A 243,422-nucleotide genomic window follows, 5' to 3' on the forward strand; every position below is an offset into this window, starting at 1 on the left:
TGTACATGAGCAGACATAGATAGTTTAGTAATGAGAAGACTTAAATATAGAACATTGCTTGGTATTTGACACAGGACACTGACCATCCGGGAAGTCATCAGAAATGGTAAGTAATTCATAGATATCAGATTAAAAATAGACTTTCAATATTCTAAATATTAGCAGGGCCTGCACAAATCCAGGTACTTTAGAGCTTCAATTAATTTGTAACAGTCACCCCTATTAAATTCTCCCTCTAGATATGTAAAGTCAAAGGCATAATCTTTGGTGTCTTTTATGCACCAAGTAATTCTGATTTGTCATGTCAACCTGCCTTGGAAAAGGGTTAAGTCCAGAGGTTTTGTTTCTTTTTTTTTTGCTTTGCTTTGGCATGTTAATTTTATAGATCTTCACTCCTAGATTTGCTGTTTAAAATTATTTTCATTCAGAGCCAATTTTACTAACCCAATGCCATATAATTTTGAGTATATTATGTCTATCCTCTATCCTTCAAGGGAGCATGAAAAAGTGTCATCGTTTTAGAGCTGCAATTGACAGCATATAGGTCAAAGGTAGCCCCCACATATGGTTTGGTCAATGTTTTAAACATCAAGATATTTTCATCTGTAAAAATTTATAAACGAGGCTTTTCTTAAAAACCTTAAATCTAGTGATCCAGGGCCCACGTTTCCGTAGTTGGAGCTAAGTCGTGGCAGTCCACTTGAAGAACAGAGCTATGTTGTTCAGTTTGCCACTCACTCATTTAAGCTCCTTGCCTGGCCCCCTAGGCATTTGAGTTTGCTTATTTAAGTTGAAACCTGATCAACAATTGTTGGTGTTTTGTGTTGTTTTTTTAATTGAGCCATATCAAACAGAAAAAAGCTCACTAATCTTACGTGCACAGATTGATGTTTTTGGTGGGTTTTTTTGTTTTGTTTTGTTTTTACATAACCATAGATTTGAACATAGGAAAACTTAACAGTTTGTCATCTCTCACCCAGCACACATCACTATTTCTATCTCCCCATACTTCCAATGAGCTTCCTGTTGGTAACCTGTAGCGAGGTCAGGTAGGTGATGGTGCCAGCGTCTGCTCAAGCTCACTGGACAGCATGTTCAGCTCACTGCTCTTCACCCTCTCCAGGTACTTCTCCCACTTCTTGATGGTGTTCTCCAGCACCACCACCATCGCATTCTCCTGCTCCAGCTCTTTCAACAGATCATTGTTTTCCTTCTCCTGGACTTTCCGTTGAGCTTCCAGTTCTTTACATCTTTTTAGTTTGCTGCTTCAGGGGTGGGGAACATCCCAGCCGCAGGCCGTATAAGTTGGTCTGGCCCATTTGTTTGACCAAATATAGCAGGCTAATTTTTTGGTTGATAATTTTGTATGGCCCGAGAATGATGTTATAAATATCCAAAAGGCCCTTGGCAGTAAAAAGGTTCTCCTGCCCTGTAGAAGATCCGTCTCCTGTCTGTTCCGAGCTTTTGAGTGTCAGCTTATATCTGTCCCGTATTGCTGCAGTCACCTGAGCGCAGGGGCAGGCCCTTGAGTGTGCTGGCGGCTCTTGCTGCAGGAACAACCGGTTCTTCTGCACATGGTACAACTGGCTCTCCAGGCCTGTGGTGCCATGCTAACATTCAGATGACATCAGGGTTATCAGGACAGGAGACAATGCACCTTATCAGGGAAGATATCCAAAATCCACAGGGTGCATGGAGGGACCTGGAGAGCATTATGCTAAGCGAAATAAGCCAGTGAGAGAAAGACAAGTATCACATGACCTCACTCATATGTGGAATCAAATGAACAAAATAAACTGATGAACAAAGTAGATCCAGAGACATAGAAGCATGGAATAGATTGTTGAATCAGAGAGAAGGCGGGGGTGGGTGGGTAGGTGAGTGGGAAGAGATCAGCCAAAGAACTTGTATGCATATATGCATAACCCATAAACACAGACAGTGGGGTGGTGAAGGCCTGGGGCAGTGGACAGGGGCAGGCTGGAGAGGGTCAATGGAGGACAAAGGGAGACATATATAATACTTTCAACAATAAAGATTTAATTTAAAAAAAAAAATGAAGTCCATAGGGTGGTAAAAAGCGTTTTAAAAGGCTATTTGGCTTCAGATAACCTCCCCACAGCATTCCAGACAAAGCAGGGTCAGGCCCTCGGGCGCTCCAGGTGTGCCTGCAATGGAGATCTCTCACCCTACCATCCCACCACTGGCAGGAGCAGCCCCTGAACTGGCCTCTCCTGCCCCATCGGATTGGCTCCGGTGCACAGTGGGGATAGTGCACAGCCTGGAACAGAGCCCTGGCAAGGGCATTCTTCTCCGCATAACATGCCGGAAGACCCTGCAGGCAGCCAGCGCTAAGGTCGCTGTGTCTCACTTTTGCCCTCCTTTCCAGCGCTTTGTTTTCCTCCCCACTCTTGTTTCCTCTGTGGATATCAATAGTCTTCGGATTCTATCATAGTCTTGGTTTCTTCCAAGTTGCTACGTTGGTTTGTTTTGGTCTCTACCTTTCATATTGGTGGTTTTCCATAGATATCTGTTAATCTTTGGTCATCTACTCAAATTTAGGAGTGAGGTACAGAAAAAGCCTATTGGAAGTTCTGATCCCATGGTGAGCCTTGTTGACTGCTGGCTCTGGTCGTGGGCCGCCTATTTGGGTAATTTAGCTGGGACACTCTTGACGTCAGTATCTTTTATGTCTTTCCTCCCCAGGAGGTCAGAACATTCCAATCTTCAGTGCAATGGAATTATAATGGAGGTAAAAGACTGGGGATTTTATTGGAGTAAAAATGGTTCCATAAATGTTCACTGAAACCACCCCTTTCTGTTACTGAATCCCATCCCCAAATGTGTCCAGTGTTCCCCAAAAAGTGATTTTCTGTACAGGGTTGGATAGTGAGCTAGGAATCTAACCACTCCTTAAACCGACTTACAAATCAGTCCTCCCGTTTTTAATCCACACTTTTTGGGAGGCCTGTGATGCAATTAGGGATCACCTTTCTCAGGTCTACTAAGTAAAATACCTCTCGTGCATATGGCTTCTAAATTCCAACGTGTTCTTGTCTTTTCTACTAATCTCATTTTTATTGTGTATTTCTACCTTAAAGAACAATTCATTTACTGTCATTTTATTAGGTTTCAAGAGAAAGCCAAAGTAAATGCATACAGAGTAGGGCAAAGTTGCGTGTATGGAAAGTAACACAATGAGTAATAAATAATAATACAAGAATAAACTGTTTCAAGTACTCATGACTGTAAACCTGCCTTTGCCCCAACCTGTATATTCAGTTGATTACCCCTGCTCAGAAGTCAACTTTGCATTTTTACAAGGGAAATAAAAGCTGGTTCAGGAGTGTTTGAAGACAAACAGGCCTGCTTTACAATTTTGCTGTTGGCCATTCCCCCATTGAGTGTATCTGCTCAGCAGTTGTATCCATGGAACAGAAATTACAACTCTGACTCTGCTTTTATCTGAACAACTACAAGTTCATTCACTTTTGTGGTTCACTTGTCAATTGAAAAGGAAACTCTATTTGCTAGTAGCTTTAACTACAGCCATAGGGATCTTGTAACTGGCTTTCGTCTTTGAACACTAATCCTCCCCCATCTTTTACTTCCTTCTGAAATAACAAAGTCCCTATTTTTTGAATGCTCAGAATGTGCTAGGCTTTGGACTAGGCAGCATTATCCCATTTAGCTCTCCCTACACCCTATAATGTCCATGTTATTATTCTTATTTTATAAAATGGGAAAACGAGGCTCTGAAAAGTTAGAGAATTTGTTCAACTTTGCATATCGATTAAATGGTGAACCTAGGGTTTCAATTCCAGTAGACCTGACTCTCAAGCCCTTTCCACTCCACTATGCTGTCTTAATGATTATTTCTCTCTGGCCTTCTTGAGTGTTCATTTTCATGTGCCCAGCTCATATAACTAGTTCCCTTCCAATCCAATTCTTGTACTATATGCCCTATGTCAGTGAATGGCATCCAGTTGCTTCAGCTTTTGCAAATGTCTAGACCACCTTCCCTTCTGCCCTCTACCTGGCTACCTTCTCATCCACCTTAGGCCTACTTCCGTGGGGAAAGGATTCCGCAACCTTCCAAAGATTGATTTGGTGCATTTCATGTGATATTAGAGCACATAGAGAATTCTATAGCAGATACAGAATCCTATAGCACATATAGAAGCAGTGATTAGCCTTCTAGAAATTATCTATTTACTCATTCATCTCTCAACTACAGTGAACTATAAGCTCCTGAGGACAGCAGCAATATTCACCTTATTCATGTGACATATCTATAGCCTGGCACATAGCAGGGGCTCAATAAATATTTTGTTGAATGAATGAGTAAATGAATAAAGTTATACATATACCTCTATCTGAATGAAAAGATTTTATCATTTAAAATAATGTTCTATTGATATTTTAATGTTAGTCAAGCAGGATTTCATAAAAGACAAGTCTTTGGTGCTTCTCATTTATTATTAGGAATATAGATAATAGTTTAACTCCAGCACTTTAAACTGTAGTGTGGATTTCAATCTATGAAGTAAACTCTGACAAGTTTTCAAAATACTTATTAATTTCACTGTGGAATTTTAAAATGTGAATTTTTATTTAAATATAAGTTAAAAGGTCATCTAAAGTCTCAGATAAAAATCTGTCATGCTTAGAAGTCTTTCATTTTAATTATATCATTCTAAAGTACAATGCAAGATATATTCCAAAAAGTATTTTTGATCTTCATGTTGTTACTGTAAATGGGTCTGTTGCAATTTTTCTTGAGGCCTATATGATAAAACTTATTATAATTTCTGACGAGATAGAAAAATCATACAACTGTTACCAGAATTTTTTACTTGAGGACATTTTAATGAACGTCCCTCCATGTAGCTTCAAGCTACCAGGACACCGGCCCCACCAACACCCTTAATCTTCTCCTCGGCTCTTCTGCTGCAGAACTTGGCCTTCACAATGACAGGCTGCCTTGGGAGCTTTCCCTTCCCCAGAACTTTGTAGTAGCCGGATCGCACCACATCCATGGAAGGAGCAGCTCCAGTCTTGTTTTTGGCAGCCTTTACCCGTGTCTGCTCATGACCAAGGTCCACAGTTCATCAAGATTGACAGTTGGGTAGAAGCTCTGGTTCCTCTTTAAGTGGTGATGCCTCACACCAACTTTCCCAAAGTAACCTGGGTGATATTTGTCGAAGTTGATCCTGTGATGATACAAGCCACCAGCATTACCGGGTGATATTTGTCGAAGTTGATCCTGTGATGATACAAGCCACCAGCATTACCCCCACCACCACCCGCCTCCCCCCATGCTTCCTGTGCTTGCCAATGCAGCCGTGGCCGTGGCTCACATAGTTTCAAAGTTTTCGGATCTTCCTCAGTCTGGATGGCATGTCAGTGGCCGAGATGCAAGCTGTTACCAGAATTTATGCAAAATGTTTCTCAGAGGATGTGTGTGTGTGTGTGTGTGTGTGTGTGTGTGTGTGTGTGTGTTTACATTTTATGACTTTAAGTCAGCCAAATTAAAAGAGCGGATTGATGGGATAAAATGTAAAAAATGGGGAGGTATAACAAACTTTCCCTGAAAAAGCCTAACTTTCTACATAGTTGTGGGTTTTTTAATCACAAAGAATTCAACTGCTTTGTCCTGATACCCAATGCAGGTCATCAGAGGGACTTGAGAGTCCTCCTCTTGGAATTCAAGTTGGAATCAAAGAAGGTCTGGGGAAGCCACAGCCAACCTTTGAACTACCCTTAAGGGAAGAGATTCATTGGTCAAACATTAACTGTCCAGATATATTGACACCATGGCTACACTGTAGTGAGAATGAATGGTGTCCAGTTTAAGGCAACAATACGGATTAATCTCACAAACATAATGTTGGCCAGACAGAAATGATTCTACTTAGATAGACCTTAAAAGCAGATAAAACTGATCTATGGTGTTAATAGTCAGGATATTAGTTATCCTGGAAAGAACTCAACTGGGAAAGAATATGATGGGGGCTTCTGGAAGCTGGTAATGTTCCCTTTCTTCATCTGGGCATTTGTACTCTGGTAAGTTCATCAAGCTATACATTTACCATTGTGTACTTATCTCTACGTATGTTATACATTGAAAAAATTACTGATAAAATAAGCATCCAGTAATTTATTCCTGTCTCCAGAGCTTCTAATCTAGGGAAAAGAATGCCTTGAACTATGGCCTCCCAAAATGTGGCTAAATGGTAGGTATGAAAACTAGGGAAACAGTATATTGAAATATAAGTTTCACTGGGATAACCAAACGCAACAAATATATTCTAAAACCAGATCACCATATGCAAAATTTACCAAGGAAACACTGAGAACCACTTCCATAATTCTTAGATCCCACAGAATTTTTTACGAGATCTTGTTAGAAAGGATTTTGCCAAAGAGAGTTCAAATTTCTGCCTGTGGTTGTGGGGCAGGGGAGTAAATGAGGGAGGGCTGCCACTTCCTTCCAAGGCTCCTAGGACGCCTTTCAAAGACATTTTTCCTGCAGCTGGAAGACACAAGGATGACTCATTTTTTTTAAAAAATATTTTATTGATTTTTTTTTTTTTACAGAGAGGAATTGAGAGGGATAGAGTTAGAAACATCGATGAGAGAGAAACATCAATCAGCTGCTTCCTGCACCCCCCCCCCCCACCCACTGGGGATGTGGCCGCAAGTGCCCCCTGACCGGAATCGAACCTGGGACCCTTCAGTCCGCAGGCCGACACTCTATCCACTGAGCCAAACCGGTTTCGGCCGCAAGGATGACTCTTGACTAAGGATGTCAAAGCAGCCTAGGGCACCAAGGTAGAGCGTGTGTTGGGATCAGCCAGGATTGTCAGGCCAAGGCATTTCTGGATATTTTTTAATGGATCGTATGTGGACGACATGGGAGAAATCCAGCCAAGTGTCATCGGAAGTCCTGCACAGTAGGGTCACTTAGAGAGTGGACACTGGAGAGGGGCTGCAAATGAATCACAAGTGAACAATGGGAATAGAGATGTGTGAACCAGGTAAAATGACCGATAGGAGGGCTCCAGGAAGCAATCTTCCAAAGGACCCAGAAAGTGCAAAGCCAGCTGACAGCAGAGTCGGTTCTATGAGAGCTGCCTTATAGCTTACCATTCCTCCAACACAAGAGGCTGACCAGTTGGGCGAGAGAAGAAAAGAGAAGTGGCACACAGTGGAGAGGAGAAACCAACCACGCATCCTTCCCTTTCTTGGCCGCTGCAGGCTTCCAGTCTGAAGCACACCCCAGCTAAGGGAAGATTTGCTATTAAAGATAAGGAAGGTGGTCAGAAAAAGCTAAGAACTATCCGATTTCATTCATATGTGGGATATAAAACTGAAACTTGTGACCACAAACAGCAATGTGGGGACTGCCAGGTGGAAGGGGATGGGGGAGAAAGGGGTTCTAATATATGGTGACAGGAGAAGATTTGACTTTGGGTGGTGGGCACACGGTGCAATATACAGATCTGGTAACATAGAAACCCACACCTGAAACCTACATGTTCATGTTGACAAATGTCACCCCAATAAATTTAATAAATAAAAAAATAGAGATAAGGTGATTAATATCTTTGGGCTAGACATGCTGGTCACAGACTTAAACTGTGTTTGTAACTAAGGGCTGTTATCTAAGAGTAAGAGAAAAGCAGTGGCTCCTGTGCATGGTTCCATACAGGACTGGCAAGAATTATCCCCACTGAACGTGCACAGAATTTCCAAAGACTCTACAAACCTGCCTAGCTTCTGTCCTTCTCCAAATGGCTCAAGGTATTTAGGTAGATTCCTTATTTAAAGTGAGGTACCCCACATTGGCAACAAATTACTTGAATGGTGAATACAAATCAATAAGAAAAACTCCAAGGCTTTAACAGACAGTAGCATGAGATATAAATAGACACAAAAGAAAAACGCAACCATATAGTGAGTTGTCATGGAAAAATATTCAACTCATCTAACAAATAAACTTAAACATTTTAATTTTAGCCTAGTAAATTTGCAAAAATGAAAAAAAAAGCTAATTGTTAACAAGGGATGCAATAAAAAAGTGTCTTCTACTTGGTTTATAAATTCTCATGAACTAACAAAAGCCACAATTATGTTTGTAATTTTAATTTTTTTATCTTTAACTTTGATTTTGAAAATTTTTTAGTTATAGAGCAGGAATTTCTGCAACTGCTCATCTAGATTTACCAATTATTTTATTAATGTATTATTATTTACAATTTCATTTTGATGTTATTAATATTATCATTATTAGCAACATTGATGATTCTCTGAGAGTAAGTTGCAGACATTATACCATTCTGTTCTTTTGCCTAAACACTTCAGTGTGTGTTTCCTAAGAATAAGAATATTCTCATATGTAACCATGATGTAAATATTAAAATTGGGAAGTGTAACTTTGATGTAATACTGTTATTAAATACAGTCAAGATGCAGATTTTTGCCAGTTGCCTCAATAATATTCTTAGAAATATTTTTTTTTCCTGATCAAAATCCACTCCAGCATCCTTCATTGCTTTTACTTGCCCTGTCTCTTTTACTCTCTTTTACTCTGTACCAGTTCTTCAGCCTTTCTTTTTCTTTTTGGGTAATGACAGTTTTTAAAGATTAACAGTTGTTAAGTAGAATGTTCCTCAATTTAAATGTGTCTGCTACTTCCTCATGATTACAATCAGGCTTATTTTTTTGGCAGGAGTTTATAACTTTTGACCTAATAAATTCCACTTTTGGGGAATCCATTATAAGGAAATAATACTAAACACGTAAAACAAAAAACACAGCAATTTATACGGCTTTAAAGCAACATAATGTCGAGTAATAATATAATCACAGACTACATGTTCTAAGATCATACTTGATATCCAACAGTGTGCTCTGTCCTTTGTGTACATTATCTTCTCAATATTACTGAATCTTCTCAATAAAAGTGGTATGGCAACCTCTGTTCACTGCTCACCCAACAACTATCCTCCCCTTTGTCCCTCTTGTGTTTTGGCAGCTCCAGAGAATGAATCAGTAGTTGTAAGCCAAACATGATTACCCACTCCTGTCTCCAGATGCTTTTTCCCAGCCTCCCTTGCAGCTGAGGAGAGGCATGGGACTCTTTCTGGCCAGTGAGTTCTAAAGGCATGTTTTCCTGGAAGACTGCTGGGCAAGGCAGTCGTCACCTGGAGAAAGCCTAGATGTACTTCTTTTTTGCTACTTGGGGTATTGGTGTGTGCTGTGTCTGCTTGGGATCATGAGGACCATCTTATAGCCATGAAGTCATCAGAGTGAAAACCAAAGGCCCACGTGCTAAGGACGGCAGAGTGGAGAGATGGAAAGAACCAGGATGCTAGATAGCATTGTTGAGATGCTGACCTAGTCCTGGACTGCCTTCCTCTGGTTTTCTTGGCTAATAAACTAAGAGATTAAGCCATTTTTATTTGGACTTCTAGAAACGTGCTGCAACAGATATCGCAGATAATGATAACAACAGGAATAAATTACATGTCACTATAGGAGTGTCACATTACTTAATCTTTGTAACAATCCTGGAAAGAGGTACCACTATTAGCCACACTTTATATATGATGAATGTCAACTGTAGCCTGGAATAGAAGCCCACCACCAAATCCCAACAAGCATGGACCAGAGCCCCACTTTTCCCTCTGCAGGGACAGCAGAAGCTGGGGAGAGGAGAAAATACAACATTTAGCAGATGCCTGGGAAATTGCCCAGACATAAGAACAAACCGAGGCATGGGGAACTGATTCTTTCTTTATGAAGAAGAAAATAGACTGATGGGGAAGTGGGTAAATAGGCCTGAGGGAAGTCAGGAAGGGAGTTGGGAGGCAGGAATGAGGCAATGACCATGTCCACGTGGGGCATCTCAGCCGGGGCAGAGGGAACCAGACTAGACGGCCAGCACCTGACTCTCTCCTCCATAACACGCCCCCCCTCCATGAGATATGACTTTGGGAAAATTGCCTAAATCCTCCTGTAAAGAACTTTTTATTTCTTCATTTGTATCCAATGTGTTTTTCCTCAGGCTGAGGAAGAGAAGGATGGCAGTGCCAGATTTGGGAGGCATAACCCTTTCCACCCTGTGCCCTTACTCTACTGGACAGTCCTTATCGTGGACTGCCCAGTGGCGAGAAGTAGACCTCAAGAAGCAATGACCAAGATACAGAATCAGCTATCACCATTTGGTCGTTTTTTTTTTTTTATATATATATATTTATTTTTTTATTTTTTTATTTTTTTAAATTCTTTATTGATTTCAGAGAGGAAGGGAGAAGGAGAGAGAGAGAGAAACATCCATGATGAGAGAGAATCATGGATCGGCTGCCTCCTGCATGCCCCCGACTGGGGATCGAGCCCGCAACCCAGGCATGTGCCCTTGGCTGGAATCGAACCCGGGACCTCTCAGTCCGCAGGCCGACGCTCTATCCACTGAGCCAAGCCGGCCAGGGCACCATTTGGTCGTTTTCATAGCTTGTGGGATAAAGTCCAAATTCCTTGATAGTACCCTCACACTCAGGCCCTGCCCACTTTCAAAGCTTCATTTCTTGCCACTTCACTCTGTGCCCCTGAGCTCCCATCTCCCTTTTAATTCCTGCGATAGGCAGTGGTGTCTCCAGGCTCTCTGCCTTTGCATATAGTGTTTCTTCTGCCTGAAACATCTTGAACACACTCCAATGCCTACTTAAGACCTAGTTCCCATGTCACTTCATCGGCAAGTCATTCTTTCCTCAGCGTCAGTCTTTCTGCCAACACCCTCTCCGCAAGAATAAATCATTTCCTCTCTGTGCTTCCTCACACTCACAGAATTTGTGTGACAAAATGCTCCTGCATGGACACACGGAACTCAAGCCTCTTTCATCCTTCATAATGTGTGGCTCATTCCTAAACCATGGGTTCTAGGAAGTCGGAGGAAATATTGTTAATTGTTTGCCATTAGTGTCATTTGGTACAGAAGCCTGACATAAGGTAACCCCCTAGTAAATGTTTGGGGAATAAATAGAAGGAACAAACATGAGAGAATTAATTTATTCATAACTTACTTTAAGGTCTTTCTAGTTATAAAATTCTATGGTATGAATATTCCTATTGAATATGAAATAACATTGTACATTAGAATACGATCTAAATTCTAAATTTAAAATACTAATATACTGTATATAGTAAAGTGTACATATAAAACTGTATAATATGTGCATGTATATGTATATATCACCATGATAATTTTAAGGGAAAGTTTCTTAATCTTTATTCTTTCCGTATTTACATACTTCTTATGATAATATAAAAAATGAAGTGGAGAAAATTAAGAACTCCAAATTCTAGTGTCTGAGCTATGACTGGCTTTAAATACCAGCACACAAAACTTTCTGTATCTTTCCTCAGTTATAAGACAACAATAAAGATATCTGTTTGCTAGAGCTGGTTTCATTTCTCAGTGCAAGAGATAAATACAAAACAAAGCTGGAAGGCATTCATAGAACAGCACAATTGAAATACTCAAGAAGATGAAAACAGATTCTTACTTCCTTCTGAAAGACCCATGAAGCTTGGCCACTCATTCAAGTTCACTTTAATAAGAATTTATTGAGTTTCTGTTGTGTCCAATACTGAGGCAGTTAGTTATTCATTTATTAAACTTACTATGGGATGGGTATTTTTTTGAGGCAATAGAGATAGAGCAATGAATAAGTAAGACAAAAAAATCCCTGCACCCATGGAATTTATATTCTAGAAACATGAAAGGTACCAAACACACAAACAAATAAAACATATAGTATGTCAGAGATTGATAATTGCTTTTTAAAAAAAACAAAGTTGAAAAGGGAGTTGGGAAGTGTCTGGACTTGGGAAGGGGGCATTGCAATATTAATTGATGATCACAGAAGGTGAAATTTTAATAAAATCTGATGGAGGTCTTGAATGGTTTGGGGAATAAGGAAGATGTGCAAATGTACATAGTTTCCTGTATAGTCCTATAGACCTTGCATTCCATTAGGGTGTGTTTATTGGTAACCACCTACACTTTTTAATAATTACAGGGTGCTGTCAGACTGAAAGAGATACTCGTTTAGGGAGAGGTGGAATTTAACAACTTGAATCAAACTCTGAAGGATGGGGACAGATATTCCTTGAAGGATATCGAGTAAAGATGGCAGAAAGAATGACATAAGCAGAGGAGGCCCCAGGTAAAGAAAAACACTCCTTCTCTAGGGACAAGTGGGAGATCTTCCCTCTGGGAGGTACAAGATAGAGCTAGTTACGTGAAGTGGAGAAGCCACTATAAGCCAGTTGGAGAAGGTCACTCTTGGTCGTAGAGACTATGGGAAACCACCAAAGTTAACTGAGTAGAGAAGAAACATGGTAAAACAAATATCTTAGTAAAATTAATACAGTGGTAGAGTCAGGTTCAATTGAAATAAGGAGAAAGTACAGGCAATGAGGCCATTTTCAATCTTATTTCTGTTATTCAGATATTAATTTACAAGGGCCCGACTAGAATGGAAGCAGTAAGAACAGTGATATTTATAAAGGAGTGATGTTCATAAAAATAAAGAATACATGACTGGCCTTGGTAGATGAGTAGATTTGAAGGGTAAAGAAGAGGAAGAAGCTAGAGCTGAAACAATCATAAAGTTCAGAGCGGTGAACGGATGGTGTCATTCTAAGACCAAGCACTCTGTGATCCAAGCAAGGTGTGACTCGCTCAGGATCACACAGTAGTGAAAAGCTGAAGCCAGAACCAGATTTCTTCCTGCTTTCCCCCACTAGATGACTCCAAAGCTTTAAACATGGCAAACAGGGAAATAGTCCCGCCAACAGAAATGGGTGAGTATGGAGGGATAGCAAGCTTACAATTGGGTAGAGGAGGTGGAGAGTTTTAGTTTTATATATGTGGAATTTAAATATATTCAAGTGGAAATACCTGGGAGATAGGCAAAACTTCAGGATTGGAAATGACTCTGTCTCTTACCAGTTTGTGATCTTGGGCAAGCCAACCTCTCTGAGCCTCAGTTTTCCCACTTGCAAAATAGGGATACTGTTAGTTACTTAATGGCTGTAATTAATTAATTAATTAATTAATTAATTAATTAATGCTGGTAAAGAGCTTGGAACAGGCTCTGGTACAAGGTAAGTGTTTATATTTATCTACTTGTTTGTTTGTTTTTGTTAATCCTCACCCAAGGATATTCTTCTTTCCAGTGATTTTTAGAGAGAGTGGAAGGGAGGGGGGAGGGGAGAGGATAGAAGAAGAGAGGAGAGGAGAGAGAGAGAGAGAAAGAGAAACATCCATGGTGAGAGAGACACCAGGGATGAAACCTGCAACCCAGGTACATGCCCTTGACCGAATTGAACCCTTGACCCTCGGGCAATGCCATCAGGGCAAGGTAAGTGTTATTTAATTATTTGTTAAACAAAATAGGTAAGATACAATGTAAAGAAGAAGGTTGGCTTTCCAGAGAGGTAAGAAAAAGAAGATGTGGGGAAAACTAGAGGGAAATTTGAGATGATTGATAGAAGGTCTGTCATATAAGTCAAGGGAGGAATCTTATGAAGGTGAAAACAAAATCAAATGACACAAAGATACACAGAAAGAGGAAGGCCAAGAGAGGTCACAAAGTGTGGGAAGAAAGAGGCCTTTGACATATGCTTTGGACAGAGTAACAATGGGATTGGAGTCATTTTTAACCATTAGAGAAATGACGGCATGGAGGATAGTAATCCTGGCCTAACCTTCATAGTTGAGTATCAAATACTGAGTAGAATAAAGCATGAGCTGACATAAGATGGGAGATTTTATGATCCCCCCCTTCTCTCTTTCTCTCTCTCTATATATTTCCTTGATTGAAAATTCTCAAAATTTGTGGTGCTCTCACTATATTTTTGTGTGTTTGTATGAAAATCTGTATATTTTCAGTGTGTATGGAAGTGTATATCACAAACATTCAGAAATTCAGAGAAGCCCATCTAAAAGGCTGACTTACTACACAGTGAACTAAAAACTCTGGTTTAAAATGTTTCCTCTGAATCATCTATTTGTTCCCAGTTTGAAGAAGTACTCATAGAATTGTTGTATTAGTGTTTTTCTACCTAAATGTTTGCTTATGGGGGAGGGGAGCAGAATTTGCCACCCCAAAATATGCCTTTTGGGATATTGATTATTTTAAGCTGGTTATTTTTAGGAAAGAAAAGGCTCAGGGAAAACCTTTGACCTTCCCCCGACTGCTTAAAAGAATTTAGATGGAGAACTGCCCCCCCCTCCCAAAGGGAGATATCATCATAGGTAACTACAGTTTAATATGAACTCCTGTGACAGGGCAGAACCTAGCAAGTTCTTGACCAAAGTCCTCTCTGGGTCCCATTGTTAAAGATGGCCCAGCAAACATTTGTTTACCAAACATTTGCTTTTCCAGCTCCCTATAAATTGCCTTTCTGACCTTTGAAATTCCAAACCACAACCCCCTTCTCCTTAGCTCAAGATGGAATATGTCATATAAGCCTCAACTGCCCCATCTCTCCTCCAGGCCCATATTCTTGTGGAAACCCCATATATACATATGTAATGAATTTGGTTATTTTTCTCCTATTAATCTGTCTCACATGGATTTGATTATTGGTCCAGCCAGAAGAACTTAAAAGGGGAGAAGGAAAATTATTTTTCCTGCCCTACACTTATAAATCTCAGTGCAGTAAAAAATACTTAGGGGAATTTAGCAAGTTCTAAATCTTTGTGTGTTTGTATGGAAATCTGTATATTTTCACTGTGTATGGAAGTGTATATCACAAACTCTCAGAAATTCAGAGAAGCCCATCTAGAAGGCTGACTTACTACACAGTGAACTGAAAAAAAAAAAAAAAAAGCGCTTTCTTTTCTTTGGACCTCTTTTCATGTCCATGTAATGTTAGTCTGAACCTTGTCTTATATTCTTAGAGGCATTGATATTCAGAAGCAAAAGTTACCTAACCAGCTCTGTCTTGTGGCTAAACTACCTGAGGCAGCCAAGACCAGAGACAGGAATGGGGGGAGGAGGGATGATGACAGAGGGAATTCAGTGCTCAGGCCTTTTAGCATTGGGTTGTAAACTGCAAACTAGCACTGTCCAATAGGAATATAATATGACCCCATATGTGAGCTACAGATGAAATTTTAAATTTTCTTTAATGCAAGCCACATTTTAAAGAGGGGAAAACAAACAGGTGAAATTAATTTTAATAATATATTTTACTTACCTAATGTATGAAAAGTATCATTTCAACATGTGACCAACATGAAAATGATTAACAAGGATATTTTGCATTGAATTTTAAAAAACTGTCTTCAAAACTCAGTGTATATCTTACACATTCAACACACATTAATGCAGACTAACCACCACTTTGGTCAATAACCACATGTGGCTAGTGGCTCGCACGCTGAACCAAAAAGATCTTGCTTTAGTGTTTTATTTAAGGGCAAGTTGACGAGTAGAGGCATTACTTAGAGAGCGCTCTAGTATAGCAAACCTTACACCAAACCTTACAGTAACTTGAAATGAACACGGACTTTCCCACTGCACTGAGCATTGGGACTTTCTGACGTTTCTTGAGTTTGGGGCTGGGCTTCCTCCTGGACTTCTCAGTCGGAAACTGAAATAAACTGGGCTGCAGCATATTCTTGAATCACAGGAAAACTACGCGCAGTGTTTCCCCGAGAAAAGCATCTAAACCCATTATATGTGTGTGGTATATAATGTTTATTCCTTGGATGGGTTATTAATGTTTATTTAAGGAGCCCCAGGAAGCATGATGGACATATCATTACAAAAGCTGTTTTGTATTCGGAAGTGTCCACTGACTCATTGTGTTGTTGTTTTTTGTTTATTTATCACCCGCCTTCTCCCGGGCATGGGGTGACCCCTTCATAAAGCCTAGCTTAAAGAATTCCCGACTTCGCCAACTCCGTGGGGCGGGCGGGCGGGCGGGCGGAAGGTGCGGGCTCCCGCTCTGGCCCACACGCCTGGCAGCTTCGCAGCTTCGGGCAGATGGGGCTTCCGGCCTCGCTCAGTGGTCGCCGGGTCACCCGCCCGCGCTCCCTCCTGCCGGAGGTCAGGGCTCGGGAAGAGCGCGCCGTCGGTCGCCGCATCCGGAGGGCCGTCCGCGGCGGGTCCACACCCTCCCCGCTCGCCGCCTGCCTGGCCGAGCACCGGTGGCTGGGCTCGCCGCCGCCGCCGCCGCCGCTCGGAGGTTGGGCCCTCCCCCGGGTTATTTCTGCGCCGAAGGTGGAAATGCGGAAGTTTCCAGCCTCCACGGACAGATGAGGCTGGCGTCTCGCTCGGCACGCGCGGCGAGGGCTGTGCGGCGCCCCGCGTCCCCGCCCTCTGCACCCCTCGACCCTAAAGGCCGACCCGCGGGCGCGCCATGGCCACGCTGCCGAGCGCAGAGCGCCGCGCGTTCGTGCTCAAGATCAACAGGTAAGATGCGCCCGGCGACTGGCGGCCGCACCCGCACCGGCCGGCGGAGCGCGGCGGCGCCGGGGCAGCTCCCGGGGGCGCAGCCACCGAGTCCCTGGGCGTCCGCGGCGGGGCGCGCCTGAGACCGCGGAGCGCCGGTCCCCGCGGCCGCCGTGGTGGGCACCTGAGCGCGCCCTGGCCCGCGCGTCGGGCTCTGCCAGCTCCTCTCCGAGAATCCCACCCCTCGCGCTTGTCCTCAGCCACCTGCGTCCCTGCTCAGAGCAGCCCAGGGCCGCCTCCGCCTCCCACCCCGCCCGCCTGCGCCGTCCCCCCCCCCCCCCCCCCCCCGGGTTCTGACAGGTGGCGGGCCTGGGAGTGTGAAGGGCGCAGGGTTAGCCTGCCCCGGACTTGCTCACAAACGGCGCCTTACTTAGACGCTGCTCTGAGAAGGAGCTGAAATGAGAATTTTGCTCTGAGGCAGCTGCTTCAAGACTTCACTTGTCCTGAGTAGGACTCTTTCCCCTCTCGTTTTATTTTTTTCCAGAAAAAGTTTGGCTCCTGCTGACATAGCTATTTTTATTCCCTGGTCCAAAGGAGCCATGACGTGGAAAAAGTGATTTTTTAAAATTCTCCATTTAAATAAACAAAAGGAATGGCCTGTGACTGACATTTTTACATTTATAGCGCTCCAGCAGAGAACTAAGGACATGGATCCAACTCGCCATCCAATTCATAGTCAATATTGTACCAACTAAATTGGAGCATATTTACTGCTCCAAGGTCTCACCAGAGGTGCTTTTAACCACTGAAAACTGCTGACAAGTGTTTGGAGACATTTTTGCCTTGTCTTGAGAAATCTAGACTGTCTGGTGAAAAGATAATATGAAACTCGTCCTGAAGGATCAACTTGTTATTCTACTGCTCTAGGATTTGTTAGTCTTTTAGCTGAGCCTTTGAAAGGCTGGTTTCATAGGAAATTTATGGGCTGCTAGTGTGTGAAGAGGTTTGAAAGAAGGAACTAGAAGTTCAGAATAAAGGAGGCAGTAAGGACTTCCAGAGGGCATATTGAGCTTTATAGGCAATTTTATTTCTACCTGTAGTGTAGCTGTGAGCAAACCATTTCTCTTACCTATTTCTTCATCTTTAAAATTATTTTAATTATTAATGTGTACTGTATATTGATGTTGGAGGTCAAAAGGTATAAGGCACATCAGCGATCTCCCTATGGGGATTTTTTTTTTCTGCATTATGTTTCACAGGAGGGGCAATTCATTTGGGGATTATGGGGGTCAAACTGAAGTTACTGATGGATGTACTAATTGTCATAGCCGCTATTCCTCCATCTTTGTAATTTTGATGTCAGGAAGTGTGACTCAGGCAGAAAAAGACTGTGGGTCGGATGAATTAATTTTTAAAAAATCATTTCAGTAGCAGCATTGGCAAATTGTTCTGTATTCTGGTCAGTGTTAATCTAGAAAGAACAGCAGGACCTGAACTAATCCTGTAGGGGCTTAATCACAAGGAACAAAAACAGCCTGTAATTATTGGAATCGAGAGAGTCTAGGCCAGTGGTCGGCAAACTCGGTCAACAGAGCGGCAAACCGCGGCTCTCGAGTTTTCTCACCTTTCTACTCAGATGAGCTCTCTTACAAGCTAACTACGTGACAATAGATAAGTTATTTAACCTCTCTAAACTTTGGTTTTTTTATATTTCAAATCATCATAGTACCTATCTTTTATTACTGTCGGGAAGATTAAGTGAAACAGTGTGTACAGAGTCCTTGTAGTGCCTGGTTCAGAATAAATGTTAGTTATCCTCATCAGCATTACTATCAACTTCATCATTGTGACCATCATCTCTATTATCACTTCTTTGAGATCCTAAGAAAGAAAGGTAGGAAGAAAAGCTGACCTTGGAGAACTTTCCAAACATAGACCAGTTTGGGTTGAGTATGGTGATGCCAGTGTCTGGTTGGAGCTGCCTTGGGGTGGATGTTCTCCCTCATATACTATCTGTCTCTGTGCTGAGAATATCAAACACACCCAGTGGAATAGAATGTGTGATGCAATCTGACCAAGAAGAGCCCCACTCAAGTTAAATAAAATATAAAAGTTTCCCTAATCCTCAGGCAAGAATAAAGACTGAGTGATCCTATTTTGGGGGTTCTTTCTCCCTTTTGAAACATTTTGTGTGTGGGGTTGAAGAGCTGTGCTAAGGAGGTTGGCATAAATTATTGTTTAAAGGAGTGGATTAATAAGGACATACCTAGTATTGATAGAATATTAAAATTCACCATTTATTGATCACTTACCATGCCCCAGACACTGTATTACATTTTTAATGGGTTATATCATTAAATCCTTACAAAAATCTTGTAAGATTCACATGAAGCCTCAAATAGAATAGGAAAATGAAGCTTGGAGATGTAGTTGCATAAGGCCAGGCAGTTTTTTCAAGGCCACAGAAGCAGAAGTGGTAGAGCTAGGATTACAAACTGCCCCCAAAACTGTGCTCTTAATTGGCCATGAGCTATTTTGATCCATGTATCTTAAGAATTTCCTTTAAAAGCAAGAGGGAATTAATTTTTTTAAAAAAATCATTTCACTAGCAGCATTGGCAAATTGTTCTGTATTCTGGTCAGTGTTTAATATCTAAACAAACTAACAATGTGATATTTTGCAATTTTACAGCTGAAAAAGAAAATGTTTTCCCTTGCATGCCTACGTATTGTTTTTTTAAACAGATCAACTTACGAAAGTAAGACAGTGTTGAGATATGGCCATCAGTACACTCAACATGGGTTCATGTTTTCTCACCTTTCTACTCAGAATAATACAAACTATCCCCTAAAAATGTTTATGGGGTAAAATTAATATGCTTCCTATTGAGGAAATGTTGAAATCTCATGTATTAAATTTTTATTTGTAAAGAGCCTAGTTCTGCCCACACCAACCTCAAGAAAGAGTGAGCAGACTTACCTCACAGTAGGAAAAGAATGTCCCCACAGTTCTCAAATTCTGTGGCTTCTTGCAAGCAGCATGGCCCAGTCTAGGGGGCAGGGCCAAAGTGAAGGAGGAACCGGGGGATGCCCATCAGTGCCCATTCCCCCACAGTTGCCCTGGCTCTCTCATGCTCTTATGAAGCCTACATTTTCACGTGTTGAAAATCATCATATAAGACCTTTGTTTTGTTTTGTTTTGTTTTGTTTTAAGCACTAAGTAATTGTATGACTTGTTACACTTAACCATTTCTCTAGAACCCACAGCTCAGGGAGATATAAGAGGAAAAAAAAATCCACCATTGACTTTTTCTGAGCTGGAAGAACAAAATTTAATTTCTTATAAGTATTATATACTTGTCCTTATTTCAGTTTAATTGATACTGACTTCCTGTGCCCAGAGACTAGATCTGAATTAGGCCATTCATAATAATGTTTGCATTTGGGATTCCAGGCACTGCTGCATTAAATGTCATAATACAGTTTTTGTGTGAGCACCAAGACTTACCAATACCTTTATTTATTACTGGCATTTAGTGCTTTCATAGATTATAAAAAATATTACTAATATTCTGAAAATTCATTAAACAAAGTCTTTCGTTTCTTTCAAGCACAGAATAGATGTAGAACTTGATCAAATATTAAAAATAAAATAAGAAACTTGGATAAAGAGAACAAAAGTGAAAAATGCAGAAAAAAACATGAATGACCCTTGGGACATTCGGGATTGAAAGAATAAATGGTAATGGCTTATGCTTATATAATGGTTCCTTTATGGCAGGTACTGATCTAAGTATTAACATATTATAACGCATTTACCCCTTCTAAAGTAGGAACAGTACTATCTCCATTTTACAGGTGAAGAAACTGAGCACAGAGAAGTTATGAAAATTGTCCAAAGTCACAAACAGCTAATTAGAAGCAGAACTGCGATTCAAATGCAGACAGCCTTGCTCCAGAATCCTCCCCCTTAACCACTATACCATGCTGCCATCTCATTGTATTTAAAAAAAAATTGACACTTATTGAGTATTTACTATGTGCCAAGAACTTTATATATCTTCATCTCATCAATGTAAAAAAAAGGAACAAAACATTAAGCGTAATATTAGCGAGTGATTTATGGAAGATCAAAACAAGGAGCTAAGAAAACAAATTGCATTAAAACACAGCCTAAATAATTTTGAGCATAAGAACCAGAACAAGGCGAAGGTCTAGAGATCTTCCTGAGAAGTATTTGCTCTTTTGTCTGCAAAGATGACGCAAGCATAGCAATATATATGTACTCATGTGTATAATGTATTTCTGCAGTGTAACAGTGCTGTTCTTTTTTAAAATTTTTTTTTATTGATTTCAGAGAGAAAAGGAGAGGGAGAGACAGAGATAGAAACATCAATGATGTGAGAGAATCATTGATTAGCTGCCTCTTCCATTTCCCACACTGGGGATCGAGCCCGCAACTGGGCATATGCCCTGACTGACCAGGAATTGAGCTGTGACCTCCTGGTTCATAGGTCGATGCTCAACCGCTGAGCCACGCTGGCTGGGCACAATGCTGATCTTTAGTAGTGATGGCAGAGGGGGGTGTTGGTGCTTTCAGGAATTACTTCATTTGTCTGATGTGTTCTAGACCAAAGACCAATAGTAGAGGCTTCAGGCAACTGAACTCAAAATTTTGGCCTTTCGCATTCAGAATCATTTTCTCTCAGATTCTTGGGAAAGCCACTTGAACTCTAGGCATCTTATGCAATTGAAAAGAAAACACCTCCCAGGGTGAAATTTTGAGCTCTGACAATTCACATGTATGCGTGAAGCTAATGTTTACTTCTGCATGGAAGAGAAGATAACATTACATAATGTGATAGTGCTCAGGGGACTGGGTCTCCCGTGTCAATGCCCACACAGAGCTAGTGATGGAATGGGATGATGTTTCCATCGTTTTTAATAGGGACCTTGAGAAGGCAGGCATGTGACAATACTCTTGCTGGAGAAGGCTAAGAAACAGGAGCTCTTCGTTCATTGTAGTGGCCAACGACTGGCTGCTTCTTCACATCTTGGTCAATGATAAAGGGCTAAAGCAACAGGAATGTGCCATCTCTATCCCAAAAGTGTTCAGTCTAATTTATTACCAGCCAGCAGCCATTAAGGTTCTCTAGGCTCTAGGAAAACACAACAGAGTTTATACAGTGTAGTCCCTGTGCTTCTGGAGTGTGCACAGTCGTGGTGCAGTTTTCTGTATTGACAGTTTGGGGGCACACAGAACAAAAACAGGCTGAAATCTCTGCAAATATGTATGAAGGCATCCGTATTCAGGGGGTTGGTGAAATCAAACAAATGGTAAAGTTAGCACTTGGTATAAGACCGTTACAGTGTGTCCCGCTGCATTCAGCTCAAATGCCGGATCGGAAAAACAGAAATGGTAGTGGCAGAACCAGAGCGTCTCCTGTCCTTTATTCTTTTCATTCATGTTCATCATTAGAAATAGAAAAGTTCCGTAAGCAAACATTTCTACCACCGCTGTTAACATTTGGATGCGTATCCTTCCATTTTTCCAAGATTATATGGCATATACTACCTGAGGATTTGTTTTTTATTTTAAAATATGAATAACTCTCCATGTCAACCCGTGTAGATCTACATTATAATTTACATAGGTTGTATAAAGTTGCCTTTATTGAGTACGCAATGATTTATTGAATTAACTCTCTACTATTGGGCCTTAAGATAGTTTCCAATTTTCCATAATAAGGTATGGCGCTTAATGGAACAGTCTTATACATACATCTTTATGTGTTAGTGAAAATACTTCCTTAAAAATGTCTAGGAGTGGAATTGCTTGATCAAAAGAAACATTTTTCAAGCTTTTGCCACACATAGCCAAAGTGTCTCCCAGACGTTATCTCTATTTACACTCCCATCAGTAGCCTTCAGTGTGATAATTTCCTTACATTCACACCCTGCTGGGTTTTATCATTCTTTTAAATCTATATTCTGAGGTTTCGACCCCCTCTCCTAAATGTGTCTGACATCTTCCTGTTTAACTTCTCTTCCAGGTCCCTGCATGACCTCTGAAGTCATTCTTTGGGGATTAAAATAGTCATGTATTTCTCCCCTTTCCTTTGCCTTATATACAGCTAAAGATGGTGGTAACCTCTGCCTCTCACTTTCTGTCTCTGTTCATTGAATAGGGGGGTTAATGATAACGGTAGATTGTTCTAGCAACTTAGTTCTTTTTTAAGGAACTAAGAGAACACTCCAGATGTTCAAAAACAAAATTCTGTCTTAGACTCTAGTTGTCACACTTTCTCTTGCTTTTTACTTTACAATATAGTCCAGTCTACCCTTCTTTGCATAAACTTTAGCCCTTTTAAAACAATGGCAAATAGAAAGTCAGAATATCTATCTATCCTATATAATAAAAGGCTAATATGCAAATTGTCCCCACGGGTTGGGGTTTGACTGACTGGGAGTTAGATGTACATTGGCCACCAGGGGCGGCACAGGACATGGTGGGCGTCGGCACACTGCCAGCCCCGATGGGCTCTGATGAGAGCAGGACTGCAGCAGGATGGTGGAGCAGGTGAGTGGGTGGCGCCAGGCCAAGGTGGGTACGAGTGGGGGCCACGATCAGCCCTGATCGCCTGCCAGGCCTAGGGATCCTACCCATGCACGAATTTCATGCACTGGCCTCTAGTTACAAAATAAGATTCCAGATAGCATAACTCACTGTTTGTGTTTTCCTTTGAATCAGAGTATAGAGAGATGGACTTATTTCACATTTCTTCGGGTTCCTCTTCCTCTGGGATTGGCTTTGGGGTTAACACAACATGTTAGTATCACTCTGCTCAGAAATCTCAAAGGCTTCATGAAGTTTTCCTATCATTTCCATCATACAATGTTTAAAATTCATTGTTCTTCCCTTTGAAAGGCCAAACATAAAAATAGCAGACAGATTACCTAATGATATTCTGGCTAAACTGAAATAGATTAAGAAATGCAGAACTGTAAAATAACTGACCCTTCTACTTTCTCCCATCTCTTGACTTTCTGGTACACGGATGAGTTAGTAGGCTTGTAAATCCTAGGCTGGTTAGTTTGATAGTTCGTTCATTCATTCATTCATTCATTCAATCCAGCTCGTGAGCGTTACTATATTCTAAGTATGATTTGTATGATTTCTGGAATAAGCCAGTATTCAAGCAAGCCAGTTAAATTAGGTAATATCAGTTTGAATTAAAGATAAGATGGGACTCTAAAATAACGAAGCTATGTTTTACATGCTTCTTTAAGTAGTTCTGAAATCAATTGGAAAGAAGAGTTCCAAAAGTGACTTCAGGAAGGCAGCTCTATCAGAATAAACTGGCACTTCTTGTGTGGAATTATAGAGAACAACAGTTATTTAGATGTGTACATTCTCGGAATGTTTTTCAATCACTCTTTGCATTATAGTCACATTACTCATTTCCTGGAATGGCCAGGAAATTCTTAAAAAACATTATTTTCTCCATCAGATAAATGTGTCCATGATTTTCACTTGGTCTGAGATAAACATTTGAGTTGATAACATGTTTATTTTTAAGTAATATGGTTTTAAGTTTATCTAAAATAAATAAAACAATAACGATTGTGTCTTATTGCCAGAACATTTGAGTGAGGAAAGTATGTGATTAGCAAAAGAGAGTATGATATTTGCCCAAAAGTCTTTATGTTGTTATTTTGGCCTTGGCATGACTGAATGGGCAGGCTTGGTTTTCCTCTGTTCAGGGAGATATGGTGCCTCTGCTGCCCCATTCCTCCAATTAGGCAAACTGGGGAGAATGGCCATAGGGAGAAATGCTTCCCCCCAGTTTCTGCTTCCCCTGGCTGCCACACAGGGCCGTCCCCAGCACACAGCCAACATGTTCTTTGGTGGAACTATTGGAGTTCTCTGTACTCAGCTTTCTGCTGGGGACTGAGGTCACTCAGGTGAAACTGTGCTCTCATCAAAGTTACCTACCTGGGGCGCAGGGTTCATTAAGGAGACAAACTAGAGTTGCTTAAGGGGTGATGGTCCTCATGCAGTAATTTAAACTACAATGACAGTCCACTTTCCTTTATGTTAGTGGAAAAAGTCAGGTTCAAAGTCCACTAAAATGCACCTTATTCTGCTATTTAACCTAAACGTTGTTTCAAGGCAATGGTGACCATCTCTTCTACTCTGTGGGAACAAGATTGTCACCTCCCATCCTGGACGGCATGTAGCGGGTTCGATTCTGGTCAAGGGCACATACCTGGGTTGCATGGAGGTGGCTTTTTCACATCGATGCTTCTCTCCCTCTCTCCTCTCTTCCCTTCCCCCCACCCTTCCGCTAAAATCAGTGGAAAAAATATCCTCCAGGGAGGATTAACTCTCCTCCCCCCTCCTCCCAAAAAAGGTTGTCACCTCCCTGAGGACAGTTTGGCTGGTTTGCTTCACCTCCTAGTATTTTACTCTTTCATTCCGACTCACTATCTGTTTTCATAGTATCTTTTTAGGAGGAGTAGCCAGCTTACCTGTTGTATTTTGTTGCCTATCCAATAATTTCATTCAACTCAGCAGTAACTTTTTTTGATTGCCTATGGCTTTCTCTAGGCATTATGAGACGCAAACAAACAAAACCATAAACAAACCAGTATATGCCCTCAGAATTCAGCTGGAGTAAGCAAGTTAACATAAATGGAAAAGATGGAGAACACAGGAGATGGTGTTTTCTGGCTGGGTAAGGGTTAATGACAGGAATGTTGACAGAACTCTGAGGGGAAGACATTGCAGCAGCCCTGGAGGGTGAGGAGGTGAGACTTCAGCCAGGTTTTGAAGGACAAGGAGGTGAGTGTCAGAAACTGAACTAATGGGAAGAATAACTATTAGTAAGCAGATGGATTGGAGGGGGTTGAATAAGAGGGATAAGGAGGGAGCTTCAGTCATTCCAATATGGGATGTTGAGGTCTGGGATTAGGCTTGGGTAAGGAGAATGGGAAGAAAGGGGACTATGTCTACAGGTACTTCCAAAGGAATCAGCTGGACTGGAAAAGCAACTAAATATTTATTCATGTGCTCATTTCATGAATATTGAGGGCAGTGTTCTAAGTGCAGAGGATAGAGCTGTAAGACAGACAAGGTTATTTTTCTAAAGGAAGTAATTTTCCAATGGGAGCACAGTAAAGAAATAAACAAGGAAATATCAGATACAATAAATGCTATGCAGAGAATGTAAAAGGGCCTGAAGGAGCTGTGTGGATACCTTAGAGAGAATGGTCAAGGAACGCATTCCTGAGGAGAGAACTCTGGCCAAGACAGGCAGGGGAATTAGTAAGTGCTGGGGCTGCTGGGAAACGTCTGGTGTGTTGGAAGAAAAGAAAGAGCCAATGAGTGTCTGAAGTAGAGTGAATGAGGGAGAGAGGGGTAGAGAGAAGAGAAAAATAGGCAGAAACCAAACCATGGAAAGGCTGTGTAAATCATGGGGAAAGTTGAAATGTTCTTCTAAGTGCAGTGGGAAGGTTTTGGAGCAGAGGCGTGGTGTAATTGACTTTTGTGCTTAAAAGATCTCTCTGGTTACCAAGTGAGAAACAAAGAGTAGAAGTAAGGAGAGCAGCTGGGAGGTGGTGCAGTGTCCTGGGGAAAGATTATGGCGGCAGGACCACCACAGAGGGAGAGAAGCAGTCATGTAGCAGTGGCCATTCATGTAGCTGCAATTACCTGGTGGCTCGACTAAAGCTGGAGAGGCTAAGATGGCCTCTCTAAGTGTATTTTAGAGATTGGGCTGATGGATTGGGTGTGGGGTAAGGGACAGTGAGAGAAAAAGAGAAATCAAGATGTCTTCAATGATGGAGTGATGGGTGGATCTGATGCTTTTAACAGAGATTGAAAAGACTGGAGGGTGAGCAGGCTTTTTGGGTGAATCAAGAACATAATTGGGGACATATTAAGTCTAAGATGCATGTTAGAAATTCAAATGGGATTATCGGCTATGTAGTTTTGTTTAGGAATTTGAGACTCAGGGGAGAGGTCATAGCTGAATATTTAAATTTGCAAGTCATTATCATCTGAAATTTTTAAATAAGGAAGGAAAAGAAAATGTTGAAAAACTTATCTTGATACGTTTTTTAACAGCCACAGCAATATATACATATACATATACATATATATGTATATATATATATGTATATGTATATATGTATATATATATAATGATATTTTAATTAAAAATGAATATGCGTACATCTCACTATAGAGGTAATACATATAATAGGGAGGGAGCCATAAGGACATATGCCCCCATATATATAAGTGTTATACTTGGGTAATAGTATTGATTTAGGTATATACTAGTATTTCTAAATATATGTGAAGTATATGTTTGTGTATAGTTTTCCAAATTTTCTTCAAAGACTGCTTTTGTAACAAACTAATATTTATAAAAGAGGTAACACCAAAATTGCCATTCTGAGGACATTGGATAAAGTTGGTGCCAATGAGAAATTGTGAAAATTAGGAATTAGAGTTAGTTTTGGGAGGATAATTTTGTACTTCTCTTATAGAGTTTTTTGTTTAAGAGAATATAGTAGACTGCACACTTACATATATTTGTTGTCCCTCTTTGAGAGTGGATTTTACTTTCACCTTGTTGAAGGTGATGTGGTCACTTCAAGGTGAAGCTTTACGATCCAGCCTGACCTTTGTCATGTCACCTTTGCCCTATTCTACACAACCAGCGGTACTCCAGACAGAGGCTGATCTGTCAGCCTGCCTTCTGGAGTGGCTCGTTTTCGCAAGCCACTAAGACGTTGGGACTATTTGTTAACACAGCATCACTGAGTCTACCCTAACTAATATAGATGAGCATAAAATAGGCAACGTTTTCATTGGGCAGCTTGAGATAAAGGCTTAGGGCTTGAATGTTAAATCAAAATGGAAAATAGGTATTAATTAGGGAGCCATCAGTGAGTTGGGAGTGGGGATGAAGAATGGACACATTTCCTAAGTGGGAAAGCATAGTGGAAGGGAAAAGGAATGGGCGTAGGTGAAGAGTCATCGCCAGTTGGTACAAGAAGAAAGAGCTACAAAAAGAAGAATTTGGCCAAGAGATGGCTGACTAAGGTAGTATTAGAAAAGGAAGCTAACAAGGCAGTTAAAAAGGTCAGATGCCAAATTATGAGGACAAATAAAGAGCCATTGGATTTGCCTTGACGGGGGGTCAGTGTGAACCTCTGAAACAGCAGTTTTTGTGAAGTTGTGGGGAAGGAAGTCAGATTTCACAGGGTTACAGAGGGAGTCAATTCGGAGGAAATGGAGGAAGCTGGTAGAGGACACTCCTTTAAAAAGTTTGGACGAGGCAGAAGAGAAGTGGGACAGCGGTAACCAGGAGGTTCTGACAGAATTTGACTTTAACACAGATATAATATGCGATGCTGGACACAGTATGCTCTGATCTTAGAGAAAGGCCTGTTTATTATTCTCATAAAATAAGTCTTACACGTGGATAAAGATAATCAGAATGACCGGGACTGTTTAATGTATAACACCTTTTGCTTTGCATTAGCACTGAGACTCCTCACAATAAGTAAAATACCCTATCTAGATCTTTTCTTCCTGGGATACTTGGACTCTCTCTTGCATTGTTATCTTTAAGAACATGATAATCCTTTCTGTCTTATTATCTGTACATCTATCTCCTTAAGTTTGAAGTACAAAAAATTATAGGAAAGAGTACCAATATTTTGCTCTTTAACAAACTACCTATTGTGGGTTGATTTGTGTCCCTCCAAAAGATTCCTAAGCCCTGGTACCTGTGAATGTCATCTTACTTTGGAGATAGGGTTTTGCCGATGTAATTAAAGTGAGATCATACTGGATGAGGGTGGGCCCTTAAAAGCAATCTCTGATGTCCATATAAGAAGAGGCACAGAGACACTCAGAGAAGAGGCCAGTGAGGACGGAGGCTGTGGTTGATGTTGTACCACCACAAGCCAGGGAACACCACAGCCCACCAAGAACCACCAGAAGGAGGAAGAGGCAAGGAAAGATTCTTTGCTAGGGGCTTCAGAGGAAGCAAGGCCCTGGTGTCACAGTTCAGTGACTTATTATTCCTCCTGATTCTGTGGCAGCTAGGGTCGGGCTCACTGAGGTAGTTCTGCTGGTCTTGCTGTGTGTGGCCATTCATGTAGCTGCAATTACCTGGTGGCTCGACTAAAGCTGGAGAGGCTAAGATGGCCTCACTCACCATGTCCCAGCCTTGGTGTTGGCTGTCCCTCTTCACGTGGTCTCTTGTCCCTCAGTAGTGTAGCTTGGTATTCCTTACATGGTGTAGGCCACATTCTAAGGGAATGAAGGTGGAAGCTGCAAGGCTGCATGAGGCTTAGCCTAGAACTCATACAAGATAACTGCTGCCACATTCATTAGTCAGAGCAAGTCACAAGGCAGCCCAGCTTCACAGGATAGGGAGATAGCCTCAGACTCTTGATGGGAGGAGCTGCAAAATATTGGGCCATTTTAATCAGTTACAACACCCAACAGAGAAAGTAATCATATCCCGTTTCAAACTTAACATATTTAAGCAGAAGGTCTTGTCATTCCTAGCTAAAGTCAAAATACCCGTTTTACTGTCAGAGAAACTGAGAACAGATTACATTGACTTCTTCAAAGTTACCAGTGAGTCATACTTTGTGAGAGATTCTGGTTTTGGCCCATGGAAGATAGCTATCTGTCGGGAAGAGCTAAACACAGACCTGCCTGGAGGCAGGTGAATGATCGTAATAACTCCTTGGGTTTCTCTTAAATCCCATAATTACATTGATGGAGCCCAGATTGCAGAGCCGTCCAGTCCAGAGGCAAAGCAGCAGTTTGAGAAGATCAGGGAGAGAAAGTGCTTGAAAATTGCTGTGTCTGTCACTCACAGGAGCAGGATTTGAGGCTAAATTCAATGACTAGGAAAATGGCCAGTGAGCTTTTTATCAAGAGTTATCAAACAGGCTTAGAAATTCAGTGACTGCTATGGTCTAGTGTGAGTTTGGGCTGGGAAGAATTAGAGTGAGTAGAAGAAGAGAGAGGAGGAGAGAGGCGGAAACACCAACCCACCAGGAAGATATGTATTATGGGCTGTCTTAGAAGGATCACCTTTGGATCTGTTGGGATGGCTTTTAGCTGCTTCGAGGAACAGACCACTTTGTAAACAGTGGCGTAAATAAAGTAGGGGCTTATTTATTTTCTTAGATAACAAGAATTCTAGTGGTTGGCCATCCAGGCTTGGTATGATAGCCCAAGATACCACAGGAGACCCAGATACCTTGTGTCTTTGATTCTACCATCCTTAGCATGTGGCTCTCATCCTCATGGTCACAAGAGAGCTACTGAAACTCTATCCAGGGGTCCTCAAACTTTTTAAACAGGGGGCCAGTTCACTGTCCCTCAGACCGTTGGAGGGCCGGACTATAGTTTAAAAAAAAACTATGAACAAATTCCTATGCACACTGCACATATCTTATTTTGAAGTAAAAAAACAAAACGGCAAAAACACCCGCCTGTGGCCCGCGGGCCGTAGTTTGAGGACGCCTGCTCTATGCATTGCAAGAACATTGAAGACAGGAGGAAGAGGGAAGGCAAAAGAGGCATGGCAGCCAACTTGGCTCCCCTTTAGGAAATTTTCTAGAAACTCACACAATGGCATTTGCTAGAGAGATCTCATTGGTCCTATCTGTGTTAACTCTGCCTACAAGGGAGGTTGGCAAGTGCAGTTTTATTAGACCAGCACATGGCCATCCCTAACAAAAGAAGGACTGAGTTAGAAGGAAGGGGATAATGCCTATCGGTAGGCAACTAATGGTCTCTGCTGTGATTCCCGACAATCACTGTGGATGTGAATTAGTGACAGAACTTCCGTTGTGGCATCACGGCACCTCCACCCCATTAATAATTATAGCAGATTCAAGCTCGTCTAACTCCAGGACCCTGGCCTAATGAGGATGGACATCTGGGCTTATGGGTCCAATATTCATCAAGTAAACTATCTACTGTAACAAGTAATACTCAAATCTCAGTGGATTAAACGCCCCCCCCACCCCCCTTAAAACTTATTTCATAGTCATGTTACAGTCTGATGCATGTCAGGTAGCTCTCCCTCAAGCAGTGACTAAGGGACCCAGGTTGCTCCCACCTTATGGCTGTGCCATCTTGTGAGTTTCAGGTCATTCTGGCATCATTCAGCTAGTGACCCTGAAGAAGGGGGAGTGAAAGATTGTGTATCTAGTTTTTAAACACTTCAACTCAAAATTGGTACACATCACTTCCAGTCACATTCCATCAACGAGGATCCCTTACAAGGTCTATTAATACACAAGGAGGGCTGGGGAATATAGTTCTTGTCTGGCAGCCACTTTCCATCGACAACTCTTCACTGTGAAAGGGGAGCATGAACCTTTGGGAGTCAGCTAGCCATCAGTGCTACAGGATCCCAGTCCCAAAGGAGGAGCCAATAAACATATGTGTCGGCCTAGTCTGCTGTGCTGTTGGCAGACAGTTAATAACCATGTGGTCTAAGTCACAGGGAGATGAGTGTGGAGGCTACAAAGGAAGCAAAACCCAAATCATATGGCTGAAGCACCTGAGATTTGAGGAGGAGACAGTAAGAATAATTAATCTGTAAGGCAGGGTGGCTTATAGTAGAAAAACCATTTAAAATCACAGTCAGCAACACCAGAAGTGTTGTGTGCAACTGAACACTTTCTAGAAATCCCACAGATGGATAAGGAGCCAAAGTGTTCAGCCATTTTTTTTTTAGATCAATCAGCTTTAAAATATTATAGGAAAAACCACAAGATTAAGATATTTTTAAACTGAGTTTGAATGATTAACTTAGAATTAATATTTTATTTGGCAGGAAACAAGATATTTCTGGTATAAGAGAAAGAAGCATTCTAAAACGTTCACTCCCACTTGCGGAGTAATGGTGTCCAGTCCAGCCTCCTCTCCATGACAGGACAGTTTTGATGAGCAGTTGAGTCACTTTCCTTTTTGTGACTGCTTCACTTTGGGTCTGTTGAATCCTCCTGTTTTATTTGCCTTTTAATCATTTTAATAACCTGTGAAATAGTCAGCCTTCTTCATGTTAGCAGTTGTAGTGATAATAACAACTCACAAAGCCTTCACTGCAGAGAAAAAACTGTGTAGATATTCAAGTTGGAGTTTGAGGAGGCAAATAAGTCATATTACTGACCCAACTCCACTCACTGATTCTCAGTGGGAGCATCTTAATGCAAATTCTTTAATTTCCCTTTCTCATCTGTAATCCAGAAATAATAATATCAACATCACAGGGTCAAATGAAATATTATCTCTGAGAATGCTACATAAATCCAAGAGCACCACACACATATTACGGAAACAACTATAAAATGGGAACAAGTGCCATATTTCTGCAATTAGTCAATGAGGTGACATGTCATACACCTGGCACAGGGTCTCACTCTTGGTAGATGCTCAGAAAAATAAAACTAAAAAAGGACAAGGTGAATCCACCTGAAATGAGAGATGGAGAAATGTTAAAACAACAACAACAAACAGCCCTGGCTGGTTTGGCTCAGTGGACAGAGTGTCAGCCTGCAGACGGAAGGGTCCTGGGTTTGATTCTGGTCAAGGGCACATGCACAGGTTGCAGACTTGATCCAGTAGGGGGCGTGCTGGGGGCAGCCAATCAATAATATTCTCTCATCATTGATGTTTCAGTCTCTCTCTCCCTCTCCCTTCCTCTCTGAAATCAATAAAAACATTTTAAAAATTTAAAAAACAGCCACCACAACAACATAAAATAAGGTTTTAATTCATTTGCAAAGCCAGTCTCCATACAGCACACACATACATGCATCCACACACACATGCACACTGCACACACTTAATGGTAAACTTGTAAGGAAGGAGAAGTAAAGGCAAAAGGGATATTTGGACTTTAAATTTCCCCATGACCTCACATTTTCTGTTACTGAAAGAGATGACAGACACACCATTACCTTTTCCAAAAAATAACTTTTATGGAAACTTCTGGCAGTTCTGAAAGACTACATAGGAAATTTGGTAAAGCCACTTATGTAATGCATGCCAGGTGATCTCAGGAATGTTTATATGAGAGATGGGAAAGAAATGAAATGTTGAAAAAGTGGAACCATTGAGGAAAATAAGCAATTCATCCTAAAGAATAGCAACTAGAGTTATAGATTGAAGACCTATAGGCGTGTTTCCTATGTTTTCCTAAAATGAAAAATGGCTTCTTATTACAAAAGCTATATATGTGAAATACAGAAAGTTAGAAGTGCACATAGCAAAAATTTTTTAAATAAAAATTATTTTTGGTTCTTTGACCTAAAGTTAATCAGGATGTTCCCCCCAAAAGTATACACACTTTAACAGCTGATAACTCACTTAATTTTCACTTGAGATTAAGAAATTAGTAAATTTTGTCGAAACCGGTTTGGCTCAGTGGATAGAGCGTCGGCCTGCGGACTGAAAGGTCCCGGGTTCGATTCCGGTCAAGGGCGTGTACCTTGGTTTCGGGCACATCCCCAGTAGGGGGTGTGCAGGAGGCAGCTGATCGATGTTTCTCTCTCATTGATGTTTCTAACTCTCTATCCCTCTCTCTTCCTCTCTGTAAAAAATCAATAAAATATATTTTTAAAAAAAGAAATTAGTAAATTTTTATTCCACAGTAAAGGAAGGAGTAGGTAAATTTTTTAAAACGTGTTTTATTTTGTTGAATAGCAGCTGCTGCTCTCAGAGAAGGACAACTCGAGCCTTCCCATCAAGTAGTTGTGATGATTCAGGTTTTCCTTCGCCTCTCCTCAAACACAGCTGTCTTGGTTTGCTACACACAACCTGAAAAACCTCGGAAGAATCGTACATTTTATCTCTCTGGGTCTCAGTTTCTTTGAGATAGGCTTATTTGCTAACATCACGTGGTCTGTCCTTTTCTAAATCCTTCGCCTACTAGAGCCACTCAAAGGGATGACTGCCAGGCGCCAGACTATCCTTGACAAGCAATTTGGGACCTCAGCCTATCAAAATGACAGCAAGTTGACTATGACTTTTTTCAAAACTCTGTTTTATTGAGAAGAAGTGGAAAGATCAACTGTATAATTTGTCTTCATTGACAGGGGAAGACTAATACAAATAAGGAGAAACTGAAAAACCAGTGGTATATTTCTTGTCATGTCAGGAGAAAAGACATAGACACAATGTAATCACTAATAATTATTTTTAAAAATTAATTCTTGCATTTATGGACCACTTACTATGTCCTTCAGGTCCATTGTTTTATATAAGTCTCATAATAGCCTAAAAGGTTGAGGGTGGTCTTATTATCCCAAGGGTGTGGATTTGGAAACCGACGCTGAGCAAGGCTATGCAGTTTTACCCAAAGATGTGTGAATGGTAGAGCTGTGGTGGAAACCAGGTCTAGCTGAGACCTACTCAAGCTCTTAATCACCTGTTATTGCCAACTATAGCTGCCTGTATGCTGAAATAAGTTTGTTTTTTTTTATCATGGCCTTGCCATGGAATTTGTTGAGCTTGTTTTTTCCATATGCCGTAATATGTTTAGTTTTGCCTCAGACAAGTCAGAGGATTCATTTTCAAGAGAGATGGACCGTGTCCATTCTAAACACAACCAGAGGTAGCTTTACAGCATCTGAAAATCCTGTGGTGGTATCTCTTCACAGCTGAAATATTATTTTATGGGTGGTTTTTTTTTTTCTATCTTTTCATGAGAGTGGGCCAAAACGGACTTGATTTTTCTCTGAAATTAGCTAGGAACAAAGATGCATTTTCAAACTAACAATTGTAACTTTTATTTCCCCACCGCACTGTCAAAACTGGAAACAATCCACTAAAAACACTGCCCAGCTTTCATGGGCTTAAGTAACTCAGTGGTATAATGCATGAAACTTGATTTTCAGATGGAGGAGAGAATGTTTGGGATGTTGGGAGGTGATCTCTTTATGCTTCGGTGTAACATACATTTCCATTCACATCTGGCCCCTTCAAACCATTGTACCTCTCCACCCCTGAGTGCTATTGATGTTACGAACCACACTGCAAACGCACGATGGAAAGTCACTGTGGGGAGACATCACAGTGTAAAGAAGAGGCTCCACCTGGCGATTAGACTTGGGTTCTAGTGTCTACTGCCAATGACATTAGAGTTTCAGAAACCAACAAGAAAGATCTAATTGGCCCCCTGAGAGTTTAATATTTATTGGTTGGCACTTTTTTTTAATGTTAAGATTCCCAGGGTTCCCCTATTTGGACAAGCGCTGTGTCCTGACTGCAGAGCTGTTTTTCCTTCTTCCCTACACTTTCCCCTGAGGCATCAGATGGATCCAGATGAAGTGGAGTGGGTGGGGGTGGGGTGGGGTTGTTCTGTTCTGTATATCTCATTGCCCAAGTCTAGATGACTTTGACACCTATGTGTTTCCCACCCCACCCTCTGGAAGAATATGTCAATGAAAGGGACCCTTTGGCCCACAATCGCCCTTTCTCTCCGCAGCTCTGTCATCCATCCTTAAAGACAGTCTGTGGTACCTGCTACTCACAATCTTAACTTGGTCTTCAATATTAGCCTTCAAAGTTTCTTCGCCACAATCTATGAAGGCAATACACTTTATATTACAATTTAGCGCTCTCTCTCTCTCTCTCTCTCTCTCTCTCACACACACACACACACACACACACACACACACACACACACACACACACAACTGCACGCGGGCACACACACACAGAAATGAAAGTTTCAAGAAACGATGTTCAACTTGTACTGTTTCCAATGCACAGTGACGTTTTCTCTTCTTTTCGGTTCCATTGTATTTTTTTAAATGCTGGTCACAAGCCACGAAATTGATCTTAGATCAAACTTTAATAAGTTACACTCCCCTTTTATACACACAGAGAACTCTCTATTCCTCCTTATTTGTACTTACCACATTTTGAAAAACTAGATTTATGTGATTGTTTATTTAATGTCTCCCCACCTACCCCTAATAGACTGGAAGCTTCAGGAGGGTAAGTTTTGTTCCCCTTTGAATCTTTAGAGCCTGGCATACACCTCGCATATAGTAGACGTTGAATAAATGTTTATTAGATAATTAATTAATTAATTAATTAATGTGGACAGACTTTCCCAGGTCTGCATGGTTCCTCCCTGGAATTCCATCACACTTCAGTCTGATGTGTGCTCCGCAGCTGTGGAGATTTGAAGCTCAAAAATTACTGGAGGTGCTCCCCCATCATAGCCCCTGAAGGCCCCACTGATGTTGTCTTCCTCATCCATCTGTTGGTCGATCAGGACAGGTGGGCCAGTGCATTTGGAAGAAGGCTGGTTGCTGCTGACCAAGTTCTTGGGGACAGGTGCCTCCCTCCAAGGGAGCTGATGGAAGGGCTAGTTTAATGGCAAAGAAATCTTTGTTTCAAAAGCTTGACAGCCTCTGGAAAAAATGAATGTTTCCAGTTTAAGTTCTGTTGATAATATTATCATTTATAAATAAGCTAAAATATTTCAGATTCCATTGTCTCAGTGTAAATTGTGTTTAAAAGTTCTTTTATGATCCTCTCTAAAATTAAAGGAAAAGAAGAAGAAAAAGAAGACTAAACAAGCTATGCAAACTTTGTGTTGAAACTTGAATACCTTCAAGAAAAAGAATCTTGTATTTTGTACAATACAGATTCCAGTAAGCTGGTGGGGTGGGGGGCCTCATTTGAGGTGACCTTTCTGTGGAGCAACAACACTGAGGCGTTACATACTGCCTCACTCACTCTTCACCCTGGGTGTGTCCCTCAAACCCCAGAAGGACCCCTCAGTTCTCTTGCTTTGGCTATTTTCCACTATACTCTCCTTGGCCTGTGCCTTTTTTTTTTTTTAAAATATATTGTTTTTTTACAGAGAGGAAAGGAGAGGGAGAGAGAGTTAGAAACATTGATGAGAGAGAAACATCAATGAGTTGCGGATGTGCTCGCAACCAAGGTACATGCCCTTGACGGAATCGAACCTGGAACCTTTGAGTCCGCAGGCCGACGCTCTATCCACTGAGCCAAACCGGTTAGGGCTGGCCTGTGCCTTTTTTGATAAAACAGATTAACATTGCTCTGTTCTTAGCCTCCAGCATCGAATTATCTATCATCATATGGCCTGACTCATGATAGATTTATTTGGTCAATTTTACGTTTTTTTCTTTTCAAAGAAGCACCATTTATCTATGTCAAGTGCTCTTTTCTGCCTCCCCCGCCCCGCCCCCGATTCCACTATCAGAGCCTGAATAAAATTGGGATATAAGTGATGTTGCCTGTAGATTCTCCACCTTGCTAGTCCCTTCCCTGCATAGCTTCACCCACTTCAGCATGTTCTGAGGTTCTCATCCACACATGGTCTCCAAGGGCTCTATCTGTACCTGCCTGTCTTCTTTGTCCCCAAGCCACCTTCAAAACCAGCCTTCAGCGGATCCACCTTTCAGCATGAATTGGTTTGTGGCTGTTAAGCATTTTGTGGATTATTGCTCACACAGTTACTTGCATTTTTACTGAGACAATGCTATTACCAAATGTAGGATCGCTGTGTAAGGAAACAAACGTCACTCTGGAAAAGGGGGACTTCCCAGAACCATAATAATCTCATGGATGGGCACTTGTAGCCTGCTGTTGTTACTTCATTCTAGGAGACTGAGGGAGGTGAGTGCAAAAATTGAATGCAGACTCAGGGAAGGAGGATTGTGCTAGAGCAGGGAGAACACACTCTCCCAAGTTGAACCCAATGCACCTTATTTCTCTCCTTGACCCCGCGTGTCTTTGTAACTGTCATCGTTACTGTAAATACTTCCCTTGGTACCTCACAGGATGGGGTGAAGATGGAGGCAAAGGACTGCTGGGAAGTTGCCCCAGATCTTGGGCCAATGGCAAGCTTTCAAGACCAAAGATGGTCCTATGGCATGACTTCTGGGGAGGGAATTGCCTTCACCCTAGTATTCGCATCACCCCAGAGTCCTCTCTGAGAGCAGACTCTGTAAACAGTGCAAAGACAAGTCACCATCCAAGGCTCAGTCAGCTCAGACTGCAGCCTGTTCCTCCATGAAGGTAAATGAAAAAGGGCAGTGACATTCCATTTACTCCCAGTACCAACCTGACAGCCTCAATAAATTTGCCTTTGAAATTGAATATATCAAACCTTTTTTCTCTATTCCTGGTTGGTTAGAGTGTATCTCATCTGCCATGCTACTTTTGGCTTTTCAAAGATTATCCTATTACTTTTAATTATAGCATCAAGAAAATTCATAACATCCAGAAAACTCTGTAAAGTTGCCATTGGCCCAAAGGCCCTCTCTCTTATTTTAGAAGACAGACTTTGTAAGGAGGAGACATGTCTTGTGACCCTCTGAACTTGTTGACTGTATCCCCCCAACTAAGGATCCTTTAGGTTGCCATTAGGTCCTGGCACAAGCATTTACCAGATCTCACAGAGCACATGGGGTTCAAGATGTGAGGGCAAGAAGGGTTGGGTTGTTTATTATTAAACTGACAGGAAACAGCCAAGGCTCAGGCACTACTGCTTTCAGTTGGGCAAAAGAGGATAAATTAATTGCTTTGTAGAAATTCCTTTCTGCATTCTTTAGGGAGAATTTTTCCATGTGAGCTAAATGATCAAAATGGGCAGTTTGGGGCTCAATAGCTTTGACATTGTCCCCTGAAGGAAGGAAACCATTAAAGCAACTGATTTCCTGTGAGAAAATGCTATTTATAATAATCTATCTACTCTACAGAAAATACTCACAGTAGACTCCTAAAAACACTGATGTAATATTGGGTTTTTTATTGCTGAGAGTCCCCCATTTTTTTTCTTCAATGCTTCCCATGTTTTAGGAACAAGATTTACTTATCTGGTGCAATCCCAAATGCATCCAAGTACTATCATTTAGCAATGAACAACATCAAAGGGGCATAAAGAGAAGGAAGAACAATCCAAGAAACGGAGGACAGTTGACTAGTAGAGTTGATAGTATGTGTATAATCCCAGAGTGGGGTTGTATGAAGGATGGAGTTGTATCAGTGTCTGATGCAACAGAAAGGTCCATTTAAAACAGGACTGGAAAGAGGTCATCCTTGGCTGTGTCAAGGACAGCTTCTGTGGAGGATGGACCCTGAGAACAGGGATTAGGGAGCGCGAGGGAGTGGAGGAAGTGGAGGCCGGCTGGCAGGGAAAGGGGAGAGATAGGAAGCTGGAGGATGAAGGTTTTCTTTGCTGATGAAACTGAGTTGACCCAGTTTCTAGGAAGAAGCAAGGAGTCTGGGGATGGAGAGAGCTAGTGAAGATAGTTTATGATTTTACTGCTTATGTTTTATTTTAATGCTTATGTTTTTAATATATTTTTATTATTGACTAGAGGCCCGATGCAAGAAGATTCGTGCAAGAACGGGCCTTCCTTCCCCTGGCTGCTAGCACCACCTTCGCTCTGGGTGGAGCCACCTTTCTGCCTTCCCATGCTGCCCAGAGGCCCGGAGTGGCTGGGGTGGTGTGGAACGCCTGCGTCCCGCCCCGCCCCCGGCCGCTTGGTGCCCACGTATGCAAATTAACCTGCCATCTTTGTTGGGTTGCTTTGCATACTCATTCTTGATTGGCTGGTGGGCGTCACGAAGGTACGGTCAATTAGCATGTTACTCTTTTATTAGGTAGATAGTATTACAGATATCTCCCATTTTATCTCCTTTTACTCCCTTTATTCTAGGATTTTTTTTGAAAATATGGGCAGTAAAATCTCAGACATCTCTCATAGCAATATTCTTGCCCATATGTCTCCTAGGGTAAGGGAAGCAAATGTTTTAAAAAAAATAAACAAATGGAACTACATCACATTAAGCAGCTTCTGCACAGCAAAGAAAACCATCAACAAAATGAAAAGGGCACTCACTGTATGGGAGAATATATTCGCCAATGATATATCTGCTAAGGGGTTAATTTTCAGAATATATAAAGAACTTATACAACTCAACACCAGGAAGACAAACAATCTAATATAAAAATGGGCAAAGGACCTGAATAGACACTTCTCCAAAGAGGACATACAGATAAATGGCCAGTAGACATATGAAAATATGTTCAATGTCACTAATCATCAGAGAGATGCAAATTAAAAACACAATGAGATATCACCTAACACCTGTCAGAAATGGCTATCATCAGTAAATCAACAAACAACAAGTGTTGGCGAGGATGTGGAGGAAAGGGAAACCCTTGTGCACTGTTCCAGGTACTTCCTCTGCCTTCTCCATCCCATATTCCGGAAAAATACTTGGTGCATGAACAGATTTGGGTCTTCAAAGGGCTTCGCTTTTATTGAGCTTGAGTTTTGTTTTTTGGTGATACACAAAAAAAGAGAATCATAGTTGATGAAAAAGCAACCTTCGATAATTGCTCTTCAATCTTTTTCCCACTGCTAATGTGGGTATTTGAATTTCATTTGGAACGTATTCCAAGACTACTCACCCATGGGAGGATTAATGATATTGGAGCTGGGTTCAAAGTCTCAGTGACAAGCCAAAACCTGTTCTCAGTAGGCAGGGTAAAGTTTAATATGCCTTCTTGGGAAAGCTTTCACACGGTAAGCTTTCCGTTGCTAAGCTGCTGGAAAAGGAACATGTCAAAAGTTTAACTCCTATTGGAACGTTTTTTTTGCAAGTTACTTGGCCTTTCCTGGCCTTCTTTCCTAATTTGTAAAGTGGAGATAATAATGCCTACCTCAAAGGATTGTTGTGAGGATTAAATGGGCTAATTAAGACAGTTCCTGTCAGAGAGGAAGCATTCATTGTGTGACCTAGCATTGTTAATTGTAGTAACAGTAGCTATACCTGGTAGTAAGCTTTTCTAGGCTATAATGATTCTAGATACTCTTAGGTTAACTCAATTAATGCTTAATTATTTTTAAGGAGACACCACAAAGTAAGGAGAACAAGAAGCTCCTTAGCAGATCCAAGAGTAATTCTTTCTTCCTTTCTTTTCTTTTTCCCCTGCCAACATTTACAAACTGCCGATTTCACATGCAAATCCAGATTTCCAGTAACATGAGGCGTGTACTCCTACATGGCAGTGATGGCCTGGAGTTGAATAGTTCCTCACATTTCCAAATGGGTCTGTGATCTTGGCTTTGCCCACGTTAGTGCCAATCTCTGCTGCTAGGCATGGGCCCAGGCCTTCCATGTAAGGCTGTGTAGGTTGCTCACTGCATAAGACACCTAGCTATGAGGTCAAATGGAGGCTGAATTCTTACAGTCTGGCAAAGGCAACTCTTATATAGCCTGACAGGCCTGAGACTCCAGGTCTCCCTCTTTCCCTCTTTTCTCTACCTGCTCCTCTGCCTCCTCTGCTAGTCCTGTTGACATCTTCCCCTTATGTTACAACATCTGCTTATAGTCTCCTCTCTGTGTGTCTCCATGCTTGTGCCCACCCCACCATGTTTAACAGGGTCAACTAATTTGCCTAAGATCAGACAATTAGTATGTGATGAAGCAGGATTTGAACTAAGGTTATCACTGTTGGAAATGATTATATAAGTTAACATGAGGATATTAAAGATAATTTCTTGTTAGATTTGCTTATTTAAAAAAATTTTACTTTTAATTACAGTTGATATGTAATATTATATTAGTTTCAGGTGTACAGCATAGTGGTTAGACATTTATATAACTTATAAAGTGATCACCCATATAAATCTAATACCCATTTGACATCATGCATAATTATTGCAATATTACTGACTATATTCCCTATGATGTACTTTATATCCCCATGACTGTTTTATAACTGGAATTTGTATATCTTAATTGATTTGCTTATTGTAAAAATTTTCCTGTGCAGACTTCCCTGCATCTGTTAAGGCAGGCTTTTATTGTTAATTTTTATTTATAGCTAACATGCATTTAAACTAATTTTCTAATCTAAGGAAAACTGGGAAATGAGCAAAGTTGGACCTAGGGTGTCCTAAGGCACAGAGTGTATTGTTCTGTCCTTGGGACAAGGGTTTGATCCAAAAATGCGTTTGTCATAGATTAGACTTGAAAGCCTGATTTTACCTTCTTTACTCTCCATCCTTCCTGAAAAAAGACTGGATCCCCATTCCCACCATTGCTTCGGGGATTCATTATCTTCTTCAGCCCCTTATACCACCATGTGATGGTCTGGGCTTCATTTCCTTAACGTCCCTCTATGAGATTAGTGGAAATAGATTAAGCTGATACAATGTTCTGACACCACAGTAGGTTTAGTTTATATACTAGTGGCCCGGTGCATGAAATTCGTGCACATTAAAAGGGGATTAATTAGAGGAAATAATTTAATATTGCTATTTGCCCTTTCTCTATAATAGAAGTGTCAGAGATGAAAGAAAATTAGTAAAATGTATATGAAAATCTTCCTCCTGTCAGAGTCTGGGGCGCACCACGGGACCCAGAGTCAAGTCCCCGCCCACCCGCATGCGCCTCAAAATCGCGTGAGACCCAGACCTGGCTGCCTGCCCCCCCCCCCCCCCGCATTGGGCTAGATCCAGCCCCGGCCAGTCCCAACCTTGTCAAGCCCCGCCGGGCAGGGGGCATAGCCTCAGGTCCCTTGGCCCGGTGCCAGGATGGGGGGCCTGGCCTGAGGTCCCCCAGCCTAGACCAGGGCGGGGGGTGTGCCTTGAGGTCCCCCAGCCTAGACCAGGGCGGGGGGTGTGCCTTGAGGTCCCCCATCAAGCCCCGCTGGGTGGGGGGCATGGCCTGAGGTCCTCCATCAAGCCCTGCCAGGTGGGGGGGGGGCGCAGCCTCAGGTCCCCCAGCCCAGCACCGAGAGGGGGGCGCAGCCTCAGGTCCCCCATCAAGCCTTGCTGGGCGGGGGGTGCGGTCTGAGGTCCCCCGGCCTGCTGCTGGGGTGGGGGGCATGGCCTGAATTCCCCTGTCAGGCCCCACCTGGTGGGGGGCGTGGCCTGAGTTCCCCCGACCCAGCACTGGGGGTGTACCTTAAGATCCCCTGTCAAGCCCTGCTGGGTGGGGGCCATGGCCTGAGGTCCCCTGTCAAATCCCGCTGGGTGGGGGGCATGGCCTGAGGTTCCCTGTCATGCCCAGCCAGGCAGGGGGGTGCAGCCTCAGGTCCCCTGGCCCAGTGCTGGGGCGGGGGTGCGGTCTGAGGTCCCCCGTTAAGCCCCGCTGGGCGGGGGGTGCGGTCTGAGGTCCCCCGGCCTGCTGCTGGGGTGGGGGGCACAGCTTGAAGTCCCCTGTCAAGCCCCACCTGGTGGGGGGCGTGGCCTGAGTTCCCCTGACCCAGCACTGGGGGTGCACCTTGAGGTCCCCTGTCAAGCCCCCTGGGTGGGGGGCACGGCCTGAGGTCCCCTGTCAAGCCCAGCCTGGCAGAGGGGCGCAGCCTCAGGTCCCCTGGCCTAGTGCTGGGGCGGGGGGTGCGGCCTGAGGTCCCCCGTCAAGGGGGGTGCGGTCTGAGGTTCCCTGGCCTGGTGCTGGGGTTGGGGGCACAGCCTGAAGTTCCCTGTCAAGCCCCACCTGGTGGGGGGTGCGACCTGAGGTCCCCCAGCCTGGCGCTGGGGCGGGGGGAGCAGCCTGAGGTCCCCTAGCCCAGCACCAGGATGGGAAGCGCATCTTGAGGTCCCCCATTAAGCCCCACCGGGCGGGGGGCAGGGGGTGCAGCCTGAGGTCCCCTCTCAAACCCCATGGGGGCAGGGGAGGGCGTAGCCTCAGGTCCCTGCTGATTGCTCATTAAGGCTCCTTATGGGAACTTGGCCTCAGCTGTGGGTGCAGCCATCTTTGTGACGGAGTGATGTTCAATTAGCATATTCCCTCTTTATTAGCGATGATTGTTCTCTAAAGTCACTAGTCATTCAACCCAATAAAACACTTCCTGTAAGCTTTAGAGTGGTGGGAATTACAAGCATGGCAAGTTAATAGTTGGTCAGGGATTTTTGCTCCTTTTAAAGCATAACACAAAGATTTCTGCCTATTGTGGCTACTTAAAGCAACTTTCTTTAGAAAAAAGACCAAAGTCTACTTTCTCAGGCATTAAGAGAACAGAGTTCTTGTCCCAGTTTTGCAGTCCTTCAACTTTACTAAGTGTTGACTTGTCCCTTAACCTCCCTAAGCATCGTTGGCTTGGCTTGCCTACTTCATGGCAGTGAGGCTCTGGGTAGGGGAGGTGAGACATCGTAAGGCTCTGGAAGTTATGCTAAAATAAGAGACTAGCAGAGCTGGAGCTATGTTCAGCTGCCTTCTTGTGGGGCACACCTTGTTCTTGACCAAAAGGGATGCCACAGGAAGAGCTGTGTGGATGTTGGCTTTGTGCCCACCACATATCCTCTCCACCATTTCATTTCAGAAACCAGTCTTAGGCCTTCCGTTTCTACCTTCTCATTCATGTTGATTCCCATGTATTAACTTCACCTTAGAGTGTTTAGTGCAATCACCTGATGCGCAGGCACTTGATTACCCCCAGGATTATAACTCTACACTCATGCATTGAGGGAAGAAGGTGAGGCCAAGATTTTGAATTGTGTTCAAATGCCAGAGGCTTTTAAAGCACAAAGTATTCTAGAACTGTAAGAAGTTAAAGTTGTTACTCTCCTGTGGAAGGTCCAAAGAAAGCTATTTTTTTAGGAAAGTGGTTTTCCTGGTGAGTTTAATACTGGGAACTGCATAGGAGAGCATTTCAATAGGAACCATGATATCAACAGTAAGACACATTCTTAATGTAATAGCCAGACCCGTGGAAGAATTTGGTCAGCAAGATCTCACTGAGGGATGCCGTTCCATTCCACAATTTGTCACAGGTTAAGGTTTGTGACTGAGACCATCCTACTAAACCGTCATGGACTCTGCAGAAAATATGAGGCCAGAAAAGGAATAATTCCGAACCCTTACTATTTGGTTACTGGCCAGTATGCTGGCTTAGCTGAGGACATGCCTTCTGAAGCAGACCCGGTAGTTATTCCAGATTTACTGTGCAGTTCACCCTACTTACGTGAGCAATACTACCTTTCTCTTATTTTTTCCCTTAAAAAAATTCCTTCTCATCCTTCTTTCCTCCTTTCTCTTTCTTCTTTCTTCACTTTTGTAATCTAAAGTGCCTTGATCTTGTTTGCATAGTGGTGAGGAGGAGAATGTTTACGGAGGTCATCCTGGGAACCTTGACGGTACTGCCTTATGGATCAGTCCTTCCCCCGCTGAGGAAGTGGGAAATCACAGACAGAACCACACAGACACAGTTTTTCCAGGTCCCTCCTGAGTGAGCCCCAAGTATGTATTATTACCTGAGATTTCCAGGTTGGTTTAGCAGTGAACCTAGGTTTCTTGGTCCAGATTTTTCAATGGCTTTGAGTTCATGAGGCAGCTGTTGCCTGTTCTCAGGATGTGCTTAGGTGGGCTACACCTGAACCCCCCGGGGTTATTAAACATACAGATGCTGGCCATGCTTAGTCTTTCTGGAGATGGGGCCCAGACATCTGCATCACTGACCAGTTCCCTAGCTAATCCTATGGATGCTAAAGTCTGAGGCTCATTGCCAGAAGGAAAAGGATTCCAGGACAAGGATGGCAAAGGTGGTGTTCAAAGTTTGGCTGAGTTAGCTAGCCTTGTTGTTATGTATTAACTTGAAAATCTGGAGGTTTCATATTAAAGTTTTCTTTAAAAGAAAGATTTAAAAAAAGAAACAGTCTCAGTATATAAAAGGAAAGATTATCATATATGTGCCCAATTACAAGTATTTTGCAGAAAGCTAAAGACATGTCTTTAGGTCATCCTTATAATTATTTTGAGGCCCTTGACAGTTTTGATTTTAAGATGACTAATAATGGAGAAATCATCAATTAATAGAGAAAAATTAATTTCTTTATATACCATCTTCACATTTGCCATATATCTTTCAAAAAGTTCCTATAACTTTATCAATCATGCCCTCAGTCTCTTATAATTTCTCAGTATTAAGAATTATTTATACTGCCCCACCGACATGGCTCAGTGGTTGAGCGTTGACCTATGAACAAGGAGGTCACGGTTTGATTCCCGGTCAGGGCACATGCCCAGGTTGTGGCCTGATCTCCAGTGAGGGGTGTGCAGGAGAGTTGCTCAATGATTCTCTTTCATCATTGATGTTTCTATCTCTCTCTTCCTCCCTCTCCCTTTCTCTCTGAAATCAATAAAATTATTTTTTTAAAGAATAATTTATACTCACTAGTATAAATTTTGCAATAAGTATAGTGTTATTATAATATTTTTATACAATAAGTATAGTGTTGTCCTAATATTCTATTATTGTAATGTTATGGAAAAAATACTGCATAACAAAATCTCTTTCCCTCAAATTAGATGAGCTGGTGTTTTTAACCAGTATTCTTGACTTAAAATACCTCCTTGGTTCATAACTCAGGCCTCACAATTTCACCAAAGCAAATACTACGCTAAAAACTGTCAACTTGAATAACTGTTTAGTAATTGGAGTGTACTTCCATTTATATTAGGAAGTGATTTAAGAGATTTTTTTTTACTTCTGCATATATCATACTAATATGACCAACAGTACGTGATGAATAAAGGATCTTATTATAACTAGATAGAAATTTTATTAAGGATGCAGCATTAGGATTGTTATGGCAAGTAGTAGGTAGAACACAAAATAAGCCTCTTTCTGTCTGATGCCAGCAGGAAAAGTTATTTGCAGAAATGATCAAAGATATGGTGGCTTCCCAGAAAATGTTGTCAGGAGGCTGGGCCTTACTTCCAGAAAAGGATGAGTGTTAAAGTTAAATGAGTGTAAATATGCCTGTCCGGGCAAGGGGCGCGGGGACACCTCGGAAAAGACTTGGTTCCTTAGGTCAGAACACACAGGCTCTGCTTCAGAACCCGACTCGGTCACCCAACTCTTCCCAGCTTCAGTTTCCTTTTCTGCAAAATGGAGATATGACTTACATCATGGAAGAGCTGGTATGAAAATGTTTTGGCTTTATAGAATGTGTGCATAACACTTGAAACCTATAAAGATATAAACTTTAGAAGCTTCGGGGAGATTTCCTTTGCTCTGTGAGTGGCTAAATTTGGTTTGTTGAGGTCAGGTCTGGTTCCTTTTCCTTTTTAAATAATTTTTCCTCATTTCAACCATCTCCATCCCTCCCATGAAGGCACCAAAAGATTCTCTTGCCTCAAATAACTACTGGAAGATCAGTGGAGAGGGCAATGCTTGATACAAAATAATGATGGCAGAAGCTCAGGCATCAACAGAATGATTCTCAAAGTGTGGTCCCCAGACCACAGAAGCTCAGGCACATTCAAATAGACGCTTCTTAAGGGCAGGGCTTTGTCTGCTTTCCTCATTGTACATCTTGAATGGGTGATGCTCAATAAATATTTGTTGAAAGAAGAAATCAATGTCAGATGTCTAGGTTTATGTCTCATCTTTCCTTCCTATTCTTCTTAACTAAGAGATTCTCTTCATTCTCCAGAATTCCTAACCTTGCTTTTTTTTTTTCCCCAAAACATTCCCCCTTCTAGTCTCTACTCCCCCTCAATTTAGACCTTTTTTAAAAGGAAACTATAATTAACCATTTATCGCTTAATAATGTAGGAACAGTGCAGTTTCTCTGCTTTAAGAAGCATTGTTTTCTCTCTTCGATCTAAAATAAATGTTAAGAAAAGATGGAAATGGTTTAGGACTGGGGAAGAAGGGAATGGAGGAAGTGGTTACTTCTAGGTGAAATAACTATTTGTATAAAGTGGCATACTAAGTAGTAAATATAAGCATCATTGAAAGAATATCTGTTAGCCCTGACCAGTTTGGCTCAGTGGATAGAGCGTCAGCCTGCGGACTGAAGGGTCCCGGGTTCGATTCCGGTCAAGGGCATGTACCTTGGTTGAGGGCATATCCTCAATGGGGTGTGTGCAGGAGGCAGCTGATTGATGTTTCTCTCTCATTGATGTTTCTATCTCTCTATCCCTCTCCCTTCCTCTCTGTAAAAAAGCAATAATATATATATATATATATATATATATATATATATATATATATATATATATTAAAAAAAGAATGTCTGTTAGAATCTTGATTTTTCAAATTAACTAGCTGGGCAGGGTTAGCTAGGCTGAGGAAGGGTCCGAAGTCTCTGAGCAAGGATGAGGAAAAGGGAAGGCTGGTCAGTAGAGCTGGAATTTGTTTGGTCAAAATAGAGCAGTAGCTCTCAGCCGAGAATGTATCAGAATCCCCTGAAGGGCTTGTTAAAACACAGATTGCTGGGCCCCACCCCCAAAGTGTAAGATTCAGTAGGTCTGGGGTGAGGCCCAAGACATTCCATTTCTAGCAGGTGACGTTGATGTTGGTCTGGGGACCAGACTTTGAGAACCATTGCTGTAAAGGGCGCTCACAAAGATACAGCCAACCTTACAGTCCTCAAAGTTTCAGTTGTCCGACACAGGTTGACGCTATGTTCAAGGGCAAAAAATCTTAGTCACCTCAGTAAGTTCCACAATTTGACAGAGGAAACTCACAAAAAGGGGGGGAGTTATACTCTCCCCATTTTACCCAAGAGTAAAAGGCATTTTTGATTCACAGCTGCAGTCACCTTGGGTAGCAGAAGGCTGTCGGAGTCTTCCTGAAGCCACCTCACCAAGACACATAAATGCTGCTAACTCACTGCCATGGTCAGCGCATCTGAAAACAAATAGCCCCATTGTATGGGCCTCAATGAAAATATAGCACGTGGCCTCTAAGTGGCCACGGAGCTGGCCATGCCCAGGACAAATAACTTAGATAAATCACAAACCAGAGTAGAGAAACGAGGTGCTCTTAATCAATAGCACCTAGCAATGTTTGCTGAGTTTAATTGAACCCAGGTAGATTAGGAAGTGGGTACAAGAGCTCAAAATATGCCGAGAACACAGTTTTATTTAGAAATCCCATGAAAAGACTTGGAAACAAAATAGTAATCTTTTTTTAAAAAATATATTTTATTGATTTTTCACAGAGAGGAAGGAAGAGGGATAGAGAGCTAGAAACATCGATGAGAGAGAGACATCGACCAGCTGCCTCCTGCACACCCCCCACCGGGGGATGTGCCCGCAACCAATGTACATGCCCTTGACCGGAATCGAACCTGGGACCTTCCAGTTCGCAGACCGACGCTCCATCCACTGAGCCAAACCGGCTTCGGCCAAAATAGTAATCTTGAAAGGAGACCTCAACCAGCGGTTAAGGGCAACAGGGGTGTGGGGGCATGTGTGGGGAGGGGTGTGGGATGGGGATGGAGGGATGAGGACAAATATGTGATACCTTAATCAATAAAGAAATTTAAAAAATAATAAAATAAAATAAAATAAAATAAAATAAAATAAAATAAAATAAAATAAAATAAAATAAAATAAAATAAAATAAATGTGCTGCGTGGGCTGAGTTGTCGCTGCCTCTCCATCAGAGAGAATGGCGTCCCACCTGGCTCCCAGCTTGCTTCTAAAAAAAAAAAAAAAGAAAGGAGACCTCAAGTGACTCTTATGATGTTCAAGCTCATTCCTGTGTCTCAACAGAAGAATTTACATTACTCAGAAAGCTGACAGCATTGTCGGTTAAAATGTGTGTGTGTGTGCATGTGTGTACATGATTTCGGTCATAAAATTATGGCAACGATAGCACCATTTGGAAAAAGAAAGGAGAATAGGAAAAAAAACCAAACACACCCACTTATCCTGCCTCTCTAACATAACTGTGAATAGTATTTCCTTCTAGTGGTTTCCCTTCTATAGGTTTTTAATAGTGTGCTTAGATTTAAATACAATTTTTGAAGTTTATATAATCATAGTGACAAAGAATATGGTCCTTGAAGTCAGATAGCTTGGGTTCAAATCCTGGCTCCAGACACGTCCAGCCCTGAGTTTGGCCTTTGTTGAATGGGGAAGATAAACTTGGTCCATAGTGTTGCTGTGAGGATTCGGTGAAATGGTGCACATCAGACGCTCAGCACGGGCCAAAGCAGCATAAGCACTCAATGAAGACTAGCATGGTTTTCTGTTCTCACTAAAACGCTATTCGAATCTTCCACAATCCTAATCATTGGGAAGATTTTCCTCAACGTCTAGAGGCACGCCTATTTTTATTTCATGAGTTTGGTAAAATTTCATTCCACAAATTCTTCTGTGGTTCAGACGCTGCTTTCAAGATCTTTGACCAGCTTGTTGAGAACTCTTGTGACCTGTGTTTTCCTCAGAGATTGAACTTGTCCAAGAGGAGTCAAAGCCAAAACATATGGATGATCATTTGTTTTGAGAGGTTGGTTTATTTGCTCTTTAGCTAGGTTGTGTGGTTTTGCTCCAAGACCACAGGTTCTAACCAAAATCAAGATTGGCAGCCATCTACATGGTGGGTTGCTAGGGAGATGGGTGAGAAACCATAGCTGGAGAGGTGGAGATCCCTCACCCATATAGAAAAGCAGCCTCGAGCTCAAGCCTGGCCAAATTTACATCTGCAACCTGAACCCCTCATTGCTGCTCCAGATCTGTTTACCCAGCTGCCAACTTGACCTCCCCTTGGAGTACTCATTGGGCCCACAAACTTAGTATGTCTAACCAACCTTCAGTGTCATAAAGTTCTTTCTGCCTGGTATTACTAGAGCTCACCAGCTTTCTTTTGGTCGTTTTTGCATAACTTTTTTTTTACCACTTTGTAAACAGTTTATCTAGGCATTTACCCAAGAGAAATGAGAGAATATGTCCACATAAAGACTTGCACAGGACTGTTTTATAGCAGCTTTATTTGTAATAGCCAAAAACATGGATAATCTGTTATTAAGTAAGGTATGTCTCCTGTAAATAGCGAAGTTTTCTTTTTTTAATGTAATTTGGTGATTTTTCCCTTATTAGAGAATTTATGTGTTTATATTTAATACTAGGGGCCTAGTGCACTTTAATATAATCACTGGTATATTTCAATTTAAATGTATAATCTTACCATGTTTTTTTTTTCAATCTGTCTGTTGTTTCTATAGAGATTACAACAATACATAATCGACTTATTAGAGTTGTAATATTAACTGGTACTTTTACCATTTCCAAAACAGTGCAAGAACGTTAGAACATCTGAACTCCGTATACCCCTCTCACCTTTTGTGTTGTTGACATGTATTTTAATGCTGTGTATATTTTAAACTCTACATTATTATTATTACTACTACTACTTTGTATAGTCACTATCACTGAGATTTACTTATGTATTTACCCTGTTAGCATATTTTATTGTTTTCAGCACTCTGTGCTTCCTTCTGGGATCATTTTCTCCTGCCTGAAAAACTCTCTTTACTATTTCTTTTAGTATGGCTCTGCTGGTAATAAATTCTTTCACCTTTTGTTTATCTGATCAAGTGTTTATCCTTTACTAATGAAGGGTATTTTCACTGGGTGGAAAATTCTAGATTGGTAGTTTTCTTTCAGCAGTTTAAAGATGTCATTGTATTGGTTTTTGGATTTCACCTTTTTAAATGTGAAATCACTTATTAGTCTTATTATTACACTTTGAAGTAATATATCTTTAATATGTCTTTGAAGGTAATGTGTCTTTCCCGCAGATTTTTTCAGGAACATTTAAATTTTCTCTTTCCGTTTTACTGTGATGTGTCTAGGTTGATTTTCTGTACTGATTCTGATGGGCATTTATGAGTCTGCATCTTTGGTATGTTTTTGTCAACAATATTTCTTTAAGTATTCCTTCTGTCCCTGTTTTGTCTCTCCTCGTTTGGGACTTCAGTTTACATATGTTAGAGCTGTTTCTTTATTCTCAACACACTTTTCTGAAGAAACCCTTTTTTCTTTAAACAGTTACAAACAAAAAGCACTCGATATTTACAGGTGTTCTTTTAGGTGATTATGCTGCCACATCAGTGGATGGTGATGATGTCAAGAGAGAAACTAACTTGCATCATGATAAATAAGGACCGGGAAGAGGGGTGCCTTACAGAGGCATGAAGACATTGAGTAATCCTTCTCTGGGCTTGCTGTGGAAACCCTCCAACACGTACATCATCTAATAAATACTCTTCTGTATTCAGAGGAATTTTCCAAGTGAAAGAGATTTGGGATTCCTCCCACATGAGGAAGAAACGTAAATTCTCCAGCTTGTTTATACGGAGCACGTGTCTCTTCGTAATCATGTTTCCACCTGTCAAATCATCTTTAGAGAAGTTGTACATGTATGGCATGTCTCTTTATGAGAAGCGATGGAAAATGTGAGACACTCTCAACCTGAAATATCTATTACGAAGCCTCAGGCTGGCAAACTTCTGAGGAATTCATTCAAGACTTCATTGCTCCCCTTGTTGGAGTGGCTCAGTTGGTTGGAGTGTTTTCCCATGCACGGAAAGGCTGCAGGTTGGATTCCCGATCAGGGCATGTACCTGGATTTCAGGTTCAGTGCCCGGTCGGGGCATTGAAGGCAACTGATGGATGTTTCTCTCACATCAGTGTTTCTCTCTTTCTTTCTCTCTCTCTCTCTCTCTCTCCATGTCTTCAGGTGAGGATTTAAAAGAGAGACTTCATTGCTCAAAACATGTATGCATGTATGTATATGTAAGGATAGAGATATATATGTGAATAGATATAATATGCATCATATATTATATATAATACACATACAAAATTTACTATAGAAATTCATTTCCTAGACTTTTAAATTTAAAGGTGTACTTTACTACAAGTATCTGAGGATACACCTCAGACAAAGCCTTAGATCATTTCTGTGTGGTCAATTCCAGGAACTACTCGCCTGTGTTTCTGGACCTTATACATGCCATACACTGTGATCCAACCCAGTGCTATTTACATCATTCAGAGCTACATACAACAAATTTTAAAATCATTATTATTTTTTTTATACTACACTGCCCTAACTATAATTCAGGAAGTTTGGGGGTAATATTCTTTCACTGCTTACTTGGTCTGAATCATTTCTAGTCCTAAACAATGGCTATTTTGTAAGGTTCAATTATACCATGTGTTTGTGGCTACATATGCCACCCACAAATCCGTAATTATTATTTATTACTAGCTATGTATTTTATACTTTGTATTTGCTGAGTGTTTTACAGTCAGGTATTAGTTACTAAGAGTAAAGTATATGTTTGCTTTTCTTTATTCTACCCCTTTCACTGTTGTTTAATACATGTCAGATTCAGGAAAACCCTAAACTTCTTTAAGTACTTATAGACAGGGTTTTTCTCTTCAATCAGCTTTATAATCCTTCCAGCCACCTTGGCTGCTGACCACACCAGCATAGTGAGAGAATTTTCTCTCAGGGATGAAAGCCAGAGCGAAGCCTTCCGGTGCTTGGTTTCCTAGCACAGCTGCTGGTGTAGATCATGCTGCTGATTGTTCCGCCTGGAGATTCTTGAGCATCTGTGCCAGTTAGAGCTGGAAGGGTGCCCATCCAGGAGGTCAAGTAGCCCAGTTACATGTAATGAAACTAAGACCCAGCCTGGTTAACTAATGTACTGAACTCAAAGAGCTGGCAACTGTCAGCGCTCAGGACTCATTCTCCTTTTTCTTTGCTCCTCTACCTATCTCTGTTGTAAAGAATTGGGGCAAGCCAGGTGGTTAAAATACTTAAAGTAGGAGTATGGAAACCTAATGTCTAGATGTTACGAGATTTTTTGGTTTCTGTTGTTGTTTTTTTTAATGCTTGAAATGCATTGTCTTCTTTTCCATCAGGTCGGCTCCTTCTCATTTTTTTTCCTTCAAAATATGGTTCAAAAGCATTCTGGGCTGAATTAGCAACTTCCTCCTCATTACTTATAAGGCACTGCACATTCCTACATTATAATGCTTATTATATTGTATTATAACTATGTATTCAATTAACCATCTGTCTTCCTCCTTCCCACCCACTGGACTGAGTTTCCAGGAGCAGCAATAGTATCTTCTTGAACTTTAATCCCTAGCACTTGGCAAAGAGCCTGGCGTTTTGTGTGCCCTCCATGTTTTATGAATGAATGAATGAACCAACCACACTCTCATAGTCTTGCACTATCAGTGAATGTTATACTTTATTGGACATATAAGTCACCTGGAGTTTCCAGACCACACCACAGAGATGCTGATTCAGGATTGGGGTAAGGTTGAGGAATCTGCATTTTTAAAAAATATATTTTATTGATTTTTTTACAGAGAGGAAGGGAGAGAGATAGAGAGCTAAAAACATCGATGAGAGAGAAACATCAATCAGCTGCCTTCTGCACGCCCCCCACTGAGGATGTGCCTGCAACCAAGGCACATGCCCTTGACTGGAATCGAACCTGGGACCCTTGAGTCCTCAGGCCGATGCTCTATCCACTGAGCAAAACCAGCCAGGGCAGGAATCTGCATTTTTATTAAGAAGCTGATGACTTTGATGCAAAAGGTCTGTAGGCCACACTTGACAAGCTCTGCTCTCATTATTTCCGCTGGTACTTATATAACCCGGTTACCTGTCATCTACCGTAAATAAACCCATAGAGCTTCACTATCCACCCCCTTCCACCATTTGGACTCCTGAATAGAGGTACAGTAAACCCTCAATTTTGCGAACGTTGATTTAACAAACTTCAGATTTGGCAGACAAAATATCCAGTCCATATTTCATATGTGAACAATAACACCCTGTTAATTTTAAAATGCTTTTAACCAAGATTTACTTATAATTAAATTAACAGGTTTTTTTGTTTTGTTTTGTTTTTCACTCACTGTTATTTTTAATAAATTTTAGCGAATGGGCCATGTGTTGGAAAAAAACACTGTAGTAATTTCACTGACAAAAATAAATATCACATATCTACAACCATAGTCTACATATTTAAATCCAAGAGTCACTGTTCAGAAACAGTGTTCGGGGAATGCTGATCACACCGCGTTGCGTGGTTGGTTTCTGCAGCTGTTGTAACGCCGGCCTGGGATGTTCCTCGTGAGCTAAGCCACACCCCAGCCATGTGTATTTGTTTACTCTAAGTAACTGGTGAATGCACTCATTTACCAGACCTATTCAGTATAAATTTCAAGTCACAGTAATACAAATAGAAGACTTTTCTGTGAAATTAAACTTTTCATACATACTTAATTTTAATCACACAAATGTGTCTACATAAGTAAAAAGGTAAACTAATTTGTCAATTTTTTAACAAATGCATTTGGAAAACCTACTTTATTATATAATGGATTTTCGGCTTTAACAGACACCCCCTCACCTGAATTAGTCCATTATATCGAGGTTTTACTGTGTCAACATTTTAAACAAACTCCAAGGCATCTTTCCAATTACATTTGTAGAAATAAAGATAATATTTATACAGCATTTTGAGTAATTAGAAGAAGAGTATCTTAATTCATCAGGGAAATATTATCTTACCTAATAATTCACCATAGCTAAGATTTGGAAACAGCCTAAATGCCCATCAGCAGATGAGTGGATTAGAAAACTATGGTACATTTACACAATGGAATACTATGTTGCTATAAAAAAGAAGGAATTCTTACCATTTGCATCAACATAGATGGAACTGGAGAGCATTATGCTAAGTGAAATAAGCCAGTCAGAGAAAGATAAATATCACATGATCTCACTCATTTATGGAATATAAAGATCATTATAACCTGATGAACAAAAAGATAGATACAGAGGCAGTAAAGCATCGAACAGACTGTCAAATTACAGTGGGAAGGTTGAGGAGCATGGGGGAGAGGGGGAAAGAGATCAACCGAAGGATTTGTATGCATGCCTATAAGCTCAACCAATGGACACAGGACACTGGGGGCATGGGATGAGGGTATGCAACAGTGGGTAGGGGATACTGGGGGAAGGTTAATGGGGGGGGGGGAAAGGAGATATATGTACTACTATGTGTAATACTTTAAACAATGAAATAAAATTTAAATAAATAAATAAATAATAAAAAATATTATCTTACCTAATAAAAAGGTAATATGTAAATTACCATCACTCCGCTATGCCCACGATTGGGCCAGCGGGAGGCACAGGGGGCGGGACTCGGGGTGGCTGGGGTAGCTGATTGGGCCGGTGGGACGCTGAGCTCATGTCGCCAGCAGCGGCGCGAGCTCAGCGTCTGCGCCATGGCTGTGCTGCGGAATAGAAGGGGCCTCCGGGGCAGCGAGCTCACGTCCCGCCACGGACCATCTAAAGCAGGGGAGCTGGGTGCCTGTCTGCTCCGGCACCAGGCCTTTCAGAAGCCTCCTCCGGAGGCTTCTGAAAGGTCTGGTGCACCAGCGGACAGGCACCCAGCTCCACCGCGATCAAAAGCGAAAGTGTGTAGGGGACCCTACACGTGCATGATTCAATCATGCACTGGGCCTCTAGTCTTACCTAATAATAGACAAACATGTAAACTGACTGTACCGCTGCTATGCCCACCAGCCAATCAGGAGTGAGTATGCTAATTAACCCACCTAAGATGGCTGTTAATTTGCATAAGCAGGCACGGAGGGAAGACTGAAGACTGAAGGCTCCTCCCACAGCCCGAGCCAAGCCTGGAGGCTGCAGCCTTGGCTCTGCTGCAGCTCAGGTCCTGGGTGCCGGAGGAAAACCAGTGCTGGCAGCCAGGGGAAGGAACGCCTATTGCACGAATCTTCATGCAACAGGCCTCTAGTCATAATATAATCTAGCATCATGAAAATTACACTAGATATGTTGGATTCAGTTTGAGACTTAAATACAAAGGAAATAAAACCCACACACAATGCCTGTGTGGACACTAAGCCTGCATGGGCTCTTGCCCTAGCGGGGTTTTCTTATTTGTGTAGGCAGCCTTTCCCCTTCACTGGGGCTGGCCTAGAGAAGAGGGTGGCTTTAGACACCGGGGTGCTAGGTGCTCTTTTGAGAATGAAGCTCCATATTAGTAAACTTAATGGCTGATGTTTAAATAATTTTTTAAAATCTCAACTAGTTCATGTGTGCCTGCACCTAACTATATGTATGCATTTTTTTAAAATTATGAACTTAAGCAACTTCGCAGGAAAAAGAACTGAACGGGGTAGTTATTAAACTGCCTTTATATAACTATCCAAAAGGATTTCTCATCCTTGTGGAACATCTACACATATATTGAAAAGTGTATGTATTGAGTTCCACATATTACTTTTTACTTGTAATTTATTTTGTATGCACATGTCCATGGGTTAACCTAATTCATATTTTTTGTTGTTTTAAATGGTAAAATCCTATTTCATCTATTTTATGCTATTATTTGCTTAGTGTTCTGCCAAGGGTTGGATGTTTTGGTTATTTTCAAAGGTTTGCTATCATATACAGAGTTCTTATGCTTGTTTCTGCTCAAATTATGTTTCTTGTTTGTATGAATTCCATTGTGCATATTCTCCAAAGTGAAAGAATTAGATGGAAGAGTAATGACAGTTTTATAGTTCTTATTGCATATTATAGTATTGCTTTCTGGAGACACTGAACCAATATACAACCCACAGGGGTGTGGGCCATGCTGGTTTTCCCACAGCTTGACCAATATGTAATTTCATCATTCCAGCCTATTTTTGCTAGTTTAATATGAGCATAGGGCCTCTCCAGAAATATTTTATTATCAAGTTCTTTAAGTGATACGACACAGGTCTTTTCCATGTGGGATAATTAACTGTTTTCATTTTAAGGACAAACAATTCACCTCCTATTGACAGTTTTGAAGGGACCGGCGTAACTACCTTTTGTAGAATTGAGTCTGTAGAAATAGGAAATAGGGTCCTTAGGTCAGGCTCACCCTGTTAGGGAAGAGCAGTTGTATAGATCTGATTTAGAAAACGTAGGTGAAGGGCTACAGCAGAAATGCCAGCTCACTCTGTTTTAGGAAAATTGGAGAGCAGGAACATTATAATTTCATGATGAAAAAAGCACTGGGGCTTTGGCATAGGATGACAGATTTTACTTCAAAATGAATGCAGAAACTTACCCCTCCTGCCATTCTATGATATTCTCCCACAATGCCACTTCCTTTCCTGAACATTTTCAGATGTCCTCATTTCAAGGAGACCCTCTGGTCTATGACAGGAAAGACTTTAGAATGGCCAGGACACTCACATGGGCTATTTGAGAGGTCTTGGGGGGAGGACCTGGAGACAAGTCGCAGGAGCAGGCAGTCTCGTCTGTGGAAAGTCAACTCGGATATAAAATAGTACCTTTGCTCGTTGTCGTCTCAGCATTCTGTGACGATGGTCATCTTCTATGTCAGCAAATAAATGCTTGCCATGCTGGTTTGGGTTCCTGTGGTGCCAAACACAGGATACAATGTTATTTATGGAAGATGGGCCTTTTGTTTTAGACAGTGGTCCAATCTGTTGATCTTTTTAGAAGTTGGTGACTGCCCAACTTGTAATGAAAATCAACCTCTGAGTTTGGCTCAGTGGATAGAGCGTCGGCCTGTGGACTTCATGAAAGATACCAGGTTCGATTCCGGTCAAGGGCATGTACCTTGGTTGCGGGCACATCCCCAGTAGGAGGTGTGCAGGAGGCAGCTGATCGATGTTTCTCTCTCATCGATGTTTCTAACTCTCTAGCCCTCTCCCTTCCTCTCTGTAAAAAATCAATAAAATATATTTAAAAAAAAAAGAAAAAAAGAAAATCAACCTCTGGAGTACTTGGGATCAAAATCTGTACTTTCCCTCCATTCCTGGCTGTCATGCTAAATTGGGCATTTCTTGCTTTTACTCTTATCTCCATAGAATGCTTACACACAGAGACACATTTATGTCTATATCTTTATCAATCTATGCTTACCTGTTTATCTGCTTTATTTGGAAATAATTCACACACCACACAATTCACCCATTTAACATGTATAATTCAATGGATTTTATTATAGTCACAGAGTTGGCATCCATAACCACAGTCAATTTTAGAACATTTTATATCCTCCCCCCCCCCCCCAACCAAGAAACCTCATTTCCATTAGAAGTCACTTTCTATTTGCCTCCAACCCTCCCAGCCCTAGGCAACTAGGGCTTATTCTGGACATTTCATATAAAGAATCATATAAAATGTGATCTTTTGGTTTAGCTTCTTTCACTTAACATAATTTTTTCAGGATTCATCCGTGTTGTTGTATATACCTGGTCCCCCCCCCCCCTTTTTATTGCTGAATAATATTTCATTGTTTGACATACCACATTTTGTTTGTCCATTCATAAGATGATGGGTTGTTTCCACTTTTGGCTTCTATGAATGAATAATAAAACATGTACCGTATTTTCCGGCGTATAAGACGACTAGTCGTATAGAAGATTTTCCTGGGTTAAAAAGTCGTCTTATACTCTGGAAAATACGGTATATGTTTTTGTGTGGAAGAATGTTTTCAGATTTCTTGGATATATACCTAGGAGTGCTGAGATGTAGGAGAACTCTGTTTAACTTTTTGAGCAACTGCCCCACTGGTTTCCAAAGCAGCTTCCCCATTTTACATCCTCACCCACAATGGGCTTCCGTTTCTGCATAGCCTCACCAACACTTGCTCTTGCCCATCCTTTTTGTCATAGCCATCCTAGTGGTTGTGAAGTGGCATCTCCTGTGGTTTTGACTTGCACGTCCCTGATGGCTAATAGAATACTTACTCCTTATCTTCGTATTCTTCTTACACTTTTATCAAAATAAATAATACGCTTCAAGAAATTAAAAAGGGCAAGGAATACGAGCGGCTATACCTTCCTCCTGGGTTTCACACATCATCCCATCAGAATGTAAGGGACCTCCACTGCCAGGAGTGTGCTCCAGCCATTTTCTTCCTTCTTGTATCCATTCATCATTCAGAATATGGGGAAGCAGAGACCATTGCCCTGTGTTGGGTCATGTCCTGTGTTGGGTAATGTGCCCACCCCTTGGATTTGTAGTTATGACTAGGACTAGACAATGTACACCAGGAGTGTGCAGATCCTGAAAGGAAATTGAAGTGCTCTTGAGGTGGGAGAATGGGTGCCACAGGTGGGACCAGAACATGTTTCCTGCTTCTCTGGATGAACCACGTTGCCAAGGTTGGGAGCCACAGAGACCTTGTCAGAAACCTCACAAATAATGTCAGAAACCTGTGCTATGCCCCACCACGTATTATAGTGAAGAATACATAATAAGCTTTATTCATGATATTTTAAAATGATACAATTTTAAATGTACATATTCCTATTTGAAACACAGCATTTTCAAATATATGATCTCATCGATCCTCAATAATCTGTTAGTTTCTAGTTATAGTCTGCGGTGGCCTCGTGGTTTAAGTACATGCTTGTGAACGAGCCTCAGAATCCAACCACCACCAACTGATTTCCTGAGAACATGTGTTCTGAGCTCCAAACAAATGACGAACAAATGCCCAAATGTCAACCTGCCCCTAAGCCAGCATCTCACTGCTCGGCAGGCTCATGCCAGCAGGTTGAATGGACAATAGAGAGCAACTCTCATGTGCTCCATCCAGGCACCAGGGATGCTGACTGAGTGCTCAGCAATGTCAGGATGGGTGACTGGAAGGATCTTCCACTAGGAGCAGTGTGGATAATATGCAGTCCTTGGAATTTCAGATACCCCCTCAGGTGCCTCGGGAGGTAGAAATGTTCATATCACAGTTCTCTAGCGTTTTCTGCTACAGCAGAAGGCGACCAGAAGGGTTTAACTGCTATGAAGGAGAATGACTGGATCAAAATGACAGCTGGGGGGTTAAAGGACTCTAGTCAGAGTCAGATGTCCTCCCAGGGAGCCGATGCCTCTGAATGGCCTGGGAAGGAGCCGCGGGCCCTGGACCCTTTCCTCGGGCTTCAAGCTCATCTTCCTCCTCCTGCTGTCATCCTTCCAGTCCTGGGCAGAAGCCACGATGGTGGGCGTCCTGGCCTCTGTGAACTTCTCCAGGGTGTATATTGTCACACAAAAGTCCACCCACGGGCCACTGTGGACATTGTAGTCCGTTCTGCCGGTTGCCCTGACAACGCAGAAATTTTATAGCATGACATCAAAGATTGTATCTATAACTGTGATGATTTTTTTAGAAATAATCACTTCATTTATATTTTTCTATTTTAACCCAAGGTATTCTTCAGCGGAAATAAGGAAACAGTTTACTCTCCCACCAAACCTTGGCCAGTACCATCGGCAAAGCATAAGCACCTCCTCTGGCTTCCCCTCTCTTCAACTAGTAAGTATGAGTTACGGCTTTGCTTAGAGAACGGTCGCGTGCGAATGCTTCCTGCCTCTCCTCTCCTTAGGTCTCCCCACTGCTACCTTCCACTTCCAACCACCAGTGCCTAGCCCTGGCCCTAATTTTTAACATCTGACAATTTCCCTCTCCTTCTCCCTCAAGTAGGGCTTAGGGTGCAAAAATGGGCCTCCAAGTGCTGTGGTTCTGACATCCCTGGACTTAGTGGACTTCCAGGCTATGTGATTTCACCCACATTATGATTCATATTTTAGGGAGGCAGAGGATTAGCCTTGGATGCTTGCTACCATTTGTAACATGCTTTTGTGGGGGGGAAATGCATTCCAATACCTGAAAAGCCAAGTTACAAACCTTAATTTTTTAAATTGTTTTCTTGAAAGTGTAATTTACATACAGTAGAATTCACTCATTTTTAATGTACAGTGTGATGAATTTGGCCAATTTGTTGTTATTTAACCTCTACTCAGTCAAGAGTCCCCAACCTAAAACATCCCATTGTGGTCCCTTTGCAGTCTATCTCCTCTCCCAGACCTCAGTCCTAGCCCTGGGGCCTGACTAGGCCATCACTGATCCACTTCCATCTGCACAATGTTGCCTTATCTAGAACTTCATATAATTGGAATCAGTTCAAGCCCCCATTTTAAACATACACTCTCCCTACGTATAGTGCCTGGTGGGTACTGGAAATCTCAGGCGGGACACTTTGAAAAAATATACACTGAGTGGCCAGATTATTATGATCTCTGACGCATAATAATCTGGCCACTCAATATATATTATATATATTAGAGGCCCGGTGCATGAATTCGTACATGGGTGGGGTCTGGCCAGCCTGGCCAGTGGGGAGGGGACATGGGTGATTGGCCGGCCTGCCTACTGGTCGAACTCCTGGTCGAGGGGGACAATTTGCATATTAGCCTTTTATTATATAGGACATATACTGAGTGGCCAGATTATGATGCGTTCAGAAGTCATAATAATCTGGCCACTCAGTGTATGATTGTCTAGCCACTATGCTATACACCTGAAACCAATGCAACATCATATTGAAAGTTAACTGTAATTGGGAAAAAAAAAACACCTAACATATATATATATTTTTAAAAACCAAACGCTCCCCCTTCTAAGTTGAAGGTTGCCTGCATGTTTAACACCAATTGTGGAGCGTGCCTTTGTGTGCTCTATTATTTGAGGACTAAATGCCAGACGTGTGCTCAGTAGGATGCATCTGATTAAGTGAGATGGTTTGTCAAACCAGAAGGAGCCTTCACTTCCTCTGTGAGAGCTGCAGCCTCCCCTGGCCTCACTTCCTCCGACACAGCGCAGTGCACTTTTTTGCTTGTTCTGGCGGTTAGCCTGCGGAGGTTAGGTTTATTTTTTGTTGCTCACTTATTACTTCAAAACCACTTCTGCTCTTAGAAATTTTGTAACCTTCCACTCAGTTTCCTGTGGCTGCCATCTTGTCTCCTGTAACAATTTACACGCGACTCACTGTGTGTCTTTAAAGGTATGTTTACTGGAGTGATTGGTGGTTATTTCAGAGGGATAACTTGTGTGTGGTGTCACTGATGAAATAGTACTACTAAAAAATAGACTGCAAAAGGCCATTTGTGATGACATTTCTTCCAAAAACTACTGATGACTTGGGTGGCTTGCTCGACTGCTGTTTTCATTTGTACCTTTCCTGTCTGTTTCAAAATCGCGGATTATACTTTTAAAGCACATCAGGTGCATAATGTTCATGCTTTCAGATATATCAGATGAACTGTGAACCAAGACAAGTTAATTTGGTGCTAATATATATTTTACTGAAAACCCCCAAAAATTATTATGCCGTTTATGACTAAAATCTTATGCCAGAATATTAAAAGTCCGATTAAAAAGAGACTGGATACACTTTTCTATCTTAAACAAGGTGGGGAGGTGGGGTTGGGTGCTTTGCTTCTTTGTAAATTGAGATCTCAGCGCTCCGCAGCCGGCTGTCTGGAGAAGGAGTGTGGACATCACTGCAGAGAGGCTTTGAGGAAGTTCAGCTAGCAGGCTTTAACCCCTTCCCTGCAGGCCAGCGTTGACTCTAATGCTGCAGCCTCACGTTTCTTCAGGAGAAATATTTTGTAAATGTCAAGTCTCAAAGGAAACAACTGCTTCGTGACTGCAGGTTCTTTTTGGTTTTACAGAAGTAAACGTTGATGAATTACTTCATTAGCTGGGCAGCCGAGTTAACACGTGGCTTAACGACCCATTTTCTAAGAGAAGATTCTAAAGAAGCAGCACAATCTCTTTAACTATACAAGAATCATGTGTTCCTCAGCTTATTCCTTTTTCCATTTGCAAATGAATAGCCTTTAAAATACACTACTCCGGGTTACTCCAGTTTAGTTTTCTGATTATCTTTTCCCAGATCTCTGCTCCTGCCTCAGCACAGTCTGTTACCCTTGTTCCTCCTATGAACTGACGGTAAAGCAGGAGGTATGAGGGAGCCACGGGCCCCAATTTGATTCCCATTAAAAAAAAAAAAAGCATGGCCTGCTTAGGAAATCACCCTGATGTTTACCTGCTTGTCCCGTTGTAATGTCAGAATGAGGTGACTGTTCTTCCCCTTGAGTCATCTTCCCAAATGAAGGTTCCTCCAACAGAAATCAACATGCATGGTGATTCCCCTTTCCCTTCAAGAATGATGTCATTTCACGGGAAGATAATGGGACATTTCAGCAGAGTTCATTTCTGGGGAGGCAGAGAAGTAGTTTGTCATCTCAGGACTCTCAGCCGGAAGTCGTCCTAACAAACTGCTCTTAAGTGAGAAGCCATAGACTGTCCATTGTATTATTTTAGACATTTGAAAAATAAGAATGAGTGCATTTTGACCTTTGTTTCTCTTACCTTTGTTTATATAAACCACCATTTCAACAACTCCACGGGCTAAAACAAATGGTTGTTTAATTTTTTGAAAGTATTTAACTGGATAAAATAATTTAAAACTCAATCAATTATAAGTTTGTTGTTTTGCAAGAGGAAATAACTTGGAGTCACATGGATCTGGGGTGAAGAATAACTGTCATTTAATTGGTATATAATTTGGGGTAAGTTAACCTCTGTGAAGGCTTCAGTTTCCTCATTTGCAATATTGGCATAATAATGCTACCCCATTAGGGTTAACATAAATGACATAGTAGATGCTGTGTAAATAGTGGCTATTACTGTCTATGTGTTTGGCACTGTGGAGATAATAGGAGATTAAAAGAAGAAGATCAATAGGAGATTGTTTTGCCTCTAAAGGGCCTTATGATCTATTTGAGATAATATAGGAAATCCATACTGGCTTTGAGTGTGGTAGGTGCTCAGAAGAGAGAAAAATCCATGACATAATAGGAGATAAAGACTTGATGGGGAAGGTGAGGAGACTTAGAGGAAGGTTCTCAGCCCTGGCTGCCCATCAGAATCCCAGGGACCTTTAGAAACACCTGTGGCCAGGTCCACCATAGAATCTATACTAATAAAAGGGTAATATGCTAATTAGACTGGATAGACTGGATGTATTCTGGACATCCTTCTGGACAAAGCCACGGTGGCAGGGGCCTAGGCAGAGGCGGTTAGGGGCGATCAAGCAGGCAGGTAGAGTGGTTAGGGGCTATCAGGCTGGCAGGGGAGAGCAGCCAGCCGGGAGTAGTTAGGGGCATCAGGCAGGCAGGCAGAAGGTTTAGGGGCAATCAAGCAGGCAGGCGGAGAGGTTAGGGGCGATCAGGCAGGCAGGCAGAGGGGTTAGGAGTGATCAGGCAGGCAGGCAGGCAGGTGATTGGTTAGGAGTCAGCGGTCCCGGATTGGAGAGTGTGCAGGCCAGGCTGAGGGACATGCCCTCCCCTGTCCCCCCGTGCAAGCATTTCATGCACCAGGCCTCTAGTGAGTAAATAAAAATCCCAAGGGATGGGCCCAGGTATTTTAAAGTTCCCTGGGACTTTAACATGTGGTCTAGTTTAAAAAACTACATAGTAGGAGTATTCTAAATAGGAGGAAGAACATAAAGAAAGTGAAGTTTCTCTTGTTGTCCTAGTTGTTCTGAGTTTCAGAGAGTATGGTCAGCAAGAACCACATGCATCCCTATGGATATATCCTTATGTAAAGATAGTCGGTTGAGTGGCGTCCCTTGCAACAAGGGTTTGCTGTTCAATTCTCTGTCAGTGCACATGCCTGGCTTTATCCCTTGTCAGAGTTGGGAGGCAGGAGTCAGCTGATTGATGTTTCACTCCAGCATCAAAGTTTCTCTCTCTCCCTCTCGCTTCCTCTCTCTCTGAGGATCAATGAAAAAAAAAAATCTTAAAAAAAAAAAAAAGATAGTGGCTTCTGTCATAAATCTGATAAGTCAAGTGAGAGGAAGGGTGTGTTTGATTCCTTTTTCTGTTTAATCAGCTTTTTGTTTTTAAACTCTAATTGTTGGTGTTAGCTGTGATAATTGTGTATACAAGCATTTTCCAAATCAATAAAATATTTTTAAACATTTTATATTTGAATATGAAGAGGAACCACCATTGGAGTTGGTTTCTTAGACATGATGATGGAATTGTTCTGGGCCTATCTGACACTCCTGTCAGGGTCCTTTGTGCCCAGGGCCAGAGGGAGTGGCCTTAATGGAGCATCGCTCATTGGCCTTGGCATTCTGCGTTGCCACAGCCATGTGAACAGGTTGGCCAGACACTCTCAGATGTCAACAACTCTATATTTGATGTATTCATTAAAAGGAAACTGTAAAATACTAAAATTATTTTTTAATTATTCAAAGTAGAAAGGGGAGTAAAATATGCAAGAGAGGAAAGTGTTGGATCTATGCCCTAAGATATAAAGAAGGATGAGAGACGATATCATGGCATTAATGATCTTCACCTACATTTTTATAGAGGGAAAGTCCTATTTTTAAAAAATGAGAATAGAAAATTTTGAAGTGAAATGGAATGAATCAGCTGGACCATAATGTCCCTGGGTGAAGAAAAGGATGTAAAAAACCACATCCTGGATATGTACCAACCACCATGGTTACGTGACATGTTTGTACACAGGGGTGGGCAAAAGTTGGCTTACAGTTGTTCGTATAAAAAAAGACATGCAAGTTATTATTACAGTAGCTTTATTAACTCTGTGTTTCTAATACAACTCTAAACCTACTTTTGCCCACCCCTGTATAACATTTATGTAGGAAAACAAAGTCTCATACCTGAGAAAGCATTCGTTTTTATTATGTGTTTAAGCTTCTGAAAAAGAAAGCAACCGTTTTCTTTTACTACTAAGGCTGATCGCTTGATAAATATGGTCCTCTATTATTTTCCTTGTGCCATTGCTTGTGTGTGCTCCATTTTTCAAGCGGTTGGGCTGTTCTTAGGTTTCATTGATTTCACGGAGGGGACATGATAGAAAATGAAGATCTCTGTACAGTGTATAGTGTTCATGCAAATTCACATGGAAGACAGAATGAAAGAGTGGGGCCCTGCATGCAGAGCAAGAGTTTTATTACCGTCACTGTTTAAAGCAGGGAATCAAATCCGCTTGGTAAAAATAGATGGTAGCCTACGATGGCATGTCAGCATCTTCCACTTGGTGGCATCAGGGGAAGATGGTCATTGGTGGAAGCAGGGAAGTAGTTAGTCTAAGACGTTGTACTTTGAAATTACTGAAGCCAGAAGAACGTGTCTCCAGATCTGTTTACTTAAATATGGTAGAGAGCTGAAAGGATTGTCCTAAGCATTCACTCACTCACTCATTCATTCATTTAAGAAATATGTCTTGAGTCTCACTCTGTGGCAGGAGCTGCTCTAGGAGCTGGTGATACAGTGGTGAATATAGCAAAGGGTCTAGCCTCTTGGAACTTACATTCTAGAATGGGAGACGTAGATTAAGAAAAGGTGAATGTAGACTATATCAAGAGGGTTTTAATGATTTGAAGAATGAAACAGGAAAAGGGAATAGAGAGTGACACAGAAGAGAGCCTATTTGGTGGTCTATGAAGGCCTCTGTCTAGAAAGGAGACACTTGGGAAGGATTCTGAATGACCTTGACAGATGTCTGAAAGAAAAGTCTTCTAGTCAGAAGGAACAGCAAGAGCAAAGTCCCCAAGGCAAGAGTATGTGGCATACTCCAGAAACAGCAAGGAAGCAGAGTGTGAAATGAACAGAGTAGGCAGTAGGAGATGAGATCATAAAGAAAGTAGGGCTGGGTCATAGACCTCAGAGACCATGGAAGAACTTTGGTTCTTCCCTTGGTTAAGATGAAGTCACTGTTTGAGACAGCATGGAGGGACCTAGAGAGTATTAATGCTAAGCAAAATAAGCCAGTCAGAGAAAGACAAGTATCACATGATCTCACTTATATGTGGAATCTAATGAACAAAGTAAACTGATGAACAAAATAGATCTAGAGACAGTGAAGCATGCAACAGACTGATGTATTTCAGAGGGAAGGGGCAAGTGGGAAGAGATTAACCAATGAACTTATATGCATATACTCATAGCCCATGGACAGACAATAGTGCAGGGAAGGCTTGGGGAGGAGGCGGTGGGAGTCAATGGGGGGGAAAGAGGACATCTGTAATACTGTCAACAATAACGATAAATTAAAAAAAAAAAAAAGATGAAGTTGCTGGAAGCATTGAGCACCAGCCAGGCACAATCGTAATTTTTATAAAGATTGCTTATAGGGTTCTTTATATAAGGATCATTCTGGCTGTCACAGGGAGAATAGACTGGGCTGCATGAACTTGTTGCAATAACTCAGGAAAGTAATTGTGGTGCTTTGGAATAGGGTGGTGGGAGTAGAGAATGTGAGAAATGGCTGGATCCTGGATATATCTCAGAAGTAAAGTGGATAGGATTTTCTGATGGCTAATACATAAGGTGTAAGAGAAAGAGAAAAATCAACATTGACTCCAAAGCTTTTGCCCTCAACAGCCCGTGGAATGGAATAGCCACTTACTGAGATGAGAAGACTTGGAAGATATGGGAAAGCAGATTGGCAGGGAAATTAAGAGTTTGTTTTAAATTTGTTATGTTTGATAGGCCTATTAGATCACCAAGTGGTGATGTGGAGATATAATCGGAAAAGTCAACCTGGATTTCAAGCCAAAGGTTGAAGCTGCAGATATAAATTTGTAATATAAAAACAAAAAAGGTATTTAGAGCCATGGGAGTGGATGAGATCATCTGGGCATGAATGCAGATTGAGAAGAGAAGATGTTTTTAGAACTGAACCTTAGGGCACTACGTATTGGGAGGAGAACCTAGAAAAAGTGGTGTCTCTAAGGTAGAGTGACTAATTGTCTCAATTTCCTTGGGACTGAGTGGTTTCCTGGTACATGGACTTTCAGAAGCTGGGACACACTAGGACAAGTATTTCAAGAAAGAGGGACTGATTAACTGTGTCCAGTAGTATAGATAAACCAGGACCTTTAAATTTGGCAATGTGGAGGTCTCAGATGACTTTTTGTTGTTGTTAATCCTCACCTGAAGATATTTTTCCACTGATTTTTAGAGATAGTGGAAGGGATGGGGAGAGACAGAGAAAGAGAGAAGGTTGGGGATCAAGCCTGCAACCAAGGTACATGCCCTTGACTAGAATCGAACCTGTGACCCTTCAGTCCATGAGCCAACACTCTATCCACTTAGCCAAATGGGCTAGGGCTCAGGTGACTTTGACAAGACTGTCTCTCATGAATAGCCTGATTTGAGAACCACCCTCCATGAAGATAAACATTCATGAGGATATAATTCCAGTGTACCTGAAGACATCATTTCTCCTTCCAGCCCACACAGAGCACCAGGAAGCCTCCCCAGTGCCAAAACAAGGGACCCAGGTCCTTTGTGATTACTCCTGTGATTTGGGTCAAGCCATTTAGCCTCTGTTTTTCTTTCTCTCCCCCCCCCCCCCCCCGTCTTTATTGATTAACCCTTTGCACTCGCTTGCTTTTTTCTCGATTCCTTTATTCTACTCAGGATTTAATTTTTTAAATACCCCAGATTTTACAAAGCGCAGCAGTAGAATAAAAAACTGGAGTTTCTTTTCATACAAACTTATTTATTTGGATTTTTTTATATTTCAAATTATTGATACATTCAATAACCGTCACACTCGACATCTGAGTGCAAAAGGTTAAGGTATTACATATGTGTTCTTATCCCCACATTGTCCCCTCACCCCCATGTATCTGTGTCCATTGGTTAGGCTTATATGCATGCATACAAGTCCTTTGGTTGATCTCTCCCCCGAACCCCCTCAACCCCCACCTTCCCTCTGAGGTTTGATGGTCTGATCGATTCTTCTCTGTCTCTGGATCTGTTTTTGTTCACCAGTTTATGTTGTTCATTATATTCCACAAATGAATGAGATCATGTGATATTTATCTTTTTCTGATTGGCTTATTTCGCTTAACATAATGCTCTCCAGTTCCATCCATGCTGTTGCAAATGGTAAGAGTTCCTTCTTTTTTTACTGCAGCATAGTATTCCATTGTGTAGATGTATCACAGCTTTTTAATCCACTCATCTACTGATGTGCACTTAGGCTGTTTCCAAATCTTAGCTATGGTAAATTGTGCTGCTGTGAACATAGGGGTGCATATATCCTTTCTGATTGGTGTTTCTAGTCTCTTGGGATATATTCCTAGAAGTGGGATCACTGGGTCAAATGGGAGTTCCATTTTTAGTTTTTTGAGGAAATTCCATACTGTTCTCCACAAGTGGCTGCACCAGTCTGCATTCCCACCAGCAGTGCATGAGGGTTCCTTTTTCTCCCCATCCTCACCAGCACTTGTTGTTTGTTGATTTGTTGATGATAGCCATTCTGACAGGTGTAAGATGGTACTGCATTGTTGTTTTGATAAAAATAAAGAAAAAGACTCAAATAGCTGCATCAATCCTGAGAACAAAGAACAAAGTAGGAGGGATCTCAATACCGGGTATCAAGCTGTATTACAAAGCCACTGTTCTCAAAACTGCCTGTTACTGGCACAAGAACAGACATATAGACCAATGGAATAGAATAGAGAACCCAGAAATCGACCCAAACCACTATGCTCAATTAATATTTGACAAAAGAGTCAAGAACATACAATGAAGTCAAGACAGTCTATTTAATAAATGCTGTTGGGAAAATTGGACAGATACATGCAAAAAAAATGAAACTAGACCACCAACTCACACCATACACAAAAACTCAAAATGGATAAAGGACTTAAACATAAGATGGGAAACCATAAAAATATTAGAGGAATCCACAGGCAGCAAAATCTCAGACATATGCCGAAGCAATATCTTCACCGATACAACTCCTAGGACAATGGAAACTAAAGAGAAAATAAACAAATGGAACTACATCAAAATAAAAATCTTCTGTACAGCAAAAGAAACCATCAACAAAACAACAAGAAAGCCCACTGCATGGGAGAACATATTTGACAATGTTATCACCGATAAGGGTTTAATCTCCAACATTTACAGGGAACTCATACAACTTAACAAAAGGAAGATAAACAACCCAATCAAAAAATGGCCAACGGACCTAAATAGATACTTTTCAAAAGACGACATAAGGAAGGCCAAGAGACATATGAAAACATGCTCAAAGTCACAAATTAGCCTCTGTTTTTCAATATTCTTATTTGTGAAATATTGTCCAGATTTGTTATTTTATTCTGCTATCAGTGTGCTGTTTGAATGCTACACTGTGCTGGGAACTGCATAGATTAATTTTAAACAGATATGGTTCTGGTACTGTAGGAATTTTCAGATTCAGAACAAACGGCATCCTACCCCATGTCAGGAGAGCTAGCCTTTGATGTGCATTAGGGAGCAAGGAAAAGCTCAAACTCCCTTAAATAGCTGTGAATAATTTAAACTTTTAAGGTATTTAATATCTTTTTGTGTATATCTAGTATTCTGATCACCAGGCCTCTGAAAAAAGTAGCTAGAAAGAAAGACTGCAAGTCTGCATAAGAGAAGTATTGAAAATTGCTTCAGGGCAGTGACTTTGTCCTCTCAGCCTAGTGCAAGACTGCTGTAGGATCCCAGTGAGCATTTGTTGAAGGAATGAAAGTAGGTGTATTAGTCCAGGTTCGGCCAGAGCAGCGGAATCAGTAGGAGCTGCATATGTGTGTATATTAAAGAATTGATTATGGGGAATTGGCTACACTGGTGGTGACTGGCTTATTCCCCAGGATTGTCAGGAAGGCAAGATCACCAGCAAGCTGAAACTGCAGGGCATGAGCTGAACTTTGAAAAGGTCCCCACCCACTTTGAAAAAGTATCCAATGTATTTAGACCACCCAGGAAAATCTCCATTTTGATGAACTTAGTGTCAACTGATTAGGGACTGTAATTACTTTGGTAACATTCTTTCACGGCAGCACAGATTGATTGTATCAATAGAAGGTGTGTGTATGCTACAAATAGCTGCAGCCTCCCTTCTGTCCTCCATCCCTGGCAAGAGGAAAGTTTTGTAGCTCACCCTGTCTGGCAACATACTAGGAAGGGAATTTGGGGAATGTAGTTCAGCCTAGCCAAGTTGACACAGCAGAAAGCCATCACATTTGTATTCTTAATTATCTTCATTTTTAGAGGGTGTTTTGTTTTTATTATGATTATTTGTTTTGTTTTTCTTACATCATTTTAACAAATGATAGACACAATATGATCATGCATGGTATAAGATGACTTTGAAATTACTTTGGATTCTAACATTTAAACTAGTCTTGGGTGTCCACTGACTTAGGAGGCCACACATAGCTCAATAGCAGAAAAAACAAAATAGTTATCGTATTTTGCCGTGTATAATTTTTTCCTAACATCGTTAGACTGAAAATTGAGGGGCATCTTATACACAGAAGTCAGCCAAGGAGGGAGCTGCACGGTGTGTAGCTGCCCATACCTTATCAAACAGGCTTCCTCTAATCACCAGCCTTATTGTTACTGACGTCAGCTGATGCCATAATTGGAGGTCAAAGTGGAGAGGGACCAGAGTATTCTGAGCCCATAAAGATGTCAAAAAATAAAAAGATAAATACTGGTAAGCGATTGTCTTACTCTGCAAAATTCAAACTGAATGTAATCAGCTATGCAAAAGAGCATGGAAATAGAGAGACAGCTTGGACCTCCTCCCACTGAGTGTATGATCAGACAGTGGAGAAAACAGGAAGAACAACTCCTTAAGATGCTAAAAAAGGAGAAGGCCTTAAGAGGAAAACCAGCAAAATGTTTAAAATATTGATTTCTTAATTTTGGGTTGGAAAAGTGGGGGGGGGGGAGGGGGGCATCTTATACATGGGGGAGTCTTATACATGGAAAAATACGGTAATTTTCATGTTTGTCTTTTAAGCCCCCAAGAGCCCAAGTCCTTCCTTAGGGATTGACCTTAGAACAACTCCCCTCCCCAACCCCAATCTTCAGCCCCCAATAAAATGCAGTACCGTTGTAACACTCTCCAGTATTTATTTTCTCCCTTTGCTTACCGCTAAACAGGCATACTGTATGTATTTGTATGTATGTGTTGATTGCCTCACAATAATTGAGATTAAGACCTCAAGTAGTTTAGAAAGAAAAATCTATTTTGGTTCCCAGTAATCATTTGAATTTGCAAGAGGAACAACTTGCGTGGAGGCCTTGTTAACCTTAATCGGGCTCTCCACCCACTTGCCAACGGCAAGACTAGTTTACATCACATTTAGAATGAACAGCTTCCTCCCGTGTTAGTATCAGTATGGAAAGGGTAGAGGAGACTATTAAATATCAGCTTGTGTGCAGTACTGGAACCATACTCAATAATCCTACCATTAGGGTTTGTGTTTACAGTCTATTTAGTCGTGAAATCTATTCAGATCTCAAGAGGTTATGACTTTATGATCAGTTGTGCATAGAGCACTGGGCACATTGCCACACAAGTAGTGCTCAGTGGTGATACTGTGTTTTTTATCATAGCTTTTCCCTTCAAAGATAGTGATTTATACGTGCGAATGTGACAAACGGTACCACCTCATGGTTGTTGACTAAAGAGCGATGGAAAGATGCATGAGAGGATCTCCCTGTACGCTTCTGTGTCCCTGATGCCCAACCCAGTGGCTTGTGTTCAGTAGATGCTCAGCAGATAATTGCTGAATACGGGACTCAGACACCCTTTCTCCTTGGTTCTTAGTGATAACAGGAGCTGCTATCAGCCAGGTTTTCATCAGATGTGGCTTTGGATTTCAGGGATATGACACTGAATTTTTTTCTCTCTGATGATTTCACACAAATGCCATTCTCAATGGAAGCTTCTGCTTACTAGGTATTAGCGCGAGAATCACATTGCTTCAAATTGTGCCTCACTATAATTCTAAGTATATATTTCCAGTGCCTCTGCTTGAGTAATTGATATTCTTCATATTAAATTTACATTTATTACTTCTTTAATTAATTAACTTACTGTTGTTCATTTTAAGCAGCCAATCTCATGAGAAACTCAGAATGGACTTGTGGGTAGTAGTAAATGTATATTTTTTACTCCCAAACACACTTACTATTGCTTTGTGTTTTAATTATTTCTGGAAATACACATTTCCTGAAAAGCCCACAAGAGAAAATAAAATTATAGTGGTTAAGAACATGAACCTGCCTAGGTTTGAATTGCAGATGGGCTACTTCCCAGCTGTGTAACCATGTGCAAATTATTACATCTCTAGCCTTTACTGTCCTCATCTGTAAAATGGGAATAATAAAAGTGTGTACCTTACAGAGTTCTAGTGAGAATTAAATGGGATAATGTAAATAATGACCTAGCCCTATTTTTTGGCACATTGTTAGCACTCAATAATTGTTAGTTCAATAGGTATAAACTTTACACTAATAAGGTTGGGTGTGCAAAATGCAGTTTTCTTCACTTCAAATGTAAGTCTGCTGAGTTGTGGTGAGGAGTGGAAAAGTTCACTTTCCCTATTGAGGTTGGTCTTACGTAGGTTTGCAGTAGGCTTTTTTGTTGCGTGCATAGATGATGCCTGTGGTTCCCTCTGGCTGAGGTCAACAGTGTTTTTCTGCAAACTCTGTCCTCACCTGCCTCCTGCATAGGCTGATGTCTGGCTCCCTGCGCCTTGCTGGTCCCTGTCGCTTCATTTTGAGAGGCAGTCTATAAGGACTGTGGTCGTCTCCTTAGCTGTACTCCAAAGTCCCTTCCAATTAGAAGCAAGAGAAACTTCCTTGTCGTCTGTCACACCACATGAGAGCCATGGGGAGCTAGGGAGAGAGTCTTTGCTCTGCTGCTCTATTGAAGGATGTCTGTTGCCTTCTCTGCTGCCCCTTCTGCCCCTTCTGGCATTGTGTAAGTCCTCCACCTTGAAGCCTCTCAGACAAAAAGGAGGGCAAAAAGCTGCTCAATTCTCAGCTTTGTCCTCACTCCCCAACTTGTCATTCATGTCTCCCCCACAACCAGGGACAGCAGGGGTGGGGAGGGACAGGGCAAGACCCATTTACATTCTCTTATCTTGTTTCTTTTTGCCTCTTCAATAATACGCTGTTCCTCCTATCTGGCTTGGAGCCCATACATCTAGTCTGATGGACAGTTTCAGGGCGATGAAAACTCGGTTTTATTAGCACTTCCTTTGGATCTGTCCCTGTTTCATATCGAGGTAGTACAAGTCAAGAATCTGGGGTGTTTGTTTTGTTGGTCTACAGAGAGGGGGTCAGAGGTAGAGAACATCCTTGGACAGATGACTCCAAATAGTCTGCCATAAATGAACACCATAGAACTGCTATTGTATTATTATTATTATTATTATTATTATTATTACACAAATCTACTGATCTAGGTGATTCTTTTACTCCCTTAAGGCTGTGGTTCCTAAGTCTTTGGACTTCACAGACAAGAATATATATTTGTTGAATTGCCAACTTTTTACTTTATCAACTAAAGAAAATTATTTTTTTATTACCACCACTTCTATCACTTCTTTTATCATCTCCACTGTGGAAAGACATAAGTGAAGAGCAGAAACCCCAGCATTTTAAAGCAAGTACAGCAGCTATATGAAACCTCACCCCATTGCCCTTAGTTTTGCTCATTCAACAGCAGGCAGTGAAAATGTCTTGCCGACCTGCACCAGTCAGCCCAGCAGCGTCTGGAAATCACTGCCTTGGGAGTGTTTCAGCCCCCAAGTCTGGTGCACTGTGGGCTGTGATTACGAATGCAGTGCTTTCAAGAACCAATGTATAGGATAACCCAGGCCAAAGGAAACACCATGCTGAAATATTCAAAGGAATGTTGTTGAGTTTGCCTGCATTTCTGGAAAATTGCCTCTTTTCTACTTCACTGTATGGCCTCAGAGAGCATTTGCAGGAGAAATTGTAAAAATGCAGCAAAGCCTTATGATCTCATTTTGGATCTCCTCAGGATTTCTCATCAAGGTGCAATTAAGCAGAGAAAAATTCTGCCTTCGGGTATGATTTTAATTACTCATCGTGTTCTGACTCGACTTTCCGAGCTGCGTTTCTTTTCCATATCGCTGCCTCTGTGTTTGACAGCTCCTCTAAGCTAAGAGTAAAGCACTTTTACTGAGTGGAAAGGGGTAGGGGGGCAAACACCTACTGTCGCCTTAGTGCTTCTATCTGAAAACCGAGAGGGAACCTCCTTTTCCTTTTCCCTACCCCTGCAGCCTCAGTTTTATGACCCCGTGGAGCCGGTGGACTTTGAAGGACTTCTGATGACACACCTGAACAACCTGGATGTGGAGCTGGCCCAGGAGCTGGGAGACTTCACGGAAGACACCTTGGACGTGGTGTTCACGCCAAAGGAATGTCGGACTTTGCAGCCCTCTTTGCCGGAGGAAGGGTAAATCATTTTCTTAAACTGTACATGGGATTGTGACTGTCTCGCCTGTTCTTGGTAAGGGGAAAGGTGCTCTAATTTTGGACCTCTTTTAAAAATAAACAAAGTTACTCAGCTCTGTTGAGATGTGCAGGATGACTACGATAACCCGAAGACCTACATGTAGACAGGTTTTGAATTGGTTTGACCAGAGGCTTTGAAAAGCCGTGTGGGAGCTAAGCCAGTTAAAGGGGTGCAGTGGGACAAACCAGAATGCTCCATCAGAGGTGAAGAGTGCAGGGTCCGGAGTCAGACCGCTTGGGTGTCAGCTCAGTGACCTTGGGCGGGTCATGTGACCTCAGGAAGCCTCAGTTTCTCCACTTGTAAATATGTCAAGATTTTTCATAAAATTTTTTAAAGCCTCCATTCAGAAGCATTTTAATTGGTTAATTACCATATCAAGTTATAAACATAAGTTGGATCCACGTTTGTTGAGCATCTACCATGTGTTGGGCAGTGGGATAAAAAGATGAATAAGGCACATTTTCCTTCCCTTGAAGAAATTTTTGTCAAGTGGAAAAGCAAATGGAGAAAGCTCTGTTGAGTGAATATGTGAATACTTGTTTAGGGCTTGAGTTTCCACAGTGGGTTAGTCTATGTGTTTATAGGTGTGGAATTATATCTAAATGAAACTCGTTACTTCCGTAGTGTAAAAAACAACGTCTCTTGGAAGATTTAGGATGAACTTTGATTTGCATTCATTTTTAAAACAAAGTTAACATTCACATCTTCCTGGACATTTTTAACCTCCTCCTCTACCCCAAAAAGTCCCAGAAAGAAGATCATGAAACATGGCCCCTGCCTCATTACTCTGGGCTATTCTGGTTCTAGTTTGGATTTCATTTTCTTACAGTTTAAGGAAGTTGGATGACAGTGAACAGTGATATGGTATTTTTTACCCTTTGCTCTGTTGTTTAGACAGTTCTCGTTCACATAGAGCTGACCACATGCTCATTTCTTAATGTTTTGAAAATACTCACTTCCCACAAAATAAAAACTCCGTGATCCTTAGGAAACATTTCCCCCTGTTTTCAGTCCATTTATCCAGGTTTGACTTTAACATGGGTAGTGTCTATTATTTTTACTCTTAGGAGAATCATTTAATTTGATTCCTTTGTGTAAAATTTATGGTTAATTATCTTCAAATGAATTGGGATCTTGGAAGAACCTGTTTAAAATACTTTAGAGGTAGGAGGATTTTTATTTTTTGAGATTTGATAGAGGAGGTAATATTTTTCTTAGCCTTATTTTTTAGTGCAATACTACCTTGTTACTGAAATTTATAACTAACACTGTCTGTCTGATGACTTGAAAACAACCGGCACTATTTCAATCCTTGCCCCAAAGTCTTCTGTGTCATTAAAGCCCAAGGAGGTACCAGGGTCATCATCAGAGTAAACAGCTGATCCTGTTGAGCCCCCTGTGCCTAGCCCAGAACTTGGTGTTGAGCAGTGATCGTGTGGTAGTGATAAGCCTGCATTCCAAAGGCGAGTTGTCTGGGTTCTAGCCCCTGCTCTACCACTTGCTGGGTGACTTTAAGCCAGAACCTTATCACCTCATTTTTCTGCAAAATGAGAATAATGATAGCACCTGTCCTAGGGGGGCTGATAGAAAATTAACTGAATTACTACCTTTAAGGTGATTACATCAGTGCCTAATGCATAGTGAATGGTACTTAAGTATGAACTATCATCTGTAGGTCTTATTATGTGCTAGACACTCCTTTAAGCACTTCACATGCTAACTTATTTAAACTTCATCACAGCTCTCTAAAGGACACGCTCCACTATTAATATCACCAATTTAAGGTGAAGAAACTGAGGCACAGAAGGGTTGAGTGACTGGCCCAAGGTCACATAGCTGATAAGGGGTGGGGCTTAGATATAGACACTCAGAGCCCAGGGACCATATGGCTAACGTTTAGAATACTTCATCTAATACTCACACCTCGCCTACACAGTAAGTACTGTTCTTATCTCCTTTTTACAAACAAGAAAATTAAAACTTGCAGTACTTAGACTTACTTATCTCTAATACCAAAACATGGGGGGAAACAGCAAAACAATTTTGTTGCTGTGGGAAATTAATTATTTCTGATTTCAAGACTCTGGAGCACTTGAAGAATATCTCTCATGACGTGCAAGACCCACCCCAATCAATGATCACCAACCAAAGCCAGAGTCTGTCAACTTCTTTTTTTTAAATTAATTTTTTAAATTTTTATTTTATTGTTTAAAGTATTACAAATAGTAGTCTCCTTTTTTGGAGACTACTATTTGTAATATGTCTCCTTTTCCCTGTCACCTTCTCAAAGCATACTAGTAAGAACACTGTTCTCCATGGCTTTCAAAAAGAAAGACATGCACGACCTAACAAGGTTACACATGAGCAAAAACCATGCCCAAATCAACCCTCTGAAAAAATGGTACTTACACTTATTTTTCCAGTTTTGTATGTGATTACAGCTAGTTCTACCTGTCTTGTGTCAGAATGCCTTTAGGGATAAGTACAGTTGAACACAATTCTCTGTAACGAAGAAAAGCCACAAAGCATAAAATGCCAACATATCTTTCATCAAAGTAAAAATGTTATTGCTTGAGGAATGCACTTGGGATGACTGGGTAAGGATTGCCCCAAGCATTCTCATTTGACTTGGATTTGAAACCGTGCTGCCCTCTCCTTGGTTATGATAAGGCCTTGCTTTGTTGTTTTTGCACAGTAACAACATGTTTTTATTTCATTACCCATCTCATTAGGGTTGAACTGGACCCTCATGTCAAGGACTGTGTTCAGACCTATATTCGGGAGTGGCTAATTTTAAACCAGAAGTAAGTTCTTTTCTCTCTCTCTCTCTTTACATATGTATTTATTTTCTATTTTTAGCTTTTTAATTGTTTTTTTTTTTAATTAATAGATTTCTTTCAAGAGCAGTTTTAGGTTTACAGAAAAATTGGGTAGAAACTACTGACAGTTCTCATGTATCTCCTGGCCCCCATCTCCCAATAGTTTCCCTATTATTAGCATCTTGGGTTTAAATTTTATTTAGTTTTAAAATTTTTTTTGCACATGTCCCAAAATGATCGTGAATATTGATTTGGGGGCTTCAATAAATTTTAATGAGTATGCAAATTTGCAAATACAAAATTCATGAGTAATAAGGATTGACTGTATCTTATATTACTCCCCTGCTCAAACACCTGCTAAGGCTCCCTACTGCCTACTAAATCAGATATAAACTTCATCTGCTTGCCTTTCAAGGGCTTTAATAATCTAGTCCCATCCTGTCTATTAAAACTCACTTTCCTTAAGTCCTGGAGTCATTTCCTTTCTCTGGGCCTGACGCTCTTCCTCACTAGTCCACCTCTACCCCCTTCTCTTCTTTCCCCTCTGGGCATGCCCTCCTTCCCTCACCTATCTACTAGATCCTCCCTAAGGATTAAAGGTCAGATAAAATCTCTTTTACTTTTTGTAGCTCTCTCTGACAGATTTATCCTTTCTTGGATGGATCTTAAGTGTGGTACAGTTCGTGCAATTGATGAGCCAATATTGATACATGAATAATAACTAAAGCACATAGTTTACATAAAGGCTCATTTTGTGTGTGTGTTGTATATTCTGTGGTGTTGACAAGTGAATAATGACATGTATCTGCCATTATAGAGTCATACAGAATAGTCTAAAAATCCCTTGTGCTCCACTTAGTCAGCCCTTCCTAGCAACCACTTATCTTTTTATTGTCTCCATAGTCTAGCCTTGTTTCTCCATCTTTTTTTTTTTTTTTTTTTTTGGTGGCTTGATAGCCCATTTCTTTTTTTGCTGACTAATATTGCACCACTTGGATTTGCAACAGCTTATCTATTCACCTGCTGAAGGAGAAAGTTACATTTCAAACACAAAGAATAGAGTCTCCCTGTTTTGTTTCCATTCTGATGAATTCCTGGGGCGGGAAGTGGGGGTGAATAAATGAACTGAAACTTGGCCTGAGATTCAAAGGTAACATTTAAATTTGTGACCAAGAAATAAACTGTTGCTCGCCTTCTAGTCAAAAAGGCCGCTCTCTCCTGGGTTAAACAAGTGTTTTGTGACATTGTCCTGAGCTCTATGTGTCCATGCCACGGACCTGGACAGCATTCTGCAGACTGGGGGGCATGCCTTACTAGAGAAGCATCAGAGAACCTCTGGCAACAGTCCTTTTTCACCTGCGGTTTTGCTTTCTGCAGTTTCAGTTACCAGCAGTGAACCACTTGTCCACAGATATTAAGTGGCAAATTGCAGAAATAATTTATAAGTTTTAAATGGCTCACCATTTTGAGCAGCATGATGAACTCTCGCAATGTCCTGCTCCAGGCCTGGGTGTGAACCATCCTTTGTCCAGCGTCTCCACGCTGTATACGCTCCCCATACGTTAGTCACTTAGTAGCCACCATCTTGGTTATCAGGTCACCTCATGGAAATGCTTGTGTTACCCTCAGAGTAGCCTAATGCTCCGTCACAATGCCTACATCATTCACCTCCCTTCATCTCATCACGCAGGCATTATGTCATCTCACATCATCACAAGAAGGGTGAGTATAGTACAATATTAGGAGAGAGAGGGAGCACATTCACGGAACTTTTACTGTAGTATATTGTTATAATTGTTCTGTTTTATTATTCGTTATTGTTAACTTCTTAATTTAATTTATAAATTAAACTGTATCGTAAGTATGTATGTATAGGAAAGAACAGAGTATATATAGGGTTTGGTACTATCTGTGGTTTCAGGCATCCACTGGGGTTCTTAGAAGGTATGCCCCTCGGATAAGGGGGGATGACTAACTTCAAGTTCTGATCCCCTCCCATTGCCTATACTTCAGCAAGAATTACTGCTCTATGGGATAAATGATGAAAGACTTTGGGGGTTGGGTTTTATCTAGTTCCTGGAAGTGTGCCATTGGACTTGTGCTGGTGTTTTTTGAAGTCATGTCAGTATGCATAGTATTTTTAATAGCTGAAAAAGAGAAAGCTTCGCTTCTATAAAGTAATTAAGAGAAAGTTAGATGTTAATCCATCATCTGTTCTCATGAGAATTGAAAACCAAGTTTGCCAGGCAATCAAATAAGATTATGCTTTGCTGGTAATAAATAAAGGATTTCAGGACAAGTTGTTCTCAAGTTTTTATATGTTATAATTAGAGATGCTTTCCAACATGAAGGTTCTGAAAAAAATCTAAGACACGATAAATGGAAAAGTCCATTTCACTTTATTTGGTTTTTACTTGCTGTTTGGGACATTGCACTTTTTCATTCCTGCTCATTTTATTCATGAAGTTGAATTTCATGGCAATTCCCATTGAAATATTTCTTTTCTCTATCTTGTACAAACTTAAAAGAAAAAAATGACTCTTTAGAATGCTCATTGTAGAAATTTTAGAGATTACTGCACAGGGAAATAAAAGGAGAAAACAGAAATCACTCAATTTCACTATAGACAGATAATCCTATATAATCAAGAGGTAATATGCAACTTGACCATCCTTCCAACACACAAGATGGCCGCCCCCATGTGGTCAAAGATGGCTGCCCCCATGTGGACACAAGATGGCCATCAGGGGAGGGCAATTATGAGCGATCAGGCCTGCAGGGGAGGGCAGTTGGGGAGGACCCAGGCCTGCAGGGGAGGGAAGTTGGGGGGGACCAGGCCTGCAGGGGAGGGCAATTGAGGGCAACCAGGCCTGCAGGGGAGGGCAGTTGGGGGGGACCAGGCCTGTAGGGGAGGGAAGTTGGGAGGGACAAGGCCTGCAGGGGAGGGCAGTTGGGGGGATCAGGCTGGCAGGGGAGGGCAGTTGGGGGGGCCAGGCCTGCAGGGGAGGGCAGTTGGGGGCAAACAGGCCAGCAGGGGAGGGCAGTTAGAGGCAACCAGGCTGGCAGGGGAGCAGTTAGGCGTCGATCAGGCTGGCAGGCAGAAGCGGTTATGGGCAATCAGGCAGGCAGGCAGGCAAGCGGTTAGGAGTCCCAGATTGGAGAGGGTACAGGCTGGGCTGAGGGACACCCCTCCCGCCCCTGTGCACGAATTTTGTGCACCAGGCCTCTAGTCGTCTATAAAAATTAAATCAAATTATAATACTATTTGTTAGAATGGTGGCTTCTCTGGAGCAAGAGTAAATGAATTCAAGTCATGGCTCCACCTCTTACTAGCTGAGTGACTAAGACAAATTATTTCTTTGTACCTTAATCTTCTCGTTAGGAAATAGACATTAGAATAGTACCTGCCTCATAAACTTTTGTTGTATGCAAAAAATAAAATAACATGTAAAGCACTTAGAAGATTTTTGGCATATGGCAATTATTCCATAATATTAGTTACTATTTGTGATACTTATTAAATAGCCTTACAGAATAAGATTCATTTGTTCTTTCCCAATTGACAAATTATTTATATTAGACCAATTAGTAAGATGTTATATGCAAAGGAAAAAAACAAGGGACAACTCAGTGTTGTTAAAGCTTAATTCAATGATCCAGGGTAGATGTCACATCATAGGCACTATAGTTTATATATTCACTAGAGGTCTGGTGCACAAATTTGTGCACAGGTGGGGTCCAGCCAGCCTGCCCCAATCAGGGCCAGCTGGGCCGGCCTGGGGGAGGGGACACAGGAGGTTGGCCAGCCAGCTTGCTCCTGATTTGGATGGGGGGGGGTCAATTTGGGGCAGAACCCTCTGGGGGGAGGAGCCGCGGGCAGTTGGCCAGCCCCGCCCCCTGGTTAAACTCCCAGATGAACTCCAGGTCGAGGGGACAATTTGCATATTAGCCTTTTATTATATAGGATGTAATAAAGTGGAATAAAGATAAGATTCGGAATATCATAAGATTTACACTTTAGAGTTTATCTAGTCCCAATTCAACTCATTTAAAATATCCCTCTCAAGTGAAATAAGATTTTCTGAAGACTTCAGAAAAAGCACTTATATTAGCATTTCAAAGGAATGAACCCAAAACTCTATTCCATATATTTTAATGCACCACGGAGGGAGAAACTACCTTCCTCTAGAGGGCCATACTTAATGAAGCTGGTTCACCTTCTATCGATATATCTTTGTCATCCATAACCATGCAGTCAAACACTGATTTATGGTTAGCTCCTTTATTCCCCAATTATCTCCTTGCTGATATTACATTTCTCTATAATATCTGGGGTTAGTCTTTTATGTTCTTGCTGTCTGGGATAATGGCTTTGAATCCCACTTAGGGGGCAAAGGAGTGGAGTAATGGCCACTTCTGTTCCCTCCCACTCTCATAATTCTATAGAGCATTTGCCACTCAAGTTCTGTAATTGAGACTCTTAAATCAGACAAATAGTACTGCCCAGGAAGGGTAGAGGACGATTCAGATTTTCTTTTTAACTTAATAGAGAAAGATTAAACTATACAGAAACATCAAATACATGATCTCTTGGGGGGTGAGGTAAATATATTTTTCTACTTGAAATGTTTGTGTTTCCTACACTGGAAGATGCCTTGAATGAATTCCACTCTATCTTTCATGGATAGAGCAAGTTTGGTGTCCTTGCTCTAAAAAAAAAAAAAAAAAAAAAAAAAAAAAAAAAAAAAAAGTTTTTCTCTTCAGAATTTTTGAAAATGATCATTGATCAAATGATTAGAATGGTGCCCTGGTTACTTGTTTATCCCATCTTACTTTCAGATATTTTGATAATTTTGTATGGATTAATGTTTGCTGGCATCCTTTGGGTGACATTAAATACTTTAAGCATTATATCCTCTGTCATTTTCTCTAAATGAGCTAAAGTGATTAACTGAAGAATGTGTTTGATGTCTTGGTGGAGAGTCGAACTCTTAAGTAATTAAACTTATTTGCATGCTGTTTATTCTTTGGTGTATTATCCATAGTGACAGTGAAACATTGCATGAGTGGTATGAGCAGCATCATAAAAGTCCTTATACTTTGTCTTTCATCTTAGGCGATTAAGGTTGTTTGGGAGGAAGGTCATACTCAAGGAGAGCTGGGATATCAAGGAATGGGGTATCATCTGTTTTATTATGCCATATTTTACTCCCAGTGAACTGGTAAACAATTAAAATTCAAACACATCAGTGCATATAATTCAGTTACTCCCCAAACACCATCAAAATGTCTCCCCGATCAACAATTGCTTATTATGACATGCATTTGTTGTGCTGGCTGTCAAGGTGTTTAGCTATTAGCTTTCTAAATGTGTGGAAAGGCTTGTCAACCCAGGCGGTTACCAGGAGCAGTCCAGCTGCAGTATCACTGAGCCACTCTCTTGGCCTGTTTTGTGCAGACTCCTTGTCCCCTCAAAGCCACACCCGCTAAAGCCCAACTCAAAGGCCAGGGCTTTCACAAAGCCTTCCCTGACCTGGCCATGCGTAAAAGCATGTGGTTTGTATTTCTCTGAGAAGTTTTTGTCATACTCAGCATTACGTTCTAGTTACTTGACTAAAATTTTATCTCCCCTGCTAAATATGTGATCTTTCTCACTAAACTGGTCACTTCACTGAGCACAGGGACTCCTTTAGAGCTAGTATTCTTGTGTCTTCCTCTCTGCATCCTCTTTGGTGCCTTATTCTCAGGAGATACTTTAATAAACATTTGTTGAATGGAAGAATGAATGAAACTTTAACAAGCAAATATCCATATTGTGTTGCTCTAAGGCAAGTGTTCTCAGATCTATCAGACCTAATACCATCTTTCTGTAACAAGTACTTTATAATACCACCTTTATAACCCACAAACTGTCTTGTTTTCAGAAGTCAATAAAATGTCCCAACTGTTACATAGAGGGCAGATAAAAGAAACATAATATCTAAAGTAGCATGTATGCAAATATACAAATGCTTGGACACAACTGCACCAGAGAACACAAATAACACAGCTGTTGGCACTTGCAGGAAGAATCGTTGTGAATATAACACCCACAAAAACAGACTGCAACAAGTGTGTTGTACGGGTGATTCAAATACCACACACAGCATTTCTGCTGTCAGAAATGTGATTTTCTAAAATGGGGGAAAACTCGTGGCAGAACTCGAATCAGCACGAAGTTTAATCTCCCCTTCATTTACATGGCAGTGGTTTTCCTGGAAAACAAAGTACAAAAATACTTTACGTTTATCTGCAAGATGGTAGAGGGCCTTGGCTCAGATATTTACAGACTGGTTTTCCCACCTCCATAAATGTCCAACAGGACATTTGATAGATGTGTTGGTTGCTGAATTTGGAGTGATCCTTCATTATGTATGATGCCCCATGCATGCAGAATATGAAATATAGTAGCACAACCCAGTCATTGCGACAATCAAAAAGGGAGAGAAATACCATTTACCCTCATTGAGAACCATTGCTACTAAGACGTCAGAAAATTGGAATCCCCAAATCCACGGTTTTAGCAGCACATCTGGGAAAGGAAATCCACAAAGACTCCCTGGAAGGGGTGGAATGGAATAAGTTTAATCAGGACAATAGTCTCATTCTGGTGTTGTTGTGTGTGTGTTTTTTGGCGGGGGGCGGGGGGTTGCGGAGAAGTCTACAAGTGGAGTCTTAAAAGTGAGCACTTTTCAGAGTTCTACTTTTTTTTTTGATAAGAAATCAAATGTCCCATCCTATATAATAAAAGCTTAGTATGCAAATTGTCCCCTCAACCAGGTGTTCATCCGGGAGTTTGACCAGGGGGCGGGGACGGCCAACCGCCCTCGGCCCCTCCCTCCTGGTGGCAGCAGCAGCGGCAGGCAGTGGGGGGAAGGCCGGCAGCTGCTAGGGAACCTACCAGTGCACAAATATCGTGCACTGGGCCTCTAGTATAAAAATAATACAGTCCAGCAGCAGTAAGGTGTTAGGAGACTTTAAATTCAATATATCCATAAAATAAGAGTCTCTAGACCAGTGGTAGGCAAACTGCGGCTCGTGAGCCACATGTGGCTCTTTGGCCCCTTGAGTGTGGCTCTTCCACAAAATACCACGGCCTGGGCGAGTCTATTTTGAAGAAGTGGCATTAGAAGAAGTTTAAGTTTAAAAATTTTGGCTCTCAAAAGAAATTTCAATCGTTGTACTGTTGATATTTGGCTCTGTTGACTAATGAGTTTGCCGACCACTGCTCTAGACCTATAATATATGCATTGGTATTGCATGTGATTTTTATTTTAAAAATAATCTCATTTTTTGAGCTGGTGAGATTTCTGAGAAGCTGAGCCAGAGACAGGGTTTCAGGTGCATGTGATTTTCAAGAGCATGCTCTTTAGAAAAAACCCATAAGGGAGTGGGGGAAGCAAGATAGTGAAGAATCAACGAAGATGATAGTGCACTAAATTCTTGGCCTGATCTACAGGGTGCTCTGGAAGGATCACACTGCAGCGTTGCCCAGCTGTTCCACTCTGCGTCAAGGGGTGGGGCTGTTGTACCCTAAACCAGTCGGGCATTGGTGGCCACCAACCAAGCCAGAGAGGGAGGTTAGGGGACTGGGAAGTAGAGTGGATTGTTCAGAGGTCTCTCCTACACTCATAGGAGCTGCAGAATCAATGCCTGGTTGGTAAATAGGACCGACTACCAGTTTTCATTTCAGTACCTGACACCTAACATATATTATTTTCCTTTTATTTAGAGATGATCTCAAATTTACAGAAAACTTGCAAGTATAGTACCAAGACCTTTTCCTCTCTTTCCCCAAACCTCTTGAGAGTAAATGGCTGACCTAATTCTCCATTCATTACCCCTGAATACTTGAGTGTGTAATTCTTACAAACAAGGACATTTTCCATCATAATTACTATAAAACCATCACATTCAAGAAATAAGTATTGACACATTATTACACTCGAAGGCCCATTAGAGCAAAAGGATCTAGTTTAAAGTCATGAATTGCATTAGGTTTTGCACGTCTTTAGTCCCGTTTACTCAGGGACAGTTGGTTTCTCAGTAGTTCCTTGACTATCCATGATCTTGAGATGACATGACACTTATTTTTTAGAGAGTCCTTCCATTTCGGGGTTTATTATAAATGCCCCATTCCTCATCAAGCTTTCATTTTACTTGGATCAAAATGGAGTTATAGTTTCCTATGTTTTAATCAATTTCTATCATTTCTTTTCATGCTCAAATTGTCTTCAAAGTGACCTGTGTGAATCTCTTCAGCTGGTTCTTATGTCTTTTTTACATGTCCCCACCATCACTGATCACATTCGTGCTTTCTGCCACAAGATATTCCAGGCTGATCTCACGCTTTCCTTTTCCTCACCCCTGATCATTTCTCAGAAAGCTCTTATTCCTTTTCGTGGAAAAGGGTACTTAGAAGCCAAGATGTAGATGTTGACTGTGCTCATTGCTATTAAGGTGCTGCTCTTCCTATGTCTTCTTAGAGGATAGAGCTGTGTGAAGCTGAAAACTCTGAGTTCATGTCAATATGCGCTACCCCAATCCAACATCACAGTATTCACTCTGGTTTTCTTTTTCTCTATAGTTTTAACTTGCTTCTCGCACAGTGAACAGTCTGACTCCTATTGTCCTTATATGTTTACTTACTTGATTCATTTCCCGATCTGTAACCATTGCCAACACCCCTCTATCCCCATACAGCTGCCCTCTTCCTCATAACCTGACAGCCCTGCCCCAGGCTTGCCCTCTTCAGCCTTTCCTGACACTGAGTGCCAGGCCATTCCTCTACAGCAGGCGTCCTCAAACTACGGCCCGCGGGCCACATGCGGGTGTTTTGGCCGTTTTGTTTTTTTTACTTCAAAATAAGATATGTGCAGTGTGCTTAGGAATTTGTTCATAGTTTTTTTTAAACTATCGTCCGGCCCTCCAACGGTCTGAGGGACAGTGAACTGGCCCCCTGTTTAAAAAGTTTGAGGACCCCTGCTCTACAGGGACACCCTTGGCACTTTGCCTTGGCCCTGACGCCTGTGGCAGGCCTCTCCTCCAGGTACATGCCCTCCTCATTCCACTCAGGCTCTGTTATGTGCCAGGCTGTCCCGGGTTTGGATGCCCTCCCCACACCACATGGGTTCTGATTCTCCATGCCAGGCAGCCCTTTTAAATCTTTTAAATGTTTAGTCTTCAACTTCCCACTCTGCGCTTCCTCAACACCCCCAGCATGGATGGCTACCTTGTTCTGATGGCTTTTAGTGCCACATTGTACAGGAAGGGAGGGAAGAGAAAAGGAAAAAAGGTATGGGAAAGGGAGGAGAAAAAAGATGAAGAGGCACGTAATTATTTTCCAGTCCTCACAATAAGCCTTCCAAAAAGCAATGTTTCCCCCTCGTTTGCACTTGAGGGAACGGAAGTTCTGAGAGATGCAGCCACTGGCCCAAGGTCTCAGAGCCAGGAGTGTGTAAGGAGCCAGCATCTGAACCACGTCTGCAAGTTCTATCTATCCCCCACACTGGCTCTAAAGAGAATGCTCTCAAAATGTGTTTGGTCTTTGGATGGTCCCCAAATGTGTGACATGGTGTTTGAAGAAAAGGGATGCAATTCACTTGAGAAGCAATAGGTTGTGTTCATTGCATGAAAACAGTCTTGCCACCACTTGGCCTACTTCCCCGTCTCATCTACAATTAGGCTCCACAGGAGCATGGCTTTATTTGGCTTCGTTGTCTGGGTGGAGCGATGAGGCTGGGACTCTGGTCGCCAGAGGCACTCAGCCAGCAGTCTCACTACCTACCCAGTGGTGGTGCCTGCCTTCTGTGGTGGGCACTTCTGAAATGAGTCATTTTTACATGCTTGCCAACCCTAATCCTCTTCCCCTCAGCTGGCCTCACCCTTACTGCCACAAGGGAGCTTCACAGCTTTATGAAATTTTAAATGGGGAAATAAATGCTCCATCCAGAATGAGGAAGGGAAAAAGTTTGCTCTGGTTTCCACACACCCGGCTACAGCATACACTCGTCTTAATGCTCTTCATACCCAAATCCTGAGGGCTGGCATATACATAGGATTAGAGTGTATATATTGTGAAATGAACTTCTAGCACTATTCTGTAACTTGTCTTAAATGCTCATTTGTCAGTGTCTTTGGGGTCCATGTAAAAAACTCCAGAAAACATTCTAACAAAACCAAGGACAAAAGAAAGAAAGAAAGAGAGAGAGAGAGAGAGAGAGAGAGAGAGAGAGAGAGAGAGAGAGAGAGAGAAAGGAAGCCTCTATTGCATAAAAGAGCAAAAGAACAATTGCCAAACCAATTTCATTTTCCCCAGATTTAAGCATATTTTGAGAAGAAAATTTGGTTTGAATTTTTTAGATATAGTGTATGAACTATCACAAAATCTTCAAGCTGGGAGAAATATCCTAGAATTCATGTTATGTCCGTGCCTCACCTTATGAAGCAACAGAGAGGTGACTTGAGGATGATGGGTGGAGGCACCATCTGTAATTGTGTGAGTCTGTGTCTGTGTGTGTCTGTGTATGTTGCACACTTGTGAGTAAACACTCTTAGAAATGGTACGTTTTATGAGACAAGAGGCAAAGCTAAAGCAAATATTGTTCTGGTTACCAAGGCTTAACCTAAGGTCTTAATCTAGGCTGCTTCCTGGTTTTCGTTTTGGTGGCCCACACAGGTTTTCCTGGGAAGAGGCATGTGACATCTATTCCCTTTGCAGTGCACACATCCTGAGAAAGGCAAAAGGCAGATACTAAAGTGAGAAATTGGAATTTAACTCACTGTTCGCTTCCATCTTAGAATGAATTAATATTAGTTAATTCCTTGGGGAATGTTTTCCCTTAAAATTGGCTTTTCCACTGATTCAGCATGTTGTCACTTGGGGTAGTATAATCAGGATACAACTTGAAACTTGCCTATATTTGCCTCTCTCTGAGTTGGGTGGCTTTTGCCCCCAGAACATTAGATCATATGACACTATGGGAAAGTCCCAAAAATTCATTTTCTGTACTAGAAAAGCCCATCCATTCAGCACACACGTACAGATTGCTGCCGAAATTTACATTGGCTAGAATAACTTTTGAGAAGCTAGCATGTTTATGAAATCCCATGGGAAACTCTCTCTTTTCAAAGGATCTGTGTTAGAAAATAGAAAATCAATATTATAGTATAAAATAGAGCTTGCTCACAATTGTATCTACTCCTTTTTCACTACTCCCTTATGCACACTGGAACCAAAATCATTTTCTTAGATATTTCAATTAGTTACTACTTCTGAGGAATTGTTTGAACAGGTTCTCCAAAAAGCTGTTTGTTAATTGATGATTATGAACAATATAATTAACATTTTAAAGTTTATTTATTGTGTTGGTGTTTAGGGATCTCAAACCAGAGTTATGCTGGCTATTTCTCTTAAAATCCTTTCTAAATATTTAGCCTTATTTCCCTTTTCAGAGTACACCTTTTCCATTTCCTTGTTTGTTTTCAGTTCCCCATTCTGGCCTGTTGTTCACCCAGCCCGGTCCGTGCAGGTTGGGTCCAGGCGATGTAAGTAGCCAGGAGACATTGACAATGGGTGGCCGTTTACACTAAACGTTGACTTGAACTAGTCACCGAGCTCATCATGGCTCTCTTTTAGACTATTTCTTGTCTCCTGTTACTCAAAACAAGTAGCTCATCTTTAGAGCATAATACAATCCAATGAGAGTCATATTCTCCATTCTCCCCGCAGATGACACAGGGACGTCTCACTTATCTTTAATTAACTCAACTGGAATGTACGGAATACTTGTTCTGTGTATGCCACTGTGCATAACCCAACACTTCGCCCCTCCCAAAGAGTTATAAAGTCTGTATTTGGGTCATTGCTAGTGGCCCTCCTACACCCCCTGCTTTATCTGCCTGCCATTTGATCTGCCTAATAAACCCTAACTCAGTTCATGTTCCTCTACCAACTTGCTCGGTGGTTTTTCTAATAGTGTGGGAAATCAAACAACGTGGGTGCGTGCTCGCGCTGTTGACTCTGCAGCATGTTTTCCAGGAAGTCTTTGAGTCATAAAACTGGGGAATATACACATTGGTTTCTATAGTTATTATTTGACCATTTATACCTGTTGATTTTCTTGTTATGAGATTATGGTCTGATTTCTTTCCCCGGGGATAGTCCTAGACATGATAGTTTAAATCCTGACCATAGATACACATTTTCAAAACACCATTTTAATGGAGATTGAGAATGCTAGCAAAGATTTTCAGTACATAAATCATTTATTTCTGTTTTTTTCATAATCATGTCCTGCCTTTTTCATTCTTAAGAACATTGATATGGAGATTAAATGTTTTCCTCTATTTTTATCTTCAAATGACCTTTATTTGCTGCTTCTGCACTTTGCTAGATTTATTCCAGCTGCTTACACTAGAGTCATAGTTTAGCTTCAACTTGGAGCCAAATGCCCCACAGCTGAAATGACCGCACCTCCGAAGCGGCATTTTCCCAGGCCATCCCTGCCTTTAATAAGGAGCCAGCCAGGAGGCGAGTTTGTATCTCATTACAAGAGAGCCTTGTGTTAGGCCTGGCACATAATTAGATGTGGGGAATTACAATTGGTCCTCTCTTTGCAAGACCTTTCAGCACTAAGTCTATGCTTAAGCCATTACTTTTTTTTTTTTCCAGTTGTTTTAACATCATTTATTGAGTTGAGCAGTCTGTATTTACTTTTATTTTTAATCTAATGATTTTGCCTCTCTCTCTCTCCCTCTATCTCCCCTCGCCCCTCATAATAACAACAATAAAGACACCAAGGAAATTCGGAGATTTGCCGTTTTAAAAAGACTGGATCCCGAAAAGATTTTCACAAGACGCTTCAGAAACAGACGTTTGAGTCAGAAACCTTGGAGTGCAGCGAACCCAGAGCTCAGGTATTTCCTATCAACAAACACGGTTACCAGGTTACGGGCTGCTCTGCCCACGGCAGGCGGTGGGGCTTTATTAACTGCTAAAAAGGCTACATTCGTAGAATATTAGAATAGGAGGAAAAAAGTCAGTGATTTTTTCCCCCCAGACTTGTTTGTAGCTACAGACATCTGTGTGCGAATGAAAACCCAGATGCTCAATAATTAAAATAGATAAAATGGGGGGCTCTCCTTGCTGGGGGAGGCCACTGGGCCCTATCCCTATAACATTCCCATGGAGACTAGAGGTGCCCCTGAGGCAGGCTGCAGACGGATTAAAAGCTTCACACGGAAGCACACGGCCTGGGCTCTCTGTGATTCTACCCCATCTACCTCTGCGGCCTCGGGTAGGATAACTAAACTCTCTGGGCTTCAGTTTCCTTCTCTGGAAAACGAGAGCGATCATAGTAACTAACTCATGAAGTTGTTTGAGTATTAAATGAGTTACTGTGGATAAAGCATTTAGAACCACGTCGCTTCTGACACTTAGTACCCAATAAACATTGGCTACTGTTATTATTGTTGTTACTATTATCATTATTACAGAGCAGTTACGGTTTGAAAGTCAGCTCTGTCCATCTGTGTTTATGTAACAGCAGTATTCACAGTGGCCCAGAGGCGGAAACAGCCACGTGTCCATGGTCAGATGAATGGATGAACAAACGTGGCGTACGCATACAATGAAATATTCAGTCTTAAAAAGGAGGGAAATTCTGACAAACACTACAACGTGTGTAAACCTGGGAGCCATTAGGCTAAGTTGAAATAAGCCAGTCGCAAAATTACCAACACTGTACTTTCACGTGTATGCGGTACCTGGAGTAGTCACCTTCATAGAGACAAAAGTAGAATGGAGGTTGCCAGGGGCTGGAGGAGGGGGTAATAGGCAGTTACTGTTTCATGGCTAAAGTGCTTCAGTTTTGCAAGATGAGACGAGTTCTGGAGGTTGGTGGCACAACAGTGTGACTGTACTGATCACTACTGAGCTGAACACTAAACTTTGTCATGTTTTTCCACAATTAAAAATAAATTTTGAAAGAGTGCTCTAGTCCAATGTGCTCATTTTGTAATTAAGACAAATAAAACATATAGGAAGGGATTTGTCCAAGTTTGCACAGGACTTCTTAAACCAGTATGATTTGTAGCTTTCAGGTGCTGTCATAGCACAAGCATCTCACCCTGCTGAATGGTACTAGAGGGTTTTTAAATAAGGCCCATTTTCCTAACAACACAGTCTCCCCAGTCCTGCCAGCAACCTAGTCTGAGCTCTACAGGGGAATCAGCCATTAATTCTAGTGCTGAATGTAGTGGGCTTCCTGAGGCCTAGAATACCTGTGTGCTGTACTCTATGGGAGATTGGAGGGACTTTTTCATTCGTGATTTTGACTAAATTCAGTTTTTACCATACATGATGACGAAGTAAATTGTTCCTTGTATCAGTCAGATGGCAGCCACACTAGGTATTTCCATTGAACGTAGGGAATCGGTTAAACAGATTTGGGATGACTGAGAGAACCGAAAGGGAACATTGAAGTTATGTGGGAATCATTACTGCAAAACACAGCACACCACCCTGGGGCTGGGGTCTAGGGCAGTGCCTCCCAAACTTTAGCTTCCTCAGAATGGCCGGAGGGGCTTGTTCAAATACAGATTGCTGGGCCCCATTCCAGAGTTTCTGACTCACTAAAGTCTGGAGTGGGGCTTGAGAATTTTCATTTCTAATTAGCATTTCCCAGGAGATGCTGATGCTGCTGGTCTCAGGAACCATGGATCGAATGGGAAGAGCTTGGAGATCAGAACCTAGAAGCTCAGAAGAGGGGCCTCAGAGCTAGGACTCACATCTCTGAGGAGGGGGTGTGGTCTAGCCAGTGCAGGAACCTCAGGATCTCAGAAGAAAGACCTTATAGAAGCCAGAAGTCTGGATTCAGACTTCCTAGGAGGCGGAATTGCTCAGCTGGTTCTGATACCTCCAAGGAGGTAGGATGAGGATGGTTCTGGAAGTGCCAAAAGAAGCCAAAGCTAGAACAACTGCCACCACCATGGCAAGAGGAACTGTAAGCAAAGAGGAAGGGGCCAGTCTCTTCTCCCAGTCCCTTGTAGCGCCCCCTATTGGCATAACTTAAAAGGAGCAGCAGGCAAAGCAGAAATGTGATTTGCTGAATGTAGACCTGGCATCACAGATTGTATAAAAGGATGAATTTGGAGCTGAGAGACAATAGGTGAACGACCAGCACCCCCATAAAGCACACTCATTCCTCCAGCAGGCTAACAGAACATTCAATGAAGTCATTGGCTGGGTTTCAGAGGCAAGTTATTAAAAAACTATGTTTTTAAGTATTAGACTAATACTCATTATGGAGTGATACTCACACCATGAAATGACCAGCAACATCTTCCCTTTCATTCTCATTCTTATGTACCTTATTAAGTAGAATGGTGAGGCCAAATGCTTGAATTTATGTAAGTTAAATACCTATATGATATGACTTCATGGTACTCAGATATTTCATAAAATTAGGTCATGTTATTCATAATATTATATAACTTCCTTTTTCATATTAACAATACAATATAATGAATACATGTCCTTTCTTTTTTATTGGCTGCACATTCCATTATATAAAAGTTCTAAAATTTCTTAATGCTTCCTCTTTTAGGGGGCATTTAGATTATTTCTGTCATTTTGTTATTAAAAACAATGTTTCAGATATGCTCTTGTCTTTGCATCTTTGCTTACTTGTCCAGTGATACTCTCAGGATAAATTCTGGAGATATATATGTATATATATCTTGATACCCTTTTGAAGAAATAATTGAAATTCCTCTTCATTTTCTAAGGCTTTTATAAATTCTAAAACAAACAAAAATATTAATAATTAGAGTGTTAATATTGATTATTGCTAGCACATTCATTTTAAGTAAAATTTATGATCTAGCAAAGTAGCGTTTTTTTAATGAGATAGATAGATGTCACAAAAAGTGTACCTTACAGAGAAATTGTAAAGAGTAATCCATTTAGTAGAACTTTAGGGTAACATTTTACCATCAATTTTATAGATGTTTATAATAGATCCATTGGTATTCTTACAGCATATTATTGATTATGGTTATATAGTCCTTGCCAAGTCTTTGGTTAGATATACAATTCCAAATTTCCAAGACATTTCTAATGGAATAAAGCATTCACTTCATGATTGATTTAAGGGTTTTTACAAACACACTGCAGCTAAAGGTGGAGACTACTTGAATATATATATATTTTTTTCTTTTTTTCTGGTGCTTTTTCCTGTACCGGTTACTAAAGTCTGTTCCCATGCCCACAGCTCTCTCTCTCCAGAAACATAGAGTCAGCTTTGGAGTTTAGATAAGGTTTAATTTTGAAGGCTCCTCACAGGTCATCTTATTTTCCAGTTGCAAAAGCCAGGTTCTGGAGTTGAGATTGGGATGAAGTCTCTCTATTCCCCAGGCCAGTCTCCTTTCTGTTACACCTTGTTCCCGTCTGTTCTGCTTGAACATGAGACGTGAGCATGGCTCATAAGAGGCTTGGCTTCCAATCTCCAGAAAAGAACACACAAAAAAACCGATAGGAACACCGTGCCGTTTTCAAACCTTTCCGCAAGGACAGGTTTACCTACTTCATGAGTAATTACCTGTTTCCAGGTGGGGAGGAGAGATTGCATTTTAGGATGCTCAGGATAGGAAGCGAAGATGTGATTCTTGTCAAACCCTCAGTTGGCTCAGAAACTCCTTTAGGCCTGATGCTATAACCACACGTGGGATCAGTCTTAAGACATACCAGATTGTTTAGTTCTCATTGTAGATCCACAGTCTCTCTCACAAGGATGTGTCTTTTCCCACAGGCAGGCCCCCGCCACTTAAACGTGCTGTGTGATGTGTCTGGGAAAGGCCCCCTCACTGCTTGTGACTTCAGCCTGCGCAGCCTGCAGCCTGACCAGCGGCTGGAAAACCTCCTGCAGCACGTGAGTGCCGAGGACTTCGAGAAGCAGAACGAGGAGGCCCGGAGGACCAACCGGCCAGCCGAGCTCTTTGCCCTTTACCCGTCAGTGGACGAGGTGAGTGTGACCATCCCCATGCTGGAGAATTTCAGTGAAGACACAGAGAGGCTCCGGGATAATATTATTGTTCATTATTACTATATAGCAGCATCAGGATGCTTAATCATATGATTTCTAGGTCTTCATAAATATACATATATATATATATATATATATATATATATATATATATATACACTCTTATATTCCAGTTTAAAAATTATAAATATACTAGAGGCCCGGTGCATGAAATTCATACACGGGGAGGGGGGTGAGGGGTCGGGGTGTGTGTCCCTCAGCCCAGCCTGCACCCTCTCCAATCTGGAACCACTCCAGAGATGTTTGACTGCCCTCTCACAATCCAGGACTGCTGGCTCCCAACCACTCGCCTGCCTGCCTGTCTGATTGTCCCTAACTGCTTCTGCCTGCCAACCTGATTACCCCCTAACCACTCTCCTGCCAGCCTGATCGACGCCTAACTGCTCCCCTGCCAGCCCGATTGCCCCTAACTGCCCTTCCCTGCTGGCCTGGTCTCCCCCAACTGCCCTCCCCTGCAGGCCTGGTCACCCCCAACTGCCCTCCCCTGCAGGCCATCTTGTTGCGGCCATCTTGTGTCCACATGGGGGCAGCCATCTTTGACCACATGGGGGTGGCCATCTTGTGTGTTGGAGTGATGGTCAATTTGCATATTACCCTTTTATTAGATATGATTTGTTATATATAACAATTAATGTTTATATATACCTGTGTGTGTATATGTGTGTATGTAATAATTGTGATATATATACATATATATGTATATATATGTGTGTGTGTGTGTGTATGTATACATGTATATGTATACATACACACACACACACACACACAAACCAGCTGGGCTGGGGCTGTTTATTTTTCTAAGGCAAGCCTGTGTAACAGCAGAACCCATTATTGATCAATTACACAAATGAGATTCCAATAATAGGATTTTCATAAGTGCTCTACAAAATACTTTCACTGATATTATCTCATTTACTCTTCAAAACATTCTGAGCCTGATCAGCGTGGCTCAGTGGTTGAGTGGCCATCTATGAACTAGGAGGTCATGATTTGATTCCCAGTCAGAGCATATGCCCAGGTTGTGGGCTCAATCCCCATAGGGGGGCGTTCTCTCTCATCATTGATGTTTGTATCTCTCTCCCTCTCCCTTATCCTCTGAAATCAATAAAAATATATTAAAAAAAAAAACATTTCAAGGATCCATATACAGTAATCCCACTCAGCCAGTCAAACCATTCAGTTACATGGGGGTAGGTTTTGCAGTTAATCCATTAAGATGTATTACTTAAACCTTGATGTTCTTTAGTACTTGGTTCAGGTTTTTCTTTTTAAATCTCTGAAAGCATTCAAGCCTGAAATATCACAGCCATGCTCCCAATGCATAGAACCTTAGGATCTTGTTTGTTCAGATCTCTATATTGGACCAGGCCAAGAACAATTTGATAATTTAGGCATTGCCTGTGGCCACTCCCCAGGGCACTTCAGATGGGATGAGGGGTGACCATTACTCAGGACTGTTTCAGCTCCTTGCTTTTTATATTAGGCCCCCAGTCTTCCCTTCTGCATGTTAGAATACCTGCACTTCTGTGTCTTGCCAGATCAGATGACTGCAGTATCTCTGCTGTCCATATTTTATTAAAAGTTCAGTTGCAAGAAATATGATTTGGGGAAAATTTGCATAAAAGATATGCCATCCATCTACGTCTCTGTTTGAAATTTGATTTTTGGATCAAGCAAGACCATCAGGGAGCCTGATTCTTGCACCTTGTGACACCCCCATCGCTGAGAATTGTGTTAGCTGACTGGTCTTTCAATGAGTTCACCACTGGTCAGCAAAAAAGGACAAGACGGGAAACAGCAGTCATGAGATGTGATATTGTGTCCTCTGTGCAATTATGATAGAGGACATTGACTTACATATCACCCAGCACCCACCTCAATAGGGATCCACAGGGAAATTGTCTCTCAAACCCTCAGACAAAGAAGACTGTGCTTCCACTGAGAAAATTTATATACTTAAAGATTGTGCACATCTTGTAATCTACTCTTCTAAATTCTTAATGTCAAATTTCTGTTCACTTCTACTCAGTCTAGCATCTTATTTATTGCTGTTCTGAATTTACTTCAACTTTCTTTTTTTCCCTTATTCTTATTTTTCCAACTACCTTGGTTTTCTCATCTATTTGTAGACTTGTCAGTGGACTCAAATCCTTTTCTGAATGAGGCAGATTAAAAATAAATATGAATAATGTGGACAATTTTATCATCTCCATCTTTCAGATTGCAAAGTAAGAATCAGAGAGGTTAAATAACTTATTCAGGGTTCTACAATGGTACATTAAATTATAGGATGGAGATCCTAAACCATTAATTCTAAACTTTATGTTTGCCTGTTCATTTATTTACATATGACTACCAGGTAAATTGGCACACATAATTGAAATTCATAGATGATGCACCATATTTTATTTCATAACTTTTTAACTTCCCATCTACAACTTTAAAATTTTGTACCAAATTTGTCCAAGAAACATTAAGTTTGGCTGACTTGACCTTCACTTGCATTCTTCTTCCTCCCAGTTACATGATGGAGGTGCCAGTATGTAATGAGGAGACCCAAAGTGGGCACCAGAAGAGAGAAAACAATTAAAGGATGAGGAGAATACTTCCAGTGAGACACCAACTCATTAAAGTTTCCCTCAATGGAGAATATCCCTTCTGAACTGATTAAAAGAGTGGATCATAGACTATTTTAAAGGAACTTTGTTTTATGGTCTTTGAACAATGCTGAAACTCACTTGAGATTGAAAGTTATAATCTAGCAGAGGTCCTAATGGGACCCACTTTATTGAGTGGGAAGGAATGCTTTGTAATTAGTGTATCAGTTATTTGTAAATCGGTATGTCTGAAATGCTTGAGTGCCCCTACACCAGCCCTTTAATGTGTTGTAGGTGGACACACAGAAATTGCATTTGTATTTGTAATTTGTACTTGCTTCAAATAAAGTCCTGTGGAAGAAAGGTAAATTTTTGGCCTACCATGAAATGATTACAAATGCTGGTTTTTTGAGAATACATTACTGAAATTGTTTTATACTATCATTAATTTATTTCCTAGTGAGGAAAGTTAGAAGAGAGGTGAACTATTACATCTGAATTATGACTGAGTCCATAGGAGAGGTGAAAGTAGAACTCAACCACCAAGTTAGACAAGATAAGTTCATTCCCTGATTCACTGAGTCTGTAAAAGGTGTCCTGTGTGTTGATCCCGAGAAAGTTGCCTCTGTACTCCAAATCTGTGAAGAATTTGCATTTGGTTGCAAGTGACAGAACCCAACAAAAAATAATTAAGAAAAAATGGGATTTATTGGCTCACATAATGAAATTATAGGCAGGCAGCTGTAGAGTTGGCCTCAAGATCCATTTGGGTCAACTGATGGAAGCATGTCATCTCTCTCATTCTCTATTCTCTCTCTCTCTTTTCTCTCTCTCTCTCTCTCTCTCTCTCTCTCTCTCTCTCTCTCTCTCTCATATCCACTAAAATTTTATATTTCCTCTTCTGCTTCTTTGGGAATTCATTCCTATTTCAAATAATTGTAAAGGCTCAAGAAAATCATACAGATTAGAAGAAACTTAGGAAATACAATAATATGTAGACCCTGTTTGGATCCTAATTTTTAAAACTAACTATTAAAAAATTAAGACAGTTGGGGAAATTTGGAACTGATTACATATTTAGTAACAACAAGAAATTTTTGTTAAATTTTTAAGTGTCATAATGGTATTACAGTTATGTGCTTTTATAAGTCCTTTTAAGAGTTGTACGGAAATATTTACAGGTGAGATGATATGATGTTTGGAGCTTTGCTTCTAAGTAATCCAATATTGAGTAGGGGAAGGTAGTAAGTGGAATTATATAGATGAAACTAAGTTGCCCATGAGTTGAAATTGTTGAAGCTAGATGATGGGTAAAAGTGGTTCATTATATTATTCTCTCTACTTGTATATGTTTATAATTTCCCAAATGAAAAGCTTTTTTAAAAAGACTGAATCCAGACCAAATGTAGTCTTAGAAACCAATGAGTGTCTTTATGTTGAGGTTGTTTTCCAATAAGGGGGACCTTCCCTCTCAGATGTGTCTGTATTGAGCACCCTAAAAGTTCTAGCTTGTTCTGAGGGAGTTCCTCTCAGTGTAGACATCAGAACTGTGCTTTCCCTGGAAGAAACTCAGAGGCTCCACCCCACAAGACAGCCAACTGGTAAACCCAGGATTGGGCCTTAAAGGAGAGCAAAGATTAGAGTGGATATGAGTTTACTACTTTGACTATTCCACCAAACTAGGTACAGATTTGCCAAGAAGGTGACTTTACTGCTATTTGTAAAAATGCGATAGTTGCTGTGGGGTATTTAGTGGGAAGCTCCCATCCTTTGTAGCCCAGCAAGATACAATTAGATATGACTCTATTCTTAGACCCTTGTGAGCTGCAGACCACTGACCAGGGTTTGGATAGCCTAGTGCAAGAGCAGGAATTAAAGTTTTCAGGGATTTGCACTATTTATGGTTGCCTACATGAATATAATTAAGATACTACAATAGTTTAGATTTGATTGCTAAAAGTTACAATAGGGATTTGATATTTCTCTTTAAGTCTTGAGTCCCAATGTGGTAAAATATAGGTATATGTCTTCATTTGTCATCACTAAGCCTTTCTGTACATAGAACTTTAGCAACTTTTAGCTGGACCTATTTTTATAGAACCTGTAAATTCATCCCCATATCTCTATCATCTGTTTATGAAAATAGTGAACTGAGAAAGATGCTGTATTATATTATTGATGGTTCACAGCCTTCAGTGAACTATTCTGACTCAGAGCTCAAGTCTGAAACACACACATTTACTAGTAAAGTCCTTCGCAGGAGAAATATTCTGAATGTGTACTTAGAGCAGCCAAAAAAAAAAAAAAAAGAAAAAAAAAGAAAGAAAAAAAAGCCAACAATAGGCATAAGATTTTGCAATGCCATCTGGTGGATGTTACTAAGTCACATCCATGTTCACATTTCCTTCCTTCCTCCCTCGGTCTCTTTGTCTTCAATGCTTGGCTTTCTGCAAGGAGAAGATGTTTGCTGTAAATGCTGACTCTGAAGCTTAGGGGTTGGATAACAAACTCTTGTAAATGTCAGTGTTATTCTGGAATTGGAAATAAAGCAAATGCAAGTTGAATTGAGCAGTGCGTGGCAGCCTTCCCTTTCCTGGGTTAACGCCTCTGGTGGAAATTCACTAATGATTTCTTTACCTTGTATTAATAATAGGAGGATGCTGTGGAAATACGTCCGGTGCCAGAATGTCCTAAGGAACATCTGGGCAACAGAATATGGGTCAAGTTGCTGACCCTAAAGTAAGTATGAGCAATGGGTAAACTACACTGAGGTTTCTATTGCCTCTTAGATACAAACTGTGTCTTTAACATCAGAGCTTGAATCAAGGAGGATCTCCCAACATATATAACAGTGGGCAGCTCTGAGGTAATGGAAAGAGCAGAGTCTGGAGTTAGCTGGATTTTAATTCTATTCCTACCAAGCCTTTGACAGTCTTTCTTCTACAACAGGGAAGGCAAGCACTAGGGTTAGGCACGTAGGGGAAATGGAGTGAGATGGCCTGCATTGCACAACAGTGAGAGCCAATGGTGTGCTGGACTCAGCTCTGACTCATAACAGTGGATCTGGCTCTTCTCTTCTCAACTCTTTATTCAATGAAGTCACATTGGTGGTTTGATATTGGCCTTGGTGGAAATGTTTACATCAAAACCAGAAAATGCTACACATTAAAACCTTCCCCCCTCCTCCCCCAGAGACTTGTTTTTTAAACATTTGCCAGCATACCACTGTTGAAACACAATGATAAATGCAACTAAAACCTAGTTTCAGTGCCAGAAGACCATAGAGAGCAGTGGGGACTGTAGCAAACTATTTTAAAGGGACACCCACTACCTAGGACCAACTCTTGCCATCCAAAAACAGGCCCATTTTTATCAATTGTCTGATTTTCTTTCCCCCAAAGAAGCTGAATATCCAGATTTTTCTGCATAACTTTCTGACTTCTTAAGATTTTTCTCATTTCCTTTTTAAATACCACACAATTCAAACAAAGCATGTTTGCTGTCTGGATTCATCTTGTGGGCATTTATTTGCTGCATCTACTATAAAGCAATTGTGTCCAAGTTATTTCTTGTTTACTTTTATAGTAAAAAAAAAAAAGTCACATATCCTCTATATATATGTGTATTCATTTTGTCCTTGCATATTAAAATATTAAATACATTATAAAACATACATAATCAAGACATTTTAAAGGCTGAACTAAATAATTCAAAATAAATCACAGAATTAGAGCATTTGCTCTCCGCACTCCAGTGGATTACCTTGGGAGCCCCCTGGGGTGCTTGTGCACCGCTCTTTCCTCTTTGCAAGCTGTTACTTTAGAGAATTAGTTCGTCAACGTCTTCAAATCACAGACCCTTTTGAAAATATTAAGTTGTAAATGCTCTACATGAGCATATTTTATTATATCCTATTAGGAGGGTATTCCATCTCTTAAAATCAGTTCATGGACCCCTTAAGCAGCACCAGGTTTGCAATTAGGGCATCTGGATACTGGATTCAAGGCTTTGTTTCAACCTTGAGAACTTCTCTGGGACTTGGAGTCTTTTCTTGAAAATGAAGTTGTTAGACCAGGTAGTCTCAAAGTTCCCACCTGTCATAAACTCCTAGCTCTAATGCATAGCCTCCCAGTTCCCCTGCTCGAACCCAATCCAGCATGACTGCTCACCCTCTTGGGCATCTCTCTTGATGTTGTAGCCCTCTCCCCACCCTAGCCAATTCCACCAGGGAGCGGGTACAGAAAGGCACACTCTAGTCCTGGCAGGCGGACCGGAGGTGGGAGCCTCCTAGTCTTTCAGCAGGAGGACCGAGTGGAAGTGGCTGTTCTGTTCCCCTCTGCATTGTTCAGGAAGTCCGCCCTATTGTCGGAGGCTCTCGCCCACCCCCACAGGATGCCAGGATGCACTTTAGATGCAGTGACTATGCCATTTAGGACGGAAGGAATTCTCTCCTATGATGCTTATCACCAAGCTGGCTAGAACTTTCCAATAAATGACAGCTGTTCTCACAAGTGGGTGGGAAAACATAGCAACTAAGATAGATGTGCATTATTAAACAAACAAACAAATTGAGTCACTTAGATTTCTCTTGATGAAAATTGCGAAGTGTAGTTTCTAGTGACTTTCTCCCCCAACTGTCAAAACAGAAATTAAGTTGCATCGAACTGTTTGTTCAGTGCACTTGGTCTGCTCAAGTGACTCCGTGCCAGGAGAAGAGATCAACCAATGAACTCATATGCGTATATGCATAGCCCATAGACACAGACAATAGGGTGCTGAAGGCTTGAGGAGGAGGGGGTGGGAGAGGGCAATGGGGGGAAAAAAGGGACAGCTGTAATACTTTCAACAATAAAGATTTATAAAAAAGAAAAAAAATAGTATCTGTGCCAACCTTGCAAGTGATTAACAAATGTTTGTTCTCTTCTTTCTCTGAACCACAGAGAACTTAACACTCAGTACCTGCCTAAGTAAATTACAGGAATATTCGTATCATGAAATATATAATTAAGTACAGAGCAACATGCCAGGCAATAGCTGGTGAGCCTAGACACAAATATTCTCCTAAAACAAGTTATCTTTTAAGGCAAAGCCATCCAATGATAAAGCCATCCTCTCACACATGCCTTGAAACAGAATTTGGCCTAATTTGTGTGACCTCTGCAGTAATGTTGGTCCAGGGCCTGATTACTGGTGCTCTCAGCTGGCAGTGTGCAAGGTCATGGGTTGTTAACCTGAGAAACTCGGAAGGTGCACATCTGTGCACATCGGTGCTCTATATGCATATTGTAACATGTGGCAGGACTGTGCTTTGGGGATGCATTTTCAAACCCACCATTTTTTGAGGGGAAGGGCCCCTCTTTTCCAGCTGTTCCTCGGTCCACACATCTCATTGTTTACTAGCATTTGTAGTGCTTAGTCCCCTTGCCCTACCTCCACTCAGCAAATCCCCTGGCAGTGGCGTTAAAAAGGGCCAGTCACCCACATCATAATCCAGTCTTCCTCTGCTGGTCCCACTATAAATGTAAGGAAAAGCAACTGAACTTTTCTTTTGTTACTATCTGAAAAGTCCCATTCCTCAGAATTAAGTAATAGGGATTCCTATCCTAGCAGTAAAATGTAAACTGTAAATAAGGCCTTTGCCTAAGACCTCTGAAAACACAATGGTAAGCTGTGCCTGCTGCATCAGACCAAGGGCCCATTCTGCCCACTTTCGCTTCTGGTGCCACCAACAAGCTCTTTTTGGGAGAAGATACCACCTGCTACAATCTCAAATGATTAGGAATGTTCCATGACCCTCCATAGCTCTCCACTAACAACCCAGTGTGATTCTCAGATGCATGGCGTTATCAAAATAGTTTTGGAGACTACTTACATCTTTAACCTGTTTATATATTCAGGCACTTTCAGAAAATTTGAAATTATCTAAATTAAATCCATACAGATTTTCTCTCTTGCTCTCACAGGTTTGAGATAGAAATTGAGCCTCTGTTTGCCAGCATTGCCCTCTACGATGTTAAAGAAAGGAAAAAGGTAAGGAATTGAAAAAAATAGCCCATCCCCGATGGCACACATATTGTTGATGAGTCTTTGAGTTCACATGTTTAAATCTCACTTCTATTCAGCAAACACACATCAGACTTGAAAGCAAACGACCTTTGATACATCCAGTTCTGTTGCCTTTGCAGTCTGTGAAGGGATGATCTGGGAATGTTAGTCATTTATATTCTTTGAAGAATATTTAAGGGAAAGCCTGCTGGAGGTTGGCCAGAGGATGGCTGGAGGCCTGGTTGGATAGCGGGTGCTGGGTCAGCCGTGGTCTGAGCCCCTCAGCCATTCAGGACCCCACGCTGTCCGTGGCTCCTCCATCTTCAATATGTGTTCTCCCAAAGTCATTTTTGTCACTGCCATTGCACCCCCTGAAAAAGGGGAAGGATGGGTGAAAGTGCCTGGAGGTTTGACACATCACTTGTGCACACAATTCACTACTAACTGCCATGGAAGATGGTAAATGTAGTCTTTGCCTGGGCAGCCAGTTCTCAGCTATAACGCTATTAGTGACGAAGGGGAGACCCAGCCACACAGTGGTTCTAAGTAACACTACACTGTGAGCCAAGGAGCACTCATCATGTTATGCTCTTGCTCAAAATCTTTAATGGATCCTCACTACCTATAACATTAAAAACAAATTTTATAGGCTGGCCGGAGTGGCACAGTTGATTGAGAATTGCCTGTAAACAGAAAGCTTGTGGGTTTGATCCCTGATCAGGGAGCTAACAGAAGGCAACCAATCAATGTTTCTCTCTCTCTCTCTCTCTCTCTCTCTCTCTCTCTCTCTCAGCATGTCTTCAGGTGAGGATTAAAAAATAATAATAAATAAATAATTTTTTAAAAATTATAAAAACTCTTTAGCTTCCATGCCTGGCTTTCTTCATATGGCTCTCATTTATTCTTCCCCTCTTAGCCTGCCCGTGCAGTCAAGCTGGACTACTCTCTGAGAAGTGAATTCACTCCAGGTGTTCCGGCCTCTGAGCGATTCCTGTGCTGTTCTCTCCCCCTGGCACTCGGTCACCCTCCAGCTCTGCTGGCAGAATCTTCTTCCAAGGCCCATCTGTCTCACTCTAGTGGAAGCATCCTATTCACCCCAGTGAATGGGATCCCTCACCCTTGTAGCTCCAACAGTGCTCTTTGTATGAATGTGGTCCCTTAGATTTTGCTCTTCCTGTATTAGTTACATATTTGACTTATACCTCATTTTTTAATTTAAACTAATTGAGGGCAGAGGCAGTGTCCTGCTCTTATTCAGGGCAGTACAGATCACATCACATCACATCACATCACTGCTATTCAGAAATTATTGGTGGCTTAAGAAAAATTTAAATGTCTCCTGGAACATCTCTCAAATGACTCCAAAATACCTAGAGATTATGACAAAATATAGGGTGTCCCCCAAAAAATGTATACACATGCTTTGAATAATATGAAGGCAGTGTTTATTAAAATACACTTCATTTTCACCCTAGCTGGTTTGGCTCAGTGGATAGAGCATCAGCCTGTGGGGTCCCAGGTTCAATTCTAGTCAAGGGCACGTACCTCAGTTGCAGGCTCCTCCCCGGCCTGGGCCCTGATCAGGGCTAGTGCAAGAGACAACCAATCGATGTGTTTCTCTCACATTGATATTTCTCTCTGTCCCTCTCTTCCACTCTAAAAATCAATGGAAAAATATCCTTGGGTGAGGATTAAAAATAAATACATACATAAACAAACAAACAAACAAACAAACAAACAAAATACATTTCATTTAAAATTGAGCTATCAGCTGTTAAAGTGTGTATACATTTTGGGGGGACACCTTGTATGTATCAGATTTCCCAACAGCCACTAGTTATGAACTATGTCTATAATTACATTTATTCCTCTGGAGAAATTTCTTTGTGGTTTTTCACACTTTTTTAACATGCTTAGACCATGAGAACAACAAGTCTAACTTATTTTCCATTTTTCTACTCATTTACAGATCTCAGAAAATTTTCACTGTGACCTGAACTCTGACCAGTTCAAAGGATTTCTGCGTGCCCACACGCCCTCTGTTGCCCCATCGAGTCAGGCAAGATCTGCGGTGTTCTCCGTCACCTATCCATCCTCAGACATCTACCTAGTAGTCAAGGTAGTTAAACACAATCTGATTCGCTCATTCTGATGTTCCCATTTTTGCATTAGACTCAGTGCATGTATCAGGTAAGAGAGGTGTCAGAATGTATATCTATGTCTTCTGTGAGATTCACTTTGTTTCCTTATCAACTGACCCCTTTTCCTTGACAAGCAAATTTTGTGTTGAATACTAGAACAACTACGGGTTTGAGAGTCATACGGTCCTAGTTTTGAATCCTAGCTTTGCATCCTAGTTATTACATGACTTTTGGGGCAATTACCTAACCTTTCCAAGACTTAATTTGCTCATCTGTAAAATGGGGCTAATAACACCACTCTCAATGGGTAGTTGTGATTACAAAATAAAGCCTGGCACATTAAAGACACCTTTCCACCTAACCAAGGAAAGCACTCTCAGCTATTCCGTCTGGGAGGCTGCTGCTATCTCAGACAGAATTTCCTAATGATGTTCACGTTTTTCTAGAGGCCCATAGTTAAATGACCGCATGTCCAGGCTCTGACAATTTGAGGTATAGGCTATATTTTGCAAGTTTAACTCTCTTTTTATCACCATCTCACAGCGTAAGTACTATGTCTGGTGGAACAACTATATGTAGAAGGACCTTTCATTTTAGGCTGTACTCTTTGCTGGTATAAGAAAACCAGAGACTTTCTCTACACACCCAAATGACTAGTTGGAAATGAGCAACAAACATTGAGTATTTTACCTACCTTAGGTAAAATAATTCATTTAATTGATTCTTTACTGCAGAATTATATTTAAAAATTAAAAAATTAGGTGATTTAATTTCAGGTACATCCAGAAGTCCAAGTTTGATGTTCATAATCTCATGAGTTCCCCATGATCCCATGGGAGTAGAATAAAGATTTCAAAGAATTTAGGTGACTTGAAAGCCACTTCACAAGTGGCATATGTCTTTCTATTCTAGCTTCCTTTCCTCCATTTCACCAGACTCTGAAAGGCTTCTATAGTTTGAAGGGAACTTATTTAAGTTCATGGAAACTATAATTAAAATTCTGTTGCTACAAAGATGTATCTTTTGTTGTCAAACTTTAGTGTGTGTCCTTTATCTTGCAATAGTACTTAGACACATAGGAAAATTAGCTTACAGCCCACTCTGGAAGCCCTGTAGTTAAATTCAGAATTCTCTCCCAGGCTGAGAAACCAACACTAGTTCTATAAAGCCAAATTTTACTTCAAACTTCACTTCTCAGAGGATGACTTTATTTTGGTTAATCCATCATCGTGTGCTAAATATCAGCAGTTACCTGTGGACTACTATTACTAAATATATCCAAAAGCCTTCAAATGTATTAATGCATTCATTTGGCAATAACAAACTTTCTCTTAATTGTTGGGATTCAGTTAAAGAATTTAAATCTATTCATATACTCCCTGGTTTGCTTCTGATCTGTTTTTCTTTTCTGTAATGCCATCCTGTAGCTTCTTTCTCTGTACATATATAGTAAATGGTGTTGTAACCTTGATCACATCTATCCACGCAGTTGCGATTCAATAAAGAGAACCTTTTTTCTTATTTTTATTGTCAGGCTGAGCATCAGGATATTAACTGTATTTTAGATAGAGTTACCTAGTTTAGTATTGTATAAGATATTGCTATAAGGGGTTATTTCAGGCTTAAAGGTTTCGTTTCTCAACTGAAGGTTGGAGAGTAAGGATGAGTGAATCTGGTGTCAAACTTTAAAAATACACAAGGAAGGCATGGCACCAGCCCCTCCTGAGTAGAGCAGAGGGTAGCCTTTTACCTTCTAACATTTTCCAGGTAATTCTGGTATGTGCCTTTCCCCTACCTACCACAGTTATGAGGACGCACTCATTTCTTTCACCCATAAATCAGAAGGACCATCTAGTGGGCTCCCATATTAGCCTGAGGCTCCTTCTCACCAAGTAGCTGCAGTTGCCCTTGTCCACCTCGGTGAAGGGAGTGGTATCTGCTGGCCTGGTTGAATCTGAATGTTCCCACGTCCAGATTCTGGAGCTCCCTCTCCTGTGGGTTCCACACTGTACTAATGCATGAACCCATGTATCCCATTCCTCACTTCAGGGTCCTAATGAAAGAGTTCTTTATTTCTGTTCAAAGTCTATTTTTATCCATTGACTTCATGGAAAAATTAGCTTCCTTCCAATTTTCTCTACAAGCTCCCATGAGCTTCAGGAGCCTGGGGACCAGATTTATTGTATTCACCCCCTTACCTCCCCAGCAGCCACCACATGGAAGGTGCCCAACAAATGTTTTTAGAATTAATGAATAAGTGTACGATTGCTGACGAACAGGAATGCCAGCCTCCAGCTCGAGTGTTATGTGTCTGTGATCTCAACCTGGGGTATCTCTCATGGGGGTCAGCCTGTCTTCGTCCTCTGGCAATGGGAAGGGATTTGAAACTTCTTCTGTTGTGAGAAGACAGGCTTCTTGCTTGCAGTGCCCCTGAGATGGATGTGCATTGAGCAGTCCCATGTCACTTCCCTTGAACTCCGTCAAACACCCTCCGTCACTAGGGTATTTCTGGTTTAAACTAGGGTATTTCTGCACCTCACTGATAATACCTATTAAGATTGTGTGCCTATTGGAGTATGTTAACCTGCATATCTTCAAGAATCCTCTCAACTAATGATACAGACTAATGGGACTAAATCACTTGTTTTTCTCCTCAACAGCTGAGTTAAATTAAATTTTCTTTGAACAGAAGGTTAGGAAGTTATAGTTTTCTCCTTTTCCGTCTCCTAAATATGCTGCTCAAATTTATGGCCAGCCAGATCCTTTACCTGAAGCAAAATCGAAGAAGATATTGGACGATGGCGGCATTCCCATATTACCAGCCAGTTAGCAAAGTGAAAAGCTGCACTATCTCCCTGCTTTTGGTTCCTGTCCAAGTCCGTTAAAGCCAGAGAAGCAGCCCTAATAGGAAATACAAGGGAGACAATTACAGATAATTTATTCTGTTCATTTATTCATTTTGTGGAAGGTTTGAGTCCCCAACCTGACTTTTACAGAGGTCATATCTCTTTTTTACATTGTATGCAATAATAAAGAAAATGAGCTTTTCACTTCCTACATATGTCTCATGGGTTTTGTTTTATAAAATAACTTTTATTGCATTTTTTTATTGTAGGCATAATACATGTTTATTGTTTAAAAGTAGAAAATACACATAAGCAATAGGAATAAAATCAACACAGCACATAATCCCATCATACAAAGATAACTATTAACATTTGCTGTGTATCTGCTATCATCTTTTTAATATGCCTTTATGATGTTTTTACAAAACTATACAGTACTATTTATACTCATTTTTAAATAAAAAACACACATAAATCCCAGACATATCCCCATATCATCAAATATTGTCACAAAATCTAATTTTGATGGTTGCATAGATTCCATTATGTGGATGTAATTTATGTGCATTGTTTTACTGTTATTTTTGTTGGCAGATTGAAAAAGTTCTTCAGCAGGGAGAGATTGGAGACTGTGCGGAACCCTACATGGTTATCAAAGAAAGTGATGGTGGAAAGGTATGATATTTTGAATACTGCTAAATGGTAACATCTTAGATAAGAAAATATTTTTCAGAAGTGTGCCACAATATTGTTAATGGGGTTTAGTCCTTCATATGTTTTCATATGAGATATTAATAAATTGCATATAAACCAAAGAAGGAAGAGAAAATGGTCATTGATGATAACTTTTGAAAGAAGTAAGCTATTAAACTCAACAAATGATATACACATGAATGTCTAATTCTAAAATGAAACTAGGGCAAAGCCATGACCTGTTGCCTTGGTTCTGAGGCTCTGACCCAGCTCAGGGGGAGGGCCACAGAGACCCCATGAAACCAAGCAGTGCCAGCGCGCCCTGGCTTATCTCCACAGCATGGGCGCCAGCCTTTCCGGCGTGGATGTTTGGAAATTGGCTGAGATTGCTGCACATCATAAATTCACTAGCACAACACAGGTACTGAGCCCATGGAGAGGACAGCTTTCCTCAGCACCCAGTAGAGCATGGCCTTTCTGGACTAACACTTGCCTAATCAGCATCACTCCAGACTTAAAAATTTCAAATAAGATATATTGAACTCAAGGCATTTATTATATTTTATTTTTCCCATTGCCATTTATCCCCTCTATGCCCTCCTCCACCTCTACCTACCCCTACCCCCTGCAATCATCACACTGTTGTCCATGTCTCTCTCTCTCTCTCTTTTCTTTTCTTCTTCTTTTTTTTTTCTAAATCTTTCCACTTCAAGACACTTTTAAAAAAAATCTACCTTTTATTCTGAATTCAGAAAGAACTCCTTGGAAGTATTGTCAACCTAATAAGGAAATTATTAAGGACCTTTATAGATCTTTCTGGAATTTTCCAAGGCAAATTTTGAAGAAACAGGCTCTCTTGAGAGCTTGGTAGATGATATATAAAACTTTTTATCCCAAGGTGCTCTCATGCGAATTCAAGTCAAGTTACTAGCCCCTAAAACTGACACTTGTGGATTAGCTTGTATAGTAAGCCTTGGACTTTTTTTTTTTTTTTTTTTAAAGCTGGTGTATTTAATAGTTGAATGTGGCCTTTTTGTAAACTTCTCCTTTTCTAATCTGTATTTCCCTAGACTTCTGGCCTTCGTTGAGTGGGTCGCTTTTCTGCCTGTTCACTCGTTTTAATCCGTAGGGTAGGGATTTTGCAGATGCCTGTCCTATCCATGGCAGGTCAGCTGACTGGGTGCTGGTGCCCTATTGTTTGTCTCTGCTTGTCTCTTTCCATTTTCCTCTAGAGTAAAGACAAGATTGAAAAACTGAAACTTCAAGCTGAATCATTCTGCCAGCGTTTGGGGAAATACCGGATGCCCTTTGCCTGGGCTCCTATAAGCTTAGCAAGCTTCTTCAATGTCTCCACCCTGGAGAGGGAGGTTACCGATGCAGAGTCCGTGGTTGGTAAGATTTTCAGCTGCAGTGGGAAGAGGTGGGCTCCCCAATGCACCAACTCTGAGGTCAACTGCTTATTAGTGGGGGCTTGGGGCACAGTAAGGTGTGGGAAATGGGAAAGAAGAAGGAGATTAATAGGTTGAAACACTATTATGGCTTGGTTACAAATGCATGATTGTAATAGACAACGATTCCCCAAAATTATCATGAAAGTTTGTGGAATTTAAATATACTCTTATAGTAAGATTTTTGGTTGGAATTTTCTGGACAGTTTGACATGTTAAAAAATTGATTTTAAGTAGCTTCTTCCTCTTAAAATTATTGAAAATAACAAGAAAATATAATAACTATCTATAGTGTGTTAAATAAAGGCACCATCATTGGTTCCAAAACACAAGAGCTGAAGTCCTGGAGGTTTTGAAAAGCAAACTCAGGTTTCTCAGCAAAATTTCCAGCCCCTGAAAGTTTCTTTTGCCAACAGCAACAAAAAAAAAATGGATGCCAATAGAATATTTAGTTACTGTTCAATTTATTTAGCATGTTTCTTTTTCATCGCCTCACCCTTGGTCTGAATTTTTCATTTTTAAAGCAGGTTGGATATGAAACTGTTCAAGAGGCTATAAAATTTTCAAGTAGACCCACCCCTACTTGTGGCAGAGTTTCTGTTTTCCTAAATGTCTTTGAATCCAGCAAATATTTAAGTCTAGAGTCACATTTCTTATGACTTTTCTCTTGCATTCCTTAGCTCTGCCACTTCTGAAATGTTGCCTTTAGCAGAGGAGTGGAGGGAGGAAAGGGTACTTTGTTATTGCTGCTGCTATTCTGGAGTTATGATTGCATAATTTCTGGTCAGAATTCCTGTATTATTTCTGATTTATCAATAACAAACCTCACTTTAGTGCATCTTGACCTTCACACCACAATGTTTTGGTTTTTGTTAATCCTCACCTGAGGATGTTTTTTTCTCATTATTTTTAGAGAGAGTGGGAGGGAGGAGGGGAGGAAGAGAGAGAAAGATAGAGAGGGAGAGAGACATATTTATTGGTTGCCTCCCACATGCTAAGCCAGGGATCAAACCTGCAACCCAGGTACATGCCTTTGACTTGAAATCAAACCCGAGACCCTTTGGTATTCAGGCTGAAGCTCCAACCACTTAGCAACACTGGCTAGGGCCACAATGCTTTTTTTTTAAAATGCCAACCTCTATGTAGACCTAAGTAGCCTTATTTGAAAGAGTTATGCATAGAACCTAGAGGACACCCTAAATGAGGTGAATCCATAAATTCGGGCATAGGGCTTGCTGAGGCTTTCATAATCTCTAGGTCAAGGATAAATTAACCTGACTACAGAGGCTGATTCTTGAGAAGCAGCCAGAAGAGGCAATGTGGCAAGTGTAGATGGGCAGTGGTAGCAGGAAGTTCCAATTCAGCATCACGGCAAGAATTAAGGATAAGGGAATCTTCCAAGACAGGGTTGGCCATTTTAGAGTTCTAAGCAATTTGACTATTCACAACAGAACCCCTGAGTTTTGCAGCAGAAAAGCAACAAAATTCTCACCTAAATGTCAAATGGGGATAAGAAACAACAAAGCAGAGTATTAGGGTCCCAGCCCGGGTCAGGGTGTGACTCTGGGTTCTAATCCCCATTAGGCAGGTCAGCAGAGAGCAGAAGAAAAATGGGATTCAGAATACACTCAGGCTGACCCTAGCATATTTGGGTCACAGTCCCAAATGCCTCCAAGGGCATTTGAGTACATGCCTCTCCCAGTGGAATGAAAATGTAAAAATAAAACAAAAACAAACACTGTTGACTAAATAAAACTTATCTGCAGACCCCGTTCTGGCTGCAGTTCTGGACTCTGCAGGGTGGCATCTGGCCTACCCTCCACGTGGGAGGGCAGCTGCTCACGGCCTCTCAGCTCTGGTCAGAGGAGGATTAAGGGCTCCAAGAGGGGGGCTAAGAAAGGTAGGGGTCAGTGGAGGGACATTTTTATTCAAGACTAGAATGGCCACATTCAGTGCTCTTGTTCAGTGACTTTCAACATAGCTGATATATGGTAAAGTTAATGACTGCTGTGTCTTCAAACAGAAAGGCAAGCTTTAGAATGACAATTGTTTTCCTTAAAGGAAGAAGCTCTGTGGGTGAGCGGAGAACCTTGTCCCAATCTAGAAGGCTTTCGGAAAGAGCCCTCTCCTTGGAGGAAAATGGGGTCGGATCCAACTTCAAGACCACCACCATGACCATTAACAGCTTCTTCAAGCAGGTATCTCTCCATGTTAGTGTGTGTGGGTTTGTCTCATACGTTATGGGTTTTGGAGCCCAACGTGGAAGTATATGTAATGAATAAGAGAACGAGTTAGTTAACCTCCTCGCCAAGCCTAAATCTCCCTCTTGCCTGTGATTCCCTTGGTAAAGTACGTGTCCCATTATCTACAGAACAAGGATGACGGTGCTTGCTTCATGTGGCTTTTGGGGGAGATTAGATGACATGAGGCAGGTAGAACTCTTCTCAGAGTGCCTGGGACATAGCAAGTGCTCATTGAGTGTTAGCTCTTCCAGTTGAGAGAAGGGTTGGCTCCTACTAATACACACTGTCCTATTGGGACACTCATGGTCCGTTCATTAGTAGGCTATGAAAGCTGCCTGGCTGAAGCATTGTCCCCCCTTGGTCTCGGGGTTTCCTGGCCGGGCTGTTGTCCTTCTCACCACTGTTCCATGTGCACACCGCAGGGCTGCCCTACTTGCTCAGAGAAGGTGACCATTGCACGTGGCGCTCTATGTTCGCTCAGTAAACATTTCTTTAAAAGACAAGGAATTTCCTAGAGGCACAAAGTGGAATGATGGTTGCCAGGGGCTGGAGGGAGGGGTGAAGAGAGTTGTTGTTTAAAGGGCACAGAGTTTCAGTTTTGCAATATGAAGGAGCCCTGGAGATCAGTTGCACAACAATGTAAATGTACTTAACATTAAACTAGGGAACTGAAAACTCAGAATGGTTAAGATGGTAAATGTTTTATTATGTGTATTCTTACCACACAAAGGAAACTTTAGGCTTGGTTTGACTCTGTTTTAGAAGATTTTCACAGCTCAATCTTCATGGGGCATTTCAAGGTGTTATGTTAATAATCTGAAATGCAGAAGGGATATCGAAGGGTCTGTACACTGTACCCATAATAGCATGGGGCTATGAAAGGGTTTCTATTCCAGACATACTTCCAACTGTATTAATTTGGGGGGCAAAGTACTTAACTAAGTCTGAGTTTTCTCATCTGTACTTGGGAATAAGTTACACCTACCTACCTACCTTACCAGGCTGTCTTACCTTGCAAGGATTAGAGCTCTTGCCTGTGATTCCCTTGGTAAAGTACGTGTCCCATGTAGGCACATAGAGAATAGTATTTATGTTATGCTTAGCCTGCTTTAGTCAAGATAAATATGAAAAAAGTGAGGAAGGGAAAAAATGGAAAGATGCTATCGCCATCTTCAAATCTTTGAAGAAGGAAGTAAACTTATTCTGTATTATTCCAGGAGTAAAACAAGCATCAGTGGCCTTAAGTTATAGGGTGGAGATGCTTTTGGCCTAGATTTCTAATGGTCCAATGGACTTCCTTAGAATGCATAGAAGCCCCATCCCCAGAAGGGCTGATGAGAGGCTGAGTGACGTTAAGTCCAAGAGTAGTAGAGAAGAAATATTTGATAAGGGGCTGAACTAAATTACTTCACCATTGCCTATAATCTTGATTTCTAAGAAAGGCATGTTAAAATAAAATTTAAAGATAAAAGTCTTCCCATAAATCATTGGTCCCTACCCCAGGAGTCAATGGTGCATCTGTACTAACCCTGACTTCTCTTTTGGCAGGAGGGAGATCGCCTTAGTGATGAAGACTTATTCAAGTTTTTAGCGGACTACAAAAGATCTTCTTCCTTACAGAGAAGAGTCAAGTCCATTCCAGGTGTGGATGGCTTGTCTTTATCCTCTTAAGCTGTGCCAAAGCAGTTTGTGATTAGACACATTATTTGTCTACTGCTGCAATTTATGAAATTATGTGTACCAAATGAGATGTGGGATTTTACATCAGGAGTTGAGTCTGAATTGGTCTACTTTTTTTGGAAATGCTATTAATATTTTCTATTCTATTAAAGAATTAAATCTATAAATAAACATGCTTTAGATCTGGTTTCTTAGATAATCAGATCATTGTTTGAATAGAGTAGTCTTTTTCATCATATACAATATTATTTGGAACTTTTAGTATAAAAATAAGATGCTTTGATATAGAAGGTGAGAGCACTTTCTTTATCCTCAGCTTAATAGCCTATGAGGCACTTCTGCAGCACCCTGGGGTACCAAAGAACCCAGTTTGAGAACCACCAATGTTTACTTAAATATATACTATTATAGTGTGGTAGTTCTGGAAGGGACTTTAAAAATCCTCCGATCTATTTATACTCATTCTACAATTTCTTGCTTTTTAATTTCTAGAAATGGAATCTCAAGAGTTGTCATGACAGGCTTTTTCTCCAGCTACAGGAAATTAGCTGGGAATTTCAGAACTCTCACACTCCCACAACTTCTCCTTATTTTCATAAAAGAAATATGCTACAACAATTTTTCTTGATTCCTTTTAACATGACAGTATCTTTCTTAAAACACTTGTTTTCTTTCTTTAGGCTTGCTCAGACTGGAGATTTCTCTGGCTCCAGAGATAATCAATTGCTGTCTGACTCCTGAACTACTGCCAGTGAAACCCTTTTCTGAAAACCGGACACGTCCACACAAAGAGATTTTGGAATTTCCAATCCGGGAAGTGTATGTCCCTCATACTGTGTACAGGTGAGAAACAAAGGCTCTTGGTAAACCATTGAGCCCACATTTACAGGTTTTTTTGGACAATGCCTTCATCATCCTTTGATCTACCTTCCTAGGTACTAAGTTTTAGAAAAAATGAAATATGATGTTTACATAATTATAGATAATTGCTAGATCAAGTTCTAAAAATTATTATCTAATTTTCTCCATCAAAATTGTAGTGGGCATATTCTTTCCAGAAAGGAAACATTCCTCGTCATCATTACCTTGGTTTTCCTATGTGCGGAAGGATGTAGGGAAAGAGCAATGTGACCAAAAAATGTTCTCAGTGTTTACTAGACAGGTTTTTACCTTGAAACCAGCTCTGTCCCATAGAATTTACAGCTATGAGAGAAGTGTTCTACATGTGGGCTGCCCAATACAATCGCTACTAACCACATGTGGCTATTTAGCATTTGAAACGTGGCTAGGGCAATGGAGGAACTGAAATTTTCATTTTATTTAACTTTAATTAATTTGAAGTTAAATTTGTAGCTGTAAGTGGTTGGTGGCTACCATATTGGACAGCATGGAGCTAGACAGTAAGGACCTAAAGGTTAGGCTGCCTCCGTTCCTTGGAGGCCCTTGACTCGGGACTGGGAGGGAACTTGTCAACACACAGCTGCCAAAGCCATTGCTGCTCACATTTTTAGTTTTTATTTTGAGAAGATATTTTTAATGCGGAGAAGAATGCTGTAACAAGCACCTTTTCTCCACCCTCTGGAAATGACATTTTGAGTGTGTGTGTGTGTGTGTGCGTGTGTGTGTGTGTGTGAAATCGTACTGATTAAGTTAAAGTCTCCTCTATCCTGTCTCTAGTCAAAGACTTCTACCTTGCTGCCTAAACATCAATGATGAACTTATGTGTGTTTTTTCTTCCATTCTCTCCTGTTTTATACACACATGTATGTGTGTGTGTATATACACATACATATATATGTATATATCTGTGAACAACAAGTAGTATTATTTTTACATTCATTTTAAATGTCAATAAGTGGCTGCACACTCTATATATTATTCTGTACTTTTCATCCAACAGTATGATTTTTTTTCTTTTTTGTTTAACTATTACTGTGGACTCATGAACTTTATTGATTCAGTGTGTTACACTCATTATCCTTTTTAATTAATTAGATTTTCACAAATTTAATGAATGAGAATTACTTGACAGCTTGTATTTTAGAAATATTAATATTGATATAGCACTTTGTCATAATTTTTAACTGCTGTATAGCATTCCTTTGTATAAAGAGGAATTATTTTTCCATTTCTTTTTTTTAATTGATAGACATTTATGTGTTTTTCCAATTTGGGGTTCTTATAACTTTGCAATGAAAAGTTTGTCTTGTTCTCTCTGTGCACATGTGTGAATGTTTTCCTAAGGAATATGCCTAAAAGTGAAATCACTGGGTCACAAATGATATACATTTTAAGTTTTATCTATACTGCCACTTTTTCCCCCCAAATTGTATCAATTTGCAATCTTTTCCATAATGTCAGAGAATTCTGATTCCCCCAGACCCTTACCCATACTTTCCAATATGATGTGTATGTGGGACTGAATGCCAAGAACTTTAGAACTCACCTAACCCAAACACACCTAACCCACATTTCCAGATGCACAAAAGTACAACCCAGACAGGATAAATGAGCCGTTCACTGAAGTCAAAAAACTACAGTGAAAAAAATCAAGCAACCATCCACACAATTAGAAATGGACCTCTTCCTTTCAATGTTGGTGAAGTACTACACATGTCTTTCCCCATTTAATCCTTTCTGAAGAGGCTCTTCGTTTTCTAACCTCATTCCTTCCATATAAACTCAACCCAAGTCCGCCTCCTAGATAAATAAGCATTCCTAAGATGAAGTAGTTTCAGTTCTCCATTCTGTTTAGGGAAATGAAGGCATGAAAATGTTTGCTTATGGATGCCGTGTTTGTATATTTAGAAACCCTATCCCATAATGGGGGAAAAAATGCTTGTGGAATTGAAATAAACTTGTACCAAATGAATTCTATAGTTATTCAACTTCCCCTCAGCATTTAATTACCCATGGGAAGCATTTACAACTCTCTGTACTCCTTGATGCAAACATTACCCTTAATTACATCACAGCGGGACTCAGAATGCATTAGTGTGCTGATGACTCAGAAATGTAGGCGTGCTAAGGAGAACAAGTCTGGAGGACCACTATGGCCCCAACTTGGCTTCATGAGAAACAGACCCTGAGTGCAAAGTGAATATTCTTTAAGCTATTCTGTACACTATGGAAATGCAAGGCCATGCCACTAAAAGCCAGGTCGCTACCCTTGGGAATGATAGAAGAAAACACTTCCCTCCAGTTTGGTCATAGTGCCTTTTCTTAGCTCCCAGCCCACCACAGTTTATACCTTGTTTAAGAAACAAGAGATGTAATAAACTTGGTTAAGAATTGTACTACGTGAAAACATCAAGGAATTTAGAGATCATCTTATCTGATCTCCCCGGCTGCTGTTAAATTGTTAGTAGTTCTTCTCCAGTCCTCACATGCTTTATAGTGGTTTTGTTTAGGTTGGTCTCGACAGTAACCAGTTCTAGACTAATTCTCCCATTTCCTACACTTCCACTGCCATTTCACAAAATGGAATGGAAGACTCAAGTCAGGACTGAACGCCAGGTCAAATTGGTGGGGTGACTGATTTTGCCTTTGGTGACCTAGTCTTCTCATTTCTGTCATTTATCCCTTCTTTTTGTTTCTTGTCATCTCCCTGTACCTCAAAAAACTTAGAACCTCATAGCTTTTCTACCCCCTCCTGCCTGAAAATCAAAGTCTGTGTTCAAGCAAAGGTCTCCTAATTTATGTACATTATGGTATCAGTAAAAAGTGTGGCCTAATGTCTTATCTCTCCCAAGAGTATTATTTCAGTAGAGACAGCAGTTCCTGTTTCAGTTAGAAAAGTTTTCCCTTTACTTAGTTGAATCCTGGATATCTTTCTAAGAATTTGCCAAGTAGGGTAACTTGCCACGTTGACATTGCTATTTCCATGACTAATCCTGGTTACAGCTATGTCCCTTTAAGAAAATGAAACAAATGAAAATTAAGATTTACAGAGCAGATAAATTCAGGGATAATTCTTCATAGAGGATTCTCCTAATGAATATAAAATATGATTTGACTTATAAAAATTTTGATCTATCCAGAACTTACGAAGAATATGTTATTAGTGCCCTAGCAGGATTTGGCTCAGTGGATAGAGCGTCGGCCTGCAGGCTAAAGGGTCTCGGGTTCTATTCCTCTTAGGGCACATCCATTGCAGGCTTGGTCCCCAGTAGGGGGCATGCAGTAGGCAGTGATTCTCTCTCATCATTATGTTCTATCTCTCTCCCTCTCTCTAACCTCTCTGAAATCAATAAAAATATTTTAATGTATATTTTTTAAAAAGAAAAAGAATATGTCTATTGGGTGAAGGATTCAAATTTGTGTCCTTTTAACATAAATGGCAGAGCTCCCTTGGGTGGAGGGAACTATTACATGGCTCTAATGGCAGATGTTGTCTGGCCTTGAGTGTGAGTGGTGGCCAGAGTCACACATTACAGGATTCTAATATGGGTGAAGTTTCCATTGAACACCGATTGAGCAGAATTCAGGTTACTTGCATCTCTCTTAAAGGAGCAGCTGCCATGGAACTTCACGTAAAACTGGCTTAGGATAGCCTGAAGTTGCCTTCCGGCCCTCCGTCTCCCCATTCTCCCACCTCTTCAGGTGCCTCCTCTGATTGCCCTCCCCCTTCTGGTGCACTCAGTCAGTCAGGGTCACTGTGTTGTACCACAACGGGCACCATTCACATCGTATTCTCTGTGGATGCTGACCCTGGTGCCTCCACCTTATTCTTCTTGCTTAAAGGAGCGGTCATAGGAGAACTATGCTGGACTCGGAAACATCCCATGAGCCAGCCGGGGTTGGCCACTGATAAAATGAGCACCTTCTCTAAGGAAAGAGGTGAACTTCTAGAGCCAGAGTGCTGATCCCAGGAATAGCCAGCGTCTCCTAGACCGGTGCCGTGTGCCAGCCACCTCTATGGGTTAGAGGCATGGAGCCCAACCAGTGTTCCCTGAAACAGACCCAGGCAAGATCTTTTGCAAAATCACAGAGGACAGCCATTCTGAAAGTGGAGCAGAACAGCTGGAAAAATTAGGTTGATAAATAGGATTACCCAAATCTGAATTTAGCATTCCTTTCTTCACGCCCAGATTAAGAAAACACTACTTCTTAGCCCAGGGACACGTTTGGACCAACTCCTGGCTTACTTTCCCTGTGGCCCAGCAGCTGGTGATAGAGACGCCAGCTGCCTTCTGGTGGGGGCAGAATGAAAACAGCGCAGGCTGGGGCCAAGGCCTACTGCGACCTTGAAGGGCATTTTATCCTGTGGCCACGGGGGCATGTACAGAGATCACAGGCGCTGAAGTTGTAATGAGCTTGTTAAGCTCCTTGCCCTCCCTTTAACTGGTGATTACATTAGGGCAGTCACATAAAGTGCGTTTTCATTTCTCATCCCGGCCCACGAGAGCCTCTGAGGTCATTTTATCCAATTAGCAGACTGCTGCGGAGGACTATGCTGGCCGAGAACAAGCATATCAGTTAGAACACGATTTCTTTGATGGGTAATTAGCTGTTTCCAGGCCTCCTCCTATTCAGCCGAAGGTTCTGAGACCAGAAGCCCACATTCCCGAAGCTTGCCTGATAACTGGTCTGAAAGGGAGGCATCCCCATGTCACAGTGGAGTTTTGAGGAATACTACCAGCCTTGCATCCCACAGGGCCAAAAAGAATGGCATGGGATAATTGTGCAAGCCGATCTTGCATGAATGCCTGGAAGATGTAATTGAGAGAATAGGACTTCTAAGGAAAGGAATGAACCAGAAATAATTCTGGATGAGGTGGCTAGGAAGGAGTTGGGGCATAGAGAATGGAAGCTGTCCTTGAGAGGGATTTTATTTTGTCCAAGGAAATGGATTCCCAATCGGAGCCCAGTGGATCTTCTCCCTGCTGTGGGTGAGGGGGTGAGGAGAAGGTGGTTGTGCCTCAGTCATTTGTGGAGCTTTATAACAATACAGGTGTTCATCTTGGACACTTATCTGCCTGGAGACTCCTGTTCAGGAGGTCTGGGGTGGGGCCTTGGGCCTCCTCTAAGAATCAAAGTTCCCCCTCCCTTTTATGGAGTTCCTCTCAATGAGTTCTTCAATCTATGGAGTCACGCAAAGGTCCACAGTGACATCAGCTGCTGGAAACACTGCTCTGAAGCCTAGTCGTTGGTTTTACTAAACTTAGCAAGCAGATGCTTGTGGAACACGAAGCTTATTGTGAACAAACACTTAATTTAGGAACAGCCGTGCAGCCCAGGCAAAATACAATCATTTGAATTGGCCAAGTCATGGAGACAAAGGCAAAGTGATTCCTGTTGCCTGAATTATCCAGATTATAAAGACCCTGTACTTAACTTTGCTGTGGCAAGTTTGTCTCAATAATAAATCAAGAGCACAATCCCTGTGTACCTGATGTCCTGCTCCAAAACTTGGCCAACCTCCTTTTTTCTTTTTAACATAAATTTAGTTTTATTTATTTTAAAATAAATAAGATGAGTTCCCCTGTTTTTGCTTACCATTCATGTAATACATTATAGCAATTTGTAAGAAATAGTATCATTGCTAATTATAGTGTTTTGAACTTCAAAGAGCAGCAATATAGTGAGAACTAAGCTCATGGAAGAGGAATTTGCTCTTATATAGAGAGATTTGCTTTCAAATTTTATTAATCTGTCTATAAAACCTTCCCACAACAATGAATTCAAGTATAGTAAGAATGCATACTTTGAAAAAATGAAAAAATTTGGGAGAAGCCAGTTACTGAAAATTACTTAGCAACAGTTGCAGGTTTTGCAAAGCTATCTTTTCAGCCACTTGAGGGCACAATTTGCTCACTTTCTAGATTCAGCTGCAATTTGCTATCCTATTACAAAGGGAATTATTCTGATTTTATTAAAGGAAAACACACATTTTACTTTTTGCCTTTGAAGTGTAGAAGCAAAAAAACCTCACACAAACAAACCACAAAACAAACAAACAAAATCACAGGAAAGTGTTCCAGTGTTCCAAGAGATTGCTGTTGTCATTTTTTGCAAAGCATTTTGTTTTGACCTGTCAGCTTCTGCCTTCTTTTATTAGTAAGTCATAACCTTAGAAATCTGGAACTTTTTGGAAGATATAGTAGGGATACACATTGAGATCTGTATCCTGTGGTTAGAGAGACAGTGAAATCTCATTTTTGGGAGGTGTTGTTCACTATACATATTTACACATTGACCAATCCTGACTCACATACAGAACTAAAAGAATGTGGGTGAGGCAGTAATGAAATCATGTTAAGGAGGTTCCATGGACATTAATGTCACTGATTCCACAAGTCACAACTCCACATTATACTCATTCATTTTGAGTCGACCATGCTTTTGTGCTACTGCCTATTAACAACTGTCCTAACAAAAATTCCTGCTGTCTATTTAATGATGGCAAATACGTTCTTCACAGAGCCTTTACAGAGAATTCAGCATGAAGGTTCACGAAACATCTTTTTCTTTTTCTTTTTCATGGGTTTGGAGAAATGGTGATGAAAGTAAGGCAAATCTGGGCTTGCATTTGATTACGATGAGGTATAGTTTGCCTAGATTAGAAGGAGCCTCCTAAAGTCCAAAAAAGCCTTCTTTGATTTCCATGGTTTTGTTAGTTTTTTAATTATTATTTTAAAATTAGTTCTTTGAAGTGGCTTGTCTTCTGGCAAGATAGCCTTTGGGGAATTGTTCTCTCTTATTTCTTTTGTTATTGGGGCGGGGGGGGGGGGGAGAGGGTAAAAATATTTTCTACTTTTTAGCTTTTTCATCCTTAGTTTTGTCTTTCCTGTGTACTTTATTAGTGGCCCAAAGATCAGCATCCACACACTCCTCCCAAGAAGTGTTTGGCCATCTCAAAAGCAGAGGTATTTTAACAGCTCTCTGTTAATAGATGTCCTGTGGTGTCAAGGCCTCAGACCAGCTGCCCTTGACCCCTTTCAGCAGAAGTCAGAATGCTCTGCGTGAAATATTACATGCTGTGTCACCGCCACCAGTTTCCCCGGGAAAGAGTGGGTTTGAGTGGAGGCAATGCTGGCTAGCCCCACAGCACGCAGCAAAATAGAACTATGAGTAGGGAAGGACTGAGTTTTGACAATGTAATAAGGCCATTTTTTAGAAACCATGGCTAATCAGTTGTATGTCATGAATTTTTTATCATTAAAAATGAACTTCATTTATCCACTGGCCTAAACCCCAAAAAGGTAATAAAACTTCCCAAATTGTGTGGTTCCACCTCATTTATGTTCTTTGTTTGACCACCTTCAAAATGTAAGCTGAGATCCATGCAACAGGGTGGAAATATAAATATTATGGTTTAATAAAGATAAAAGTAGAGGAACTCAACTTAGTGGCTAATTTTAATGTTTTTTATAAGATCTCCATGCCTAAGCTAAAAATTATACACTTAGCAACAAGAATATCATTTCTCAGCATTTCCTAGAGTGATCGTTTTAAAAACCAAGTCTGTGGTTGCTTTTGTATAGATCCACTTGCTTGATGGGGTGAGTGACATGGGCGGTGTTTTCTCTCCTGTCAAAATTTCCTCCATGGGTTCACAGATAGGAAGCAGACCAGTTTCTTTATCTTATTAGTAGATTTACATTTCTGTTATGCCAAGGCACCAGCTCATGTCCTCAAAGATGACATACACAAATACACCATAGACTATGTCTCACTTTTGAGAAAATAAGAAAGGAGTCACACTTACACACCTTCGAATTCTGACTCATTTTCCTGCCCAGGATTGGGTGAACTTGCCGCCCAGAGCAGGAACATGGGAATTCTTCTTCAGTTAATTTTATTCTATCCCTTTCCCCCTGATACAGATCTTCTGAGCTTACGTGTCCCGTTATTGTCAAGGTGAGACCTTGGCATCCCTCAGTGCATCTTTGCAGAAAGCTCCAGGTGCTCCTCAGGCTAGACTCATCTCAAGCTCGGGGTTCTATCCAGTTCTTGCATCATTGGCCTTTATGTTTCCTGGTTGAAAACCTTTTTATGTCACAGATGTTGAGCCAAATGCTACCAATGAACACACCATCCAGGACACTTAGAGGCTACCATAATTCTTTCGTACCATGAGTGAGATATTCTTCCTGGGGAGAGGAAGAGAGAAGGGAGTTGATTCATTTTCCTCAGACAGGTTTTCTTTCACTCTAATGGTCACCCAACCCATGAGTGAAGAGACTGATCAATGGCTGCTTTCTCTTTTGTAGAGAGCAAACATCAAGTTAGTAGTCTGTCCTTACTTGGTAAAAAAGCAAAATGATAACAATTATCCCCAAACCCCCTCCCTACAATAGTTTGAAACCACCTCCAAAACCCAGACAAGCCTTCTCTCTCACCAAGTATCCAAAGCAGGCATATGTTTCTAGATGGAGGTAGTGGGGCATCTGGACAATTTATTCTTATTTATTCAAATAATGCAGCTGTTTCCTCCAATTCCAGTATTTTCTCCTCCAGCCCAAACTGAGGCAACTAACAATATTAAAAACATCAGGAATGATCGGGCACACATTTTAATGAATAATATTGATTTATTCGTTGTTTATTTGTTTTTAATGGATAGAGGACCAGTAAAGGCTCTGCCCCAAACCAAAAGAAAAACAAAAGTCAGCTTCAGCAACAGCAGAAATTGGAAATTTCCTGGTATGAGTATGTGCTTTCATCAGCCGGCAGATTTGTTTTAGGAAACTATTTGCAAAGCCTGGAAAAAATGTGCTCCCTCTGTCCCTTAAAAGAACATGCAGGTTGGTGCATGTTAGTTATCCACGTGACAATTCTGACTGGCGGTCTTTTAAAATATGCAGCCCCATCTAGATTTGGCATCAAAATGATATCTTCAAACTTGAATTTTTGCTTTTTCGTAAAACCAGATATTGAAATGGTATGTGCTGTTTTTACTTGGGGTAGGTTTTCATTAAAAATGTGTTGTTTTAGCCCAGCCAGCATGGTTCAGTGGTTGAACTTCAGCCCAGGAACCAAGAGATCACTGGTTCGACTCCCAGTCAGGCCACATGCCTCGGGTGCAGGCTCAATCCCAATAAGGGGGCCTGCAGAAGGCAGCCAATTGATGATGTTTCTTTATCATCAATGTTTCTATCTCTCTCCTTTCCTCTTTCTCTAAAAATCAAGAAAAACATATTTTTTAAAAACAAAATAATTTTTTAATTAAAAAAAAAAGAACACTGAAAATAGGGTTCTAATAAACCAAGCTCGATGTGTTTAACAAATTCTGAGCCTTCCCCATGTGGGAATCACAAGGAATATCCAGATAACCCACATCATGGGTTCCATGGAGATAGCTGGGAGTTGGAAGAAAGGCAATTATCCAGTGAGCCTTTTGACTATGTTGTCAGTGTCAAGTTTTTAAAAGCTTTAGAAAAAAATTGTGGAATAAAAACTTTGGATTTCGGTACCTTCCCATCTGCCCCTGCTTTGTCACTCTCCTTGTCACCCTAAGCATCCAGATCTTCCCCGGATCAGTGCCTCGAGATTAATAATCACCCTTTCTCCACTCACACCTATAGTCTATAATCCATCCTTTTTGTAAGAAGAAAAGGAACTGAGTAAACTAATTCATACTAAGGTGTGAGTGAATGATATGTAAACCACTTAATACATTAAATCTGGTAAGCAGTGTTTCAAAAGAATATTTAGTAATATGGATATCTTAATTCATAAAAGTTCAGCTAGTTCCACAAAGTATGGTTTAATTTCTTTTTTTAATTACAGTTTACATTCAATATTATTTTGTATTAGTTTCAGGTGTATAGCATAGTGGTCAATGAAGTATTTTTAAAAAATTTCAGAGTTAGAATTTTAAAGAATTTAATTTCATTGATTGATTTAAGAGAGAGAGGCAGACAGATAGACATCAATTTGTTGTTCCACTTATTTATACATTTATTGGTTTCTTGCATGTGCCCTGACTGGGAGTTGAACCTGCAACCTTAGTGTATCTGGACAATGCACTAACCAACTGAGCTACCCTGGCAGGGCCTAGAGATTTATTTTTTCTTAAAGTAGTCAGTTTTCCACAGCAGGTTTCAAATGTTTATGTATTTGTGATTCTTTTCACTGTGAATCTGATCCAGATAAGACCTAAGATAGTAAACATCCCAACTTTCCTATTGGGTCTTTTGCTATTGAAAAGTAGTTGGACTTTTCTTAAACAAGTGAGTGGATTTTAAGGAGAGCTCAGGTACTTTTACCTGTTTCTAAAAGAGAACATTCTCTTTGCCCCAACTTGAGGTTCTGCTTTATTGAACAGGCGGAATGCTGATTTTCCAAGCCCTTTCTTAAGAGGAATTGCTACCTTTCTCATAAGAAGAAGGGGTGGGTATTGAAGAGGTACTCTAAAAATATAGGATATGTGAGCATTTAGTCCATGTTCAAAGACAAATTATTAGTAGTAATAATAGTTGTTCAATATAAAGACACCATATCTGATGTTCAAATTGTAGTTCATCAATTGGGAAAGAATGGATTCTTTTTCCCTTCAAAATCTTTAAAAAGTGGTATAATAACAAGTATAAGAGTTTGCTGGTTTTCTATTTGCTTTTCTTGCTCTCATTTTATTTCTGTTTTAGAGTGCATTTTTTAAAACATAACATGACTAAAAAGAGAGACTATTCGGTCGTTTATTGTAGCGTTTCTAAACAATATGGGTAACATTTTGTCTCTAGCTACTTAACTGCATTTGCTTGTTGCGGGGGTGGGGTTAGAGGTCCCCAATGTTCAGAATACAGTGCCAGCATTTACACAAAACATTGCAGCCTAGCCCACAGAGCAGAGGTTACTAAGAGGCAAGCTGCTGCTTGGGACAACACCCCCAGCGCCTTCTTCTAATCTTGTGCCATTTCCCAGGGCAGGCAGCCTTGGTGGCCTCTGACTTGTGCCTAGAACAGGTCTCATGCTCCGTTTTCCTTGCTGATTCCTGAAGATGGAATATTCTCTTCACCCTACACATCAGGGGTTTTCTTTCCATTTTTCACTGTTTCCTTTGTGAGTTTGTGCTTTGATTTAACCTGAAGTATTAGAAGTAGGAATAAACACAAGACATGGCATTAGACCATGGAATAACAAGACAAGGATATGGCAAATGTTTTATGTTTGTGCATTTATTTATAAACTTTCCCATTCTAAAAGGTATCTGAGTCAGCTTATGGAGATTGTAAAACAAGGCATAAAATTTCTGGTTGAAAAGAAAATAAGGAGAGGGAAATCGATCTAAACCTGGATAAGCAGAATATATCTTAAGGTTCTTGACAGTTCCTTAAAAAGTGGTTGTGCCCTAGCCAGTTTGGCTCAGTGGATAGAGCATTGGCCTGAGGACTTAAGGGTCCCAGGTTCAATTCTGGTCAAGGGCACATGCCCAGGTTGTGGGCTCGATCCTCAGTAGGGAGCATGCAAGAGGCAGCCAATCAATGAGTCTCTCTCATCATTAATATTTCTATCTCTCCCTCTCCCTTCCTCTCTGAAATCAATGGAAAAAAAAATTTTTTTAAGTCAGTTGCAAATTTGACTTTGAGCTTCCTAGCAGCCAAGAAAACAAAAGGAAACACAATAAATTATAAGACTGATGTGTCCATCGAATTAAAAAAAGACCAGGTCTCAAACTTGACTGTGCATTTGACATCACCTGGGGTGTTGTTAAAATGCAGGTTCTGATTCAGCAAGTCACTGGTGAGTCCTAACTGGCCCAGGTGATTCTGATGCTGACACTGCTCCTCCCTGGACCGTTCTTAGAGTACCGAAGTCTTAGCTCTGCGTAAGTGCACATTTACAACGCCTGCTCCCACCTAATATATATAGCCATGTTTGGCTTGCAGGTTTCCCAGGTAGTTCCAGAATATACCAAATATTGAGCTCTATTATTTCTAACTTCATTTGCTCTTGATGTATTGAAAATATCACAACCTCTATCTACCACTGAGGGACAGTAGTTATTCTCATTTTCTAAGTTAACTATGTTATTTCAAACCTTTTTAAAAAAATGTTTGCTTGAGGAAACATTCTTTAGCCCTTGTAAATAATACAATAAAAGACCACATTATAATGTTCTGGTGAGTCTGATTGTTGACCAAAGATACTGTTTATGGTTGTTCTTAGAAATAGCAATGATTATGGGCAACAGGTCAAGTATTAGCTTCAGAGCACCCAGATCTGAATTGCACTGTGCTAGCTGTGTTACCTCCTGCAAGTTATGCATCGTCTCTGTGCTTCAGTTTTATCATCTTCCTAATGAGGCTCATTGTAGTACCTGTCAAAGGTACTATTAGCTACTATTAGAATAGTGTCTTCACATAGTAAGAATTAAAAAACCTTAGCTATTTTTATTACATTTAAAATAAATTTTCCTCAAGAAATAAAATAAATTTTCCTTAAGAAATAAAATAAAATAAAATTTCCCAGCAATGAGTGTGAATGGTAAGTAAAAAACACCTCCTCAGCTGCTCACCTTGCGTAAGTACCGTAAAATAAAATACCGAGATTTGCAATTTTCTTTGGAATGCTTGAATAAAAGACACCAGATAACGGTAAGATATTGGTGATATTAATAGGCATTTGAATTTTGTGCTGTTGGACTCAAAGCCTGCTGTTAACAAATTACTAAAGGGAGTAAGAGGCACCAACCTTTTCCCGTAGCCTTTTAATGAGGGTATCTCGTTTGTGCAGTTGGTTTTGCTGCATTTCCACTTCCGCAAATAGTTCATCAATTCTTTGGCTCTGTCTTTGCAAAAAGGGCTAGAGAGGGAGAGTTTTAAAGCACAAGGAAAGAAAAAGAAATTACTTTGAAATTGCCAGAAGAAGTTGGCGAGCTTTTTCTATATAAAGCTGTTTCAGCAGTTCCCGCAGAGAGCCAGGCGCTAATTGCCTAGCTCGTCTACTTCACCCCAGTGCATATTGCTAGTGGTCGCTATAAAAACCATCAAGCTAGAAGAAAACTAATAAAATAGAAAAACCGATTTCTTGGTCTTTTATCCTTTCCCTTCCTGATATCTATATCCAAGAACCTTTTTAAGATCGCCCCCTAAGTCCCAAAGCACCTGACCACATCATTTAAAACATATTAGGATGCACCCACTTTCTCGTTTGTTATATATACTTTATATATAACTTTATAGCAGTCTGCAAAGTAGGAGGAAGTAATTTTCACCTGTAGGTTAAATTCAGTAGAGTTGTTGTTGACTAATGGAGAAAATGTTGCAGTTGGTAAGCATTTAATTTAAAATGCATTAGTTTTGGTTTTGAGCTTTTACTTTTTGCATTTTGGAGCTGATTACTTTTGAATGCACAGACATTTTTGTGGAATCCTAAAATGTTCATAGATATTAGGCTCTGTGCTTATCATCTTGAGAGAACTAAGGCCCTGCTCACAACCCAGTCCCAGATCACAGCAGGAAATCATCAAACACACGCTTGTAAGGAAATGGATTTTAGTGATTAGATGGAACTAGTCAAAAAATACTAGTTTTAAAGGATTGTTCCACTTATTATCTTCTTTGGTAAGGGCCACTAATCACAGGTCTCCATATAAGCCCATCTTCCCTGGGAGAATAGCAGCTTAAATTACGGGCATTACTGACATTCAAAAGACTGTAGAGATACCCTAGGCCGCAGAATCAGCAAGTTTTTGTTTTGTCTTTTAAAAAGTACATATTTGATATTAGTACCCTATTACAGCTTTTGTATTGAAATAAGAGAAAGAAAACCAAAATTCAAACAAAGTTCATTCAAAAATCATATTTTTTTCATTTGTCCATATCATCTTCTAGCCCTAACCCTTTCATGCATATTTAATTTTTGAATATTTGCAGCCCTGTCATAGATAACATTTTATATCCTGAATTTTCACTCAACGTTATGACTACCAGCCATATGATTCACTTCAGTCTCACTTTCAAAAAGATATATACTAGTAAGAAGCACCAAGGATTGTTTGACTTTGAACAACTGCCGTTACTCCTTTGACTCTCTGGAAATCCCAAGGCCATGTACATAAAATGTTCTCAGAGAATAGAAAGCTAGCTTTTTGCTTTATTACATGATGGAGTGTTGCTCCACCCACTCCTTGGGAGCAAGTGACACAAATTTTTTTTTTTTTTAAATTCAAACATGGTTTAGGTTGCCATTCCCAGCAATGGCAGATACATTAGCATTTGCATCAATAGGGTTAATCTGCACCATCACTCTTCTTACCCAGGCTTTCTCACGGCGGAATTATTCCAACTTTATGAATCTTACTTTGGGAGTCTGTTTTCCAAAAGAATAGTATTTCTACTTAAAATTATTAAAAAATAGTATTAAAATCATATTTTATTTCCAATAAAATAATGGTCAACTAAAATTACCAGTAACGATCTACTCACCATAATGTCATCCATCACTTCTGTCAGAGAAAGCCCACCTGCCTTGAAGAACACAGCATCCTCATTCTTCTGCTCCAGCAAGTTTAGCCTCTCATTGAATTTCTCTCTGTCCTTCATCCCTGCCACCATCTGATGCTGGAGCTCAGCAACCAGCTGATGGAGGTCTTCATTCCTCTTGTCGAGCTGCTCAGCTCTCCTCTCCAGGTCCTCTTTCTTTCTCCCCTGCTGGCTGACTTGAGTTAGAAGCTCAACTAAAGAGGTATTCAGAGAGTCCAGCTGTTTGAACAGGTAGCCAATGTGATTTTTGCTGTAGCTCACTTGCATCTTGAGCTCCGCTCCAAGCTGTAGAAGCCCCTGAGAGAGGACATTGATGTCATCTTGGGAATAGGGGACAGGGGTATGTCTTTCTCTTGGTCTCCTTGCACTGGATAAAGAATAGGCTAAACTGAGGAGAAGCCAAACTGATGCTTTTTGCATTGTGGCTTTGAAAGATTTCACGGTCCCTTGGGGGAACCTGTTTTCAGCAAAGAAAGTAGAAGATGGTCCCAAGACAGTAAAGAGCAGAAAGAGTTTGCTCTAAGAATGACCAAATTCCACAACAGTATCCTCTAACTTCCTGGAGCTGCTAAATCACAGCCGTTTATAAATTAGTTAAGAGGCTATTGCTGAATCAGTGGAAAGAATCTGGAGTTTCCAAAACAGTTTGTAATCGAGAGAAGCCATCTGAAGTAGCTCTGGAAGAACATCGTTGATGAATACCAAATGTCCTGTTCTTTGTTGTGATGCATATAACTGAAGAAAACCATTTTTCTTGGGGAAAGATGAGATTAAACTAAATGCCTTGCACATACACTGGGCCTGTAAATATTAAAGGAGTTTCCAAGATAATTTTGCTATACGAAGTGATTCCTGTTTTGGTTATGGGCTATCCTCTCAAAAATCATTATATAATTGTCAGGATTTTCTCTAGATAATATGAGACACTTAATTTACCACATATAAATTATATGCACCTATTTATCAGTTTGTTAATAATTACTCTTATCTGGTTTAGGCTCTGTGGGTTATTGACTGTGCAGGCAGATCTTCCCTCCCAATGGAAAACATTATTTTTTTAATATTCCTTTCTTTAAAAGCATGCTGATTTAACAGAACGTGTCACTTGGTATATTTGCCATTAAGAAATAGGATGAATGTGGGAAAATGCATCTTCTTAAAAAAATGTTTAGACAAAGTTATTTAACCTCCCTGAGAGTCTAGCCTTGCAGAAAGGGATGTTGGACTAAATTCTCTCGAAGTTTCCCTTAGCTTTGTACTCTGTGAAAAGTGTATTCGGTACCAGGCAGGACACGGAATGCCCGTGGTGATGTTTAAACGTAGGGGTCAGCAACGCCTTTGGAAGCAATGTGCAAAATTGTTGACCAGTGTTGGGGGATGTGTGAGACAGGTGGGTGGTGGCCCTGTATTGGAATGTAGGAGAGGAGTGTAGTGACAGCTAACTTGCTTAACCAGTCTGGCAGGGCTATTACTGTTGTGATTTACACAGACCCTTTCATCTAGCTACTTCAAAGCATTTTAGAAACTCGGGCTCATTATTTCTTCAAGCACAGCATAAAGAAAGGTTGATTGGTGTCTCTCCAATTAATTCAAAGATGAAGAACTATATAGAACTAAAAGGGATTCTTCCCAAAGTACACTACATTGCAGAAGGGCAATACATTATATATACATACATATATATAAAGAGTTTATCACAGCTTTATAATATTTAAAAAAAGGAAATCATCTAAATGCTTGTTCTTGGAGACTAATATAAATTATGGCACACTCATAATATAGGATATCATGTATCCATTAAAATCATGTTTATTAAGAATATTTGCTCTTCCCATAAGCAGCCTGAGGTGATCTCTGAAAATGGTTCTCTATTCACTTGACCCAGAAAACCCCACAAAATCATGCAAATCGAGAGATTCAGATCTTCGTGTTCACTTTAAGAACACACATGAAACTTCCCAGGCCATCAAGGGTATGCATCTCAGAAAAGCCACCAAGTATGTGAAGGCTGTCACTTTACAGAAGCAATGTGTGCCATTCCGTTGTTACAGTGGTGGAGCTGGGTGGGGGAGGAGTCCCTAGGCCAAACTGTGGGGCTGGGTGCAGTGTCAGTGACCCAAAAAGAGTGCTGAATTTTTGCCTCGCGTGCTTAAAAATGCAGAAGGTAGTGCTGAACTTCAGGGTTTAGATGTCAGTTCTCTGGTCATTGAGCACATCCAGGTGAACAAAGCTCCCAGGATGTGGCACAGAACTCAGAGCTCAAGGGCGGATTAACCCACACACCAGCTCTCCCTGCCGCATGGAGATGGTCTTTCCCATAAAAGAGCTGGTTGATGACCCGGAGATTCTACTTCTGGGAATCTATCCAAAGAAACCTGAAACACACCCAGGACCTTAAGACTCTCTCAGCTGCAGCAGACACATCTTTATAGGTAACAAAAGAAGAACACTGTTGGTTATTATCAGATGACTGCGGCTGAGGAGGCAGAAGCAGCAGTATCTCACTCACTCCTCCAAAAATAATTCACTTCTGAAAGGAAAACCTCCTTCAGAAAAGTCTCCTCTTGATTGGTTAAAACAAGCCCTAGGTCTTATTCACTGGTTCTCGGTCTTCTCTTTTCCAGAAACCTTCTCTATGTCTACCCACAGAGGCTGAACTTCACTAACAAGCTAGCATCTGCCCGGAACATTACAATCAAGATCCAGTTCATGTGTGGAGAGGATCCGGGCAACGCTATGCCGGTAAAGACAGAAGTAGACATTTGCCTCAAACCAGGGTGTGCTGAACTTCCCTTGTCCATTCACGCGGACAGAACCCAGGGCTCATGAGCATGCCGAGTATGTCTATTCAGGACAGCGCTACTCAGCCTGTGCAGAGGCCTTAAGTGGCTAGTCCAGTATTGGTCCCAGCATGCTGAAGGGGAAGCAGGGTCAGTCTACATTGCAAGTCTCTTTCCTAACTTATTCCATAAGGAGCTCTGAAATTTGGACATGCAGATTACATTAGAGGACTGGAAAATATCGTAAAGTCCACGCCACCCTCACAGCATGAGAAGTAGACAGACGGGCCCAGTGTGTCCGCCGTGTTTGCTGCACTTCCAGATGTGCACTGGCAGGCAGCATGCAGCTACGCACATCCAGTCCACCTCGAGAGAGATGTGAAGCATGCCTAGGAATCAGAAACACATGCCACCTCAACACCTTTTGGGTCTGGATCCTCATCCTGAGGCAAAATATAAATCAAGTAATAAATATATAATGCAGCGTTCTCTAAGAAAACTAAAATGCCAGAATTTGTATTTTTTAAATCATCTGCTGCAAATGCTGTTAGCTGTTTCTATTTTCTGTAAGTCATAGAATTCAATTACTAAACCTTTCTACTGAAATAATTTTTTTCAGGGCTTCCATTCTCCAAATATGTTCTTCTTCTTCTTTTTTTTTTTAACCATCCTCCTAATGCCTTACCTACCTTCCCAGTGCAAGGGCTTCTCTTGCAATGCTGGTAGGAAAGAAATCCTAGAGGAGGACTCCCCCGATTCTCTCTGCTCTGGCTCATGGCAAGTCCACCAGAGCTGCCAGGTCTGGCTATGCAAATCCTGAATGGAACCAAGTGCCCAGCCAGGGATGAGTGGGGGCCAAACTCCAGCCTGTTCTCTAATCACCGAGGGATTATTGCATCTAGTAAAAAGGGCTCTTTTTTCTTTGTCCAGAAGTGAGTCCACTTGACAAATCATGCCCCGTTAAGGCTGAATGAAGCCCCAGAGGTGTCCTTTCGAAATAGCCCAAACATGTGGACAGGGAAGGTCCTGATCACCCCAGTGACCAGTCCCATGTCTTTGGAAAAGAGGCCATGACCAGGGATCTTTAACGGATGTGACTTTGCCCAAAAATATAGACCTCTAGGCAGTGCGGCAGAGTGGACAGGGCACTGGTTTCCCAGCCTCACACACCTGTGGCCCTTGGGGCCTCACTCCACCCTTCATAGCCAGTTATTTTGCATCCGTGTGGTTGGGCTGGTCATAGAACTCAGCACTCTTTCTTTTCTTTTTCTTTTATTGTCTAAAGTTTTACATATGTTTCCTTTTTCCCCAATTGATCGACCCCCGCCCCCCAGCCATTTCCAACCCGGGCAAGCCCCCAGTGTCTGTGTCCATTGTTTATGCTAATATGCAGGCATACAAGTCCTTTGGTTGCTCTCTAACCCCCCCTCCCCTGCCATTTGTCTCTAGATCAATCTATTCTTGTTCATCAAATTATGTTGATCATTATATCCCACATATGAGTGAGATCATGCGATATTTATCTTTCTCTGACTGGCTTATTTCGCTTAGCATACATAATGTTCTCCAGTTCCATCCATGTTGTTGCAAATGGTAAAAGTTCCTTCTTTTTTACAGCGGCATAGTATTCCATTGTGTAGATGTACCAGTTTTTTAATCCACTCATCTGCTGATGGGCACTTAGGCTGTTTCCAAATCTTAGCTATTATAAATTGTGCTGCTGCCCTAACTGGTTTGGCTCAGTGGATATAAATTGTGCTGCTATGAACATAGGGGTGCATATATCCTTTCTGATGGGTGTTTCTGGTTTCTTGGGATATAGTCCTAGGTGTGGGATTACTAGAACTCAGCACTCTTAACTTACACAGTATCTTACCTAATAATAGACAAACATGTAAATTGACCGTACCTTCGATAAGCCCACAGCCAATCAGAGTGACTATGCAAATTAACCCAACTAAGATGGCGGCTAATTTGCATAAGTAGGCACCCAACAGCCTTCATCTGGGAACCGGGAACATCCTCAGCACCCAGAGCGAGAGGGAGCCAGCAATCGGAGCCAGCAGGAGCCAGTGATCGGAGCGAGAGGGAGCCAGCCATCAGAGCAAGAGGGAGCCAGTAATCGGAGCCAGCGATCAGAGCGAGAGGAAGCCAGCGATTGGAGAGAGAGGGAGCCAGCGATCAGAGCCAGCGGGAGCCAGCTATCGGAGGGAGAGGGAGCCAGCCATCGGAGGGAGAGGGAGCCAGCCATCGGAGGGAGAGCGAGCCAGCCATCGGAGGGAGAGGGAGCCAGCATCAGAGGGAGAGCAAGCCAGCCATAGGAGGGAGAGGGAGCCAGTGATCAGAGTGAGAGGGAGCCAGTGATTGGAGGGAGCTGGAGGGTCCCATAGGCTTTAGGCCTGGGCAGGGGCAGAGCCAGCAATTGGAGGGTGCTGGAGGGCACCTGCCCAGGCCCGAGGATTTAGGCCCCAGCAGGGGCAGAGCCAGAGATTGGTGTGAACTGAGTTTCTAATCCACTTGATATATGTACCTTTTCGGATTGCTCATTGGCTAAGCTTCCTGTATGCCACTGGTAATATTCTTAGTAACTTGGGTAATAAGAATCCAAAAAGGTGATCTAGGGTTTTTCCACCACACCCCTGGAGAAAAAAAAAACAAAGGTCCACTGCTGGAGGGCTAAGAAATGTCATATCCTGCCCTAGCTGGATTGGCTCAGTGAATAATGCATTGGCCTACCAACAGCAGGGTCTGGGTTCGATTCTGATCAAGGGCATGTACCTAGGTTGCAGGCTCCTCCCTGGCCAGGGCCCAGGTCAGGGCTCATGCAGGAGGCAACCAATCAAAGTTTTCCTTTCACTTTGATGTTTCTCTCTGTCTCTCCCTTTGTCTTCCACATTCTCTAAAAATCAATGGAAACATATCCTCAGGTGAGGATTAAAAAAAGAAAGAAAGAAATGTCATATCCTATGAAAGACACATCTTGAAAATGCCTAAAGAAAGTTGTCATTTTTTCATGATGAAGGGACTGGAGTCTGTGTTGATGAAAACACCTTGGTGGTTGCGGTGGCTGGCGGTGGCTGGTGGTGTCTGCAGCAGCGGGGTGATGGGGCTGGCGCTTTCCCCTGATCAGCCCAGTTGCCTCCATAAAGGGAGCGGACCTAAGCTGATGTAGGACATCCCCTGAGGGCTCCCAGTATGTGAGAGAGGGCAGCCTGGGCTGAGGGACACCCCCCGCCCGTGCACGAATTTTGTGCACTGGGCCCCTAGTAGCTGTATAAGAACAGAAGGTCCTATTGGGCTGATGATGGTTGGTTTCATATACCCAAATATCACTGTTAATTTGGTCCTTTCTATATTGGTCAATAGGTCATCTTTGGAAAATCCAATGGGCCTGAATTTCTGCAGGAAGTGTACACAGCTGTCACATACCATAATAAGTAAGTGTATTGCAGAGTTCTAAACATATGTCAAGATGGTTTCATTATTTGGTGGCTTTTCTGAGTCCCCTAGTGATTCCTTCCTGTGGTTTTTATAATTCAGGGACAGAGGAAATTCATGCAGGTTACATGATTCTGTGTTGCAGATGCACAGTTTTTGCCATTAACTAAGATTGAGAGAAGAACATATCCTCAAGAACCTCATACTGTTTTGATTTTCTGGAGCCTTCTATCTAGTATGATACAGAGAAGTTTTATGGTGTTAAATAAATACATTTCTTAACTTGCTTTGAAATACTGGAGGGGGCCAGAAACAAAATCGAGCTCTTGTCTACACCACTCCACACCTACACCATAACCTGTTTAAGAAAAATTAAGTTGACCAAAGAGGAAATGGAGCACTCATTATTATGTGGGTAAATTGAGTTCCAAAGTAGTGTGTAAATTATTTCATTTTACAGGTAGGAGAGGGAAATCCGTACAGGGTCAAACAGACTTGGCCTATTTCAGTCTTCCTTTAAACCCTCGTTCCTGGGTTGGGTTGAGGAGTAAGTGAGTAAGGTACACGAAGCCCTTGGTAAGGTATCTAGGACTTTGTAATTCAGCAAAATCAGGTTCCTTTTCCTCCTGCTTCATTCATTTGTTTCTCCAAAATCCTTTGATGTGCCTGTCTCTGTTCTCAGGGTAGAGACAGAAAATGAGGTCACAGCAGGACATTGAACCTCATCCCCTTTTCAAATTAAGTTGTTGGATTTTTCCATTGTGTGTGGAAATTGTCCACCCCCACCCCCAAAGTCTTTAGTTTCTAAGTGCCCTTATGTAAGTGAAGTATATCTAGTGACATAAGCTTGGTCTCAAGGACTTCCAGCCAAGGAGTAGAATGCTGTATAATGAAAAGCAAAACACCAAGCAGACAAATTCTGGGAAGTAAAGGGTCTGTTGCATTATAATTTATAGTCAGAGAAGTCGTTTTTCTTGCTAAAAGTTATGTGTGTATAATGTGCTTTTGAAACAGGTCTCCAGACTTCTATGAAGAAGTGAAAATTAAGCTCCCTGCTAAGCTCACAGTAAATCACCACCTCCTGTTCACCTTCTATCACATCAGCTGTCAGCAGAAGCAAGGAGCCTCCATAGAAAGTCTCCTGGGATATTCAGTGAGTCGTTTTCAACTTGCCAATTCACACTGCAGTCCTTGGTGCATCCAAGGTCCCTGCAGAGATAAACAACTAAATTCTATTCAATTGCTTTTTTCCTGTCACAAGTAACAGAATGTACCAAAACAGATTATAGCAAAGAGCAGAGATGACTTGACTTAGCAAATGACAAATTTCAGGAATGGAAAGCTAGTGGGAGATAGATATTGAAAGAACACACATTTATCTAAAAATAATAAATAAAATAAAAAGCATTGTGACATCAAAATTACAACTAAACTACAGAACAGCCATCATTCAGAATTGCCTGAAGTCTAGCTGAGTGAATACAACTAGGGATTTAAAGAAGCCACATTGAGATTAAAGCGGGGGAGGGGAGAGATGCAAAATGGGCTGTTACCACACCCACATGTGGCAGGTAAAAATCAGGAGGAATATCTTGGTGGAAAAGTCCTCTCCTGAGGAGTGAGGGGTCCCAACCCCAAAGTAGGCCCCTCCAAGCCCAGGGTTCCAGTGCCAGCAAGAGAAGTTCCCATGACTTCTAGTTGTAAAAGCCAACAGGGATTGTGGCTGAGTAAGACGGAGGGCTCCTAGAATCCTAGCCATTCCTCTTAAACGGCCCATTCATGTCTTACTTAGACTTAGTCCCTGTGAGATCCAGCAATTGGGCAGCAGCTCAAAAGGCACCAGGAACACCAGGGAGGAACTGAATTGTCTGGCATCTTTCTCCAAGACAGAAGTGCTGGCAGAAGCCATTGTTCCTTTTCTGAGCACTCCTCACACAGAGCCGACAGGCAGGCTCCATATCAACCTGGCTATCACTGTTCACTGCACCCCAGTGATTCCCCTGGAGACCCCAACCCACCCAACTTGTGGACTCATCCTAGCTGTTTCCCGTTGCTTTTCCATACAAATGGCCTGTCTTGGCTCATGCTTTTTATTTTCCTAAAATCTCTCAAACAAGCAGCATCTGGCCTCAGTGTGCCTTGTGTCTCTAGCTAATTGGCCCCAGGCCCAGCATTAGCAGGAGTTGGCCTTGGTTCACAGCTTGGCCTTCCTAGGGCACCTCCAAACCTAGTCCCAAGTAGCAGCCATCTGAAGATCACTTTGTGACTCATGTCAGATGGCCCTGGGCAGAACACCGGTGGTAGTTGACCTTGGTCTCCAACTCCCAGGAGGCCCCAGAACCAGCAAACTCAGTAGACAGCTTCAGGCCACATCGAAGTACCACCCAACCACCTCCACAAGCTACACACTAAAGGAGTCAGCACGCACCAGAGCCCTGCTGAAGTAAGTCCTCCTCTGTGGGGTGGGCCCTTACACGGCTGATCCTCCATGGGGGCTGGTCCTCCTGGCTGCCCTAGACATAAATATCTCTCAATGACATGCCAATAGCAATCAAGGTTCAAATGCAACAGACAAGTGTACACAGCCCACACATTGGGGGTGTACGTCAAATGCCCAGCTTGGGTGATCGAGGAGTCTGTGGCACTGGGTCCAACAGACACCTAATACATAAGACCACTCTACCAAGCCTGGGAGCCATAGCAGCTCTATATAATACATAGAAACAAAAACAGGGAGAATGCCAAAATGAGAAGACAAAGGAACATGTCCCAAATGAAAGAACAGAGTGAAACTCCAGAAAAAGAACTTAACAAAATGGAAATAAGTAATTTACTAGATGCAGAGTTCAAAACACTGGTTATAAGGATGCATAATGAACTTAGTGAGAACTTCAACTGCATAAAAAAGGACCAGTCAGAAATGAAAGATACACTAACTGATATGAAGAATAATTTATAGAGAATCAACAGTAGAGTATATGAAGCTGAGAATCAAAACAGAAATTTGAAATATAAGGAAGCAAAATAACATCTTATCAGAACAGCAAAAAGAAAAAAGAATTTTAAAAATTGAGGATAATGTAAGGAGCCTCTGGGATAACTTCAGTTGTACCAACATTCACATCATGGCAGTGCTAGAAGGTGAAGAGAGAGAGTAAGAAATTGAAAACCTATTTTAAAAAAATAATGACAGAAAACTTCCCTAACCTAGTGAAATAGACATATAAGTCCAGGAAGCACAGAGAGTCCCAAACAAGATGACAAAGAGGCCCACACCAAGACACAGCATAATTAAAATGCAAAAGTTTAAAGACAAAGAATCTTAAAAGCAGCAAGAGAAAAGCAGTTACCTACAAGGGAGCTCCCATAAAACTGTCTGCTGATTTCTCAATAGAAACTTTGCAGGCCAGAAATATTCAAAGTGATGAAAAGCAAGGACCTACAGCCAAGATTACTCTACCCAGCAAAGCTATCATTTAGAATCAAAGGACAGATAAAGCTTCTCAGACAAGAAAAAAGCTAAAGGAGTGCATCACCACAAGACCAGTATGACATGAAATGTGAAAGGGTTTTCTTTAAGAATAAGAAAAAGATAAAAATATGAATATTAAAATGGCAATAAATAAATACCTATCAACAATTGAATCTAAAAACAAAATAAAAGAACAAGTGGAACAGAAACAGGTTCATAGATACAGAGAACATTTTGATAGTTGACAGATGAGAAGAAGGTAGGGAAATGGGTGAAAAAGGTGATGGATTAAGAAGTACAAATTGGTTGTTACAAAATAGTCATGGGATGTAAAGTACAGCATATGGAATATAGTCAATATTCTAATAACTGCATGATGTCAGATGGGTATGAGATTTATTAGGATGATCATCTAGTAAGTTATATATAATCACTGGGGTGTACACTGAAACTAAGATAATATTGTATGTGAACTATAATCCTATCTAATAAAAGAGTAATATGCAAATTGACCATCACTCCAATACACAAGATGGCTGTCCCCATGTGGTCAAAGGTGGCTGCCCCCATGTGGACACAAGATGGCCGTCACAAGATGGCCAGCAGGGGAGGGCAGTTGGGAAAGACCAGACCTGCAAGGGAGGGCAGTTGGGGGCAATCAAGCCTGCAGGGGAGGGCAGTCAGGGGTGATCAGGCCAGCAGAGGAGGGAAGTTGGGGGCAACTGGGCCTGCAAGGAAGGGCAGTTTGGGGGGACCCAGGCCTGCAGGGGAGGGCAGTTGGGGGGACCAGGCCTGCAGGGGAGAGCAGTTGGGGGGGACCAGGCCTGCAGGGGAGGGCAGTTGGGGGGGACCAGGCCTGCAGGGGAGGGAAGTTAGGGGTGACCAGGCCTTCACGGGAAGGCAGTTAGGGGTGACCAGGCCGGCAGGGGAGGGCAGTTAGGGGCAATCAGGCTGGCAGGGGAGCAGTTAGGCATCAATCAGGCTGGCAGGGAAGTGGTTAGAGGTGATCAGGCTGGCAGGCAGAAGCAGTTAGGGGCAATCAGAAAGGCAGGCAAGTGAGCAGTTGGGAGCCAGCAGTCCTGAATTGTGAGAGGGATGTCCGACTGCCCGTTTAGGCCCGATCCCAAACAGGCAGTCGGACATCCCTTGAAGGGTCCTAGATTGGAGAGGGTGCATGCTGGGCTGAGGGACACACACCCCCGTGCATGAATTTCATGCACCGGGCCTCTAGTTGAAAAATAAAAAATGATTTATATAAAAAAAATTTTAAGTTAAAAAAATAAAACCTATTAATTCAGTGATATTTCAAAGTCTGTTAAAATTGGCCATTGAAGTACTGGGTATGTTGTATTGTTGTATTTATAGTTTTAGTATCCATTTGCAAGGTTTGTGTATCTCTAAATATATTATTTGAAGATATCATTATTTTTTAAATTACAGAGAGTATTTTAATACAAAAATGTACCATTGGGAGATATGTATATATATAATATGACTATATACTTCTTTACCATGCATTTAGAATAAACAATCGTAAGTAAAAACATTTTAAAGCATTGCAATATCTATTATTTTCAAATTTTATATATATGCTTTACATGCAGGGTGGGCAAAAATAGGTTTACAGTTGTTTGTATGGAAAATTATACAATAATTAATAAGTAATAATACAAAAATAAACTCTGGTTCGCATACTCACAACTATAAACCTACTTTTGCCCCACATGGTATAAAACTAGCTCTTTTCTTCTCCAAGGAGAAAAAAGTTGTTTCTTTAAAAAATACAAAAGTTAACATAAGCATTGATGTTGTTCAGAGACACACAAACATTAGCTTTAAAGAAAAATGCTACTACTTTGGCTCTGAAAGCAGTAAATCATTGATATTACCACCTCAAGAGCTCTCACAGAATTTAAAATGCAAAGAACTTGACAGAAATTACTGCCAAAAAGAGTCCTGGTCAATATCTAATCATCGTTTAGTTGCATTTGATTATTGTGAGCTAGATAAATTGCGAGAGTTATATGCAGTAATAAATTCCACTTTATTCTCTACATCATCTATTTCAGTGGCTGCCAATTCTCTTAAATGAACGTCTTCAAACTGGATCCTACTGTCTCCCAGTTGCCCTGGAAAAGCTGCCACCCAACTACTCCATGCATTCTGCAGAGGTAACCATCAAGCTGGCCGTCAGCTGTTTCTTGTCCAGCCGTGATCTTGGACCACCTTCCCAGATCCACTTCCCAGTGCCTTCAACAGGACTGAGGATGCTCAGCATGTGTTTGGGAACAGTCATCTGTCAGCATACGGTGTTTTTCTGGGAACACATGGGTCTGATAGATGGGAAAAACAACTAGCTATGAAAAAAACATTCATTTAGACATCACCAATTCAGAACACTTAGTAAATGCAGCCTGTGCCAGAGGCAGTATTGCCTTGCAAAAAGGGATTCACAAATAATGTAATGTGAAAGGGGAGGCAAATGGAGCCCCCTTATGATAACAGCTGCTCTCAGCACGGATCCTTATAAAAGGTTCCTGGGCGAGATTCCATCAGTTTCTCCTCGGGGTCAATTGTCACTGTCCCCAGATGGATAGTGGGGTTTTTATTCCTTTGCCAATGCCAGTAGCCTTCCCCTCCTCCTGTTTCCTGCACTGCCTCTCGCCCCATTAGAAGGGAGCCTAGTGGACTCGCCATTCTGACCACACCAGCACTAGCTCTCATATTCTCAGTCTGGTTGGTGGAGGTTTATTTCAATAGTAGTATTTTGAAGAAAATCCCAGACATCATAGCATTTCATCCTATATAATAAAACCCTAATATGCAAATCGACCAAACGACTGGTCGCTATGACACACCCTGACCACCAGGGGGCAGACACTCAATGCAGGAGCTGCCCCTTGGTGGTGAGTGCGCTCCCACTGGGGGAGCACTGCTCAGCCAGAAGCCAGGCTCATGACTGGCGAGCACAGCGGCAGCAATGCTAAGGACCCCTCAGGGGATGTCCACGGGAGCGGGCCGAAGCCCCCGAGGGATCCCAGACTGCGAGAGGGCTGAGGGACACCCCCACCCCCACCCCAGTGCACGAATGTTGTGCACCGGGCCTCTAGTTCATACCTATTCTAGTATGTATCTTCAAAGATAAGGGCGCTTTTTTGAACCATTGTTGTATCTTAAAATTAATAATTCCTTAATATCTTCAAATATCCAGTTAGTAATCAAATTTTCAATGATCTCCTTAATGTCATATTTTTATTTACAGCTGTTTGTTTGAATCAGGATCCAAATAAGATCCATACATTGCTATTTGTTGACTTGTCTTTAAGACTCTTTTAATCTATAGATCCCCCTTCATCTCTTTTGGGTTATTTTATTATTATAATTTTCAGGTTGAAGAATTTCCCAGGAATTTTATTTTCATTCCAACCTTAATAGTCAACTTTCTTCCCTACTCTGACTACCCATCCATCATCCCCAGGTTATTCCATTTTTCTCTTATTTCTGTTTTTCTCTGGAGAGAGAATCTTCCTTTGCCCTGGGCCACAGTTGTGTGCCCAGCTTTAGACCAAAACTGCTCTCCTCAGAACCACCTGAGATCAGCCTGAGTGTGTTCACAGACATGCCCTGATTACTCTTTGTGATTTGGATACACAGGCCCTTCTGATGCCCTCATAGCCGCCTTTTCATCATGCACATTCTAATTTCTTAGAACCCTTAATTATCTTCTTAATGCTGCAGAGCATACCTGGGTTTTAGGAACAAACAAATTTGGATCCAAAATCCAGACTCTGCTACTCCCTAGCTGTGTGAGCATACATGGGTGAATTGCTTACCCTCTCTGTGTCTCAGCGATGAAACCTCACCCATACCTGTCCATAAGGTTGCTGTGGATGTTAAATGAAATAATGCATATCAAGAAACAAACTCTATGCTGAAGTAAATATTATTTTTTATTCTTCTTGCCCCAAACTATCTTTATAGATATACCCTCAGCCTCTCCTAATATCCTGAAGACTTAATACTGTCCAATACAGTTGCCACTAGTCATGTGTGGCTATTAAAATGTGGCTTGTCCAGCCCAGCTGGTGTGGCTCAGTGGTTGAGAATCGACCTGTGAATCAGGAGGTCACAGTTCTATTCCTGGTCAGGCCACAGGCCCAGGTTGCGGGCTTATCCCCAGTGGGGGCGGGGGTGTAGGAGGCAGCCGATCAATGATTCTCTCTTATTGATGTTTCTACCTCTCTCTCCCTCTTTCTTCCTCTCTAAAATCAATGAAATCCTACCTAATAAAATGGTAATATGTAAATTACCATCACTTCGCTACACCCACGATTGGGCCAGCGGGAGGTGCAGGGGGCAGGACTCGGGGTGGCCGGGGTAGCCGATTGGGCCAGCGGGACGCTGAGCTCGCATCGCCAGCGGTGGCGCGAGCTCAGCGTCTGCGCCATGGCTGTGCTGCGGAACAGAAGGGGCCTCTGGGGCAGCAAGCTCACGTCCCGCAGTGGACCATCAAAAGCGGGGGAGCTGGGTGCCTGTCTGCTCTGACACCAGGCCTTTCGGAAGCCTCCGCCAAGCCGGAGGCTTCCGAAAGGCCTGGTGCACCAGTGGACAGGCACCCAGCTCCCCCGCGATCGAAAGTGAAAGCGTGTATGGGACCCTACATGTGCATGATTCAATCATGCACTGGGCCTCTAGTATATAGATAGATAGATAGATAGATAGATAGATAGATAGATAGAGATATAGATAGAGATATATGGCTTGTCCAAACTGGAATGTAATGTAAGTCTAAAATACAAACCCGATTTCAAAGTCTTAGTAGAAAAAAAGTATGTAAAATATATCATTCATAATTTTTATAGTGACTACATATTGAAACAATAAACTTTAGGCTATATATTTAATAACATAATTAAATATAATAATCAATATTCTTTAGGCTATATATTTAAGCTATCTATATTAAAATTACTATCACATGTTCCTTTAAATTTTTTAAATGTGGCTACTAGAAAATTTTAAGTGACATGTGTCTCACAATATATTTTTTAGTGGACAGTGCTGCTTAAGGTCGTAGGTGGCAGCCTCCAGTGTCCCCAGGAGTTGGACTCACTGACAGTGAGTGCCGGGTCCTGGTGGACTTGTTCCCGCTGGAGATTGCCCACTGAAGGTCACAGCTGCTCCTCCGCCCCACAGATCAGTGGCATTCTGGGACGCACGCCCAATGTCTTCATATCTTCTGGTTCTCAAAAGAAGTTAGAAAAATAGGCTTTCATGTGAAATTTTCTGACTTTTAAATGTTGGCAACAAATTCAAAAATGTTTCCAACACTGAGCCCAATGGAATTTGTCCGTGGGTTGGATCCAGCTTTGACCCCTGTTTGTGACTCTGTCTTAGATATTTCCAAAAGTACTCACCCCATCCACCCATCCTACCCTTGTAAATACAGCATCCTGCCATTAAAATGCAAGAGATGCCCTTGCCACGTTGCTCAGTGGTTAGAGTGTCAGCCTGCTCACCTAAGGGTCAAGGGTTTGATTCCTGGTCAAGGATACATACCTGGGTTGCAGGAGGCACCCAGTCTATGTGTGTCTCTCACATCAATGTCTCTCTCTCTCTGTCTCTCTCTTTCTCTGTGTGTCTCTCTCTCTGTCTATCTCTCCATCTCCCTCCCTCCCTTCCATTCTTTCTAAAAATCAATGGAAAAAATATCCTTAGGTGAGAATTAACAAAAAAAAAATAAGGCAAGAGATGCAAAATCCACACTCACGTGGCTGTGTCAAACTAGGCCTCCTCACCCAATGCTGTATGATGTCTCCTGAGGAAGATAATTCCATGAGAATTTAAGGCAAAAAAAATGGCCTCTTAGGATTACAGAGCTATTAATACATAAATGACATAAAAGAGTCACTTAAAGTAATTAAAGCAGGAGCCTAGCAGGACTGCTACTTGGAAACGTCTTGCTAAAAGGGAAAGTAATTGCAGGTGCTCAAAAGCATTAAAATTTTATGTTGTGTAAAGATACTCTAGGCTTTGTCTTGATATTACTGATTAATGGGGAAATCACCAACATATTACTCTATTTCAATTCCTAGAATCAAGGATTTATCAATGCTGGGTGGGAGCTTATAGACATATCTCTCAGTTCAAATCCATCATTTCAGCAAAGAAAACAAAGGCCCAGAGAGTTTAATTGAGTTGGCAAAGTAAAAGTAAATAGTTCAGACCCTAACCGGTTTGGCTCAGTGGATAGAGCATCAGCCTGCGGACTCAAGGGTCCCAGGTTTGATTCAAGTCAAGGGCATGTACCTTAGTTGTGGGCACATCCCCAGTGGGGGGTGTGCAGGAGGCAGCTGACTGATGTTTCTCTCTCATTGATGTTTCTGGCTCTCTCTCCCTCTCCCTTCCTCTCTGTAAAAAAATCAATAAAATATATATTTTTTAAAAAGTAACTAGTTCAGGACAGAACAGAACTTGAACATAGAGCTTCTAACTCCAAGGCCAATTCTATTAGTTTTCCAGAGAGTTTTATATTTGTACTAGAGGCCCGGTGCACAAAATTTGTGCGCAGGGGGGTGGAGGTGGGGGTCCCCTCAGCCCGGCCTGCACCCTCTCACAATCCAGGACTCCTCAGGGGATGTCTGACTGCCAGTTTAGGCCTGACGCCACAATCTGGGACTGCTGGCTCCTAACTGCTTGCCTGCCTGCCTGATCACCCCTAACCACTCTGCCTGCCTGCCTGATCTCCCCTAACCACCTCTGCCTTGGCCCCCGCTGCTGCAGCTTCGTCCGGAAGGATGTCTGGAATGACATCCAGAAGGTCATTCGGCTGTCCAGTCTAATTAGCATATTATGCTTTTATTATTATAGATAACCCTGACATTTACAGCGCTGCTTGCTAGTATTTAGAAAAAGGGATTGAATTGCTAATCTTTTTTTTTTTCTTTAACACAGAAAGTCCCTTTACAGAATCCTCCCATTAAATGGGCTGAAGGACATAAGGGAGTATTTAATATTGAAGTGCAAGCTGTTTCTTCCGTCCACACCCAGGTAAGGAGCACCGAGGTCCACTTCACTTCAGAGCCAGGAGGCCCATAGTGAAGATGAGGGACAGCAGAGAACCTTCTAAGGACAGCCCAGTAACAGGCCAATGAAAATCACTGTGCACGAATAAAGCAAAAATAACCTTTAGTTCTTTATGGGGACTTCCCAAGCCTGTTCAGGTTTAATCTGCATTTGAATGGGAAGACCTTATAAAAAGGTTGAACACCTAAATGAAGGAACCCAGTCCCTGTACAGTTGTCTGAGAAATTATGAGGAGAGACTTCATTTGAAGTCTGTCTCATTTCCCTCTGCGATTCTGCCATTTCACCAGCCTTTCTCCCACTTCTACATTCCCTCCTTTTCGTGCCACTGTTTGAGTTTTGCACCTGTTTAGACCCATTTTGGGCTGTGTATGCTCACCTGGTGTGCTTGCTTCTGCTTACAGAATATGTCAGAGTCCAAATTATTTTCTTCTTCAGTTAATAGTTATGGAGAGGGTCTATTTTGTGCACACCACTCTACAAAGCGGTTCATAACCTTGGTCTGAAACATCCATGTCTTAGAACTTCTGGTCTAAGACCTGGGATAAAGGGCTCTGCCTATGAGGAGCCATTTGATTGTGTTTATGAATTCACTGGTGAACCTGAGGCCTGCTGTCTGCCTTCCCAGGACAACCACCTGGAGAAGTTCTTCACTCTCTGCCACTCCTTGGAGAGCCAGGTGACCTTCCCCATCCGCGTGCTGGACCAGAAGATCAGTGAGACGACGCTGGAGCATGAGCTGAAGCTCAGCATCATCTGGCTCAACTCCTCCCGCCTGGAGCCCCTCGTGCTCTTCCTGCACCTGGTGCTGGACAAGCTCTTCCAGCTGTCCGTGCAGCCCATGGTCATCGCCGGCCAGACAGGTAGGAGGCTGGGAGGAGGCGGGGAGAGGCAGGCAGTGCCTTGTGTTAGGAGACATGATTTTCCAGAAATCCTGGGAGCAGGGAAAGTGTGATCTTCTTTTCTGTTGATGATGTGAGTCTGAGGGAGGCAGGTCCAGTGCTATTTCTTACTCTCCCTGGATGTTAAAAAAGAAATTAAGATCAGATGCTTAAAATCATAGTTTTTAAAATAAAATTTTTAAACTATTAGACGCAGTCTTTCAAATTCCATTCCTTGTAGTGGATAGAATTCTTGTACTTCTAAGATATTTTTGTTTTCTTGACCAACAGGGAAATATAATATCTCAAAAGAATAAGACAATTCATATTAAGTAGAGGGAAAGGAATTCTAAATTGAAATGCAATGTGATCATGTTTTATATTGAGATTGTAATGTACATACCATAAAGGTCACTTAGGTGTACAATCCCATGGTTTTTAATATAGTCACACGGTTGTGCAACTATCACTACGATTTAATTCCAGGTGAAAGCCCTCCTTCTTAGCAGTCACTCAATATCCACCTCTCCCCTTAGCCCCTGGCAACCACTCATCTGTTTGCTGACTTATAGTGTATTTTAAATGCTAGCTTTTAACAAATTAACATAAACTACAATGTGTAAAACTTCCGTTGGAAATAATGTCATGTAAGATGTGGGTCCCGTGGTTCTGCTGACTCCTGCTGGGGCAGATTGGCTGGTGGAGGGCATTTTTGTCTGACACTGGTTTTTGGCTGGGCTTATATTATCCCATGCTAGCAAGTGCAGCAGATGTCTTTTAGGTAGGCATCATCAGTGTTCCCAGTACCGTGCTAGCAGTTGTAGGCTTTGCAATAATCGAGAGCATAGCTGACCTCAGAGGACTTACAATAAATACAGTGGAGATCAGCAGCATAGGACAAGAATCCTCGAAAGGACACAGCTAAAAATACTGGAGGGTGGGGTGGGGGGGGAGCGCACACCGCTAGAACATCCATCTGGGAGGATGTTGGAGGCCCCTAGGAAGAAGGTGTTTGAGATGACCTTGAAGGAGGGGTAGAGAGAAAGCAGCCCAAATGGAGACAGTGAAAGAGAGTGGCAAAAGCAGAGACCCAGAAAAGCATGGGAGTGTGAGGAAAGAAGGAAATAGCACAGTTGGGCTATGGAATATGAGTAAATTGATTGGGGGGAGGGGGGCGGAGGAGCGGCGGGTGGGGGGGGGGTACTTCCTGAACTCGGAGACCAGGGAAGAGCATGTCTTCTTAACCCCTTGTTTGCACTGTATCCTGGGGTGTGTCTTTTGTGGTTCCACAGTGAAGACATCCATGTTGTAGGCTACCTTTCAGACGTGCAGCTGACACCTCTCCAGCTAGATTCCTGCAGAGCAGTGACTTCTCCCCTCCCTGGATTTCTTTCTATGCCCCACCTATGTGGCACACTGCTTTGCATGTTTCAGCTATTTAATACAGATTTGTGTGTTGGACAAAAATATTCATTCACATGTCTTCTCCATAGCAAGTTGCTGCCTTGCCATGAGGACAGCAGGGTGTTGGGACAGGCAGAATGAGTCGAGGTGTTTAGACAACAAGCCTTTATTCAGACCTGTCGTTGTCAGACACAATGAAAGGCACTGGAGAGACAAGAAAGTATGAGAAATGCACTTTGCCCTGGAAGGGCTTCCAGCCTGCTCAGAAAGACAGGATTTACCACCAGAAATAGCCAAAGCATGTTGGGACTTGCTGTCACTTAAGCCCTGTACTGAGTGGTACCAAAGGCTTTGTGGGGGAGATAGGATTGTGCTGAGCATTGAAGGGTTGGTGTGATTTTGTGAGTGAGAGGAGGGCTTTCTAGGTGAGGACAACAGTATCAGCAAAGTCACAGAGAAGAGAAAGAGCCGACATGTGATGGGGATAATACAGTCAGTGCCTCATTTTAAGGGAAGTGGAGGTTGAGCAGAAAAGGGTCCAAAGTTGGATAGGTAGGGTGGAGCCGAACTGTGGAGGGCTGGAGCTCCAGAACAGAACAGTGGATGTGCTAAATCAGTCCTTTGTAAAGGTCCATTGTAGGGGATCACCTCAATACGTACATTTTTAGAGTAATCTGTACACCAAGATGCAACAGTGCATCTCAGACCACAGTGTGCACGAGAATCCCGGGGCATCTTGTGAAAATGCAGATTCTGACTTAGTGAGTCTGTGGAGGGGCCTGAGATGCTGCATTTCTAGCAGGCTCCTGGGTGACGCTGACCATGTCAGTGCAGACCCCACTGATAGCCCCAGTTCACCTCATGGTTTAGAAAGGGAGGTTGTCTGGATAGTGTCGTGTCTTTGTCACGAAAAAGCGCAGTGCTGGTGGGAGGGCGAGAATGAGGGAGGAAGCGGGAAGCCGTTGGCAGCCTGCAGAGCCGGCCTGCTGGAGCATCGCTCTGCCCCAGGCCAGCATCCTGACCCGCCTCGCTCTCTGGGTTGGTGGTCAGGCTCCCTGTCACTGCCCTGGAGAACACTTTACTTTGGGTTCATTAAGGGCTGATGGTGAGACTGCCCATTTTTATCTTGGTTCCTCAGCCAACTTCTCCCAGTTTGCCTTCGAGTCCGTGGTGGCCATCGCCAACAGCCTGCACAACAGCAAGGACCTGAGCAAAGACCAGCACGGGAGGAACTGCCTGCTGGCCTCCTACGTGCACTACGTCTTCCGCCTGCCGGAGCTGCAGAAGGACCTGCCCAAGTCAGGTAGCCTGGCCTCGAGGGTGCGGGCTGGCGGCCGGACACCCTCCCCGCCACCCCACTGCCACGTCATTCAAATGAAATAAAAAGTGTAAACGTTACATTTTATTTTTCAGAATGACACAACTATGACATGAATACTAAAATTTAAAGTTTATTTCTAGATTTTCCTCTTGCTTTCTTCCTGCCTCCATCCTTCTTTACATACTCTAAGCACTTATTTTCTCTGCCTGTTTGATAATCCCTCACTGGTCGCGACACACAGGTGGAGAACCGCTAGCAGGGTTGCCTAAGACCATCAGAACACACAGATATTTACATTATAATTCATTAACAGTAGCAAAATGACAGTTATGAAGTAGCAACGAAAATAATTTTATGGTTGGGGGTCACACAACATGAGGAACTGTATCAAAGGGTCGCGGCATTAGAAAGGTTGAGAACCACTGCCCTACTGCCTTACATCCTAACTACTTACCCCCAAATCATTGTCTTCCCTAAGGCATCTATATATATATAAGCTATATATAAAAGCTTAATATGCAAAGTGTCCCTTCGGGCGTTTGACCACCCGGAGTTTGATCGCTCACTATGACATGTGCTGACCACCAGGGGGCTGCGCGAAATGAAGGAAGGCTCCTGCCGGCAGCCACTAGGGACCCTACCCGTGCGTGAATTTCGTGCACTGGGCCTCTAGTTTAATAATAAGACCCTAATTCTGAGGCCTACTCTACCTCATCCCTCTTCAGTTCCTTCTCAAGTCCAGGAAGTGACTCTAACCCCCTTTCTATTGACATGTCTGTACCTGACGGGATGGATGCAGGCGGCTCCGCTGCCCTCCCGGATCCTCGCTACCACACGTACGGACGCACCTCTGCGGCTGCCGTGAGCTCGAAGCTGCTGCAGGCCCGGGTGATGAGCAGCAGTAACCCGGACCTCGCGGGGACACACTCTGCCGCCGATGACGAGGAAGTGAAGAACATCATGTCCTCCAAGGTAGGGGAGATGTCACACCCTGGAGAGTGACGCGGGCTTTCTATTTCTAACTAACACCTGGAGAAACAACACAGCATCAGCCACAACTGCTGCCCACGGTGTGTTGGTCAAATGCTTTCCTGCTCAGAGTATTAATTGTCTTTTCTTTAAAAGTGAGTGCGGCCATTCAGAAAGGTGCAGCGGCATTTGAGGATCTGCTCAGTTCGCTCTGGCAGGAAGATTTTAGGGCATCGCTGGCTTAGCCACAAGGAGCCAAGAATATCATGAATCTTATTTTCAAGGAAAAAAAAATAGCTTTAACTATTTTTGATACCTAGAAAGGTTGTTTTTTTTTATTTTGTTTTGTTCTTTTATATATGGCTTTTGCCTTCGTTAACATCTATAGCTTCATTATCCCGTGTACTAATCCCAAAGAGCAAAGCCACGTTTTATAGAGAAGTAAAAACGGAGAGGGTTGGTGACGTGCCCTGTTGCTTTTTCTTGATAAACTTATTTATTATAGTAGAACAGTTTTAGACTTACAGAATGATTGTGAGTACAGTACAGAAAGTTTTTCTGTACCACATACCCAGTTTTCCTACACATTATAATGGTACATTTGTCACAATTAGTGAACCAACATTGATATGTTATTATTAGTAACTAATGTTCATATTTTCTCAGATTTTCCCTAATGTCCCTTCTCTGTCCAGGGTCCCGTCCAGGGCACCACATTCTGTTTTGTACTCCGGCGGGAAGTTTTTGGGCTCCCGCTCGCTGTGACAGTTTCTTAGACTTTCCTTGAGGTATTTTTGTAGAATGTCTCTCATTTGAAATTGTTAAAAGTTGTGATATAATTCACTTACCATAAAATTCTCCTTTAACCCTTTGCACTCACTTGCTTTTTTCATCGAGCTGCTACCGATGCTAACCGTGTCGAGTCACACTCGACATCCGAGTGCAAAAGGTTAAAAGTATATAATTCAGCAACCATGAATTCTTAGTCTGAATTTTATTTCCAGTTATCTGTGGCCTCAAAGTGGCTAAGCTTTTAGAGTAGGATCATTTCCCCTAAGGACGGTAAAGCAAACTCTCTAGGTTTGGGCACAGTTTCCCTTACAAAATCCACCCATTTGAGACAGTATGTTTTGATAAAGGGAATCTGGACGCCAGGGTTGGGTTGACTCTGACACCAGCTGGCCTTGTGGGGATAGGCAAGTCAGTTCCTGCGCTGGGCCTTATTGTCCTCGTCTCTGTGGAGGCTTTGAACCCTGGCTGAACTTAAGAATCCTCTACGCATCTTTTAAAAACACTGGATCCGCCCTGGCTGGTGTGGCTCAGGTGGTTGGGCGTTGTCCATGCACCAAAAGTTTGCTGGTGTGATTACTGGTCAGGGCACATGCCCAGGTTTCGGGCTTGATCCTTGGTAGGGGGTGTGGTGGCCGTAACCAAGACAATTGATGTTCAGCTCTCTCATAGAAGTTTCTCTCTGTCCCTCTTCCTTCCTCTCTCTCAAAAAACATCTTAAAATAAAATAAAAAACCCTGGATCCACCCCCAGAGATTCTGGTAAGCTATAGGTGTACCATAGGTGATATTCTACCCTTTTTCACTTACAAAAAAAACACCCAGGGAGGTGTTGAAGCTGGCTCATACCAGTTTTTAAGAGCTAATTGTTAAATTTCTAGGAATTTTTTAAACTTGTTATTAAACACAGACATTATTAAAAATTAAATTATATAAAATAACAAATAAGTTTTAGTAAAAACAGAGGTAACCTAAATGCAGGGTGGTATCGTGGATTGTATCTTGGAACAGAAACAGGACATTAGTGGAAAAGCTGAAGAAATCCGAATAAAATCTGTGGGTTAGTTAATAGTAATGTGCCAATGTCCATTTCTTAGTTTTGACAAATGTACCATAGTTATGTAACCTGGCGAAGGGTATACTAGAACTCTGTACCACCCTTGCAACTTGTCCGTAAATCTAAAATTATTCTACTTTACAAAGGTAGTACTCAAACCTTATCTCTTCCTAGTTATTCTACTGCGATTTACTATTATCTGTGTTCTTGAGGTTATGTCTATTGTATCTGTTTGGTGGAAATACTATATAATGCTTTCCTACTGCACATCTCTTCTCAATGTTATGCTCAAAGCCATCGTGTTAACTTGAAATCACCCACAATGGAAGAAGTTGCAGCACAGAAATTGGCAAATGCTACAATTCAGGCCCCCCTTCTCCACCCCCGGGAGCTGGTGGCTAAACATTTGCCAGCACACCATGGTTCGACCTCATATTTAAGGTCCCTTTAAACAATACCATTTTCTGATTGCCCATGGGAGAAATGATCTACAGTTATCACTGACAGCCTTACTCATAACCGTTTTCTTTAATAAAAGTGAAAATATTAAATTCTATGTAGAGTAGGTTAAGACTTTTCTAATTGTTTTGTAGTAAGGGGAGAAAAGTTTGTCCAAAGTGGTTTTTGACAATTTCTTACAGTTACAGTACCATCCTAACCCACAGAGAGGCACTGTTCCCACACGTTTTTTTCCTGCTCTCCCAATAAAGTCACAGACTGAGACTGTTGAAGGGACTATTACTAGTAAACACCCCTGGTACTTAACTAGGTTTCACTATAGGTAACTACACACCAAACTGTGGTCAGTGGTTGTCTCAGGCGCAAGTAGAACTAGGTGGGACTTTACCTTCTTTGCTTTGTTTTCTATTTATGTAAACAATCGTTTCACCTTGTAACTAGGGTAAAAGTAGGAAATACATGAAAAGGAATTTGGAGGTGGAGATTTACAGGCCCCTGACTCATCTTCCCAGTGAACCCCTGTTGGTTGCCTGTTGAGTGGTGGTTTGTGTATTTCAGATTGCTGATCGCAACTGCAACCGGATGTCTTACTATAGCTCTGGCAATAATGATGTTCCAAGTGCAACCGGAGCCCCAAGGCCAACCAGCAAAAAGGTACTGAGCAGGGCAGTGTGAGGACAATATTTCCCACCCTTCACACACACACACACTCACAAGGACGCGCACACACACACACACATTTGGGGCCCTGTCCTTATCCCCCATTTTTTGACCAGGTAATTACCTACTAACTCAGTGGTTCTCCACCTTACCATGCATCAGACATACCTGGGAGGCCTGTTAAAACTGATTGCTGGGCCCTCTCCCCAGAGTTTCTGATTCAGTAGATCTGAAGTGGGGCCCAAGAATTTGCATTTCTAATAAGCCCCTAGCTGATGCTGGTCCAGGGACCACACTTTGAGAACCACTGCATTAGCTTTTTTTTTTTTTAAAGGGAAGGTGAGATGGGGACAGTTCATCCTCTACCAAAGTGCATGGCAATAATGAGGCATCAGTTATTTAACAATACATATATTAAGGGACTATGAAATGCTTTCTCATAATTCTTTCTAATCAGCCTTTCCTGTGAGTTCATAGACTTTACAAGCGGTTAAACTGCTCACCAGAACTCCTTATATTAACAAAATGCTCCGATCGTAGTCCCTGACTGTGTGGCCCAGAGGTGGAGGGGGGAAACTGTCTATCCCAGGTTTCCTCCTCTGCCATGCACCCAAGAGTCTCACCTTTATAGTAGCTACTTACGTTAAGGTCTTGAGTGTTTGTTAAGACCTCTGGTAAGAGGGAAGCCACTCACAACCGCTGACACCTCAGGAAAATGTGTATTAAACAGGCGAGGAAGAAATCAACTCAGCATATCACTTGGGACCAGGTGAGGGAAATATCAAGAGAACGGGAGCCTGCAGGGCTCATGCTACAGTAACCCAGGCCCCGTAAATCTGGGGAGAGGTACCAGGAGTTCATGGTAAAAGAAGTGAAAGGAGATATGGGTAGGTGCTGAAGATAAACTTTTCACTTACTCTAAAACTTAGCTTTGAGCTTTGCGGTGACTGGTGACAGGGACCATTTTCCTTCTTAAAACCATGATTTTCCTACAGCCTGACAACCTCAAGGCAGGGCTGATTTCTCCCAGGCAGAGTCATTATCTGGTTTTGTACTTGCTTCGTTTTAACTTGGCTTCTGGTCAATGAGATAATTTCATTTCCGAGGGAAGTTTAGCCGGTGTGTTTCCTTAGGAGCTGAGCAAACAGGGTCCAGCTGCTTGGCTACTTCCTGTAAGCTCCGGAGCAAGGTGTTCTTGTAATACTGTTGCCCGCCGAGCAGCATCAATTCTTTAAGAAGCAGTTAATCCCTCTCTAATCTGTTCTTGCCATAAGACTCTGCCAGTCAAGCTGACCTACTTTCCGGAGGTTCCCTTTAAAGCCGGTAGAATGTTCTCTCTCCTACAGTGGGAAGATCATGTGTAGCCACATTACATCATGTGCGCACTTAGACCACCTGCCAGACTAACACTCACCTCATGCCTCTCCAGGTGGGAAAGCTTCCCTTAAGACTCCCAACAGCAAACAAATGTATTAACGAGTATTAAGATTATAAAAGTTTGACTTGCCTGGCAGAATGAGTGGAACCCACTGACTAGCTTCAGCATTCTCCATTCATCACCAGAACCGGCCGGGGATGTAAATAGTTAGAATCCCCAGACATCTGCACATGGATTTTCCATTTGTCTCCTTTTAGTTTAGCTGAGTAACTCTCAGATTTTAATGTCCTTGAGAATTAATAAATTGGGTTACGTGCATTCTGTACATTGTGGGTAATTTAAGGCTTAGTCAAGGGCAATCTTTGCTATAATCAGCTTTTTGCTTTAGGTATTGAACTTAAAACTTACCTTCCACATAAGCCAGTGCTCTAGGGTGTGATATTAGGATATTCAAATTTTGGCTTTCTTACCCACAAAATAATAAACAGTAAGTTCATCTGCCTTTATTCTAGGCTTTGTGATCATTAGATAAATGAAATCCATAGAAAATGCCCATTTTTGTCATTAGTTAGGTGGACCAACCATCCCAGTTTGCCCAGAACTGAGGGGGTCCCTGGGATGCAGGACTTTCATTTTAAGACCATGACAGGCTCAGGCAGAATGAGATTAATTGGTCGCATACCTTTAGTCTTGAACTTCATCCCATCCAAACTTTTGTCAAAAGCATTAACAAGTAGCCAGATAAATGAGGGAATGAGAAAGGCACAAAAGGTATAAAAATTACCATCTGCTCCATTTGCTGTCGAGCAGTCAGGTGACTTGAAGGGAAGTGTGGACATAAAGTGGAACTGAGGAATTTTCAAGCATCTGACCCTGGAACATCAGAATTTAGAAGTTGTGAGTTCAGGCTGATGCCACTATGCCTTTTACTGCAGAGGATCTGCTCATAAACGCAGCCCATCAAAGCCATAGTGGGAGTATAAAAACAAAAACTGTCCAATCTGGAAGGGAGTTTAGATACCATTTAGTCATTGGTTCTCTAACAGAGGTCCCCAGACCAGCAGCGCCAGCAGGAACTTGTTAGACATGCAAATTCCCAGGTCCTGCCCCAGACTCACTGAGTCTGAATCCAAAACTCTGGGGGTGGGCCCAACAGTCTGGGTCCTCACAAGCCCTCCAAGGGATCCTGCTGCACAGTCGTGTTTGAGAACCGTTACTATCATGGTTTTCACGGGTGAGAAAACTGAGGGTAGAGGAATGGCTTGCACACAGTGTTTGCTGCAGGATCTAAAAGGAAAAACACAGGCACCCCCAGTTCTGATGGCTACCCCAGAAAGCAGACCCCCTCCCAAGCTGAGGCCATTCCTTCAAACCCAGCTCTCCTGTGTGATACTACCACCCACCTTCTCCTACCGACCTCAATGTCCTCCAAGCTCAGGTTATTTCAGCATTGGCTTTGCCATCTACCTCTGGTCTAGGACAGCGGTCGCCAACCAGTGGTCCACGGACCACGGTGGTCCATGAGGTCCGAAAGGTTGGCGACCGCTAGTCTAGGACATCTAGGACACACGTGTCAGTAGCTAACAAGCTATTAGATTGGTAAGAAAGAAAAGAGGTGTTGGAGTACAAAGCATTTGCCCTCGCAGACGGTCATTACGTGAATGTAATGTTTCTTTGGGTGTTTGTCGTCTAGCATTTCCATGAGGAGCTTGCCCTGCAGATGGTGGTCAGCACTGGAATGGTGAGAGAAACCGTCTTCAAGTACGCCTGGTTCTTCTTCGAGCTCCTGGTGAGATTCATGCATGTTTCTATCTGTGTTCAGTAGGGCATGAAAAGCACATGGCAGAAAGGCAGTGATGTGTCCCATAATAGGAACTGACATTTTATCCACCGAGTTGCTCCCGCTGAAAACCTGGGATCATTCCTTAAAATCTTACTCTCCTTCACCCCTCCACCCAACTTCCACCAAATCTTGTTTTTTTCTATTTTGAAAATCTACCTCCAACACTTTGGTTCTCACCATCTTCACCACCAGGCCAAGCCACCATCATCTCTCTGGTGCCTCTTGCAATAACTTCCTCTTTGGCTGCCTGCCTTCATTTTTTGCCTGAGCCCATCCATTTTGCACAGGGCCCCCAATATTAAACAGATAACATCATTCTCCTCTTTAAAAACCTTCAATGATTTGCAGAGTATAAGAAATAAAGCACACATCTTTGTCATGGCCCACAAAGCCCTCATAATTCTATTTACCTCCATCTCTAACCGACTCATCTCATGAGTGGCTCCCCATGGCATCCTGGAGCTCCCTTTTAAAGGCATGTTGGCGTCTCTGCATGTATAACAGTGGCTCTGTCCTTCATATAATTCTACTAATGGCTGGCATCCCTGAGAAAGGAAAAATAATAGCATTGAAAATGTGTTGTATGTCTTACTATGTTTGTGCTGGGCACAGTTTTAAGCACTATCTCATTTAATCCTCAAACAGCCTTGAGACGGGAGTTTTCTATGGGATCCGGGGAAGGGTGGTGGTCATAAGGAGGAGTCTCCAGGTCCACCAAGGCTTCCTCAGTCCCGCTTTGCTGTCCCTCACTGCAGGGAGCTAAGAGCCATGGAAAAGGTACAAGTTGCTTTTGATCTTGCACATTTATTTACTGGGACTTGGTGGGCCCAGGAGAGAAAGCAAAAGCTAAAGCGCTGGGAAGGAGGGAAGGAGGGAAGGAGGACTATCCCTTATGCTAAACAGATGCTGGAAAGGAAGCTCTTGGTGATCCCAGCACATGGAGGAGGTTGGTCAACATGCAGGTCACCCAAGACACGGTTAACCAGGGCTCTACATGTTATAACCTAAGTCTGTCAAGATCCTAGCAGGACAGCGTTGGCATTACTCAAAGGGGTCAACTGAAAAGCATTTATCGGAGGGACTCTGCCCAGGGTGTACACAAGTTACAGAAGCAGATACGGGTTGGTGAGGCACCCAGGGAGCTGCAAGTGCTGGAGGTTGTTATTCTAAAGAAGCCAGGGTGGGGAGCACTCTAGCAGGGCCTAGAGAAAGCTAAAGCAGAGGAGAAGGCCCACACACAGCAGCTGGAGTCTTAGGGAAATGTTGCCACTGCCAGAACCGTGCTGTGACAGGAATGAGGGCCTGGAGTGACCGCTCCATTCTCCCGCCCACTGATCCCTTGCTGGTGCCTCCAATGGCCCCTTCCCACCAGAAGCCAAGGAGACCTGAGAGGTGTAGTCCACGGAGATCAGCTCCTTAGGGTTAGGAGATAGACACAAAAGGGCAAGGGATGGCGCTAAGTAAGGGCTGGGTTGGAGGCAAATGGAAACGATCAGCCCCGGCCAGAACTTTGCAAGGAAACTGGCCTCAGACTCAGACAGGGTGCCCAGTCCTCTGGGCATCGTTTGTGCATTCGCTTTTCAGGTGCCCAGGAAGTTATTTAAAAACCAAGACAGTTTTTTTTTTTTGCCCAAGAAGCTTGATGAGAAAGAAAGCACAGCCTTCTTGGACGTAGCCAACAACCTGGGAGATTTAACACCTTCCAGTTGTGTTAATGCCCAAGCAGTAATGAACAACCACTTTGGCATGAGAGCTGCCGAACACCCCCCTTTTGTGAATTGCACACTTGCTAATGAATAGATCCCCGTGCTTCTGTAAACCGCTGAGCCAGACTTTGGGGACCCAGAGGTAAATGGGTGACCTCGTTTGCTCAGGACAGGAACGTCTGCACCAAGGTGTTCTTTAGAGGTACACTTGCTCTGAATGGGTCACAAAGGCCAATATGAGGGAAAATGTTTTCCTGCCTCACCCCACCCCCAAATAATGGGCCAAGCACCCACTAATATTTCTACGGGGTGCTCCTCTCTAGACATACAGAGGACACAGTAGCTGGCAAGTTGCTGACCGCCTGGAAAGAGGCCATCAGTTGGAAGTGTGCTATTGTGAGAATTATTTATTTGGTTGTAGGATGGCCAGACGCAGCAGGCAGGAGCCGAACACCGCAGTGAGCTCCAAAAGCCTGGTGCGGGGTAGGGAGCCAGCAGAGAATCAGGACTAGGGTAGCCCAGAACAAAGAGGCCTTGTGTTCCCAAGAGTGAGAGACACTCTGCCAGACAAAAATGGGGTCCAGTTCCCACCCCTCATCCAGGTCCTCTCACTCAGAGTGCGAGACTGTGGGGTGCAGACATGTCCATGGGTCCTGAACCACAAAGGATGTGACAGTGAAGAAAAACTATGGTTCTTACACTGGGCTTTCGGATTCTGTGTTCTTAGGTCTTCCTCGAGCTGGCTGTGGCATTCGCTCTTTCTCTTTGTCTTTTTGTGTGTGGTGTTTTTGGGTGTTTTTTTTAAATCCTCAACTGAGGATATTTTTCCATGGATTTTATTTATTTATTTATTTATTTTTAGAGAGAGCGTGGAAGGGAGCAGGAGAGACAGAAAGAGAGAAACATTGATGTGAGAGAAACACATTGATTGATTGCCTCCCACACAAGCCCCAACTGGGGCCGGGGATCGAGCCTACAACCGAGGTACATATCCTTGACTGGAATCAAACCCGGGGCCCTTCAGTCCGCAGGCCAATGCTCTACCCAAACAGGTTAGAGCCGTGGCATTGTCGTAAAACATGAAACACAGAAAGCCTGTCTGCTGTTTTTCTCCTCTTAATTTACCTTCTCCTTACTGTTCTATCTGTTTGTCTCAGTGCTGATGAAAATTGCCAATCCTGCATTCTTAGGCACAGAAATCTGCCCTTAATGCAGAGCAGTTCTCCCATATAGCTCTTGGGAGGAGGGGTCGTTTTTCCCATACAACTGTGTTTCCTCTTCTTCCAGCCCTGACCTATGCGGTCATCTTCAGGCAAATGTGGGCAGTCTAACTTCCAGGGCCATTTATTTTTGCCACAATTCTCTGTCTAGCCTGGACACATTCATGAAAAATGACCTCAGAGGATAGACACCCAACCACCAGAACTCCCAGTCTTTCCCATCAGGTTGTTCCTAATCACTCTGAGCAACTTTCAACAAGGACAAGGTGCAACCTCAAACTGTATCAAAGGGATGTGTATGGACCCACAAATCTCCTGGTCCCAAGAAAAAGTCCCCCAGATAAGCATGATCTAGATTTAAAATTGTGGTAGGCATTGAGCTGGTGGTGGATAGTCATTATATAATCACCAATTGACACAAAGGTTTTTATTTTTATTTTAATTTTATTTTTAATATATTTTATTGATTTTTTACAGAGAGGAAGAGAGAGGGATAGAGAGCTAGAAACATCGATGAGAGAGAAACATCAATCAGCTGCCTCTTGCACAACCACCACTGGGGATGTGCCCGCAACCAAGGTACATGCCCTTGACCGGAATCGAACCTGGGACCCTTGAGTCCGCAGGCTGACGCTCTACCACTGAGCCAAACCGGTTTCGGCAGGTTTTTATTTTTATACTAGAGGCCCGGTGCACGACATTCGTGCACTGGGTAGGTGAAGGGGGGCCCTCAGCCCAGCCTGCGCCCTCTCGCAGTCCTGGACCCCTCAGGGGATGTCTAACTGCCGGCTTAGGCCCACTCCCCCCTGGGCCTAAACTGGCAATCAGACATCTCCCGAGGAGTCCTTTGCGCTGCAGCAGAGGTGAAAGAGGATCCTGCCACCGCCACTGTGGTGAGCCCAGCTTCTGGCTGAGAGATGCTCCCCCTGTGAGAGCACACTGACCACTAAGGGGCAGCTCCTGCATTGAGCATCTTCCCCCTGGTGGTCATTGTGTGTCATAGCGACCAATCGTTCCACCATTCGGTCAATTTGCATATTAGCCTTTTATTATATAAGATATATATATGCGCATATGTACATATATATAAATTTAATTTAAGTATATATTTACATATTTAAAACATAGATAAAAACAAGTCAGTCTTATAGAACTCAAAACATAATTTCTCTTAGAATCAATGTTCGAAGTAGTGGTCAGGTTTCCAGCTAACATGCTATAGAACTGTTTCTGGGAGAAACTGTGCTCTTCATTTCAACTTGAAATCCCGATAGGAGGAACGATTCTTTCCATTTCTCCTTACTGTAGTTTCAGGAATAGCAGGGACTTCAGTTCACATCACAAGCAGTTTCATAAACAGTCCCCTTTTCGGTGGTGTGCTGTGTGCTATGGCAGACTGATGGCTAAGTGGCTCTGGGAGCTGCACAGGTCTGCCTTCCCGGACATAGGCAGTTGAGTAAAGAGGAGTCTCATGACACGGTGGCTAAACACTAAGCTCCCTGGCTTTGTCAGCAGCAAGGAGGAAGCCCCCTGACTTGGGGTCAAAAAGAGGACACTCTTCCCACCTCCTACCACCATGGTAACCATCTGTGTGTCAGGAGCATTTTTAGTCCCCAGCCTACTTGGGCAACTACCAGCACAGATAAAGTGTTAGAAAGTCTATTGTTAATGAGCTTTTCTTCCAGCCTTTTTCCCTTTTCCACAGTGTACGAGCAGGTCACCAGTTTCCATGTTGACATTTCCCCCGTCCCTCTATAGGTGAAAAGCATGGCCCAGTATGTACACAACATGGACAAACAGGACAATTTTCGGAGGACTCGTTTTTCCGACCGTTTCAAAGATGACATAACTACCATTGTTAACGTGGTCACCTCGGAGATTGCAGCCCTTTTAGTAAAGCCTCAGAAGGTAATTGTGCCGTGTGACTCTTTATGTTCTAAATTTTTTACCTTGAACATGTTATTTTCATAATCAGAGAAAAATAAGCATCATCTTAAAGCAATAATTTGAATGTAACTAACTATACCTGACAAGCAAGTGCTGTTTTTTTATACTGAATGGGACCTTAGAGTGGGACAGGAGGTTTGCTATAAAGAAATTGCAACATCTAATTGCAGTAGTTTAAATTATTATATCAATGTAGAAATTAGAGAGAATATTCTTGTTCTTAGGAAATATGCCCTGAAGTATTATGGGGTAAATGGGCATAATATTTGAAACCTTCTTTTTTAATGATTCAGAAAAAGAATTGTGTAGATAAAGAGAATGATTAATGTAGCAAAACGTCAAATATTTATGAACCTAGTTAAAGGGTATACAGGAGTTTTTTGTTTATTCTTGCACCTTTTCGGTAAGCTTAAAATTACTTTAAAATAGAAAGTTAAATATATAAAATGAAATAAAACAAAAATTTCAAAGGCAACTATAAAATTTGAGGCAGCAGTGATCATTATTAATACATTTATCATTCTAAAGAACATGTATAGCACCAAGTGCTCAGGAGAAATAACCACTTTTTCTCATGGCAAACTTTGTGAGAATGGCAATGATATCTCCATTTTGGCAGACATGAACAATGAGGCACAGTGAGGTTGAGATTTTTAAAAGTCACACAGCTAGCAGCAAAACCAGGACCGACAATTCCATGCCAGAATATTCAGACAGTTATGTATACTACCCAGGGGTGGCCCCTGAGGATGCTGAGAGTGTGAGGACTTGGTGCTCCATGAGAATGTGGAAACTTCTTTATCAGGTCTTCATCCACGCCAGTGGCTGGTCAGCGTGGCCTGAATAACAAGAGGAACATAACATAACAAGAGGAAAATATTTTCTTTATTTTTTTTAATTTTTTAAATATTTTATTGATTTTTTTACAGAGAAGAAGGGAGAGGGATAGAGAGTTAGAAACATCGATGAGAGAGAAACATCAATCAGCTGCCTCCTGCACACCTCCTACGGGGGATGTGCCTGCAACCAAGGTACATGCCCTTGACCGGAATCTAACCTGGGACCTTTCAGTCCACAGGGCAATGCTCTATCCACTGAGCCAAACCAGTTACGGCAAAATATTTTCAAGATGTAACGTAACAAGAGGAAAATATTTTCAAGCTATATTTTCAGTAGTGTCAGAGAAAACTGATTCATCATTCTGGAACTAGGAGGCATGACTATGAACAAGTGCATCCCGATTGCTCTGAAGTCCTGTAAAACCCCTCATAAATACGAGCCCTTTGAAGTAATAAACACAAAATCTTGTCTTACTTGATGCCAGAGTTCGCCCTAGCATGAGTGACTATGACCTCTTTTAGGCTGAGCATGCTGCCTAGTTGGAAAGATAAAAATCCTTAGGTAAAAATGGAATCTTTTATCCTGATTTGGTTTTCTGCAACAATACTTATAAGAATCTGTCTCATTGAAGATAGTGAATACATTTCAAGTTACTTTGCCAAAACAGTACTTACCAGAATCAAATAAATTTTGATAAAGCCATAAGAAGAAATACGATGTAGGATGTAGGAAAATGTTTATTATGTAATGTTGAATGAAAAAATTCAGGACCCAGCCTTGTATATAGAGAATGAGCTCACTTATATACATGTAAATATGCATGTAGGAAAACAAAAACTAGAAGGAAATGTACCTTAATATTAACAGTAGATAAAGAATTTCTTGATTCAACCTAACACTCATGGCATCAGTTAAGTTCTAAATTATATTTGCTCCAATTTTGCAGGGTTACCTGCTTTGCCCAGTATCTTTTAGAGGAAGGAATCTATAATAATAAAAGCATAATATGCTAATTAGACCAGACAACCTTCAGGACGAAGCTGGGGCTGTGAGGGAAGCCCGGGTCCTGGGGAGGGAATCCCGGATTCTGGGTGCCAGAGGGAAGCCAGTGCTGGCAGCCGTGGGAAGGAAGGTCTACTCTTGCATGAATTTGGTGCGTTGGGCCTCTAGTACTTTTATAAAAATAGGACCTGCCTCTCCCAACTTCCCCACCAGGGACCTGGAAGTTCATGACCAGCATTTACCACAAAATGACTTGAGTATTTGTATGTTTGTTTTTAAGGAAACTGAACAGGCGGAGAAGATCAACATCAGCTTGGCTTTCTTCTTGTATGACCTTCTCTCACTTATGGATCGTAGCTTTGTGTTTAATCTCATCAAACATTATTGCAACCAGGTGAGTGTTCCCTCAGACGCAGCCATGATGTCCCTGGTTCCTTCTCATCTGTGTGATGCTCGTTGTCATGGTGAGCTGTCTTATCCACTGCCAAGTTAGACAGCTTGGCTCTTGTACATTCTGAGTCTTGTGCCATAGACATCCCTAGACACACTAGTTTGCATGGATCCTAAAGCATTTACCAACCCAGTACTGAAGGGGTAATCTAAGGTAATTGAAATTTGTTACTGATATGATCAGCTTTCTTCAATTTAATATTTAACAGAAATTACATGACTATAGCATTCAATCTTTGACCAGGCATAGAATTCAAAATATGAGGTCTCCTTTCACATGTTAGGATAATTAATTAAAGTGCATGAGGAGGAGGCATCTCCATTGGCAAGGATGAGACATCGGTTTCCTATTCTGAGCCAGGAGTGTGTTTATGATGATATATTGAGAGGTTCAAGGTCCATCAAAACCCTTCTTTCTGTGCTTTGCCTTAAGAGAAGCTGCCTCTCATTTGCAGCCTATTGAGTCTGGATCCTTCAGTTGTCACTTTCCCCAAGAGAAGCACGAGATCTCTTCCAGACTGTCACCTGTGTCAGCTTTTCGTTGCTAATTTCATGGTTGGTTTGTTCAAGGGAAGATTTTTTTTCTGAAAACTCTTCTGGTTTTCTGTTTCTTTCTCCTCTACGTCCTCTTCTCCCTCTTTGAAGAAAACTCTTTGTCTTTTTTTTTTTTTTTTGCAAAGTAATTTGATGCTCTCATCCAGGGAACTGGCTTGAGAACTTCCCGTTGGGGTCTTTAATTAGAAACTACAAAAGAACACTTGCGGCATTAAAGCCACCCAGTCATATTCCATTAGTTTTGTGTGGCCCCATGTGGGGGCAACTCCTTTCATTTAGATTCTTGGACACAGTAGGGTTTTTGTAAAATTAATTATATTCTGTTACACTGAAGACATACTTCCAGATTATGAACAACAGAGTCTTGCTGTGGTATTACAGATTTGACAAGACTGGGGTTGGGGGCAAGAGTCCTCATTCTGGGCAGTTTTTAGGCTAGGAATCATGAATGAAAACAGGTAGTGGATGAAAACCTTTTGGGCCTCCCTGTAATACAGAGTTTGCCATCTGTTGTACTGCCCCATTCATGTTTATTAATCTGGGGCAAAAGGATATTTTTGTGTCTGTCAACCTCAACTCCATCCACCTTATAATAAATGCTTCTTTCCTTTCCTCATTGTTCTCCCCAGCTGTCAGCCAAGCTGAACAACCTCGCGACGCTCATCTCCATGAGGCTAGAGTTCCTGAGAATCCTCTGCAGCCATGAACATTACCTCAACCTGAACCTCTTCTTTATGAGCGCTGACACTGCTCCAGCATCTCCCTGCCCCTCCATATCTTCCCAGGTAACCCGTTACCTGAAAGAATTATACACGAGATTTCACTTAATTAGCTTAATTTAGTAATATGTTCTCTAAAGGTTGGTGTTATTAATTTTTAAAGAATCAAGCCCGGTTGGTGTGGCTCAGTAGTTGAACCAGGAGGTCACAGTTCAATTCCCAGTCAGGGCATATACCTGGGTTTTGAGCTGGATCCCCTGTAGGACATGTGCAGGAGGCAGCTGAGCAATGATTCTGTCTCATCATTGATGTTTCTCTCTCTCTCTTCTTCTCCCTTCCTCCCTGAAATAAATAAAAATATATTTTAAAAAAGAAAAATCAAGCTATTGAAACAGATCAATTGATTCAGATACATACCAATATGCTTCCCAAAGTTGAACCCTCTAATTAATCATTTACATACTAAGTGATTGATTTCTCTCTAGGCTCTAGAACAAGAAATCCATATATACTATGAAAAATCAGAAATTTGTAGAAAAGTTACATGTCTTCTTTTGTCTCACATTAATCATCTTTCTACTTCAGCTTGACAGTCTCCTCTACTCACTTTACTTTTCTGAAACCCCAGCACCATGAAATTTATGAAGTTGCAGGTTCCCTTATATTGATTCCAAAATGATCTAATAGTGTTTTTTTAAATATATTTTATTGATTTCAGAGAGAGAGGGAGAGAGAGAGAGAGAGAGAGAGAGAGAGAGAGAGAGAGAGAGAGAGAGAGAGAGAAACGTCAATGATGAGAGAGAATCATCGATCAGCTGCCTCTAATAGTGGTTTTTAATGTGGATATTATATCCTTGAACTCTTTTAGAACTTTTTGCTGGTACTGTTACAGAATGGAATTAGGCACAAGATGAGTCCACCTTGAATCATATTCTAGATCATTTGGCTCTTGAAACACTGAAAAGATCACATCATAAACTAAGCAAATGGCCTGTTGAATAGGGAATATATTTCTAACAAGTTTTGTTCATGATCAGTCAGAAAGAGGAACACTTGTATTAACACTTATACACAGGAGTTTTGCCAATCATTTTTTGTAGAACAGTATTTTTCAAGTTAGGTTCAGTGGGCCCTGGATTCTACCAGTATAGGATGCTGAGAGGTATTATGCAAATACAGGATTCCAAAGTCTAATCAGTTTGGAAACCCTGTGTTAGCAGGTTTCTTTGCAGAAGGCCAACCTAGAGTCTCTGACTTGTTGGTGTAAATTGTAAATGCCCCAGGGGCAGAGGAGGCAATGGGAGGAGGCGTACGATAAGCAGTGATTCCCAACATGATTTGACTCCAGAAACCTTTTGATTTTTCTCCATAGATTTCTCAAGGGGCTAGTGTCCTCTAGAAAAGCGTTAAGGAAATGCTATTCTTATAGTCACATTTCATTTATAGGGAACAAATCAGTAGCTCAGAAAAGCAGGTAAGATTTCTCAATATTAGGTTCTATTTTTGTTGCATATTTCTTGATACTAGCACAAAGGTGAAGGTCTGTCTTATTAATTGAAAAATAATCATCTTGGCCATTCATGCCCCAAAACATGATCCAGGTATTAGCTCTGGGGCCATCTGAGTGAGAACTGGGAACGGTGTCTTACAGGCTGCAATTCCAAATGTGCTCACTTTGCCCCAGGTCCTGGCCCACATTCCCTGTGACTACCCTAGGGAGTTAGCAAACCCAGGGGCCAGGCCCAGCCCCCCAAACATCAAGGATTCCAGAGACATTTTAGATTCTCTTAATGAAATATACAGTGTGCCGCAGACTAAGAGCACAGGCGTTACCTGGGACTGGGCCATCTGACACTTCCCTGCCCTGACACCGCTTTTAGTTTCCAGCCCAGCAACATTCAGACACTGTGTGTAAACCATGTTTAGAAGGGCAGCTCAGTATACGAGCACTGTTCCCTATACAGGGGGCCGTTTGTTAGAGAGGAATTGCCTGCTCACAGCTGCAGCATTGGGTCCCGTTCCCATTTCCCTGTCCAAGTGTTGTCCTGGGATTTTCATTTTCAACTTTTGATGGCTTGTGAGGAAGGGAGTGTTACGCGTCGTGTGACAGAACCCGAGTGCTTTATTTTCATCTTTCCCAATGGGCAGTTTCCCATCTGAGTTTCATCATCGGTCCCACAGGGAGAGTCGTGGTGATCCTGGGTCGTGCTTGCCAAGCTTGGCCATACTCATGCTCAGTAAATACCAGCTCTTGTGGTCTTGATCCCAGTTCCTGCTACTCATAGAGCTGCTCCTTGCATTTCTGTAGAACTCGAGCTCCTGCTCCAGTTTCCAGGACCAGAAGATCGCCAGCATGTTCGACCTGACTCCTGAGTTCCGCCAGCAGCACTTCCTCACCGGCCTTCTCTTCACGGAACTGGCCGCTGCCCTGGATGCGGAAGGGGAAGGGTATGTTTCTGACATTTAAAAATGGGATACGGCCCTAATCGGTTTGGCTCAGTGGATAGAGCATCGGCCTGCGGACTGAAGGGTCCCAGGTTCGATTCCGATCAAGGGCATGTACCCTGGTTGCAGGAGGCAGCTGGTCGATGTTTCTCTCTCATCGATTTTCTGACTCTCTATCCCTTCCCCTTCCTCTCTGTAAAAAAGCAATAAAATATATATTAAAAAAATGGGAGACGAAGCACACACACAAAAATGCTACCTGCTGCAGTTTGCAGTTCAACATTCAGTCCATAGCACCTTCATAACCACTAGGATGGCTATAATAAAAAAGACTCATAATAGCAAGTGTTGGCAAATGGAATAGGGAAACTTCATGCTCTCCTGCTAGGAATGTAAAGTGGTGTAGCCACTGTTGAAAACAGTTTGGCAGTTCCCCTAAGCATTAAACATAGAGTTACCATATGATCCAGTAATTCTACTCTGTGATATATACTCAAGAGAAATAAAACTTATATCCACACAAAAACATGAACAGAAATAGAGCAGCATTCATAATTCATAACAGTCAAAAAGTAGAAAGAGTCCAAATGTCCACCAGTTGATGACTGGATGAATAAAATGTGATATATTCAGCCCGGCCATCGTGGCTCAGTAGTTGAGCATCGATCTATGAACCAGTAGGTCATGGTTCAATTCTTGGTCAGAGTACATGCCCAGGTTGTGGGCTCTATCCCCAGTGTGGGCCATGCAGGAGGCAGCCAATCAATAATTCTCTCTCATCATTGATGTTTTTCTCTCTCCTTCTCCCTTTCTCTCTGAAATGAATAAAAATATATTTAAAAATAAATAAAATAAAATGTGATATATTCATACAATATTATCCAACAATAAAAAGGAATGAAAGACTTGATGCTACACCATGATGAACTTTAAAACGTCATGCTAACAGCGACCCAGGACTAGAATACAGGTAGTCTGTCTCTGAGCCGTAAATACTTCTACCCAATTTTTCTTGATTTTCACATTGTCACCCCATTGTTTAGGAACATGCTGGTCACTCCTTATTGTTTAAGAGCGTTTCAGTCAATCTCCCTTCATCATAACCTCTATCGTTCTGTGTTGTGCCAACAGGATCAGCAAAGTGCAAAGGAAAGCTGTCAGTGCCATTCACAGCCTGTTAAGTTCTCACGACCTTGACCCGCGCTGTGTCAAACGAGAAGTGAAGGTCAAAGTCGCTGCCCTTTACTTGCCTTTGGTTGGCATCATCTTGGATGCTTTGCCGCAGCTCTATGACTTTACAGGTAACAATTCCTTCTGTTTCCTCCTCTGGATTGGCGGGGGACCCTGCCCAGTGCTACACTAGAATGAGGTTTCTGTCATTGGCTCCAGGGCGGATATGCTTAAGGGAACAGTTCTCCACACCGTGCTCTCCAGACCTTTTCAAGGCCTCAATAAGTTCCATTTTTTTAAGGTACATAACCCTGTATCTGTTTTTATTTAAAGATTATTTATTTGTTCATTCATTCATTCATTGGTCTGATGGTATATATAATAAACTTTATAGGCCATACACCACAAAGGATGAGATAATAACAAGATCACCCAACTTTGGAGATTCCTGCTCTAATGCCTTGAAATAAAGGTGTTCCTTACCTTCTGAGCAAAGAAGCAGCCTCAAATGAGCCTAAACAATTGTTACACGCAAAAAAAATATCCTGGTGTCTTTCAGGATTAGGAAAGTCTGCCATGGCAGAGGAATTTTGCCTTTGGCACTAAGAAGTTGATTCTGAGGTCCGAAGTCAGTATCTCTCACATAGGAAGGGGGGAAAGGATAAATTATCTCAAAGGGTGTGGATTCGGAATGTAGGTGAACAAACCTACCCTATACCTGAGAAAAGCAATCCCATTGCCTACCATCCCCACCACACACACACACACACACACACACACACACACACACACACACATTTCTGATCACTTCAGAGTGGTGCTTGCTTTTCCCCCAACTCAAGGGAAGTTCTTAGAAATGACCATGCTGCTTTCTTGACTGATGCAGGATCCTGGGGTCTGAGAAATGCTTACATCAGCATTCTTGTGGGCAATCATCCTTGGAATCTTAGAACCACCAAAGTTCTTGCTTCCTCTAAATGCAAAGTGTCGTGTGTGATTTAATTATTTCTAAGATCATTATGGTGATAAGTATTTAGCTCAGAAGATGAGCAAAAAAAATAAGGGGCAAGGAAGTTACAGAAGCAAGCTTGGCACACTGGGTGAGTGGGCTGCAGGAAGACATTAGAGCTTCCTCTGGGTGTGCCTGACTGCAGGGCAAATAGAGAACAGAGTCGTCTTCAAAATTGGAAGATGTGGCTCAGAGCAGGGCAGGTGTCCTGCAGACCATTTCTAGAATTTCGTGAGAAAGTTTCATTTGAAGACCCGTGATTGGTTTATTTCCAACACAGGGAACCACTTTAGCGCACATTCTCCAGAGATTCCTTGTTGATTAGAATTTTCCAAATTAGTTATTTGGGATGAAAACTTTTTAGCAATTCACTTTTGAACCTTTTAAGTCTTGACTATTTCTTTACATATGCATTGAACTTTATGGTCATAATGAGCAGACAAGTGGGGGGAAAAAAGTATTCTATTATTAATATGGTATAATATATCTATTGTATATGTAATCTTTAGATTGATAAACTAATAAGAATATAGTCTTTAGAAAGAGATACAACTGAATTCAAACTGCAGCCCATTTATTACTATATTAGAGGCCCAATGCACGAAATTCCTGCTAGGGGCTCGGCCCTCGCAGCCCTGGCTTCTTCTGGAAGGTCGTCTGGAAGGACATCCGGAAGGTCATTCGGCTGTCCGGTCTAATTAGCATATTACACTTCTATTATTATAGGTGTGATCTTTGATGAGATCCTCAACCTTTTCTCAGATGTAAAAACTCTGATAATGGTGCCCACATCATAGATGAAGTGAGAGAAAATTTTGTATAGCAAAAGTTTAGATCCTTCCTTCCTTTTCTTATAACTATGACCCTGTGCATATTTAGAGGGAGAAAGAATACATCCTCAAATATCCCTATATTACCAGATCTTGTATCATTTCCATGTGCTATTCATTTTACCATTTGTTTAAAGACACAATTGCCTTAAAATAAAATAGTGAATTATTATTTTTAAAAATTGAGTTCTTAAAAAAACTGCACCCTTTTTTCAGAACTTTAGCAGATGAAAATACTGTTCTCACTGTACTTTTTTTTTTTAATTGAAGGTCCAATACTGATTATGTTGACTGGTCTAATAAAATGAGTTTATAAAGGATCAATCAGGTGCAAGTGTGTCAATACACTTTTCTAAGAATTTTCTAAATACTTTCTATATGTGTGATTGGTAGTGTTCTTAAAAACCAACCTTTTAAACCTTTTTTTACTTGCCTATATCTAGATCTATATATAAATATAGATATGTCTATATTACATAGATACAACAAATTAACATTCATTTCAAAACATTTAAAACTTAATAAAGTATTGCTGAATTTGTTATAATAGCTTGTTATTCTATAAGGTATTAATTAACTCTGTAATTATAGGCTCCTTTCTATTTAGTTATTATTTAAAATATCTGAATACATTTTTAAGTGTTATAAAAATTGTTATGAAAGTTCTAAAAATTTTTTATTTTAGCAACTGAAAAAATTAATTTCTAGCATAATCTTGAACTAGACGTTCTGTCTTTTTTATTATAAGCCTTCCCCCTTCCCCCTATAGATGGTAGCAGATAAATAATGTAAACATCAGGTTTAAAATTATTGTGATGACTTTAGTGACTGATAAGGATCAGGTATACATTGGGTATTGGGTATAGGACATAAGAAATCACCATCTTTGACTTGACATTACCAAAGTTGTTTTTTAATTCGTTATTTGGGTTTCTTTCTTTCTTTTTTTTAATACTTTATTGTTTAAAGTATTACATATGCCTTCTTTTTCCCCCTTGACCTCTCCCCGGCCACTCCCACCCCCCAACACATGCCCTCACCTCCCCTACTGTCTGTGTCCATTGGTTATGCTTATATGGATGCATATAAGTCCTTCAGTTGATCTCTTAACCCCCGCTCCCATCCTCCCCTGCCTTCCCTCTGAGGTTTGACAGTCTGTTCAGTGCTTCTGTGTCTCTGGATCTATTTTTGTTCATCAGCTGTTTATTATATTCTACAAATGAGTGAGATCATGTGATATTTATGTTTCTCTGACTGGTTTATTTCACTTAGCATAATGCTCTCCAGTTCCATCTATGCTGTTGCGAATGGTAAACATTCTTTCTTTTTTATAGCAGCATAGTATTCCATTGTGTAGATGTACCAAAGTTTTTAACCCACTCATCTGTTGATGGGCACTTAGGCTGTTTCCAAATCTTAGCTATTGTACCAAGGATTTTTTTAAGACAAATTATTAGAGCACTTTTCAGTTTGCAGCAAAACTGAGAGAAGGGTATAGAGATTTCCCATATACCTTCTGCCCCGACACATACATAGCCTCCCCATTAGCAGCATCCCCCACTAGAATGGTACATTTCTTACCAATGGTAAACTACATCGACACATCATTATCACCTAAAATTCATAGTTCACATTGGGGTTCACTCTTGGCGTTGCACATTCTAAGGGTTTGGATAAATGTATAATATGTATTCATCACTGTAGTATCATAAGTAGTTTCTCTGCCCTAAAACTCCTCTGTACTCTGCCTGTTCATCCCTCCCTTCCCCCAATCCCTGACAACCATTGAACTTTTTACTGTCTATAGTTTTGCCTTTTTCAGAATGTCATATAGTTAGAATCATATAGTATGTAGCCTTTTTAAATCAGCTTCATTCCCTTAACAATATGCATTTAAGGTTCCTCCATATATTTTCATGGCTTGCTAGCTCATTTCTTTTTAGCACTGAATAATTTTCCATTGTATGGATTTACCACAGTTTTTTCATCCATTCACCTACTGAAGGACATCTTGGCTGCTTTCAGGTTTTGGTAATTATTGATTAACCTGCTAAAACACCTACATGCAGGTTTTGATGTGGACGTATTTTCAACTCTTGGGTAAATACCCAGGAGCATGATTGCATTGATAAGACCAATAATGTTTGACTTGCAGCTGCAGATGCCCGTAGTGGAAAAAACCGCGCCAGTGGTTCAGATGAAGAACAAGATGGGACCAGCGGAATTAACCAGAATGTGGCACTGGCCATAGCTGGGAATCACTTTAATTTGAAGATAAATGGACCCATGCTGTCTTCCTTGGTATGTTGCACATTTCTCTAGTTTGTTTTTCATTTTGAGTCTTTTCCCATCTTCTGATGGGTTCATTCTTAATATTCACCTACCAGAACCCTCCGTAGAGTAGGCAGTGAGATTTCTACCTCTTTGCTCGATGCTGGAAGGAGTCACTGTGAGCCTGGAAGCTGTGGAGGGAAATGGTGCAGATGAGGCTACACACAGACGGGGTGCTGGCAATAGCAAGAGAATCACAAGTCCAGTTCAGACAGTCTCAGTGGTGCCAAGTTCAAGACTCAGAAAACCAGGAAAGAGGTGAACTTGGGAAACCTGAGATTATTGCAGAGGATCAAACCAAGGCTCTCTCAGTGGGAGGCTTGAGCTATGTTTATTCTGTATATTTATTATTCATACTGTGTCTGCCTCCGAAAAAGGATTGAAGGTCGCTCGATAGAGTGTTTATTAAGCAAAAGACTTCAGCTTTTCTAGGTCCCCAGAGAGCCTAGGCAGAGTTCTCTGGCTCTGTCCCTGTGCACAAACTTGGGTTTAAAGGGGGGCTCTCCCTGGAATAAAACCTCGGATTCACGGAGGTGTGAACTCGCTCTGTGTCTTGATGAGCTCTGAATGCTCCTATGTCAGGTCGGCTCTGTGTCATCCAGCTAATGGAACTGAGCATTTCAGAGTAGAGTATCTATAAAGGGCTCAACTAGGTTCTCTCCTGGAAAGGCAATATTGAGACCTAACTCATCCATGCTAGATGACTTTCTTCTCTTCCCTCCAGCATTTTTAATCTCACCTTCTCCCCTACCCTTCCCCACCCCCCATCCCCAGTAAACCTCCATGAGGTATGGAGGACAGGGAGGTAAGAAAGAGAACAGACATTTGAGAGTTGACATTACTCATCCTACAGTTTGATAAATATTTCTAATAGCCATCTTAGCAAAGTGAGATGCTTGAGATGGTGTATGCCTTTTACATTGTTATTTGATCTAAGGGCAAAAGTTCAAATGCCCAAAGCTCATCTATTAGAAGATATTCCTTTTGAATATCTTTATATCTAAAGACTTCATGTCTTCTTTTTATTATACTCAGAAAAACTAAAGTTAAAGTAATTTCATAAGCCCCATCATTCCCATCCAAAACCAACATTTCCCTCCCATACTTACAAATAGCTCATTGCAAATTCACCACTACAGTCCATTGGATATTAGCTACTTCACATGAACCAATGGTGCAGCCACATATTGTTCTCTCTGTTGATCTGATGAGTAACAGAAAGTATGCTCAGCACTCTAAAATGAACTCTTGTGGCCTATATACTCAAGCAAGAGCCTGAGTTTCCAAACCCACACACCCAGAAAAACATGAATTGTGGTTAAAGTCACATTACAGAGGACTCCACTAAATTATGGATTTGATTAATTGGTTGAGCATATTATGCTTTAAGTTCTCTGCTGTAAGACTGCTTTAAGTTGCCTAGTGTCCAGATTGAAGGAGAAATACTTGGATATCTTAGCAGCATGGGAGTCCCTTGTTACCACTGAGATTGTGGGAGGGGTGATCAAGGTCCAGGGCAGACCACCAGACCACAATGCTCCTGAGACAGAGAGTGCCCAAAGTTATGTGGCTAAAAGGCTGGCTCAGACACAGCCCCAGGTGAGCCCGTTGGGGATGAACCTGGCGGGGAAAGGCAGAGTTCCCGGAGACCGACCCAGCCAAGTTAGAAGTACAGTTGCTGTGTTCTAAGAGATTAATGTCCCTTAACCCTTTGCACTCGCTTGCTTTTTTCATTGAGCTGCTACCGATGCTAACCGTGTTGAGTCACACTCGACATCCGAGTGCAAAAGGTTAAGACTTTCAGTGTTTCTGCTGCTTAACTTCTTCCTCTGTATTTGTCTCCCCATCTGCCTGCTCCCAGCCCTACAAGCAGTACAACGTGCTAAATGCTGACACAACCCGAAACCTCATGATCTGCTTCCTCTGGATCATGAAAAATGCAGACCAGAGCCTCATAAGGAAGTGGATTGCTGACCTGCCCTCCATGCAGCTCAACAGGATTTTAGATCTCCTTTTCATCTGTGTCTCATGTTTTGAGTACAAGGTAGGTGTGGGGTAGCTCAGTTTTAAACTAGTTCTCATCTCCCAAGGTCCATCCTATCTTGTCACTGTTCCCCTTTGTTTAGGCAATGGAGGCATCAGTACATTTTCTTATTTCTGTATTAAAATCCATAACCTATTTGCATATGCAACACCTATCTGGCTATGATAATTCCACAGGGAAAGGATCCCTGCCTTCTGCAGAGAGAACTCCATTCCTGTTAACAGGATTTCAGCCATGGGATCCCTAGAACCGTGTCTCTGTATAGCACATGTCCATACTGGCCAATGTCACCTTGGAGTGTTCTGTTGTGAAGAGTGTCCCCATAGACGGAGATCTCACCAAATGAAATGTCCTTCTTCCTCTGTCCTGTCCAGGGAAAGCCGAGTTCTGACAAAGTCAGTACCCAAGTCCTGCAGAAGTCGAGGGATGTCAAGGCCAGGCTGGAAGAGGCTTTGCTCCGCGGAGAAGGGGCCAGAGGGGAGATGATGCGGCGCCGGGTGCCAGGTGTGTTGGATCCGCCCCTCTCTGTTTTCTGTCAGAGAGTTCTGCACCCTTTATGGGAGGAATGTCCTCCCAACATGAGTAGACACCATCACCTTCGTAAGACACTATAATAGTAAAGACAAGCAGGTTCTGGGATTCTGTGCATGATGTGTGTAATGTCAGCCCTGTGTCTCTTAAGGGAAAGCTGCTTTCCTGCGATCACAGGAACCCCAGAAATGTCCCCAAATGGCATCTTCTGCCTAAAACTTGTCTGTGGTAAAAGATCACATTCAAGAATGTGAGTCATCGTATGAGACAAATGGTGTCTCTCTCAAGGCTAAAGCCTCTCCGTGGGATGTTTGGCTTGTCTCCTCGGAGCGTGGTCAATACACTGGGTAGTTCTGGTTTCAAGATCATCTCCCCAAATCGCTCAGGCCACTGTTACGATGGAACAAATCCTCTCAGGGGTCTCAGAGTGTTCTAGTCCTCCAGAGATCCCACAATACCAGGAATGGTCTCAAAGAGGCTGAGCTCGTCGCTGTAGAATAGAGTGAAGTGCTCCGGTAGCCTCAGTCTGTTTTACTGCGCTCAAAGTAAAACAGAGCAACAGCTCCTCCGATGCAACGGGACACAGTGGTCAGGAACTTGAAGGGAGCTCAGCTTTTTCATGTGTGATTGGTTACCTTCCTTGGACACCCATCCTGTCCTTTCCAATAACTTAGCGAGAACCCCCAGAGTTTCACTGGAAACCTGTGTTCCTGGAAACGTGCTCACCAACACTCCAGAAAGGCAGGGGTTCTACCATAACTCTAGCTTGTCAATCAAAGCCAGCCGGGACATGGACATGGCCTTTGTCTCCTACCAGCATTCAGCACGGACTCGAACCGAGAAGCGGTGCTGAGTTCTCTTAGTTGACCTTGTTACAGAACTTCTGGTTATCTTGGAAGGTTTCATGCTAATCACATTCCTATCGTGCATTTCTTAACTCCTAGGGAATGACCGATTTTCATGCCTAAGTGAAAATTTGAGATGGAAGAAGGAGCAGACACATTGGCGGCAAGCTAATGAGAAGCTAGATAAGTGAGTCACTCAGCAACTTTGTGCTACTTTTACCTAAAGTTCCAAACTATTTTTCCCAGGCTCCTTGTATTACTACATCCTTCCAAGGGTAAGAAAATAAATCATTATGATCTGTGTAAATTCAGTTCATCCAGGGACTCGGTATAATCAAAGGTATAAGGAGTTATGATTTCCAGCTCTTAAACATTTATCACATTGATAAGCATTTAAAGAAAGCAACTATTTAGCAATCTCAGATAGCTTAACAAAAGCTACTGATGGGGATAGCACAGGGTACCCAAGACTACATAATTTCAATTTATATTTCCTCTCCAGAAATGTGCACAAAAATGTCTATTCAGGGATATTTATATTAGCATTACATATTTTTTTATTAGAAACATTCTAAATGCTCAAGAATAGGGAAATATTAGGTTGGCATTAAAATGTTTTGAAATCATTTTAATGACACAGGAAATGCTTATGATATAGTTCAGTAAACAAAAGACACTTGATTTTAGAGTAGAATCTTAAATCTGTAATTACATATAGTAAATACATTTTTGAAATATTGGAAAAAATTTATCAAAATATTTTTAAAATATGTTTTTATTGATTTTTAGAGAGAGAGGAAAGGAGAGGGATAGAGAGATAGAAACATTGATGAGAGAGAAACATCATCAATCGGCTGCCTCCTGCATACCCCCTTCTGGGGATAGAGCCCGCAACCTGGGCATGTGCTCTGACCAGGAATCAAACCAGTGACCTCTTGGTTCATGAGTCAACACTCAACCACATGAGCCACATCTGAGAGGAGAAATTTGTCAAAATATTAACAGTGGTTTTCTTTGGATGATTTTCTTTTTGAAATAATTGATGTTTTCTTCTTCATGCTTTGCTGTATTTCCTACAATGGATGTATTATGGTGTATACTAGTATTATCAGAAAAAATTATAAATAAATGAAAGAAGAAAAATCCTGCTTGGATTGCAATATATACATATGCAATAATCTGGATAGATGAGGACATTAAACTAAATATATTGAATATATAGCACATGTCTGCTATTCCTCTTAGCAGCAGGTAATCCAATGAATCCCAGGGTTCACTGAGCAAAACATTGCACAGCTAAAGACACCCCTCATCACACACTTGACAAGGCCTAGGAAGCGTAACCCCATGGTGTGTGAAGCCCCCAACATAAGGGAGTGGAGGGTGGGGCAGACTTGAAGGTTATTTTGTAAACATATAAGTTACTAGCTTTATTGTTGTCACAGGAATGCATCATTCTGGTCCACTTATAGGAATTTTGGGGACCTAATTTATTTTAAAACATTAAATACATTTTTATTATAGATGTTACTTGGAAAGCCCAGTTATTTGGTCTTATTAATAACATCTATTTGCTCTAGGATTTTTATTCTTGCTCTGTGTCCCCTGAACTGGTTTATAAGATATTTGGTTCTGAGAGTCCATAAGTTCTAGCTCAGGCAATGAACAAACCAAAAAAAATAGTTTTTTAAACATGCATGCACTACAGAACTGCACAGATGGTTAAGACATCTACTGTATGCAATGAAAAGAAGAGCTTAATGAGGCACGTTTTGCTTGGGCTGTGTAAACTGATGTTTTGGAAAACTTTCCCTTGTGCTTGCAGAAACAACACCATATGGAGCCTTTCCGTGCAGGGCCCTCCAATTTTCTCTAGGTCAGTTCTCAGCCCTGAGCTACCTGGTAGGCTGCTTGCTCACTGTCAGAGCGAACGATTCACCTCTGCGGATTGGGGTGGTATCTGTTTTTCTTTTCTTTTCTTCCTCTTCTTTTTTTTTTTTTTTTAAGAAACCATAGTAAAATTGAGCAGCTCGATTTAGAAAACTTTTTTGGAAAACTTTTTGTCATTATGAATAGTGGCATCTTGCACCATTTTCTTCCAGATCACTTTTCCGTGCCTTGGCTATGTTCCTTTTAGAGCAGTAATTTTCAGCCAGGGCTGTATGTTAGAACCACCGGGGAGCTTTTAAAGCTTCCAGTGCCCAGATGTACCCACGGCCAATTAATTCGGCATCTACAGTGGTGGGGCCCAGAAATAAGTATTTGGTAAAACTCCCAGGTGATTCTGTTGTGCAGTCAAATTTGGGAAACACCATTTTAAATGAATAGTTAATAGGCTTTTTAAAAAACAGATTTGTGGTGGTGATGGTTGCACAGCAATATGAATGTCCTTAATACCACCAAACAGTACACTTAAAATGGTTAAGATGATAAATTTTATGTTGTGTGTATTTTACCACAATAAAAAATTGGGGAGGGAGGATTAGGATACTCTAGACCTGCAGGTCCAATTTAGTAGCCACAGTAGTAGTGTAAGGGAAAAGGACTCACCAGATTTTGAAGATTCAGTACAAGTAAAATAATGTAAAGTATCTCATTAGTAAATTTGATATTGGATTTTGAAGATAGTACAAAAAGATGCAAACTATCTCATCAGTAATATTTATAGTGATTATACATTGACAATATTATTTGATATATTGAGTTAAACAAAATATATTACTAATTTCACCTATTTCACTTCGCTTGTTGTGTGTGTGTGGCTACTGCAAAGTAGAAAATGACGTATGTGGTCCCGTTATGTTTCTGTTGGATAGCGTTGCTCTAAATCTAAACCTATGAGTAAATTTGTAAAAAGCAGTGTTTCTATTTCACTTATTTTACACAAATATTATCACTCGGAGAATGAGAAAAACAAAACAATGCAGGGCAGCTTGGGACCAAAGAGCCTCTACTACATGTGAAAAACAAGGAAAATATTTATTCTGAGGCCCTGATGGCATGTGAACAACAGAGCTGCCCCCATTGTTGCATGACGGGGAGTCATGAGCAGCTGGGGATCCAGGGGCAAGACTTTTGGGCTCACATCATGACCCCCCTCCCTGCACTCACCCCCTGTGCTAACATTTTGTCCCCTGGGACATCTTGGGAAAATCCATTCTTTATACTTCCCTTTCCTGAAAACTAAATTTAGATGAGGCAAAATCTCTTTTTTCAACTTCACTTGGATTTTATGAGAATGGATGAACTAATGCATACAATGCTCAGAGCCCTTAAAATGAAACCTAGTAGAGAAGGAGCACCAGGCAATTTCCCATTCCCTAGTGGATAATCACCGGTAACGAACATCCGGGAGGATGTTAGACGGCCTGCCCCACAGGAGTGCAATCCTGCTTCCCATTGGAAAAGGACGAAAGGCCCGCACTTGACTGTGCAACCCCAAGGCAGTCTCAGGGAGGTCAAGAGACGGCCTCTTCCCTGACCCCTTTCCTAATCCAGCAGCATCGTCGCCAGATTCACGTCACACCCAGTCTCCTCACTCCCTCCACTTCCTTGCAGAGGCTGCCCCTGGCTCAGATCTGGAGATGGTTATTCTGCATGAAATGTAGGAATGGCCCCCAAGGCTTTCCGCAGCAGTCTGATTGGCTAGCCTCATTGCTAGTAGCAACCAATAATTGCCTTTCTACCCATCTTGTTATTTCTGTAATTATCATCATTATTCATAATAATGGGGATAAGGATGGCCTGGAGACTCCACCTGGAAAACCTTTTTAACCAGACACTAATCACAAAAAAGCATCCTGCACTCAGTTACCCATGTTGCCGTTGCTCTGTATTCACGCCAACCTGACTCTTCAGAAGATGTCTTTATGCCTTGTTGCATAGATTGCTATCGCTGCCATACGGCCAGGTTTGACATGTGCTCTAATTTGACCTCTTTTTTATTTCTTAGAACAAAGGCAGAGTTAGATCAAGAAGCCTTGATCAGTGGGAATCTAGCGACAGAAGCAAATTTAATCATCCTGGACATGCAGGAAAACATTATCCAGGTGAGGACAACAAACACCTGCTCTATTCAGCATGAACATTCTGAAATTTAATAGAGAATTCTTTATAGAAACTTGTAAGAGAAATAAACATGATCCCTAAATGCCCTTTTTTTTAAAAAAAAAAAATGAAGTTAGGCAGTTTACAATAGTGTCCGGCTTACAAATTCCAGAGATAATGAAAATTCTTCAGACTTCTTTGAACTTGCTGTTCACCTGGAGGAGTTAGATGCTTTATAAGCTGACCCTTGTAGTTAAATCTGCCGGAATGTATCACATTTATAATGTGAATGCTTGGCTTATTGTCCAGTATCCAGAATAAGGATGGTAGCTAGGGGTGTTTTTTGGTGGGTCAAATCCACTTGAGTTATTGCTATCTGGTGGAGGAGCTAAGATTATGACTGGGTAAAAAAGAGTGTGTCTGTTTTGCATACAAATTGGAAAGTAATTTATTTATGCCATAAACTTGGCATTTCTGCTGTAGAAAAGTGTAGCATCACTGTGAACAGTAACGCAATTCATCACACTAACTTCATCTTCTAAGTGAATGTTTCCCCAAATTACCAAGACATCTAGGTGACAGTGGGTTTTTAGTTAACTTGAAAAATGAGTCCTGACATGTTTCCAGTGAGAAATCATTAGAGTAGAATTAGTATTGCTTTTTGGAGGAGGCCAGAAGAAGAAAACTTGTTGAAATACAGTGGCACTTTAAATATTCAACTCTTAAGTTGTCTAAAATCAAGGCAATCATTGTACAAAAATAAAGACAAAAAGTATATGGCATCTTTGATAACTTAAATGCCTGGCATCACATTGATTATATCCTTATATAACACAACTTTGAGTGCTATATACTTAATGCCAGTCCTCACAATGTATTTGCAATTTTCAAAGAAAGCTGAAACTTGTCATTATCTTTGGTGGTTTTGATCTTACTGTAGCTGATAAACAAGCTCCTTCAGCCCGTATTGTACTGGGAAGCCCACAACTGTGTTTTGAAGCTCAAAGGAAAGCTGTACCTTGTATACAAAGAAAGAACATTACAAAAGCTATTGCCCGGAATTATAACTTAGTTTAACAGCCCAGATATAAACCCCAAATCAATTGGGAGTTTGGGAATAGTTATTTAGATGATATGTGTGGTGCTTTACCAAACCCATAAGCTCTTAGATCAAGAGGAAAAGAACTTCAGATCCCTGTGCTGATTGTCAGAAGCATCTACTGTGTCTTCACCCTTCAGTTCACAACTCAGAGGTTCAGTGATGCTGTTCTGTTCCCCCAGGCAAGCTCGGCTCTGGACTGCAAAGACAGCCTGCTGGGAGGTGTTCTAAGGGTCCTGGTGAATTCCCTGAGCTGTGATCAGAGCACCACCTACCTGACTCACTGCTTTGCAACACTCCGTGCTCTCATTGCCAAGGTAAACGCAGAATGCTTGTTTTCTTACTCTTAACTAAGAGTTAAGATTCTCGTCTAGCTTCAGACTTCTCCCTTCAGGTGCACAAACCCCACAGTGTCCTGTCTTAAGTGATGCTGCGGTCAAAGTCTTAAGTCTCCCAGGAAGAAAGTAGATGCACCATGGCAAGGAAAAAACGGGCTCTCAAACTTGAAATGTGGGCTGAACTGTAGAAATATGGAATGGCCACTCACTGGAGACATCAGAGGAAAAGTCCATTAAGCAACTTTGCCTTTCACCCCTTTTCTTTAATAGTGCCTCTGACTGAGATTGAAGTCCTGTGTATGACACCCAGCAGTAAGCCTTACAAAATGTCATGCCATAAAACAACAGAAAGTGTCAGCCAGGGAGAGGTCAATGGGGGAAAAAGGAGACATATGTAATATTTTAAACAATAAAGAATTTTTAAAAATAACAGAAAGTATAGAAATACATTTCTCTTTCTTGCAGCCTGAAGACTATAGATGTTCCTTAAATATGGTGGTCTAAGGCAGTTGGCGTTCTCCCCCTTTATTGCAAATCTCACTTGGTGCCTTCCACGTGGGATCTTTTCCATTTAGAAAGTGAAACTCTGCTCTCCCTAGCAGGGTCATTTTCTCTTTCTTAGTCACCAGTAATTTTTAGGGAACCCAGTAAGTCAGGATCATCCCTTTAGAATTGTGACTTTGCCAGTGAATGCAACCTGGCTAACAATGCAATTAATTATGCAGCCCTATTCCTTGTTGTATGGTTCATAATTAAATCTCAACTCCATCGTTTCAGTTCATCTTCTGACTCAAGTAGCTCATTATCTTTATGGAGCAATGCATGAACTCTTCCGGGCTTTTTGCTTGTCCAAGCAGACATTTGCATATTTCAACAGGCATCCAGTCCAGAAAGCATATGAAAGTGCCTAATAGCCCCTGTGTCTCTCCTAGTTCGGCGACTTGCTGTTTGAGGAGGAGGTGGAGCAGTGTGCAGACCTGTGTCAGCGAGTGCTGCACCACTGCAGCAGCAGCATGGACGTTACCCGGAGCCAAGCCTGTGCCACCCTCTACCTCCTCATGAGATTCAGTTTTGGAGCCATCAGTGTAAGAGCTCAGACCAGCTGGGTGACCCAGAATCAATAGAGAAAGTCAATGCAAAACGTTGATTGAGGAAATGTTTGCAGGGTTGCAATTTACTTCTTCCTATGCAAAGAAAACAATTGAGTAGGCAGAGGGATAGCAGCCTTTGTTTAAATTTGCATCCAAAAATGAACATCAAGACCGATGAAGGCAGTGGTTTCCACGCGGGTGTTTCAATAAAAAATGAATGAATAGATGTAGATTCAAAGCTGTCATCTGTGGGGGGCGGGGTTAGGGTGGGGGGAATACAACAGGCAGAATAAAGATTCTGAAGAGTTTGTTTTATTTATAAATTCTGGTTGACTGGTTCCACAATGACCTGTGGAAGAGAATTTGAAACTACACCTGAGTTTTCATCGAAGCTTAGCAGCCTTTGAGACTATCTTATTGTAAAAGAGTCAACTTTTGCTTTAGCTGGTCTAGATATTGGTATGTTCTTTTGGAATTTACGTTTGTGGTCATGTTCACGAGCATGCTCGAGTGATATTAAAAGATAAATTGGCTCATGGAAGAAAGGCAGGGTCCTCAGTCTATATTAGGCATTACTATTTAAAAGCCTTTAGAACATTCCTCAGGGGCCCTTAGAATACTCATATTTTTCCCATGGGCCTGGAAGGGAAGGAGAAACAGAAAGTGGCGGCCTACCCAGAGTCCAGAATCTCAGAAATCCTGGCCATGGAGATCATGTTCTTCTGTGCATTTAAATAAAGTTCCAAGAAGAAGAATCTTGGCATGAAAGGAGACATCCTGTGAGCCAACTTTGTAGGAACCTTCCAGCCTGGCAACATGGAGGCTGCCCAGGCCTCCATGAAAATTTAATGTCAGAGCAATACCCTTTTAAGCCATTTAAACAACAATATGAATCTTGTGCAGAGTACACTTCACATTTTGTTGAGAGAAAAGGAGATGATAGGTTCAATGATGAGAGTTATTGGTGTCTGGCTCTATTGCCTTCAATGACCCACTAGCTGAGTGCCTCTTACTGTTCCATCTTTTCTTTTAACTGATCCAGAACTTTGCAAGAGTAAAGATGCAAGTAACCATGTCTCTGGCATCTTTGGTGGGCAAAGCACAAGACTTTAATGAGGAGCACCTGAGAAAATCCTTGAGGACAATTTTGGCCTATGCAGAAGAGGACAAAGCCATGCAGACCACTCCTTTCCCCACCCAGGTAGGCTGAAGAGCATGCCTTGTCTCATGCATGAATTGGGGATCAGCCAATAATAATAAATTCATATGTGTGTGTGTATGTGTGTGTGTGTGTATGCATATATACATACACCGTAATATGTTATATGTACAATATATAGTTATATATTATATACTTATATATGTAATATATAAATGTTATATAGTGTTATTTTACATATTATATATATACTAGAGGCCCTGTGCACAAATTCGTGCACTGGTGGGGTTCAGCCAGCCTGCCCCAATCGAAGGGGGGGGGCCGATCTGGGGCAGGGCCAGCCAGGGGGAGGGGCCACAGGCGGTTGGAACTCCCGGTCGAACTCCTGGTTGAGGAGACAATTTGGCTTTTATTATATAGGATATGTATGTGTGTGTGTGTGTATATATATGTATATAAATGTGTGTGTATATATATATATATACACACACATGTATGTGTATATATATATATATATATATATATATATATATATGCGTGCACGCGCGCACACACACACACACACACACATATATATATATATATACACACACATACTAGAGGCCCGGTGCACAAAATCTGTGCACGGGGGAGGTGTGTCCCTCAGCCCAGCCTGCACCCTCTCCAATCTGGGACCCCTTGAGGGATGTCTGACTGTCCGTTTAGGCCCAATCCTACTGGGATCGGGCCTAAACAGGCAGTCGGACATCCCTCTCACAATCCAGGACTGCTGGCTCCCAACAGCTTACCTGCCTGCCTTCCTGATTGCCCCTAACCGCTTCTGCCTGCCAGCCTGATCACCCCCTAACCACTCTCCTACCAGCCTGATTGATGCCTAACTGCTCCCCTGCCAGCATGATTGCCCCTAACTGCCCTCCCCTGCCCGCCTGGTCACCCCTAACTGCCCTGCCCTGCAGGCCTGGTCACCCCTAACTGCCCTCCCCTGCAGGCCTGGTCCCCCCAACTGTTGTCCCCTGAAGGTCTGGTCCCCCCCAACTGCTCTCCCCTGCAGGCCTGGGTCCCCCCCAACTGCCCTTCCCTGCAGGCCCAGTTGCCCCCAACTTTCCTCCTCTGCCGGCCTGGTCACCACTAACTGCCCTCCCCTGCAGGCTTGATTGCCCCCAACTGCCCTCCCTTGCAGGCCTGGTCCCTCCCAACTGCCCTCCCCTGCTGGCCATCTTGTGGTGGCCATCTTGTTTCCACATGGGAGCAGCCATCTTTGACCACATAGGGGCAGCCATCTTGTGTGTTGGAGTGGCAGTCAATTTCCATATTACTCTTTTATTAGATAGGATATGAAGTGCTCAGGTAGCCTCAGTCTCATTTACTGTGGGTAATGAACTTTAAGGATCACAGTTGCCAGTCTGTCTTTCTCTGCTAAGGAAGTTTCTGGAATAAAGCATGCTGATTAATGGCAGTGTTACTGTATGTTACAAATATATATATATAAAACGTAGAACCTAAGCTGACATCCTAAGCTGTCTCCTACCTGGTATAAACAGCCCAGATGTTCCGGATTATACTTTAGGATTCTTCAAGTTGCAAATAACTGGAACAATTCACACTAAATTTTTTTTCACCTGCAAAGGTGAAGGCCACAGAGGATCCCGTCTAGACTCCCCTCCACTCGCAACCTCTCCTCTCCTAGAGAAGCCTGCTCCTGCTGCTCTTGCACTTTCAGTGCAATTCTAACTCATTACCATGAACTACAAAGGGAAGATTACTTTTTCTACACTTTTTTGCAGGTCGAGGAACTTCTCTGCAATCTGAATAGCATCCTATATGACACAGTGAAAATGAGGGAATTTCAGGAAGATCCTGAGATGCTTATGGATCTCATGTACAGGTAAACTTCTCTGATGAAATCAAAAGGGTGTCACTTGAGGGGCTAAGGTTTGTCACGGTGGAGTTCTTATTAATGTTATTATCACAGGCCATGTGGGCACACTGTTTTGGGTGATACATCCAAAACTGTTTATAGAAACTGGTAGAAATTAATTATTCAGAGAGAGTTTATTCATGTACAAGTTGTCAGAAAGATCTCCCTAATTTAAAGTAAGATGCCCATTTTATAACACTATCTTCCACTTAGTATAGAGTGAGAGAAAAGAACTATCAACTGTTATATGAATTATTTCTTATGTGTTTTTACTATTATATTCAGACATACATGTACAGTTTTATTTTTAAAAATCATATTTTACTCTGTAGCTTAAAATTTTGCTTCGCAGCCCTGCCTCAGGAGAAACTACTTGCAGAGGCAAAATCATTCTGATATGATGAAATAAGAAGGGTAGTACTTTTGTCTTCTGTTTTTTGAGAGAAAGGAAAGAAAAGGAAGAAAACTGCTAGAGATTCATTAATATAGATATCATTTTATCAGGTCTCTTTTTTCCCCATAAAGCTTTCATTAAATGCTATTCCTTGGGGTCCAAAACACCTTAGACATGGAGTGAAAGCAGCTAGACTGGTAAATGTTGGCCTTTTCTCTCATATTCTGAATGTGTAGGCAAAACTCTTGGGAGGAAATTCCTTAGGGGGGGGGGGAGTGGCCATACATAGTAGAAAAACAGTGTCATTAACCAGTTGTCCTTGAAACTTTCTCACTCCGTCCTCAGAATTGCCAAGAGTTACCAGACATCCCCCGACCTGCGGCTGACCTGGCTCCAGAACATGGCAGAGAAACACTCCAAGAAGAAGTGCTACACGGAGGCCGCCATGTGCCTGGTGCACGCGGCTGCCTTGGTGGCAGAATATCTGAGCATGCTGGAGGACCACAGCTACTTGCCCGTGGGCAGCGTCAGCTTTCAGGTGTGGGCACGTTCAGCTTTTCCTGCAGGGTAGTGCTTCTCAATTGGGGGCAACCCCCCCTTCCCTCAGTCCAGAGGGCATTTGACAATGTCTGGAGACATTTTTTGATATTACCATTGGGGAGAGGAGGGAAGGCGCTACTAGCATCTAAGAGGTATAAGGCAGGGATGCTGCTAAACACTCTACAATGCTTAGGATAGCTCCCACCACAAAGAAGTATCCTGCTCCAAATATCAATAGTGCCGAGGCTGAAAAACCTGCTTTAGTGTATTATATTTGCCTCTTCTCGTTGCTGTACCATCTTGGTTGGTTTGGTTTTTTAAATTATTGATTACAGTAAATGCAGAGTCGACAGGCACTTTAGACATTACCAAACTCTTTCATATCCGTGACTTCGTTTGACCCTCCCCACCAACCAGTGAAGCAGGCAGACCGATAAAGAAACGGAGAGAGCAATTTTCCTAAGGTTATTTAAACGCTTTCTCAAAGACTCATAGTTGGCACAGTATACTGACAACCATGAGAGAATGTTCCAAACATTGTAGAAATGATTTCCCTCCTGGCCCATTCCTTGGATTACACTCCCCAACTCTGTAGTATCCCACTCCCTAGTCCAAAAATCAAGGAAGAACCAAATTGATATGATAAGGGAAAAGGGAGCTGAATTAATACTTCCTCATGATAGGCTGAATATTGCCCATAGTCAGAAAAGGGAAATTGCCTGCCAGGCTGAACATTGGTTCAGGCTAGGATGCTAAGAGGCCACTGGGACTGCTTTTGCTAAATGGTTTAACACAGTATTTAGAGGAAACAAAAGTGTTATGAGTACTTTTCTTTTAAGAAACACAATCTGTAGAAATGACCTACCCTAAAACCATGAACAATATAGCAAGTACAGTAATTGAGCCCTTTTCAAGCCAGACTCACAAAGTCATTTACAAGTGTTTGCATTTTTCTTGTTTGAACTTACATGACTGGTTTTATAAAAGGCTTTGTTCTCATTATTGTTTTTCAACGTAATTTTGTGATGCCATGTGAACCAGGAAGAGAGGGCAATTGAGAGTAACTTTCACAGGCAGAGAAAATAAGTCACTGAGTCTGTTGCTGGTGGAGCCAGGAGTTTCTGTTTCCCAGAATACTGTCCATCTGCTAAGCTGGGTATTGCCTCATATTAGTAACTCCTTTTTTCTTATGGTCTTCAATAACAGAAATGTTCTATTTTTTCATTCTCAACAAATAAATTTTATTCTCAATTCAAAAATATTTGTTATAAAAGCCAAATATTTAATTCTCATCCCATAAAAAATCACATTGGATTTTTGAATCACAGAAAAGTAAAGAAAGTTATAAAAATCATTTTAGATGCATCGACTTCTTTCATCAAATTTATTTTGGCCACTTGTTATTATCAAGGGTAAATATAAGTGATGGACTTCCAGTGCCCTGAAATCTTTAGGTCCGTCACTTAGTTTTGAATTGTCTTGTCCTCTTTTCTTGTTTCATTAGCTGAACTATTATTTTTTATAGTTTTTCTCGGTTTTTCTATTTTATTTTATATTTATCACTTTAATAATTAGTAATCCTTACAATTTTAATTTCATCTAGAATTTGGTTGATTTGCTTATAATGAATCCGGCCAAGGTGAGATAGAATAGTTACTCTAGAACCAACAGAAAACTTCACATTGTTCCTACATTGAGGGGTGCACATGACTGTATTTTTTCATATTCTTTATTCATTCATTCATTCATTCATTTAGATGATATTTATTAAACTCCTGTTTCGTCCCCATGAACTTTACATTCTCGCCAGGGAAAGTGACATCATATGACGATTTCATTCCTTACTTAATTATAATTATGGTTAATGCTATAATAAAGTTGCTATGAATGTTTATAATGTGACCCAGCCTGGAGGTAAAGGAAAAACTCAGAAGGACAAGGAAGGCAAAGGGGAGGGCAGAAGGAACTGGGAAGTGTGAGGGTCTCATGATACACAGAACATGGTGAATTAGGTGTTCTCAGCTACAGAAGAGAAGCCAAATTATGTTGATGCTTATGAGCCAATTCTCTTCTCTCTCAAATGAGACATACCACATCCATTTGGAAATATATGCTTGCAGGGGATGGAACACCTAACCCACAGTGACAGAAGGGAAAAAATGGAATTTATCAGCTAGCATGAGGGAGGTGACCCTGGAGTAGCACCTGCCAAACTGAACCTAAGGACCCAAACAATGTTATCAGAGTTTAGTGTCAAAACCATTTCCTGTCTCTGCTTTCTGTTATGTCGCCTTCATTCTTCACAGGCTTCCCACACTCATTGAGCAACACTTAGGCTTACATCTTCCCAGGTTCAAGTCCAGGAGAATAGACAGATGCCTCATTTCTAGCAGTTGCTGAGAAAGTCTCAGTGCATCTTATTGGTTCTGATGGGGTCGTGTTCTCCTGCCTGAACCAATCAGAATGACCAGGGGAATGGAATGAGAAGTGGAGTTGGCTGGGCCAAAGTTGAGGTCCACTTTGAAGTTATGGATGGTTCTCCAGGAGGCTTTACTGTGTAGAAGGATGAAGGAATTCTGGCAGCATTAACAGCAGATGTTCAGTGTTGAGTTCTTAGATGCTTTGTGCTTTAGTTTTCAACCTTGTTCTGCTCCAATAAAATTGAATTTTGGGGGAAGTGTGGGGGGGGGTTAGAAATCAACCAAAGGACTTGTATGCATGCATATTAGCATAACCAAGCCCTCAGGGGTGGGAATGGCTGCGGGGCGGTGGGGGGGGGGGGGGTAAAGGAGACATATGTAAAACTTTAGACAATAAAAAAAAGATTAAAAAATTGAATTTTTGGAAAAGAATTGTAAACTAGAGGTAAATAAATCTGTGAAAGGGAAGTAACTTTGAGACCACTGAATTCTGCAGAACTGAGATCATTGAAATGCTATGCCCCAGAGTACAATATTTACTCCACAAATATAGATACGGATGCAGTCTCAGATACTGCTGTTACTGTTACCTCCTAATTCTGAAGCCAGGAAAGTCTGCCCAGAATCTTTTTCCTATGACTACAGCCAATAAAGCTACATAACTTCAAATCTATTCTTCTGCATATAGGAAATTGCATACAATTCTAATAGTATTTGCTTTGGGGGGTTATTAGATTCTTTCAAATGAATCTTTTGGACCTTCTGTTATCTCCAATCCAGAAACATCATAATAGAAAGACCAGGTTTGGAAGAAAGATTGGCTACAAAAGATTCTGAAAGCCTCCTATATTCCTAAAACCATATTACAATATTGGAGGTGAAGACGTAGGACCGTAACAACTCTCTTTTCCTAGATTGCTAAGGTAGATTCACTTGATCCTGCTAGCCACGCCAGGAGGCAGAGATATATTACTTCTAAAGCCAACGCTGGTCTATTGGTAGTGACTGACTAGAGTACTATGCTGAGAAGACTTTTGAGACTATATCTAAGCTGCAGGGGAAAGAGTGCTATGATTGGTTAGTTATGCCTGCCATGGGTGCAGGAATAGGAAAGGACATGTATGCTGTTTGCAATTCCTTAAGCTAGAAAGGTTTCCCATTTCTTCCAGGCTCCATATGCATTTCTCCCACAGCTGGGAGACAGGTTGAAGAAAATGACTCTTGACCTCTCAGGTCCAGAGCTGGGAAGAGGCAAGTGAGGCACAAAAGGCAGAGATTTAAGGAAGTACTCTCAGGATCAGGCAATTTCAGGGTTAGCACTTCCACAGCCCCGAGAGTAAGTGCCGCCCTGCGTTTCTCGGCGGTTCACCCTAGACCTGACCTCAGCCACTGCATTCTTTGCCAGAGACTTCAAACTCTACAGTTTAAAGGAAAGGCATGTCGAAAGTAATAAAATGTTTGGGGTAAAAAGAATAACTGCTACGTTACCATAAAATTTTCCATGGAGAAGACATTCTAATTTGCTACTGTCATATAATATTGTGGTTCTTCATCTGAAAGTTAAGTCAGGAGGAGCAATATTGAGAAAAACACCCCAAAAAGTAAGAGGTTCACTCAGCTGGTGAAACGAGGAGTCTGGTCACCTGTTATTTGGCCTGTGCCTTTTAAAAAACCATGACCCCAGCTGGATGTCCCTTATGGTCATTTCCCTAAAGTAACTCAACTGTTGTTACATTGAGGTAGGTATCCTTTATATAGCTCCTAATGGTTATTAAAAAAAAAAGAAAAGAAAGGAAATTGTGAGTTTTGAAGGCCTGTTGCTCATATGTCCTCTCAGAATGATGAATCGCCAGAGCCTCTTTCCGGTGGAATCACGGGCCTGGACGGGACAATAACAGGCTTGCTGCAGATCCTTGAGTGTGGCTCTCATCGCTACATTTTGGGTCCCCGTGGTGCCTTTTTATGCAGGGTTTCCCTGTTCTCCAAGCTTATACTTTCATTTCTTTCAGAATATTTCTTCCAATGTGCTGGAGGAATCTGCAGTCTCTGAAGATACCCTGTCGCCGGATGAGGATGGCGTGTGCTCCGGCCGGTACTTCACCGAGAGCGGCCTGGTGGGCCTCCTGGAGCAGGCGGCCGAGCTGTTCAGCACGGTGAGTGCACACGGCGGTCCCGGAGCCTGGCCGCACGCTGGGCTGAATTCCTGGTGCTGTGAATGTGGCCTTAATGGCCAAGCCAGTCCCACTGCATGAGGACATATGCAGGGGTGTGCAGGGCAAGGGATGGCCAGGACGACTTTAATGGCTGCAGATTGCACCTGCTCTCCAGGGAGGTGAGAAAGCCTTTCACCACTGCAACAGTCTGCTTTCACCGCATGCTCATGGGCTGGGCAGCAGTTTCACAGCATTATTTCCTTTTAATAGGGGTGGAAGCGAAGCCACGGAGAGGTGAAATGGCTTGCCCAGGGTTACACAATAAATGATGAGTCATGTTCTCCCGGCCGCATCTTCCCTCTCAGAGAGGAGAATATTGGGGTGAAGCCACTAGGAGGAGAGGGAAGGAATAAATAGGCAGCGTCTTCTTTCCTAACGACAGAGCCGTCCTCAGGATCTTCACGACCAGGTCCAGCTCGCAGAAATGTGGGAGCAGAAACCACTGCGGCTCCCCTCGTTGACCTCATCTGGGTCTAAACACTCCTAACAAAAGAAAATATATGTGGATTAAGTCAGCGATTTTCAACCTTTTTCATCTCATGATACACGTAAACTAATTACTAAAATTCTGCAGCACACCAAAAAATATATTTTTGCTGATCTGACAAAAAATATAATTCTGATTCATTTATACCAGACAGCTATTGTTGTGTTGACTGGTTTGTTTTTTTTTATTTGACAATCTAAGGAAAAAGAGGTCAGTGCCCCTGACCAGATAGTCACGTACTGCATGTTTTAAAAATTCTTGTGTCATACCAGTTGAAAGTCTCTGGATTAAGTCACTGAGATTCAGGGCAGGGGAGAAAGTCTTTTGTCCATTTTCATTGTAATAATCTCCCTCTTCCTTAAATAATTAATACTCTACTATATCTAGGTGATTCATTTTTATTTCATCCTTATATGTTTCTTTCTTTTTTACTTTTCAATTCTAAGTTTCCAAACAACAACTTCTGTGTATTTTAATTATTGTTTTAACTATATTCTTGTTTCTTTTTTCCTGACTTCTTTTTCAGGATTCAGAAAAAAAGTCCAATGTACTCCTATTTTTCCTGAAATTTCAGAAAATAAACTATTAGAATCATACTATCTCCTTTCAGACATACATTGAACATCTGGTCATGAGGGGGCCCCTGATGGCATTTAAATATGCTAAATCTGCCTTCCTAAATTGCTCTTATTTTCGGCTCTGAATCTCCTGTTCTTTTTTCTTTTTTTCAGTGAAAACCCCTTTCCTCGCTTAACATCAGCATAAAGAACTATTTAGCATGTGTCTAGTTCAGTTTGAGTGCTATAACCATCCCAAAGATGCTCAGACATCACTTCTGCTCTGTAAAATATCCTGGTGCCCATAATAAACCCATTCTCCAGCACTAGCAGGTGTCACTCAGTGGTTAGAGCATTGGCCCACGCACCAAAGGGTCATGGGTTCAATTCCCAGTCAAGGGCACGTACCTGGGTTGCAGGCTCCATCCCTGCCCCAGTGGGGGCATATGCAGGAGGCAACCAATCTATGTGTCTCTCTTATATCAATGTTTCTCTTTCCCCCACCCCCCTTCTACTTTCTCTAAAAATCAATGGAAAAAATATCCTCAGATGAGGATTAAGAAAAACAAAGGAAAAAAAAATTCTCCAGTACATAATGAACTCTGGTTTCCCTTCTTACGTTTCCAGGGATTAAACTCTCTTTGATTTTCTTCTCTTTCCAAGGGAGGATTGTATGAGACAGTGAATGAGGTCTACAAACTGGTCATCCCCATCCTGGAAGCGCATCGAGACTTCCGGAAGCTGACCTCCACTCATGACAAGCTGCAGAAGGCCTTTGACAACATCATTAGCAAGGTAGATGGGGATCCTGGCCAACAGAGTTACCTGGCAGCAGGTGACCCTAACCTAGAGATGCTTAGCCCTCCTTCCTCTCTACGGAGTGATCTACCTTGAGCACATCATCACTCTAGTTCTCACCTACCACACAGAAAAGGGCTGGGAACAAACAAGAGCATTGACCCCAAGTCAGAGTATGAAAGAAGGCTGCTCGAATTACTTCACAAGCAGGAAATGTGAGAATCTTTTAGGTTCACTTAAAAGAAGTCCTAGACATTTTTCATGGGATTTCTTTTGTTGTTATTTCCCAAATTCATTTCATAAACATTAAAATGTTTAAGGCATGATTTCTGTTTATACTTTCCATAGGAACCAACTGCTTTATAACACAACAATAAAAGAGTCCCATCCTTTGCAATACAATGAATCCTCCTGGAAGTACATAACTTAGGAGAGGTTTTCTTATTTTGCTCATTAGGGTCATAAGAGAATGTTTGGAACCTACTTCCGGGTTGGTTTCTATGGATCCAAATTTGGGGATTTGGATGAGCAAGAATTTGTTTACAAAGAGCCTGCAATTACCAAGCTTCCTGAGATCTCTCATAGACTAGAGGTAAGAAAAGTGACTCTGTGTGCTTGGCTTTGTACACTTTACCAAAAAAAACTTAGAGGTGGTCATTATGAAAAAGACAGAGTCATGGATTCATCTTTGATCTCTATATACGTTTTCCCACATTGAATATATAATATGAAGGAATTAGGTGAGATCATGAGGTAAAGCAAGATTTGGATAGTTTTCTCCTAAGATTCTGTGTATGCTTGTCAATGTTTATAAATTTATAGGGTGAATATTTATTTTCCAGACTATCCAAAACTCAATCAAAGTCATGTACTTTCTTGTAACCCTTTCCAAATTTTAGTAAGCGTTTTTCAGATTGAAGATTATTACCTTGACTTTGAAGTAATCTGGCCAAATTACTGAATTACCCTTTGAAAATGCTGTGACCATCTTTTTGGTGTCACTGGACAACACATCCCACTTCTGACACAGAGATGCTCACGGTAGCCACACCATAGACTGCGGCATAACGAACTCTTCCTGCTGATCCAAGGAAAATAAGAGTCAGTATCACAACCCATAGGCTGGCAGCCCCAAGTTCAACCTGTTGGTACTACATATGATCCATCATGTAGCAGAAGGGAGCAGCATGTTCCTGGAAGAAAGGCTAAAGAAAAAGGGAAACAGCAGAAAGAAAAGTGAGAAAAAAAGGAAGCAAGCATTGAAAGAGCCAAGCACTAAGAACTTAGGAGGAAAGTCAAGGAGTGCCCCCCAAAACAAAACCCTTATTCATAGGGTAAATAACTGGGGTCCCCTGAAATGCTGATAGTATTTAACCAGAGATTCACTCCTTGCTATTGCTTTGCATTTAGGTCCCACTATGGCTATAAAACTTAAAATACCTTTGTTGCCAAGTTTCTTCTTATACTATCTATTCATGCCAACTAAGACAAGGGACTTTAATCCTTACATGGCTCAAAGAAGCAATGGCCCAGAGTAGTTAGGTGACTTACCCGAAGTCACTGAGCTCAGGAGAAGAACTAGCAATTGACCCCAGGATGCTTGGCTTAGTAATGTTTCCCCAGCTTAGGGCTAGAGGTATATATTTGGTCTTCTTGTGCACTGTGGCTTGTCACATTATGGAAAGGCTAGTGACCTCCAAGTTCCTAGGGTACAACAGGCAAGAAGTGAATAGTGCCATACCCCTGGAGCCGCTTCAGGAAATACGATGGCGCTGGTTGAATTTGAGGTGAAGCATGCATACCGTACGGAAGCATGTGTCAGTTCGCAATGCTGCACTTCCTTATGCTTTTACTTTTGTCTCAGGAAAGGCTGAACTTGCTTCATTAGATCAGAGGGACTTTCAGTGATCAGGAAGCAAATTGTCCCTTACACTTGTTCCAACCTTATTCTACTTCTGAGAGATGAAGACTTGCATTACATTAAAATAACCTTTCTAATCTGTCGGTTTCTCTTATCTAGGGATTTTATAGTCAATGTTTTGGTGCAGAATCTGTGGAAGTAATAAAAGACTCTGCTCCTGTAGACAAAACCAAGCTGGATCCGAACAAGGTATGGGGATATTTGCAAAAAATAACCACCAGGCTCTGATTCCCTTTGCTCTACCCCAAGAACATAAAATTACCTCCTCTGGTGGGCTCTCCAAGTCATTTCAGTGCAGCCAAATCTTTCTGTCTAGGGTTCAACTGCTATTTGTTTAGATCTTAAAGAAACCATACTCAAAGGTAGGAATCACAATAAAAGCTACTGTTTACTAAACACCAACTCTGTGCCTGGAACTGCATTAGGCCCTTTACATACATCCTTTCATTCTCTGATGGCCCTTTGAAGTAGGTGTAGTTATTCCTACTGTGCAGGCGAGAAAACTGAGGTGTGGAATGGTTAAGCTACTCTCCATGGTCACTCAAGTGCCGAAACCAGTACTCAAACTCAGAGCCCTTCATCCTCAAAATTATACTCTTAATAAAACCATCAATTTAAAACATGTTAAAAAGATGCACCTGTTCTGGCTGGGTGGCTCAGTTGGTTGGAGCGTCGTCCAGAATACCAAAAGGTTGCAGGTTGGATTCCTGGTCAGGTCACATACCTGGGTTGCAGGTTTGATTCCTGGTCAGGGCATGTATGGGAGTCAACCAATCAATATTTCTCTCACATTGATGTTTCTCTATCTCTGTCCCTCCCTTCCCTCCCTTATCTTCTTCCTCCCTACCTCCCCGACCTCGCTTCTCTCCCTTCCTGTCTTTAAAATCAATAAACATGTCCTCAGGTAAGGATTAAAAAAAATGATGCAACCTTCTCACTGACAACTTTTTCAGGCTGCAGGTAGTCCTTCCAGGCAAGTGCAGGCAAATGTGCTGTTGGGGAATGATGCAAAGGGCTTGGAGTTTAGTTTCCTCACTTCTCATATGAGGGTGTATCCTGTCTTACCCCTAACTAGGTGGACTGCAGTACACTCTGACACTCACCACAGGAGTTCTCGTCACACACCACCAGTAACAGGCTCAGTCACCCATAGGACTGGTCTCACTTGAGACACCAGCCTCAAGTAGGGCCCCTGAGCTACCCACACTTCTATCCAGATGGCTACAAACCTGGACATTCCTGTTCACCCCTCAGATTAGATAATTCTCTAGAATGGCACAAAACTCTGAAAAGTACTATACTGGCACTGTGCCAAGAAATGTAAAGATCAGATATATTCTTGACTAGAGGCCCAGTGCACAAAATTCACACTCAGGTAGGGTCGCTAGGCCAGGCCATCAATCAGGGCCAATCTGTGGGGCGACCGGCGGGAAGATTGGTGGGGGGCCCCACTGGCACCCGCCTTGGCTGGCCTGGGGCCTGTGGGCTGGGGGCAGCTCCTGCGTTAAGCATCTGCCCCCTGGTGGTCAGTGAGTGTCATAGCGACCGGTCAATCCACCAGTCCTTCCTCCATTCGGTCAATTTGCATATTTGGCTTTTATTATATAGGACTAGAGGCCCAGTGCACGAAATTTGTGCACAAGGGGGGGTGTCCCTCAGCCCAGCCTACACCCTCTCCAATCTGGGACCCCTCGAGGGATGTCCGACTGCCAGTTTTGGCCCGATCCCAGTAGGATCGGGCCTAAACGGGCAGTCGGACATCCCTCTCACAATCCAGGACTGCTGGCTCCCAACTGCTCACCTGCCTGCCTTCCTGATTACCCCTAACCCCTTCTGCCTGCCAGCCTGATCACCCCCTAACCACTCCCCTGCCAGCCTGATTGATGCCTAACTGCTCCCCTGCCAGTCCAATTGCCCCTAACTGCCCTCCCCTGCAGGCCTGATCACCCCCTAACCAATCCCCTTGCAGGCCTGGTCACGCCTAACTGCCCTCCCCTGCAGGCCTGGTACCCACCAATTGCTCTCCCCTGCAGGCCCAGTCGCCCCCAACTTCCCTCCTCTGCCGGCCTGGTCACCCCTAACTACCCTCCCCTGCAGGCTTGATCACCCCCAACTGCCCTCCCCTGCAGGCCATCTTGTGTCCACATGGGGGCAGCCATCTTTGACCACATGGGGGCAGCCATCTTGTGTGTTGGAGTGACAGTCAATTTGCATATTAATCTTTTATTAGATAGGATTACACCACAGAAGGATGCCTCCTGCCCAGCCCATAGACACATAGGTTCATGAGAGAGCTTTCTAAACTGCTGGAAATAATGCAAGTTCACGGTATTATTAAGGGTTGGGGACAGAGGAGCAGTTGCAATCTGGCAGGGCTACACAATGAAGAGTCCATACTCTTCTCCCAAGACTGTCCTCCAGGATATGAAGATGATGCAAGTAGGGAGGAATGGGCCAGATGTAATTGTTTTTCTGCATATTTCAGAAGACTTGCTCATTTTAGACACATCTCCTACTCTAGGTTTGAAGCATTAACTGGTCAGACCTGAGCTAAGCTTCAGACAGAAATGTTTGAGGTCTTTGAAAGTGGGAATTGGCTGTGTGCCTGCAATGATCTGTGCACAGCACACGCTCTGGAGAGTCACTGGTGACGCCCCTGACACAAGGTGCTCTTCTTCCCTCTTTTAAAATGCCCCGAGTAGGTTCTGAGAGTTTTAAATAAGAAACTGAACCCAGAATTATTACCAGATTTCATCACACTACACAGTGATTTGTGGTCTGAGATCAGTGACCTCACCCATCCATTTCAGTGGGCGGGTGTTGTAAAGTCTATGGTCATTGTCATTTTTTCAGTTTTTTAAAGAGGCCTTCTTTCTTAGTAAGTGCCCTCATTCACTGTGTGTGTGTGTGTGTGTGTGTGTGTGTGTGTGTGTGTGTGTGTTTTAATGGGGTACATGCAATAAAATTGGCTCTTTTGGTGTTCTATGAGTTTTGACAAACACATGTAACCACCACCACGATCAAGATCTGTAAGAGTTGCATCACCCCGAAGCATTTCTCTGTGCGGCTCTGTGGCCATGTCCTCCCTTTGCTTTAAGCCCCTGCCAGTCTCTGATCTGTAATCTGTCTCTGCAATTTTTTTCTTTTCCAGAACGTCATGTAAATGACATTCTAGAGCAATGGTCCTCAACCTTTCTAATGCCGCGACCCTTTAATACAGTTCCTCAAGTTGTGGTGACCCCCAACCATAAAATTATTTTCGTTGCTACCTCATAACTGTAATTTTGCTACTGTTATGAATTATAACGTAAATATCTGTGTTTTCCTATGGTCTTAGGAGACCCTGCTAGTGGTTCTCAACCTGTGGGTTGCGACCCACAGGTTGAGAACCGCTGCTGTAGAGCCTAAGACCATCGGAAAACACAGATATTTACATGACGATTCATAACAGTAGCAAAATTGCAGTTATGAGGTAGCAACGAAAATAATTTTATGGTTGGGGGTCACCACAACATGAGGAACTGTATTAAAGGGTCACGGCATTAGAAAGGTTGAGGACCACTGTTCTAGAGGAAATCAATGGAATCCCACAGCCTGTTGAGTCTGGTTTCTTTTACTTAGCACAGTGCACTTGAGATTCATCCATGCTGTGGTAGTTTGATTCTTTGTATTGCGAGTAGTATCCCATTGCCTGGATGTACTACCATTTGTTCATCCATTCCCCACTTGAGGAACATTTGGGTTGTTTTTCGTTTTTATCTATTCTGAATAATGCTGCTACAGACATCTGTGTGCAGGTTTTTCCTTGAACATAAGTTTCCATTTCTCTTGGGGATGCACGTGGAGTAGGATTGCTGGGTCGTGTGGTCAGTGTAATTTAACTGTTTCGTAAAGTGACTGTACCATTCTGCATTCCCACCATCAGTGTATGAAAGTTTCAGCTGCTCCCCATCCCTGTCAGCACTTGGTGTTGTCAGTTTCATTTAGTTTGGCCATTCTACCAAATGTGCAGCAGTCATGGTTGTTCTGGGAAGGAAAGTTTGTCTCTTCGGAATGGTAGTTTGCAAATTCTCATACCAAGTTCCAGTTGGACCAGTCAGGAGGGGTGGCTTGTTGATGTGCCTTTACAGAGACACATTGCCCTCTCCTTCTCGCTGTCCTCTCTCTCCCTGGGGTGGAGAGGAGGCCTGGCTGATTGCTGAAGTCTTCTGTGGCCGGAGGGAACTCAGAGGGGTGGTGCCTCGGCGCTGGTTCCAGCATGCCCCTCCAGTGCGTCCCGGCTGGCTGTTTGCAGAATCGCTCATCTCCTCCTTCCCCTGCCTTTTCTCCCTCAGGCCTATATACAGATCACTTTCGTGGAGCCTTACTTTGATGAGTATGAGATGAAAGACAGGGTAACCTACTTTGAGAAGAATTTCAATCTGCGGAGGTTCATGTACACCACCCCCTTCACCCTGGAGGGGCGGCCACGGGGAGAGCTGCATGAGCAGTACCGGCGGAATACCGTGCTGACCACCATGCACGCCTTCCCCTACATCAAGACCCGCATCAGCGTCATCCAGAAGGAGGAGGTAATGGCCCCCGCTGGGGACAGGCTCTGGACTGAGGCTGCCACCAAATGAGTGGGCAACACAAGCCTCCTTCATGGCAGACTGGAGTGAAATCTAAAAAGGGACACACTGGAAATATCATTTTAGTGGCTCTTCTCTCATTCTTGTGGTGCCAGGGAACTCCATTTAGGCAGCTACATATTTCATAGCACTACTTTATATTTAAATAGTTTCCATTTTAAAGTTCTATCTTTAATATAAATGTTTACAGAATTATAATTTAAATATGTATTTTAAAGATACATTTGTACGAACGGTATATATTCACATTTCAAACACTTTTTATTAAGTCTTTATATTTGTAAAGGCTTACAGGTGACGCAGGCTCAGTTGGGTGGTTAGTTACTGGAGACAGGAACGGCAAGCAAGCAGCCCCAGGGACCGGGGTGAAGCTGGAGGAAGGGCACCACGCAAGGTGGATAAGAAGGCCCACTGCCTCACAGGCCCCGCTTCCTCCTGCGACACTGCTCAGCCCCCTGTCTCCATTCAGTTTCCTCACCTGCACACTGACGGGAAGGACCCCTTTCTCTTCCGGGGTTCTGTGTACGGGAGACGTCTCATCCATGGGACTGATCAAGAAAGTATCTCAGGCCACAGATCGTTCAAAATTGAACGTACTTTAAACATTTTCGTTTTACTTTAAAACACAGCCTTGTCCACTTATTTGTCATTTATTTTATACAAGGCCAAACCTTCTCTGTGATTTTGGGTTGGGCTATCACAATTCAGCATTGTCTTTCTTATGTAAACCCCACCCATAATGCACTGTCTGTAATTTTCAGTTTTTATTTATATAAAGCAGAATGAGAGTTTAAAGATCCTTGCTAGCAGAATCCTCCTGGGTTTTTATGAATTTTTTTTATCCCTAGCCTTTTATAGTTAGTTGTCTTGTGCTCACCTAATATGGCAGGCATCTTTATAGCAACTGCTTCTCATAACGCTTTGCCCAAGCAATCAGCTTGGTTTTCATAGAAACAACTTTTTCTTTCCACACCCAGAGTTTGTGCGTTATTAGATTAGGTCATTCAAATAACAAGTATAATAGGCATAATCACGTTGGTGAATAAACACAGATGAATTGTGATGACTACACACCTCACTGGGCAGGAGCAGGAGTGACTGAGCTCACTGGAGAGTGGCCCACATGCTCGTGTTCAGCAAGCACATCAGATAGTGGGTTTCACAAGGGCAAGGAAAGCCTGAACTAGTGACTCCATTAAGCGGAGGATGGTTTCGAAGGCACCTGCTGTACTTCTTATTGTTTTGGACTTTTGAACACTAGGACACAAAGGCATAGCACAAAAATAAACCCACCGTCACCAGAGGAGCCTTTATAATCTTTCTTGGCCATCTATTGTTCTCTAAGAATTTCAATATATTCATTTGTCAGGGCTGTTTTAACAAAGTCCCACATTGTGTGGCTTAAATAACAGAAGGCATCTGCTGTATTTATTGTCTCCTAGTTCTGAAGGCCAGAAGTCAAAATTCAAAGTATTGGCAGGGCTGGTTCCTTGTGAGGGCTGTGAGGGAAGGATCTGTTTGAGGCCTCTCTCCTTGACTTGTAGATGGCCACCTTCACCCTGTGTCTTCATAGTATCTTCCCTCTATGCATGTCTCTGGGTCCAGATGTCCTCTTCTTATAGGGACATAGGTCATACTGGATTAGGGCCCTTCTTAATGACCACCTTTAACTTGGTTACCTCTGTAAAGACCCTATCTCAAATAAGGCCACATTCTGAAGTACTAGGGCTTAAGACTTTGATATATGAACTTAGAGGGACATGAATTCACTCATAACATTCAGGAAGGATCATATCCTAAGCCAGCAGAACTTAGCAGCCAGCAGATTGACCCTGAAGAGCATTCTATTTACCAGGAATGCACCTTCAGGGTAGTCGGAGAAAGCATACCTGATGCCAAAATCTTGCGTCATTGTGGGAAAGAAAATCTTGAGTGCTTTATTTCTAATAGTATGGATTTTAAATGTAGACATCATTGTGATCAGATTCTGGCCTCCTCACTTACTATCTGTGTCATTTTTATGGCACCGTCTTTACCTTACAATTCCCTCTTTGACTATAAAATGGAGAAAATAAGGAGGTTGTTTAAAGGAGCGTATGCAAAGTTCTTGGAACATAATAAGCACTCAGAAACATGTTAGCCCCTTCCTTCCGCTTAACCTTTCCAGATTATTTTAAATTACTCTGAAAGCCTCCTTAGTTCCTCTTCAAATCCAGGTGCCCTCTCTGTCATAGCTCCAGGTTTTCCATGGCTTATAAGATCTGAAAGTGACCTTCCTCCATTTCTGTCTTACGGTCAGTTTGTTTTGACACCCATCGAAGTTGCCATTGAGGATATGAAGAAGAAGACCCTGCAGTTGGCAGTTGCCATCCACCAAGAGCCCCCTGATGCCAAGATGCTTCAGATGGTGCTGCAGGGCTCCGTCGGAGCTACTGTGAATCAGGTCAGCAAAACGAGCTGGTGGCAGCTCCTCTGGTTCTTACTATTTTGATTTTCATGCTATGTTTGCACCTTCCTTCCTTGAGGTTCAGGGGGAGTCTTATCAGCACACAAATAATGTTCCTCAATTTGGGCTGAAGACCTGCGAGGTTCAGAACACTTTGAGTGACCTCTTCTGCTCAGGCAACAACCCAAGGTAGAAAAGAAATCCTGGAGATTGAGTGGACCATCTAAGGCAGTGGTCAGCAAACTCATTAGTCAACAGAGCCAAATATCAACAGTACAACGATTGAAATTTCTTTTGAGAGCCGAAAACTGACTTCTTTGCATGGGCCACGAAGTTTCAATCGCACTGTACGTGCGCGCCCGCACGTGGCATTTTGTGCAAGAGCCACACTCAAGGGGCCAAAGAGCTGCATGTGGCTCGCGAGCCGCAGTTTGCCCACCACTGATCTAAGCAGTAGCATTTTCTGACTTGGGACCAGACTCGGGGTCCTATTAAAGAATGCTTAGTCATGCCCAATTTAGCCAGAGCTGTTGCAGGGCTTGAGGCTAATCTAAGAAACCAAGAAACCTGTAGGAGAATGAGGAAAAGGTCTGGAACATGCAACTCCTGGGTCAGTCAGATGAAGCAGCATGCCAGGAGCCTTGCTACCCAGGAGTGACCTGGGACCAGGCTTCTCGGGCCACTTTAGACCAGACTGGATCGTCTCAGACCCATTAGAATCCGGACTCCCAAATTCAGCATGGATTAATTAACCCAGTCTCAGATGGAGGAAGATACTAGCTTAGTACACTGTCCAATGGACCACTTTAATTTCAGATCTAAATCCGCTCTTGTCCACACTCAGAAACTCTTGAGCATTGTGACTCTTTCCTCGCTCAGCACAATTGGACTCCCCTGCAGAATTCTGTGTCCACATAACATCAAGGGAACAAAAATAGCAGAGAGGAGAAATGACTACTATATTTCCAAGATCAGAAAATATTAGGGAGCTTTTGCTTTTGTAAGTTCCAATCCTTTGATGAAAATAGAAGAATGTACTCTACATTCCCCTCTAGGTCAGTGGTCGGCAAACTCATTAGTCAACAGAGTCAAATATCAACAGTACAACGATTGAAATTTCTTTTGAGAGCCAAATTTTTTAAACTTAAACTTCTTCTAACGCCGCTTCTTCAAAATAGACTCGCCCAGGCCGTGGTATTTTGTGGAAGAGCCACACTCAAGGGGCCAAAGAGCCACATGTGGCCCATGAGCTGCAGTTTGCCGACCACGGCTCTAGGGCAACTGAGCAAATGAATATGAATGGAAGGAGCAAGACAATCCCCATTTTTAGAAAAGCAATTCAAAACACATACCCTTCGATGTAGTATCATTATCTTTATATATGCAAGCAAACCTATTAGTAGTAGCATTTGATTAAGAAAATACATTTATACTTCTGAGTATTTTCTGAAAACTCCAGACTCCTCCTTGAGAATCAAAGATCCCTGAAAAGTTTAAGACCTCCCTTTATTTTTTTGTTTTGATCAAACCAACTACAAAATTAAATGTTCAAATTAAGAAATCGTGCCAAGATTTTCTTCCAAGTAATGTCGTTTCATTTCCAATGTCAGTATTATTTTTCTACTTTTTCCTTCAGGGACCACTGGAAGTAGCCCAAGTGTTTTTGGCCGAAATCCCAGCTGACCCAAAACTCTATCGACATCACAACAAGTTGAGATTATGCTTTAAGGAGTTCATCATGCGGTAAGAAGGGAAATGGCGGGGAGTTCAGTAAAGCAGAGGTTCCCAAAGTGTGGTCCCCAGACCAGCAGTGTCAGCAGCACCTGGGAACTTGCTGCAAAGGAAAATGCTTAGGCACCAGCCAGACCCACTGATTCAGAATCTCCAGTAAAACTCACCCATTTCCATAAAACGCATCAACAGGCACATTTAAAATGGGTAAATGTGATGACCTGTCAGTTGCAACCTCAATGCTAGTGGTAGGTGTGGAGCCTTCTTCCCCCCCTCATTGCTTAATCGCTTCTCAAGTCCGATCAGCGCGTGACGGCTTTTGAATGAGTGGAGTAACGATTTTGTCCAGTGGTTTGCAATCTTGTTATTTCTCCTCCCTCTGCTTTCAGGCAGCAGAGGTGAGCAGGAGTGGAAAATGTCTGGGGGGGTGAACAGCTCTCAGGTTTTCCCTCGAGTGAGCCCCAGCTTCTCCGCAGACTTGGGCTGCAGGTCGATGAGCCCAGATATGCAGGGTGAACCTAAGTGCACCTTCCGACACTGACGGCTAATAGCGGAAATGTACGCAGGCCAGGCGCACTGCAGCGGGCCCTGGCCTCTCTGACTCAGCCGTAAAGAAGCTGGCGGGCCCCCTGCTGCAGCCCGTTCTGCAGCTCCTCAGATGGCTGCCAAGTTGGGACCTCAATCCCCCTCCTACCTTTTCCTTCGATAAGAAAAAACACTTCAGGGTTTCAGGACCCAAGATGGACAGATACAACATTCTGTTTCCGCCCCTTCTGCTCCCCAAAGCACGGAAACCCTTTTAGACACCGCAATTGGTGCCAATCTGTGTTTAAATTTTCTTCTTATATTTCTGTCCTGGTCAGCTCCGGCTGGTCTAACAAAATGCCATAGATCGAGTGGCTTGAACAATAGCCATTGATTTCTCACAGTGCTGGAGGCTGGGAGGCCAGGATGAAGGTGCCGGCAGATTCAGTACCTGGTGGGGACCCTCTTGCCGGCTTGTAAATGGCCACCTTCTCCCTGCATCCTCACATGGTGGAGACAGGAAGAGGGAGAAAGCTCTCTGGCATTCATCCATCATGTGGGTCTCACCCTCATGGCTTATTCTTCTCTCATCTGTAATAATAAAAGCATAACATATAATTAGACCGGACAGCCAAACAACCTTCTGGACGTCATTTCGGACGTCCTTCCGGACAAAGCCGTGGCAGTGAGGCCAAGGCAGAGGTGGTTAGGGGCAATCAGGCAGGCAGGCAGACTGGTTAGGGGCGATCAGGCAGGCAAGTGAGCAGTTAGGGGCAATCAGGCAGGCAGGTGAGTGGTTAGGGGCCATCAGGCAGGCAGGCAAGTGGTTAGGGGGCGATCAGGCAGGCAGGCAGAGTGGTTAGGGGTGATCTGGCAGGCAGGCAGGTGAGCGGTTAGGAGCCAGCGGTCCCGGATTGTGAGAGGGATGTCTGACTGCCAGTTTAGGCTCGATCCCTGAACTGGCAGTCAGACATTCCCTGAGGGGTTCCGGATTGCAAGAGGGTGCAGGCTGGGCTGAGGGACACCCCCTCCACCCACCCACTCCCCATGCACAAATTTCGTGCACCGGGCCTCTAGTATATATATATAAACTTACACTATTCTAGAAACCAGCAAAATCATTAAAGATTTTCAGTAGTAGAATAATATGTTGTATTACATAATTTCCTTTTCCAGTTAGAAAAAAAGAACATCCCATCCCAAAGGCTTGTAATTTACAGGATACAATTGACTGGCAATGTTACTTAACCATCCTGACTAGATTTTAGCAGTTTTCAAACCCGAAAGAAAAGTTCTGAAAATGTGAGGATGTGGAGAAAAAGGAACCCTCTTGCACTGCTGGTGGGAATGCAGACTGGTGCAGCCACTGTGGAAAACAGTATGGAGTTTCCTCAAAAAATTAAAAATGGAACTCCCATTTGACCCAGTAATCCCACTTCTAGGAATATATCCCAAGAAATCAGAAACACCAATCAGAAAGGATATATGCACCCCATGTTCATAACAGCACAATATACAATAGCTAAGATTTGGAAACAGCCTAAGTGCCCATCAGCAGATGAGTGGATTAAAAAGCTGTGGTGCATCTACACAATGGAATACTATGCTGCTGTAAAAAAGAAGGAACTCTTACCATTTGCAATAGCATTATGGTAAGACCTGGAGAGCATTATGCTAAGTGAAATAAGCCAGTCGGAGAAAGATAAATATCACATGATCTCACTCATTTGTGGAATATAATGTACAACATAAACTGATGAACAAAAATACAGTCAGAGTTATAGAAGCATCAAACAGCCTGTCCAATCTAAGAGGGAAGGTGCAAGGGGGGAGGGGGCGGTAAGAGATCAACCAAAGGACTTGTATGCGTGCATATGAGCATAATCAATGGACACAGACAGTAGGGGTATGAGGGCTTGTGCTGGAGGGTGGGAATGGCTGGGGAGAGGTCAATGGGGGGAAAAGGAGACTTATGTAATACTTTAAACAATAAAGAATTTTTTTTAAAGTCTGTCCCTCAATACCTACAGTAAAAAGAGGATGTGGTAAATAAACTTCCATAATTACTAAGAGCTAAATTTTAAGTTTCAAAATGTACCCTTTCTGATGCATTTAATGTATTTCGCCTTTAGCCTAAAGTGAATGCTAATTTTTCCACACATTAAATCCTCCCTTGATTTGCTCTTCCATAACAAATTAATTTTTTTGATCTGTGAACAGCCTGAGAGAAATTATTGTCCATGTATTTATAGAAAGTTCATCAAACAAGAGACTTTGGCACTTTGGGAAATACAATAACTTGGATTATACATATACCAGAGGCCCAGTGCATGAGATTCATGCACTTGGGAGGGGGGGGGGTCCCTCACCCTGGCCTGTGCCCTCTCACAGTCCAGGAGCCCTCGGGGGGTGTCCAACTGATGGAGAGTGGGCCTAAGCCAGCAGTCGGACATCCTTAGCGCTGCTGCGGAGGCGGAAGAGGGTCCCGCCACCACCGCTGCGCTCACCAGGGCTTTTGGCTGAGTGGTGCTCCCCCTGTGGGAGTGCACTGACCACCAGGAGGCAGCTCCTCATTGAGCGTCTGCCCCCTGGTGGTCAGTGTGCGTCATAGCGACTGGTCATTCACCATTTGGTCGATTTGCATATTAGCCTTTTATTATATAGGATATGTGTTCGGCTTGTCTTCTGGATTCCCCAAGTCCCTTTTCTCTCTAACTCTAGAGCAGAAATCTTACCGCTAGTTTAAAATAAAATCAGAGATAGTCCTCCCAGAGCTATGTGGTAACCTCAAAAATCATCAGTGCCCCTGGCACTTTCCATTCTTTTGCTCTGCCGTAGTGGTTACACTGTGCCCATCCTCACAGTCCCAGTATGGCTACTAGGGCTCTGGCCACCATGACCACATCCCAGGAAAGTATCTGGAGTAGAAATGAGAAGAGAACAAAAGGCTATGCCCCTTTAATGACCTCTCCTAGAGACTTTATGTTGTATCTCATCAACCATTCCTATCTCTTAAGGGCGGCTAGGGACTGTAATTTTCCAGGTGGGCATACCTCAGGAAGGGAGGGAATGGATCTGGAGGACTGATGTGTGGGCTGTGCTGAAGGAGCACCGCAGAGCAGAGAGGCCAACAGATGCAGAGAGTAAGGGCTACCCGACCACCCTCTCTGTAGGAAAGACACCAAACTCCTCACACAGAGGCCCCGGAAAGGAACTTCCAGCAAAAGCCAGCAACCATGTTCCAGAAGCACAACTTCCTGCTTGATGTGGTCCCCTTCGGTGTGGTTTGTATGGCTCTGACTCTGAGAAGCCCCAGGCACATTTGCTGTGAGAAGATGCTTGTGTTTCGTGAACTTATCAACAAAGGGAGCAGCAAAGGAAGTGGCCCTGGGGAACGTGGTGTGACGGAGGGGGAGCCGCACAGTGCAGATGTGTGGGGACCTAATGAGAATGTGGCAGATAAGACCATTAAAAAAATTATTTGCAAAGTAATTGTGATCCTGGGTACATTTCCCAAGACATAGCTATTCTCTAGGAGGGAAATTCAGTACCTGGCTCTTTTTAAGGGGGAAATTATTTTAATTTTAATAAGAAAACATAGAGAATATAATCTAAATGGAAGAAAGGAAGAAATGCAGAAAATGTAGTATATGAAACTACTTTATCCTATATAATAAAAGGCTAACATGCAAATCAACCAAACCATGGAACAACCGGTCGCTATGATGCGCACTGACCACCAGTCGGCAGACGCTCAATGCAGGAGCTGCCCCTTGGTGGTCATTGGGCTCCCACTCAGCCAGAAGCCCAGAAGCCAGGCTCATGGCCGGGGAGTGCAGCGGTGGTGGCAGGAGCCTCTTCCGCCTCCGCAGCAGTGCCAAGGATGTCCGACTGCTGGCAGGGAGCAGGCCTAAGCTGTCAGTTGGACATCCCCTGAGGGCTCCCGGACTGTGAGAGGGCACAGGCCGGGCTGAGGGACCCTCCGAGTGCACAAATCTTGTGCACCGGGCCTCTAGTAAATTATAAAATTTGTTAAAATATAAAGTAACATTATTACTATAAAAATATGACTATTTTTCACTCCACCTGTTAATATACTTGTCATTGTAAAAACACTATGTTTATCTACTGCTGTGTAACAAACTAGCCCCAAACTTAGTTGCTTAAAAGAACAACATATCGTGCATCTATTTGACAGACCTGGAGCAGTTACTGTTGCTGCCAAGGTTCCAGTGCAGATGCAAGAAAAAAGGGTCCTCGCGCTTTCTGTCTGTCTGATTGTGGCAGCCAAGATTGAATGGGGGAATACAGTGAAGAAGGGAAAAAAAGAACAACATATCACTTACTTATTGTGCATGTGATTCTGGGTGGTAGGCCGGGCTCAGCTGGGCAGATTTGCTCAGACTCTCAGTGATCGTCAGACAGTGACTGGGGCTTGAGTCACCTAAAGGCTTCATGTGCCTGGTGTCTACTCAAATCACAGGTGGTTCAGGACTCCAAAGGTATGTGTCCCAGGAGTGTCAGCCAGGCAGCCATATTCCCCAATCACCCAGCATCACTTACAGCACATTGTGTTCACTGAGGCAGTCACAAAGGACCACCCATCTCTTGTTGGGAATGTGGCAAAGTTCTAGAAGAAAATGTAAAGTGGGCAGTTATTGCTGTCATCATTTTTGAAAAACAGAATCTGCCACACTCTAAAAGCATGGATCTGCCTTATCGTCACAGCTTCTCATTGAATTATCCCAACTACTCTAGGAGACTGTATGTTATCTATTCCCATTTAAAGATGAGAAAACAGGATTTCAATGGCTGAGTCGGTGTGCTAATGAGGAGCGACTGGGTTTCAACTCCATCTCTGACTGCACGTAAAGCATTTACCCCAGTCTAGGGCAGATAGTACATAGTATATGTTAGCTAGCTAGTGTTCCTTTTGATAACACAGACTACAGAGGATTTAGTTAATTCTCCCGATGTTTTAGAGTAGACATCCCCAAGTTAGTAGTCAGCTTCCGCTGGCCTCTTGTAGTCTGCCTGTGCTACACACCTGGGCCTCAGAGTCACCCTCAAACTGACTGTGTTTTACATATGTAGTAGCTCATAACTGTCAGTTAAGAAGCAATAAAAAATAACAAGGGCGATGTCGATTTCTCAGGACTCAAAGGCTATATGCCCTTCCTTCCTCTTCCTTGAAATCTTTGATATATAACCTTAGATATCCTACAATTTGCTTCAATTAATATCAAACTTAAAAGATGAATAAAAATTCAGTTAAGGGAGTTCTTTTGACTTCTGGCTGAGTTAAATCAACTCCTTGTTTCACAGCAGGCTAATTCTGTGATGAAGCTATGGCCATAGACTTATTTTTGCCTAGGCCAGGTAGCTCTCCCCTGCCCCACTGTCATCCTGAAAATGTGTGCAGTGGTAACAGGAAGAATTTGATAATCAGGTCTGACTCTCCCCATAACTTAACTGAAATTTAGAACCACTGTTAGGAAAACAGTTTAAACCACATTGATCACTGGAATCCTAGTCATCTGAAGGATGACTAAATTTCACCCATTATGTTGTCCCTTCAAGGTTTGTTGATTTGTAAGTTCCCTTGAGTAGAACAGTATAAAGGGCAAGATTTACTATGTTTAAATAATATGAGTTTCTTCCTTGGTATGTACCGTACTGTGGGAAACCATGAAAAAAAACTAGGCTTGACTGTCCACAAGTTCAATAAACACAAGTTTGTGTTTTTTATGTTTTGTTGATTTTTTAGAAAGAGAGGGAAAAGGAGAAAGACCTAGAAACATCAATGAGACAGAAAAATCGATCAGCTGCCTCCTGCACAACTCCTCCTGCACACACCTCCTGCAACCCAGGCATGTGCCCTCACTGGGAATCAAACTGGTGACCTCTTAATGCATGGGATTGATGCTCAATCCACTGAGCCTACTGGCGAGGCAATAAGCACAAGTTTTTAATATTTTTTTCTTTAATGCTCTGCAGGTTCACCAGGGTGGGGCTAGGTATCCGTCTGTTTTTGTTGATTAGGGAATGTCTGTCTCTTTTCAATTCTAGAAAACTCTCAGCTGTTATCTTACTCATTTTGCATTCTTTTAAACATTCTTTTAGATGTGGGTTGAGCATCTCCATGGTATCTCCAGATTTTTCAACCATTTTTTTCATATTTAAAATTTTTTTTATCTCTTTGATGATTTCCTTAGATCTGTCACATAGTTCATGTGTTCTCCAGTTGTGTCTAGTTTATTGTTTAACCTGTCCATTGAGATTTTTCTCTTTATTTTAGTGACTACATTTTTATTTCTAGAAGTTCTATTTGGTTCTTTTCTGAAATTTTCCTGATCACTTTTTTCATACTCTCCCAGTTTTTAAATCATGGATTTTATACCTCTTCTTATACATCTACTAGAAGCCCAGTGCACGAAATTCATGCACAGGTAGGGTCCCTAGGCCTGACTGGTGATCAGAGCTGATCTGTGGGGTGACCAGCAAGGCGATCAGGGCCCCCACTGGCATCCACCTTGGCCGGCCTGTGCTCGCTGGCCCCGCCCCCCACTGCAGCTGCCAGTTGCCTCGCTCTGAGGGAGGTGAGCAGTGGGGCAACCTGCGGGGTGATCAGGGGCCCCCCTGGCACCCGCCTTGGCTGGTCTGGGGCCTGCGGGCTGGGGGCAGCTCCTGCATTGAGCATCTGCCCCCTGGTGGTCAGTGCACGTCATAGCGACTGGTTGTTCTGCCAGTCATTCCGCTGTTCAGGCGATTTGCATATTAGGCTTTTATTATATAGGATATTAACTTTGGTTTTTCTCCATTATTCTATTGTCTCTGATTCTTATTGGGGTAATTCTCCTCCTTGTTGCATCTGTTGGTTCTCCCTCATGGTAGTTGGTTTCCTCGGATGGTTTATAAATTTTTTATTGAGTTCATCTTGGCAAGTGTTGCTCTGTCAATGGGTAGCCCATGGGCCCTGATGAAGAAACTGTTCCTCCAAAGAAACCTGACATCTATTCCCATCTGAGCCTTAGGGATTTTAATAACCTTGGTCTGGTTTTATAGTTAATTGGAGCACCCACAGGAGAGGAATATAAATTAGTAACTCATACCCACATGTGGTGCAAGCCTAGGATTTCAATTTCTTTAGGTGACTTTCTTTCCTATTAATGGCCCCAAGCTGATAATCAACTTCCATTCCACCTCTCTGGACAGTTTGCAGCCTTTTTCTAGATCCTTTCTCACAGATGGGGTAGCTTTTCAAGGCTCTGAACTATAAGCAGGCGGCATATGCAGAATCCCACTTTGCCCTGGCCAAGGCTTCCTCACTTACCTCGTGTGGGCAGTGAAACCCACCTCCTGCTCCAGCCTCTCAACCTGTAGGCAATCTTAACATCCTAACAGGCGGTCCTCCTTGCATCTGCCATGGCACCAGCTTCTGTTGTCACTTTGATTTTGATTTTTCTCTTCCTTTCTGGTACCTGGGGTTTCCCTTTCTCTTTCAATGAGTTTTTGCTGTGCTTCCTCAGCATTTCCATGTGTAGGTAGCAGGAGGGGCCTGAATGGCACCCACTGTGTCTGCCCTGTCACCATAAATCACAGGGACGTTTTTGTAAGCCTAAGAGGTTCCATTCTTCAATGACCTGAGCTTGAATCTTGGATCCACCACTTCCTCACAGTGTTATCTTGGGCAAGCCACCTAACATTTTTGAGCTTCAGGGACAACATAGAGATAAACATAGACTTCCCAGGTTTGCTGAAAAAATTAACCAGATAAAGGATGTGAAGTTCCTTGAATAGCGCCTAGCACATAGTGAATCAGAGCATCAATATCACCTGGGCAACTTTTCAAAAATACAGATTCCTGGGTGCTGCCCCTTAGAGATTCTGATTCATCAAAGTCTGAGGTAGGGCCAGAAATCTGCATTTTTAAAAGCTACCCAGATGATCCTGACAGGCTGTTAAGTTTGCAAACACTCCTAGGGTTGTTACTCAAGAAATGTTAATTGAGCCCTAGCAGGTTTGGCTCAGTGGATAGAAGAGTCCTGGATTTGATTCCAGTCAAGGGCACATACCTTGGTTGCAGGCTGGATCCCTGGCCCTGGTCAGGACATGTGTGGGAGGCAACCAATCGACGTGTCTCTCTCACATCGATGTTTTTCTCTCTGTCTCTCTCCCTCCCTTCCACTCTCTCTAAAGATAAGTGGAAAAATATCCTCAGGTGAGAATTAACAGCAACCACACAGAAAAAAAGTTAATCATATCGTCATTCCTTATTTCTAAACGCTTCAAACACCTATGAAATGAAACCTCATTTTCTCCCCACCCTGATATGTGTATCTCAGATGTGGTGAGGCCGTGGAGAAAAACAAGCGTCTCATCACCGCTGACCAGAGGGAATATCAGCAGGAACTCAAAAAGAACTACAACAAGCTGAAAGAGAACCTCAGGCCCATGATCGAGCGGAAAATTCCAGATCTCTACAAGCCGATTTTCAGAGTTGAAAGCCAAAAGAGGTAAGAGTGGGCCGAGAAGGCGTCCTCCTGTGGGTAAAGGATAAGGGCTTGGGCCCCAGCAACAGGGCACACTCCGCTGCACACAGCCTCCGAGGGAAGGCTGGGAGTGGGCTGGAGTCAGGGGAGCTGCCTGAGCTCAGTCTGTTCTGCTTCCATCCTGATCCTCCCTGTCCCCTCTCCTGACCTCACCGGGACCCCCCCTGCTGGCCATCGGCCAGCCGTCTTCCCAGGCTGACTTACCACCCGTGTATTTTCTAGCACAGTGTGGAAGGATCTCACACCCTCTCTTATTAGGTATTGGGTACCCCGTGATTGGTGTGCTTTCCTAGTGGGTGATTTTCCCCTTCCCTCTCTTTCTAAAGCTAATTGATCTTTCTTACCTCTGTTTTCTTTTTCTCTCTCCTTAATTTCAGAGACTCCTTCCACAGATCTAGTTTCAGGAAATGTGAAACCCAGTTGTCACAAGGCAGCTAAGAAAAGCTGTCAACAGCCACAGAGACTGAGGCTCTGCGACCCCAGAGAAGGACTCACCGGTACTTAAACCACTGGACATTGGCCACGCAGGACAGACGCATGCTCCCTGGCCAGACAGCTCTCTAGAAGATTTGGGATCCAAGTGACCCCATGGGGTATTTTGTCCATTTGGGAGGGGGGGGTGAGGGTAGCCCAGGGTGGTTAATCAGAATGCCTCTGTATTTATTAAAGCATCGTGTTCCACAGTGTTGAACAAAGTAAGACGTAGACACGTCTCCTGCTGAGTGGTCGGTTACTGTCTACCTGGAAGGTGGCTTCCTCTGGCCCACATTAGGATTTACAGGACCAACCCAAAGTGCCCAAGGGAAAATGGAAAAGTTGTCCACCAGCCTGTTCAAAGTGAACCTCATTCATCCCCTCTTTATGGGAAAGGAGGGTGAGCGTGCAGGGGTGCAAACCATGTTCAACAAATCTGTGAGGGCCTTAAGGATCTAAGAATCATGATGGTTGGAAACTTGGGGACAGGTTAATTACTTGTGACCTCGGTACCCTTTTGGTAGCGGTGAACTATTGTTGTACAGTTGTTTTTGCTTTATTGTTACTGTTAAGTTAATTTAACCTGTGTTTCTAGAGGAACATACTCGCACTGATTTAGGAGATACATGGTACTCTGAGTGGCATTCCCTTAAATTGAAACCATTTTCCTGGTGCTTTGCATTTTTTCTTAAGCTCCAGGTGCTCGCTCTTTCTCTCCTCCTCTGTGGGACCAAGTTTATCTTTATAAAAGGGTAATATCTCTGCTTTCATATCGGCACACTGTGCTGTCCGCTAGCATATGCATATCACATACAGTCCTCTTTGACTTCTTGTGACAATGTACTTTAGGAGAAAGATGAACAAAATTATTATTTGAGAATTAAATTATATATTTTTAATATGACTGATTACCTTGACTGGTACTGAAAATGTACTAAGAATTGTAAACAAAAGGTTTCCCATTGCAACTTGTGCTTTTTGTACTGACAGCTCGTAATGCTTTGTACAGCACCTCAGAGAAGAAGAAACACGGGTGCCTGTGGCCTCGGACAATCAGTGCTGTCCAGCGTCGGACCTCTTCTGCAATAGTTATTCTTGGTGCTCCTGAGACAGAATTTAATTTGGATATTCCAGAACTTTTTGTTTATATCATCAGGTCTGCATGAATTTATATCCTGAGAGGGACTTTTTTTTTTTAATTACTAAAGCTTAAGTTTAAGTGGCAAACTTTGTTTTTTAAGCATTCAGGGTGGAACTCTTTTTAAAATATATTATATACTTAATTGCTTTCTTAAATGAGTATACATGATGTATATTTCATATCATTCCAAATGTGGTTCAGTATCTTCCGTTTGGGAACTCCTGAGTGAGATGAATGTTAAATAACATTGCCACTACCCTCCAAAGTGTCTCCGTTTAGTGAGGAAGAGACTCTGTATGTGTATAGCTGTAACACACAGCAGTCTGCAACAGGCCTATGGAATGTAACGTTTCCTGAGGGACTCAGGGTGGCCATCATTATCAGCACCTATTCTGTTCTGCTCTCAAACAACAGGGTTAGGTGCTAAGTTACATAGGGCTGGCTTTTAATGCTATGAGCCTTAATAATCCTAATAACCTAGGATATTCCTGACTAAATGTCCCCTGCTTTTAGATACCTTTGTTACTTTTTTTTTTACACACTTGGTGCCACTTGCTGCCCAAGTGCAGGAACTGTGTTCACTGCTGCATTGCTGTTCCCTAGCCCAGTGCTCATCACACAGAAGAGCCTCAGTAAATACGTGTTGAATGACTAAATGAATAAGTGAGTGTAAGGAGGCCTGCTTCTAGAATAGCACTGTCCAGTGAAACATAGTGCAAGCCACATTAAAAATAATCATAAAAAGAAATAAGTGAAATGAGTTTTAATACTATGTTCTATTTAACCTAATATATGCAAAATATTATTTCAAAATGCAATCGATATAAAAATTGTTAATGAAGTATTTTACATTCTTTTTTCATACCAAGTCTTTGAAATATGTATGTACATATTTTACACTTACAGATTTTACAGTTAACACTTAGTATCAATTAAGGCTAGCCACATTTCAAGTGCTTAATAGCCACATGTGGCAGGTGGCTACTATACTGAACAGTCCAATTTTAAAAGCTTTAATTTCATGCCTCCTGTCCTTCGGCAAGGTAAATGGTGCAATTGTGACTATCTCTTAAGAATCTCGGAAAAATGAAACATGAATATATTGCATAGACATGATTGGACTTTCCTGACATACATTGTCTTAAAGTCTATAATTCTACTCAGTCCTATCCATGACAATAGATTTATTTTAACAAAAACCTTTTAGGGGTGGCATTGGTCATTATGATTGCAAGTCTGTTGTCAAAGACAGGGAGCCTTCATGACATGACCACTTACTTCCCTCAGGATGAGTGGTTCAAGAGAAGCAAAACAAAAGTGGCCTTATCTTTCATGGCCTGGCCTCAGAAATCCAGCTCCCTCAGGTCTGCTGGAAGCAAACCACCCAGATCAGTCCACATCCCAGAGGAGGAGAATTAGGCTCTAAATTTTGAACAGAGGGCTGTTAAATAATTTTAACATATTTTAAAATCACCATAATAGTGTACATTAAAATGTTGTATTTGTTGTCTCACTGGGATAAATGGACAAAACTAGAGATGACCAGCCTTGGAGCCTGACTGCTCTGAGTCCCTCCCAGAAGGCTGGGTGATCACCCTCAAGAAACATCTATAACCCAGACCACTGCTACAGTCTTGGCAAGCCCCACCCTAAGGATGGTGATCTTTTATAAGAGACAGAAAATCAAATTTAAACCAGTATTTTAAATGGGTGGTTGAGTTCATTGGCTCACTTAGTTGAATAACCCAGAGGTAGTGATGGTTCAGACCCAGCTTGATTCGGGACCCACGCATCATCTCCTGGGTCCATTTCATCTCTGCTTCCTCTTGGTTGGCTCTGTCCTCAGGCTCTCAGCAGTGGTCCCTGGAAATCCCATACTCATTCATCATGACAAATGCAGTCCTGAGCCTCACAACCTCATACCACCCACTTCCACAAAGAGGAAAAGTTCTGTATTGCAGAATTCCCAGTAAATTTCCTTGGGTTCACTCGAATTGAAGTGGTTTGTGATAAGCAAGCTTCTCTCCTTGCACTAGAAGTGGGATCAATAACAACTCAATCCACCTGGCTAAGGAGCTGGCAGTTCCGCAGGGAACGAGGAAGAAAGGCTAAAGGATGGAAAACAAACTACGAGAGCTCTCTGAAGGACATTTTGCTTTAAAGAAAATGCATCCAGAAGAAGGAGCTTGTGTGGACATAAGGATTACAGTTCATATTGTGTTCACAACCTCCGACCTGGTAGGACCGTCCTCTGGAAGGGGAATAAAGGGGATCTGAAGTATATGAAGGAGAACCCTAGGGCAGTGGTCGGCAAACTTTGGCTTGCGAGCCACATGCGGCTCTTTGGCCTCTTGAGTGTGGCTCTTCCACAAAATACCACGTGCGGGTGCGCCGTACAGTGCGATTGAAACTTCGTGGCCCATGCGCAGAAGTCGGTTTTCGGCTCTCAAAAGAAATTTCAATCGTTGTACTGTTGATATTTGGCTCTGTTGACTAATGAGTTTGCCGACCACTGCCCTAGGGCTTATCATATCCTGAAGAAGAGTGTGGACTGGGATAGATGGAGCAGGATATTTTCCCAAACCAGTAATTCATACTCTGGAGTGTTTTGCCAAAACAGTGCAAATGGTCAGGAGTCAGAACTATAGAGGTGAGGGGGAAAAGGGAGGGGCCCTGGGAGGAAAATGAGGGGAACAGGGAAATGGAATAAGATTAGATTTGAGCCGAACCGGTTTGGCTCAGTGGATAGAGCGTCGGCCTGCGGACTCAAGGGTCCCAGGTTCGATTCCGGTCAAGGGCATGTACCTTGGTTGCGGGCACATCCCCAGTGGGGGGTGTGCAGGAGGCAGCTGATCGATGTTTCTCTCTCATCGATGTTTCTAACTCTCTATCCCTCTCTCTTCCTCTCTGTAAAAAATCAATAAAATATATTTTTTTTAAAAAAGATTAGATTTGAGTGGGAAGAGTCAAATATCAAAATGGTCTTTTGCTCTTCATGGTATCCCCAGTACCTGGCCCATGGTGGACACTCAATGAATGCGTGTAAAGGATCAAAGTATTGAATGGAGGTGGCCTCAGGGATGATTTCAGCGAGGCTGTAGAAATAGGTTAAAAACCGCTCTTAAAAGAGGAAGAGGATGGTCAACTGGCCACAGATGAATAGCCTTCCAATCCTGTTGACTTTACCTATTACCAATGCGTGAACAAGAATTAAGAGGATTTTTTCCCCTCTTTTCTGGTGCTTTCTCTTGAATCATCCTAGACCTTATCCTTAATAATCTTAAACCCAACCTCACAGAGCCTGATTAAAAAGCCAAATCTCTGACGGTCACTAAGGTTTTCAGCCTTGGAATTACTGGAGGAAATGCAGCATAGCCTCGGGTGGGATGATCACATTCCTGATCCCTAAGGCCTTGATGCTGGAACACATCCTGGGAGCATTGCTGTCCCTGGAATGATGCTACTGAATCCAACCCAATTCCTGTTTAATGACGATCTTTGTGACATTAGCTTGACAGCAGAATGGCTTCCACCTTTACTATTCTCCCCACTCATTGGAAGATGGCAAATCGCTGGTAGCAAGGATAAGGGAGTGATGTTCAAGGAGGTATAGCTCTAAAGGATACAGGTGAGAAACCAGCTCCCTCCCCTTCCTCTGACCAGTTCCTTTATGCAATGAGAGAACAAGACATGGGTGAACAAATTTTTCTGTCACCCAACAGGTTATTAGTGAGATTTAAAAAAAAAAAAAAAAAAAAGATGGTGACTTCCAAAAGCCTCTGGACCAAGAACTCTGGCCAACCCCCTATACCTAACTGAGCTTCAGGATTTTTCCCTGTGAAATAGGGATAAGAGTGTCTCTGTCTTCTTCCAACCTGCCGTGGAAATCCCGTGAGATGATGAATTCCTGGGAGTGTGTTTTGTAAATCAAAAGTGCTATCCCAAATGTAAGGCAGCACTGTTTATTTACAACTGACACCTCCAGAAAGTTTCGCCAGGCCCCCACACAGTTGCATCCGCCGCAGGCAATGTTTAAGTAAAAGCAGGCCAAAGGTGCAGGCAGGACAGAGGCCTGAGGTGCCAGAAAAGAAGAGCCTGGCCTATTCCACTTGCAGCGGCGGCAGTGTACTAGTATACACTGTCTGGCAAGGGCCAACAGCAAGGGCCTGCGGGTAGAAGGGAGAAAGGCTATCAGTGGAACTGACTGGGTACGCAAGGCGCCTGGAAACCCAATCCGACCCTGCTTCCCTTCTCACCTGCCCACGTTCCCCGAGCATTCCTCTGGGAAGTAAACACACTGGTCCCAACAGCCCAGCGGCGTCCCCAGGCTGTTCGTGCTCTCTGAGGATATCGAGAGCATACGGACTTCCACCTGAAACAAAGCCACTGCGCGGCAAGTTTCCCCGCTGTACTAAGGAAGAAAGAGGATTTAGCAGCCATGACGGATTTGCAACAATTAAGCTGACGTTGCTCCTTTGGAAGCCGGGAGTTTGTCTGGGGCCTCCCAGGCCCCACTCCGTTGGCTCCAAGTTTGCAGTCAGGACGCGGATGTCTCTAGGTGCCTGTTAAGCAAAAGGTTTCTAAAAAGGATTGTGCAGAGCCCAACCATTAAGAGATTCATTGGCCCTAATCCACCGATGATGGAGCGAAGGGTGCTCCAGCAAGTGCAGCAGTTCAGATGGAGTTTAGGAAATCAAGCCTCACACCCCTCCACCCTCCTCTCCACCCCCCACCCGTGGGGCTTAATGCGCATGCGCACGTGGTGTTTTCAGCCTGTGCGCAGACGTCCACCTATGGGACACCGGCATGGCTGGAAATTGGGAAAGGGAGATGCTACGCAGCTTCAACTGAGGATTTCACGGAGACTCGGGGCCTCTTGCCTCCGGAGTTGCAGAGCTGCAGAAAAAGGAATTGAAGTGAGAATCGAGTAAAGTACATCATGGCAAATGGGCCTAGTTCTAAAATCGCCTTCCTGGGCCCCTCCAACTGGATGCACCTGGAGGTCGCAGCTAGTTGTGTATTTGGAATGAAAAGGTGAGAAGAAGTAGCGGGGAGAGGGGTGTGGTGAAGTCCCCTGAGAGGAACCGCCCCCTGTGCCCAGGCTTGGTTTCCGCCCGCCTGAACGCTCCTTCTCCTGGCAAGCCAGCACAGGTGAGTGGGCAGCGGGCTGCCCTCCCTGCAGAGGTGAGGAAATAAGCGCCAGTCTGTACCCCAAGAGAGCACCCCCACAGCAGGGGGACCGATATGTGCACAGGGCTGTGAGGTTTGCAAGACTCCCCTCCTTCCATTGTACCTGAGCTCCAACTTGGAACCCAGTCACAGGCTAATCCCTCACTCCACACTTAGTTGAAAATTTCTTCTCTTCTCCACCCACCCCTCATTGGCCTGTTATTCCTCAGTTTCATCTGCCTTTAGGACTGTCCTCTTCCCTTGAGGCCAGGAACTATCCCTATTTTTATCATCGAAGAGATTTAAGATCAGGAAGTTCTTACCTAAGTAGACACCAGCATCCGGGGTAGTTAAGACAGAACTGTTAGGTGTTCATGTGGTGATTCTTTTTTTCTTTATTTTGTTGAATGTATTGGGGTGACACTGGTTAACAAAACTCATGTGGTGATTCTTGTCATGGAAACTAGACAATGGAAAATTTTAAATTCTCCTTCAACTACACAAAGCCAAGATGATTGTTTGACAATAATGGAGGTGAGGTGGATGGCCAACAGACTTTCCACCAACGTCTTCTTCGCCTACTAGACTGAACTTTGTCTTTCAGAGCTGACAAAGTTGGGCACGGGGAAAACCCCAGCACCAATGGAGGCTGTAAACGTTGGCGTTTGCAAGAAGGCACCAAGAAAGAATCAAGGAGGGATGCTATGTACTGGGGCAAAGAGATGAGGTTTCCCAAGAGAGAGGTAAGGACACTGGATTGAGGGTGTGAAGGAAGGAACTGCAAAAGGCAGGACAGGAGAGACTGTGGAGAGAGGGCAAGAGATGGGGCTATTCATGTAAGAATCCCTCCTTCTTAGAGCCCAACTCTGCCACCTTCCCTGGAGTGGACAGAATCAAGTGAGATGAAATCACAATTTCTGGTCCTTCTTCACTCCACTGTTCTACGAGGTTAATTGCCATTCCAAATCATTCTCCTAAACCTCCATTGTAGGTGGGAGTTGCCACATGAGGACTTGTGAGCCAGCCAGCAAGGACCAGGACTAACTCACTGGGCATAAGGAACAATAAAAAGAAATCTGATGCCCGTATCCTCCCCCTTTGCTTCAATCAGAGGTAGCAAGAAATGCCCTTAGGTCCGTGGTTGGCAAACTGCGGCTCGCGAGCCACATGCAGCTCTTTGGCCCCTTGAGTGTGGCTCTTCCACAAAATACCACGGCCTGGGCGAGTCTGTTTTGAAGAAGTGGCGTTCGAAGAAGTTTAAGTTTTAAAAATTTGGCTCTCAAAGAAATTTCAGTCGTTGTACTGTTGATATTTGGCTCTGTTGACTAATGAGTTTGCCGACCACTGCCTTAGGTGACTGAAAAGAAGGGGCCCTTCTCCTCTAGGGCCAAGTTATATCCCTGTGGGTCCAGACCTGGTCTTGAACGTAATTATTGGCACTTCATAAATAAAGAAGGCATTTCTGTCAGATTATATGGTCGTCCTTATCCACAGCCCCTTGTTGAGGGCCTGTCCTGGCCACAGTTTCTGGAAGGTACAATTGTCTCTTCTGAGTGACCAAGTTCCTGCTGCTCCCCCTCGACCGTGGCTGACTGACCAAGGGAACCAGTGTGATCCGTGAGAGGCACAGCCTCAGGCCCTGAGTTTCTCATTCTTATTTCCACTTTCCTGAGGTGTGGCTACCTTCCTTTCTGTGAGGCTCTGCCATAGATCCCTCTTTTTATGAGGTAGCTTGGGTGGGTTTCTGCTTCTTAGTACTGCAATCAGGGGACCTGATTGCTTGTGGGAATGCAGAAAACAGGAAATGGAAGTGAGGCGGATCGCCATACAGACTTTCCTTGAATCCGAATGGCCCTGTGATTTGCTTTGGCCCACAGAGTGCAGTGAAGTGATACTGTGGGAGTTCTTGTCTAGGTCTTAAGAAGCTTGCCAACTTCTTTTTTTCACCTTTTTGGAGCTCTGAGCCATTGTAGAAAGAGATCTGACTGCCAGGACTGGCTTTATAATTTGCAGGACCCAGTGTTAAATGAAAACGCAGGGTGCCTTGTTTCAAACTTATTAAGGATTTCAAAGCGGTGGCCACAGAATATTAAACCAGGCAGGGCTGTTCTGGGTGTAGGGCCCTGTGTGATTGCACATGTTGCACAGCTGCGAAGCTGGCCCTGCTGGCCACCCTGATGGAGTGACCTGGTGGAAAATGAGGGATCCAGGCCAGGTTCTGCTTTCCAGCCATCCCGGTCTAGATGCTTGGCATGGGAGTAAAGGCATCCTGGATCTCTTACCCCAACGAAGCCTCCTCGTGAGAGGCATGAGTGCAGGAATGACTCCAGGGGAGGCCAGCAGAAACACCACTCAGCTGAGCCCTACTCAGGTGCAGAACCATGAGCAAACACCTGGTTGGTATTCAGGTGAAGCTCACTAAAGCTCTCATGGCAAATGGAATAGTCCTTAGGGCCACTTACTCGGAATAGGTTGTATCCAGCCATAGTTGACTGGAGCAGGAGGGCAGAATTCAGTGACTGCACAGCCGCTGTACTCCACACTCATGATGGTGCTCTGCCTGTGCCGGCTCACCTGATCCTCACCACAACCCGGCTGTGGTTTCCATTTACAGGAGAGGCCACTGCAGTTCTGTGGGCGAGGGACTGGCCCCACTGCTCCACGGATAGTAAGAGGCAGAGGCAGAATTTGAACCTGAGTCTGACTGATTCCAAGACCCATATAATATCCCTGCAATGAAACAGAGGAAGATCCAGGGAAGGGGCTTGGGCCCCACCGTCGTTGGGTGGGGATCTGATGCAACCTTGCCTCTAGTTTCCTCACAAATCCCATAGCTGAAATGTCAGACAGGGCAGTGATCACCATGGGCAAGACCCCTGACGGGGGACCATCACAGCACAGTGCCATCATTCTCTCCCATCATTCCTGTGATCCTGGGTGACCTAGAAGTGCCCTACAATGAGGCATTCTCTGGTTTTCTGGTAGGGATGATATTAAGAAAATTTGATGTGGTTAGCGAGGGGTAGTCACCACTTATTTATACGTGTATAATCCTCCGGCAAACCTCCGGCATCCATGGTCACCTGGGAATGTGTCCAGGCAATGATCTTGCCCCAAGAAGGAACAAGAGTTGATTTCAACATTAGAGTAAGCCAGAGTTCATTAAGAAGCTGAAACATCTGTCCCTATGTTGATGGCATCTAACAGAAAAAGACTTTTTATTTATATTAGAATTTTTTTACTGAGCCTTCTTGAGTGTCATCAACGGGTGAGTGAGTGTGTAGGAAGGTGCCTGTCTGTCTGCCTGTGGGTCGTGAACTCATCACACCAGGTCAGCCATGAGATCAAGGTTAAATGCTAAGTCAGCCTTAAGCAAAATAGTGACATTCCACAGCACAGAGGAGATGGACAAAATACCATAGCCTGGGTGGCTTACACAACAGACATTAAAGTTCTGGAGGCTGGGAAGTCTACCAAGGTACCAGATGATGCCGTTCCTGGTGAGAGCTCTGTCTCTGGCTTGTACATGGCCAACTGCTTGTGTGCTCCCATGGATTTCCTGGGTGTGTGCATGCAGAGAAAGAGTAGCACCTCTCCTCTTCTTCTTCTTCTTCTTCTTCTTCTTCTTCTTCTTCTTCTTCTTCTTCTTCTTCTTCTTCTTCCTCCTCCTCCTCCTCCTCCTCCTCCTCCTCCTCCTCCTCCTCCTCCTCCTCCTCCTTTTAATCCTCACCGAAGGATATGTTTCCATTGATTTTTAGAGAAAGTGGAAGGGAAAAGGAAAGACACACAGAGAGAAACATCGACATGAGAGAGACACATCGATTGGTTGCTTCCTACACTGCACCCTGACCAGGGCCAGGTATGGAGCCTGCAACTGAGGCACGTGCCCTTGACCAGATCAAACCCGTGGACCCTTCAGCCTTCGGGCCAATGCTCTATCCACTGAACCAAACCGTCTATGACACACCTTCTCAAAAGGCCACTAATCCCATTATTTTTGGGATTAGCCCACCCGCATGACCACATCTACCCTAATTACCTCCCAAAGACCCCATCTCAAAACACCATCACAATGGGGGTTCAGGCTTCAATGTGTGAGTTGTGGGGACACAAGCATTCAGTCTATGACACCAACCCTGATCATAAGTGCAAATCTAAAACTCAATCTCTCCTGCTACCACAAGGTCACATACCCGTCACCACAATACACCAAGGCATCATCTTGGAAAAAGGGCAGGAAGCAATGCAAGACTAGCCAGTTGCCTTAAAACAAAATACAAAATAACTCTTTAAAACAAAACTTTTCTAACAAAAGAGAGTAAAATACGGTTAATAATGGTCAATGTGGTGGAAGCCAATGAGGATTGGTCATTTGCAGGAAACAAGCCACATTTACCTTGCACAGTGAATGTAGTTGGATAAGTTTTTGACCCCATTATATGAAGAGGGGGGTGAATCACCTGTAACTTACCACGCTAAATATCCATTACACCTTTAAGGTATGTCTTCTCCACTTGTTTTGCATATGCATGATTATTTTACATAGCTGCATAATTTTATATGGTGCTATTTGTAAAATTCATCAAAATCACTTTTTCTTGCTGCTATGTAATCTTCCTAAGTATCAATGTTAATGGCTGCATAAGTCGTCAGTCTAAACTCTTGCAGCTGCAACTAACATAAAGCCAACTCCAACTACCCTAGGGAAAGAGGAATTCAATGGGAAAATACTGGGATTGCTCAGGGAACTATCAGAACCACGCTTCCCTGGGGTCCTAAGTATTGGGAGCCAGGGGCTTGATGTCACCAGAGTTCTTCATTACTCATTCTCCTAGAATTCTCCACACAATGGGGGCTGTGCCACCTGCAAATGTGGGGTCAATTATGCAACTCTCCACCAGAAAGGGAAGACAATGTATTTTCAACAGAAAATCTAGGGAAAGGCCTTTGACCTGGATTGGCTCATGTGTCCATCCTGGACCAATCTCTGTGATGACAAAGAAGGGATACAGTGGCTCTTTCTGAGTTGATTTTTCACTTATTTAATGGGGAAAAGGGGGAAACAGGGATGTGTTAATAGAAGAAGGGTAATATCTACAACACATATCTGATTTAAACAGCTTATTGTTTAACATTTAGATTTTATCTGATTATGTTGCTATTTGAAATTATGCTATTTAAAATAACTTGCACGTAGACTTACTCTTCTTTGGGATTTCTTACAAGAGGAGGGAATTGATATGTATTGATTACCTCTGGGTCAGGAGGTTAGCCACATTAGGCACATTTCCATTAGCCATATTGCCAAATGGGACGGGAGAGGCTAAGGGAGTTAGACGGCCCACTTAAGGTGATTTAGTGACATTGACTTGAAAATGTGCACCTTAATTAAGATCAGTAGATTACTACAAATAGTTCTAAAAGCATATAAGAAAAGCTGCATAGGATAAAAACATTAGATTTTTGTGGGGGCTTCAGATGAAGGAGAAGAGAAAAATCCAAATGGCTTTTCATTTCCCCCACAATAGCAGCTCCTTTCTTCTCAGAGGAACAGCCTGGGGTCTTTCTGACCTCTGGCTCTCCCACAAGGAAGTTCACGACAACATTGTTTTCAGAAGCCAATACTGTATTCTCCTGTCTCTACTTGCAAGAAAATAACTGGGCTTCCATTGAGTATAGTTGGTGTTAACAATGATTTATAATACACCCAGTTCTCCAGATGGCTCTTCACATAGAGATTATTTTTCCTGAAAACAGAAAAATATGGAATTCTCCCCCCACCACCACCACTCATCAGGTTATAACAGGTCTACAATCCACTCCGTCAAAACTAGGACCAAAAGCTTTGAAAGAGTTCCCTTAAGACAGAGAGGAACACAAAAAAACACATTCCATCTGGTAAATAATTGCTGGGCTTGCATTCCTGTGCATTCAGGCACAAGCTAACTTCTGTACAGCATAAACCTGTGAAAATGTCTAGGCTTAATGGGGCGATATGAGATAACATCTACTTAGATCTATCATAGCCTCAAATTGCAGCCTTCTGGGGGTACTGGCAGCCTAGCACTCTCAACTCACCCAGAATCCGATGAGCTAGACAGACATAAGATTATCCCAAGCTGACTGAGAAAGTTCAATCTTAAGTACAAAAGATTGGGTACATACATGCAGGCACTATTCTACAAGAGTGAAAAAGAATATTTGCTAAGGTCACTTTCAGATGACCGTAGTTGCAGGACAAAGTCAAATGTGGTTCTAAGTTTCCTGTCTTCTTCCTAAAGAACAGGTTGGAAAATGTACCCAATAGGCTAACTCAATCTCGTGTTGGAATGCTTGGGAATAGGAAAAGTACTCAGCAGGAAGTAGTGAGCTACCAAAAAGATTTAAAGTAGTTAATTTGTAATAGGTTAATTTCAGCTGCTGGCTCTAAGTTATGATTTTCATTCAGGAAGAACTCTTTATAGTTGAAGCTTTCCACCAATGGAACAAACTTCCTACCAACTGACACAAAGAGTCAGGAGGCTCTGGCTAGAAATAAATAGCAAAGATTTATTAAGGGGTGTGGGGTTTGCAAATCATAAGCACAGCTAAGCAATATCCAGAGTGATCCAAACCAGAGAGAAAAGCTGAGAGTTCTCAGAGTAAAAAGTACATTCTTGAGAAGGATCATGCGTAGCCTCTGGATTGGTCTCAGATGATAGTCTTCCAGATGTGCAGGAGCTTGGCTAATGGATGTCAGGCGGTCTGGACACATGAACATTCTTTCCTAAGTCTCCTTCAGGGAGTAATCAGAGGGTTATCTATAGAATGTGTATATACATATATTCCCAAGCTATTTAAGAAAGAATAGAATCATTTCCTCATGACTCAGCCAACTTAAGTTTAGTAATTTAGCAGCTTAACTATAGTGACTCCGTTTTATTTCTTCATTCATTCTTTATTCCTCATAAGCTTCCTGCCTCTGGAAGCACAGGCAAGAGAGCCATGTATTAGAGATGTTGTGGGGAAGATCCAAGAATTTGGGGAGCGGGACTCAAATTAGGGCTCACTGACCTAGCCGGTTTAGCTCAGTGGATTGAGCGTTGGCCCTCAGACTAAAGGGTCCCGAGTTCAATTCCTGTCCAGGGCACGTACCTCAGTTGCAGGCTCGATCACTGGCCCTGGTTGGGGTTCAAGCAGGAAGCAGCCAATCAAGGTGTCTCTGTCACATTGATGTTTCTCTTTCTCTGTCTCTCCCCCTCCCTTCCATTCTCTCTAGAAACCAATGAAAAATATCCTCGGATGAGGATTAACTAACAAATAAACAAAAAACAAACAAACAAAAAGAATAAAATTAGGGTTTGCTGCCCTAGCTGGTTTGGTTCAATGGATAGAGCTTCGGCCTGTGGACTGAAGAGTCTCAGGTTCGATTCCGGTAAAGGGCACGTGCCCAGGGTTGCGGGCTCGATCCCCAGTAGCGGGCAAGCAGGAGGCAGCCGGTCAATGATTCTCTCGCATCATTGATGTTTCTCTCTCTCTCTCCCTCTCCCTTCCTCTCTGAAATCAATAAAAATACATATTTTTTAAAAATTAGGGTTTGCAGACTCAAATGCCTTTAGGGGTCAGGCAGATAAATTGTGTGAAATGTTAAGGCATTCGGAAATGGATTAAATGGTGGAGGACTGCACAGGCACACCCAAACTTAATATTAAAAAAAAATAAAAATAAAAAAGGCCTGACCTGGCCAAATAAAACATCTTTGCCGGATGTGGCCTGTGGATCAAGAGGACATTTGCCACTTTTTTGACTTGCACGTGGAAATGATGCACTTTTTATCTATTAAGAGCCAAACACTTGTGTTAACCTTTGTGGTAGGAGAGGCGGGCCGGCCCAGAAGTATAAAATGTGATCTCTATCCTCTAGGAACTCAAAACTATTTTTAAACAAGATATGCTCATACAACTAACAATGTTGGGCAAAATCCCATCACCTGAGGAAACACTTCGAACCTACATTTCGATTGGCCCACAAAGAGCCACAGAAAAGTTAACATTGATTTAGGCTTAAAAGGATTAACAACGTTAAGATAAATGGAGAGTAGCGTTATGAGGTGGTGAGAACAGTTAAAAAAAACAAAAGGCCAGAAGGTAGGTGGGAAGCGGGAAGGTCCCTGGATCCTTGTGGAAGACCCCCCAACTTTTTCCCAGGCCCGAACGCTGGCTTCCCGTCCCCTGTTCATTCTGAGCCTGGGTCCTGCTCCCCCTCAGCCTCCAGCCTTCCCCTTCCCTTCCCCCAGAGCCCCAGGTCCCCGAGCGGGGCCCCACCCCTGCAGCCAGAGCCTCAGAGCTCCCCTTCTGTGGCCTGCTCCACACCCAACACTACTACCTGTTTGCAGGCTCATCCACAGGCTGCACCTCGGCCGCCTCCAGGACATTTATCCTGCGGCTAAACACAAATGGATTCCATTTTCAAGGGAAGAGACTCATTCTACAATCTTGATGAGCAGAAGTGAGGAGGCAGAAACCATTTTCAGAATTTGAACTGGTCTTTGAAACTACCTGGTGTCTGTAGCATGCACTTAGTGGTGTGGTAATTGCCATCAGCAGCTAACAGTGTGACTCACGGCTCACAAGGTGCCGGACTCTGTGCTGAGCTCAGCACCTGCATGCCCTCGCTTGCCTCCTCACAACAGCCTCTGAGGTGGGGCCCATTATTTTTCCCTCTTTCGTGATGAATAAACAGAGGCTCAGAGGTGCCCAAAGTCATACATCGGTGAGGGGTACAGATTCAAACCCAAGTCTTCGTCAACCATTAACCATTACACAATACTACCTCCTGTTACTGCACCATCCCTGTGAGTGTGTAAACCACACTCTCCAGGGCTCAGGGCGTCTGCTGGCCTATCACTGAATGTAAGCATCCCCGCCCTCCTCCCAAAAAAAACCACCCAAATGCATATAAATTTGTAACACCTGCTCTTCAAGCCACATCCTGAGGACATTCGAGTCACCTGGGCACTTAAAAAATATTCAGCCACCACGGATGCCTCACCTCCAGCCCCTGGAGACTCAGATGGACTTGGTTTGGATTTGAATCAGACCCTGTATCCTCTAACATCTCCCCAGGCGATCCTGTTGGGCAGAGCAGGGTTGAAAGCACAGGCGGTGAGTAGTGGTGGAGAGCCAGGGCTTGGGACCTAATTTCATAAAGGCCAGTTACAGCACCTGGGCGAGCCTCCACTTTCTCACCTGTCAAATAGGAATCACAGAAGTGAGCGCTGTATAGGGCTGATGTGAGGCTTAGGGTAGAGGGAGGGGAAATGGTCCTGCCCCTAACAGCCTCATTGATCCATAATGAGACTGAAGTTTTTAGTTTCTCCTGCAGACACACCATTGGTTACAGGAGAACATGCATTCTTCCTATTTTCCACTCAGGCCTTCTGACACCACAGGGCAGGAAAGGGGGCTGGGCAGGCCCTCCTGGGAACTTGCTAGCTCTTTGAGAGATGTAAAGGCAAAGGCTTTAGAGTGTCAGACAGCTCACAGACAGGTGTGAAATAACTGGGCAAATGCTCTAAGGAGTGTGGAAATCAGGAGTGAAGTGGAGAGAGGATGCCCCATGAAGGGCTCTCAAGTTTATTACAAATGAGAGGAGCTACCCCTAACAATATGGTGCTGGCCAAACAGACCCTTCTGTGCCCCTCTGCAGCAGGCCGGGTGTCTGTCTGTGGTCCCAGGAGCCGCAGCATCAGCCTCGCAGAACCAGGTCAGTGGCTCCTCATGGCTCCTGCCCCAGGTGAGCTCTGAGAGGAGCCAAGGGTTCCAGGACCCGGGCCTTGACAGCGAAGGGGCCTGCAGACCACACCCAGACTTGTTAGAAGCAGAAGGGCAGCTAGTGGTTAAAAGTTCCGCCTTACAGCCCTGACAGGTTTGGCTCAGTGGATACAGCATCGGCCTGTGGACTGAAAGGTCCCGGGTTCGATTCCGGTCAAGGGCATGTACCTCGGTTGTGGGCACATCCACAGTAGGGGGTGTGCAGGAGGCAGCTGATCAATATTTCTCTCTCATCGATGTTTCTAGCTCTCTATCCCTCTCCCTTCCCCTCTGTAAAAAGTCAATAAAATATATATTTTTAAAAAGTTCCGCCTTACAGACAGGCAGCCCCCACTCCAAGCCCAGCTGCTCCTCAGACTGGCTGTGCTGCCGTCATTTACATCCCGAGCCAGCTTGCTCACATGTGAAATGTGGATGAGAGGATCCACCTTTGGAGGTTGCTGTGAGGACTAAAAGAACAACGGATATAGAGCGCTCAGCACAGTGCCTCTACTCTCAGCCCTCCGGATGTGTCCGCTTTTGTTCGATTTTGCCATTCTTCAGTCAAGTAAGAGGAGCCTCGAGCACTGTCTCTCCCTGTGCCCTGGAAAACCAGTTAAAATGCGAGCTATACAGCTCATTCTAATCCATTACCTCATCCCTCCTTTGGCCCCACAGTCACAAGCATTGAGAATCAAGTTTGCAAGAGATAGTGAGAGGTGAGATAAAGGGTGTAAAATGACAAAAAAAATAAAGGCAGAGGATTTGTTTCTGGCTCATTCTCAGGGACCACGGGGCTGCTGGCTTGCTTGGCGGGGCACAGAGAGGTGACACAGGACTCCTCCCCTCGCTCTATCCCGCAGCGGGCCCCGGTGAGCCCTGGGCAGCGCCCAAGCCCAGTCAACACCACAGAAAATAATGAGTGTTGAGCCAGGGGAGGACTTTCTGATTTATCTGTAGACGGCTACTGGCAATGTTTCCAAGAATAAGAATCCTGCACGTGATTCATTCTACTTGGCATTTGCCATGGAGAAGTCAAGCAAAACAAAAGGTAGGCTTCACCAGGCAGGTATGTGAGTGTTTTGGCCCACGGCAGGTCCAAGTTTTAGCGCAGCGAGGCCCTGGAAGGCTGGACTAGTTCTGGGTCAGCTTTGGTCTTTGGGTATTTAGGAAGCAAAATCCGTTAACCCAATTTTCAACCAGCAAACCACCCTCTCCCCCTCTCAGATCCTGTGCTTTGGCTGAAACTGACTTTGTCCACGTCTCCAGGGTGTGCACGTGGCCTGGCCACTCTGAGCAGCACATTTCTCTGACCCAGTGAGAGGTTCAAAAATGGGCATGTGACCCTATCAGCCAAAGAGATACAAGGAAGATCTGTTTTTAAGGGCTTTATTGGGGTATAACTTATATACCATAAAAACACCCTTTTGAATTTTACAATTCAGGGATTTTTTATTTTTATTTTTTTTAGTATATTTACAGAGTAATCATCCCAACAATCTGGTGTTAGAACATCTCCACAACCCCTAAAAGATCTCTCAGGCCCATTTGTGGAGACTAGGAGACTTGAGCTGAGGAGTTGGGAGGGAGTCCCACATTCCTTCTGACCGGGTCTGTTTTCAGTAATGATGACAAGAGTCTGGAGCTACTAGGGACCTTCATGTAGAACCGGAGAATGAAGCAGTCACCTCAGAAGGAAGATCTAAGAGATGGAGAAACACTGCGTCCTGACGTCACTGGTTGAGACTCTGATCGAGCCCAACCTGAAGCCAGTGCTTCTCCTGACTTTTCAGTTACAGGAGCCAAGTTCCCTTTTACCTTAAGCCAGTCTGACTTGGGGCTTTCCATCTCTTGCATCAGGAATCAATTCAGACTCTAATGACTCTGATGACTAGCTGAAACCCTTATCAATTGAATATTGAGAGAGAAGGGCCCTTCTCCAGTCTGTAGTGATTATAGAATTGTTTTACACAGGACCATAGAGCATTTTCACAAATGTGGGTCCGGTCCTGCTAGGTAAACTGCTTTCCCAGGATACACAGCAGACTCTGAAGAAGTCCTCTGCTCTGTGTAACCCAGAATTTGATCCTGTCTTTCTCCCTCAAATCATCATCCCCATCGCCATCGTCATCATCATCATTGAGACAGGCCAGTAAGCTAGGACAAGCAGAATAGGGAAACTGAGACAGATAGTTAAACAGCAATTGGCAGCCAGTTAGTAAGTCCTGTCTTCTCTAAACGGGGACACTTCAGAGTAAATGGTTTGCACTTCTTCCCCAAACACAGGGTAAACAGCTGGAATCACCCTACTCAGGGTGACAGATAACAGAAATCCAATTAGTGCCATTTGCCAACCGCACCCAAGGCCAGATGACGTTAAGAGAATAAACCTCATTTTGGCCCATCAGCATAAAGATGATGAATATTCTATGTAGACACTCCCCTGAGACCTTCCCTAAATGCCCAGCCTTTAAAACCCCTCAACACAAATCTTCCTGGCACAGCCGCTCCCTCCCAGGAGCACACCCTGGCCTCCCCCACCCCTTTCCCCACAGGCATGCATCTCCTAAACTCTAAGGGACCCCATGGGGCTTACAACAGGGCAGCAATGGGCAGTGGCAGTTTATCCCAGGCAACCCTCCTCCCCCTGCATTTCCCCCCAATGTCCCCTTTTCTCTGGATTCTTAGCGAGCGCGAGCAGACCAGCCTAGGCTCCTTTCCCCAGCCCTGCCTGGTTTCATGTCCCCAGCTTTATTTATTTATTTATTTTATTATTTATTTATTTATTTATTTATTTTTAAATTTCTTTATTGATTAAGGTGTCACATATTTGTCCTCATCCCCCCATTCCCATCCCACACCCCTCCCCATGGATGCCCCAACCCCCTGTTGAACTTAACCATTGGTTAGGCTCATATGCATGCACACAAGACCTTTGGTTGATCTCTCCCCCCTCCCCCCACCCTCCCCTATCCTCCCTCTGAGGCCCGATAGTCCGATCGATGCCTCCTTGTTTCTGGTTCTGTTCTTGTTCATCAGTCTATGTTGTTCATCATTTCCCCTAGATGAGCGAAATCATGTGTCACTAGAGATATACTTATAAGAATTGAATGTGCGATGAGCAATAATAGTTATGCTGACAGGCAAATGAATCAGTCTGTAGTGAGTTTCTTTCTGGACCAACAGTTCTTTTGAGACCCAATATCAATGTCCACCAGTTCCTTATGAGTACATGTCGGCACTGACCCCTCAGCTCTGGATGGTGGACAAATGGTGGTAATGCAGGTCCGACTCCCTCTGGTTTGGTCTCGGCCGGACCCAGGGGCACGGCTTCACCCGGATCCAGGGGCCCACGGCCTCACCCGGACCCGGGACCCAGCCTCACCCGGATCCAGGGACACACGGCCTCGCCCAGACCCAGGATTCAGCTTCACCCGGACCCAGGGGCGCATGGCCTCACCCGGACCCAGCATGTCCCCAGCTTTAATAAACGTCCTCTAAAACTCACCTGGACCCATGTTGTGCAACTTTCCCTGCACTAAGTCAAGAACCCACACACTACTGGCCGGCCCTAGGCAGACCCACTCAGGGCCAAGTCCTTTTTACGGTAGTAATCATCATCATTGCCATTACCTCGTATAAGGTGTTTAATATGAGACAGACCTATTCTGAGTAATTTGTAAACATTAACTCAATCTTTACAACCACCCTATGGGGAACTGCTATTATTATTCCCATTTTACAGATGAGGAAACTGAGGTCTAAAGAGATTAAGTAACTTGTCCAAGGTCATACAGCCTAGGAGCAGCAGAGGCAGGATTGGGATGCAGGCACACCAGCTTCAGAGGCCACCTCTTAGCGCCTCTCCTAAATTCTCATGAACTAACAGCAGTTTTTAAGCACAGTTCCGTTGGTCTTTTATTCAGAGGCACTACTTTTTTCCGAACTTTAATGCATGATACAAATAGAAAGTAATCAAGAACCCCAGATATTTTCCATATTATATAGGCTCTTCAATTACATAAAACAGTTTTCATCTCGCTAGTTTCAAGGAGTCATAAGCTCATGCTTTTTACAGCTTTATTTTGCCCTTCTCAATACATATTGCAAATAAGGACTAATATGGCCAAAGTCTTATTTTTATGCCTTCTTTGTGATGAAAAGCTAGGTGAGTGCTCTGACTTGTTCATTTTAATTGATATGTAATGAAATAGTATGTGATATTTAATATTATAATTTTGTACGAAAGGTTACATTGCATATCAACCAACTGACAAAAAAGTGAAAGGCTTGGAATTTAACAACTCACTTATAGAAACAAAATATACACATATTGAAAGTAACTCAACTCTGTCTTCTCTGATACCTTGAAATGCGATGTAAATGCTTCAGAAGCTCTGAAATACTATGTGAACGTAACTCACTATAGTCTTCAGCATTTTCACTACATTGTCTCCGTTGATCCTTACCTAAACTGTGGTTGGGCAGGGATTATCAGGTGAATAAACACGGGTGTTTTTCAACAGAGGGACTGTGGAAGGCTTTCATTTTTATAAAAGGGGAGTGAGATTATTTTTATGTAGGAGAGTGAGTTGGTCTTTTAGAAAATTCAGGGGATAGATGTCTATAGGATGGTTGGGGGAGGGGGGTTGTGGGAAATAAGAGCCTTTTAGAAGGCTGCTCTTGGTTTATAAATATGTTGAGCCCTGGCTGGTGTGGCTCAGTTCGTTGGGGGGTCATCCCATGCACTGAAAGGTTGCTGGTTTGATTCCAGGTCAAGGCTCATGCCTGGATTGCAGGCTCCATCCCTGGTAGGGGGCGTGCTGGAGGCAGCTGATGGATGTTTCACTCTCACATTGCTGTTTCTCTCTCTTTCCCTTCCTCTCTAAAAGTCAATTTAAGCATATTTTTTAAAATATATTTTTATTGATTTCTAGAGAGGAAGGGAGAGGGAGATAGAAACCTCAATGATGAGAGAGAATCATTGATCTGCTGCCTCCTGCATGCCCCTGGGGCATGTGCCCTGACTGTGAATTGAACAATGTCCTCCTGGTTCATAGGTCAAAGCTCAACCACTGAGCCATGCCCAGCGGGCCAGTGGGGCTAAAAGTCTTTGAAAAACAAATAACTATACTGAGTTCTGCACTAGTACTTGAGACTGACTTGCATCGTGGGGGCAACAGAACTTTGTTCCAAGTGCTAACACATTGTTAAAATGAATGGGTCCTCAACAGGGCACTTGAAAGCCTGAAGCAGAAGGGAGTGAACTGGAAATCAATGGGATGAGTGTGCTAGAGTGTGGATTGGAGGAACAGATGGTGGAACTGATGGGCAACTTATTCTGGGCAAGTCTGTTCAGTCTTCAAATGATGGAGGTGGGCCGGAGTCTGGCTTCCAAACTCTCCCCAGCGATCCCTCACTGCTGAAGGCATCCTGTACCCAAAAGCGGTAGCGGCACAGGCTTCGGGAGTTTTATTTTTTATTCTTCTTTTTGCTTTTTGTTTTATGGCAGTTTTATTTTTTTAATTCGTGTGGAAAGGGTGTGCCTGCCTTGGGAATTCAGGAAAATGGACAAGAAGTCAGTATCTTCCCCAGCAAGCCTAGGCCCCATTTTCCCAAGCTCTCATTTCCCCGTTTCCTTCTTCCGTGGCCCTGCATGATTTCATATCCATCTTGTAAAAAAAACAAAAACAAAAACACAGTCCAGTGTGTCCGCTCACTTCCTACAAACGAAGTACTAACTAGTTAATATGCTCCGTCAATCCCTACAAATATGGGGGCAGAGTGGGGCACAGTTCCTGAGTGCCTTGTGTGCATTTGGATGGAAGTTTTTCCCGCCATCAGTACTATGCCCTCACACCATCCCGTCCAGTGGCTGGAATGTGAAGCTGGAGAGGAGAGGACAGAGCTGCAGGGGAGAGACAGGCTTTGCAGCAGGCGGGCAGGTTAGAGCTGCACTGGCAACAGGTTTCTCCCACCTTTGCTGCCCTTTCCTGCTGAAGGAGGAAGAAAAGAAAGAAGCTAAAACTGTCATTCACCCTCAGATTATTTTATTCCAACTTGGAGAGAGAAATTCTGGACTTGAGCCCTGTTTCTGCCATTTATGAGTTGATTGAACTTGATGTGTGAGCTCATCTCAGTTACCTCAACTGTAAAGGGCAGTTATAATACCATCTTTTCTATCTCCTTTATAGGAGACAGGGTTGTAGGGGGAATGCGTGAGTCAATGCATGTGAAAAATGCTGCTCACTTGCTGGGTAAAGAATGGAGCACCGCCTTAGCTGGCTTGGCTCAGTGGATAGAGTTTTGGCCTGTGGACTGAAGGGTCGCTGGTTTGATCCCGGTCAAGGGCACATGCCTGGGTAGCGGGCTTGATCCCCAGTGGGGGGTGTGCAGGAGGCAGCTGATGACTGATTCTCTCTCATCATTGATGTTTCTATCTCTCTCTGCCTCTCCCTTCCTCTCTGAAATCAATAAAAATATGTTAAAAAAAAAAAAAAAAAGAATGGAGCGCCAATAATGACTGCCACTGTCTTTTGGGGTCAGGATTCTCTGTTACGGTTTTCTGTTGACAACTATAATCTTGGTGTTATGGTTACAAATGAGAGCCCCAAGCAGTATTAAGTGTATTATTTTAAGAATGACCTAGCTTCTGACACCATATTTTGCAAACCAAAGATTGTACTTTTAAAGAAAATCAAATACTAAAAGGGATGTATTCTGGAAAATTGAAGGCAGAGAGGTTTTGTTGTTGTTTTAAAAAATATATTGTTATTGATTTCAGAGAAGAAAGGAGATGGAGAGGTAGAAACATCAATGATGAGAGAGAATCACTGATTGGCTGCCTCCTGCATGCCCCACACTGGGGATTGAGCTCACAACCCGGGCATGTGCTCTGACAGGGAATTGAACCGTGACCTCCTGGTTCATAGGTCGCCACTCAACCACTGAGCCACACGGTTTGGGCATGTTGTTGCTTTTTAAATACTGGTCTAGGAGTTAGGAGACTTGATCTCTAGTCCCTCCTCTATCAGTGATCATGACACCATTCTGGGCCTTTGTTCCCCCAATCTGTAAAATGAGGGTGCTGGACCCATTGCTTCTAAACAGGGTTGAAGTTGTGGAGTCACTTGGGAAGATCCCCAAAAGTAGAATTTTATTTTGTTTCTTGCTCTGTTTCCAAACCATAGAAAAACACTTGATACGGGGTAGCTATTCATTAAATTTATATTTTTAATGAATGAATAGAACATTTTGAAAATTCACAGGCCTGGATCCATTTCAGAAGCTTCATGCATATGGGGGTAGAACCTGTATATGTTTTGCCAAGCACCCCTGGCTGAGAGCCACTACCCTCAAGAAGCCCCAAGATTCCTTCCACCTGGAGAGGCCAGAATTAGCAAATAAAAATACAAGACATTTGAATTTCAGATAAACAATGTACATTTCCCTGTAAATCTGTTCCACATGATATTTGGCTGTTGCAACTCATATAGAGCTAATTAGGTAAGGCTACTGCTGAGGCTGACGGCACCTTGAAACTGGCCCAGATTTGGGGATCAGACAGATAATCTTGGTTTTAGTCTCTGCCCTGATTGTGGGTGCCTCACAAATTGCTTAACTTCACTGGGCTTTGTAACTGCAGTATCTATCCTGTACAATGGCTGAACGTATTAGAGATAATATAGTCATGGCGGCTAGCACTTAACCTAATAACGTTTAGCAGTTATTACTATGGTTGACATATTTAGTCGGTTTAAGGAAAAAACTCAGTATCAATGAGACCTTTATTGAATACCCTGTCAACTAGTAAACTGGCCTTCTGAAATGACCAAGCGTACAGTTAATAGTTCTAGGTAGACCTGGGCAAGTTAGACTGAATGCTGACCTTTTATCACACAATACCTCTATGTCTGGGGAAACAAAACATACTACATAAAGGAATAAAGGAAGGAAGTGCTTTCATTTCATCCCTTATGAAATGTCATTTGCTGACCTGCCCTTTTCTAATGTTGAAGGTAAATATTTGTTCAGGTTTTATAGAGTCACTTTACAGAGCGACAGGCTATATCTTGGGCAATGGAAATACTTCAGTCCTGACCTAGCTTATTTCTCTTCTAGGATAAAAGCATCTTTTGTTTCTAGAGTTTTTGTGGTTTCTAGAAATTTCTAACACATCTTCTCTGGTTAAAAAATAACATACATGGCAACAAATGTAGAATGTTCATTAAAAAAAACAACACATTACCTGGCTGGTGTGGCTCAGTGGCTGAGCATTGACCTATGAATCAGGAGTTCGATTCCCAGTCAGGGCACATGCCCCGGATCCCCGGTGGGGGGCATGCAGGAGGCAGCCAATTAATGATTCTCGTCATTGATGTTTCTATCTCTCCCTATCCCTTCCTCTCTCTCAGATCAATAAAACGATATTTTAAAAAATATATGATGCACCTTACCAGAGTATATCCTACAAGATTAAAAAAAAAAAAGACAGGTAACTCTTATTGTCTTAATCATGATAAAGGACCTCATGAACCTAACCTCCAATTTTTAGTCTTTATTTATTTACTCTGAGGCTGCAAGGAAATCCTGAACCACTTACCTAGAATGATGGTTGTGTCCCTGTGAGGCATGGGTAGGTTAGGGATTTCTTTCACAAAACTATGACTAGAGGGAATCCATATAGCTTAGTGATGCTGTATGTGTTTTCACGGATCAGAGTTCATATTCTGATTTCCTTACTGTGCCCTTGAGCAAGTCACTTAACCTCTCTGTGCTTCAAGTCCCATCTCTGTGAAATGGACAACTAACAGTGCCTCCTTTGGAGTTGTGAGAGTTGTAGGAGAGGGTCCGTGGAAAATGCTTAGCATAGTGCTTGGAACATAGAAAGTACTAAATAAATATGATTATTTTAAAAATATATATAATTAGGAGGATTGGGTATTTTTGAAAAACATATTTCAGTATATACCTGAAATGTATATTTAATAACCAAAACATGCTTTTGAGCCATGTTATTGTTATTAATAATTGTGGTAGCCAGCCTCCAAGATGATCCCCGGTGACCCCTGTCTCTGAGTATTCACCCCTGTCCTTTGTTTAGTCTCTGGCCACATCGTCCCAGGGTGGGTCTATGTGACCACACAATATGGCAGAAGTGATGGTAGGTCACTTTTGAGATTAGGTTAAAAAAGACATTGCAGCTATCATGGCTTCTCTCTCTCTCTCTCTCTTCTCTCTTCTCTCTCTCTCTCTCTCTCTCTCTCTCTCTCTCTCTCTCTCTCTCTCTCTCTCTTTCACCACTTGCATTGGAGGAAGCAGCTGCCTGTCACAAGCAGCCCTATGGAGAGGCCCTCTGTGGAGAGGAGAGGTTCCCATAATAAGGAAAAGTCAGAGCCTTATTGGAAGTGGACCCACAGCCATGGACAAGCCTTCAGATGACAGCAGCCCTCACGGACATTTTGACTGCAACTGAGCCAGAGCCGTCCAGTTAAGCAGCTCCCAGAATCTGACGCTTAGAAACTGTGTGTGAGATGACAAATGTTTATTGTCTCAAGCTTCCAAGTCTTGGGGTGATTGGTTTATACAGCAATAAAATAACTAATACAATGATATATGTTTTAATTAGCTTTTGAAGATAAAGAATTTATTAGACCTTAACCTATTTCAGTCACTTTCGATCTTTGAAGATCACTCCTGATCCTTGGTAGTTCACAAGCATTTATTTTTTGACATAGTTGTTATCAGTGTTTACACTCTACCTGGTATTTGATTTTCCCCCTTAGAATTACTTCATAAGTACCAGCAGATTCAACATTCTTAGCATTTTTACTGGCTATCTAGCATTCTTCCCTATGTCATCACGATTTCAAACATTCCCTATTGTAGAACATTTGTGTTATTTTCAGTTTGCAAAATATAACAAAATAATAACTGGCACAATAAAAAATAGCTCCAATTAGCCAGGCAATGTACTGAGAGCTCTTAGATACATAAAAGATGGACAACACAGAGCGGACCGCGCTCCTAAGGTACACAGACTCATACAGGTAGTGAATACGTACAATATGTGCGTTGGTTAGATAAGTGAACTGCCCATTAGGCCAACCTAAGGTGAATGCAAAGATGCAAAGGAGCTGGGTGAACTTATTTGTTAAAATAATAATGGTAACAGCTTTCTAGAACTCTGTATATTTCCTGTCATTCCTAGGAATGACAGTGGACAATAAAACCTTGGAAAAATCCTATAAGTAACTGCCTTGGCTCCAAGTCTCAAAGCTGAATTTCAAAGAAGGTTCTACTCCTGAACTAAAGCCATTGTCCCCAGACCCTGTGTCTGCCTCATCCCCCTTCAGCATTCTCCTCCCCTCCTTTGGCTGTGCTTTGTCAGGTTGTACAATTGTGCCCGGAAGAGAAGAGTGGACTAAGCCCTTCTTTGTTGAAATTCAACACTATGTTATACGCATCAGGTCTCCTTTGAATACAGTGTTCAGTAAATGGCTCTGTCTGTAACCAGAGCCTCCGAGTAGGGAGCCATCATTTCTCCACCTTGGTCAGTCCTGGTGCTCAATCTTTGACTTTACCCAGCTTCCCTCACAAGGTTGAGGACTGCCAGGTAAGCAAGCCATCTTTAACATGCAAACATAATTCAAGATTAAAGGGAGCTACACTTAACTTTATCAAGGGACATTAAGACAGGTAGTTTCTTGGGGTTATTTGTGTCCTTGATCAAGCTGAACCCAGTGCTTTGGGCACAGTAGGCCCTCAATAAATACTTGTTAAATAAATAAATGTTCTAAATGTAGTGATTCTGCAGGGACAGGCTAATACACATAATCCCTCCACTCAGCATCCTAGGAGAATGTCATATACCTTTTGAATCCTCTATAAATATTTTATAATAGTAACAATGACATAATGAAGATTAAAATTATGAATAAAGACTATTCCTAGCTCACATTTCCTGAACTAGGGTTCTGTCCTTCAGCAACATATAAAATGTACTCAAACAGGGCTTTAGCATAATGCACACTGAACAGCAACTTACTTGTAGAATACTGAAAGCAAATGAATTGAGTCCTTTCTCTTTCCAATGGTTATTTCCAAGAACCACAAGTGTGAGGCTATCATGTTAGAGATTGAAATAAATTGGGTCCTCTTTTCCTTCTAGATTTAGATGAATTACCTTATGTGTTTTCTGATTTAGGCAGCAACTAGCTTTGACATTTCCTAAGCTTCATAATGCTTATAACTAAGTAGCAAACCAGCTAGTGGAATCTGAGGTCTGAGCTCTGAGATACAGAAAGGAGCAGAGCCCGCCATGTGGGCCATTCCCTTCTGCTTCCCATTCTAGCTTTCTCCAACCAGGCAGGTTACAGCACTGTTTTGGAAGAGGAAACCAAGAACCACGGGCAGGAGGCAAGTCTTCCAGGTTGTGAGTCACAGACTAGCATTTTGTAATATTAATATATGTTCCTTAAAAAGAAGACTCCTTAGTGGCAGTAAGACTTTGGCAAGAGTGAGGAAACACACAGCTTTCCGTAGTAAAATCTAGAACCCCAAGGTCAACATCGGAAAAGGATCGCAGGTGGTGAATCCTGCTGTGGCAACTGCACAGTCCTCCCTGCTCCCGAGTTTACTTTTTCTTTGAGACTCACTTGTGACCCAGGTTTGCTCGGGCAGGAGTGCACGTGCACACACACACACACTCATATTCTTGCTATCACAGTTTCTCTTTCATGAAGCCAGATAAAACCCCTACCCTTACATCTCTAACATATTTGAGGATGACAAAACCTTTTTAAAAATGTCAGTGATAACTGTGGAATCCACTATAAAAAAAAAAAAAGGAGAAATGAAGACAAGTATGAGGAAAGAAGTTACTTCCAGGGCCTGCCCCCAAGGTCTGGTAGGACTTTGGTGACTTCTTGCCTGGGCGTCTTCCTCACTCTCTCCTGATTGATCTTCTTGCTGCCATGGACCTTAGGGGCCTGGTGTACAGGACACTCACGGGTCTAGATTCCTATCTGCAACATACCCAAGGCCCATTCCGGGCCCACTCACTCTGCAAGGTTTGATCCTCACTGCAATTTGGCTAAGCAGGCACAGTGGTGTTATTCCCATTTCATAGGCAAGGAGCTGGCTGC

The 243,422-nt window shown here is 42.4% G+C and overlaps 2 protein-coding genes and 1 pseudogene across 3 annotated transcripts; 1 reads left to right on the plus strand and 2 right to left on the minus strand.

Annotated features, from left to right (window-relative positions):
* Window positions 1–4,892: 4,892 nt before the first annotated feature.
* LOC307111217 (large ribosomal subunit protein uL15-like) lies at window positions 4,893–5,402 on the minus strand (annotated as a pseudogene). The gene is made up of 2 exons: window positions 5,307–5,402; window positions 4,893–5,242 (listed from the first exon to the last, which is right to left on the minus strand). The product of its transcript is annotated as a large ribosomal subunit protein uL15-like (transcript).
* Window positions 5,403–16,061: 10,659 nt separating this feature from the next.
* On the plus strand, window positions 16,062–218,868 carry DOCK8 (dedicator of cytokinesis 8). The gene is made up of 48 exons (XM_079790379.1): window positions 16,062–16,496; window positions 60,559–60,664; window positions 75,333–75,508; window positions 78,301–78,372; window positions 91,221–91,344; window positions 95,238–95,450; window positions 100,782–100,867; window positions 104,092–104,158; window positions 106,143–106,292; window positions 109,755–109,835; window positions 111,086–111,245; window positions 113,363–113,499; window positions 115,093–115,186; window positions 115,905–116,067; window positions 133,280–133,397; window positions 136,802–136,872; window positions 137,888–138,026; window positions 142,415–142,516; window positions 147,300–147,395; window positions 148,059–148,293; window positions 150,854–151,018; window positions 151,836–152,008; window positions 154,868–154,963; window positions 158,041–158,136; window positions 162,875–163,024; window positions 165,186–165,299; window positions 166,540–166,695; window positions 168,938–169,077; window positions 170,206–170,375; window positions 174,239–174,384; window positions 176,276–176,458; window positions 176,833–176,962; window positions 177,934–178,021; window positions 181,787–181,883; window positions 183,163–183,297; window positions 184,251–184,403; window positions 185,452–185,610; window positions 187,353–187,453; window positions 188,226–188,418; window positions 192,850–192,993; window positions 194,761–194,892; window positions 195,353–195,487; window positions 196,916–197,005; window positions 201,151–201,387; window positions 203,747–203,890; window positions 205,530–205,636; window positions 214,495–214,665; window positions 215,079–218,868. The coding sequence occupies exons 1-48, from the start codon at window positions 16,444–16,446 to the stop codon at window positions 215,137–215,139; spliced, it is 6,309 nt and encodes a 2,102-aa protein (XP_079646505.1). The 5' UTR covers window positions 16,062–16,443; the 3' UTR covers window positions 215,140–218,868.
* Window positions 122,994–131,956, minus strand: LOC307110882 (angiopoietin-related protein 3-like). Its single transcript, XM_079790380.1, has 3 exons — window positions 130,599–131,956; window positions 128,863–128,973; window positions 122,994–127,253 (listed from the first exon to the last, which is right to left on the minus strand). The coding sequence occupies exons 1-3, from the start codon at window positions 131,073–131,075 to the stop codon at window positions 127,188–127,190; spliced, it is 654 nt and encodes a 217-aa protein (XP_079646506.1). The 5' UTR covers window positions 131,076–131,956; the 3' UTR covers window positions 122,994–127,187.
* Window positions 218,869–243,422: the final 24,554 nt, after the last annotated feature.

This window comes from Cnephaeus nilssonii (assembly GCF_951640355.1).
Source record: "Cnephaeus nilssonii genome assembly, chromosome: 14".
NCBI classification, from domain to species: domain Eukaryota; kingdom Metazoa; phylum Chordata; class Mammalia; order Chiroptera; family Vespertilionidae; genus Cnephaeus; species Cnephaeus nilssonii.

Excerpts from the sequence above, each read along its gene's own strand:
- DOCK8 (XM_079790379.1), top strand. The coding sequence starts at position 16,444 with ATGGCCACGCTGCCGAGCGCAGAGCGCCGCGCGTTCGTGCTCAAGATC. Across the intron at positions 188,419-192,849 it reads TGGGCAGCGTCAGCTTTCAG|AATATTTCTTCCAATGTGCT; the intron begins GTGTGGGCACGT and ends CATTTCTTTCAG. Across the intron at positions 195,488-196,915 it reads AGATCTCTCATAGACTAGAG|GGATTTTATAGTCAATGTTT; the intron begins GTAAGAAAAGTG and ends TCTCTTATCTAG.
- LOC307110882 (XM_079790380.1), bottom strand. The coding sequence starts at position 131,075 with ATGCAAAAAGCATCAGTTTGGCTTCTCCTCAGTTTAGCCTATTCTTTA. Across the intron at positions 128,974-130,598 it reads AAGTGATGGATGACATTATG|CCCTTTTTGCAAAGACAGAG; the intron begins GTGAGTAGATCG and ends CTCCCTCTCTAG. Across the intron at positions 127,254-128,862 it reads TTAAAAGGCTACGGGAAAAG|GTTAAATCAAAGCACAAACT; the intron begins GTTGGTGCCTCT and ends CTAATACTTCAG.